Source organism: Stigmatopora nigra, chromosome 11 (genome assembly GCF_051989575.1).
Source record: "Stigmatopora nigra isolate UIUO_SnigA chromosome 11, RoL_Snig_1.1, whole genome shotgun sequence".
In the NCBI taxonomy this organism is placed as follows: Eukaryota; Metazoa; Chordata; class Actinopteri; order Syngnathiformes; family Syngnathidae; genus Stigmatopora; species Stigmatopora nigra.
The window spans coordinates 8805969-9028084 of NC_135518.1; the positions used below are offsets into that span (position 1 = coordinate 8805969).

The 222116-nt window shown below is 40.6% G+C and overlaps 17 protein-coding genes, 2 long non-coding RNA genes and 11 other non-coding genes across 44 annotated transcripts; 17 read left to right on the forward strand and 13 right to left on the reverse strand.

The window, feature by feature from the left end:
• Positions 1 to 7936: 7936 nt before the first annotated feature.
• On the forward strand, positions 7937 to 9858 carry atp5mc3a (ATP synthase membrane subunit c locus 3a). Its single transcript, XM_077727521.1, has 5 exons — positions 7937 to 8006; positions 8202 to 8299; positions 8884 to 8958; positions 9289 to 9479; positions 9560 to 9858. The coding sequence occupies exons 2-5, from the start codon at positions 8261 to 8263 to the stop codon at positions 9672 to 9674; spliced, it is 420 nt and encodes a 139-aa protein (XP_077583647.1). The 5' UTR covers positions 7937 to 8006; positions 8202 to 8260; the 3' UTR covers positions 9675 to 9858.
• A 478-nt stretch (positions 9859 to 10336) lies between these two features.
• atf2 (activating transcription factor 2) lies at positions 10337 to 20960 on the forward strand. 2 transcript variants are annotated; one of them, XM_077727523.1, is made up of 12 exons: positions 10337 to 10448; positions 10975 to 11047; positions 11151 to 11247; positions 11324 to 11442; positions 11516 to 11641; positions 12285 to 12463; positions 13439 to 13553; positions 14653 to 14736; positions 16189 to 16416; positions 16479 to 16685; positions 17737 to 17842; positions 20383 to 20960. In XM_077727523.1, the coding sequence occupies exons 1-12, from the start codon at positions 10387 to 10389 to the stop codon at positions 20571 to 20573; spliced, it is 1587 nt and encodes a 528-aa protein (XP_077583649.1). In that variant the 5' UTR covers positions 10337 to 10386; the 3' UTR covers positions 20574 to 20960. The 2 variants fall into 2 exon arrangements, with proteins under 2 accessions (XP_077583649.1, XP_077583650.1); XM_077727524.1 differs by lacking the exon at positions 14653 to 14736.
• An 11778-nt stretch (positions 20961 to 32738) lies between these two features.
• chn1 (chimerin 1) lies at positions 32739 to 41157 on the forward strand. The gene is made up of 7 exons (XM_077727525.1): positions 32739 to 33346; positions 34894 to 34978; positions 37911 to 38084; positions 38601 to 38678; positions 39788 to 39925; positions 40146 to 40251; positions 40373 to 41157. Exons 1-7 carry the CDS (start codon positions 33107 to 33109, stop codon positions 40542 to 40544), a joined length of 993 nt encoding a protein of 330 aa, XP_077583651.1. The 5' UTR covers positions 32739 to 33106; the 3' UTR covers positions 40545 to 41157.
• Positions 41158 to 42573: 1416 nt separating this feature from the next.
• Positions 42574 to 48358, forward strand: LOC144204125 (acetylcholine receptor subunit alpha). Its single transcript, XM_077727917.1, has 9 exons — positions 42574 to 43296; positions 44170 to 44312; positions 44398 to 44442; positions 44534 to 44643; positions 44963 to 45158; positions 45715 to 45952; positions 46930 to 47153; positions 47742 to 47978; positions 48110 to 48358. The coding sequence occupies exons 1-9, from the start codon at positions 43254 to 43256 to the stop codon at positions 48236 to 48238; spliced, it is 1365 nt and encodes a 454-aa protein (XP_077584043.1). The 5' UTR covers positions 42574 to 43253; the 3' UTR covers positions 48239 to 48358.
• Positions 48359 to 49125: 767 nt separating this feature from the next.
• On the forward strand, positions 49126 to 55057 carry gpr155a (G protein-coupled receptor 155a). Of its 2 annotated transcripts, XM_077727916.1 has the most exons (17): positions 49126 to 49267; positions 49375 to 49444; positions 49688 to 50190; positions 50334 to 50733; positions 50801 to 50963; positions 51117 to 51272; positions 51714 to 51797; positions 51893 to 52013; positions 52078 to 52162; positions 52247 to 52337; positions 52413 to 52611; positions 52794 to 52883; positions 52981 to 53108; positions 53287 to 53382; positions 53456 to 53520; positions 53595 to 53732; positions 53937 to 55057. In XM_077727916.1, exons 3-17 carry the CDS (start codon positions 49758 to 49760, stop codon positions 54130 to 54132), a joined length of 2445 nt encoding a protein of 814 aa, XP_077584042.1. In that variant the 5' UTR covers positions 49126 to 49267; positions 49375 to 49444; positions 49688 to 49757; the 3' UTR covers positions 54133 to 55057. The 2 variants fall into 2 exon arrangements, with proteins under 2 accessions (XP_077584042.1, XP_077584041.1); XM_077727915.1 differs by lacking the exon at positions 49375 to 49444 and having other exon boundaries at positions 49127 to 49267.
• A 314-nt stretch (positions 55058 to 55371) lies between these two features.
• cirsr (corepressor of RBPJ and splicing regulator) lies at positions 55372 to 59339 on the forward strand. Its single transcript, XM_077728448.1, has 10 exons — positions 55372 to 55604; positions 56027 to 56121; positions 56357 to 56430; positions 56535 to 56548; positions 56639 to 56691; positions 56759 to 56807; positions 56998 to 57118; positions 57490 to 57596; positions 58237 to 58322; positions 58697 to 59339. The coding sequence occupies exons 1-10, from the start codon at positions 55533 to 55535 to the stop codon at positions 59103 to 59105; spliced, it is 1080 nt and encodes a 359-aa protein (XP_077584574.1). The 5' UTR covers positions 55372 to 55532; the 3' UTR covers positions 59106 to 59339.
• A 102-nt stretch (positions 59340 to 59441) lies between these two features.
• Positions 59442 to 62744, reverse strand: sp9 (sp9 transcription factor). The gene is made up of 2 exons (XM_077728447.1): positions 62078 to 62744; positions 59442 to 61955 (listed from the first exon to the last, which is right to left on the reverse strand). The coding sequence occupies exons 1-2, from the start codon at positions 62096 to 62098 to the stop codon at positions 60534 to 60536; spliced, it is 1443 nt and encodes a 480-aa protein (XP_077584573.1). The 5' UTR covers positions 62099 to 62744; the 3' UTR covers positions 59442 to 60533.
• On the forward strand, positions 62078 to 93771 carry LOC144204449 (uncharacterized). 3 transcript variants are annotated; one of them, XR_013327890.1, is made up of 7 exons: positions 62078 to 62520; positions 63874 to 63976; positions 65943 to 66084; positions 75197 to 75376; positions 92194 to 92301; positions 92844 to 92924; positions 93704 to 93771. It is a non-coding gene; the product is annotated as an uncharacterized LOC144204449 (long non-coding RNA). The 3 variants fall into 3 exon arrangements; XR_013327891.1 differs by lacking the exon at positions 62078 to 62520 and adding an exon at positions 62827 to 62939; XR_013327892.1 differs by lacking the exon at positions 65943 to 66084.
• A 9374-nt stretch (positions 93772 to 103145) lies between these two features.
• On the forward strand, positions 103146 to 113908 carry sp3a (sp3a transcription factor). Of its 3 annotated transcripts, XM_077727642.1 has the most exons (7): positions 103146 to 103306; positions 103557 to 103654; positions 104002 to 104097; positions 105204 to 106443; positions 106775 to 106961; positions 107045 to 107241; positions 112435 to 113908. In XM_077727642.1, exons 1-7 carry the CDS (start codon positions 103300 to 103302, stop codon positions 112725 to 112727), a joined length of 2118 nt encoding a protein of 705 aa, XP_077583768.1. In that variant the 5' UTR covers positions 103146 to 103299; the 3' UTR covers positions 112728 to 113908. The 3 variants fall into 3 exon arrangements, with proteins under 3 accessions (XP_077583768.1, XP_077583769.1, XP_077583770.1); XM_077727643.1 differs by lacking the exon at positions 104002 to 104097; XM_077727644.1 differs by lacking the exons at positions 103146 to 103306; positions 103557 to 103654 and adding an exon at positions 103673 to 103839.
• An 86-nt stretch (positions 113909 to 113994) lies between these two features.
• Positions 113995 to 119444, reverse strand: LOC144204705 (uncharacterized). Its single transcript, XR_013327950.1, has 5 exons — positions 119281 to 119444; positions 117499 to 117536; positions 117185 to 117310; positions 114214 to 114305; positions 113995 to 114142 (listed from the first exon to the last, which is right to left on the reverse strand). It is a non-coding gene; the product is annotated as an uncharacterized LOC144204705 (long non-coding RNA).
• Positions 119445 to 135211: 15767 nt separating this feature from the next.
• cdca7a (cell division cycle associated 7a) lies at positions 135212 to 138717 on the reverse strand. The gene is made up of 10 exons (XM_077728162.1): positions 138554 to 138717; positions 137872 to 138006; positions 137672 to 137794; positions 137401 to 137598; positions 137250 to 137321; positions 136917 to 137105; positions 136729 to 136857; positions 136350 to 136499; positions 136132 to 136268; positions 135212 to 135837 (listed from the first exon to the last, which is right to left on the reverse strand). Exons 1-10 carry the CDS (start codon positions 138581 to 138583, stop codon positions 135804 to 135806), a joined length of 1197 nt encoding a protein of 398 aa, XP_077584288.1. The 5' UTR covers positions 138584 to 138717; the 3' UTR covers positions 135212 to 135803.
• Positions 138718 to 138933: 216 nt separating this feature from the next.
• map3k20a (mitogen-activated protein kinase kinase kinase 20a) lies at positions 138934 to 152897 on the reverse strand. 3 transcript variants are annotated; one of them, XM_077727984.1, is made up of 20 exons: positions 151456 to 151896; positions 150726 to 150915; positions 149986 to 150073; positions 149056 to 149157; positions 148914 to 148979; positions 148635 to 148663; positions 148284 to 148421; positions 147583 to 147669; positions 147358 to 147432; positions 147173 to 147279; positions 145807 to 145942; positions 143973 to 144017; positions 143864 to 143894; positions 143656 to 143795; positions 143521 to 143583; positions 142801 to 142890; positions 140527 to 140643; positions 140370 to 140444; positions 140077 to 140227; positions 138934 to 140007 (listed from the first exon to the last, which is right to left on the reverse strand). In XM_077727984.1, exons 2-20 carry the CDS (start codon positions 150882 to 150884, stop codon positions 139313 to 139315), a joined length of 2394 nt encoding a protein of 797 aa, XP_077584110.1. In that variant the 5' UTR covers positions 150885 to 150915; positions 151456 to 151896; the 3' UTR covers positions 138934 to 139312. The 3 variants fall into 3 exon arrangements, 2 of the variants coding, with proteins under 2 accessions (XP_077584110.1, XP_077584109.1); XM_077727983.1 differs by lacking the exon at positions 151456 to 151896 and adding an exon at positions 152750 to 152897 and having other exon boundaries at positions 138935 to 140007; XR_013327843.1 differs by lacking the exons at positions 138934 to 140007; positions 140077 to 140227; positions 140370 to 140444; positions 151456 to 151896 and adding exons at positions 141911 to 142018; positions 152750 to 152897 and having other exon boundaries at positions 140626 to 140643.
• A 387-nt stretch (positions 152898 to 153284) lies between these two features.
• Positions 153285 to 162232, reverse strand: rapgef4a (Rap guanine nucleotide exchange factor 4a). The gene is made up of 27 exons (XM_077727812.1): positions 162062 to 162232; positions 159393 to 159457; positions 158733 to 158783; positions 158566 to 158672; positions 158299 to 158420; positions 158058 to 158223; positions 157907 to 157991; positions 157761 to 157821; positions 157597 to 157673; positions 157374 to 157520; positions 157009 to 157124; positions 156846 to 156931; positions 156666 to 156744; positions 156385 to 156535; positions 156113 to 156201; positions 155978 to 156008; positions 155821 to 155899; positions 155398 to 155544; positions 155200 to 155297; positions 154997 to 155122; positions 154714 to 154892; positions 154546 to 154636; positions 154435 to 154485; positions 154224 to 154311; positions 154065 to 154129; positions 153926 to 153980; positions 153285 to 153837 (listed from the first exon to the last, which is right to left on the reverse strand). The coding sequence occupies exons 1-27, from the start codon at positions 162153 to 162155 to the stop codon at positions 153710 to 153712; spliced, it is 2634 nt and encodes an 877-aa protein (XP_077583938.1). The 5' UTR covers positions 162156 to 162232; the 3' UTR covers positions 153285 to 153709.
• Positions 162233 to 163386: 1154 nt separating this feature from the next.
• trnas-cga (transfer RNA serine (anticodon CGA)) lies at positions 163387 to 163468 on the forward strand. The gene has a single exon. It is a non-coding gene; the product is annotated as a tRNA-Ser (tRNA).
• Positions 163469 to 164403: 935 nt separating this feature from the next.
• trnas-cga (transfer RNA serine (anticodon CGA)) lies at positions 164404 to 164485 on the forward strand. The gene has a single exon. It is a non-coding gene; the product is annotated as a tRNA-Ser (tRNA).
• Positions 164486 to 164655: 170 nt separating this feature from the next.
• On the forward strand, positions 164656 to 164737 carry trnas-cga (transfer RNA serine (anticodon CGA)). The gene has a single exon. It is a non-coding gene; the product is annotated as a tRNA-Ser (tRNA).
• Positions 164738 to 164918: 181 nt separating this feature from the next.
• On the forward strand, positions 164919 to 165000 carry trnas-cga (transfer RNA serine (anticodon CGA)). The gene has a single exon. It is a non-coding gene; the product is annotated as a tRNA-Ser (tRNA).
• A 1238-nt stretch (positions 165001 to 166238) lies between these two features.
• On the forward strand, positions 166239 to 166320 carry trnas-cga (transfer RNA serine (anticodon CGA)). The gene has a single exon. It is a non-coding gene; the product is annotated as a tRNA-Ser (tRNA).
• A 170-nt stretch (positions 166321 to 166490) lies between these two features.
• On the forward strand, positions 166491 to 166572 carry trnas-cga (transfer RNA serine (anticodon CGA)). Its single transcript has one exon. It is a non-coding gene; the product is annotated as a tRNA-Ser (tRNA).
• Positions 166573 to 167103: 531 nt separating this feature from the next.
• Positions 167104 to 167185, reverse strand: trnas-cga (transfer RNA serine (anticodon CGA)). The gene has a single exon. It is a non-coding gene; the product is annotated as a tRNA-Ser (tRNA).
• A 150-nt stretch (positions 167186 to 167335) lies between these two features.
• On the reverse strand, positions 167336 to 167417 carry trnas-cga (transfer RNA serine (anticodon CGA)). The gene has a single exon. It is a non-coding gene; the product is annotated as a tRNA-Ser (tRNA).
• A 150-nt stretch (positions 167418 to 167567) lies between these two features.
• Positions 167568 to 167649, reverse strand: trnas-cga (transfer RNA serine (anticodon CGA)). The gene has a single exon. It is a non-coding gene; the product is annotated as a tRNA-Ser (tRNA).
• Positions 167650 to 168637: 988 nt separating this feature from the next.
• trnas-cga (transfer RNA serine (anticodon CGA)) lies at positions 168638 to 168719 on the reverse strand. The gene has a single exon. It is a non-coding gene; the product is annotated as a tRNA-Ser (tRNA).
• A 158-nt stretch (positions 168720 to 168877) lies between these two features.
• trnas-cga (transfer RNA serine (anticodon CGA)) lies at positions 168878 to 168959 on the reverse strand. Its single transcript has one exon. It is a non-coding gene; the product is annotated as a tRNA-Ser (tRNA).
• A 1011-nt stretch (positions 168960 to 169970) lies between these two features.
• ppp1r9ala (protein phosphatase 1 regulatory subunit 9A-like A) lies at positions 169971 to 184905 on the forward strand. Of its 4 annotated transcripts, XM_077727635.1 has the most exons (20): positions 169971 to 170173; positions 171206 to 173070; positions 176626 to 176758; positions 177034 to 177154; positions 177404 to 177508; positions 177726 to 177876; positions 178477 to 178635; positions 178731 to 178784; positions 178969 to 179198; positions 179329 to 179425; positions 179530 to 179644; positions 179738 to 179889; positions 180034 to 180343; positions 180426 to 180483; positions 180591 to 180662; positions 180875 to 181070; positions 181628 to 181672; positions 182421 to 182537; positions 183269 to 183457; positions 183783 to 184905. In XM_077727635.1, the coding sequence occupies exons 2-20, from the start codon at positions 171331 to 171333 to the stop codon at positions 183939 to 183941; spliced, it is 4203 nt and encodes a 1400-aa protein (XP_077583761.1). In that variant the 5' UTR covers positions 169971 to 170173; positions 171206 to 171330; the 3' UTR covers positions 183942 to 184905. The 4 variants fall into 4 exon arrangements, with proteins under 4 accessions (XP_077583761.1, XP_077583762.1, XP_077583763.1 ...); XM_077727636.1 differs by lacking the exon at positions 181628 to 181672; XM_077727637.1 differs by lacking the exon at positions 182421 to 182537 and having other exon boundaries at positions 169972 to 170173.
• A 292-nt stretch (positions 184906 to 185197) lies between these two features.
• pdk1 (pyruvate dehydrogenase kinase, isozyme 1) lies at positions 185198 to 188689 on the reverse strand. Its single transcript, XM_077727648.1, has 11 exons — positions 187917 to 188689; positions 187573 to 187714; positions 187439 to 187510; positions 187183 to 187367; positions 186921 to 187016; positions 186785 to 186862; positions 186629 to 186705; positions 186448 to 186546; positions 186267 to 186377; positions 186067 to 186180; positions 185198 to 185991 (listed from the first exon to the last, which is right to left on the reverse strand). Exons 1-11 carry the CDS (start codon positions 188023 to 188025, stop codon positions 185851 to 185853), a joined length of 1224 nt encoding a protein of 407 aa, XP_077583774.1. The 5' UTR covers positions 188026 to 188689; the 3' UTR covers positions 185198 to 185850.
• A 44-nt stretch (positions 188690 to 188733) lies between these two features.
• LOC144203984 (uncharacterized) lies at positions 188734 to 191905 on the forward strand. Of its 2 annotated transcripts, XM_077727646.1 has the most exons (3): positions 188734 to 189381; positions 189454 to 190685; positions 190773 to 191905. In XM_077727646.1, exons 1-3 carry the CDS (start codon positions 189069 to 189071, stop codon positions 190929 to 190931), a joined length of 1704 nt encoding a protein of 567 aa, XP_077583772.1. In that variant the 5' UTR covers positions 188734 to 189068; the 3' UTR covers positions 190932 to 191905. The 2 variants fall into 2 exon arrangements, with proteins under 2 accessions (XP_077583772.1, XP_077583771.1); XM_077727645.1 differs by having other exon boundaries at positions 188735 to 190685.
• On the reverse strand, positions 191443 to 211565 carry itga6a (integrin, alpha 6a). 3 transcript variants are annotated; one of them, XM_077727640.1, is made up of 26 exons: positions 206372 to 206968; positions 203210 to 203334; positions 202891 to 202970; positions 202146 to 202407; positions 201932 to 202063; positions 201260 to 201473; positions 200998 to 201191; positions 200839 to 200933; positions 196712 to 196839; positions 196510 to 196599; positions 196375 to 196436; positions 196125 to 196294; positions 195854 to 195997; positions 195349 to 195464; positions 195101 to 195263; positions 194902 to 194988; positions 194545 to 194624; positions 194397 to 194471; positions 194223 to 194325; positions 193941 to 194111; positions 193686 to 193775; positions 193500 to 193607; positions 193266 to 193364; positions 193054 to 193179; positions 192787 to 192916; positions 192114 to 192261 (listed from the first exon to the last, which is right to left on the reverse strand). In XM_077727640.1, the coding sequence occupies exons 1-25, from the start codon at positions 206524 to 206526 to the stop codon at positions 192806 to 192808; spliced, it is 3180 nt and encodes a 1059-aa protein (XP_077583766.1). In that variant the 5' UTR covers positions 206527 to 206968; the 3' UTR covers positions 192114 to 192261; positions 192787 to 192805. The 3 variants fall into 3 exon arrangements, with proteins under 3 accessions (XP_077583767.1, XP_077583765.1, XP_077583766.1); XM_077727641.1 differs by lacking the exons at positions 192787 to 192916; positions 206372 to 206968 and adding an exon at positions 211304 to 211565 and having other exon boundaries at positions 191443 to 192261; XM_077727639.1 differs by lacking the exon at positions 192787 to 192916 and having other exon boundaries at positions 191443 to 192261.
• Positions 209917 to 212452, forward strand: dlx2a (distal-less homeobox 2a). Its single transcript, XM_077727649.1, has 3 exons — positions 209917 to 210705; positions 211330 to 211514; positions 211606 to 212452. Exons 1-3 carry the CDS (start codon positions 210408 to 210410, stop codon positions 211981 to 211983), a joined length of 861 nt encoding a protein of 286 aa, XP_077583775.1. The 5' UTR covers positions 209917 to 210407; the 3' UTR covers positions 211984 to 212452.
• A 3291-nt stretch (positions 212453 to 215743) lies between these two features.
• dlx1a (distal-less homeobox 1a) lies at positions 215744 to 218958 on the reverse strand. The gene is made up of 5 exons (XM_077728835.1): positions 218674 to 218958; positions 218323 to 218431; positions 217205 to 217920; positions 216843 to 217042; positions 215744 to 216753 (listed from the first exon to the last, which is right to left on the reverse strand). Exons 3-5 carry the CDS (start codon positions 217524 to 217526, stop codon positions 216466 to 216468), a joined length of 810 nt encoding a protein of 269 aa, XP_077584961.1. The 5' UTR covers positions 217527 to 217920; positions 218323 to 218431; positions 218674 to 218958; the 3' UTR covers positions 215744 to 216465.
• Between the last annotated feature and the right edge of the window lie 3158 nt (positions 218959 to 222116).

A 222116-nucleotide genomic window follows, 5' to 3' on the forward strand; every position in this document is an offset into this window, starting at 1 on the left:
GCATTAAAAGGGTTCATGGTCCTGCTCTTAGCATGAAATGTGCGGATTGCCATGATATAAAGCTTTGCTGTATCAGGTAATTAGTTTCTTTCCATGGCATGTAGGCCTGCCAACAACATTCCTCAGTAGCCAATTGCATTTTCTAGTGTGCTTTAGGGAAAATGCAAACATATCGTACTACAGCTCTAAGCCAGCTGACAAGCGGAGGGTCTCTTTTCCAGCTAAAACATAAATTTTATACCTCATCCATTACTTTTTTTGGAAGAGGAATACTCTGTTCCCTCACGTGGTTGTATTTTAAAGGTTAATAATCCTTTTAATTAAAGGATAAGCCTGCTATTGAACACAAAATGTTATTACCCAAGGACAGAGAGCTATAGAGAGGGAATATAGCCTTTGCAATTAGCCCAATGATTAAGCTTTTAGTGCCGGACAGAGATGAGGGAGCTTTCGTGATGTCATAAAATTCATAGAGATGTTGGGGCGCCGTGATGATTTCAGTTACAGTTTTACAGCATGTGCACGCATGGCACGGGCGAAAAACGGGTTCCCAAGCGCAAAGAGCCGCAACAGCTGTTCTTGCTTAAACCTGCTGTTTGGCACAGTATGATCTCTCCATCAGTGAGTCGCATCTGTATTCATCCGAAGATCTTATCAATAAACACGCCCGTGTGACAATAAATGATCTCTGAGAGGAAGCATAACGGCAAGCCCGGGTGGGGGGTGGGGACGTCAGACGTTCACTTTAATCACCAACGCTGTTAATCAATAAAATGGCTTCATATATTTTAATTAAAGTTTTAGTTGCTGCAAATGTTGGCCGAATCTATACGCATGTGCTTTTGGTCTTTTTTTTTTTTTTTATTAATGGAGCCAGTTTGGACGCGGGAACCTAGGCGGCAGCTGCTGATGACCAGTCACGCTAGGCCACTTGTGTTTGTAATTGTCATCTTTTTTCTTCCCCCGTACAGAGGGTGTTGAGAATTCCCGTTAAAAAAGCCCACCAAATTTCACAATGCCAATTATTGCCTAGCAAATGACCAGGTAGGCAATATCTAAGCTGTCAGCTAAGGTTAGGAGAAATGAGAGGAAGAAGATGGACTATTCAGACATTCATCATGGCCATAGTTGCCACTTCCAAATTGAAAATTGGAAGGAAAGCATCCTTCATTTTCTCTAAATTTGAATTACTTATGCTGATTATTGCCATGAGTGACAGAAAAGCCTGGATAAATAAATAGGATGGTAATTTGTTGCTGTGTTGGATTCACCCTACATTGTTTTTTTTCTTTTTGCCGTGACAGTAAATGACGAATGAGATGACAATCAGAAGTGAACTCGGCGTGCATGTAAACGGACAAATGGGCGCACGTGAACTCGGATTAATAGAGCTAATCTGGCCCTGGATGGTGTTGGTGGGCTTCTAGGTGGCTCGAACACGAGTATGGCGTTGCCACGTGATAGCTTCACTCAACCATCTGTCTTCCTCCCCGTGCTTGTGTATTACATTTATACTGCATGCGTGGAAATGTAGCTTCTCCCTTTTTAATGGGATTTTGAGCCGTAAAGCGTAAAAGGAATACTCTCTTCTTCTGGACACCAGAACAAAGCTGGAGCCAAAAGCTTTGTCAATGGTCATTTCCAACTGCATTGTAATTCTTTTTACGGCATTCTATAAATTCAAGTACTGTATTGAAAGAAATTGGACATTTTTGCATGGAATCAGCGATGTAGTAAAACGAGGTCAAGCCAACGAGTTGTAAAAACAATAAGTAAGAGTGTGAAAAAAAAGTCCTCTATTACTGCGATTGGCTTGATGTTTTATTTTAGAGCATGGCAAAGCGTTTAATAAAGTTGATTCAATTTAGTGTGTATTCATAGACCGTTTGGGCTCGATTGAGTCTAGATTTTTTAACGTTTACTTTTTAGGGACATGTTCTGGTTTGGCAGAAAAAGTAGGCTTCAATCTGGAGGGGGAAATAATTGTGTGTTCAGTGCAATTCACACAAAAAATTAAGTATGTTGCAGTTTGAAAAGAGCGGTGCCTTGAGAAATAGAAAGGCCTTTTTTTCCTGTCTTAAACAACAAAAAGTGGCTCTAAATAGCGAAGAAATCTACACAGATTACAATATAAAATCTCACTGTGGGTAGGACAGAACAGATTTAGATGTACATAGATGGTATCAACTCCTCACTAAGAGGCAGTATTAGTTATTCTTTGCAGAGGATAAAGATGATGACTCTGTTACCTCACCTTTTGGTGGTCAAATATTGTTTTGCATTGTTAGTATTGAACTATGTCGACTCTCCTAAACAAAAGTTTACAAGTTCTTTTAAACTGTTAGAAAATTGCCTAATCAAAGACTTGAAAAAATAGAAGATCTGGCTCATCATAAAGTAGCTCATTTTCCCCTCACATTATCACGTTCTACATTTATAGTCTTTAAAGCGTCTGATGGTTTGATTTAACCCAATGTACAATTTAAATATGCTAATCCGATACTTGTCCTGTTTTGCCTTCTTTTCAGACTACAGTCAGTGTTGACTCAAGGTGAGACGAGGTATAATCAGTGTCTGGGCTACAGTTTTTATTGTTATTTTCGAGAATGTACCCATTTTGTCATTTAATTGAGGCTCATGGGCTAGAAGCTATAACGGCACACGAGGGAATAAGACGTCGAGCGGCAGGATTTCCACAGCCATTAACCGTTCCATACTCAATTAGAATGCATAGGATCCTGACATTTCATAACTTATGAGTCTCCGGGCTGATATAACAGTGCGCCATAAAAGAAGCCAGATTCCGAAGACACAGAGCCAGATCCTTGCCTCCTCATTTTTCCTCCATGTCAATGAAATCCAAGATAAAAAAGCTTGGCATGATGGGATATAAAGCAAACTGTGGTTATAGCCGTTGTTTGTTGGGTGTAAAAACAGCCGATTACCTTTTTAGATGTTTTCTATGGTCATCAATTAAATGCCTTTTCATGGCAGCCTACCTCTGCTTCCATGTTAAATAAATCATACACAGGAGGATTAAGGTGCACGCTTGAACGCCACTGTCATAATACGGCGAGAATGTGAAACGACAGCACATTGAGCCACTTAATAAAAACATGCAATTCTACTCTGAGGAAAGGTGATGCTGACAATTAGAATTATGATGATATAAATGCACTTTGATGGCTACTTGCTTTTCTTTGGCCATCCCTCACCACCACTTTGAGAACAGACAGCTCCCATTTACAAGGTAATTAATAGCAGGCCACAGAGGCAAGATTTAGCTATTATTTCAAATGAGTTGTGCAATTTCCCCCCCATTGCGACCACAGCATTCAGTTAGTCCTAGTTATTTTGTAAATTCTTTCCTAGAGATGTAATTTTCTTTCTGCACGAGTAACTAAGTCATTTACCAAAAGAGTCTTGACATGGTTGCTGTTTGCAATTATTCCACCTTGATTACTTGTATAATTTGGCATAATAGAAAGGGGAATGAAGAAAGTACTGCATTGTGACTTGATTTCATTTTCTTTACTTCACACCAGCAAAACAGGCAATGAGTTATACAAGAAAATCACTTAGGATCATAAAGCACCTTACGTGGATTAGAAGCATAGAGAGGAATTGAAGTCGAGGGGGGGCGGGGGCTCGGTGATTGATCGCATTTTCTTTGGCTTCTCTGTTGGTGGCAAAACGATAAACTTAACTAGGTGAGGCCCTCTTCCTTGAACAACAAAGCGCCTTCAAGGTGGAGCCTCCTATGGGTGACCGCTCCTGCGACTCCCCACAATATGACAGATTAACGACAGCAGGTTGAGCCCTGCACTTTCGGACGCCCACAATCTCAATTATGTCCGTCTTAATGTACACTGAACAGCCACAGCGGGCCGGGCCATGGACGGGGTAAACACACTTGCAGGAAACACACCAGTGACAGGATAATAAAGTGCCATGATTGATTCAGCTTGCCCGGGTGCCAGAACACTTTATTGTGCAGGAGAAGTGCTAGTCGATTGTGTGTGGGCTTCTGTTGTCTTGTTGCAGTGGCTAGATAGGAGCACAATGCCTTGTTTTGATTGGGAATATCAGATATTATTGTGGATGTAGTTCACATGAGTGGTGGTGAACAATGTTGTATAAATGCTTATGACGTTTTTGACGCTGATGTATGTTAATGAGCAATTTTTATTATAGGATGTGGGCTTTTTATTTATTTATTTGTGGCTAAATGAAAGGGTAAAAGTCATGGAAAGCTAAAATCATCACCAATGTGACAGGTGTGTCTTGAGATATGAGGGACTTGACTTTATTTTCTGGAGATGCAGGACACATTTTTTAGAGATACAACTGTTGTGTAGAAGCTGTGAACTCACCATCAAAAAATCTTTAAGTTGCAGGGAAGAATTTGTCACATTTTTGGGAGAGCAGTTTTTTTATTTAATTACAAACGAAGAACATGCATACAATGAAGGAGCAAAAAAGAATAACAGGCTAGATAGGTATCTGTTAACATAACCGTTTTTCACATATGTATAGCCTAAAGAAACAACATAATCAAAATAATGTCATCTGTATTCATGTGCTCATTCCTGTTGCCGGCCAAAAAAGGAAACAATTAGTCTTACCTGGCCGATAATTCACGTGCAACAATCCGTTTCTCTGCAACCACCACTGGAAAGAGACTTAATGCGTATTAATGGTGCCTATAAAAGCAACTAATTGAGCATTCCAGATCTTGCTGAGTCGGGCATCTGTGAGTGACATTGTGCAGCTCCAGGACCTCCACCAGACGGCTTTTACTGGCTCTCTGAACTGGGATGTAGGTCAGGCCATTAAAAGCAGGAAGGGCTCTCCCACTAAGAATTGTTAGGGCAGACTCCCTTTTGACACCCTGAATCTGTGGGATGTCCTCCAGAGACGTTTGCACTAAACATCTCAAGGGAAACATGGCCAATGTGAGTGTGAAAAAAGTTAATCCTCGCTTAAAGTGATTTAATTGAGCACAATAAACTGCAGCCATATGCTTCCCATAAAAAAAAAATCAACAGCCCTCCATCTGAATGCTAAGTAAACACCTTTTCACATCAGTTTATGCTTCACATGCTGTGATTATACTATTTGTTTTTGAAAAAACTGGCTCCATTCTGTTGTTTGGACTGTTGTTAAAATGGACATCAACTTCAAAATTAAAATAAGAGCCATACACAAGTACAGTCCATTGGGTTTCATTTTGACAGTAACAGTGGCTCAACACAACTCTAAATCACAATCACCATTTAAGTATTGGCCAATGATATTTCAATCGGGAGCAAGTACACCAGTAATGCACACTGGCCTTATTATTTAATTGCTGTTTTTTTTTTTTTTTTTAGTTGAGACTAAGTGCCTTTTGACTGGAGATTGAAGCGCAGCATTATTCTAATCTACTATCCAGCTTGCATCATATATAAATATATATATGTCAATCAAATATGTCCCCCATATGTCGCCTTAATAACCTTCTGTGTGCTAAAACTGGCATGTATATCTTGGCTCGGCACGCCATAAAAACAGACAACTGCACATGGCAGTAATGGCGCGCGCCACGAGGTCAAGAAGATTCCTCCGAAGGGCCGTGTTGTTTTCTTATTCTGTCATCAGCTTTTACTGAAGTGTCATAAGGCGTTTGATTGTAAATCTCAGTGACCTTGAAGACACCGGAGAAAGCACAGCTCCGTAAACCAATCATTGCACAGCTGCCCCTGTCAGCCACGCTCGTGTTCACACGGTTGCTGTCTACATTTCCTGATGTTGAACAGAAGAAGGAAGGAAAGGCTTGGTATGTTATGGAGAACAGTGATTGTGTTTTTTAAAAGGTGCCATATTGCCATTAAAAGTTATTTTAATCATATACTATTTGGTTACAAGTCTTCCAAATGTGGAAGCATGAGTATTCATGGGAGTTATTCATGGGATGTGAATGGATATACTATGTCTTAAGTGGGATTATATACAGTGACTTTGGAAATTGATAAAGTGTGAATTAAAGCAATAGATGCCTAATTGAAACTCTTCAACTCACTCTAACATGCCCACTTAATACCAAGGGGCCCAAAATTAATACTAACCTAAAGGGAAAAAAATGCATGGCAGCCAATGAGTTAATATTTAAAAACAAATATAGTAAATACATTTTGTAGTTGTTGTTTTTTTTTTTTACCCGATTTCGATTGGGCCCGATTTCCGATCACATGATGGGATCTCTAACATGCTTTAATTGTAGTCTATCTGGTTAGAACTATTTTACTTGCATTCATTCAAACTTGGTAAAAGAGGCTGTTCCGGTAGGCAAAGCATGCCTGGCCTCACGGACAACGATACACTGGGTGTCGAATAAAGTGTGAGGCTGTGTATGTATTTTCGTGTAGCATCCAGGAATGGAGATTAGCATTGGTCCGTCCCCGACGCCGTTTGCACTGTCAGGCCGCCGCCTCCCCGCTTGTCAGGAGCTCCGACGAGGAGCTGTAAAAACCTTTTCCCCTCTCCTTAACAACTGCAAAACAACACGCACACACCAACCCGAGCGAGGTGCCTGCTTTTTTGAGGCCTCTTGACAGGACGTGCGGCATGCACAAATTGTAATTCATAAAGGTTAAGGGGGTCAATGCCTTTTATTACCAGTCTGAGTGCATCCAGCTTGATGGGGCGGGCATGCAAATGGAATGTCTTGGAGTTTCTATGCAAGAAGTTGGACAGCGGGTGCGTGCTCGCTTCTGAATGGGAGGAAGTGGAAGGTGTCTAAAGGGTGGTGGGTTGTGTGTGGGGTGCGCGGGGGGTGCGGGAGATGGCTGCCTCTCTCCACCTTCCGCAGCCGTGTAAGACCACACAGCCAGTGCCCGGTTAATTAGACAATGTGACATTGACCCGACGTAGTTAACGGCCGCTTTGAAATTTGCCGGCCTGCAATTAATTCATTGTAAAGTTCATGTTTTATCATATGGTTAGCTTTGACCTGTAAGGGGCTGCTTCTGACATGGAACTACTGGCACAGGCCTACATTACAGATTTGTATCCACAAGCGGGGAAAATGTGCAGCGACCTTTAAAAGGCACAGTGATGCCTTGAGATATGAGTTCATTTTGTTAACTCGCATCCCAAATGCTAATATTATCATTATTAATTGACAATCATTTTGTATTGTATTGGGTGTTTTTCGGGAAGGTGCATTAATTTAATACGCAAGTGATTTTATTGATAATCCCTGCCCCTAATTTTCCATATAACAAGGTTCCACTATTTATGGCTCTATTGGTTATATTGGCTGTATATAGTATGCTATAAGGTTGTTTTAAATACATAGTGTAATTGCATTTGTTTTATATTTAATAAAACAGTAAAGTCATACTTGTCAGCAAGTAGTGGCTGGCAACCTATTCAGGGTGTACCCTCATACTTGCATGAGATAGGCTCCAGCACCCCATTGGATGATCCATTTAGATGATTATTTCTATATGGCTACAACATAGGTCTTTTAGAAAATATTTTAATTAGGCTTTTGTTCAAATGCCATTACAATGTTGCGCTAATTAGTCTTTTGCGGCCTCTACTGGGCATCTACTCGAATGGTCTTGTCTTTCCATGCCAAACTTTCAAGGTGCATTGCAATGCAATTAGTTTTTTTAGTCAAACTTTTATGAATTCATGAATTTGAAATCATGATTCAATATCAAATCAGGGAAAAAGGTTTGCATCTCCTGAGATGTCGAAAATATCTAATTTAACTAAAGAAGTTTCTTTCTGTGTGTGCAATAGGAAGTCTTCCCTTTAAAAAATATTTTTACTTATGTTATATATTCATAGTTTATGTTCAAACAATGCACAAATTTTAAGATGATTTTGTTGTCCTTGTGAATAGTTTGTGTAAATAAAGTTATATTCAAACGACTTTCCGGTGTCTTCATCCGGGTCTCGGTATTAATCCTGTCGCGCATGCGTATTCTTCCACTGTGGTTCGTCCTCTGCAGTCGGTGAGTCGCTAGCTATCTTCAGCTCACTTTTCATAGCTCATATCCTTAATCATCCTTTTGTCAAACATAGAATTACTGCGTGCAAAGTGTAATATTCTGTAGAATACACGTCTCTGCGCATCAGAATTTCATTATTTTCTCTGATGAGCATTTTGACAATCGTTTGACCTTAGTTCTCTGCTCTTCCCTCTTCAGAGAGACCCGGGCTTCAACCAGACTCGACCGAACCGGTTAGAAAATACTTAAATTAGAAGATGTACGCCTGTGCAAAGTTCGTTTCCACGCCGGCTCTGGTGAGTATATTGTCATCTGTGCATTCTGTCAATTTAAATAACAAATCTTGCGTCTTGGATCTGGCCGTCAAACCAGGGCGGGCCTGTCTATGAATGAACTTGACTAGGGCTTGAATGGCAAGGGTATCTGTAGCATTGCTAAATACTCATGCTAAAACAGAGTTTTGCTGCCAGTTTTATTACAAGATCCCCTTATTTTCGACCTGATATTGTATACAATACACCTAACTTGCATTACAGGACGCAATTTGCTCTGATCCTTGGTTGCAGCTATTGCGCGCAATGGGGGCTACTTGCTAAGGTCATTTACTCAATGCTAATTCTTGTTTTAGGAGCTCCAAAAAGCCATTAAGCACCTTTTTACTTATCTGGTGCAATATCTAAAGCCAAAATGATATTACATTGATAAGATCGTCTTTTAAAAAACATTTTAGACGGATATCAATTGGTACACTCTCAAAGTAATGTTGCCTGTCATACATGGCGATTAAGGTGGGCGGATTATGATTCTTGGTACCTCTGCCTATGTCTGAATTGCTAAATTATTGTAGAAGTGAATTTTAAAAAACCATATTCTGTTGCAGGTCCGTGCTGGTTCCCGGGCTCTTTACAGACCCCTGTCTGCCTCTGTCCTGTCCAGGCCTGAGGTCAAAACAGAGGTAAGGACATAAATGTGACAATGGATCTTGATTAGGGCCACATTTTACTTTTTGTATATAAAGTATTTCTTTACTTAACCATCACCAGTAAGCAGTGTCATGACTTTTGTGTGTATATTTTCTATTAGAAATGCAGAATGGTGGAAAGGCACATTTTCCATTATACTTTACAAGTCTGTGCCAAATCAATGTTTTCTTTTTATTGTCATATCTTTGGTTTGAACACAAATGGCAAATAACTAAAGATTTTGAAAGACTTATGAATGCCCGCTTTTACAAATTAGTGTATTTTTGTGACTACTGATACTGATTCTTATTCTTTTATTCCAGAACACTGCTGCTTTGATGCCACTTAGCCCCTTCACTCAGGTCGCATTGAGGAGCTTCCAAACAAGCGCGGTGAGCCGGGACATCGACACCGCCGCCAAGTTTATCGGTGCCGGAGCTGCCACAGTCGGTGTGGCTGGATCCGGTGCTGGAATCGGGACCGTGTTTGGCAGTCTGATTATTGGCTATGCCAGGTGAGCTGCAGTTTTATAGATCAACACTTAATGATTTTTTTGTTTGTTTAGATCCTTGACTATTTTAAACCATTTTGCAGGAACCCATCTCTGAAGCAGCAGCTGTTCTCCTATGCTATCCTGGGATTCGCCCTGTCTGAAGCCATGGGACTGTTCTGTTTGATGGTTGCTTTCCTCATTCTGTTTGCTATGTAAAACTGCTGTCCAACTTTCATTACAAACGTGACTACACTTTGTGGCTTCCTGAATTCGTTCTGTGTTGGTGTCAAGGAAATGTTCACTTAGTCAATTCAAGCAGGCACTGTCAAAATGGGCAAAAACATGTATGGTTTAAATGTAACAAATGACATGATTAAAATACATGTATTTGGCTATTTAACATTGTAATATCTGGATTAATTTTTGGCAAACCTAAAGCAACTTTCTGAATGTCCCCTATTCTGCAGAAGACATGCATTGCTTTCTGAGAGATCTCACAAGCTTTTTTTTGGAAGGGTCCACTTTTAATGAGTCATTAGTAAAAATGCAGTTTGACATGGTAGTTCTGCTTTAAAGCTGCAGGTGAGTGTGGCTTGTGTAAATGGCATGGAAATAAATTAGAAAGTTTAAAATACATAATGAATGTAATGTTTACTTTTATTTACCTTGAAATGGTTGATTTGATTGCAAATCAGAACTAAACTTGAAACCTTTCAATCACAAGGTAGCTTTAGTAGATATACTGAGTGCAACAAAATAATTATTTTGGCCGAAATAAAACTTAATGAGAAATTGGATATAGTTGATTGCAAAAAAAATGCCTTAATTGGCAAAGTATAAAGATTATTTTGAAAAGCATCAATGTAGTACTGTCATACACCAGATTGAGCAATATTCTGTGGATGAGGTCATTCTGTGACGTACGCGGATGCGCTCCAATCCTTCTCGCGATACTCGAGTCGACGAGGAGGGCACTGGCTGGTGTAAGGGGTAAGTAAACCCAAATATAAACTCGGGGAATGCTTAAAACGCTCTTGTATGAAGCGATCTTAACGAAACAAGTTAATATTATATGTTTTCGAGAAAGTCTCGCTGCAAAAATGATGGATCCTTTTGGTAAAACGCTAAATATGGCCACGATTGTAGTTCGCGGACGCTGTTTCATGGAGGCGACGAGATGTTCGCTTACTACGCGACTTTTGCACCACATTCAATTAAATTTCATGCAATTAAGATTAAATCATAAATCCAAGCGATAAGTGGTAGTCGCAGAATAGAACGATCCCATCAAAAGTGAAGACGTAATGTTAAAATCCATCGTCTACAACTGTAGTAAACGCCCATCTCCCCATTGCTTTGTCTACACTTCACCTGTTTTGATTGCCTCCATGCCATTTAACATGGCCGTTTCCAATTTAAACGGTAGTTCTATTGAAACATCGGATAAAACATTGCGATGCGATTATGAAGCCACAACATGCTCATGTAAACCAGTTGTTTCCATCTCCCATTTCAGGCTGCTGCAACAGGAAACCCTTAATATGAGTGATGATAAACCTTTCCAATGCACTGCGCCTGGATGTGGACAGGTGACTCTGTCCTATATTTTTTACTCTATTCCTCATGCAAATCATTATTTTCTTGTCCAAGCATCATGCTGTTGTCCTGATGGTCTTGTTTTCCCCCTTGCAGAGATTTACAAATGAAGACCACTTGGCTGTTCACAAGCACAAACATGAGATGACCCTCAAGTTTGGTCCGGCCAGGACCGATAGTGTCATTATTGCTGGTAAAAGCTAACAGAGTGCTGACATTTGTTTGCTTTTTGCTCAGAATTGTGTTCTTCAGCATTGATTTCCTTACAGACCAGACACCCACACCTACACGTTTTTTAAAGAACTGCGAGGAGGTTGGACTCTTTAATGAACTCACCAGCCCCTTCGATCATGACTTCAAAAAAGGGAGTGAAGATGACATTAAAAAGGTTGTAAACCAAGAAATTAACAGGATGATATCTATTTTGTACGGACATGCTCATTTACTTGACTTTACCGCAGTTACCCCTGGATTTGTCACCGCTGGCCACTCCTGTCATACGCAACAAAACCGAAGAACCTGCCACCTTGGAGGCCCATCGAGGTAGCCCTCTTCCTCACCCGGAGTCTACGACAAATGACGAGAAGGTGAAACAATGCTCTTGCTCTCTGCTAAATCAAATCTCAGAATTTTGTTTCTCGTTTGCTTCTTTAAATTCACTCCTACTAATATCCACTTACTAGTTCATTAGGTGACAGTGGAACCTCCAAAGTCAAAATTCCCCAATGCATTTGAGAATGCATGGAAACTCAATTTAATGTAATTGGTGTATTGAAAACCCACCCACAGTAGGGAAACAAATTGTGATATAGACTGAAATTATGATATCAAAAAGCATTACACCATTCACATTCTTAAAACACATTAAAACGCATTAAAGACTAGCAACACATGTAAAGCACCACTAGGTGACAATATCACTCTGTATTTACTACCTAAAATGTCCTTCCCAATATGATAGTTTAAAACATTTCTTCTTACATTTACTAATCTAATAATGTAGTTTTGTGGTTGGAACAAATTAATTCAACTTTGGAGCTTCCACTCTATTGGACATCACGGCTTGAGGTTAAAGATAATGCACACTTTTCTGACACGAAATAGGAAATTGTTATTTTCACCAAACTAATGCTTTCTCTTTTCTTCATCTCTTTCCTTGTAAAACACTGAGACAAAAAAAAAAAAGACACGTCCGCTGTTGATGCAGCTGAGCTTGTGTGGTGTTTCCAGGACTTATCTTTGCAGCCAACCTCACTGCCAACATCCACTATAGTCCATCCTGCATCCCTCCAAGTTCCCAATGTACTCCTAGCCACATCAGAGGCTAATGTTGTTATACAGCAAGCGCTCCCATCGCCAACATCTAGCTCTGTTATAACCCAGGTCCCATCCACTAGTAGGGCTATAGTGTAAGTAACTCAAAATTTCCCTTTTGGAAAGAGCAACAAAAAATAGTTATAATAATTTCTTCAATCTCCATTTCATTCTAAATTACTTTTGGTGCAGTTTTGTCATAGAGAGGCATGTGCTTGTTCTCTTTTTAATTTCAGTGACATTTTCTGACTTTTTATTTTGGCTGTGATAGTTTATTTTTATTTTTTTTCCAAAATGTACTATACCCTGGCTCATAGAACAAATAGGTGCACAGTGGTGACTTGAGATATGACGGAAATGACTTGAAGGGTAGAATAATATATATCATTTAAGTATTTTTTCTTCCAACTTCGTAGTAGTTTAGTGATTAATTTATTAAATAACAGGCTTTAATTTCAACTAAAACAAACTAAACATAAAACCATTAACGTTAGTGATGCAAAATAACAAACTGCGCTGACTTAAGAACGCCCCCCACTATCTTAACTCTGACTTAGTATGTATTTCAAATGCAAATGCAGCTACAATGTATAATTACCATACCATTCATTTCAATTGTGAAACGTGATTTGAGAAAAAAAGTGCTCACGGGACAAATCCAACTTATCTGAAGGCACCACTATTTCTGTTAAACATACATTCTTATGTGATCGTCACACACAAGTTGGAATGGAGTCTTCATATAATGGCAAACCAACTTTCCGTTAGTGCTTTTGCTGTTTGTCAATGTGATTTGTTTGTCAGGTATTACGCAGCGCAAGGTGAAAGCTATGTTGTTGGGTTTATTTATTTTATTTTTTGCCTCACAGAATCAAGACTTAATAGGATGCATCAAGTCATATTGCTTGAGCTTGAGTGTTACTTCAATTTGTCATCAGTTGTTGCTTGATTGTGGTAGAATATTTTTTTATATTGCCATTCCCGTCACTTATGTGTCTTTTCTTAAGCTGTGAGCATGTTTTTTTTTGTACAACTGACCTAACCATGATGTCTTGTGTTTCCTGCTGTAGGCCAGTGTCGGGCACCTTCCCCGTCCTCTTACAGCTGCCTAATGGCCAGACCATGCCCATCGCCATTCCAGCATCCATTACCAGTTCCAATGTACATATTCCCACTACAATCCCAGTAAGTAACAATTTTGGTTGCAATTGGAAAGGTCACTGTCATTATTAAGTGTTAGTTCCCTGCTATAGTTGGCTGATGTGGACAAATACACTTAACTAAAAGTCACAACATGCTCACCTGTGTGTTCTTCACGCCTTGAAAATGAAAACATTAAGCTTGTCTCTTAATTGTGATTGGTCAGCATGGCAGAGGAGGGTCACGTGTCCATTCCACGTGCCAAGTAAACACAAGTGCTCCTCAAGTGTTGTTCAGACAGCACTTAGTGATTGATTAATGCCACATTTTGTCCTTGCTCGTCTCTAGTTCTCTTGGACAGAAGGGACTATTTACGACTTTGGCACCAAAGATTTGGCAGTCATTTTGAATCTGGGGAGCGAGCGAGGAAAGTAATGGACTTTGTACGGCTGTGAGGAATACGCGGGTATTGGCTGAAGCACAACAGGAGCCTTTCCAGAACACTTTGTCATTTGTCCTTGTTCAAGTCGAATCAACGTTGTTGATTTCTGGCAGAACACACGGATTAGCACTAATGTGTTTTGCGATCCCATTATAAGCACGACTCGTGCTCGGGTTATGAATCTTGTGCGAGGTGGAGGATCTATAAAGTTGTGCTTTGACTTACGATTTTGGCTAGTACTGCTACCACACTTGTAACTCAAATTACACACTTACCAAGCCAATTTTCCCATTGAAATAATTACATGCCTTTTTACTAATTTAATAGGGGGGAAAAGAACACTTGTAAAATCGGAAATGATGTCATGAAAATTGATCTGAGAAGAGACATTCTATCTCTGCCTCCAAAACTGACCCATCCACGTCTTAAGTCATGCTTGTGGACCTTCAACTTGCCCCCATGCCTTTTTCCAGCTTCCCTGCCCATATGCTCTCACACAGCCAGGCAGAGGTTCATTAGCAAGCACACACAGCATCACCATGTGGCGCCGCTTCCACAAAATAACGGGCCATCCGACATAATGAGGCTGAGATATGAGGGAAATCTGCTGCATATATGTGTGTGTGTTTTGTGGGGGTGGGAGCATGGGGCCACCCTTTCGGGGCGAAGACTAATTTTGAGCTGGTGTGTCTCTGCTGTCAGCTTGTCAGACCTGTCACCGTAGTGCCTAACGTCCCCGGCATCCCCGGACCCCCCTCGCCTCAGCCAGAGCCTGCCCAGTCCGAGGTAAAAACTGGTATTTAATCGTCGTTGTATTTTGACATCAAATATTTGAGTTACTTGCTTAAATATAGCAGTTTATATACAGTATTAGACCTTTAAATCTATTCGTCTATCACATTACTTTGATAAAAGTGGTGCAGTCATGTTGTGATTGATAGTTTATATTATGAAAGTATCATGCTAAGAATATTTATTGTATTTGTAATTTAATATACACAATTATTCCTTGTATCATGATGCACTCTGATAAATCAATGACAAAACGCTCCTACAATTTTGCAGCAAATTCCTCCATTTTAAAAAACAAACAAAACAAAAATAACAGAATGAGGATGTGTTGCGAAATGTGTGGCAGCGTGATGAAGCACATATCAGAGAACCTGTAAGTGTTCACAGCATGCATTGCTGCTCGAAATTAACAGATAAACTGTGGACAGGAGCCGTTAGTGTTGGCACACAGAGATTGATCCTGACCGGGTTGTACAAGGAGAATGGGGGTGTTGTTTTGAGATGACAAACTTGGAGATGGCGTACAGCACTTCACCGTAAGGGGGGCTTCTGGCCAGACCCAGCTGGGGGCATCCCGGCACATGCTCAGCGTGACACTTTGAGTCGGCCTCACCCGGCATGGAACCTTTTTGTTCAGCAGAATCCTGCCTGACCTGCATCCCCCCACTTCCCCACTCTCTCTCTCTCTCTCTTTCCTTCTACCGGCACCTCCCACTGCACTCAGCTCATCAGCAAACACCTAATGAGCCCACGTCAAGGAAACAGACCCCTGCTCAACCTGAGGGTAGGCGGGTGGTTGGGGGAGCGCTGCTCAGAGACGGCGCTTTACAAGGACTGATGATGCTGCAAAGACCACAATAATGATAATTAACTTGCTGAATTTAGAAGATTATACTGTTAATTAGTTGCAAAATAAAGATAAGTAATATAGTAGCAGATGGTTGGATAACACCCATGAGAGGGAGGGTTATTACACTGATGAGCTTTCCATGGCAGAGATGAAATATGAATCTGACTGGCTTCCCCCACTTTCTCGGGGCCATTCGGAGAGAATAATATCTTGTTTCTGCCAGAGGAGCTTCTGGAAGGGTATTACGCCATAAACTCATTTGGTAGATAGATTGGTCTGGCAAAGGTACTTGCTAGAATAATGCGCTCTTCTGTTTTCTCATGTAAATGTATCGCCTCTCACTTTGTTAGTGTTTCGAAGGGCTCATTGTCTTTCACCTTGTTGGCTGATGCCTGATGCATGTCTTATCATTGCTAGGAATCCCGGGTGTGTACTTTTGCGGGTATTCTATCCTTGCAGTGTCAATCCAGTTAAGGAAGCTACTGTAGAATACTTTTAGAATCGAGGATTCTACTGGTCATCCCATTCATAGTCAAGTAGAAACCATGCAATCATTTTATTATCATTCTGATGATGTGCGGTATCTTCCCTGGCAGATAGTCAATGGCTCGCTAAACCAGCAGCTTCCTCCACTAACCAATGGCGATGGCAGCGAAGTCCAGAGCAGCGCCGTAACGCACACTGCCGCTCCTCCTTCTCCGGCCCCGATCCCCGCTCCGACCGCTTCTACGTCCCTGGCTTTGGCCTCCAACCATTCATCTGCCAGCGAAGAATCCTCCGCACATTCGTTGCAACAGCCAGCGACCTCCACGACGGAAACACCTGTAAGTTTGTCCCCATTAACGAACGCGATGCAGATTTTACTATTGACTTGAATTTGTCACAGGCTTCCCCGGCGCCCCCCGCATCAAACCTTCCAAGCACAGGCGGGCGGCGGCGCCGAACCACAAGCGACGACCCAGACGAGAAGCGGCGCAAGTTCCTGGAGCGCAACAGGGCGGCAGCCTCGCGCTGTAGACAGAAAAGAAAAGTGTGGGTGCAGTCCTTGGAGAAGAAGGCAGACGACCTCCACTCTGTAAACGGACAACTACAGGTACTCCGCCACTTTTCCTTCTCTTGCGATGAAGTCATTAAAACCCATTAAGGAGGGACGCCGCATAACGGTAGAGGCGCTCGTGTGCCGGAGGCCTTCGTATCCATCGATATGTGGCTGTCAATAAAGATGTTTCCTCCAGATGTCCGCCGCGCACAAGCGTGTCCTCGCTTGTGTCTCGGCAGTTTGCTAAATAGCCTCCAAACTCTCAGCGGGAAAGGTGTCTATTTGAACCTTCATTTCGCTGGAAGCAATTAGGGATGCCACGTTGACAAGTTGGACGCAGTTCACCTACCCGCCATCTCTGTTGACATATTTTAGTTGGGGCTGCACATCAGTGTTCCAGACAATTAAATAAGATGTTGTGTTTATGTCGCATCATCTTGTTTCTTTATGTAGAGGCTGGCGGAAAAAAACTTATTTAGGTAATTATTTAGTATTTTTAATCCAGGCCTTGTAACTTGGTCCACTTTGTATTGGGCTTGGTGAGTATAGTATAACAAAATCCAATACATATAGTCTCTGAATTTGTCTTTAAATTTGTTCTACAATACTTTTATTCTGAACAAAACTCATCTTAACTACACCGATGGAATCAGATACATTGGTGCCCCTTAGACTAATAGATTGTGCCAATTGCCTCCTCTTAAAGACGAGAAAAAGGATCTTAAAGCTGCCAGCCATTGTTCCATGCTTACTTTTTTTTTCAAATTACGTGTAGAAATCCTTGCCCCTATTGGGAACTCTTAACGATGCACAGATGTAAATCTCTGCAGCATCTTCAAAGTTTTTGCCCGCAATTACAGAGCTTACCCTATAGTGCATCGTGGATTGTCATCCCACTGAGATCCCACTCAAAAGGGATTGGATGTCTACTGAGCTTAACTTGGAAAAACTCATAAATTGGGGCACTTGCAAGTCTGTCTACCACCTTGTACTCTAGAGTGATTTTTTCCCCCCTTCCATTCCGCCATGTGCATGTTGTGTCAGTTACCCACCATGACACCATTTAACACTGTCACCATGTGTCTCCTTTTTCCTCCCAAATAAGAGTGAAGTTACCCTGCTGAGAAGCGAAGTGGCTCAGCTGAAGCAGCTCCTCCTGGCCCATAAAGATTGTCCCGTTACCGCCATGCAGAAAAAGGCTGGCTATCACAGTGAGTAATGCATTATTATTCTAAGATTCGGGATTCTGGCCGCCAACTTCTCTGAAATAAGCTCCTGAAAAACAAAGTACTAGTGAATGAGGTATTGATGCGTCACCCCACAACCCCATTTTCAGAAAACTTTGTCAAGTTGAGATAATATTAGACAGGTGTACTTTGAGACAAAGCCTTGTTGCTATCATCCTTCTGAGGGACCACAGGTGGTAACTCTGAGAAAGAAATTGTTAAGCCTCCCATGTGACACCCAAACAAATATTTGATTGGTTTAACCAATTATAATAATTTATATACTCTGGAAAAACATTTTTCCCACCGACACTGAGTAAACCTACTGAAATATGCTTTGATATAAGACAGATCTGATTATAGCTAAGAACAAATCAAGGTCAGATAATTCCAAACTTCCAATAATATTAAAAGAACAGAGTACAAAGTAAGAAGATATGAACTTTAAAAAATATTTCAAAGCTGTAGCATTGCAATATTGTAATTACAAATATATGTTTTAAGAGGAATAATCATAAATCCAAGATTAATCAATATTTGAAATATTTTATTGTATTATAGTATTGTGGCTTTTTTCCCCTCAAAGAAATATGACTTCATTGTCTCAGCCTTATTCATGCGATAAAACAATTTTATTTTTGGAAATATGAAAGCTCCCTAACATTACAACTTCATTAATATTTTCCTTTTCTCTTCCCTTATAACACTCCTTCATGTATGACTGCATAGGCTTGATTTATTTTGCCTTTTTACCCTTCTATTTAATTGGCAAATTCATCATAAGTATACTTTCATTATAACATTAGGCCTGGCACCTACTTAAATTACAAATGCCCAATAAAGGCTCGAGAAGAGTTTGAGATTTGATGGATTTGTTCATAAGAGAACGGTTATTAAATGAGAGCCAATCACTTTTCATTATACTGCATAATAAATCCAATTGGGCAAGCTGGAAATCTCAGTTGGAGTCCAGTCAAATGCTGACATGACTGATTCAGTAAAGTGTATCAATTCCTTCTGGCTGATCCGAGCTGTTTTGGTCTTCCCCACAAGACCCAAACACTTCTCCTCTGTGACCACACGGCCCAGCCATGGCTGAGGCAAGTGGGAAGAAAGTGCTCAAAACCGTCCCTCCGGTTAGCCAACTGGTGTTTGGCACACCGGATCGTCCATCTGTTTGCTGCTAAGCGCTCCTTTCAAAGAATGGAGAGAAACAGAGAGAAAGGGAGAGAAGGTTGAAGCTCCTCTAAGGGGTGTGACTTCATGTCCTTTTCAACAGATTATGCTCTCTTGAACTTGGCTCAAACAGGATCTATTGACAATTAATCCTGTGGTAGCTAAATAAACAGGTCAAAGTCAGAACATTTGCACTTTGATTTGCCATCTGCGCCCTTAAAATGGGTGCAAAAACAACCTGCCATGTTCAATGAGCAGAATTAGCATTTATTGTACTAGTTCAGTAGTGTTGGTGTGGTTTAACAACTGCCATTGACAGCGATCAAATGTCAAATCATCACTGCAGTGATCAGTATTTGGACTCCAACAGATAATACAGTAATACCTCATTTATTGTAGTCATTTATAGGTAAATTATTGCGATGTAGGGAAAGTGTTTAACAGTGTTTTAATTAATATAATTTGGATTTTTTAAACATTCTCTGTGATATTAACTATCGAAAGTAGACACTGTCTCTCGTGGCCAGTGGAATTATCTCCACTTGTGACTTGCCTATCCCACCCCCTCCATTTCATGTACTATTATTTAACTCCCGAAGATAGACACTGCCCTCTAGTAGCCAGTGAATTCATCTCCACTTGTAATTTGCCCTTTGTTTCTCCATTTCATGTACTATTATTTAACTGGTGAAGGTATACACTGCCCTCTAGTAGCCAGTGAATTCATCGCCAACAGTGACATGCCAGAACCCCTCCCCTTTCATGTTTATATTAGTTATCCTACACTATAAACCATTCATATACATTTGGAAAATCTAAGCCATGATGTGGTGAATCTGCCATAAGTGATATTACTGTACTTTGCCGTTTGTTTTGCCGTGCTATTAAAGCACGTTGTGGTGTTTCTTATGTTTTTCGACACTGTTCAGACCGGCGTTGCGCATTTTAACAATCGATTTAGATGTTAAAAATCTGCATCCGAGTAGCTCACGTCATTCAGGCACAAAAACGGAGCGTAGGTCTAGTCTGCCGACTTCCCCCTCCCCATCAGGATCCAATTAATTCAAGGCAAGTGCCTAACAGCTGGTGGCATTTTGACTCCAAGTCTTGCATACTCTCGAGCAGGAGCATCATTAAAATCAGGTGCTGTAATCATCTGTCGCCGCAGTTGTTGGCAAGGTAACCAAAAACAAATAGGAGTGAGGTGGGAGGGGGCGCCCTCATGATGTACAATTACATTGACATTGGGAGCTTTAATTAAAGAAGGGGCAAAGGCCTTCGCATGCTAACGGCATCGCTTCGGGAAGCCGGTTCGAGTCGTTTTCTTTTTTTTTTGCTCCTCGCCGCAGTCGCTGAAAAAGACGAGAGCTGCGAGGAAATGTCGGTACCCAACAGCCCTCAGAGCGAGGCCATCCAGCACAGCTCCGTCAGCACCTCCAATGGGGTCAGCTCCTCCTCGGCGCTCGCCACGTCTACCCGAAGCGCGGACGAGAACCGGCCGCCCGGCGACGCTGCCGAGTCTCGCCCTGCGGGGAGCTGATCGGAACTGTCCTGAGCAGGAATCGGTCACGAGATCGGTGTCTCACGCGCACACAGGGAAAAAGGGGATTGTCATCCGGATTCGCTCTGGGCTGTTCTCTTATTTGGTTTGTTGGTCCATTTTTCTTCTCTTAGGACAATAGTGATGTGAACGAGAACAAAAAGGAATAGGCACTTTAGATGTAATGTATCGCTGTTCTTAATTGATTTATCTTATTGAAGTTTTTTCTGAGTAAAAATGGGCACAACTCTTTTAATTTATTAAGTGATCATTATGCTGTCCATAGAGTGCAATTGAATTGATTGTTGATTACTCTTTTAAACTCAGATGAATTTAATATGCGGAAAAAAATAGATGTGAGATTATTTAAAGAAGATCATTATTTCTCTTTTCTGTCTATCTCAATTTCCATCCACTAATTTCACAATACAATTGAGTTATTTTTAGATGTATATTTTATCAATACCATATTTTCTTTTATTTAGACATTTTAAATAATTATTGATAGCTGTTAATTTAAGCACATTTTGGTTCATATTTGTTAGCTCTTATTTATTATTACACTATTTGTCCAAATATATGTACTTTTTCGTTTATGCAAAAAGATGTAGAATGGAAAAGAAACTAATAGGAATAGAGTGAATTTATGGCACAACTTTGGCTCTTTGTTTAGTCTAACTATGGCATAGAAAAAGCAGTTTAGATTATACAGACTTGTTGTTATTCATGATTCGTTGTAGAAAATTGCGTCAAATGCCCAGCCTTATTCAGGAGGTTGGGATACCAAAGTGTATTCACACATTTATTTATTTATTGCACATGTTTTTTTCTGTATTTTGCACATTTAGAAAAAAGACGGCTTTACCCTTTATTTTCTTCTTCATGGTGGCAGCTTTTGTCACATCTTATTGTAAATGGCTGAATTCAATCTTACTTTCAATATCTTCTCTGTGATGATGCTATGGTTGCATTGTGCAGTTTGAATGTTCACAAGTAGCCTCTGCCTGCTCAAAAGATGAGGGGGGGGGGCAAATTGTATGAATGAAAACCCACCAAAGTGTGCATTGTTTCGACAACATTCCATCCGTAGTTCTTAATTCGCCATTGTAGGCCAGCAGAGCATCGTGTTGTCATGGCGACATCCTCGCCATTCAGCACCGTGTTTTTGTATCCGTAGTGAGCTGCCAGGGTGTCATTGAATTTTCCTATTTAAATGTACAAAAATGGCTTTAAGCAGCACATTTTACATCATGATGCTCTTCTAATGGCTTATTTTTAACGTTTCATGTGAGCAACATCACTGATTATACATTTGTATGTTCTCGGTGTTGTACTTTTTGAGCTTCAAATTGCTTTTAGAAAAGTTTCTTGAAAGAGCAGAAATAACGTCTCATGTGGATGTTAAAATACTCTTTTGGCTTACTACTGTGTAGTCATCCCAGATGATTATTGAAATGAAATCTTTTTTTTTTTTACTGTATTGTGCTCTGTGCATGACATGATTTCTCTGCGAGAATTCGACAATACTTCTCTCAACAAGCAGCATTAGCAGTTTTAGTTCAACTGCTTAAACCAGGGTGTGGTACTGTGTTTACTGTGTACTTGTGACTTGTGAAAGTACTCTAACAAATTGAAATTGGTTACTTGATGGAATAAACCTTTTAATAGCTATTTAGAGGTTGCTTCTCTTGTGTTTGTGAGTAATAATCACAGCACAAATCTTTTTTGTACATATAATGTATTTAGAATATAAGAAACAAAAATCAAAACTCAGCATAACACAAAATAATTTCATTTTTGATATTTAAATCAGTCCTCGGGGAATGTAATCTTTTTTGTGGTGCATACTGCCACCCAGAGGAACAACAAAGTCACTAATTTAAACCTTGTCGATATAAAGATGGTAACTAACATCCTACAAAATTCATGCAGAGACTCTAATAAACCTTTAAGCATATATAAAAATTTGATGCAAACATATGTATTCCATGCGGTAGATTTTACGTGATCTTTTCAGATATAAGTTCATATTCTAATTGAAAGAAGTCTAAATGAAATATTCTTTCAGAACTTGATTAAAAAACCTCTGTGTATGGCATTCTCAATGGACAATTACCAAAAACCTGCTTTTTAATAAAACATTGAGCAATTTTCTTGTTCGTCTTGGAAAAAAAATGAAACATACGATACAAAGAGGCAATAGCTACACATTTCCAATAGATAGCGCTGCATCCAAACAATAGGAAGACTGTGGCAACAACCGGTTTGACATAATGTAACATTTTTTCTTAAACGTCACTACTATATGATCATTGACTGCAGTAAATAATTTAATAGCTGTTCTCTAATAATTTCTAATTCTCTGGTCCTTCCACTCCCTCAAAATTTGCTTTAAATATAGAGTATTACCATAGCTTACTGCGACCATTTTCTTAAACATTAACTCTTAATAATCAAGATAAAAATGAATCATTTTGTTATTGATAATGATGTATTCTTTTCTCAGAATTCTCCCTAGCAACATGGTACTTGTTGACAATGCATAAGTAGGCCATGCTTGATTAGCTGCTGATCACACAGGGGAGAGTTGTAAACATTACAATGTAGGTCACGGCATTCACAAATAGCATGTTTACTTTTGGGGGTCGGGGGCTTTATATACACAAAGCCACAAGCAAAGAATACCACTGTGCCGTAAAATGGATCGTATGTGATGAGGAGTACAAAGCGTATTATTTCCCCCTAAAAATCAATCGGTAAGGTTGAATTATTTTCCCCCTTGTAGACTGCAAACATCTTTGTTTGACAGAAAAAATGAATTAGGGATTTGGCTTTTATTCATAAATATTTACAGTGGATCATTTGTGATCATTGATCAAATTTTTTGTGACTCTTATCAGATTCACGGGGTGCTGAAGCCTATCCCGGCAAACTACACACTATTGTAGCTTTGCCCATGCATTTCCCCATGTTTTACAGCCTGATAGACTGACATGCAGGTTGATTTCCTAATACGGCAAGCATTTGACCCTTAGTTGTGTGCCTGTATAGAGCAGCACTTTCAATTAAACAAGGATTAAGGCCAAACAGCCTCATTGACAAGCAAATTGTAGCATAAATACAAAGCCAGTGACACCCCAGTTGTTTTCTTCAGGGGGCATCAAGGGTAAATTTTCAAAAAAATGGAAAAAAATGCACAGGCTGCTGAATAAAAGATCGCCCCAGGACCCCAAGTAAGAGGTGCTGAGTGGCGCTTTTTTGAAGAGTAGGTTTTACCCCCTCAATTCTGGGGAGAGGGAGATGAAACAGCTTGATTTACATTTAATTCAGATTATGTAAATATGCTGCTTATGTCCCAAACCAAACGGGAACAAGCTGCCCGCAGCACCCACTCAAGATGGCCTCTATTATGATGCAAATTCTGTGGTGGAGAAGACTTAGTTCACACATATTTACAATGGTAGCATATTTAACTATGGCCATTTATTTTTGTTATTTAAGCAAACAGATTTTCTCAGTGGTCCTTGACATCTTTGAGATATGGTTTTGCATAAAAAAATTAGGAACCTATGACTGTTTATACACAAAAAACAGCGCATTACAAATTGAGAATTCATTCTTAAAATGTTTAATTCTCCTTCATAATGATCACTGGGCATTTTTATTCCTCACAATTCAGTAATTGTGTCATACAAAAGAAAACAACAAACAGATCCAGAAGAAGGAGAAAAAACATAAAAAACTTCTTTCTGAAATGCCAACCTTTAAACTTCTCTTTCCTAAACGATTGATTCTGTTTTCCGATAAATTCCCTGCCGAGAGAATATTCCCATAATTTGAAAATGCATTACAATCCCTCAGTTTTTGATCACCTCGTTTGCGTTGCAGAAAAGGCAAAGCCCCACAGGGCATGTGCAGGCTTTTCTATCACCCATGCCAATCCTTCCCCTGAGCGTTGGCCTTTCACGGCAGCTCCGGGAGGTCTCCACCATTAGAGGCTTACATTAGTATTCATGCCAGACTGGCCTGGTCTAGTCGCTCTTGTGCTGCGTGTGCATATTATCTTCCACGATGCAATTTACTCGCGTTCCTATCGTCGCCGTGCTGCGCTTGACAGTAACCTCCGTGAAGCCTGACCTGTGTTCTCCTTAAGAACACTGCTCGAACAAAGAAGCTTTAAAAAATTGGATCGGGACAATTGTGTGTGTGACCGGTGTATTAAAAAAAACATGGAAATTATGGGGAAACATGCTTTGTCACCGTACCATAAGTGCGACGACCTCGGATTGGTTTTCTCCCTTGAGCTACGACTTGCAATGATGAGCATATTCCTATTAAGCCTTTTAATTAAAACACATCACCTGCTGCAGCTTCTCCCCCACTTTCATATTCTGCATATAAAATGTTACGATGCTCTTTGAAAAGCTGTAAATATCCGCCGCGTGCTCGCTGACATTGAGCACATGACAATGTCAAGCCATGCCACGTATGGCCCCTCTCCGTAAAGCCCCCCAGCCCCCGCCATTTCTCTCCGTGCACTGACCACTGATTGCACTTGTATCTTTGTAAGCACCGTTGTATTGATTTATTGGCTCTGTGACCGTCTTGATCTCCCTCATTAGCTCCTTCATTACACCGTCCATCATATCTAAGGCTGGCTTTTATTGAATCGCTCATCCTCGTAACTGTGACACGGTCTTCTTATAAATAAGTCTTTCCACATAAAACATTTTGAGGCGGCGACTTTATTTTTTAATGCATGTTTGTTTGCCCTCTTATGGATAAACAATCATTTACACTCACGTTCCTCCCTTTCTTCAATGGACTTGACATAAACCTGTCGTCGTTAATTTATTGGATGCCAGAGATAGCAGGAGACGTGCAATTTTGTTGCTTTTTTGGTTGTTGTTTGTTTAGAGAAAGGAATTCTTGTAACAATGGGTGGTTATCGTGTTGGCCTGACAGTGGGGGATCTGGGTTCAAATCCAGGTCGGTCCACCTGTGTGTAGTTTGCATGTTCTCCAAAACTCGTTAGCAGTTTGTCGCAATTAGTTCTGTCTGCTCGAATCCCGGCACGGCCCTGTGCTCGTTTTCTCATGCAAGCCCAGTTAATTTAACAGGATTACAGGCCCCGCTGAACTAGGATTTTCCTATAAAATGTCCCAGTGGAGCTACTGAGCGACGTAGCTGATAAAATTTCATCCAGACACATAAGGGTCTAGCAGGTCACTGCTTTAAAGAGGCAGCTCTACACTAACTGGGCCCATAAAGTCTGTGACTGATGACGTGAGCCCAGAGAGTAGACTTGTTCCTCTTGCACACCAGCTGCTGATAAAACAGAAAAGGACGCTTAGAGCCATGAAAGATAGTGTAACATGACAAGCACCCGTGTTTGTTTAGCTGAGAAAACCAGCTGTTGAGCGCATGACTTTACCAAATATGTAACAAAATACTGTTCTTTTTTTATTTTTTATTTTAAGGGCACCACAAGGGCTCAGTCAAGACACAAATTGAAAAAAAAGAAGATTAAGCAGTATTATATGTTGGTTTCAGTACCAAAACAAAGAAATATTACAGGTTTGGTTGATAAAAAAGGATTTTTGTTTCTGATTTCCATTCAATAATCACATATTGCAGTCTGTGCTTTTCTATAATTGGGTTTTAATCAGTTTCAGCCTTAAGTATCAGATTTACATTCAAGGGATTTCATTTACATAATGCCATTTTACGGAGATTCCCTTGATTCTCAATAGCAGCGGTATATGGGGAAAGTAATTTAATGTGTATTTATCGATTTGGTTATTAAGCATATGTGCAATGAATTGCCTACATTGACAATTTTTTGTAATATTTACAAGTTGTACTTCCTAAAACTGAAGGTTGACAAGGAACATAATAAGAAATAAGTCAGCCAATAGCTTACTTAGGATGCAAAAGACAACAAAGATTTATACCAAGTTAGTTCATGATAAATACTGCAGCATTTCTTCATGCTTTCTTCCCAAATTATAAAAATACTCCAAAAAGAACATCCTCGATTTTTCAGCAAGGACAAAAGGGCAGACCGTGACATTTCGCCCTGGAGCCTCAAGATGGCTGCCGTCCAGGGGCTGTTCAAGCATATCCAAACGGTTCACAGCCATGTTTCTTCTTGCACTGCTGCACAGTGCACAGTATGGATGAGCTGATGTTAACTGAAACCAACATAAACGTGCTCTTCTTATTAAAAAAATCATCATATTGAGCTATAATTAAATATGCAAGAAACATGTATTTATGACAAAGTTTGTGATATTTCAAATATCGTACCCTCCAAGGAAATGAAGTGAAATTGGTAACCCACCCTTATAGTTTTTGATTAACTTTGTTTTGTGCTCTTTTTTCTTGTTTTTTGAACATTTTGTTGGAAGCTGGGCTTTGCTTTCTGATCTGTTCACCCCGTTATTACCACGAATCTTATTAACTCCCTGAAGGGGGGTCACATGTAAGAAGGCAACTCTCGTATTCCCAGGACAAATGAGCAATATTATGGGATTAGGGAGACGTTATCTATTCATTCAAGACAAATCATAAACCTGCCCTGACAGATGCTCCCTGTTCTTTGTATATTGTGCAGCACTGCTCTGCTCTGGCCCCATTTGATCCCACCACAAATAACATTCTCTTTGCTGTTTGAATGATGGCGCGCAGCCCTTAGTTCTGCTTTTCTTTGTCTAAAGTGGGTTGAGATGTTGCCTGATGTGCCAGACAGCCCGGAACTACTTTACTCTTAGATAACGGAGCGTCGGTGATCCATTATAGGTACAAGTTATGTATTTATCCAAGTGAGAAAGGCCGTTAGAGCAAGTACAGGCGTGCGAAAGTGGACATTGAGCCAGAGGCCAGCCTGCACATCAACAATAAGCAAGCTTTTTACTGCAGAGTACATTATGCCGTGCCTGCCAATGTTAGAATAAAGTGACACTATCGAGCAGGCTTTGTGATCGTTGAATTTCCATTGACTGTGACAAATGATTCTGCCGAGTTGTGTGCCTGTGTTATCAAGTGCCGCAATGAAGGGAGCCCGAGAGCGATCATAGCCGGACAGCGGATAGCACAAAAATGATTAGAAACAAAGGAACAAACATGTCTAACATTTCTAGAAAATCACAATTATTATACCACTGGTTGTGTAACTGACTTATGCATGTTATTTAAGGGGACTCTAGGGCAGTTTTAGGGACGTTCTGGGGGCAAGTGGATAGTCAAAAACAATGAGCAAATTATGCTCAGAGCCATAATGCAGTTTTAACTGTTTAAATATCTCTGCTGGAACCTCCATTTGTTTGGCCATCGTGTGGTTTCATATCTTCAATCACACATTAGATGTTAAGTAATGCTTCCATGGAGGATTATCAATATGCTGTGATATAATATTTTAAGCACTGTAAAGTAACTGTTCTATTTTCTGCATGGATTAGTCATCTGTGAAGTATTTATGATTCTTAGGCTGAAATTGAATATTTGAGATTTGGTGAAGAATGCCTTCCCCTGTTTTTGGTGCGTTTTGTAATCTTTGGCCAACAGCGTAAATATGCAGTTATGACAAAAAGGAATTCACTGACCCTTTAAATTCATTTGGGTGTTGACAAATCATTTATTTCTGGTAATATGTGCTTCTTAAAAAAATTGCATTAATGTCAGTGTTTCATGAGGCAAAATAGCCCATTTACTACCAGAAACATTATGATAATGTTATTTTGTTCATATAGATATTCTGACATGACCTTGACTGTTAATTCACCTGAGAAAATAACACAAAGAATCATTGGAAAAACACCTATGTCCTTGAGACACTAAAAGTCTTTGAATAAAAATAGTTTATTGCCATTCCTCCTCCATCAACACATCTTAAATCTCAATTAACATCACGTGACCAGTCAGCTAATAAATAAATAAACCAGCAGCCTGATGAAAAAAAAAAAAAAAAGGCACATCGCTCAGATAACCTTCTCGAGGGAAATTGCAACCCGAAGCAGATGCTGTTTGTCTGCGGCTAGTGAAAACATAAGATGCAGTATGCTCAACATTCCACATATTTGTGTCCTCCACAGCCAAGTTCAGACAGTGAGCAGATTACGATCACATAATTAAGCCCCCCTTGCCAAATGTGAGGCGCCATTAGCGGTCCTCCATTTTTCATCATTGTCCATTTATGGCCAACAAATGCAAAATATAATCACCAAAGTGCATCGTTCTTAGTCCAAACAGTCTTTTGATGTAAATACAAGGCTTTGTCCTAAAAAAAAAAAAAAAACACCCAATGTGAATTTCTTTAGCAGTTTATTATAGCCTTTAATTTTCAATAGAAATGGAATGTTGGCATTGAATGAACACTGTTCATTTCTAATTTAATGTATTTGAGAATTTTGATGAATGTTAAGCCTATTGGGAACGTGGTGTAATTGATTTCATGGGTGACCGTTGTGACCCAAACAGCTCCAACCTCGGGGCATATTTTTGTCCACAATTTTCATCTTCTCCTTCATTTGTCATTCAGGCGGCTCGCTCTCTTCTCGAATAAATTCAATAAGCCCCCCACGTCATAAGAAGCCTCGATTAATTGATTTCAATCAACCGTGTGGATTGCTGCAATAATGAAAAAGCCCAGTGACATTCTGGACGTGTTTGCGTGTCCAATTATGTAAAAAATGAAAAGAAAAATGAGATGACTTGCTTTATCTATCATCTCGCAAAGCATGTGATTTTCAAGTTCCATTTAAGGCGTTTTAGTCTTTTTCAAAGTGCTTTATCTCGTGTGTTGCCATTAATTTGCAATTCATTTGGAATATGGAAGTGAATGATGTTTGGCTGCCATTGACGAGAAAAGCTGTCCAATTCTACAGCCATTGAATAATTGATATTTAGCCCCCTATTCATTGCAAATCACGAATCAAGTGATTTTAAAGTGGACTTTAAATTCGTTCTTGAAAATCATCCATGTGGTTAATCACAAGTCACTCTTGATTATTATGTTACTTAAGCAAAACCAAAATAGCCAAGACACAAAGCACCATTTGTCTCTGTCTGACTGCTTTTTTCACCGAGTATCGCGGCAAGCATTTCTGCTGCCACCGAGAGATAAAATATTTTAATTATCATTTGCCAGCTTGTATATTACTACCTCGATAATTCCAAGATAGTATCTCTTTGTAAACCAAAAAATTTCCATCCAGCAAAATAGATTAAACCATTTCAAATGATAATTGTGAGAGTCCCTATAGTTCTACCTTAGCAAAATTGTGACAAAAATGAATATTATAAATCCTATTTTTTTTTCTTAATCTTTGATTCATTTTAGCTCAAACTTGCGGCCCGCGGGCCAGAAGTGGCCTGCTCGTGGTTTCATACTGGACCACAAACCAAACCAGAGTTGGACACCCGTGTTCTAGTCACTCTCTGGCTGTCATCATCCTAAACAAACACCTGGATTTTATTTAACCGCGGCAGCTATTTATTCAGATAATTGCCTTCTGTCATAGAGGGTGAAATAACCCTCGGTTAAACTGCAGCTAATGGTTATATCAAATCTCAATATTTCATTCACCTTATGTGATGCAAGCAGTTTGCGTCTCAGCCATGTTCTGACCTTGCTTATGAATAGCAAGTGACGATAGCAGGGCACCATACATCACTGTCGCGGCACAGGCTGTTCCAGGCACATGCTGGTAATTTATCTTTCCTGGTGAAATTGAGTTTAATTTGTTGCAGTTTTCTTGCAAGGCTAGCAAAAAAAAAGCATTGTTGGTGCCACCATTTGATATCTCTGAGTCTCATTAAATCCGCTTCTTTGTCGGGGATTTGCTTTGTGCTCTTCCACGCCAATGAATTATGAGTGTTGTTCATTTGGTATTCATCTCATAGTCATTTTAAGCGTCGTTGTGATGATTGCTTACTTGATGTTGGTCATACATAACGAGAAGATGCAGGTTTTCCTCAATAGTTGTACTTTATCACAGTTTTCATGTTTTCCACTTACATAAAACATTATGTAACTTGATGATCTGATGATTTTCTGAAGGGTGAGGTCAGTTTAGCAGGTCTTTTAGTGTTATATATATATATCACTGGAAGGAGATGTTAAATCCACTGCAGCGAGGTGGGAGATCCAGATTAGGATTTTTACATTTGGATGTACTGGTACATTGGAAATGATGAAGATGTTCTATTGACGTCAAAATCTCATGAGGGCAAAGAGTGCAGATGCTCTTTCAATGTTGTCATCGTGTCAGGTCAGCACGGCATTATAGAAACATTTTCTTATGTAAGACATTTTCTACAGAACAGGAAAAAAAGTGCAGCACATCCCAAAATGTGTAACAGCTCAAAGTCAGAAAAGAAGGCAACAAAGTGTTCAGGGAAGAAAGTTCCTTAAAGTGAGCCAAGTCATGAGATTAAAAAATAGCTTTTGAAGGTAACATTTTCAGATCAGCCGACCTCTGGTTGCGAGCCATTTTTCAGCATTTTGGCGGCTTCCTCAAGCCTGCACAAGATTACAATATTGTATGAATAGACATTTAATGTGCCAAAGGAAAAATAGGCTATTATTTCACGATTGGGAAAAAAATCCATATTTTTCTATTCTATTCTTTTAGATACTTTTTTTGCTGATAAGAATGCTTTTAATTCAAATGTTTGGAGAACAAAAATATCTGAATCTCCATTTTCTTGCTGCTTTAAGTCAAATAATTTGACCCCCACACCAGATATGAATGGGCATTTCCGTAGTAATGTGAAAGATACTGTACTTCATCCCCCCTCCTCCCTCGAGTGTCATTTCTGGACAATTTGGAAAGCCATGTAAATCAATCAGCATCAATTAGAGCAGAGCGCTGGTCAAAGTGAACCACATCCTGTGAGTTGAACACGCCTTCTGGCAACACGATTGCACTAGGAAGCCCTGGACTGAGAGGATGAACTGGTTCCAACCAAAGCTTTTTGCTGTCTTTTATCTATTCGAAACTCAAATACCCCACTGAGTGAGGACGTTGTGCTAAGCAGGACGCCTGCCGTGGAAGTGCTCTGTTTGCCTCCTTTCATGTTAGGATTCGGCTACTGTCCATGCCAAACATTGGAATGTCACTTTCCATCTGTGTATGTTTCTTCAAAGCTCCCCTCTACTCCTATGAATTTCTTTTTAAAGATACCTTTCTACTTCAATTTAATAATACAGTAGCTCTCTCTACTGCACTAAAGTACGTGTTAAAAGGAACATTGTACCTTTGACGCCTGAAATAGATCCCACAGTACGGGGGTTTAATCACATTTGACTTGCAGTGTAAATTAGAAAGCAGATTTCCACATTGCTATGGTGATGCTATATTTGATACCTCATTTGCATTTGCAATGTTGCACGTGTATTGTCACAATAGATCCTGAGCTGCAGAGAGGACAAAATGTTTCATGTCTAAAGAGAATGCAACATGTTGGATATACATTTTTTAAAAGTGAAGTGTGTAGTGAGTGCTATAAGATTTATAGTGAGGTCATAATTTATGGATGCTTGTCCTATATACTCTTTTCTGTTTGAACAAAAGTGTCGGAAAAACTAGTCATTATACCGATAAATAATGAATACAGAAAGTTGTTTTATTATAGACAGATGTCCATTCAGATATCAGCATGTAATGTTATAGTACTTATTATAAACTAAAGATTGTGAATGGCATTAAATATGGCCTTGAAATTACAATCCATCACAATTCACTCCACTGTTTGATTTATCGCTATCATAAAGTGTCAATATTATTATTTTCTAAATCATGGTCTGGATGAGGTGACTTGAACAGGCAGTTGATGAAATTGTCTAAATATTCAACACTTCTTCTAGGATTTGATCCTTTCACCTTTTCATGGTTGGCCTGTTTTGGTGACAAGGCAATTTTCCAAATTTAACCAGCCACTCCTGTGGCAAGGGCTCTCAGCATTGATGCGTGACCCATTCACTGCTCATTACAGGCCTCCTCTCAGTCCAGTTTTCCCGCTCGGTTATCTGATGGCGATAGCACGTGGGGGGTGGGGTGCCGGCAGCCAGAAGCAGCCAGCAGCAGCCAGGAGCAGCGGCTGAATACGTGCCGCTATTGGCTGGTGGGATCCATTTAATAAGCCATGACTACTACAGGATCCACCCCCGTACTCCTCCCCCTCACTCGGCTTGCTCTCACAGCATCCAAACACAGTGTGCTGCCTCTGTTCCGAGGAGAATATCAGCTCAGCGCAGGCAGGGGAGGATTAACGCCACCGCGCATCTCATCTGCATACATGTTCCGAGGGACTGCCATGAGAATCTGTGGCTTTTTTGCTCTACGACCATTGTCTGAGCTTCCCAAGTTCCCCCAGTAACTGCTGACAACCAAGACTCTTCTGGTTCTTTTCCACTGTGTGTAAACAATAACGTTATTCGGCAAGGACTTGCTTCGAGAATCGGGAAGCTTCTTCATGTTCGCACTTCGGGACCTCGTCTCCCCCTGAGCCGGGAGACGGCTGAGCCTAGGATGCCGTCCAAAGAACCCTACAAGGAAGAAAAGTCCCTGGTGCAAAGAAGCAAACGAGAGGCCAACCAGGAGGAGATTTTGGCAGCCGCTTTGGGGATGAGGATGGGGCCCGAAAAACCTTCCGCCACCTTCTGGCAGCCACTTAAACTCTTCGCCTATTCCCAGCTCACATCTCTGGTCCGTAGAGCCTCGCTGAAGGAAACCGAGCGGCCTTTATCGGAGAAAGTCCATAACTTCAAGGTGAGGCTTGGAATTAGGAGGGGGACTTAAATGTCGCTGTTGTTCTCTACCTTTCAGAACACTTGATTCATTTCATCATGTGTGGTGAAAGGCTGCTTCTCACGCTTCCCTACAGGGAAATAACATGGAAGGGGAGTGTTGGGGGGGTAGAAGGGGGCAGAGGGGAGGAGATGCGATTAAAAACAACTGTTTTGGCCCGTCCGAAGAAAGGAAAATCTGTGGGGAGCCCTGTGTACCACTGCTGTTAATTTGAGTGCCAGATGGAGAGATTAGGCCGATGGAGTGGTCAAAACAGTGGTGGAGTGTTCTCGTCTATGTTTTCTGGTTCCAAAGGTCCTCTTTCGGTCTGCTTTGAATCGAGAGCTCGGAAAGTGTTTTGAACCGATGCCGCCCTTCTTCTTTGTTCCCATCCATAACTAAATGTCCCTTTTTAACCTATAATGAGTACAGTTCCTGCATTTATAAGGCCATTACCAAGAAACCACAACGCCCGAGACCCAAATGGAGCCTTTTAACCACAAGAGTTGGGCTTTTTTTTTTGTTGCAGGCTTATTGATGTTTGTCTTTCCCCCAAAATAGAGTCAATCCCCGTATTCCATGCCAACTTCAAACTGGTAGTCTACATTTAGGGAAGGAAATGCTGTGATCGCCACTTTGAAACACGGCTCGCCCTCGATGTTGTTATGAAGCCTCAAACTGGGGCTTCTCCCTCTCATGGGCGTTCCTGATTGGCTAGCTGTTGTTACCTTGTGAAATCAGGCTGTTTCCATATGATAGTGAAGTGTGAGCCCCCACTTTGGCATCATGGCAAAGACTTGACACTCACTACTGCTATCACTTGCTTGTTTGCACCTCGTTCACAGTTGGATCTTCGTCATATGCTTTCTGTACCTTTTATCCATTTTAAGAGTTAATTAGTATAGTTTTGGCAGGTTAATGTACTGTGTGTGTAGTGCTGTCAAATACATGTGTTTATTAGGGGCTATATTTATACTGTGGGACTTTTTAGATTCAATTTACTAATCTCCAATGTTAGCCTTAACATAACATTTTTGACAGGCCTAATAGTACAATTTTAATTGTTTTAATTCTAAAATCTTATTTGAATGAATTTTTAGGTACACAATGCAAAACCAATCTCATCTTTTGTCTTTCATTTGAAGTTTCTAACTCTAGGATGTAAATTTTCTTATGTAATAACAACAGAATTTTTATCTTGACAAACAAAAACAATTTTAAATTCTGCACCCAAATATTTGATCAACAAATAAATAAACTGCCAGACTTAAAATATCACATTCTATCCAAATTGCTGCCCAGAGTACACAAGAAATAATCAAATGTATATAAATGCAGTTCAAGGGAAAAGTAGCTTTTTAATGAGTGGTCCAAGGTAGCTTCCAGGCAGTCTTTTTCTGACAAAGAAGGGAATTAAATACACACACACACACATACACACGTACACACAGAATCAATGACAAGAGGACACCCTTTGTACTGGCAGGCTGTCTCACCATTATCTGTCATTGTCTTTTTCCGTTTTGCAGGTCCATACCTTCCGAGGGCCTCACTGGTGTGACCACTGTGCCAGTTTCATGTGGGGGCTGATGGCTCAAGGGGTCAAATGTTCAGGTACAATTTCAATTCTCTTGCATGTCTCCTCACTGATTACAAAGTGAGCATAGCTGTATATGGGTTACTTGGTTTTTAGTACATCTGGAGCTGGATTATTTCCCTTTTAATCTACAATCCCAACAGTGAAAACATTGGATTAGGGGGTTGTATAATAGAGTGGAATGAGGGCCTGGTTGCCGTGATGTAATACATGATGTTTGCGAGCTTGATTACATTTGAAAATGTTTTTTGAAATGAAAAAGATTGTAACCATTGTGGAAACATTGGCTTTTTTTCATAAAACACATCTACATGTATTAATATTTCTTACTCACCCAACAATTCAATTAGAGTTCATCATCTATATTTCAAAGAAAAAAGTTCTACTGCCATTTTGCCATATTGTTTAGTGGTAGTTGTTAAAATTCACATCCTTCTCTGAAGGCTGTTTGATGTTTTATTGATGAAACAAAGTGTGTTGCACACACACACCCGGTGTCAGTGCGAGATTCATCGTTAATTGTTTATGATTTCGTTTTCAAATCTGACAGCAAGCAAATTGAAGATGCACATGTTTGCAGTCTGATTTTCCAGGCCATGCCATTCCTTCACTATCCGGCACCAGTATTCAAATCTAGGGCACCAAAGCCTCTCATGGTCCTCACATTTGCATACCAAAAAAGTGCTGCGCCCCCTTTCCCCTCTTTTTTGTATGTGCTCAACTGTTTTGGCCGAGCTCCAGGGAGCCAGCCTTTGCTTGGTGCTTGTTGTGCCACCCTCACCAAACTGCCCCCCACCCCCTCAAACACATACACACATACATTCGCCCCCTACAATCCCATCTCATCGTGCCCGTGAAGGAAAACAAAGCTGGCACGTCTTTTTAATGAGGCGCCAAGATCAGAGCGAGGGAAAGCCGCCCCGTTTCCACGCAAATTAAAATTCAGCCCCTCCGACCAATCAAGTGAGCCACACACTTGGTCCGTTAATTTTCTTGAATATGAATTATTTATCCAACACGGGCACCAAAACAAGTGCCGGTCAGTAACTGAGCGAACAACACCATCCCAGACGGAACCCTAGCCTCTTTGCCATGGCAACCGACCAAAACCTGCTGTCGTTCCCAAAAAACAGCATCTCCTTATCTAATGGTGTTCTTTAGACATTCACCACACCCTCTTTCATCCCACCTGGGACCCTTGGAGCCCTGCAATGCTAACACATGGGCACAGGCCTCCTCTATTATACCGCTTGTCAGATACCCTTAAGAGAATCATCTCTTTAGGTAATTACATTTCTGCACCAATGCATATAAACCCTGAATCCTTTCCTCCTGGGACCCATTTTCATCTAAATCATTGGTGTCAAACATACGGCCTACGGGCCAGAAGGGCCACAGGGATGACTTGGAGTGGAATAAAACTAGAATTTTGTAAATTCTGTGGTTGAGTGTGTGCACTTCTGCATTTTTCTCAATTTCTTATCCACATTCTTATTGGTTATTTCACACCCTGCAGTCAAAACTATGCCATTAATAACAGCCAATGAGTGAACAAGGAACCGTAAAATGCCCCAAAAACCAAATGGCCAAAAACCAGCAGAAAGTGACCAACACATTCAACCAAAATCAATAGAAAAATTGACAACAAGTGACCTGTAAGCACCCCTACAATGACGAGGAAGTGACAAAATAGACTCACTGCCTACCATTGATACGATAGAGATCCAATTCACTTAAACAGGGTGTGAATGCTTTTGACACCCCTGATCTAAATAATGTCTTCTACCAACTGGGGACTATGATTCACAGTGTTTACTTTGGCGGGGGGGCGAGGATTTGAAAGAAAATTTTAAGAGTGGGTGGAATGAAAAAAAAAATCAGATGAAAACCTCTCCTGAAATTAACGACGACTGAAGAGATCTAAGAGCTCGAGGAGCTGCTCCATTTTAGTCAGCGGAAGTAGGTCTAGTGTAGCCCGCAGCGGCTGAATTGCTTCTTCCGCTGCCATTGTTGCAGCATGAGCTCGGTTTGGTAAGAAGAAAAAAAAATTGAGCTCAACGCCGGCGGTCCGCCTCCATTCCTCGTCCTTTTTAGCGCTCCTCTAATTCGCTGCGCGTGTCTGCGTCTGTTACGAAGGCAGGAATGGAATACCTGAGACCGCTTTGCCCCTGACAATATCCGTTAGAAGATGGTTATTCTTGGAGGTCTACCTTTTCCTACCATATTTGTTCCTTTCCTTTCACAACACAAGTGCTTGTGTAAAATATTTAAGTGTGGAAAAGTTGAATTTTTAGACATCTAATAGGAGAGAAAGTAATGTTTCACCACTAAAATGTGAGATCACTTATACCCACATTGACAGATCTGAGCACAGGGGCATGTTATAATGGGTGTTAATGACATCACGAGGAGGGGTGTGGAAGGGAGGTCAATATAAAAGCTGCTTTCACTCAGAGTGACCACTGACTGAACAAATTTCATTTTATTCATGCTTTTCTACAATGATTCACATTGGAAAAAATACTAATTCTGTGCTTTTTCACTTTATTAAACAAAACTATTCCCTCTGGGTTGCACATTGTTTATGTGTCTTCCTTTTATACGCTTGGACACAGCACAACATTGACCTTTTAGGTCCATCCAGGCAGCTAGCCTTCACTAAGCATAGACATTTTAGTCTCTAATAATGTTTGTAGGGCAGTGCATGACAGGGAGGAGGAGCTTCGTGGCATTCGGGGAACACACATTGATTTAGAAGACTGGCTCTTTTGTTGTTTTTATGCTGGCCTAAACACGTTGGAATTTGAATCGATACAAAAGCTCAATTAGGTTGGTGAACTGAACAAAATCCATCAACAAGGGCTATTATTTATCTCCACAAAAGACATTAGAGTATTTTTTTTATCATTAGCATTTCTTGAATCCTGTCGATGTCTCTGTTGTATGCAGACTGCGGCGTCAACGTCCACAAACAGTGTTCGCCTCTGGTTCCCAACAACTGCAAACCAAGTTTGAGACACATCCGGAAAGTCTATAGCTGCGACCTCACCACCCTGGTAAACGCCCACAACACAGCGCGGCCCATGGTGGTGGACATGTGCATAAGGGAGATTGAGTCAAGGGGTGAGTGTGCTTTTATTATTCAACTCCATTTTTTTTGGAACGGGAAACTGCACATTAATGAACCTGAAAAATGCCAATTTACAGTGTCAAGGCAGTTTACAGAAATAGGAAAGAAAAATAGAAAACAATACATTAGAAAGAAAACATTGAGGTTACAATAATGACAGCGCAATACCTGACATTACTAAGAAGTTAAGAGTCGATGGTTACAGGACATTTTATTATTTAATGAGGAATATGTGTCAGTGCTTTTTTCTGCCTAAACTCATTTTATATCACTTTAACCACATCAGAGGAGTTGATTGCTTTCTCATTGTTTGCCTGCTGACAGACAGCTGAATCTCACTTTGATTTATATCTTTATTAGGTTGCTTAGTGATGCTGAAAACAATTTGCATCTTCTCGTTATTTTAGCCTGACATGGACATTATTTATGTATATATTATATATGCACTGTTGCTTTAATTACATTTCTCAGGCAGTTGTATGTCTTTTTAAGCATTTTTTTGCCCTCAGGACTGAAGTCTGAAGGCCTCTACAGAATATCAGGATTCAGCGACTCTGTGGAGGAAGTGAAGTCGGCCTTTGACAAAGGTTGGCTTTCCTTTTTTTCTTTCTCTCTTATTCAACTCATCAAACACTTTGCAGGATTGAACATCTTTAGATGAGTAGCGACCTTCACTTGAGATTAATTAGAAAGTGACACATTGGCTAGGATTAGTGAGTGGCCTTCTGGGAGTGACAGCCCAGTGTCTCTCACATTCAGTGTTGACACAAAGAGCCCGAAGGGGGAGCAGTGCCAAACTATGTATAGAACGTTCAATAGAATCTTCAGGTATTGTATTATATATTGTAATACAAGGCAATTTATTCGTGGGCTGCATTTGACAGCAACCGATGTGCAATCAATTTCAACTGGGAGGTCTGGCAAATTTTAAAGAAAGCATATTGTGGACTTTTCCTATTATCAATTTTTGTAGTCCATCTATTAGTTTGTCTATATTATGAATTTATAGTATAGGAAACTATCTTTTTCAGAAAAAAATGAAACTTAAAGACTTATATTTGTGTTTTTTATGAGAATCATCTAATACGAAGTACAAAATAAACAAAAATGACCTAAGGGCAATTTAGCATACTATTTTGGGATGTGGGAAGAAACCAAAGTATTTGGAGAAAACCCCTGCAAGCCCAAGGAGAAAATGCACACAGGAAGGTTCAGACCAGGGATTTAACCCTCGATCTCAGACCGACCCGCTATCCACTCCAACACCGACTGGGCCGCCATGAAATAGACTTTTTTTAGAGGGATGCTTTAAGCTCATCTTTAAAAACCCAACGCGTGGGGCTGTGCACTGGCAGCAAGTGCAGTGTGAATTTTAACTGGAGCGGGGGACGTTCCCAGATGGGCCTGCGGGAGATCATCCATGACAGAGTGTCATTCCAGCTCACAGCACTGTGATGTTCAGCCTGCCAGCGCAAGTAGGCCATGGCCCGCTCACCAAGGCGCAAACGAGCCCGGCGAGAGTGGCAATCAAACCATCGCAGACGCTTTGATAGGCACCGTCGGCGACCGGACGAGCCCTTTATCCTCTCGCCCATGTGAAACCCGCCACTGCGAGTTCGCTTCTCATTTTGCTTCCCCCTTTTTTTGCCCCTCTTTTCCTTCCGTCCACCGCTGGTTCCATCACACATCCTGGCAGGCGGCGAGAAAACGGACATCTCTGTGAAATCCTACGAAGACATCAACATCATCACGGGTGCTCTGAAGCTCTACCTCCGGGATTTACCCGTCCCGGTCATCTCATACAACGCGTACCCGAGGTTCATCGAGGCCGCAAGTGAGTCTGAGCTAAACCGCGCCCCCGGCAGCAAATTCCCCTATAAAAATCCAATACATTAGATTTGACAGCTTTGTTTGCTGGAATACACATTAGTACTCTCCCTTTGAGAGGCTAATGGCTTTCAACAGTCTTTTAGCCAAGAGATTCATTGATTTTTTTTTGAATGCCGTCCCAAGAGTTGCGCCCACTTTAACCTTTAACGTCGTCGGCGTTCCAGAACTGGCGGATCAGGACAAGAAACTCGAAGCCTTCCGAGAGGCGCTTGCTTTGCTGCCTTTGTCACACCATGAAACACTCAAGTATCTAATGGGGCACTTGAAAAGGTAAGTAATTGGAGAAATACTAGGAATTTGCCAAATTGAAACCAAAAAGCTGATAGGGAAACCAATTGTTCTCAAAACCAAACAAATTCATGTCTGACCTTTTTAAATGCTTCCATTTAAGGGTGGCCCAGAACGCAAAGTACAACCTGATGAACGCTGAGAACCTGGCCATTGTTTTTGGGCCCACCCTCATGCGCACTCCGGATCTCGACGCCATGACTGCACTCAACGACATCCGCTACCAGAGGCAAGTGGTAGAGGCGCTCATTAAAAACGTAGACGCGCTCTTCTGAACTCACTTCAAAACGAGCTGCCAACGGGCAGACCTTGCTCTCCAGAAGAAGAAAAAAAAGATTCCGATGGATGATATCCTTTTTTCAAACGTCCTTTTTATGGACTCTTTTATCATGCGCTAGGTATACTAGATGAAGACCCCCATACTCCATTAGCCCTTTTACAACACTGTACTTTACGGCTCCCCATTTTTGTCGGGGGATTTGCGTATAGCTGACATCCCAGCATGCATCGGTGCTTTGCGGCTCAGCATGCGGAACGTTCGTCTCGCTGTGATTCATTTCTTTGTTCTGTGTGGTGATTGATAGATAGATGTAGTCCACTTTTTCATCTAAGTAGAGTGCCGTCTTTTCTTCCAACATTGTGGAAATTCAACTCAAAATAAGCTACTGATTTTTTTGTGGCGGCAGCAGAAGTACTTTTTACGACGTCTTATTTTTGTATGACCGCTTTGTCCAATGAGCCTTTCGTACTTTTCCTGTCGATGTACAAACTGTCGCATTTTTTCCTAACTTTTATCTTACTGTTCGCGGCGTTATTTGTGACTTCATTTTGTACCGTCATTTGTACACAACTTGTGCATGAATCAGTTTAATAAACTGATAAAACGCGGTTATGCCAGTGTTGTGATTATAGTTACTAATTAGAATAATTTAGTATAAAAACAAACTAGCGATATAACGCCAACGACTTTCCATTAAATTTAGAAACGTACCCCATCCTATAATAACATTACAATGAATTGCTACAAAAGATTTATGGTTATATCACATAATCCATTTATTTACGAGCCAAAAAATATTTTATTTCCCCACATTCTAATTAAAATAAACTGAATGCTATCTATGATGGTGTTCATGTGTGTCGCTGCTGGCGGCAGGGTGACCTTGAGAGTTCGTCGTTAGTTATGCATAATTATTTCCGATGACAGGTTGTCCCTAAAAGCATGACATCACGTGACTGCCAAAACACATCAATCACAGTAATTTAGTGTGAGATAAAAACCAGCCAACATTACTGAATTCACATAAGAAATTTACACAAGGAGTCATGCTATGAATACTTAAATATCGCTGTTGGAAAATCACTATCAGAAATAACGTGTCTACTACAAATAGACCTTGTGTTCAAATGAGTATTTAGGGTTTTAATTGTTGTCTTGCTTTCACTTGCTTTTTGATCCCACAGAGCATCCTCAATGCAATCAGACCTCAACATCCAATCAGTCGTCTGTCGGGTCCGAACGTCACGTTCGTTTAATGTGAGCCAAACCCAAGCTTGGCGATTGTGTGGTGAATAAATTGGATTTTCATCCAAGCGTTTAGAGACATCTACACCCGCCATCAAGCCTGTAGATGCAAGGATAAACTGGCGCTAGGGTACGCAGGATGTGCCCCATTGTCATTAATCAGAGTTGATTTCAAGAGCTGTGATCCATGAGATAAGTGACCTTTGTCGGTTGTGTTGCACCAACGCACCAAGCTCTACTGAATATATTTATAAAAGCTCTTTATTCTTTTTCTGCGTCGCTCACGTTTGAGGTGAACATGTTTAGTAGTTTGATGTTATCCTCTCGTGTTGTCTTCCTCTATACAGTTGATAACAGCAAATTCTGAGACTCTGACAGATGTTCGGCTAAGGATTAAGTAAGTACATGCCCATTTTTTATCTTTTTTCTCTCTTGGGTTTTATTTGGGTGTGTGTACTTTTGTCAGATTTTTTTCCATTTTTCAACCTCTTAAGCTCTTTTTTATATCACATTTGTGTCTTTGTAATTTCCTCTTCTTTGTTAGTGAAAAGGAAATTTGTCTCATTGGTTGCTTCTGACAACCAGAAACGTGGGGGGCTGACAATGTGTGTGGGCTTTGTACCTTTCAAGTTCAAATGGACTGAGGGGCCCCCCATTTGTAATTTGTTTACATAAAAATTCAAATTTACAATAATATATAAATAATCTGAGAGATAGTCATATCAAACAAGACCATACAATAGAGTAAGTAGTGAGTGGATTCAATGGTGGATTGTTAATGTTACGTTTAAGATTTGGAAATTATGGTGCACCTTTGGCAGTGGAAGGGGTGGGGGGGGCAGTTGGAGGAAATCACTCTTAATTCAGATGTAGCCAAAATGGTGATTTGACCCTAAGTAAGATGAATGAGGCGTGTTGTTGAGCGAGCAGCTGATTGAACGCATGGCGGCTTGAAGGATATTGAGTTGACTGAGCCGTCACAGAGGCGCCGCCATGCACAGGCTATGTGACTCCAACAATAGAAAGGGTCAATTGTGTCAACAATTGAAACATGTGCCGAAATATCAAACTACTAAGTTCAAATAGTAAATATCTCATAATAGTGTTTAATTCTAGTCATTGTAGTACTAATTTAGCATCTCGCCGAGGTTGCCTGCCGGCCCTGGAGATGACCGTAGTGTATTTTGGTGACGGATTAGCTCGGTATGTTGATCTCACGAGGCGCGACACAGAATGCGTCCCTCTCGAGTAACGTAGCGTTGGCAGCCGTTCACTCAGTCATCAGCTGGGGGACAATAACAACTCGGCTGCTGCCAAGAGGGAGCCGGCAGGAGGACTGAGTCATTTACCAGTGGTGAAAGAATGTTTTAGGGACTCTCAGGAGGTCAAAGCTTGGCAATTTTCAAGTGGTTGACAGGCGGACAGTTGGAGAAGACTTCCACAACTGGATCAGTTGACGATGAAGGTGCAATCCCTCCTTTTCCGCCTTCTCATCCTGACAGGTAAAATCGACTTGAAAAGTGAATGGAATGCATATTTTGCTTTTTGACTCTTTGTTTCCAAAACACATGACATTATGAATACATATTCGAGAGGCTGCCAGAATCCAAATCAAACCTAATGAGTGATGTTGACGTTTGAGTGACAAGGGCACGTGCCCGCGTCCTCATTTGGCTTTTCCTTCTTTTTCCCCCCATCTGTCAGCACGCCTGCGTGATTACCTGGAGCAGACTGTTTCGTAATCGTTTTTCGTTCCAATTGAACTATTGAACCGTTCAGGCGTCTATGGGAAACGACCTTGGAGGCAAGGTCACATAACAGGTAGAAATGTGACCTTCCTGCGTATAATTGGAAGATAACCTACATCTCACGTTACTCCTTCGTCTTATTTTCTAGGCGGTTCTCAATGTTTGATGTCCACATTGCTTCAAATTAACACTATTTTTTTGTTTTAATGACAAACTTATTGGAGATGAGTTATATTTCTTTTTTTGTATCATGTTGACCTATTACTTTTTCTACAGAAATGACAGAAAAGCACCTTATTCCTAATAAGATTTTAGTTTTTCATAGGTTCCCACCAGTGGACGACAAATGGCACTAAGTCAATCTTTTTATTTTATTTTATATTACAGCTCATATAAACCATGTTAACTAATTCTATGTCATTATTTGGGGGGGGGCACATGTAGTACATAGGTCTGTCTAAGCTGCCATGTCTATTTTCATCACATTCATAAGACAACATAATCGCTTCCTAGTACAAATACAAGCAACCCCCACACAAGTGTCATCCTACTGTTAAACATGGCTGCTACAAATCTCTTTGCAAACAATCCCGCTTGAGCTTCCCATTTGTTTTGTTTCTCCTGGAGCTGTCACCTGGGCTTCTGAAGATGAAACTCGACTCGTCAAAACCCTCTTCAACGGTTACAACAAGGTGGTCCGGCCCGTCAGTCACTTCAAGGACCCCGTGGTCGTCACTGTCGGCCTTTCGCTCATCCAACTTATCAGCGTGGTAACATTTCAGATCAGAAAAAAAAGAGCCTCTGCTGAAATTTGACATCTTATCAGCTGTCCGACCACATTTGCTCCATTCGCAGGATGAAGTCAACCAGATTGTCAGCAGCAACGTGCGACTCAAACAGGTAGCAGAACACTCTACTTAACTGACAAGCAAAAAATTGATGTAACAATTCTGACAACTCAAGATTCCGTCGCCTATTTGTGCTTTTGCAGCAATGGAAAGATGTCAACTTGCAGTGGAACCCAGAGGATTACGGTGGCATCAAAAAGATCAGAATTCCCTCCACTGACATTTGGCGGCCGGATCTGGTGCTCTACAACAAGTATGCCATGAGGCCTCTTTGATTCTTTCAACTTGGAATCTTTAGTGAGATGTGTGAGCTCCTGAAAACAAGCACAACACCTGTCAGTGGTGTTATCGTTTCTACAGTACACTTGTAAAAGCTCGGCTAAGGTTTCAATAAGCTAAATATAGCCTTCCATATGTTTCGTGTGACACGTTGCACTGTTTCTCCCCTTTGGACAGCCCGCCGGCCTGCCGCAACATCGAGCGCCGAGCTCAGGGTGGTCCTCGGGCCCCGGGTGTCACATTGCGTTATCGTTTGAATAACGATGTGTATATATTTTTCTGTCTTCCCGCAGCGCCGATGGCGACTTTGCCATTGTGCATGAGACCAAAGTGCTGCTGGAGCACACGGGGTTGATCACGTGGAACCCTCCTGCCATTTTCAAGAGCTACTGTGAGATCATTGTACTTCATTTTCCCTTTGACCTGCAGAATTGCAGCATGAAATTGGGGACCTGGACCTACGACGGAAACTTGGTCGTCGTCAATCCTGTAATTATGCTCAGTACCGTGTCTCACTTGAACTCATTTCTTGCAATAGACAATTTTTCATTACTTTTAATTTGATCTTTTTGCGGTAATCTACCTGTGAGAACCGTCAAGTTCAGCCTGTAGTACACTGGTTCTTGTTGATCCTGTTGTGTGCCACCAGGTGAAAGTTTAGTTTAATCACCATGCTCACAACTTACAATTGTTTTCCCTTAGAAATAAATTTAAATATTGTTCATCCGTTCCAAACAAATTGCCTTTTGCAAATTATTTATAAGACCAAAATAACATTGAAAAATGCATTCAATATTCATAGGCCCTTTAGCTCATCCTCAAAAGGATCGGAAGAATGCTGCAACTTATTTTAATAATATATCATTTAAATTTTGTGCTGCAAAATGAACCCAAGCCTAATTGGAATGCAACAGCTGTTAACAGAGGAATATGGTTGTTGTAGAAATCCACTAATGGTAATTATCGGTTTTCTGTCTGCCCTACAAAGCATGTGAAGGACTGATGTCAAGTCAAATCCAGATGTAATTATGCTTTGTCTTCCTAGGATAGTGATCGTCCCGATTTGAGTAACTTCATGGAGAGCGGCGAGTGGGTAATGAAAGACTTCCGCAGCTGGAAGCATTGGGTGTACTATGCCTGCTGCCCAGAGACCCCCTACTTGGACATCACCTACCACTTCCTCATGCTGCGCCTTCCCCTCTACTTCATCGTCAACGTCATCATCCCATGCATGCTCTTCTCATTCCTCACCGGACTTGTCTTCTATCTGCCTACAGACTCCGGTAAGCCACTTGATTTGTAAAAATTTGTTTTATATTTAACATATGTTGTCATAGCTACTACGGCTGGGTATCAGTTGGATTTATCTGATGTGTTTGAACTCGGAACACCTGGGTTCAAAGGTTTGGGGACGACTGAATTGAAGTGTCTCAAAACTTTTGATTGCGGATGTACTCTTAAATAGTTCTTGAGCCAGTACTTAAAAAAGTCTAAATAAAAAATCAAATCGACTACAATTTTCACTTACACTAAATCTGTCAAAAATATTAAAGTAACATACAAGTATTAAAAAAGAAATCAATATCAAATTAAATTGAAATTACTACATTAGCTTGAATGGCTGATATTAAAATAATACTGTCTAAATTATTTGGAACAAATATATCAGGTTACGGCCAGTAATATTTTCTTCTTTGCAAATCTGTGTAATTTGGTTGGAATTTGCTAGTTAAATGTCTTAATATGTAAGATTTGCAGTCGGCATTCAATGTTTACCCTAAAAACGTCAAATGTTCTGAAATATTTGTTTTTGTTGTGTCGTGATACCTTTTGGGTAAAATCAAAGTTGCGTTACTTTGGCATGCATATGCCTGAGGTCTCGCCACAAACAGCTCTGCTGGCTCGGTTCCCACTGTGTGCCTTTGCCTCATTACCCAGCGTCCCTCTGCGCTGTCATGTCTGAAAGCAAACCCTGCTTTCATGTATAATACATCACTTGAGCGCTGTTTCGAACACTACCGCTGCCAAAATACACACTGTCATAACTGCCAAGCATTGGAAAACGACATGCTTTGCATTTTCCTAGTAATAAATTTGATTAAATCTAGCAATATTTACTTTTTGCAGGTCGAAATTGACAAGAGGATTAGCTGGAGGCCTCGCCTACTTGGCATGTCTCATTTTAGAGTCACATATTGTTAACAAAGCCATATTTAAAGTATTTTTAGACGGACTGGCGACAGCGATGTATTTGTTCCAGGTGAGAAGATGACCCTGAGCATCTCTGTCCTGCTTTCTCTGACTGTCTTCCTGCTGGTCATCGTGGAGTTGATCCCGTCCACTTCCAGCGCCGTCCCGCTCATCGGGAAGTACATGCTCTTCACCATGGTCTTTGTCATTGCCTCTATCATCATCACCGTCATCGTCATCAACACTCACCACCGCTCCCCGAGCACCCACACCATGCCCGAATGGGTGAGAAAGGTCAGTGGGTGACTCTATTCTGTGTGGAACATACTTGCAAGACTATTTTGTATGTGCAGATTGGAACATTCAGGGATGAGCTTCTGTCCTTTTGCTACACTGCCACGCAGTGGATATTCTGGAATTACACAACAGATTTTTTGTTGAGTACATCTGATGGTGTTTTTCACTAAATTTGGAACTACAATGCAAAATTGCTTTTTATCCACCTCATCGTGCTTTTGAACTTTACAATCCCCTCGTGCTTGTGTTTGAAATGAATTGAATTTTTTTTAATTATTATCATTATACAAGTATAATGAGATGAATTTAAGAGGCATGTTTAAATATTGAGATTCAAAGTATAAAAGAAACAAGCACGACTCCAGTGTTTGCTAAGCATGATTATGTTTTCACAAGGATGTGGCTCCTGTAAATATTACTACAGGGAGTGTTAACAAAAGTAATGTCTAATGCTATTTAAATTTTTATCAATGAATAATATTTTCCTCACTTGATTTTTGTTGTTCCTCAATGTTGTGGTTGAAGGTTATGAAGAAAAACAAAGATATTCATGAATTTTGTGTGTGTTCATTTTCTGTGGGGCAGCTTTTCATCGAAACCATCCCAAACATAATGTTCTTCTCAACGATGAAGCGTCCTGGAAAGGAAAAGCCCGTGAAGAACATCTACGGGGGAGACTTTGACATCTCGGACATCTCGGGCAACCAGGCTTCCTCCGTCCCCTACCAGTCGTCCATCATCAAAAATCCAGACGTCCGCAGTGCCATTGAGGGGGTCAAGTACATTGCGGAGACCATGAAATCAGATGAAGAATCCAATAATGTAATGAAAAACTGTGCTCTCATAGTTGGTTGGCTGCCATTTTTACTTTGATCAGCATCTAATGGCAGTCATTAAGTAAGTATGATTCTTCACTGCCACTTATCTTGAGTGTATTTTGACTTTTTTTCCAGGCTGCTGAGGAGTGGAAATTTGTGGCCATGGTACTGGATCACATCCTGCTATGCGTCTTCATGGCTGTGTGCCTCATTGGCACGTTAGGAGTGTTTGCGGGACGTCTCATTGAGCTGAGCATGCTCTAGATGAGTAATTCTGCTCTTGTCATGTTTTGTTGGGGTTGGTGGTTGGGTATGTTTCCCTTGTGTGTCCTGTCTGCGTGATTATGTGGTGCATTTCACCTGCTATGTCCCTTTTGGCTCTCCTTTCCTTGTGTGACTCATGCAGTTGTTTGTTATTGTCAGAAACCCATGTCTGTGTATTTAAAACCCAAAGTGAACCACATTAGATGTTAGGGTTTTTTTTCATTATAAATTATGTTACTATGTTTTCTCTTTTGGTGGTTTAAAAATTACTCTTTTTTTAGTTCTATGTATTTTTTTCATTGCCTGTATTATAGATTATGATGTAGTATGACCTTTTTGCTATTAACTCTAAATAATTGGCTTGCTGTGAGACAGATGTTGGGAATTTGTCACCATAATGATCATAAAACAGAATGCATACTGTTTGATGAGCACATATTTTGTAGGATAATTTTATAAACCCTTCACAATTTATAACTGAAATTGTAAATACAAATCATATTAATGGAATTTCAAGATTCCAGCATCCCTCACAACCCAGAAAAAGAATGAATAAAAAATAAAAACAATTGCTAAAGGAAATATTATTTTAACAATCACTTGCCCTGTCTATATGTACTAAACTTTACAGGGCAAATAGAATATACTAGTAAAGACTGTGCCTAATGTTATGGCTATCAAGTGCTGACTTGTGTGTACTACATTGACGCACTTCACGTTAAGACCCGCCCACTCCATCATCCTTCGCTTGTGATTGGCCGAACCTGTGCAGGCGTTTCTCATCGCGAAAGTGAACTGAGGGAAGTGTGGTGTCTAGTCTTTGTTTTTCTTTTTGAACCTCTTTTCTCAATCTCTCTCTGGCGCAGTTGCGTAATCGCGATACCACCGCTAACTCGGCGTATGTCATCATTTTGTATTTTGTTGATGATCGAGTCATTTGTTTCTCAAGCTAACGGTAGCTAACGGGTTTTATAAACATGGCTACTCCCACCGGGACTTTGACTGACACATGAGGCACGCCGAGCTGCGGTGAGTTTCATTTAATTCCCTTAAAGGACTCAATTTTGTTCATAATGTTTGCTCAACTTGATGATCCTTGTCATAACACTTGCTTTTTTTGCACGTCGTCAGCATAGATCCATTGGATTTCTGTCCAGTGCTTGCAATCACTGCTGTAGAATCCTGACTAATACCTAAGAAATGGTGGTAAGTGGTGTATGCAAGAGTAAACATGTTGATTGTTTAGGGTGTTTCTTCAAGTGATCAGGTTACCTTTGCACCTTTTGAGAATAACACAAACAAAACGAGGACATTCACAATACCTACAAAATAATCTATACATGTTAGATTCTCACAAGATCATGTTAGTTCAAACTGGAGGAATACTTTGAAGAAACCTCACTAGTAAAAGTCAATATGATTCTTATTCTTTTCTGTCTTACCTGACAGGTATGACATCAATAGTACAACTTTAACCCATGCAGGACTCCTGCCAGTGGCAGAAAGTAACATCAGCATCATGGAGATCAACACCACTACTGCCATTCTCTTTTCACATAAGGATGGAAATCCTCTGTATCCCGCTCCTCCATCCTCCCGAATATCCATCGACAAGCTCCTACCGGCTCTGTTGAAGTGCTTTGGCATCATCCTCTGTGGCTACATAGCCGGCAGGGCCGGCACCATCACATCTAATCAGGCCAAAGGTTTAGGCAACTTTGTGTCCAAGTTTGCTCTCCCAGCTCTCCTGTTTAAAAACATGGTACTGCTAGACTTTAAGAATGTCATCTGGCCCTTCATTTGGAGCGTCCTCATCGGCAAAGCTTCAGTGTTTGCCATCGTTTGTGTCCTGACGCTGATAGTTTCCAGTCCCGAAAGTCGATTTAGCAAAGCTGGACTCTACTCAATATTTGCCACCCAAAGCAATGACTTTGCTCTGGGTTATCCAATTGGTATGTATGATGCTTTTTATTTATTTAAATGTATATTTACATGATTCTACAAATTATGTTGAGTGAAATTTTTTTTTGAAAGTTTGTTGACATGCCTCTCTCCCACCAGTAATTGTATGTTTTTTTATGTTTGACCCCCACAGTTAAAGCTCTATATGAAAGTACACATCCAGAGTATCTTCAATACATTTACCTGGTGGCACCAGTGTCGCTGATGCTACTCAATCCCATTGGCTTCGCCCTTTGTGAAGTCCAAAAATGGAAGGATCAGAGAGACCACCAGCAGGGCAAATTTCGTATCGGGCTTCATGTGGTCCTCCACGTCCTCAAGAACCCGATTATTTTCATGGTTGTCATTGGCATCGCAGCCAATTTTATCCTCCATCAGAAGATACCTTCCTTCATGGAGGGCTTTGTGGATGGTTTGGCTGACTCTTTCGGAGGAGCAGCTTTGTTTTATTTGGGTCTTTCAATGGTGGGACAATTGAAGAAATTAACTAGGTCCACCGTTGTAACGCTGATATTACTCCTGACTGGAAAATTGTAAGTAACAAACAGGATGAGATGTTACCCTTGTGGTTTTTTTGGTAATGTTTGTATTTCTTCTCAGGTTTCTGATGCCTCTGATTTGTAAAAACATGGTGGATGTTTTAGACGACGCCAGCTATTCAAACCACTCGAGCCTTTCCAGCTATGCTTTTCTTTATGGGGTTTTTCCCACGGCACCCAGCGTCGCTATTTACGCTGCATATTACAATGCCCAGCTGGAAGTGGTGAGTCTCATTTCTGTTGTTCCACCATGAATAAAAAAAAAAAAAACAGGTTTTAGATTGTCTTTTTAATTCTTGTTCTTGACTGGTAGCCTATTCTTTTAGGTCAAGGTTGTAAAATGTTATGTGTTTTTACATTTGGCTTCTTTTTCTCAGGTTATTTCTGGAATGGTGATCAGCACTTTGCTCTCCGCTCCAATCATGTTTACTTCAGCCTGGTTGCTCACCTTGCGCCAGATGGATCCTCGGCTTCTGATGAACGCATTGCAGGGTGTCAGCTTTGATATAAGCATTGTCTGTTTGGTGGCACTGGTGAGTTGCAACCAAGACACCAGTGTAATTCCACTTTCAAAACTTTGGGGTAACTTTCCTGTAATATTAGGTTATGCATGTGCAATGTGCTTGAGGAAACAACTGGTTTACGTGATAGAGAGCTCATTTCCTCATTTAGTGTCACTTTTAGCCTCATTACACGTGGGTGTGAATGCACAATTGCATATTCTTTTTTTGTTGCACAACTACAAGGTCGTTGAAAGGGTTTTGTAACCCAGGACGTCATTAAAAACACGTAAAACCAGCATTTCTAATAATACTAATGCTAATCATGCTGGTAACAAAGTTTCAATTTTGATAGGTTTGTGAATGTATACTTAAAGTATTTTTTTACTGATTTGAGGGCTTCAGCTCACATTTTAACCTCAACATGAAATGACTTCAATTTATTATGCTTGATTCTGTTTTTTTTTCTTGCAGGTGTGGACCATTGCAGTCATGTTTTTTAGTAAGAAGTTTAAGAAATTGCCTCACATGTTTTCCACCAATCTTTTTGGGGCGCAGGTGAGCACAGTGTCTTCAAAAAGACTGAAATAGTTTTAATTGTATCTAAATAAAAAAGTTCTACTTGCGTATCAAACTGTCAATGTGTGTTGTAGCTGCTGGCTTGCTTTGGGATGATCCTGTGGAAATTTGTGGCTAGGATGGACAACTTTGTGGGCCAGATCTTGTCTTTTGCGCTACTGTGTACATCACTCTACTGCACTTACATCTGGCCAGGTATGTTGTGAATTTTAACCTTGCTGTGAGTTCTCTTCCTTCATGCTTTTGTTTCTCTTTTTAGGTCTAATTGCACTCGCTCTTGTTCTTCTGAGAAGGTTCGACAATTTGAAGGCATCTCCTGGCATGTTTGTCATTGCCGGCTGGGGGTAAGCCTGCAAAGTGAATAATAGCAATGTTTTAGCACTTGCTGTTTCAAATTGTAATTCTGTCGTGTTGTTCTTTACGAACAGGATCCCAGCGTTAATAACCGCTGTGTTGCTCATATGTGGGGAAAGACAACCCGACACCATCGACTCGTCACTCTTTTACAGCAAACCACAGGTAATTTGCTGAAATCTATTTTGGATTTGAGTGTTGCGTTATGTTGAATTTCAACAGTGTGCTCTGCTTTGACAGATCTTGTGCAGCACAATTGTTTTGGCCCTAAGTGTGCTACTATTAGGGGTTTGTCTGGTGATTCTCAGTAGAAGAAGCTGGATTCAAAGAGATAGACGCCAAGAGGGAAACGTCTCTGTGGAAGACCTTGTAACTGAATCTGAACAAGATAACCACTCTTTGTTAGAAGCAGAAGCGCAATTGGCTGATGTCAAAAGAGGTATTGCTGGGTTTATTTTTCCTACACTAATAAATGGGGTTATTTCATTCTTTAGAATATGATTAGCATTACATAAATTTCCTCATGATATGTTTTTTTTTCTCTAAGGTCTATTTTGTCTACTGGAATTCCTTTCACTATTTTACTGATAGTAAATTGTCACATTCTTCTGTTGTTATCAGGGCCTCTCATGCGCGAATGTGCCCCACCCGAGCCCATGCCTGACATGATCACCAGCACCAATAGGATCCCCACAGTAACTACACACTTGGGTATGGAGAAGTGGCAGGAAAGATGTTCTTGAAAATTATTTTTATAATTCTTTGTTTATTCCGAACCTGTGTATTTGCTTTTTTCTTCTCACCTCAGGTCAAAATGAAAATACCAGTGATTCAACCGTGTGCCTGTTCAGGGTAGAGGAGCTCCATCAGGATGAAGATAGACAAGAGGCCCGTCATATGCTCTTATGTTTGCTTTTGGGTGTTGGCTCCCTAGCTGTGAGTTCACAAACAAAACTATCATCCTGTCGTTTTCTTTTCTTGATGTTCTCTCAAGTCAGAGCTGTGATATTGTAGTGTATGGAACCTAAATCTGCAGCTGTGGCTACACACACAAACAGGATGTATTAACTGCATTTTAGATTACTGGAAACTGACGTCTTTGTTTTTTTTATAGAACTTGTCCAGCTGCCTTTGGTTGCTTTTTTACCGAGACCCAGGTAGATTGTACGTGGAACTGCAGTTCTTTTGTGCAGTGGCCAATTACGGACAGGTTGGTAGTCTAATCAGACCGTGCAAACACACTGACACACAGTACATAATGATGTTCTATTATGTGATTGCAGGGACTTATCTCCTTTGGGCTGTTTGGTCTGGACAAACACTCGGTCATATTACCAGTTTGGAAGAAGTAAGAAAAATATAGTTATGGAGCTTCAATTTCAATGCAAGAATTTGTAACACTATTTATATATCACTATACAGGCTGCAGATATTGTGGTATGGAAAGAAGGAAGAACATCAACCACAAAATGATGTGAGTGAAGACATCAGAAAGACCTGTGCAGACTTCATCCAAAACCATAAGGATCAGTGTTTCCATGACATTGTCAGGAAGAGAAGGTGAGACAATGTTATGCTTACTGCTACAATGACAGGTGTAGACTAAGAAATGGTACTTATGTTCTAGTTTTTTTTTATTTTCTATTCATTTTTTGCCCTTAAATGCATATATCCCGAAACTAAATTGCCATTAAATTTTACTGGCAACTGAAAAAAAATATGTTTAAGTTTATTTCAAATGCAAAATTTCTGCATCACCTGCAGATGTGGAATGAGAACAATGGTCGACTGCTTCCATGGCTCTGAACTTGTGGAGTGGCTTCAGCTGGCAGGCCTGGCTCAAGATCAATGTGGGGCCGTACATTACGGTATATGCCTGCAGCAAGGCGGGGTTCTTCAGCACATTGAGGAAGAATGCATCTTTCAAGATGCTACCATTTATTACTCCTTTGCAACTTAGGCCTTGGGCAATGTATGAGTTTGGGTAACACGTATGATTTAAAAAGGGGCAGGAAACTTCAAATAATGGCTTATTTTCAGGATTGAATGAAAATTAACCATAGTTACTGTTTGCACACTGGGATGGGACCGACTTGCACTCTTATTTGTTTAAAATGCAATGAGAAAGACTACTATATATGGGGGAAATACCACTTTAACATTAGGGGTGTGGCACTTGTGAATGTAGCCAAACAACTGTCTGTTTTAACGCAAAGAATTCCACGCGACAGGCTCGACATCGCATTCGTCAAGAGAATCACTTTACGAGTGACATGCACGTGTGCGAGTTGTCACTGGCTTTTGTTTTTGGTGATTATGTACATAATAACTCAGCTACAAGCCATAGTTTAGGATGGGCATTTTGTGTCAAGGCAGATTTAGATTTGAATACTAATTGGTTTGAAGGAAGGTTATGGGAAACTATTTTCTTCCTAACCAGTCGTATTGAAAAACAAAACAGCCATAACGTGAATTGAACCCATATTTGGAAAGAATAGACAAATATTATTATATCAAGATTGTACTTTCACCCTTTTTCTGTTAATGCAAGTCAGTACAAGGGCTTTATATTTATATTTTTTGTTCCTACGTGATAAGAAAAAATGCAAAAAGAGAAGTTCTCTATTTTTTATATCATCACCAAAGAAGGGAAGATGGACTATATTTTGTTTTGACTAACTTTTTTGGAGCACATATGAAAATGCCAGACTGCCAAAAAAAAGGAATATTCTTTATAATACAGGGAAGCATACTTTTGCAATGTATTGTCTCTCAGGTAAAATAAAACTGCAAGATTGGTATGGTTTAGTTTATGAATGTTATGTACATTTTGTACAAGGCTGCTTATTTATGGAATGTGTGAATAAATTTCCAAAGGCATCACATATTGAATCCCGTTTTCAATGCATTTAATTTTGATTTTGCATAATTTTGAGTATCAACCTTGTTTTGAATGGAATTATCATAATGCTTGGACTCATTTGACCACGACACATTGCTGCAGTTGCGCCTGCAATTACACAGATCAGCCTCTAGATGTCACATTTTACTCAATTTAACAGGATTTTAAAATTCTCCTTTTAACTATGTTACATAAATTCATAAGCAAATGCCAGCATACTACGTCACACACGTTATGACTGTAAAAGGTACGTTCAAAATACAACAGTTTGATTTATTCTCAAGCATTTAAAACGTGTGCTTTTTTTTCACTCATATTATTGTCACCGATTTATCCTACAAGCATTGAACGCATCAAGGTCTTCTTTCAGTGTGTTTACTTCCGGTGTTAGTGAGGCTAGAGAGCATTAGCTGAAATTTTGTTTTATACCATCATTTGACGTTTTAGATAAATCAGCCATGGGGAAGTCTTTTGCCAACTTCATGTGCAAAAAGGATTTTCATCCGGCGTCGAAATCTAATATCAAAAAGGTAAATACAAGGCACAATTTCATTACTAAGCTTCGCGGTAAAGTGCGTTGCATCGCGCAGTTGGCCGTTTAACACTTGGTTATTATTCAATATTAGTCCCAAAACGGATCCATCAGCACTTGTGAATTAAAGACTCACTTTCTAACCCTTTTTAAAATCTAATGTACAGAAAATATTAGCGATCGCAACCTACAAACATTTTGAATGCACACGCAAATCCAACCTGGATTCTAAACTGACTACAGCCTTTCCATAATACAGATTTTTTGTCATCTATGCATCTATAGTTCAACCAAAAGCTATAAACCTATAATATGAATGAGCATTAATGCATATTATGTCTCAGCTTCAGCAAGCTGTCATGAGTATTTTTTACATGCACTTTTTAATAGCACAAAACACTACTACTTTTCCTTGCTTAGGTATGGATAGCAGAGCAGAAACTAACTTTCGACAAGAGAAAGCAGGAAGACCTGATGCAGGCATACCTGAAGGAACAGGACACCTACAACAACAGGTGAAATGTAGCAAATTATTCATTTTGGCATTCCCTATTTCACTTATAAAGTGGAAAAATGGCTGTATCTTTGCAGCCACTGCTGCAACCAAGAGTAAATAATATCAACATGATGCTAACTAACCAAGTCAAATTGGATATTTCCAATTATCTCCGTACCGGTGGTTTAAATGTGACATTTAATATTGTTTCGTGCTATTGTTTGACCATTCAATGTACTTTCCTTAATTTTTAGGGTGTTGATGGGCGATGACCGTGTTAAAAATGGCCTCAATTTCATGTATGAAGCCCCGCCAGGTGCATCCAAAGGTAGCTGATCTCCTTTTCTCTAATATTTGAGGGAATGTGGCATTAATTGGCCTTATTCTCATTTTTAATCCTCTTTCCTCTCCCGATCCTTGTTGCTGTTGCAGAGGAAAAACCTGAGGTAAATCTCACAGACCCTTGTGTGCCTTCCATTTCTCTGTAATTATTTATTATTTCTAAGATTAATTATTTGACGTCTCCCATCTTTCAGGAGGGAGATGAAGAGGTCAAATTTGAATGGCAAAAGGGAGCCCCAAGAGAAAAGTAAAAACTTTTATTTTCTTGCAAAGTTTCAGGCAGTTTCCATTAAATATGTTAACTCCTTTCGCAGATATGCTAAAGATGACATGAATATCAGAGATCAGCCTTTTGGAATTCAGGTAATTTTACTATTACTTTGACGTATGTTAGTTCTTAGTCACTGATAAATTCAACTCCTATTAATTGTAGTGCAACTTATTTTTCCCTTTTATTGTGCATTCTTGGGCTAGTACTTCAAATAATCTGAAAAAATATTGTACTAAATTGTCTTGTTTTTCAATTGCATGGCAACTTGTGTTCCACATAAAGGTGCGAAATGTGCGCTGCATTAAATGCCACAAATGGGGTCACGTCAACACAGACAGAGAATGCCCTCTCTTTGGACTGTCGGGCATCAACGCCAGCGCCATGGTTTCCGAGGAGACGGGAGGTACACACACACACACACACTACTCACCACACTTCTCTGCTTTTTTTTCAATGTCACATACTGACAATGTCAGATAATATTTGCAGTAGTGAGTATATTTGAAAGTGTCACATTTAGTTGCACCATCAGTGTGGGATAATATTTTTACCTCAGGAGAATTTGTACAACGCCTCAATTTGGCTGGGTAATAATGGAAGAAGGGAAAAAAAAGGATTGTGTTTCCCAGAGTAGATTGTATGATTTCAGTCAAAAGTGGGGGGAATTTATCTGACGTGTCGTTCTGTTAACAAATCCGCCCCCCAAATTTGTGCCGTGGTGATGTGTGGGAAGGTTGGTCGGTCCCTCAATGGCTCTGTGATTTGTACTAACAGGTCCCTCCATGCACCCCTCGGAGCTGATGGCCGAAATGCGTAACAGTGGTTTTGCCCTGAAGAAATGCGTCCTCGATCGCAGCGCCACCGTTTGTGATATGACGCAGGTAATTTTCTCTTGTGCAAGCGGGCCGTTGCAAACTTTTTGGATCAAATTAGAATTTGTGAAGGAAAAACAAGGAGACATTCTGTAAAGTATTGTAAATAGACTCACTCTAACATTATATTTTCACATTAACACTCATTCCCAATAGAAAAAGAAAATACTATTTAATTGGCCTGATTTATGTTAGTTGTGTTGCACTTGGAAAATATAACATTTGTAATTGTTTACATGTTTTATGATTAACTGTACTTTAAGAGGCAATTATACTTAAAAATTACCGTGCATTGAAAACATTTGCCTGTGAAAGGGTATATGAGTCAGTATAGTATTTCTTTATATGAAATCATTATTCTGTAGAGTTCCACAAGAGGGAGCCCAGTAACCACTAGCGTTACTGTTGTCACAATTAAGAATTACTACAGTACGAAATAAACGACAATAGATACTGTACATTGTATTTGGAATGTAGGGGTGTTTTGCCTATTAATTAAATAAATAATTCATTCACCATATTACACAGCAACACAACTAAATATCCTTATTTTAATCAAAAAAAGGACTGCTCCCAATTTTTTGCAGAGGCTTTGTCTATTTTTGAGGAGCTGAAATTTAAAATGTGTTTTTTTTTTATTTGTTTAAAGGACTTTGTTGCAAGTGATCAAGAAGAAGATCCAGAGGTGGAATTTTTGAAATCTTTAACAACTAAGCAGAAACAGAAGCTCCTCAGGTAAAAACCATTGAGTCTATTCACTCAAATTTTTCTTATTTACGATTTATATTTATTTAATATACATTTTAATATTTTCAAAACCTGCTGAGGGATACAATTTAAAATGGAAATTTCGCATAATTTGTTAGCGATGATAATAATAATATACTGAAATTGTTTGAAGCTCTGACAAATCTTCCGAGAGCTTTGTCATGAATGTTTTGGTTTTTCCATCATTTACAACCAAAAAAAAAAACAATTTTCACCATCCAAATTATAATAAACCTATCATTCGAATGAATACCTCTCGCTGTGTCAAACAAAACAAATTCTGATACAATTTGCATTAGATCATTTTGATGGTAGCGTCAACACTTTTAACTCCTCTACAGAAAACTGGACCGTCTGGAAAAGCAGAACTCCAAGAAGAAGAAGAGCAAAAAAGAGAAGAACAAGAAGAGCAAGAGAAAGCACAAGAAGAAGCAAGAGAGTAGCGACAGCTCAAGCAGCAGCAGCAGCAGCGACTCCGACTCCACCAGCAGCTCCAGCGACTCTGACGACAACTCGAAAAGACACAAGAGCAAGAAGAAGAAGAAGAGGGCATCCTGCCGAAATAACAGCCCGGAGAAGGAGAGGACCAAGCAGAAAGAGATGCCCGAGGGAGGTCGAGAGAGAAGACCAGAACGCAGCCACAGCGGCGACAGGGCCAGACACCGCCATCGCAGAGAAGAAGACGGTGACAGGAAGAGGAAGGTATCAAGTCCTAGTAGGAGTCGGTATGAAAGTCAAAGAAGATCCTAATTGAAAAATCCCCTTTCTTAACAAATATGATTTCCCTTTCCCCACCAGTAGAGCGAGGCAATGCGCAAAATATCCTACACCATTCCTAGATGGTCTATTAGGTTATCATTTTTTTCTTTTTTTTCGTCAAAAACAAAACACCAATTACAATTTGGAATTAATTGTGGTTCTTGTTTTACATGATCAGTTAATTATGTCTTTATATTGTCATTAAATAATTCATGTTCAAACACACCACAGGAAATCAGATTCCCTTTTTGCCCCCCGAGATGAGAAGCATGGATTTTTAAATAGTTAAGACTCAACACAAAAGCAGAAAAATGCTGCGCAGGAAAATTAAAATGTAGGCTTTTATTTTCCTTTAAAGTTCAGATTTTAAAAAAATGCATCACTTCTATTTATGACACTAGACTCAAATCACCGATCCCAAATTCTGTAAAATATTGCAGTCATTTTATTGGTAAATTTGCATTAAATAACCCAGAATTTAGGTGCATTCAGATTTTCCAGTTGTATTTAACCACTGTCTTTCCGTCCGTCTTCACACAGGCATATTTCATCAATCGTCCCTTTCTGAAGACGCTTTGCTGACAAGCGCAAAAACGTCCTTCAACCTTTTCATTGATAATTTTGGCCAAAAAAAAAATCAGAGTTGGCTTTCCTGACCATCTTTTTATTTTAGGAGTGGAAATCTTTTTCTTTTTTTTTATAATCGATCAAATGCGATGAATAATTAGGACATTTCGCCAACCCTCCTGTAGATAACGAGGAATGAACAAAAAGCCCTGCAAGGAGTGCGAGATAACGCTAATCTCCAATCCAAAACACAAAGGTCTGCCATAATTGATAGCGTTTAACAGCATTTGCATTTTTTAAATGCCGCATTAAGAAACGACATCTGATTCTACTAAATAATCCCAAAACGAATTGCCCAAATCTGGATGCGAAATTTTAGGTCACACAATAAAAGCCTTTGAATGTTTTTTAATTACTTTTAAAAGGAAATTCTTATACGTGAGAATTTATACAGGTAAACATTTATATATATTTTTAGCATTAACAAGAAAAAAAAGGAATTTAAAAAAAATCAAACTAAAATTTGAAGAAAGCTTTGCACGTATACATAGAATATCCACAAAGTGCATCGAAAAGTAAACTCCCTGACGAACACGAATGAAAACAATCCAAGCTTAATAACAGTAGAACATGAAAAGAGCAAGTGTTCGTTTAGTCATGTACAAGATGCAACTCACATTGTCCAAATTCAACAGGTTTCTCCTCACCATGAAATTCTGCCGAAGAGTCTGCAGGTGAGGTTCGATTGTTCGTTTGATTTCGTGAAATATTCCCTTTCTTAAATAAAAACCCGTTTGGTGCAGTTCGGAACGGAGGATGCCTGTTCCCTCTCTGTCCCATCCCTGATTCCCCTCATGGCTCGTGGTGAGGGGACTGTTCCTTCACCGTGATCCTGGGGTTGACCCCATCCAAAATAAGGTCCGGGGACTCGGACCTGGGCGTCTCCAGGTTGCTGGTGTCAGTGTCGCTGTCGCTGCCCTTCTTGCCACCTCCCCCGGCCGTGTGTGTCTTGATGTGCTTGCTCAGGTGGTCGCTCCGCATGAAGCGCTTGTTGCACACCGGGCAGGCGAAGCGCTTCTCACCGGTGTGGGTCCTCAGGTGTCTCTGGAGCTCGTCGGAGCGCGTGAAGCGCTTGCCGCAGAAGAGCCAGTTGCACACGAACGGCCTCTCGCCAGTGTGCCACCTCAAGTGCGCCTTCAGGTGCGATGTCTTGCCGTACACCTTGCCGCAGCCCGGGATGTGGCAGCTGTGCAGTCCTTTCCTCCGGAGGCTGGCTCCGGCCGGCCCTAGCCGCTCGGCCTCCTGGCAGTTGGGGCAGTCGCACGTAGCCCGGCCCGAGTAGCGCCGCGACGAGCGCGAGGAGCCGCTGATACCGGAGCCGCCTCCGGAGATCATGACGTTGGCAGCCGCGGCCGCAGCGGCAGCTGCCGCAGCAGCTGCTGCAGCCGCGGCCGCTGCGGAGCTGTCCGAATAGCCCGGCAGCACCGTTTTGAAGCCATCCTGGGCCAACAGGTGCTGGCCGCCGGTGAGCAGGTGGGACGCGCTTGGGCCGATCCCCGTGGAGCTGAAGGCCGAGTGCGTGAGTGACGAGAAATCCGCGTTGTAGCCGCTCAGCTGGGAGTGGATGGCCTGCGGGGTGCCCGAGTGCAGGGAGCCCTGGAGCGGGCCGCCCGGACTCTGGACGTCGAGCCATGAGCCCGGGTTGCTGTGCACGTCCCACCAGGACGACGCGCCGTTGGCCACCTCGCCAGAGATGCTGGAGTGGAAGCCGGACTTGTACCAGGATTCGTACGGGTGCGCCATGCCCACTCTCGGGTACAGGCTCTCGGCTGAGCTGTGGACCTTGGAGATGAAGGCCGACTGGCCGGAGTCGTGGCTGGATACTCCGCCTCCACCGCCGGCACTGCCGCCGCCGCCACCACCGCCGCCGGCCACGCCGCCACCGCCGCCGCCGCCGCCGCCGTTGGAGAACAAACCCCCGTACTCTCCGGAGAAGGCGACCGACGTCGGGGAGGCGCTGGAGGCCAGGCAGAAGGCGCTGTTCCCAGCGCCGCTCGTCGGCGTGAGTCCCGTGGGAGCGCGGCTCGTCGCCACCGCGAAGCCGGGCAGAGCCGAACCCAAGTTGCAACTCGATGTGGATCTCTTCCACGGGTGAAATCCACCTTTGGAGAAGGCGCTGGAGTCGGGCAAAGTGGTGAGGGGGCTGGTGTTTCCGATTTTGTTGCAGGTGGCAGCCAGCATAGCTAAAGGCGTCGTTCCAAAGCGAGGCTCTTCCTAAAGGGACGGAACAACAAAGCGCCTCTTAAACAGCCCATCATATCACCACCGCCCGCCATCGACTTCTCCCGCAGTCACGTTAAAGTTGCCTTCAAGTGTCACTCTCAGAAACAACTCACCCCAAGAATGGAGGTAGCCATATCCAAGTTGGATGGTGGAGGCGGGGACAAAAACGACAGGCGATCTCAGACCTGCTCGGAACCGGAGTGATCCAGAGCCTCCGCGTTGGGGACTCGGGTCAACACGGGTTCTGTTCTGGCCCCGGTCTCCCGGCACTACTTTCGCTCCAAGCGAGCGTCTTGTTTTGAAGTGGTGCTCGCTGAACGCCAGGGGCCAATCAAGAGGCGAGTTTGGGCAAAGCGGAAGCCGTCAACCAATCACCGAGTTGAGCGCCTGTCGAGGCCAGACTCGGCCACGCCCACAAGGCAGCCGCTTCTCTGCTCCGGCTGGCGATCGCTGCCACTCAACCGAGCAGGATTTGGCGTTTTTATTTAAATACCGCCATTTATTTTTGAAGAAATCTCCTCGAATGGGTCACGTTTGCAGGCGACTCGTTCCTGAGGTAAGCGTTTAACTCGCTTTTTGTCATGAGCGTCGCCGTCACACACGTGGGGCAACATTGGCAATGCATGATTTCATCGCCGATCGAATGCATTCTTGTGTATTAAAATATAGTTCATAATTGAACAGGCACAATAGGTGCGGCTGCGGTTTTAACCTGTCGATCGCTTGCACGTGGACGCGCGAACATTTTTCAGGAGAATTCCGAGAGGCACAATTAGCAACGTCGTTAATGCTCAACGGCTGACTTTGATTGATTGCAGATAGAAGAACGTCCTATAAATGACGTTTACGAGCAACCGCCTCATTTTCATACTCGCGGCCTCGCATAACGTTGCCACATGCACTTCAACACGTTTGCATTGTCATTTTTTCTGTAAAATAAGAGATGACAATACAAGTGACACCGTGGAAAAAAATGTAAGTAATTGCATTTAAAACATCTCGAATTAAGGCTTCATAAATTGCATTATTTTAGAACAAGATTGACATATTTATTGTGAAATCGGTCATCTGGGGATGCAAAATCTGTTCTATAATGCACTTCACAGAGGAAAAAAGTCCCAAAGTCATTTCATTACAGTATTAAAATCTGGGATCACTATATGGAACTTGAATGGCAATGTAGATAATCTTTAGAAGGGTTTAAGAAACGAAAGTTTATGCTACCAAGAAATTGAAAATGGTTGTGAAATAAGAGAACATTATTTGAATTCAATTTCTAAAATGTTACAAGAAGTGTTAATATTTGACATTTAAATAATAGCATTACCACATTCTCTGTCTCTAGAAATAAATCAAATAAATGCATTGTAGTTTTATTCCTTGCCATACATTTTATTAATCTTCCTAAATCAAGTCGTTTGAAAAATATATGCATTGTTTAGAATTATATTCATTCATTCTCTACTCACACACTCCCAAAATAAGCTTCAGTGGAAAAAAATCGGCCTCTCAGATTGTGTTTTAGCAAAGTGACAATTCAAGAGTGGGCCATGTCTGCACGCCGCCCATTTGTGAACACTCCCGCATGCCAATTAGGAACCCATTACACGCGATTAGATTGATCAATGTACCTTAAACAAAGGCGATGATTTATTTGGTTGAACGAAATGCTCTGCGTCCATTGTGAGGAGCCTAAGAGGGGGTGCATGCCTCCACCCAAGAAAAGAGAGCGAAGGGGGGGCTGCTGTGCTGTGAATTGAGACCTCCTCTGGCAGTGCGCACTTGCCTCATTCACATCCACATTACGGCTGTCCCACTTTCCGTGTGTTCAACCCAACAGGCCGCACAATTACATCCCAGTGCTTGTGTGTGTTTCTAACCATGTTTGCTTTCATGTGTGTCTCTGCAGAGCAAAAGTTACAGCGAGGACAACAAACTGACAATGTGTGCTTCCTTGTGGGCTGTCAAACTGCAAATGTGATGCCATATGTTGAAGACTTGCTTCCATGCCGGTAAGCAATATGTTGACATGTTTACTTTGGAATTGTTGATCTGAATGTTCTGATGTGACTGTTATTGAGCTGAGTTCGGACATTTTTTTGCTTTGGTTACAATTTTCCAAGAATGTTGACTACTAATGTGGAATTCAAGTGGTGAAAACGTGAAATGATTTGAGCAGGACATGCTGCAAAACAACCCAGTGCATCAACTTTAATAGAAATGGCCTGGGGGAATGAATAGCATTATTGGCTCTATGTTGAAAAAGAAGAAAATGAACGTACATGTGACGGAATACATATTGCCTCTTGGCAGGGGGAAGGAGAAGATGAAGCCCAAATTCAACTTGTGGTTAGGCAATTAAAAATGGAAACTCCCTGCCTCCATGCAGCGTAAGTGGAAGATTATGTTGATGACAACACAAGCACATTGCAGCCCTCTCTAAAGTAATGCTTGAGCATAGGTCGTATATGCAGGTGCAATATACCAGTGTTTCCCAACCTTTTTGAGCTGCGGCACACTTGTTGCATTGAAAATAATCTCAAGGCACACCACTATCTGAAAATCTACTAATTTCAAATTGTGTCCTATATTAATAGCATTTGGGTTCAATGCCAGGTCTGGCCCTTGGTGTGTGGAGTTTGATCTCCCAAGGCTTGTGTGGATTTTCTCTAGGTACTCTGGTTACCTCCCACATCCCAAAAACATGTATGCTAGGCTGGTTGAGCATTTTCAATTGCCCCTAGTTATGAGTCGGAAGGTGAATGGTTTGTCTTTGCAATTGGCTGGCCACCAATTCAGGGGGTTCCTCGTCTGGTACCCATAGTTAGGTGGGATAGGCTCCAGCACCCCCTCGGACCCTTGTGAGGAGGAGTGGTACGGACAATGAATGAATTATCACGTAAAAGGGAGGTACATATACATACCAGGCAATTTCTTTATGTCACTGGCAAGGTTCTGCAATCTGACAAGATTGCAGGATGCCCTCCCGTTTTGGTATCAGGCAGGGGAGAATGATCAAGGCGCTCGCATGTGCACATGAGACGTGCGCAGACAACAGCTGGCAAAACATCCGTGACACACGGTCATCAATCAAAGGTGACATTCCACTTCCATGCAGCTAACAGGTTGCAATGCTCCAAATTTTGAAAGCTACTACTTGAATGGACTTTGAATATGTTAACTTTGCTTCCATATTCGGATGATGGGTAAGAGAACAGATTCCACTCAAGACCTGCAGGCAAAGCTCCTTGTATTAACAATTCACGTCTGTTTAAAAATTCCTCCACACAATCACCTTGAAGATTTATCGAATGAAGAAAATAAGCACTTACTCCGTGGCTATTCCAACGTCCACTCGTGTACCTGATGGTGCTTATTGTCTTGTTGTAGATTGTTCCTTTGTTTTCTTCGCACCAAGGTGACCCAAGTGTAGCTCCAATCTCACATGCACTTTAGCAATCTTCAGCAATTTCATGTCTATAGGACTTGGTAAACGGCCATTACGATGTGAAGCACTGAGTGAAGGGATTGTCCAGGATTTAAGTTAATAATCATGTGTCATTATAAAGGCTGGGCAGTTGTTATTGTCTGTATATTTGGAGGAATACTTGAGTTTGTTGCTGAGTCCGACACATCTTCGTGTTGTTGTTTTATTTCCACCCTTGTGCATCTTCTATAGATTTTCTGCTGCTTTTCAGCATTTGGAATTGGAAAACCAGTCTATATTTTGAAAATCTTGGACTAGCCAAGACCAGCACTTGAGATGTATTGATGTGAATTTCAGTGTCATAAAAAATGGGGTGTAACGATGCATTCATCTGGATTGTTTTTAAATAATCCCATCCAATCTATATTTTTCTATTTTACATCATCTCAGTCCCAACTCTCCAAAGTTTATTTTGTCTTCCACTGAGCTTTTTCTGGCCGCATTATACTGTCAACCCACCAAAACCGTATTCCTACTGTTTGCATTTTCAGGCCGCTTTTTTTCAACATGCTGACAAAAAGTCATGCTGATGCCGAAAATGTCTCCTTCTGCACCATTGACCCAAATGAAAGCAGAGTGCCCATTCCGGACAGCCGCTATGATTTCCTTCTGCCAATTCCACAAAGCACCCAGGTAGGATGCATTTCGTATTTGACATCTGCTCAGGGTCGAAGCAAACTATTGTTGATACGTCCTTCCACGCTTTGGCCTCTGATGCGTGATTACGTCTACACTCCAATCCCTTTTTTTACCTAAAGAAAAGAAGCTTTTGAGTCACCAGTCATTCACATTCATACAGGGTCCTCGAAATGTAGAGATCTAAATACGTTTTTTTAGTACTCGACCTTGAATCTTACCTGCCACGAAATAATGTCAATCAAAAGCGCCATATCTTTATAGATAGAGAATACTTGTTTTTGATAGAGTACTTCTGCAGGTCAAGAAGCTCATTGGATCGTTGAGGGAAACGTTGTTTTTACAGTTAAGTCTGTCTCATGGTTCTGAGAGTCCAAGTTCGAATCCTGTGAATTCCCAAAGAGAGTTGGACATTGTGGCTCTTCCCCACGTTCCAAAAACAGGCACGTTGAGTCAATCGTTGCCATTTGGATGTCTTTTGGGGTCATAAGCATGGAAAAAAATCTTGCACTTGACACACATGACTAAAAAGGATGCGCTGGATCCTCCGTGCAGCATTCCTCGTGTACGACTCCACATGGTGCAACATCGTGAACATGATGACAAGGCTCAAAGACCCGTGAAAGCCAGGCACCCTTTCAAAGTGCACGCTTGAGTTATGCACAATTTCTTGTTCACGGCCTATTTTGTGTGTTAGGTGCAGTGATCAACATAAAAGTCGCAATTCATTAAGTGGCAGCAAAGCTCACATTGCCTCTGAAAAGGCTTCCTCAAAGAAAGTGACAGATGTACAGAGAGTTCTTGTCTGTGTTAAGTTTTACAAGCTATGCAGCATGGTTTGAATTATGCCAGCGTTGCATGTCCGTTTTGATCTTGGGCTGTATATATATGTGCCGTTGAGATTCATGTCCAGATCTTGAAAGTTATCCAGAGACAGTTTGCGAGGGTGGAAAAACTTCCTTTTTCTTCTGCCATGCTTTTTGTAGAGTCATTTTTGAAATGATTGTATTGGGGATAAAATCTAGCCAAGGCCACACACATTCACCCGTTTAGATCTAACTGGGAAATCCTGCTTCAACTTACGGGAAAAGTCCTTTTCCCCCCCAAAAAAAACGTATTAAGGGAATAATAAAGCAACGATGCCCAGGGCTCTAGTTGAGAGGGGCTTCATTCCCCCCATGAGTCAAAGGCTCCCACGAGCGTGTCGCCACACGTTTTTCCAAGTTGCCCAGAACGCGTCATGAACAGTTGCCATGCAGATGACCAATCACACAGACAGACTGACGTTTGCTGAAAAAATGTAGCGCAAACCAGATTGGAAAAGACTTTCTGGGAATTCCCCAAACAAGCCGTGTAATTAAATTCAGTTCATTTAATATGTTGACTCTTTGGTCGCCAATGGCAACCATGGATGCCCAATGCATTTTGACTGCAGTTGATTTCTGTTGCCATCAGTGAAAGAAGGAATTTGGGGTTTAATATAGTGATGTAGATCATAATAGTGTATATGATTTTTATATAGTGATCTATATATGGGTATATTTCTAATGTATCCTAGAGGGAAATTTCTACCAGTGATATTGCATTGTATCAATTGGCAGGTGACTATTTTAGTTGTTTCCTTTCCCTCAAAGTTAGATGGGTCAGGCCCAATTTAGTGGTGATTGCGGGTAAGCAGGTATTGAAGACGGATGGTTACATTCATCCATGATAATGTCTTAATGATCGCATAAGAGCTTGCAGTATTACTTGCGCATTTGCTTCATTTCTAAGGTAATAGTGTGACTGACTGGTTGAACAGTAATTACCGTACATCTTCAATTGCCACTCCCTTTGATTGTTGTGCGTATAGGGTTAGGGTTACTTGTGTATTAACATTCATACGTGGCAATTTAATGGCTCTTGGCTCGTGTACTTTTTTTGTTTTGCCTGCTATATATATAGAAACAAACACCTTATGACCAAAACGACAGTATTCTAGTAATCAAAATAATTATCAGATTTTTTTAATGACATTTGCTGGACTATAGAATTATTTTTTCTTTAAATCACAAAATAATGCTGTTTTCTTCATCTTTCTCATAGATTTATTTTTTAAAAAGGGCATACATTTTACTATTGGGCCATTTCTCTGAAAAAAAATTTATATAGATGTATGTAGTATATATGTATATGTACTATAATCAATGTGCTTTAGTTGTAGTCATCACATTAATAGTTCTACTCTGTTCCTAAATGAGCACTATAAATACAGTATTTCTCATAGTGACTTTTTGCGACAGTGACTTAAAGAGCGGAAACATTCATTGTGTGTTTTAGACCAATAAAAATGATCCTGATTCATATTCTCGATGAACATTTGAAATGTTCTCTTAATGGGGGGTCTCGGACATGCATTGATTCACAAGGGGTATCTTTAGCTGCGCTGCAGTAAAGTGAGTTGAAAAGGAACAGTATCTGTGTGTGTGTAACTAGCCATACACTGTTTATATTCCATGAAGTATTCGGCCACCATGGGTGAGTGATGTGATGGTCACTTACACGCTAATATTTTTGGGAAGACGGCGTTTATCCATCCACACAGATGTTTTTCATGTAAGAACGAGTTGGCAATCGGGCTGTAGTCTTTTAAAATTAATCGACCAAACCACAATTTATACTTGTAACAAAGCTGCTCTTTTATGGTATATTATATATATATTTTTTTCTGTACTCAAATACTGCAAGTTGTGCTCCTTTCAGGAATTTTATAATAACATGCTTTCACTAGAGGTTACACAGGAAAAAGTTTAGGGAAACACCTCTCAATTAATGAACAAAGCGAGGTGTGCTTGGATGGGATTGTTTTATGACAATTTACAGTAAGAGCTTTTGTTTCCACCCCTTCACATGCCTTTTGGAATGAACTATTCATGCACAGTGTGACTCATTGATCATATTTTGTAGATATACAACCTGTCATAGACAACAATCTCGGGGAATATAGTTTCTGTAGTTTTTTTTTTGTGAGAAAAAAGATTTTCCAAATGGATTCAAATTTTTTTTACGTAAGCTTTGATTAGAAATACACACAAAAAACGTTGACAAAGTAAATGGTAGCAATTCCCAGATGAATATATCTACAATAGTTTGGATGGCGATTGACATTGAAATATTTTAGTCCACAAGATCTAAATATTCAACAACTTTACCTTATAAAATGAAGCTCAAAAACATTATTTTTTTGCCTAACACGCAAGTGCATCTTTGAGAAAGAAGTCCCTCATCGACTCATGTCTTTCTTTGCTGCTGCTATGTGACGCAGCCAGCTCACCTGGCTGTATTCCCAGATGTTTGTTTCGAGCAATTAGTCATTTGAACGCTAACAATGTGCGTCAACTTGACAAAAAACTGAATTCATTCCACGACTAATCTGAGGTTTTTTGTCACGCAGGTCGCCGTGAGGCATTCAAACCTCATTCCAGGTACCTGCTTTACGGGAACCGTTTTATTTTTGCCGCAGGCTTTTCTCACTTTCACATATATATAACACATGGGGTTTCCCTGATTAATGTGGCTAATAGAGGTCGGTCTTCACTGTGTGGAGTTTGCATGTGCTCCCTGTGCTTGTGTGGGTTTTCACTGGGTACTCCTGTTTCTTCCTATTTCCCCAAAAACATGCAGGGTAGGCTGGTTGAACACCCTAAATTACCCCTGGTTATCTGTGTGAGTGATAATGGTTGTGCCGTACGATTGGCTTGTTATAGGATGCTAAAGTAGATTTAGACTTTAGATAACTTGACTTGGGTATTAATTTTTCCGAAAACTTTTACCCGCTGACAGTCACATGTTTCCATTTTGAAATCATTTGTCTATCAGTAAAACAAACTGCCCCATGTCATGAGTGGTGTAGGTTTTAGTTTTACATTCCTATTAGTGTTTTTTTTTTTTTTTAAGCAATATGGGCAAATAACATATCTGGATCATTTAACAGTGTCTGGATCATCTTCCCTTTGTGCACTCTGTTTGAGGTGCTGTCACAGCAATTCAAATGAGCATTTTGCTTGAACGAGACTGAAGAGTTGGGGTTTTTTTTGTCAGCCTCCACTCGTGGCAGATGATTAGAGCAAAATGCCTTCCCTTCTTGAGTGGAGATGGCCACAGCTCCAAATAGAATCCCCCCGTGATTGAAGGTCGCAATATTTTGAATTCTAATAGGGCTGCGAGATGAATTGCCTGAAATAGATTAGCGACACTTCCTGCTTCCTCCTCCTACTTCTACTTAGCTTTGCCCACCGCCATTGCTCGCAAACCCCCCCTCCACTGTGAAAAGAACCACTGGGAACGACAGGGCCCGGTGATCATAGAATTATTGGATGGTGATTCTAAACCCCTCAAAGAGGAGTTGCTATGGAGATCTCGTTCCAAACTGTGAAATGATTCCGCTTTGAAAGGCCGGAGGGCTCTGAAAGGCGAACACATCATTGTTCAGGTGGCGGTTGGTTAGGAAATTGCTGGTGCCTGTGCAATCAGCGCCACTGTGGCAGTGAAGGACCTGAAAACGTTTGTTCTCTGATGTGGGAAAACACTTGTTGTGTGCACGAGAAGCTTTTTTTTTGCCCCCCCTCACTCCAGCCGCTCTTGCTCGTGCTCTGCTTTAGCAAAACAAATGCAATGTCAAAGGTGAGTGGCTAAGTGATTCTGTTTATTTATAATGTCCATTTTCAACAAATCACATTTTCTGATGTTTTGGTTTCTAGGTCAAGGAATACAGAATTCTCATTTGAATTTTTTTTAATGGAGACTGAAACCCTGTAAGAACAGTGTTTTATTATTGTTTTTTTTAGTCGTGAAAAACTTTTGGGATTCGCTTATTCTCACAAGGGTTGCAGGGGGAGCTGGAGCCTATTCCAGCGAACTAAATATTACACCAGAGAAATATTGTGAAAGAAAAACTAGACATAACAAAGATAGCAAATTGAGCAAAAAGCTCCCAAAACTTTTGTTAAACAATGAACACTTTCAAACAATATAAAAAAAATGCAATACAAACAAAATACCTAAATTCACACATTAGTAATTTTTAAAAAAAATAGATACCTGTAAAAACTGCACACACATTTTCCCAACAAATACTGTACATTCTAGAAATACCAATTAATCCATTCACTTTCATCACCGATAATTCTGTTCAATAAAGATCTTTAGGTGCTGAAGTCTCTCTTGAGTTGATCCTGAACCGGTCACTCCACAAACTCAGATATCGACCACAACACCCCCAATCGTTGTTACATTCATTGATTTCCCATAAATGTTTTTTAAAGGCCAAATGAATGCTTATTTGCTCACCCTTTTTTCATTTTTAATGTTGAATAAGATGGTGTCAGTCTGTCATAGTGCCTGTAGTAAGTTACAATTTGTTGTTTTTTATGATAATTGGCATGTCCGTAGGCAAAGGAAGGACTCGTGAAGATGTCATTCCATGGCTGTCAGATTCCCGAATCCTATAAAAAGCCATTTGTGAATAACACTCGCGTTGGCTCGTGGTGTTTGAATGCTGGCGGTGCTTCTCCTTGACAGCGCCATAAAATAGCTTTTACGGCTCTGAATACCAGCAGAATTGCGACGCTGGCTTTGCGTGAACAAGGCGGCGCGAGGAATGCGACTTCTTCAGATGTGCTCTCAGCCGCCTTCTTGCATGTGAAAACACGCGCAGGAAGTTGGAGGCGAATGAATACTGTAATTTAACAGAATTATGTTGACCACGTATCCTCCCAGGTAGCGACATCACAAGGCGGCAGCTCAATCAGTATCAGTATTGATCTTTGACTTGACACAGATTGCAGACTTGTCTGTCTTTCAGTCAGAAGTGATGATAACTAAAGCTTTTTTGGGGGGGTGGAGTGGTGGAGTGGTGTTTCTCAGTCAAAAGCTCAAACTGAAGGAGCAACTTTGGGCTCTCCTGAAATATCATTTTCCAACAGTCACACACATTATGCTGTAGTTCTCGTTGGGCACCCCCAGCTTGGAGTGCTAAGTAAATCCAAAAATTGGGGGACTTTGTCAGGACCCCTAATCAGGCCATTCAAAGCCACTCCATCTAATCAGTTTCTTCTACATGGAAATGCATCATAAGATGCTTTCGACGCTTTTTTTAAACTTGGAAAATAAGGCCTTTTCCAGGGAAAAACTTGCTGGCTGTCTTTGATAGGGAAAGATTGTTGCACAAATATTTTAGCATTTTATTTTTTGCAGTGTCCATTATTTATTCATGATCAACATTTTAAATGTCAAATATTTTTCATTTTGTACTCTAAGTAGACCTTTTTAGGACTGTATTACGTGTTTTTGTTAATCCAAGGGCTTAAAGTTTAATATTTTGCAGTATGCTTTCCAACAATCTATCCCAGGGCTAATTGTAACGAGTGCCCCCTCAGATTTCCTCTTTTTTTTCTCTTTCACCTCACGCATTTGTTCCCCGGCTCTCAGCCGTGAATGGGGCGGCGGTAAAGTTAAAGTGAATGTTAAATTAGGCGGAGTTAATTGAAGGGAATTACTGCGGAATATGCGGCGGCCAGGGGAGAATGTCAGATGATGACTACACGGTGAGCGATCCGCTGCTCTTGCACTTCTAAAGCCTTTATGTTATTGAATTGTCTGCTTCTCGTGTAACTCATTGTAACATAATATAGCAAAATCAAAAATTCCAAAATTTTCCAACACTTGCACGGCCTTCATTTGCCACATTGAAATCATCCATCACAAATTCATGACTCATCCAAACACTTTTACAAGCTGTTGTGCAAAAAAAAATGTCATTTTCACTATCCAAACTGTACATTTTGACAGCTGCTGGTACATATGCGTTTTCTCGCAGCAAACAAAATGATTACGTTGCAGTATATTTTCCAAGTTGGGTACGGAGACAATGGCAAATTTTCATTGCAATCAGTGCTAAACAGGGAGCTGGTAAATTGGTGCAGCAAAACAATAATTCCACTGATTAGCCCCCTTTCTGTGGAACCCAAGTGAACTGTTTATACTGTGGAGTACCTCAGCAAGAGTACACCAACCAAAACAGCCTGATTAAGCAAAGAGTAATTGAATAAGTTCATTTCAGCATGAGGACAGGCAAAGGATGACAGCTTGTGGGGAAATCTACTACTTTAAGGTCCCCCCCTTATCACATGAAGGGGTTCTTTACTGAATTTGTACCATTGGACTTTGCTGAGCCAACAAGACAGTTATAATCTGTGCATAATAAACCAAAAACTGAAGAAAGTAAAAAAAAAACTCCGGTTAAATCCTATATTGTTGTTGGCCAGAAAACTATAGACAAGTTTAAAAAATGGTCTGTTATTTGATGATCAGATAGTTGTTGAAAATGGTCAAGATTTACAAATCCTGTTGTTATTTTTTTGGAGGCACGCCTTAAAAAAAACATGGCAACTTTAAATTGTGTGAAAAAGACCCTGGACAATGTCACTGACGTGAAGTATGCATGCAGGCAAGTTAAGTTTTTCCTGGTTTTAGATTGACAGATTGAGAGGAGTGTGCTTTTGTCTGAGTGAGTAGCTTGATTTTTAACCACTTTTAAGCCTCATTTTAAAGATCTCGTTTGTTGTTTTGGGGTGGATTCCTTCTCACAATTTGAAACGTGCCAGCTTAGACAACTTCAGTTTTGTCTTTGTGCCTAACCCTCTGCTTCTAAAAGTCACCTATCCAGGAAGCCATTCATCACAACACTATTGACAACATGAAATTAAATGGAAAGTTGTTCATAGTGATTATGATTTATATATAATATGCATTATACTCGCTTTGACTTGCTTTTCTTTGTTATTATTATTCATCTTTATTTTTGTTGTTGTTTTTTACTCTGTGAATAAGATTTTGGCTATCGTGAGGTGATTTATATAACTGTGTCATGATTGATTGACTAACTTTCCTTGACACGTCAAGTGAGTCATTAATATTCCAAGTGTGCATCAGTGCACTGGTATGTTCGCCGATGGTGTAACAGATTTTTTTTGACGAGAGACTCATAAAGGTGATGTTGTCGTCTGACAGGACCCCACCTGTCTTTCAACACTATTTTTACACAAGGCGTTAACAGATGCCACCAAGTAGCCTCGGAACATACCAAACACGCGTCATTGAAAGATTACTGGCACATATTTTCTTGAGTGTGGCTTTTCCTCCGTGACATTGGTTGTTTTGAATTGATCTATAAAATGTTATACAAGTGTGGCACTTTTGGTTTGCATGCCAGGCCTTTGGCATGATGTCAAACTTGGGGCCCGCCATGTGTTTTGTGTCCCTACAAAAGTAAATCATGTGCCGACATGTTTATTTCTCTGTTTTGGGGGATGAAATTGAAGTTTTTGCTGACTTATTGATGTATTCAGGTAATACTTTTGTATGAGTGGAAATTATTTTAGGGGAAAATTTAATTGAAACTTTTTATTTGGCTCTTAAAATATACTGATATTCCTGTTTTTATAGAAAACAGTAAATGTGGGAAATAAATTTGAGTGTAGTCACTGATTCTCAGCTCTTTGTATTCAAATAAATGATAAAGTATTGCAATTGGAAAAAAAAAATCAAGAAAAATCCAAAGTCACAGATGTTCATTCCCAAACAGTACACATTAAATGTGAAGGAATTAAAGATATTAAGAAAAATATCTACAGTAAAAAGACTTCAATGTGATTGGCTGGAAACCAATTCAGATTATTACTCATAGTTGGCTGGGATAGGCTTCACCACCTCCTGCAATCCTAGTGAGGATAAAAAAGTAATGCAGGCAATGTTAAATGACATTGCCTGACATAAACGCTCCCATCAGGCAAGGAAAAACTTTTTAAAAACGTACTCCCAAAAAGGAGGGGCAATCTCTTATCTAGGATGGAACAGTTTACTTTTGTTTTTACAATCTATAATTCTCAATGGCCTATCAAGATAGGTAATTGTCCCCCGAAATTTTGGGTGTTGAACTAATGAAAAAGAACAAGCATCATTGATTGCTTTTTCACCGATTTCACTCCCTCCTGCTGCGACCGGGTAAAAGGTAAAAAAAATGAAGAAAAAAATCAATACTGATGTGCTGTTGTGTGTCTTGACGCTGCAGGTGCATTTGTCGATGAGGATATCATCCATGTTGAGGGGAGCGTGGACCCCGTGAGGGACACGGAGATCATCCAGGAGAAGCCGAGGCTGAAGGACAGAGGAGATGAGCTCCCCTATTATCGACAAGCCGGAGGAGACGGCCATTAGAGGCGGTGGCGGCGAGAAACTCCAACCAGAATGCGTGAGTCAGTCTCAGCGGGATTTTTTTTTGCACCCCCCTCGATTGGCCCCCCCTCACTCACTTCCAGCAGCGCAGCACAAATAATCACCCTCCCACACACATGGCACAAGGAGAAAAAGTGTGTTTTTCTTAATCTCCACGCAATAAATCCCCCCCTCCTACCTCCCCCTCGCCATTTTCCGCACCTTTCTGAGATTGAAAGTGATCAGGGGTCAGGAGTGTGCCGCTGTAGAAATCATTAATAGAGAGTTACTTATTCAGTGGCCGACCCCCGGGTCAACTCTGTGGCCTAATGAAAGTGTTTCCACACAGCTCTTTCTCATCTAAGCTAACACTCACATCACTTGAACATGCAGCCGTTAAAGGGAGGACAGCAGCATCACATTGAATTTGCTAACAATCAAGTAGAATCTTAAAAGAAAAGTGACAAGGATTAGCTTTAAAAATTTGACTTGCAAAGGCCTTCCTTCATTTATTTTCCCTACCTTTCAAATTTAAGTGATTGAGAAATTTAAGTTTAAAAATGAGTCATGTAAGCAAAAACAAATACAAAAACGTGAAGTATCCAGCTTGCTCTTATGTAGGATTTTCGTGTAATCGTTGCAGACAACGAGGCGCTTTTAAAGCAGCCACGCGAGTATGAAGCCATTGCTCACTCATTGGCTGTCATGTCAGACATCTGTGTTAATTTTTCGAATTCCACAGTCTTTATCACGCAGGTGACAGACTCGATGCTCACGGGCTTGGTTTTGGCCCACTGCGACATTTATGGGTGCCGCAAGAGTAAATAGTGTGCGTTGACTTCATATTTCTTTGAAAATTAAAGTAGTATACAGTTTCTGTAGTATTACATTCATTATGGTGGACTGTAGAAGTCAAATAATATTTACTCCGCAACACTTTTAAAAAGTTCAAATATAATGAGAATATTTGCTTTCTCTCTTTCTTATGATTAAGAAAACCGCTAAACACAAACCAAAATTTAAAAAATAAGTTTTTAATGTTCTTTTTTCTTATAATTTACGATATCTTAACCATTTTTTGAATGATTAATAATCCCATTTCCAAATAGTTGTCGATTTATTTGCTAATGCATTAGCTACAAACATCATTTTACGCTTAAGATTAAAAACAAATAACTTGTTTCTGGTCTCTTCTCGACACCTCAATGGGTTAATGTCCTTTCCATTCATTTCAATAAGAAAAACGGACAACGTATACCGTACCAGTCAAATAAACTACAATTATTTGCAAAGGAGAGCCTGCATGAAGCAAAATTTTAAGTAGGGGTTTAAAATGTGAAAACACACTGAATGGCGACTTTAAACTGTGATTTGACTGTAAATGTCCCATGATGCATTTAAGGTGGGTTGGTGGTGGGGGGGGTTGGCATTTCCCTGGGAGCAACGTGCCCCAGTCACTATAAGACTCGGACCACTCATTACACTAACGAGAGGGGCTATTTCACCTGCTACAAAGCCCACCCCCACCACGGCCGCCGCCGCCACACCCCCCCTCGCCGCAAATCCCCGTCGCCCCCCTAACAGGATCCATTCAGCCTAGGCAGGTGGCCGCTTTGCGCACATAATTGCTGACAATTTTTGGCAATGAATAAAAATGATCTACATTACTCGTCAAAGGTTGCGCGAGGCAAGTCGAATCTATGGAAGACCTCTTTAGATGGCAAGGAAGAATAGTGCTTATCAAAGGCTGCGCCAGGCTTTTAAGACGGGGGGTATGGGGGGGCTGTGATTGTGTTCCCCGGCCGGCTGTGTGGGCCTCGCTCAGCTGCCACCAGTCGCATATTTGCATGTTTATGTCGCCATTAAATGCTCATTTGTGCCTCATCTTTGCGCTCAGTTCTGCTTACATTTAAGATAAATGGGTTGAAGTTCCAAGTAAGGAACAAAAAGGAGGACAATTTGAAACGTTGTCATATTACGGTAATAGTTGTGTGTGTATATAGGCCTCATATGCTTGAAGATTATTTTTATTCAATGGAAGTATTACAAAATGAAAGAGGACGAGACAAAAGCCGTCATGTTATGTTTTGTTGCATAACTTTTTAAGGCAATCACTGTAATCAAAAAAATTCTGTTGTATTGATCAAAGCTATTTTTGTCCACTCTTGTGAGCAAACTGCTCCAGTTAGTTCAGGTTGGAAGTTAAAAGGACCTGTTTATGCTCCTTCTGTAGATGTTCAATGGGGTTTAGATCAAGGCTCATGGAAGCCCACTTTAGAATAGTTGAATGCTTTGCTGTTAGCCATTTTTAGGTGTGTTTTGTTCTTTGGGGCCTTTTTGAAGAACTATGACTGGCGATTGGGAGCAAGTTTGCAGACAATTGGCCGGTGGCCAATTCAAGCCTTCCTTGCCTGCTGCCCATTGTTGGCTGGGAGAGGCTACAGGACCCCCGCAACTCATGTGAGGATAAGTGGCTTGGAAGATGAATTAGTGGATGGATTGATGAATACTAGCAGTTGCATTTTATGATATTTGGTTGCAAATCCGGTGGACGGCTTGGAGAGTGGGTTGTGATTCTGCCTCACAATTCTACGGTCAAGGGTTTGATCCCAGGGAGGTCCTCATTATGAGGAGTTTGCATGTTGTTGTGTGGGTTTTCTCACGGTTCTCTGCTTTCCTCCCGCATCCCAAAAATATGCAGGGCAGGCTGGTTGAAATCTCTAAATTGCTTCTAGAAGGGAGTGTGTTTGTGATGAATGGTTGAAAATTCTTTGTAGTCAGTTACACCTTTCAAAAGTCTGATGGCGGTATGACAATAGTGTAAAATGTGTTATAATAATAATAATTATGACGGTATACATCATTGCCGTAGATGATATAACAGTGAATGTGTTGTCATTATTTAAGATACTATAATAAAGTTACACTGAACATGCATTATAATTCAGTATATCAAACTTTTAAAATGAAGTGTTTAGTCAATGTCATTGTCGTAAAAATGTATTTTTAGTTGTGGTATATATAAATGAATCCCACATAACAACAGTTTACTATTATTATCACAATTATTTCCTGGGCTTTCAACCAACACGAATATGATTTACGCTGTTATACCGGTTTTCTATCACGAAACGTGTGCTGTGTTTACAGTTGACATTTTTTTTGAAGGCCTCTAGTCTGGCAAATAACAATAATGGCGGTGCAGCCCACCGGCGGCGCTCTGCGGTGGCGGCCGTCCGCGTTTGACCCCCGCGAGACCCGCGTGCCTTTTATTAACACCTGCCTGTTAGGGGAGCGCGGCACGGCGGCCGCAAGCTGATGAGGGAGACCTGGAGCGGGTTCAGAGCGTGTCGGGCGCCGTTTGCTGTTTCCATTTCACACATGATTAATCTCTCTGTGAAGACTTGGGCCGGGCGGTGTGCGTGCATGCGCGCGCCTTTTCCTGCGTAGCCTCTCCTGCTGGCTGCACTCTGGCTTGCCTGACTAAAAGGCCTTTAGAATTCCTGCGGAGCGAGATGTGCCCAGAGTGAATGCAGCTGGCTGGGGGTCAGCACGCCGAGCTTTTTGCTACCATTGTGTAATTGAGGCTCCGGCGAGGTTTTTTCCCCTCGCTTCTTTCAAAGGGGAGTGTGATTGTGAAGTGCGCTAAGGGTTCGGGGAGGGAAAAAGGGAGGCGAGGGGAGTGTTTCGGGGGTGGGGGAGTTTTTATATGAAGAGGCAGGTCAAGTTGACATGAACAATAAGAACGTGCGCTGCTAATTTTGCCGGGGCTGAATCAACAATAATAGGCTCGCTTTCTTTATTGCAACTTTTGGATCTGGCGCCCTCCCATTCTCCACCCTTTTCCGCCTCCGCATCCTGTCAAGAACTGGGCTTGACTCTGCTCTCAAGCACCATTTGTCAAACAAACAATGCCCCGGGCCATATGACAACCAGTGAAACACGACTTTAACGGATATTAGAATCAGTTACATTTTGCACAACAGGCCGTCGTTTCCAGTGAAAACGGTTGACATCTATTTTTTTTAATTGATTTTGGGTTGGGGGTTTCACTGTACAATAATAAAACCTCCACGGAAGCATGTGTTATTTACACTAAACCAAAGCATCGTCCAATTCGTTCCAAACTATTTTTTTGGGGAGAGGTTCTGTTCAAATTGAGTGACTGGGATAAAACACCCTAGAGGGAAATTTGTCAAAAATTCACCACTTCTGCTCGAGTGTGAGCATAGTTTGGCATCACGATGCTTCACTTTGGGGAAACTATTAGCACATAGCCTGCTGGGTTTATATTCTTTTTCATCTTCTTTAATGGCTTCTCGCTCATTCCCTTAACACCAAACAGGCCATAATTTGGGATATAAAGATCTTGGTAATGCTCGAGAAAAAACTCTTCTTCCAGAATAGACCAAGAGAATGATGCATAGCTTAACTTTTTTTTCACGGCACTCATTGAAATCTGCTATTTCTTAATGCACATCTTTATTTTAAAAAACAACAACGTATAGTCTTAATTACTTGCTCAAACTGGAGTTTCATGTTTGGGGCTTTACACTGTTAGTTTTTTTTTAGATGGGATTGTTGTTTATAAACTTTAGACTGGGTTTTCCTGTCCTTAGACAAGTTGGTACACGACCAAAAAATAGCGTAACTTTATAGACGCAAAATGACACATCCTGTTATCTCTCTGCCAGTCGCACGCCACCCACGTTTTTAACATCGACAAATGTGAACCGGATGAGTTTGAGGCTGCGATCCGAACTCGTGCTGTCGTTAGACATGAGATACAACCGTAATTCATGTAAGCATCTCTTCATCTGTCGTTTTTGTTGCTTCGAAGGAACTTTTATGAGACACAGATCACTTTCTTTTTGTTCCAAAAATGACATTTCCTCAAAAGAGTCACAGCCACTATTTTGGATGAGGTTAAGTGATGTCATTCCTGTAAGTCTTGATTCAATTCTCCCACTTTAAATGGTCGTAACTTAACACTAGGCTCGTGTAAGATGATGCAGTACGCCAAGAACAACCAGTCCCGATTTGTTCGGATTATAACCACCAAGTACACACCAAGTCAAACAGGGCACAGACCTCCAGGAAATTTTAGCTTTATTAGGACCAGCACGCTAAATCCGGCTTGTAAATTCGATGCTTTGACTCTTAGTTTAGATCTTTTTGTGTGAAGTTGGAAAATTCTATCTTGGTTGGCAGGTTTAAAAAACAAAAGTGGGCATACTGTACATTGTGTCAACTCTTAGACGTCATTCAGGATTATCTCTCACACCCAATTTAAATGCTTTCAGGCAAACTAACACAATGTGACTGGGGAACGCAATTTTAAATATTTTAAGGTCTGACATATTTTTAAACTGATTTTGGAGTGCAGAATCCATCATTGATGTTCGTTTCTCTCTATTGTGTCAAGCTATTGAACACTAGTGTCCTTGTTTTCAGAAGAAATATGAAAGGGGAAAAAATCTATGCATTTATTTGCTGATTTCATAGCAATGTTAACTTGGTGACAGATAAATGAATGACTACAACATGGCTTTCCTGCAACATAGTATTTAGCAATTTTTACAAAAAATATATAGTTAGTGGGTTGTAAAACACAAAATACTTGGGGAAACACAAACTTGACCTGATTGAGACAAACTGAGACCAGTTTCTTGCACCCAGAAATTTTAATTATAAACAGCTTTCCGATACATCTTTGTTTTTTCAATTGAATTTTTCAAAGATTGAACTACCCCTCCCATCACTTACCTACAGTAGTAAAATAAAATGCCACTAGTGTCTTGACACTGACATCCCCACTTCACCACATCCTGATCCTTCCTTGCAAAGCCTAAACCGCCTACAGAACTTCATTAAGCATTTCATCTGGCATATGTTCCCCATTTTCCGACGGCATTTTCTCAATTCCATAAGATATCAAAGCGAGTGGAGGCCTTAAATATCAAAACAGCAAATATAAGTATGTTCAAAGCAAAAAGTCATTAATACCATCTGGCGATGCACAGTAAATCACAAGGAGGGGGAACTTTTTCTCAGTACTACTACAGAGAAGTTGTTTTCACTCCACATATTTGGCTTTGTTGCCACAAGTTGCTCACAATTGTAACATTAGGCATGCTTAACAAGTACCATTTCGTAACCCCGGAAATCCCCCTCGCTTTATAAGGACCGCGTCTAAATATGCTAAATACCGGAAATGTTTTCTTATTTAAATGCAACAATACCATAGTCGTGATTTGCAAGTAAAGCATGATGTACAAGGAGTTAGGCTTGGATTTTTTGCTGTTGTCAACTTCTGGTTTGACATTATTTGACGTTTCATTGAGTTTTGCATAAAATATTGAAAAAGCAAATGAAATTGTTTGACTAAAAGTATCAATTTCTTCGACATGGTACAGTATTCCCTCAAATACTGCGTTTAATATAGACCAAACATGGCCGCGATAATTGAAAACTCGCAAGGTAGGGTCAACCCTATTATAACTACCTATTTTTTTCTGTCAGTGCTGAATCACATTAAAATAAGAAAAAAATAATAGCAGAAAAAAATTGCAAAGAAGTCAGTTTGCGATAAGTGAAGTCGCAATAATCAAGGAAGGACTGTAGTCCTTTAACTTCATCACTCTAAACGATTTGTAGCATCTTCCATTCCTCTTACTGTGCCATGAAAGTTATTAATATATATGATTATACCACTGTCCACATTTGGAAAATAAATGAATGAACAGAGTATAAAAATATATTCATTTTGACTTGCATTATGATAGTCGGAACACGAGAAAAGGAGACAATAGAGTATAGTATGGCGACTTTATGCAACTCTAAACCTTACAGGTGTTGTGTGTCCGCTGTAATTTTCCAAGCCTTGTATTGTTTTCACGCTCTCCCAACAGTAATTAAATCCTCTTGACAATCCTTTACAAGAATGTTAACACGGAAAAGGCGTGTCCAATTTGTCATTTCATTCAGGGACTTTATGGACTTTAAGTCTTAATATTGAGTGTTCGGCTTAAGATTTCAGCCCTGTATTTTGTCATCAACAATGACAAGTCTTCTTTTCTTACTATTATAATTATATAGACTGTTTAAACTTTTTCACAATATACTAGTTGTACAGGCAAACTTTGAATGTACTTTCCCAATTGCATTGTTGCGTCTGTATATCCCGTGGCTAGTCATTCACCTGTGATTGTCTGTTAAAAAGTTCCTATCACGAAATCCTGGCACGAATGCGTGACTATCAGATGAAGGATGGGGAAAAGAAGTCGTAAATCAAATGATTCACACTTTGCAGCGGCTAGTTTCCTCGACTAGAAGACGTTTGTGTGGGTGTGTATGCGCGTTTTTTTCCCTACCCTAAAAGAGGGAAGCAATAAATCAGTGTTTTAAACAGGCAAAGAGTAGAGTAGCGCTGCAGTGTCTCCAGGGCGCCACCATGAACAATGTTGACATCAAAGTGTTGATGGTTGACAAGTGATGAGTCACTTCCATGGTCCAGAGAGGAGCTCACACCTGTATGGAGATGATTACAGGTAGATCTGGTGGGCTCTAATTGTACAATAAACGTTTGCTCTCAGGCCTTAATGGCAGCCGCTCTGCCGCCAAGACGCCAGACTACCATTTGCCTGTCGCCGAGCTTCCGTGCGTGTTTTTTTTCCGTTTTTTGTTGTTGTTTTTTTATGGCAGCACTGCAGTTGAGATGATGATATGGTTACAGACTATTCAAAGCAAACAGCTAGACAAATTGCAATCAAGCTTTAACGTGGAAGAAAAGGTGTGTCACACACAAGCCGGGCAATTTTTTTTTTCTGGGTCTCGAAGGACCATCATTCAAGACAATTTCACCAATTTATTGAATGGCACTTTTTCAGGAAATGTTTAAATCGAAGGTGTTTGCTTTAATTCATTTGCACTAACTGCACCTTTTTAAATGAATGTGCTCGAGAGCTTGTCAATATGTTACGAACAGTTTTGATAAGAGTAGAAGAGAAAGAACTAGTAGAGAACTTTGCTGAATAGGGTTGAAGTCAGTGTTGTTTGACATGAAACTCATCTTTTATTTATTTCCCTTGCTTTGCATCCAAGAAAACAAAAACAAATGGTACTTTTTTAAGGTCTTGATTTCCTAAAACTTTTGAATTTAGCTTTACAGCCAGGCCATAGTCGTAGAGGGAGGGTCTCTCCGGAGTACTGCACTGGAACTCCATCTTGACCAAAGCTCAATTGGATGGTTTCTTCAGAAAATGATGAAGCTTTCCCCCATATAGACCCCTGGTTGTTGAGCTTCAATCTTTAACTTGAACATTTTTGACCGACTTGGCTTTGTTCTGAGAGATTCATTAGCAACCACCGACTAGTCTACCTTCCTTTCACTATTTTTTCCAAATGTGGTATTGGAAGACGGCATTTACCAATGTCAACATCTATCTGCACCAAGGGCAGATTTAAGAGCTCTAGAAGCTCCCCCACCCCCCAAAAAAATCCAATCTTCATTTTTAAACAAGGTTACCCTGCACGGAGTTCAGAAGCCGCATAGCATGCTGCCCTTGTTTAGAAAAGAATGCTCTCCGTATTAGCTTGAGAAAAGCATCATTAATGGAAGGATCAGACGAGGAGCAGGACCAGCTTTTATCCCCAGGTTCTCTGCTGGAGACAGTACATCATTTAGCGCAGAGAGGGGCACATGGCTCCAATCCTATGCAGCTCGTGTGTATGAGAACGCATCCATGTGCATGTTTGAAGTCTGTCTCAGAGGCGACTCCACGCTCATTTGGGTGCAGGCGTAATTGCGGTGCGGAGATCAAAGACGCGCCGGCCTAGTGATGTTCCCGAGGAGACTTTTTAGCACACGGGCCTCTCCTCCATGCAACGGGGGCCCGCCCGCTGCTCGCCGACCCCCCTCTCCCCTCCGGCCCTGCGCTGCCCCTGCACATCCCTGCTCGTAAAAAATGATTAAGGCACCATTTGTCATGTGTTTATGACTGAGAGGCATTGCGTGGTAGGGAATGGCATCTACAAGAGTCTATCGAGAGGCTTTCTTCTCTTTCCTCGTCAGACATTTCCTATCGTCAAGTCTGTTTTCGAGAGAGACTCATTAAAATCTAATTGATTGCTGCCGCGCCGACGTCTTTTTGCTCATCCGTTAAGATGAGATTTATAGAACGGATTACAACAAAAAATAAGTGGCTTGAAAAATGGCTGCTTTGGTGGAGTGGAAGCTGTGGATGTTTTTTTTGCCATCTTTAGGTGCTGTCTGTTTGTGGTGACAAAGTAGAGAAAGGAAAGACGACCTGTGGTGATCGGCATATTTTTTGCACTTATTTTTCTTGGTTGAAACTATGGGCATTCAGGTGAAATTGGCGCCTTTTAAGTAGACGAGTTGACCTTTAACTAAACTCGAGAGTGACTCGTCGGTAAATGGGTCTGCCGTTGAGCTTCCCCTCAAGGCTTCAGTATCAATGGCGGCTTGGAGCCAATAGTAGTGAGGGCTGTTGCATGTACTGATGTACTGTACAGTATGTTTATGTGCTTTATGGATGGATGGATTGATGATCTGCCTTACAATGGGTCCTGTCATTGTATATAAAACATGCCTATGTTGAACATTGTTGGCGTCCCAATCTGTGTTGCATTAGCTCCTTTCATCCTGCTTGATTTGTTTTCCTTCCTCTCTATAGTTTGGAATAACAAATTACCTAAAGCAACTCAGCTGGAAATAAACACACAAAGCCGACAACATTAGGTACACCTGCATTGTATCATAAGAATATTATATATTCAACAAAAAGAAAACGGCCGTGCTAAAGATAACAGTAATGCGACACTGGTGTTGTCGATGTTTACTAAAGTGTTTAACATTTGTCTTCCTCGTTGCTTACACTTTGAAGATGCTTGAAAAAAAATACATTAGTGACATATCTCGGCATCCTGCTGTTCTTTTCTTCTGTTTCACACCAATTTGACAACAGTAATATAATTTAAAAGAAAAGAACTTTGTCCATATGTGGGTATCTATATGTATGTGTATGTGTATAAATATATATGTGTATGGATATACATATATATATATATAAATATATATGTATATGTATATCAAACCAAATCTATAAACGAGGACATAAACCAAACATGAAAATAATTACATTCATTAGTCCTGTCAAAATTAACCTGTCTTTTGCAGTTCATAATTTATTATAGTGACAACAGGTATATATTTGGCCCAACAAGTATATGTGGATGGAAAACAGACGGTCAGACGGTAGAGAAAAGGAATATTGTACTCTACTTGCCCTATAGATGGAGCTTTTACAATTAATTTGAAGGCGGTTTAAAAGCATGTAATACTATTTACAACATGACAGAAGACCATCCAGGATGGACTTCCCATTTCGTGCATTCTTTTTGTGCCATAACTACTGACGTAACACTTTCCCAAGCTAATATGCGTACCCTGCAGCACTGAGTCATTCTAAATGGACTCCCTTTTAGCAAGTTGTTACAAAACAAGACAAGAGGCACTAAAACCAAACCAGATGGCCCTAATAAAGTCCTCACAGTCCAGGAGGGACACTCATTGCTTGCTCCTCGTTGGCATAATCAAATGACACAGTGGACATCTCTCATGTAATCATGGTTTGGTGTCCCGCCGGTTGATTTTTGGTGACATCTCTGGGGCTAATGAGATGGCAGATTAACAGCGTGTACTATGATGATCTGACATGGAGTCTGTTTGCTCTTTGCTAAAAGCGCTCACTACTGGCTTGGACTGTTTCCGTGGTTGGTCATGCATCAAGACGCATTTGTTGTACGCTTACATTTCATAGGAAAATATACGTGGTTGCTCTATGACACTTTAGGGGAAATATATGGCTATGAATTTGGCTGTTCTTTTCATGTGTTATTGTGTTTGTGTGTTAAAGTAGCAGTGGTAGGTTCATAATTAATGTAACCATGCTCATTTTCATAAGGCCGTCTATGGTGTTTTCCATTATATGTAAGCATTAAGTGAGTAGAGTTTTGTCAACCTAAATTATATGGTTGGGTTTAGCATGTTAGAGTTTAATGATTACTTCTATTTAGTTTTATGACTCATTTTTAAACTTAACCTCAAATGAGAGTGACACATAAACAGCTTGAAACAAGTATTCTTTGAGAGTGTGGGGGATCAAGAAATACTTTTTTTTTAATTATTAAAAAGCGCTAGATTTATGTAAAGGCTTAGTTTCGAAGACGAATAGTTTCAAGAATTGAAATGGCATTGAATTTAATTGTCTGACACTTAAGGCCTAAAAAAATAAGACAAATAAGTTTTGTTTTGCCAAATGACTCGTTATTGCTTGACTGTTCTAAACAGAACGAGCAAAAATAAATAACCAAAGAAAGAAATAAAAGAAATGACGCAAGCTGGGGAGAACATGATTGGCTGATGTTATGTATGTCCTTGATTACTTTCCCCTTGCTTTTATTCTAATAAGTGGCATTCTTTGTACTCTCTGGGACAGCTAGACAGTCTGACACACGATGGGAATAAATATTGCATGTGGTAGACATTAAGCTGTCATCTTGGGAGCGGGGGGGATGAGATGGAGAAATGTGTGTGGTGTTTCTCGGCGCAACACACTTTGCCTGCTCTTGTCACAATTGTCACATACTGAAGCACCCCCTCCCCGTCGCCCCCCGCTCCATCCCAGGCCCTTTATTTTGTCTCGCCCAGTCAACTGCTGTGAATGACAGCACGGTTACCCCAAATGGAGAAAGATTTTTGGGTGAGGTGGAACAGTCCACTGAAATAGTTTGAATTGCAGATTAGTTCCTTTTTATTTTATTTTATCCTGATAGCGTCACAAAGGAATCCCTGGGCCAAACGAAAAAAGAGCTAGTTTTTATGCCAATTCTTCTTTTACTGGGCAATATTAGTGGATTTTGTGGGGCAGTCAGAATAAAAAAGGTCACAAATAATAAAAGTGAGTTACTTTGAGGGTGCGTTACAGCAAAAAGAAACTAAAATGTTTTTACTTAACTGCAATTGGCTGACAACCAGTTGTTGGTTGGAGTAAAGGCTTGCAACTCTTGTGAGGATAATCAAAATGGAAAACCGAAATAATTTTTGTTTTATTGAGAACAGGGTCTTATATTTAATTTAAAACATATAACAAAGGGGAATTTGGACAGGAATAGACACAGAAAAACACAAATCTCTTCCAGAAGAATTCTAATATAAACAAATTGAAGTTCAGATCCAAAAATGTATAGAAAGTTTCCCAGCCGTTTTTAATGCATTTATTCAGCAATGACTTGGCAATACGTTTCCATATGAGATTAAAAAAAATGCCATATTCATTCTTTTTGAGATAACCAATTTGCATCTGGTTACCAGGGTAACTAAACAATGAGACCTCCAACAACATGCTCATATTTAGTTTTGAAGAAAAGTTAAAACATTGTGCTAAGCATTGTCATTCTGAATGTTCCCGGTGCATTGCTTCTTAAATGTTTCTCCATATTTTGATCTCAAAGCTCTAAAAGTTATTTCAAGACATGAAAGAAACTTGTCTCTTGCTCACCTTCAAGGTTTTTTTTTCTTTTGTTTTGGGCAGGCTGTGATTTTTAGATGCTACTCCTAATTAAAGCTGCTCTCATTGTGCGTGCATCAAGATGCATTTTCTCCACAGCACACTGGCTTTGTAGACAAAAAAAGCAGTAGACAATATTGGCACTAATGTGCCCGAGCTTGTCAGATCTCCATCAGAGACAGTGGCGAATGATGCATTTCCATCTTGTTTGGCCACGGGGAGCGCCGAGCGTCTGCACGCTCGGCGTTCAGGAGCTCAGCACCGGTAGGATGAAACGCTTCCCACAGGGCCCCCTTCCTCCGTGACTTCCTGGCCTCAACAGCCTGCTGTGAGCTCACAGCTCTTCTTTTGGTGTCTCTGAGCAGAGAAGGCAAAGAGGAGAGGTCGGGAGGGTTGTCGCGGCAACATTTTACCCCTGTAAAAATGCTTGGCCTGAAAGTTTTTAGGCTATAGTTACGTTTGAAACTTTAGTTTAGTATGAAACACAGTTTTGGGGCAGTAGAACCTAATGTGAATTGTGTTTGTGGATTTACAGTCCATGATTATCCAGCTATACCAGTGTAATTAATTGCAGATTTATTGTTTCTTCTAATTCCCCGAGTCAGGCAGGCAGTCGTAGTTCACTTGGACCTTGTTCACTTATTAGCTGTAGTGATAAGATGCCCATTCATTTTTGCCTGAGACGGGCCACCAGTCTGTCTAATGACATAATTCACTTTCTTTGGTCTCAAAAATATCAGGCACAAGCCTGCTGCTCTTGTGCTTATAATCCTTTCTCCATCTTAAATGTAGATGCATTTTTATGTATATTTTTTGTCTTTGCGCCTACTCAAACATAAAGTAAAGACACTTACTCCACGTTAAAGCCTGACTAATACTAGCCGACGTACTGCGAAGCACACACTGTGATAACTAAACATTTTCAATATAAACGCCTCTGGCTACGGAAGCTTATTAGTACAAAAATGACCCCCGACTGGAAGCTATAATGGCCAATGTCACTGAAAGAGTTCTCAAGCCCTCGTTTCTGACCCACCTTTAACAAGCTAAGTGACATAAGCTGCTCTATTAAAAGCAGCCTTTCTGAACATCTTGTCAGGCCCGGGTCATTGTCTCAGCTAGCTGCCCTTGTATTCTAGAACCTCCTATTGTTTTCTCCTCCTGAACCATTTAAGCAGATCAAAGCTTTGACAAAGCCACGGGGAAGCCCGAGGCATGTGGAAACAGGAATTATGTTACCCCCCTCCAGCTTTTCGCATATAAAGACAAATAGAGCAGCCCTGAGGGGTTGTGAGGGGGAACAGGGGGGGTCCTTCTGTGGGCATCTGTGTACTCGCACCCCATTTGTGTATGACGTTTATCGGATTTGCCAACTTAATGGGAATTTTCTTTTTTAAATGCACATGACAAGAATTTGACATGCGCACTGTTTTGTCATTACCATCACGTGATCTAAAAGCAGCATGAAGTCATCAGAATTTGAAGAGGATTAAAAGGCAAGGAAACTTTGTTGGAAATGGTACCAACAGCCTGTCCGCCAAGCATTGTTTGAGCTCACATGCTGGTGAATGATTAGCAGAAATAATGTCCCTGTCACCCTTAATCACATTAAAACGTGGTTAACATTTAATTTTTCCCCCCACTTGATATGCAAGAATTTCCACTTGATTTGCAACAGAGGCCATTGGAATTCCATTATAAAAAGAATAAAGATTTCAGGCTTCATTTGTTCAGAGGGGGATAGCAAGGCCAGAAAGTGCTGAATCCTTCTATTAACCCTCAGATGATACTCGATGCAATGATAGGATGGCAATCTGACAAGACATTGCGCAGCCGCAAGTCTATTTTCTTCTGCAACGCAACACCCGTGAGAAGTATTTTACTTGAAATGAAATACCAGTTGTGTTATGAAATGCAGTTGAGACTGTATAACCTTTCTTCATATTTTCCTAAAATGTACAATGACTGAAAATCCTAATCCAACGGCTATGCAGTACTTCTAAAATTAATTTCAACTGCAAATTGTCATTATTAGACATTGTGTGCATTGCACAAATACAGTTAAATTCCCAAACCAAATGATCTAGACAAAAAACAATTCTTATAACAATTTACACATGTAGGATGTAGGACAAAAATATTCATTGTATAATTTACCAAATACTTACAGTATTTTCCGTACTATAGGCTACACCTCTAATGAATGGCATTGTCTTTAAACTTGTTTTCTATATAAGGCGCAATGGCTTATTAGATGCAGTAGTAGTAGTAGTAGTAGTAGAGATTGTGTTATGCATCCACAAGATGGAACTGTAGTAGAAGTCGTAGAAATGGTAATATTGGTTAGTTCTGTTATACATCAACTCAATGGAGCTGTGTTAAAGGGTATTTCATACAATGATTAAACAATATTTAGCCATATGTTATAAGGCAAACAGTTGGCTTTTGAGAAAATGTGCCTTGTAGTGCAGTTATGGGCTATACTTTTACAGTATACCTGTAGTAATAATTGGAAAGGGCATCAATACAAATGACCAAATAGAGCAAATCAGATGGCAGAGAAGTCGACAGACGCGGTTTTGGGAGTTGTGTTGACGGAGCATGACGGCATCTAATTGACAGTGCTTTGTCTGCACACTTGAGGGAAGGGGGGTGTTTCATGTTCCTGCAAGGTGTTTGCCTGCACCCGTGTCACTCAGCGCAAGGACCCAGAAGAACCCCCGTGCTCATTTACGGCTCACTTTAGCCGTCTGGGCTCGGCATTATTAAAATCATTTCTCGGCCCGCCACCGAGAGCCCCTTCGTTACGTGGCCAACTTGGCTGGGCTCTGTCAGGTCTTCTCCAATTACAATTTCAGGTACAATGGTCTATTCAAAGGATCACAGCCCTTGACTAGTGTGGGGAGAGAGAGTGATTTGTGAATCATTATTCAAGCCACCCGTCGAGCACGCCATTCCTGCCGAATGTAAATTATGCGCCAATCGCAAAAGTGACAAACTGCATCCGCTATTATCTCCGGTCGAATTCTCTACCGTCTTGGCTCAGTGGCCATTGTCTGTGTTTATTTTCTCCTGCTTTTGATAGCTCTTGCATTTGGTAGAACATCCGTAAAGGCCTCGACGTTAACTTGCCTCGTAAAAACGAAAAAGGATAAAAGCGGGTCTTCCCAAAAGCCACATCCATACGCTCAGCATGTTTGGCAAAGCATGGCGCTAAGGCAAACGTCCCGCGTAATTTGGATTCCTAATCATCGTCGGAGCCGACACCACGCTGTTATTGGACCGGCCGTGCTATTGAAGTGCGCCGTTTCTCTCGCCGTCTTTGATTCTCGGCCTCTTTAAACAGGAAACTAGGATTACACATAATGACAGGGACACTTTTCCAATCAATCCTGCCTCAGACCTGTGTCAGGCCGCTGTGTGAAAATGGATTTGTGAGCCGCACTTCTTTCAGAAGCGTCCAATCCCGGCCCCAGAGCTAGTGGGGCTAATCTCATAATTGCCCTAACTCCCCTCACCCACTATCCTTATATTGTTCGGTCTGAGAGTTACCATTAATGCCATCATTGCGGCACTGTGTCAGGTGTCCTGCTGAACCAAAAGACAAAGAATCGAAGCACAAAGACATTTAGGACAGGTGACAAATGAATGAGTGTGGGGACAAAGCAGATGTTTAAATACACAACTGAGGGTCATGTGATTGGCTTGATGGGGTGAGCTGCTTACTGGCTGAAGTCACTACGTTTGAATGAAGCAAAGCACCTTTGGACACTTTGCGACAATCGCGGACAAGAAGCAAAATTACACAAAAACAAACCGAAAGTGAGTAAACTCAACGTGAAATTGTCAGAATTAGGGTCTACGTAAAACCAGCATGGTGTATATTTCGTTGAAAAAAATATTTTTAGAATTATTCACAAATATACTCTCACCTTAGAAACTTTCATTTTGCAGTTCAGCAAAAATAGTCGCTTGAAGTTCTTCAGTGTTGTAGTGGCCACTGCCTCTGAAAGGGTTCATTATACTGCAAGATCCTGTCCTATTTTTACACCTAGTAATGCTTTCTCAACTTTAGCTGATTAAGACTCTCCATCCACCACTGTTTATTTCATTTTACTGTGAAGGGAAATCATCAAACTCTCTCACCAGGCTCAAAGTCTTCATTTTTGGCTCTAATGGTATGCTCCCACGTCCGATAGTCTCTGTGCTTATCGTGATGTCTAATCACTTCTTTCTGTGTTTGTTTCATTTTTTTTTTTACCAGGCTGGCGACAATGAAGGAGTGGGTGGACGTTGACAAGCTTTTGCCGTCGGTCATCCCCTCCGACGTTTGCTCGGAGAGTGCCCCCCGCACGATAAAAGTCTAGAGGAGGTGAGTAAGTTCTGTACAGAGACAGACGTTCATTTGTATTCAGTGTTGGCCCATTTTACTATCAAGCGAGTCCTCCGTGCACTCCTAATTGCGTGTGCTGATAGAATAATAAATGGAGGAGTAATTACCATTATAAAGCAAAGGATCCCTCTTCTTACTGAACAATTCCGTCAAAGGATTTTCCTCTAAATTAAGTTTTTAACTGTCATCTGTCATCAGTAGGTATAATTATAACTCGGGCCTTTTTGGCTTTATTGTTCTCGCGTAAAAATCCTCGACGGAGAGAAAAATTATGACAGCGGCGTTTCGGAAAGGAGGCATCGCCTTGAATTCTTAGGAACGCTAAATGAGACTCGGAGCTGCTAATTAATCAGAGAAACCACCGGAGAGTCGAATGTCTCACACGAAACAAAGTGACCCGTCATATTCTTTTAATGGCTTTCTATTAGAACGAATGGGGCCTTGCCACCGCCGCATGTCGCCATCCGAGGCAATAAAGAATACGCAAACAGCTGATTGTGACTTAAATGTGTCTTTTCCAGCAAGCCCGGCCGGGCAAGATCACGAGGGCGGTCGACATCTTTGCAGCCAGGCCCGAAGAGGTCCGCGCATGGGTTTCGTGGGTAAGTACCCCCATCCCCCCCAGTCCCCGCCCTCCTCCGACACCACCGCGCACACAGATTGTGGGAACGCAAAAACCGATGCGGCACGTTCCACCCTGCTGGCGGCCTCTCTGATATCACACTCTCTCAACTTTGTCATGGTCGTGCTTCAGACGGTCATTAAAGGCCTGGGATAACTTCAATTACGGGTGGGCTGCCGAACAGTGAAAGTGGGGGCTACATTGATTGAGGAGGGCAACAATTGATTTTGCCCATTACGTCCATGAGAATGTTTCCATCCCGCGCCGATCTGCCTGCCCTCCTCCTGCCGCTGGAGATAAGGAGCCCGCGCATTGTGCCTGCCTAATCTGTGTGACGGAAGATGTCTGTGCCAAAATTGATGTCGCTTTTCATTCCGCTGTTTGGGGGCCTCGCCGGGGGCTCCTCCTCCCTCTGTGTCTCCGTGTACACAGCCCGGATAGCTCGCAGCTTTGTGTTATGGGATGGGAACGCTCGCATCAATACAGATGTTCGTTTGGGGGTCTCCAACGTGAACAATACATATTGCTTTTATTCATTCATTTTTTTTTGTTGAATGCTTATTCTCACAAGGTTTACAGGGGGTGCTGGAGCATATCCCTGCCAACAATGTGCAGCATAGTATTTTCTTCATTTTTTTAAGACTTGAAATGTTAGCAGGCCACACACAAAAAACACACGTAAAACCATGTCTCTTACGTTGGTCAATGTAGATTTTGCTTTATGTACTTACTAAATCCGTTTTTGTGTTTGTCCTGCAGATGTTGAGACAAGATTTCACCCAAATTTGGAGACTCTTCCTCAATCCGTGCTGTGGCCAGAGGGAAAAGTGAGCTCATTTTTATACAACACACCTTGCATTTCACTGTGATTTCATCGGCATGTTAGCGCTTACCTCAGCATGACTGATGGCGCCTTTATTTATTCTTGAAGGGGGGAAAAAAAAGTCGTTAAACACTTCAAAGGTGTTGTTGGCGACACAACGCATTACAAGCAGCCGTAGTTGCGTCTCGGGGTATTTAGGAAAGGTAGGCATGAGTGACTAACAATATTAAGATAATATATCTTGCATTGTAACAAAACAAAAAAAACTACATTTAAAAATAATGTTCCCAGCTCATTTTAACATGCTTTATTAGGCAGGTTGGAGGTGACTATTATCTATCAGCATTGCACATCTCTTGTAATGTACCATATAAATTTAAAAAAGTCCCCCCTTAATCCATTTCCCTCCATGTAGACACCTTGATTCTGATTAATGGTAGTTAAGCTCACAAGCACTTTGTCAGTGAGATTGCAAAAAGATGGTAATGTATTAGCACCATTAAATACGAATCATTCTTGTGGCATGAAATATGTTGACCCCAGTCTGATTAGATGCTTAATTAAAAGCCGCCAGGGGTTGCTTGACGAGTTCCGCCGGTGCACCACATCACTTGTTTGGCTCGTTTGTCAATGCCGGCCAGCTTGATTTTTTTCCATGCATATAAATCGGTCATCTGGGAGGTCCTCAAAAGGACTCGGGGGTGCAAAAGATTTTTAGAACTGCAATGAGTGTTTTTTGTATAGAAAGAGACTAACCAATGAGATGCATTGGAAGATATTGGATTTTTTTTTTCATTTGGATTATCATAATAAGCATAGTTATGTTTTTACTGCTACTTAATGGACAGGTTTATTACTCAAGGCTCAGAAGGAGCAGATCGAGCATAAATTATTTTGCGTGGCCCGCAATAATAAATCACGGGCATCGACTACTTTTTAATGCCTGCAGGTTTTATTAAGGGAAATTTTTGAAGTCTTAAGACCGCTCAAAACTGAATTTTAATGCCATTTTCCTGTGGAACATTCCAAAATATAGATCACTCTCAGAATATCTTAACATTTCTAAGGAAGAATTGCACAATATAGTACATTTTTAAGGAATTCAAGATCAATTCAATTCAATAGCTTTTAAGACACTATAGCTAGATGAGTAGAATATATTTGACAATTTGAGTTTTTAGAAACCCATGAGAAAATTGTAAGTCAGATCTTCTTTCACAAGCCTCAGATTTCAAAGCCAGTTATTCACTTTGTCGTAAAATTGTGAAGAAATCCCTGCAAGGAACATCACAATAACAACAAGTGTTTGTTTTGACTCTAGTTCAAATGACCAACTAGAGCTCAGTCATTAAGTGGATCAGTTGAGGAGCCTCCACAAACTCCCAATTGTCACACTTTGCAAATATTCTCTCACTTGGAGTACAATTTCTGTTCCACTTGAGACACTCCACAACTGTTTGTGTTCTTGCATCAAGCGTAGCGAGGTGTAATTGAATTTGTGCTGCCCCCCAAAAAAAACCCTGCGCCCTAAAATTGTCCAGGTTTCTCACTGCAACATCGGCTCTTCTTGCCGTCATGACCAAGAGAGCTCAGCACAAACCCACAATGAGACGAGATTACTCGGGCAGAAATCAATAGCCACGAGGAATGAAAACCAGAAGGCACCGATAGCGAGGGCCCACTCCTTATCGGCGTCCGCTCTGCCTGGGCAATACGCGGCTGAGTAGGATCGCCATCCAAGAGTCGCCACTCCAGGCCCGAAAGCAAACATTTGGGCCAGACACTCCTTGGTAATCCATCTAGAACAATGCCTTCGTCCCTTTCTTTTGCTTTTTGCGTCGAGACTAGAGAAGAGAACCGAGTCTTGATGGGAAGGGGCGAGATTCACGCAGAGTAGAAGGGCTTCATTATGGTAGAAGCCATGAAATTCCAGGATTTTAAAGAGGAAGGCAGCCAGAGCGCTGTCAAGGTGGGCAGCCAGCGTGCCGGCAGAGATGAGGTGAAGTCTCGTGTGATCAGTCGAGCTGACAGTCGCCGACTGCAAACTGTTCGCCGCTTTTACTCGGGGGAAGAAATTAGTGCTCACGCTGCAACGCGGCTCCCGTCAAGCCGAGGGCTCCCGGCTCTAAACGCTGCCATTGTGCTCCAGCTGTGCATATCTTTAGCACTATGTGCGCCTTCCTCAACTGATGGAAGCGCATCGCAGGCTTTTTTTTTATTTTTTACAGATCTACAACGCCATGCCGTTTGGCTCCGAGCGTTCCAAATCCCAAAGTCACAGCAGTGGTAATGCGACAGTGATGGAAAGAGGCGAGTTAAATCGAGTGTGAAATTCCTCAAATAAGCGATGCTTCGTGGACAAGTAGCAAATAATGTGGCTTGCTCGTCTTCTTTTGCGGAAAAAGACAGTTTATTGAGCTGAATTTTGGGAGGCAGTGGGAAAAATCATTACGTTTGCAGGACGTCAACTAGAGACATCCCAATCCCATTCTCGGTATTGCCGCCCAATATGGGTATTAGTATTTATTTATTTTTTCAGTTCTGTTGTGCTTATTGACCGCTGCGAGTCAAAAATAGTCCACTGAATTGGAATATACTTATATTCATCGGATCAGCAATGGAAAAGATACCAAAATCCGATAGTAAGAATAAAGTCAGCATCAGGACATTCCTATCATTTAGTAGTGATATTAGTGATGTTGTTATGTCAATTGTTGCTATGATAAATGATATATAAGCTATATTACAAATATAATGATATATTAGGTATCATATAGGTAAGGAATTCTCAAACTCTCCAATACCAACAGAAGTTAGTTTTAGATAGTTTTAACCGATGTTTGTTGTAAAACAAGTTCAGATAGGTTGTTAATTTATCTTTTCATTAGCTACACTATTTCTGCCTGTATTTTGTAGTTTTTTTTAAGTGCATTGACTTGGAACTGTTGACATTTTAGATTTGAAATTTCATAGAGGAAATATTTGTACTGGTTAATAGTCAAATTACAAGTCTGTTTGTTATCCTTCTGTGACATTAGTCTTATAACACCACTTGCTCTCTTTTTCGCCAGCTAATTGAATTACACACAGCGGGAAGGACTACCAAATCATTTGAATATCCTTAACGCAGCAGAATTAAAAAAAAAGCAGTATTTGATATTTAATGCAGCGACCGTGTATTGTCCACACCCTCAGTAAGCCGCAAACAAAGAGAGAGAGAGACGTGGCCGTCCCTCGGGGAGTTCAACCATTGTTGTCGCATGTTGAGATCTGAGTGTAGGCTCCTCGCGGCGCGCTCTTCTCACTGATCCCTCTCGTAAGAACATTTCTTACCGTGGCATTAAGGCCTATTTAATAGCAGTTGTGGGAATAGGCCGTCTGAATGGGGCCAGTGTACAGGGGTATCACATTATTAGTAATCATATCTGCTTAAGCCAAGCTTGCTGCTCCAGATGGCTGCTTTCAAGTGCAAATGAACCAGTTAGACGTGTCTGCTTTAATACATACTCAGGAATCACAAATAGCCATTGATTATGTTTTTTTCGTCCCCATCCCACACCCCCCTCCTGTCTCCCTCTCCATCCACTGTTTCGGGCGATATTGAGCTTGGATTAAATGGTCCCCTGAGCCTTTAAAGGGACATTGATTCTTCTAATTAATTGCACGCTGTTCAGGAGTCGAATGCATAAACCTGTCCATATTAGCACTTCAAGTCAATTATTTTGAGTTTGTCGGGAAAGGGAACAAATACTTACTGTATACAAAAGAAATGTTAGAACTTGTTCTGTTTCCTTCAGAAGTTTGATGGCGCTACAATCAAAGGCTTATTAACATTTTGTGCTTGTGCACACGAGAGGAAAGAGGGGATTATTCTCGCAGTGGGAATTTGGGCGCCGCTCCAACAAAACATGGCAGAAAGCGTGTGTCTGCGTGTGTGTGTGTGTGGGGGGGGGGGTGTATTTGAATAGAATAAAACAAAGTTATTAGTGGAAATAGATCAGCAGTAACTAGTGTTGCACTATTATGTTGATTGATTTTTTTCCCGTACACTTTTTAACCCTGCCACATATCGTTGTTTCAAATTTTAAATCATCTTAACATTTGTATGATTATTAGTATTCTATGATTTTTTTCTGACTAAAAATATTTCCCCATTCTTTTCTAATGGTAAAACATATCAAATCTCGTCCTACCATTTACATCGAAATTACATGATTTACCCACCAAAAGCATGCAGTGCTAACTAAATTGGTTGAAAATATCCTTATTCATTTTCAATTGCCTTTTATTTTCGATGGCCACATTTATTTGCAATAAGACAAAATGATCCGATATCAACAAGAATGACAGAAAATAAACTTCGACAATCAAGTTCAGGACCTTGAAGAGCGCACAGAAAGATAAAATGTACATAAAAATCCTACCAAATCGATATAAATTTGGGAAAAAAAACAAAACCAACCAATCATACAACAACAAGAAATTGATTGGATTTGGATTGTTAGACCCTTGAATGGAAGTCAATGAGTCAACAAAGAAGTACCAAGAAGTATCCCAAAATGTACTGGAAGTGACAGAAAATCTACAGGAATCGAAAGCTCAGCATCGCCCTTAATTTCTCCAGCAATAGCATTTAACAATGTGAGATTGTAATATCTATACCTATTGTTCCGTGCTCAACATGTCCTAATTGTAATTTAATGTGATACTTATGAAATTGTAAAAACATAGAATACAAGAGTGAAACTCCAGTTCAAGACCAATTCCTAAACAAGCACTTTCATGACGTCCTGAACGAAGAAATCCCTATCTGCGCTGAAACGCAGGTTAGCTATAGTCTGACAGCTTTGCTATTTAAGATCAGGATCGGCCCCCTACTCCAAATTGTAAGGAGCACATTACTCTCCAGATACTTCATTAATCTCCATCACGTCTGCTGGCGCTGTCACAGCTGACAGTGGGGACAAAGCCACCTGCTCCTCTCTCCACGTGTGAAGATAATGCGTGTTTTACAGTAGGCCAGATGTCTACACTCAATAAAACATTTGACAAAACCAACCTGTGTGTGTTTTGGGATGTCTGTATCGAGCGAGAAGCCGCATGGCCGACGTGATAGTGCCTCTGCCCACTGCTGATTAGAAAATTAAAAGACACAGCTGACATTGACTGCAGCGCAGAGGGGACTATTGTCATTAAATTTGTCAAGGGATGTTGATTTGGAGCAAGGAAAGCAAAACCGAGAACCGCCATCTTTCGAAAGTGGTCATTTCAAACTGTCAATTGTGAAGTGCTGGAGGTGACCTTTCACAGTCCCATGTTTATTCTATGATTGACGAATTACACTTAGAGTGCTCTTGATGGAGAGAACAGCAAAGGGAATCGCTGTAAATAGTAGCAGAGATTTAAAAAAGAAATATAAGGAAATATATTTCAGGATTTTAGCTCAGGTTCAAATCTGGCTATATTTGAAAATGTATCAGCAGATGTTCAGATTCAGATCCAAGTGATTAGAATATAGTATTATATCTACTTACGAAATGAATTGGTTCCAGAACTTGTTTCGTAACTTGCATTTTTTCGTAAGTTGAGCCGTACTTTATATGTAAAACCATCGAAAATTTACACCACGTTTTTTTTAACTGGTGCAGTTTTAGCAACGCTGGCCAGGCAGAATGTAATTTAATTATTTATTCCTTTAAATCTGTATGTGACAAAATGGGCGTTCTTATTTAAGACTTGGCAAATTTTATGGATTTCTCATATTTCTCTCTACTCTATTTTTGAATCCCACCCCAAAAAAAATGAAAAAGCCATCACGCACGACCATTGATATCACAACAAATCTAAAGATAAAAATCACCAAAATATTTATTCATACATAACTGCAGCCCCATGCCCCTTAATACCGTAAACTCTTTGCATTACAATGTCAAACATTTCAATGTGAATGAATGAAATCTTTCTCAGCCTTCAAAGACAAAACATCCAACTCCTGCCCTGCAATGTACATTCATATCCTTGAAATAATTTCATATTTTTATGTCATTCTGTATATTTTGAAGTCCCAGTACAAACCCGAAACGGATTCGTGTTGAAGTAATGTTTTTCCCTTGCCTAATACTATACGTGTAAGTGTTTTCCAAGCGTTTATGTTGATGGAATCGGACAGGCTCAGCCAAAGTAAGATTGCATACTCGGCGGGAGTCCACAAAGAGCAGTAGATCAGCAGCACTCTCCCGAATCTCTCGTAACCATTAACGCCGCCGAGAACAAAATGCCCTTTTGATGGCGGCGAAAAGATTGAATAAAACGGTCATTTTTCAGAAATACCGTGGCAAATCTAGCTTTGGGATATTGCAATGTGTCTTTGAGCATTGTGTTTGCTGTGGAAATCAGCAGGATTATAGTCATTGAGGATTGAGATCAGTGCTAAAATATAGGTTGCTGTTTATACTGTGGGGAGATGCCGTCGTAAAAAGCATTAGAGCGTCTTTGTTTGCCTGCTTCAACTACCCGTGTTATTCTTGCCAGGATTTCAAGCAGAAAGTCTTTGTAGAGAAACTGTCGCCAGTAACGTACGCTGGGTTCCATATGTCAACATGTTGTTTTTACATGGCTCCTTTCTGATTGAAACCATCCAAAGGCCTCAGAGACCACAATAGGGACGCCAGACCAAAAGTAATGCCACTGAAGATGATGATTGATGATTACGTTGACCACATAGAATGGTACACAGCCGCCGATGTCTTAAGGATGTGCAAGATGTTCATATGTGGTCTGGTTTGTTTTGCTTTTCATAAAATTGCATAATGCTTCAGGAGGCATAATGATGCTATATATTATAAGTTTAGAAGTCAGCAAATGTCTTCATCTGGGAGAACATTTACTGCTAATGGTTTAATGTGCAGGAATTCAGATTTGGTTTTGTATTTGAAGTCATTAAAAAAAAAGGGTAAAAGTAATATGTAAGCTGCCTGATTGTGTAGGCCCTACAGTGACTTTGGTGTGGGCTCGATTCCCGCTGGTCCGAATGGTTGGTGACTGGCATTTTTCCATTTGTCAATGTAAAACGTGCTTGAAAGTCGATCAGTTTGGGTCAGTCTTGTCGTGTTGTAGTTAATGACAATGAATGAATGCCCCGTTTCTATACGTTTGATCAAATTATTCGTAGTTATTTATGTTACGATTCTATTTGCATGAAATAGCATCGATTCACCACGCTGAAGCCAAATAGACAACATGAAAGTAGAACTGGAAAGAATTCCCGCTGAGCAGATATCCATCAATCAAGTGGTGCCACTCTGGGCCGACAAACCACAGTGCCATTAGACCAAAAAGACCACAAGTGGAACGCTCCCTTTTAAAACACACATAAAAGCGGGCAAAAGGCCACAGGGTGCTTTGGTAAATAACAAACCAAAGATCTTTTGAACAAAGAGCCGTGAGGACAAATAAATATTAATGTTTGTGTAATTCAATAGTTGGTACTTTTTCCACATTATTTAGTTTAGAATGTGGGTGCCATGCTCTAATCGTTGCCATTTCTCGCTAACAAAAACAGCAATTCGTTGTACAACATGCAGATGTGGCTAGTTCAATTGTGCATTTTAGTAAGTTGGATTTATCCATGAACAGGTCCAGTAAGCAATGATAACATTTGGATCTAAAATAAATGAAAAAATACTAATTAAAATGAACCAAGGAACTTTGTGAAGGTGTTCTGGTGCTTTCCATATGACCTTTTACAAACTTGTTTCTGATTCAAAGGTAGTATGCTCATTTGCTATTCTATGCACATGTCTCCACGCTATACCAATTTCATCTTTGTCCCTCAAGTTTCATTTTCAGCGTCCCTCACGGTGCCTCTAAGAGGACACTTTCTCACGGTGGGGTCATTCACTCACTCTTTGCGACTGGCCAAGGTGGTAGCAATTGTTAGGATGTTGATGGAAAACATTGTTGGCCCTTTCAGCCACTATTTCAACTATTGTTAAGCAACTGTCTTATATAAAAAAGTCAACAGCCAATTGTCTTCGTCTAATGTTTGTCATGTGATTTGGCATTCGGGCAGCTTTTAGGATATTGCGCTGGTCTCTTTAACTTTGAAGTACTTGCAAATTGTTTGTACATTTTCAGTCTCCCGGAGTAAGACAGATATTGCTGATAGGTTTTTTTCCCCCCGTAAAGCTGTTGCCAATGGTATGTGTTTACCTGACACTTGGATTGACAGTGAAGTGATTGGAAATATCCACCATTCACTGCTGTGAGCTCCTGAGTGCAGGGAAAGTGCTTTTGTACTCTGGCTGTAATGGGGCAAGTTTGAATTGAAGGTTGAGAGAAATAGCCTCACTGCGGCAGTGCTCTGAGGAACTGACACATCACCCAAAAAAAAAAAAAAAAAAAAACAAGAATTTCAAAAGCAGGATACTGATAGCATCACAGGCAGGCACAATAACATTCACAAGATCATTCCATTGAATTCTTACACTGTTGTGAGGCTGCATCTCAAGAAAATGTTTTCATGCCCGTTTGTTTATTTATTTGCACAAATATTGACTAGAATAATTATTTCATTAGAGGATGGTCAAAATGTTCCCCAAAATTGGATCATGGCATATAAAAGTGTTTTGAGCTGCATCTTTTTGCTCGGATGATAGTGTATTCTCCTTCACTAGGATGTAAATTGACATTTAACAATGTGGTGCATTTATATCATTTTGAATCAGATTTTCACGTGTTGTTGCTGATGAAAAGACAATTTTATGCTCCTTAGGTCAACAAGCATTTTGCAAATGAAAACTACTACTTGGATGTCAATACTATGTGACGTATCGGTTTGGTACAGATTTCTGAAATAACACATTTACTTGAAATGAATCAATGTGAAAGTTATTTTTTCCACAGTAATTGCTTTAAAAAAAACATCTCATGCCTAATGCTCCTGACTTTTGTTTCATTAATTTGTAGTATTTTTTTTACTCAGTCAAAAATGTAGGGAAACCGTTTCACTGCGCCAATATTTGTATGAGTAACATGACCAATTCTGTCTCTTGTTTCAGATGATTTTAAACATTTAACAAACATATTATGACTTTTTAGATTTTCCTTTAATCACTGCGGATTTAAATATTGCATGTCATATCTTTTCGAAATGTCAAAAGCTACATATTAACAACTACTACGTAGTCGTACACACAGTACATATATTGACTACAAGTAACAGAACAGGAAAATAATCTGCCAAAGAATAATTGATATCATCCCTAGCAAATCAGAGTGCTATACTTGCAAATGTCAACCAATGAAGGACACGATCAGTGGAAAGTGGGCGGAACTTCCTATATATGACGCCAACGCTCCAGTCAACGGTGCAGGCCCCACCCTTTGTGTTGCTGACCGCCAGTCAATCAAAATAGAAACAAATCTTGACAGTTATCGCCCTTTTTCTACGCGGCTGCCGTCAATAGCAACAAGCGATCATGTCGGCTTGGTTGTAACTGTGCAAACTATCCGTTTGACGGCAAGTCACACCATGACTGGTATGTCATTTCTCATCGTATTCCTCACCCACGCAAGCTAAAAGGCATCCTTCTGCTAAATTAGCTTCAGTTAGCCGCTAACGCTGTGTTTTCATCTGAACTAGATTTTAAATACGATCGCGATTGCTACTGATCTCTGCTGCGACATTCTTAAGAGAATTCAATTGCGATCTTTAATTCCGATGTCCTCTGTTTTAAGGAAATATGTTAGATCATCTCCGGTAAACTCGTTTGTTGTTGTCCTTCACAGCGCCAGAACAGCCACTGAAAGCCGTCGAAATGGCTGCTTTGGACATCAACAGCAGCCAGAACAACTTTTTGCAACATGAAGACGGCACGGGCAATCAGGTAATAATTTCTCGCGGCGTGTATGTTTTTTTTGTTGCAGTATATGCGCGGATCTTGCGGTTCCAGGGTGAAAAGTTGGAGGGGTTTTGAAGCCCTCAGACAAACGCTTCCTCTGAGGCGGTGCAAAAATCCCGCCTTCTTTCTCGGCTCCGGGCTAAGAGACCGCCTGAAAATCTCCATCAGATGTAAACATCACGTGAATTATTGTCTGAGGGGGCTCCACACAAAATCTGCGTGTCCGATCCGATGTGGAACAAATGTGTGACGCGTCAATTTGTGTCTGTTTGGCCCTCACTAATGGCCACTCAATTTTTCCCCCTCCTCTGAAACTTGCACACGGTTGGTAGGACATTGAGTCGTCATCCCTCGACCTGCTTGCAAGCACCTGCACTAAGGTGGGCTCCCCGGCTTCAGAGGTGGACAGAGGTGCTGCCGCTGGCGTGGTAAGTCGGCACCTCTGTAGAAGAGTTGGTAGAATAGAAGCAATGGATCGTATGTCCTCAATCATACGGCAGTTCTCCATCACAAATGGACATCCCATTTCCTTCTCACATTCTACATAATCTGTATTATTGTGTTCTTTATACATGTCACTCGTGCATTCCTTTCCTGCTTCGCTTATCCTCATTTGGGTCGCTTTAGGAGAGAGACGGAGGACATCCCGAGTTAGTTGCCCTGAAGGCCAATAATTGCAGGGCTGATATTGACAAAAATTCACTTTCACGCTATTGATAATTCTTCATTTTAGCTGCCATGTCAATTTTGGAAATGTACTGTTTTCCCTGGTGAATTAAAAACAATTGGCCTCCCAAAAATGCAACTTGTACTCTAGTGCAATTTATATATTTTTTAATCATACATAGCTGTGACACAAGTGAGGATAAGTGCAATAGAGGGTCAATGTTTGTGGTGTGGAATGATTTTCGAATTGATTTGATTGAACAGATCTGGTGCTTACACACCTATAATCATTTTAATCAGTTCTCTTTGACAATTTAGAGCATTTACAGTAGACTAGGCCTTTTGTGAAACATTTCTCAAATTTCCTTTAAACTGTCTGAAAGGTCCTCCAGTGGAAGGCTGCCCGTCAATGATTTTAAGTTAATCTGTCGAGGCGGAGTTAGCAATTATCAGCTTGCTGTTTCATTTCGGCAAAACCATGACATTAGCAGCTGGTATTTTTTTCTCTACCACACTGGATTTGTACAATTTAAGATCTATTGTTATTCAGCACTTATGACTAGTTTGTGGTTATGTCATATTTTAAGCCTTGTGATTGTTAAAAAATAACAGTTAATTCTCCCGAATCTGAAACTTGCTTTATGACTTAATCATTTTATGTGACAGACATAAGATTCTTAACAAACAAGGTTGATATCACATTTTTTTCCCACCAGCATGTCATTTTTATTTATTTTTTTTGCATGAATTCTTTACCGGAAGTTACACCAGACAATAAACTCGAAAAACAAAAAAAAGTATCTTACACTGCTATGAAATGCCTGCGATTTGCAAATCATTTACATGCTTTGTTCTCTCGCTCTCCTAGACTACAGATCAGACGTCTGCTCAACTCGCAGTGTCTGACAAATGGGAGGTGTTGGCCCCGAGCACAGGCGGCAAGGACGACCCTGGTATGATACAGATTCAAAGCCAAGGCATATTAACGCCAAACGGACAGTACGTTCCTCTCCAGAGTTTGCAGAATCAGCCAATATTTGTGTCATCGGGAAGTGACACTGCCTCTGCCAGTTCAGTGCCTAATATTCAGTACCAAGTAATTCCTCAAATTCAAACTGCAGACGGACAGTTGAGCTTTGCCACCACGGCCATGGAAGGGGCCAATGCGAGTCAGCATGCGGCAGGGCAGCTTCAAATTTTGCCTGATGGGAGCCAGGGTCTCTGTGTGACATCAAGCGCGAACATCCTTCCGAACAACCAGAACCTCATATCACAGACTGGAAATATCCAACCGATCCAGGGGATTTCTATCGCCGGCTCCGCATTCAGCAACCAGGGTCAGGTTGTTACTAACGTGCCTGTGGGTTTGCCAGGGAACATCACTTTTGTTCCTATCAACAGCATAGACTTGGATGCGCTAGCCCTATCCGGAGCCCAGACGATAGCGACGGGCGTCACCGCCGATGGCCAGTTAATCATGGCAAACCCACCGATGACCGTCTCTGAGAATCAGCAGAAGACAGTCGACGCTCTCTCACAAACGCTACCAGTAAACGATGCCAACCCTGAGCTCTTTGCGTCGACATCCTCCTCCCACCTCCAAAATGCCACAAGCCAAGCGAGTCTCCTGACCCAAGACACCACCTTGTCCACCGTGGCTACGCAGCAGTCCAACTCGACCGCCGGTCTTCAACAAGGGTTCCTCCAGCAGACTCAAGAGCAGAACACACAGGTGACATCTGCCCAGCCAGTTGTCCAGTTGCAGCAGGTGCCAACGGCCAATGGCCAGGTGGTCCAGTCGGTGGCTACGGGTGGCCAAGGTGTGCAAAACCTACAGCTGATCAACCCTGGGACCTTCATCATCCAAGCCCAGACGGTGACGCCGTCAGGGCAGATACAGTGGCAGACGTTTCAAGTGCAAGGAGTACAGAACCTGCAAAACCTTCAACTTCCCACCACCGTCCCTCAGCAGATTACTCTGGCTCCTGTCCAAACCCTCTCGCTGGGTTCGGGTTCAGTCGGCGCCAACTCTGGGCTGATCCCCAACCTACAAACGGTGACCGTCAACTCAGCGACACAACAGGAGGGAACTGTGGACCCACTTGGCGGTACATTACAATTATTAACATTTTGTTTTAATGCAATGAAAGACTGTCCATGTCAGATTTTTTTCTTCTTCTCGAATCCGACACATTCTGAAGTGGATATAAATCAGTTATCCACCTGATACCGATACATTTTGACATATACGTCATCAATCATTCGTATCACTCCGCCTTGATACAAGATTTGAAACACCAAGTTAAAAGAAAATAAAAATTAAAAATAAAAGGATTAGTCGTGGTAGTATAAAATCCTCAATTTTATTAACTGGTTAATTTACATACGGTCATATCACACATGATCTGACTTCAATCTTGGCTTTTCTGGATTCCACAGATGTGCGGATAAAAGAGGAGCCCGAATCGGGAGAATGGCAGCTAAGCTCCGATTCAACGCTGAACACCAGCGACCTGTCGCACCTTCAGGTCAGGTTGGTGGACGATGAAGATTACATAGGCTTGGGAGGCAAGCGGCTACGGAGAGTGGCGTGCACTTGTCCCAACTGTAAAGAGTCTGGTGGGAGGTGTGTTCCGTTCATGGCATGACTTTAGTGCCGCGGCAGTTTTGTTAAAATCTATTCCAGAATGCTCATTGTGGGTTTCTCAGGGGTTCGGGTGTGGGCAAGAAGAAGCAGCACATCTGTCACATCACAGGCTGTGGAAAAGTGTACGGAAAGACATCACACCTGCGAGCGCACCTGCGCTGGCATTCCGGGGAGAGACCTTTTGTCTGCACCTGGATGTACTGCGGGAAAAGGTTCACGCGCAGCGACGAGCTGCAGAGACACAGAAGAACACATACAGGTACCTCGCTGAATCAATCAGTCATGAATTTATCTCTGGGATAACATAAGTTACTTGTACCAGAAATTCAAAATACGAGGTGTTCCAAAATGTCTGAGTCCATTTTCGTAGGCTAATAAATTTAACAAATTTTGTTGAAATGACCTCATATTGTCAAAGGCTTGACTAACGTTTGGCATTTTTATCCAAGTTTCAGGTTAAAAAAAAATGCTGTTCACTTCAAAAAAGAAGGCATTTTGTGTGTAAGTCTGCTCGATCAGACTCAGTCACCCAAGATACTGCAGGGTGCTTTCTTCACAAATTTTGCAAGGAAAGCAGCAACTACAAAACAATTTAGGATTTGGCACTGAAAAATTCAAGAAAATGACTGGAATGTGGCTTTCTACACTTGCTCTTCTAACTCTACACTTGCTCTTTAACTCAGGTGCTGGTTGGGCGTATGGCATATTACCTAGAAATCTTGTCTGATCTCAAAAGCTGAGCAGGGTTGTGCTTGGCTAGTACTTGGATGGGAGACAATCTGGGAATACCAGGTCTAAGCTCCTATGTTAGTGCAGTGGTCTCAAACACCAAAGTGAGATTGAGACCCCTGGTCCCCACAAAAATGCCCTTTGACACTAGCTGTTTTTGGGGGTGATGTGTCCATGCCACTTGTGTGGGTGATAGCCCAAATCTTTGCCTAAAGACCAACCACAAAGCCCTCACTCACCCTTACTTAGATTGACTTATGTAGATTGGTTGGCCAAACTCAATGTCAAAAGTGCACTACGCGGGTCAAAGCTTGGTTTTGCTCCAATTATAGGTGCAATGCAAAACATCCAATATGTCCTGGTATACCCGACATATTACCCTGAAAAAAACTGGAAATTAAACATGATTGTACATGGTTACTACTTGGCTGGGTGTACTGCCAAAAACACTGCGACTTTTGCAGGGGTGTGCATGGTTACCACTTGGATGGGAGACTATCTTGGAATACTGGGTGCTGGAAGCTCTTATGGTTGCTCATTTAACCTCATGAGAAGCAGTTTGATGCACAATATTCTCAAAGCCCTCACTCACACTTACTAAGAAAGGTAACACAATGTCAAAAGTGCACTACGCAGGTCAATGCTTGGTTTTGCTCAAATTATAGGTGCAATGCAAAACATCCAATATATCCTGGTATACCTGACATATTACCCTGAAAAAAAACTGGATATTAAGCATGGTTGTACATGGTTACTATTTGGCTGGGTGTACTGCCAAAAACACAAAAGGTTATGCAGGGGTGTGCATGGTTACTACTTGGGTGGGAGACTATCTTGGAATACAGGGTGCTGGAACCTCTTATGGTTGCTCATTTAACCTCATGAGAAGCAGTTTGATGCACAATATTCACAAAGCCCTCACTCACACTTACTTAGATAGGCTTAGGTAGATAAGTTGGCCAAACTCAATGTCAAATTTGCATTACACTGTTAAATGCTTGGTTTTGCTCAAATTATAGGAGCTATGCAAAACATCCAATATCATGTCCTGGTTGGCCTTCTGGCATACTACCCTGAAAAAACTCTGGAAGTTAAGCAAAGCCCTCATTCACCTTTACTTATATATATTTGTGTGTCAAACTTCATGAAAAATATTAAATTTTACTCTTGCTAAAACTATGAATTTAACTCAAAACGTCTAATATCATATCCTGGTTGGTAAAATTATGTCAAGACATTTGGTCTAAGCCTGCCAGAAGCAGGTGGGACACTAAGATTTTTGTTTTCAGGTAGTGACTGGAGTTTGAACCCAGGACCCTGGATCTCAGAGACTAATGCTCTAACCACTCAGCCAGCAGAGAACACAAATGTCAGTTAAAAAAAAAAAAAAATGTCATGTGTTTTGAGCCCAAAACCCATGTCAATTTTTTTTTTTTTTAGTGAATTTGTTATGTCCTCTGGTGGCTGAGTGGTTAGAGCATTGGGCTCTGGGTGTCTGAAACCCAGGGTCCTGGGTTCAAATCCCGGTCAGGACTTGGAAAATAAATCTTGGTGTGCCTCCATCTGGTGGGAGGGGCTAAGACACTTGGTTCCCTCCCACCAGGGGTGGGAGGTGACACCAAGACACTTGGTCCCCACCCACCAGAGATGGGAGGTGACACCAAGACGCTCCCTCCCGCCAAAGGCGGATGAGACCAACACTTATACTTATACCAAAACACTTATACCACTTTTTAGCAAAAGGTTATTGGGTCCCCTCCCGCCTTCGGCGGGAGGGGACATTAAGACACTTGGTCCCCTCCCGCCTTCGGCGGGAGGGGACCTAACTGTCTTGGCCCACCCACAACACCCTTGGTCCACCCCCGCCTTCGGCGGGGGTGGACCGACGGTCTTGTCCCACCCACAACACCCTTGGCCCACCCCCGCCTTCGGCGGGGGTGGGCCGACGGTCTTGTCCCACCCGCAACACCTTGGCCCCCCTCCCCTACCGAAGGCCGAGGCAAGACACTTGGTCCTCTCCCGCCTTCGGCGGGAGAGAACCAAGATTTTTGATTCCAGGTAGCGACCGGGAAGCGAACCCACGACCCTGGATGTCAGAGGCTGATGCTCTAACCACTCTGCTGGCGGAGCCCCCAATAATTCTATTAAAAAAAAAAAAATTTGACATCGGTTTTGGGCACAAAAAAAAAATAAACAAAAGGTGTACTGAGCCAGGATTTGAACCCAGGACCTGATATTTCAGAAGCCAACGCTCTAACCACTTGGCCACCAGAGCCACTATAGTCTTACTCACAAAAAACTAAAACTTTACATAACTTTACCAAACAGGACATATTAGATGTTTTGAGAAGCATCTACAGTTTTAGCAAGAGGAAACTTGACGCACAAATACTTATAAGTAAAGGTGAGTGTGGACTTAGTGTTTATTGTGGACCAATCTGCTTCTCAAGATTAAGTGAGCAAATACAAGAGCTTCCAGCACCTGGTATGCCATGGTAGTCTCCCATCCAAGAAGTAACCATGCACAACCCTGCTTTTCCTCAAGTGTTTTTTCAGGGTGGTATACCAGAAGGCCATCCAGGACATGAGTTCTGAATTTGGCGTAACACCTATAATTTTAGCATTACCCAGCATTTACCTGTGAGTTTGGCCAACCAATGTAAGTAATGGTGAGTGAGGGTTTTGTGTTATTGTGGACCAAACCGCTTCTCACAAGGGTAAGTGTGCAAACATTTCAGATTCCTGCACCCAGTATATCAAGGCAGTCATCTTTTATTTGCGCAAAAAACTACCTTTAACCTGTGTAGTGTTCATTTGACATTGAGTCTGGCTAAACAATCTACATAAGCCAATCTAGGTAAAGGAAAGGCTTTGTGTTTATTGAGGATCAAACTGCTTCTCACGAGGTTAAGTGAGCAGACATAATTGCAACTAAGCACCCAGTATTCCAAAGCAATCTACCATCCAAGTAGTAACCATATACATAACTCTTCTTAACCTCCAGAGATTTTTCATGCCAGAATACCAACCAAGACATGAGATCTGATGTTTAGCATTATACTTAAAATTTGACCAAACCTATTATTGACCTGTGTAATGTATATTTGACATTTGGTTTGGCCAACCAATATACATAAGCCAATCTAAGTAAAGGTGAGTGAGGTGTTTGTGTGTATAGTTAATCAAACTACTACAACTACAAACATAAGTTTCCAGCACCCAGTATTCCAAGACTGTCTCCCATCCAAGTAGTAACCATGCACAACCTTGCTTAAATTCCATGTTTTTCAGGGCATCTATAGTTTTAGCATGAGCAAACTGAGAACTTTAATGAAATTTGCCACACAAATAAATAAAAGTAAAGGCAAGTGAGGGTTTTGTGTACATTGTGGATCAAACTGCCTCTCACAAGGTTAAGTGAGCAAACATTTTAGCTTCCAGCACCCAGTATTCCAAGGCAGTTTCCCATCCAAGTAGTAACCATGCACAACCTTGCTTTACCTCCAGTTTTTTTTTCTTCAAGGTAGTATGGCAGAGGATCAACCAGGAAATGACATTGGATGTTTTGCATTACACATATTTGAGCAAAACCAAGTATTGAACTGTGTAACGCACATTTGACAATAAGTTTGGCCGACTAATTTACAAAAGGCAATCTAAGTTAGTGTGAGTGAGTGCTTTGTGTATAGTGTTGATGAAATTGCTTGTCACAAGGTTAAGTGAGCAAACATCAGAACTCCCAGCAACCAGTATTCCAAGGCAGTCTCCCATCCACGTAATAACCATTCACAACCTTGCTTAAATTGTGCACATTTGACATTGAGTTTGATCCAAACCACATTTGCCACTCTAAATGTACATGAGATCATTGTGTATATTGTGGATCAAACTGCTTCTCACAAGAATAAGTGAGCAAACATTAGAGCTTCCAACACCCAGTATTCCAAGGCAGTTTCCCATCCAAGTAGTAACCATGCACAACCTTGCTCAACCTCCAGAGTTTTTTCAGGGTATTATGTCAGAAGGTCAACCAGGATATATTGGATGTTTTGCATTGCACCTATAATTTGAGCAAAACCAAGCATTGACCAGTGTAATGCACATTTGTCATTTAGTTTGGACAACCATTCTACATAAGCCAATATAAGTATGTGTGTGAGGGCTTTGTGTATAATGTGTATCAAACTGTTTCTCACAAGGTTAAGTGAGCAAAAATAAGCACTTCCAGCACCCAGAATTTCCAAGGCATTAACCCATCCAAGTAGTAACCATGCACAACCTTGCTTCACCTCCAGAGTTTTTTTCCGGCTAGTATGCCAGAATGCCAACCAGGACATGATATTGGATGTTTTGCATAGCACCTGTAATTTAAGCAAAACCAAGCATTGACCCGTGTAATGCACATTTGACATTTTGTTTGGGCAACCCATCTACATAAGCCAATCTAAGTAAGGTTGGGTGATATGTTTTTTTTTGTGTTTACTCTTCCTCCCAAAAATATGCATGTTATATTAATTGAAAGCTCTTAACGTGCCATTGGCTGGGTGTGTAAAGTAATGTCTGTGTTGTGGAAAAGAGATGCCAGTCAGTCACAAGGCACACTATTCATCAGTAATTGAAATTCCAAGTGGTAAAAATGTACGAGCACCCATCCAGTGCACGGATTTGATGTGTGAATTTCCACCAAACATCCATTTAAGTTTGGGCGTCTTTTATTTTGCAGGCGAGAAGAAGTTTGTGTGTCCCGAATGTTCCAAACGCTTCATGAGGAGTGATCACCTGGCTAAGCACATCAAAACTCACCAGAACAAAAAAGGTGTGAACTCTGGCAGCGCCATGATACAGTCGATGGAGTCGGCCGGGTCCTCGGACAGCCTCATTACCGCCCCGGGTGGGACCACCCTCATCCTAACCAACATCCAGCAAGGCTCCAACAACGCCCAGGACATCTTGGCCAACGCAGAGATCCCCCTGCAGCTCGTCACTACCTTGGCTGCCAGCCAAGTCATGGAGTGATGGACATCTTGTATACCCCTACCTGCATTTTTATTCCTGTTTTGAAGAAGAAGAAAAATACAATTATATATATTTTACCATTGCAAAATCAAGTCCTATCCACTTTATACCATGAAATGGTGGTAAGAGTAGAAAAAGACATTGCAGTAATTACACAATGAAATGCCTTATTTTGTACTATATAGTATCGTTGTGGTTCTATGGTGTTTGCAATCAACTTTGTTAATCTGTTTTTTCACCTTTTCTTACCTTCTTTCAGTCTTTGTTGCCCTTTTTCTGTGAGCCAAAACTAAGCTTGTCCAAGTACAATTACTTTGATGCAAATGTATTTAAGAATTATATATATTTTTTTCTTCCTTTGTGATGAATTTTCCCACAGAGTGCTTCCAGTGAATCAATTCTCATCTTGCAATTTTTTGAGTGGAAACAATCAGCATTTCTTTTTTTTTTTACTTATTTCACTTAAAAAGGACCAACTCGTCATTGGATCATATGATAATTCATTCATTAAACAGATCTTTATGATGCCAATATAAATTTGTGTCTAAGACTAGAAAGTCTAAGAATAGGGTACATTTTGTGGAGATTTTATTTTTTCAAGCCAATTTTGATGGCACTGGCAAAATTGACCTAAAACTCAGGGTGAGGAAATAGAGCTAACCTATAGTATCTCAGTTTTGGGACAAATCTTTTTAGATGGACCAAAAGCTCTGAAGAACAACAGCACCACTATTATATCTGCTCTTATTTTAAAAAAGAATTTAAAAAGCCATGTCAATTTTTGGGGGGCAACAACATATTTCTTAGTGTATCTCAGCCGTGCAATTCACAATCAGTCCAATTTAAGTGTAAATGACACTTTGAAGGTGGTACTTGGAGTTCTAAACAGCACTATTCTTGTGTATTGATTCATTGTCTTCTTCCAAGTCAACGAATCTCTATTTGTATAGATTTTGATTTTTAAAAAACATTTCTTGCATTTTACTGTCAAATATTTCTGCCCCCAGCTTCTAAAGGAATGAGTGAATTATTATGAATTATAACGTTTTTATATATACACCGTCTTCGCCAATTGACACTCAGTTCCTTGTGTACTAAGAATTGCAGTTTTTACTTGTTTAGAACTGTACAAAAATCATGTCTATTATTATGTCATTATAAACATTTCTGTTACACTTGAATTTTTGCCTTCATTTTTGGTATTTAAAGTTATATTTCAGAAATGGTTAGTGCAGGTGCAGTGTGGAGGTTGCATGTGCTTACCTGTTTTTTCTCCGGGTACTCTGGTTTCCTTCCACATCCCAAAGAACATGCTTGGTAGGCTGGTTAACTCTTAATTGTAGTTCCATCCAGGGTATCCCCTGCCTGGTGACTAGAGTTGGTTGGGATAGGCTGCAGCACCCTCTGCAACCCTTCTGTGGATAAGAGGGTTGGAAAATGAATGAATGGAAGTAAAATACATTTTTTTAAGCCACTTAAGTTTTACCTCTCCTGCCCTTTTATGCGTTTGGAGAGTCCAGTAGATGTCACTGCAGCCAAGGGAGCGATGCTTTGGCCAAGTTAACCTTTTGACCTGATCTGTTTTGGGTTACAAAAATTTGGACAAAGTTAAATCGACATTGTTAGTCAAATTTTGTAAACAGGGAATCCCATGAACACAACCTGGAAGGATGCTTCACTTTATTTGTGAAGTGGCAGCTATTTTTACTTTTAATTATTCGGTAGGTAGTATTTATAAATTTGTGTTTATTTTACTGCATAGCGCCATGCTGAGATTTGCTATTTGGCCTTCCAAGTAGCTAAAAATTAAATGAGCATGGCTTACAGGTTGATGCAGTCTAAGTTTGAATAATCAACCTCACAAAAAAATATTCAAAGTGAGTATACTGTATTTTTAATTCATTAGAAGCCTTTTTTAAATTTTGCTACTGATGGACTTAATTTGAAGGACATTACTGTGAAATACAAACTGGATTACCAAGAGGTTGAGAGAATGGACTGGTAATAAAAACTAAATTCAATGATTGGCCTTATTGAAAAGTAAAATTAATATAATTGATGAAAACAATTTATTTTAAAGAGATCTAATCTTAACACTTACAGGCAAAAACAATTTAATTGAGGTACACCGTAATTGTTGAAATTAATATATTGTGGATACAGAAAGCCCTGTCATTTTTTGACCCATTATGTGCATCAAAAGGTTAAACAAAGAAAATCTATCATTTGCAGGAAAAATAGCTTGATATAAATGTTTTAAAAGTGAAATGAAAAGTGAACAATACATTTCTAACAGGCAACACCATTTTAATAGCTACTTGTTTTTTGACTCCCACCCATTATTCTTCAGTGTAATGTGTAAGATGAAAACATTTTACAGATAAAGGCTTGCACCGAATTCGACTTTATTGCTATTTATTACTTTTAAATCTTGTGTAAAAGAACCACAAGCGAATGAAGATTTTTTTAATGACCACTACATTTTAATGTGTATGAACATCATTAAAATAGTCAATGAAAATCTTTATGGTCTAAATCAATGTGCTTTTTTTGTCCGAAAATAAAATGCAAGTAAAACGGCATTGCCTGTTAAAAGAAGGCCTCGTCCACTTTCCCTCTCATTTCATTTGCATAATTTAATGAATCCAAGTCATTGTAATGCAATACCAAGTGCAGCAAGAACATAGAATGACAGTTTGAGTTAATGAAATGTGTTAACGGTATCATCATTTACTTGTATGTTAATTAGTCCAATTAATTTCCCCTTGCTCTGTAATCTGAATATTGTAATAATCTTTGCTCCCCTGCAGGAATGAAATTTACAAGGCACACACCTCGGGGACAATCTCCGTCTAGCGTTACGTTTTCACTACTTGAACTGTAGGCACATTTGACCCGCAAAGTCACCTTTTATCACTTAATATTCATGATTTTTTTTTGTACGATCCGTATATTTGACATTGTTAATCACGTTAGCAATGGTTAACTATCATCCACAGCTAATGAGAACGTTGCAGGCAAAGGATAACATTTACAATGACAAAAACTGCATATTTTGTTCGAATGGAAACACTTTAGGGATGAAGGCAAGCTTCTTCTCTATTTGGGTTCCAGTTTTTTTTAAACATTTTCCTCTAGTCGTGGCATGATAGCCCAGCAATTTTGCCAAATGACTATTATTTTCCTTTCTGGAGGAAGGAGTACAGCGCGATGGAACGTCGGGTGTCACGCAGCTGCATTGGTGTACATCTGTTTTGTGCGGGTGGGGATGGGGCGTCTGAAAATTTAGCAGCTAGAGAATTCTTGCAAATACAATTGAATGCATGTCCCTAAGTGGCACGCTGCTTCAAATTAGACTTTAATGGTGTTTACGTTTCATCCCCGGGTTGAAGGGTGTCTTTTTTTGTGGCCGCATTGCCGTCAAATTCTTGCCCTTGATCAACTACACCAGGCAGACAATAGCACTGATCATTTTTCTCCAGCTAGAAAACCCAGCGTGGATCAACTCAATAACCCGGTATTCTCCTTCTACTCAATGTGGACAATTTAGCGGCAGGTCAGCACCTTTCTTTCTCTTTTTAAATCTTTCAGACAATTTGGCGAACCAAAAGAAAAAACACATCTGTAACGTTAGCAAAAAGTGACCGTGTGTTTAGGCCTGGATTTCTCAAGGTGATACCTGGCGTGGGACGAAGCGGGGGCGGGGTGTTGCGATTATGCAAACTCGACATCCAGCGTGCTTGAAGATTACATTTTACATGTGTATTTTATCCTGGAGCGAAGGTTTGAATTGCTGCAGTTACTAAATTATTTCCCCATCATCCAGCTACGTGGCCATTGAGTTTTAAATCAAACACTGGGAATTATAGGCCAGACTTTTTTTTTTTTTTTTTTTTTTTATAAATTCAAATCGGATCAATCTTCATTGTGGAATTTCTGCCCCGCTGTTTTGCATTTACGGTTATCCGCACCCAACTGTGAAAATTGAATCGACAACAATGCCGGCTTCCTTTCACCCCTGTCCTCGGTAATGATTTCCATCGTGTCTATTTTTACCGAAGAGACAATTGCCTAAGTCGATGGCGTTTCTTGCGCTATGCAAAATAAGTCTCCTTCCGCGCTCAGATCAAGGTCAAACTTGACAGATGCGCTTCAGCTCGGGAAGAACCGAGCAACGCTTTCTGTTCGTTGTCTTTACGGCTGACGACCTAAGCGTGTTTCGGCCTATCCGGAAGACAATTTAAGATTTGACTGAAGACGTTTGTATGCATAAAAACGTACACTAAAGAGCGTCGACAACATTTTTCGAGGTTACGGCAGAGTCCCCCCGCGGCAAGCGCCAGCCGGCAGGGATCTACGCCGTTGTGTGACGGCTCGGTGACAGCTTTGACACAGGTAATGCGCAAGCAAAATGACAGCGTGGCACGGAGACAATAATGTACATATCATTTTCCTACCTGACTGATTGAAGACTGTGATCTGTGCTGGATTTTGGCGCTGATGACACGTGTCGGAGGAAGAAAAACAAGGACTGTCAGCAGCTGGGCTCATCTCAGCCTTCAAGAGGACTCAAGTCGGTCGGCCTAGAAAAGGTGAGCTCAATTTTAGTCCCATTTAGACTTTTGGAAAGGAATGCATTTGGCAGGCTAACGTGGAATGGTAGCAAAAGTGCACATGGTGAAAAAGCGATATATTTAACTTTAGTGGGCAAGTGTTTTCAATTAAAAGGTTGAACATCATTTGCAAAACATTGTATTCTTTTTTTACTTACGTTTATCACAACGTCCCAACTTCATTATACTTGCTGATCTAGAGTGAAAGTTGAAAAAAAATTAGACATGAATAAATTCCCAATTAACATTCCCTTGTCTTCTCAATACTATAAATTCTCATCATTTATTGTAAACCATTAGCATTACCGTCTACATGAAAACAATAGAGTTTGGCATCTTTTTTTCCGTGACCACAAACAAGCGGCACCAATGTGGTAATTAAAAGCGAAAGGTTAACAATTACATTTTTTTCTTTATTCTTTATTTGTCGTCTATGTAAACAAACCAAATAAAAACATGCCCCAGAACAGATTGTCCCAAATTTATTTTTGTTTTTCTCATTTTCTTTGTGAGTAATGCTAAGTAATGCAGATGCATGACTAACTCACCAAGAGAAACATATTGAGATTATTACATTTTATTCCCTTTTTATCGTGCGGTGAGAATAAATATTAATTAAAAAAAAACCAAAAAGTGTACAAAAGCAGGCCTTTTGTTGTAGACACGCACCTTCTCATTGTTCACCTCGCTTGATTTCACTCAGAAATGAAATCACAGCAAGCAGAATTCACCTTTTGCAATGTGCCCGAAGGTAAAAATGGGAGCGATTTCTCCGTTGACAATAGGTCAACGCTCTGCAGAAGGTACCTGGCGCATTACACCCGGGGGAGCGCTAATGGGTTCTGGGCAATTGAACAGCCTGCCATGCTTTAGTGCACCTGTACTATGTTAGAGCTGTCATCATTACCACTTCCTCCAATATTGGCCCCCATAAGCAAGACAGACTTTTGGCGATAGCTCGCTTCGGACTAACATTTTCGCCGCTTGTCTACGGTTTGACTGAAAGGCAAACAGCTTCACTAAAGGAACTCGACTGACGCTATGATTCTGATAGAATGGTCAAAATCGGAATTCTGTCTATACTCTGATTTATTGGACCATAAAATCCACAATAGATTTTTTTTTATCTTAAGCGTTGTGGAGTAGTAATTTTTTTGTGAAATCTGTTTTATTATCTGTTATATAATGTGTCTTGTGGTTAGGTTTAGGCAAAGCAACGTTATCAATCAAAAACTAATTGACAAAGTAAGATAAGAATACTTTAGTTAAGTACCCATTGAATATAATAGATAGAAAAATAACTAATTGTTCATTAAATCCTCTAAATCGAATATGCCAGTGTTTTTGTTTTAACATTTTATCTTTAGAATTGGTATTCAAAATGAAGGAATGTTTACAAAAATGTTTCTTTTGGCTGGAGTTTAATTCTATTTTGATATTCCTACAGGTGAAGGTGGGACCTGGCAGACAACTTAAAGAGAAAGCCAAAAATAAGACTAAAAAAAGTCAAAATTATTTCAAGAAAATTGTCATAAAAGCCATTTTTAGAACTAATTATATGAACTAATTGACATTTGCGAATTACAGTGCTTTTTGTTTTTTGTTTAATCAGATTAGGGTCTTTTATTTTTACTTACATGATTTAAACTGACAGGGGCATCCATATTTATTTAAAAATACCCCTCTGAACAACCAGACACCCCATGAGAAATGAAGCCTTCAAACCGTCTTCCCTTCTTTTTCTAATTCCTGCTGCCTAAATTATTCATCGTATTTACTGTTGTCCAATCAAATTGCCCGAGACTTTTTCCCCATTGCTGCTTATCAAGCTCTCGTTGTCACGAGGACTCCTTTGACATCATCTGCCAGACTTAAAAATGTCATAATAGTCATTTAATCCCCCTTTAAATAATCATTTTGCCACTCATTATTGGACTTACAAGTGTTTCAGCCATCTTGGTCCTCTTGACAGATTCATCCGAGCAGAAGCACTGGAGTCGAGACGCCATCAAATAGCGAGCGTGGCAGCCTCCCCCCGACGTGCAGATGTTTTCCGCTTCCTCCTCCCACATATTTCTTCTTATATCAGCATCTCGAACGAGCGTCTTTTGAAAAAAGAAAAGGAGAGGAAAAGTTTACATTGTGCTGGAAAAAGGAAATGGAAATTACGGGCAGTGTCAGATAATTGAGCTTGTCGCCAGAGACGTGCTAATAACAGACGGAGATGCGCATACTTGTCAGTCCGTCGCCGCGGTGACAGACTCTCTTGTGTTGATGAGCAGTTTTAGAGGGTAGATTGTTCCACGCAAACGCTTTCGTTATTACGAGCTGGCAAAGCGCCGGCTTGTGTACTCGATTCCGTTTTGAAGTGACAGAATCCAATTGACCGGCACGTATTCATGTACTTTAATTTCTTTATTCTCAAGCAACAATGCAGATAATTACTGCAGCAAGTAAAAGCCAAAATAGAATTTCATTGTGTCCCGTGGAAACAATGGCGGAGCTGTCTCAGCAACACGTTCGCTGACATTGTAATGAGCGTGAGACAAGCTGTAATCCGTCGTCAAAGCCTATGTATTTTTTTTTCCTTTCCATACTACATAAAGATTTAGTGCAAATGTTGTTCACGGTACTATACGTGCTGACAGTGTCTATTATCTTGTCAATAATTTGCTGTCATCAAAGACAGATAATGATTCCGGCAGCAATATTTAATCATTTGCATTGATTTTCTCAATTTGAAAAAGAGCAGATTTTAAAATGCAATGTCGAGGATAAATCAACAATATTTAGATTTGAGAATTAAGTGGTTGTATTATTGTTTTGTCATACCAGAAGACATTAAAAGGTGTTTAAGCTAATTTAATACTACAGGGATATAACAACAACAAAAATCAAGAATTAAACTCTTAATTTCCGAAATGCTCATCCCAACAAGGGTCGGGGAGGGTGCTGGAGCCTATCCCAGACAAATATAGGGGGACACCCTGAATCAGTGGCCAGTCAATTGCAGGAGAAAATCCTAGCTAGGGGCAATTTAGTGTTCAACCAGCCTACCATGCACGATTTTGGGATGGAGAAGGAAAGCGGAGTACCCAAAGAAAACCCACTTAGGCCAAAGAGAACATGCAAACTCGGATATAAAAAAAAGTGTTGTGCCTTATAATTTAGTCGCAAAAAAATCTTGGCGCATAGGTTTCATTTTTGGCCATTCACCCTCAAATCCGACTATTTGGGAAATTCGTGCAATGAGAGTAGAAGCAAAGAGGATGTCGACTGTGACCTCTGGGTCACGCCAACTGCCCTCAAGTCAGTCGGTCGACGTAACAAGTTTTCGGCGCCTGCATTTCCCGGTTCTAACTCGGATGACGACTCGAGTTCTGCTCTCACCAACGTGAAGGGTCGCGGTGGCGCCGCTGTCCAACACGTCTGGCGTTATCTTAGGGGGAAATGCGCGTGTCCAGAGGTGAGGGCTGAGCTTTGTGCCATGGAGCAGGCCACCTCACAGCTTTTGTGCGCGTAACAAGCTGAGCTCAGGCTCCAGCGAAGCGAGAAATTGTAAACTCTCCGGAGAGGCCCAGCGAGGAGATAAGAGCTCAGTGTTTGCTGCCAATGTGCACGTGGATGAATCTGATAGGGGCCGGTCCCACGCCAGAATGGGAGTGAATATACCTCCCCTTGTATGGTGACTTATGTTTAATCCCTTTGCCCCGTGTATTCACTTGCAAATACTCCTGTCACCATTAATATGTATTAACAGGCGTCACGCTCAGTTCAATACAGATTCCCCCCCCCCCCCCCCCCTCTTCTGCTCAGCGCGGGTGTCTTTGATGAACAAGAATCGACCAGAATGCGTTGCTGATGTTAGCGCAGTGAAATCTTGACTGTAAGCTTTGTTGGCTCCTTTACGGACTGTATTTTACGCAGAATAGTCATTTGAAAATTTTGCAACATTGGTCAACTTTAGCAATTAGGGAGTGTCCTCAATGAATAAGTGGATATTCTAACAAATATCAATGAGCAGTAAAATCAGGAAGTCTGTATATAGCAGTCTAGTTTTTACCAAGTCTTGGGGTGCAATAATAGCATGAGATACAAATTACGCTGGTATCAAAGCTGTTATTTCAAAAACCTTCTATCAGACTAAACAATTATTGGGATTTGCTGACATGCAAAACACTAGGAACATGTATCAAGGCAACTTGGCGTCTGGCCAATCAGAGCACGTTTAACTACCGTTAAGATGTTGGCACCCTGGGCGAGCAGGCACAAGAGTTTTTTCACGTCAAAATACATTGAATTTAGCGTCTTATCGGTTTATCTTTTCTCTATTTTGAAACCATATCGGCCACATTGTCTTGCGTTATGGCGTTTTCTCTTTCTCAAGTCTAATTTGTGCGCATATAAGCCCTACCCTTATTTTTTTGTTAAAAATATGGGGTACATGAGAAAAGTCATTCAAAAGTATGAAAAGTTATCTTAATACATACTACACCCCTTTTGTTTCCAACTGTGTGAAGATGAACGACTTATCGGTGATTAGTTAACAGAAAGCATGCAAATAAGATTAAAATACTCATTGTTACTGGCTCCACTTATTTAGCGATATCATTAATGACAGTAAATCATGTCAACTAACAAGATAAGGAGTGCCGGGTGGGATTTGTGTGAGACTTGCACTCTTGTCGGAGGCTTAATCCAGACAAAGCCCTGAGAGGCTCATTAGAGCCTGGTGAGGCCTTAAAGCGTCGGGCTCCGTTTGCATTAAAGCCAGCCAAGAGCGGCCTGTCAGCTCAGTGGCACAGCCCGAATCAAGCTGTCAATTATCAGACATGTTTATGGAAATTACATGTTTGTTAACATGCTGGAAAAATGGGCTTTGGCCTCAGGCAGAATGCATATGGAGAAACCATTTTGCTCAAACAGCTATTTTAGATTTTTAGTATTATTTTAGATGATAAAAATCTCAGTACTCAACTCTGGCTGACATTTCTTAAATCAATAAGATGGAGGAGACCCTAACTAACCAACACTTAAAAAAAAGAACTTTACTTACTTTTTTTCAGCTGCCAACCAATTCAGTGGATCATTCTTGGGAGATTTGACCTCTATCCACCTAAAAAATAGAATAGGCACAATTAATTTCAACATTTTGTGTGTAATTCATAGTTAATTTAAACCAAGCCCTGAAGAAGAAAAAAAATCATAAGAACGGTCATTTCATCCCCCCAACGATCAGGAAATTGAAGCGATCGACATCCGCATTTGGCATATCTGGCTGAGCTCATAGACAAGGTAATTTTGTCAGAGCAATTACCACTGTAATGTATTCCAGAGTCAGGGCATTTGCCGCTGCTGACTTGAGCCCCTGACAGCATGTTTTGATTTTCCAGCCATTGTTCTCCTCACTCCGGAATCACATCGACATCCACCTTTCTCCGTATGTAACAATCCACTGTGATGCCACCATTTCACATTAACATCTGATTACCTGGCTTAGACCCACAGCTATAGTGTGACTTGGTGGTTTTGACAGAGCTCTAACTAAAGATGGCCAAGGGCACTGGCTCGTGGCTGTTTACGACCAAAGAGAGTCTAACCGTGAGGCGCGGTCCATTCTCAAAGAACTCACCCGCTTTACCTGGCTTGGATGGTTGAAAAAGCCCCCGAGAAAATGTCAGCGCACAGTGAAACTGTCATCACACAATTACTCTCACCATTACGGTCCCCAACATCTCCATGTAATGGCTGTGACACTCTTTACAATTAAGATTGTGTTCGCAGTCAGTGGCACTTAAATGCTGCACTCTGTTTTATGAAAAGATAAAGATCTGTGTAATCTGCCGGTGCTTAACCGTCTCTTGAATGCTTGTCAAGCAGGGTTTTGTCATTCTCCAAAAGTTGTCACGGCCCAGAACGTGGCCTTTTGTTTGCCGAGGGAAAGAGTCTCGCAGCTCAATTTCGTGCGCTTGTCCATTATTTGCTAAAACGGTGTGTCCAACCACAGATGGCGCCGTTGTTCAAACCAGAAAATGAAGATTTTTTTTCTATTGAAGTCCTTGATCTACGCGATAGATTACTGGAATCTTAATTTGCAACGAAATCGAGCATTTGGTAAGAAAAATGGTTGTTGTGTTGTTTAGACTTTGTTTATCCGAATAATGTTACTTTAACAGACATTGACTTACCCTGTTCTCCATTTTCTTGTTGTCACCAATTTACATTTCATCTTCGTATCTGGAAAAAGAGAGAAAATAATGATAAAAATGCTAACGTGTCCCTGATGGGCACACCAGTAAAAGAGCATCTGGAAACATTCCAGCTGTAAAGAGGCAGACTGCCAACCAGTGTGTGCTACCAGATTGGGTTTAACACGCCAGATTGATTGTAATTGTCTGATCAATCCAATGTTTTCCAACCCTAATGCCCTTTATTACGGTTTGTTTTTCTTGAATCTTCTTTCCTCTGCTGGCTCTTTTTCCCTGGGGAGTATCTAAGTCAACAACTACATTGCAGCATTTCCTTCCAAAACCTGCTGACTTTGAAAAATACTATCATTTGCAGGCCTCTTTTCCAATATAAATTAGTCTTTACACTAATTATTTTCCATAATCTCAAACTGAAATTCCAATGATGAAGTGGACAAAAAAGTTTCTAAACCTCACTCAAAAGCAGGTTTTTTGATATTGATTTTCTATTTTTTCCCCGTAATAAATAAACTACTGGATGGTTGCTTAACAATTCAATCATAAAAAAACCAGGTTCCTCGTGGTTTGGCAAATGTACAATGCAATCTAAGAGCAATTTTACATCTTTACTTGAAACAGTATGGGGCCAGTCGGTACAAGCTGTAGATTCGCACAGGTTCAAGTATTTTTACTCTTCAACGTGATTGAAATTGTTCCGCACAGTTCCATTGTTGACATAATCTATTTACAATATGGTTTTGGGATTGGTTTTACTGCCTTGCTGTTCTTTTCTTACAAATTTCTCTATCAACGGAAAGAAATAAAGAAAGGGTAAAAAGTAGCTCGACTCTTGAAAAGCATCAATATACCACAGAGAAGTACCCTGACTCTTCATCACCCAGGCAAAATCCCTAGTGGTCCAGTTAGTGAAGTAACCCCATACCTATAGCTGAAAGCGGTCCCGTAAGGCCACTGCTTGACTTTTAGAAGTTGATAACTCTTGATATTTGTTCTCATCACTAAATTAACAACCTTTCTTGTAGCTTAAGATGAGTCTAAGTGCCCGAATTTACAACTCCTCTATTTTTCACACGACAGAATCAATAGCGGTACTGAAGAGGGATAAAAATTTATAGTATCTTGCAATTTAATGGTTGAAAAGATGCAATTTGAAAGATCATAAATTGTGAAGGAGATCACGCATCGTTGCTTCTGATTCAGTGGTTGCTGTTAGAACTTGATTTGCGAGTGTCTGCAAAGTGTGATTAACGAGGCGATCAATGTGCAGTGCAGCACACCATGGCCCTCCTAATGCTCTTCATTAGAATAAATAAAATAAATTGACTGCGGCTCTATGAAAACTCCGTAATGGTTAAAAATCAAAGAGTGTCATCCCCACGGTCAGGATTTAGCTTCTCTCGCCCCACGTCCGACTTGATCACACCACGGTGACGGCCCCCGGGACCCCGAGCGAGGTGAGCGGACGCCTCGACGACTGGTAATCATAAATCGCGGGGCTTTTGTCGTCAGCGTGTTCACTTTGTGAAGTATTAATGCATGAAATAGCATTTGAAGCTGATAAACGCTCGGCTGAACGGTCACTCTGCGCTCTTGGAGGCATATTGTTTGGAATAACATTTACCGGGAACATTTATTCCACTTCACCTCATGTTGTGGTCCCAGACAGCTCGAGTGTTGCGTCCGACTCGGCTTTAATATTCATCACTAGCGGCTGTCCTTTTATTCTTATAATTGTCTTGACAGATTACATACACAAATGGCCACAGTGTGAGTTGTTGCTCAGAACTTCCGATTGATTTCCCACCCATGTAGATATGGAAATCAATGTACGGGGCCAACAGAAGCAAAGAATTTGCATTCCCTTAAAATATCACCGAGAGACATTGGCGAAACAAATAAACGACTGAAAGATTTTAACAGTGAAACACTAAATTACTGCCCTGCACGCCATCTTACATTTGTTTTCCACTCTCCCCTCACCTATGCCCCGTAGAGATTGGGGACCCGGGGCCGACAAACCCCCCCTAATTCCCGCCTCTGCTAGGCAATCAAAGTAAACCTGTTTAAAGTCAATCTATATCAAGTCTTTATACACTAATTGAATGATCAGATCTTAACATAGAGTATTCAAAAATATATTTGGATGACGCAGAAAGATCCATAACTATTGAAATGGTGAAATAAAAATAATGTATATAGCGATTTGCCTGTGCATAGTAGAAACTCATGATGTAGTCAAGGGTGAGGATCCTGGCAAGGCAATTTGACTATGAAACAGTAGGAATTTGAAGGTCTGCTTATTATTCAGCTCTACTCTCTTATACATTTCTTTCTTTTAACACCTATCGTTAAGGTTGCTTCTTCTTTTGGCGTGTTCGGGGGTAAAACGTAGAACAATTGAATTTACAAGTTAATCCTCTGATATTAGCTCTTGTGCATTATGGCGTGATGATTTTTACCGCGACTTAAATACTTTCAAGGTGTTCTTCTCCTGCTCGGTCCAACCTTGATGAGCTCGCTGCCCATTAAACATGACCTGAGAGCTCATTTTACACAGGGACGTTTAATTGCGTGTTGCCGGGCTACTCGTCTTATTAGGCTAAGTGTCGACTCCTATGGTGACTCGGCGAAGTGAACGTGCAAGCTGCAGAACTTTTCCACCTCGCTGCTCCCCTGCCACTCATTATTGCAGTCATCATCACACAAGACACTTTCTAATAGATTGGTGTCAATTTACAGATGGAAATATTCCTTCAACACGTTTGACCCTGACTTAATACTTCTGTTCCTCTGTTGATTGCAAAGTCTAGAGAATTAAAATGAGAAATGGATCCATTGGGCTTTATGAAACTCATTTGAATATGTAAAACGATAGCTCAATTGATTGAAGTTCAGTAAGGTTTTGTTTTGTTTTTTTCCCAATCAGATAAAACATATCCAAGTTTAATTTACTTTTGTCTGAGGGTGTGCATATTTATGCAGCAAACACTACCTGCGACTCCCTCGAAATGAAAGCTAAATGATTAAATTGAATATTATAATTTACAGGTCATTTTGTTAGTCAAAAGTAAGAAAATAATGGATTCTACTCACCTTTTTCTATCTTGGCAGTTGGTGTCGAGGCTCTTTAAACGCACTGTAAATGAACACACAAAAGAATGAAAAAATACTTGCATGTCATGGTTGGTCACACTAAATTTAAGTTTAACTGCCAATTATTTGGGCCTTTTGCTTTCTGGGGATATTGAACCTACATTTTGGCTGAAGAAAATATACTTTTTTTTATCATTTATGAAAAAGCATCATGAAGAGTGGTCACTTTACTATCTAGAGGCATTTTTCCTGACTAGAATGGGAGTTTCCTACATTGACTTGTTTTCTTGTGCTATAGTCAAAAACCAGACATGCTGGACACTGATATCTTCCATAGGAGAGCACCAGATACCCTGATGTAATTAGGGTAGCTACCTGGATTTTTGTTGTTGTTGTTTTTGTTTGGTTTCTTGATGATTTCCCTAGGCGGCTCTTTACAAATGAAAGACAATGCGTGGAAATATTTTCACATTTTCTTATTGGAATTTCACAAAGCCCCTTTCATGAGAAAGATTCAAAATAACACAGCAGAATGAGCTGTGGTGAGTGCTGAATGGCCTAAACTTATTATTATTATATATAAGCTGTATTACCGTATCCTGTTAGTTCTCAATTATGTTCGCAGGGGTGCTGGAGCCTATCTTATCGCAGTTATGGATGAGTGGGAGACGCCCCGAATTGGTGGTCAGCCAATCGCAAAAATTTTATTCACTCATTTTAAGAGGAATAGTGCGACCAGTTATATTTTTATTTCCCTGCTCTGCGTAACAGTGCGATTTAAAAGCATCACTGTGGAGAAAACTCAATCAACATGCAACATGAGCAATTTTAGGATCGCCAGGTTGTGAATAGGCCTCATCAGTGAGGGTGAGGGTTCATGTCCTCGTGTTACTTCTAAAGGAGCCGCTGTGCTCAACCCAAGGCAAATAAGCTCCTAGAGGCAATTATTCGCAATCACTAAATCTATTATTCATTGTAAGAGTTTCTCGTTCGCACACCGACATAATTTGCTATTGTTCGTGCAAATGTGGCAAGCGGCAGAGTGATATTGCGGCGCCAGCGCGTTTCTTTTTTCATAATGACAGCTTAAAAGTCCGCATTAACGTTCAAAGAGCCAACGCAGCAGTGTCAATGTCCGTCGCGCCGCAAGGGGAAAATTGTGACACGTCTGGCCTAGATGTAATCATTAGGCTGTTTTCATTGACCTCATCAGCGTGTATTGTACACCGGGAGCCGCCATCTCAGGTGTGCCTAATACAACGCAATTACTTGAAACTTTCCCTCCAGTGTTTTACTGAAACTTCACTATCGGTTTTGCTCCAATTGGCCCCTTCTACTTCCAACTCGCTTTGCAAAGCGTGACGTTCTGATTGGTAATGCAAAACGAATGTCGCACGAATTAATAATTCCATCACGCTTGCAATGTTTTTGGGGGATTTTTTTCCCCGCATAGTTCTGCCTTGGAGATAGGAATGCAATTAAGGACAGAGTTATTGTTATTTTCTGTAGAAATTGACTAAAGCAGACTTAGAGGATGAGTGAAACTGACTGAACGCAAAATATACAGTACATTAATCTGTCAAGATGGTTGACATTCAATGAAAAGTTTTGGGACCAATTCTGGGGATCACGTGGGTCAAACTGACACGAATCAATTCTGCTTACTTGAAAATCAATACACCGTTCACCATAAACATTCCTTATATGAATTGTACTAAAGTAGTATCATTTAAATAGCCCACATCTTTATACTTCATTCATCCACAATTGGTAGTACCATCTTTAAAAGGATCGTGGGGGTGCTGGAGCATATCCCAGCCAACTACGAGCAGTACATAAGCGGCAACCAATCACGCTCACACTCTTTCTTACCTAGGGACAATTTAGCAGACAAGTAGCCTACAATTGCTATACCACCTCATAAATTGCACAACTGTACCTAAAATGTTGGCCTAGTATCCACCTAGTGCTTCCCATCAATTACTAAAGGAATAAATAATGGCTTCGGGGGGAAATGAGTGTAATTAGTAAGCAGTTTGGGTCCATTGATAAAGCTCAGGCTCGCTTGAATGAGGGGCAGGAAGCTGTCACATCAGTCAACCTCCAACAGATGAGCATCTCTCATCGAGACAGCGCTCCTCGCCATAACCGAGGATGCCCACTAACCCAACCAGTCAAATAAGGAAGCAAGTTTCCCACAAGCACAAAGCACACGGCTCTACTTTGTCTGTCACACAGACAACCGCGCAATCGCATTGGTCGCGGCGCATTAAATAGGCAGCATGTTGGCCTTTAAGGCCACACTTAAAAGCAAGAGGAGGATTTGGGCACATTCTCTCAGGCTTTAAGACACAGCTGAAGTTGTTTAGGAGTTAAGTGCTGTCCAAACATAACATCCAAGTGTCATTTTATATTCTTTCTGCTCTTACATTGCATTTCATCTTTCCTCATTTCATCACATTTTGCATATCTCCCTTATTAGTTTTTTTCAATTGCTAAATTACATTTGACAAAACCTCCATCCCTCTTCCCCAAACAAACAACACTTTCTAAAACTACAATACAAACAAAACAATACCTTGTTACTCCAAAACTCAAACTTTCCAACCTAAATAGTTACTCAAAGCACATACTACTGAACGCGCAATGTCAGAAATGCAAGAAAGTCCCCATACTTAAAACAATTGCTGTAAAATCTATTTACTGACTCGACCGCTATCCATGGTGCTGATTTTGTACTTCCTAGGTGAATTTGAGAATTTAAGTAGTTTCTTTTTCAATTTGTATTCGGACATTTGCTCATTTATCTTAGTGACCTAGCTTTAGTGTTAGCAACTTGGAAAAAAAACTTTCAATAAACATGTTTGGAGCATTGCTAAAGGGAATTTAGTACAATGATTAACCAATATGCATCCACTGCTAAATTTTGAGAAAATTCAAGTCTTTTAGTTGCAGCTTACAGTGCAGAAAATACTGTTAGAATGGGGGTTGAGTCTTGGACTTGATCATCCAGTTTTAAAAATGCCCAGTATCACTTTTCTCAATGTACATTTTGCCGTCAAGTTCAATATATTCATACAGTACATTTATGTCTCTAGGTGCTATTACAGTAATGACTAGCGCATAATTAGCCCTCCCACTCCAACTTGACTGCTGGATTTCTCTCATTATAGTTCGTAATTGTCTGTGATTGAGATGAAATAATTCCCTGCGCCTTGAGGACGAGGCGAGTGACTTTCTACGGGGCTCGGTGGAATTTACCAGTAAACAAAACGCTAAAATGTGGCATCTCCCAATTTCCCCTGCAAACCCAGTGAAAGAAAGTTTAATTAAGTAAGAACCTGTTGAGGAACAGTTTCCGTTCCCTATCGTCAAAATGAGCCATGGAGCGTATTTGTCTCCGGGCCATATGCTGTCTCTTTATCCAAATGTTCTCCAGAGGGACCCCCAGTTAATTGAATACATTAAAGCCAAGCGCTGGGGGCTTTATTTATTTTTCTCTTTTGCTCAAGACTTGTTTAAAAGAGACCCACTGCTGATGTTTGGCCCCCTTCTAGAGTTAAAATAGTCTCTACGCTGGGAATTGCTGCTTGGAGAGGAGATTTCTTGGAAGGCCAAGATTTATTTATTAATAAGGAACCCCCGAGCTTTAAATGTGCATCTTCTGTGCCAGTTGGTATTGAGCAAAAATTTAGATTTCTCAATACAATGAAGACTGCAGTTTTTTGGATATTTCCTGGTCTTTAGATATTCTGACTGTGTGTCATTAAGAATACCACAAAAAAAGGTTTCAAGCACCCCACTAAAAAAATACTACTATATTTTTCAGATTCTAAAATAAACTTAAAAAATAAGATAAGTCGCACGGGGCATAAATTGCATTTTAGACCCTACTTTTGGAAGACGCTATAAGATAAGATAGCTGATTGGATGCTTTTTGGTTCCCAATGAAAGCCAAAGCCAAAACTAGATACAAATTTGCAACATATGAGTTTTGTAACTGTTTTCCAAGCAAATTATGAAGAGAAAAAAGAAGAAATCCAAATGAATAAGCACGACTGGGATCTGAAGTGAATTATGAAGATGGCGTCAAGTGTGAAAGGCAAAACCTAGCGTTCTTCCCCAAGGGGGGCCAGGGTGACGTCCCCGGACAATACTCATTAGTCAACATGCTCTTCAGCTCCATTGTCGCATTCATCACGCCAATGCCTGAAAGCCTCTTTTACAAACGTGCTACTCGCTCATTAATAATGACTTTCATCTTGCCACGAACAACTTAGACTTTGGAGTTGCCAAAATAGAACGACACCTTCGACGGATTAAGACTAAAGGTGGAAGAATGGAAACTAAACACATTTAGGTTTATAAATCTAATTTGAATATGCAAAAGAATTGAATTTACCACTGCCTAATTTCTAGCCTAAAGTAAGATTTAAAGTGAACAAGATGATTAAGCGTTTATGTCACCGAACTGCATGTAATGAATAAAGATCGCCAGTTGATTTTTTTTTCCACTAAGAAAGTGCCTGGTGTGGGCAGCCTTTAATCACCTCGCTGACAGGAATAACTGCTTTCATTTAACCTTGAGTGAAGATCATGAATTGTAAAGCGCTTTAATTGGAAACAGAGAAAATTGCGTCCGACTCAAAGGCCCGCGTGGACCCACGGCGGCACAATTAAAGCCGATCTGCTTTCACCTGCCACCATTAGCCAAGGAACTGTCTGATCTGAAACTTTGCAAAGCTTCACCGTGTTTCCCATCATTGGTTACAATTTCCAATGGCCCTCCTAATTGAAATGTTTCCAAATGGGGAAAATAACAATGGCGTTCTTCACCAAAGCGCGCTCCGACGAGGTGAGAAAGTATGTCAAGTGGCGTGCGCACCAATGTGCATTTAATTGTTTTGCTGCCTTTGACATGGGACAGAGAGCAATTTCAATTTGGTCCTCTGCGACCCAAACCTGAGGCAGCCCCAGGGTCGCGTTTCACATTTTGCCAATTATATTTAGAGAAAGATCTTTCCGCCAAATACAAAGTGTTATTTAAATGAAAATAGCTTAGGGATACTTTTCTTAACTAGATCCCCCCCAAAAGTGAAATCTGGGGAGCCCCTGCCAGAGCCCGAAGGGATCAACGGAGAAATGAATTTAGGGATTAATTTCCTTCGGTACTAACTCATCAATTTAGAGAAGGAGGGTGAATTGTTTTGAGGTCGTGTCTCTTTATTACGGAGGTCTGCAATTAGGGTTGGCAATTGTCACAGGCCATATTCTAGTTAGGTTTTGGCTTTGACAGTGGAATTATGAATATGAATACAACAAGAGACACACAAAAATTGTGGTTATCTGGGCTATGAAATATGTTGTTTTTCAAATCATTCTACAGCCATTTGAGCTTTAATCACAATTGCTAAACCTGACTAATTGCATTAAAAACTCAATGCAGGTGATATTATAATTTCAATACAGTACTGTATTTAATGGATTATAAATTGCATTTTTTTCATTGTTTGACAAGCCCTCCAAAGAATACTCAACTAAGGCCTATAGTTGTTTTGAATACTCTCTCACCACGATGATAGTAATGTATAGAACTTAAGTTAATAAATCCCTATTCATTTTTATGTTCTGATGAGAGAACAGCATGTAATCTTTCTTTTGATATCTTCTACATTTATATTGCCATTTCACAGAATATTCTAGGGGACTTGAAAGAAGAAGTCAAATTCGACATAGTGGATGGCACTGGTGAATTGGCCTATTTTTAAACCGACAACGGCGAATGAGTGAGTGGGAGGGCTGGCAGTAAATGGTCATGTTTCAGCACTAGTGACATCTTGGCTTATTTTGTGACCTTGTCATGGAAGTTCTTTGTTTTGGACAACAACTATCTACCTATCTACTCCTGTAAAAGTCCCCAGTGTGTCCTGTATCTCGGATTGACGAGCACGACGGCGACTAGTGTGACAAAAAGGCTCTGAAGGACTTAATGAAGTAAAAATTAATGAAGCACGTGAGAAGCTCCGTTTTAAGATCCTCCATGCCCCATTTGTAATGTATGATCTCAATAAAATCCATCTAATGTAGCACTTCTCACTCCAGGTATGAAGAGATTTACTGATTACGGCCCAGCGTGGTCATTATTGACCCCATCGGCATTGTCACAAAGCTCAACTTTCCCAAAAAGGGTAAGCTTCTACTCTAGCGAAAGTCCAAATGTATGGATTTTCCATCCAAAACGGTCTACGAAATTATGCAAGCAAATTGATGGAGCAATTGAGTTTTCTGTATAAGAGCTCCCCCGTTAGGTAACGGTTGGAAGGGCAATTGAAAAGGTTAACATGATGAATCAAAAGTTTTAGATGGACATTTGAATTGGTGCTTTAGTAAAACAGGAAAAATAATTAACCTGACTATTCATGTAATAACTCTTGCATTAGTATATTGAATGTTTTCCAATTATTGTTGGCTAATATCCTAATTCAGCTAGAAGTGATCTTTTAAAAAAAAATCATATCTATTTGTGTGTCATGCATTATCATAAGTGTAAAGCACGTTTTTATTTATTTGAAACAGTAAATTCTGTGTATTTTATATGGGTCTCCTCAAGAATACAAATGCCCCCCCCCCCCCCCCCCCAGCTCATCGAATAGTAATAAAACCCTGTCATAAACATATATATCTTAACGTATTGAGAAGCCAAACCACAAACAACAACAACAACTGCCAACTGACTGACATCGGCAATTGCATATTTCACCTTATCGCGCTTTCCTTTTAAAAGCATCGGTAAGTGCACTTGTGCTTTTCCTTTGTTAGGGTGACTTGGCAATTTCCCCTGTGATGGACCCACTGGAGAGAGCTCTTTACTTTCCATAATATCACCCAGACAGCCGAGGTGACCGCCGTTTCTATCATTTTGCCTTGCAGGAGCGAACAACGAGTTTGCCTGGAGATGGATACATTCTCACAGGATGCCTTAAATTGGCCGGAAGTCGAACTCGGGCGTCTGATTGATTCCCTCCTTGTCCCTGGATGGACAGCTTCTTTACCTTTCTACGTGTACAAAGCCCAAAAGTTCACTGAGAATTTACACTATCCCAATTTTACTCATTTACTGCCAGCCAGCCCATCATTTATGTTCATGACATCATTCCAGAATTGGTGACTCTAGGGGTCCCACAATAGTAGTCAAGGAATTACTTATAAATGTAGATATATATTGTTTCCTACCTGATTTGGAGCCTCTCTTCAAAGAATGTAGTTGGAAAGATTTCAAGTTGACTCTTGCAAGTTATGATTTTTCTGAAAACATCCCTTGAAGAAAAAGGTTTGGACACCCCTGCAATAAAAAAAAAGAATTGCTGTAGTTAGTGAGAACATTAAGAATATTCATATTAGAAATAACATTTGATGGAAATGCAGTTGGAATAATCGCTTCCATTCCATGAGTTACAAACTTTCCCTTTTAAAAGTGTTCAATGTATTTAACAGAAAAAGGCTAAAATGTCCACTTTGGATTTTGTGGCTTTCACCATCCCATCTCAGACCCATCACGTGATGTATGGCAACACGTGCGGCCCATTCAAGCATCCTCCAGCCTGCCCCTCCCGACTCCCCCTTTTTGCCCGGGTTGGAGGTACCCCGCCGACACACGCTGCTCATTTGCTGCTACGCTGGTTTTCATAATTAGCACCGCAAGGCCTCATTAAATCTGCTCTAATGAATAAATATTGTATTTCAGAGCGTGATTAGCAGATCAGCTCGATGCTGAAGCGTTGTAAACAATTACTAGGCCAAATATTCATCACCCTAAAGTGGAAGATCATTGCTATTTAATACACCAGATTCAAGTGCAGTGTTTTGAGAACAAGCAGGTATTTGGACATTTTTACATTCAGGTTCAAATTGTTGAAAATTGTCCTCTCAAATAGACAAATTAAATTAGGACAGTTAGTTAGGACCATATTTCCGTATCTAAGCTGACTCACATCCTTTCTTAATGATAATATTAGAGGGGGGCATTTCTAGGGCATCAAATATTCAGGTGAAAAAAGTAAGTCAAATCTGCCAAAAATATTTTTTTTGCTACAAAGTATATTATTGATATTCTACCATTACAATGCTTATGCCTTGACATATTTAAGTTCAGTTTATGTTAGACCACTTACATTGAAACGACCAAAATGTGCATCATTGACTTACGGAGGTAGGCTTTCCATTCCAACAAATTTCATTAGTTCTTCCTTCACCACTGTAACATAATGCAACAAAAATGTAAACTTCATACTAATCTAGTTCTCAATTTAGTCAAGGATTTAAATGGAGTCTCTTTGGATTCAAGTTAAGATCCTTAATTAAGCCAGAGGAAGAAGCACATTCAGATCAAGACAAATTTTAGCATGGGATAGGAGAAAAAAAACTAAACTAAATAAATCCTACTTTCATTTTAATGTAATCATCTAGTTTGAAATCAGAATCTTTGATTTTCAATAATGTCCAGAGCTACTAGTCATTTCAATGGAGTAGTATGAAACTAAACCAAATAACATGGAATTGCACAAACAAATTGGTTGTGACAATTTTTATTCATTAATGCCACAAAAACAGGCATTTGGGCAGACTATATTGACATAACACCATTGGGCAATCTCTAAATATATCGATCTCAATGACTGATACTTTTGATTTACCATAAAAGTTGTGAATACGAAACAAAGAAAAAAGAATCTCCTTTTGAGTTCGTAGGTTACAGTACACTTGGTGGTATGAACCCAGAAAAGAGCCAGTCCAATTCCAGCCATCTTGTGCGCAGAACCACAAGGTTGAGCACAAAATGAGCCAGAGCGCAGCAGGATAAAATGATTTACAGGTACAAGACTCCCATTAGAGTGCACTAATTGTTTCCACGCCATTAGCGACAGTTATCTAATGAAGGAGACCTGTGCACTACAGTATATCAAACCGAGCTATTCAAAAAGGGGAGAACAGCAGTTCCAAGAATATGCACTAAAACTATACTGGTTTATGAAACTGTACAAGTGTGAATGGCTTAAAACAGAACTTTTAACTGCCATTGACGGTTCCCAGTTCAAAAGGATTAGACGTCTATTCTCGTCAAAGGTGCTGAAATGTGGTTGAGTTCGTCGTTGGGGCCGCTATCACTCGCTTATTTCTTCTAGCTCTTTTTTCAAGCTGTAGAGACAATATAAGTCATACCAGATCATTCAAATATCTATAATAAAGAAACTACTGTATTTTCTGGACAAGTTACTTTTTTCAGTTTTGCTGGGGCTGCAACTTACCGCATTTTTCGGACTATAAACTGCAGTTTTGTTGGATTTTTTTTTTCAGTAGTTTTGCTGATAGTGCCATATACTCAATTGTGTTTCAAGGAATTTCACATAATATTTTTGTACTAAACCGCAAGTGCCATTCATAATAACATAATAAAATAAATAAATGAAATATGAATGAACCCTGGCTCACCTTCTCAAGTAGGCATGGACATTGTCAAAGCCATGATATTTGGCCAAGTAAACCAGCACGCCAGTGGCACAGCGGCCTTCTCGTGCTCGGCAGAAGCTGCAGTTGCAAATTCCGCGGCAAGGCGGGCAACGCCACTCCTGTCAGGGTCAACAGACCACAAATGAGATTGGGACCAAAGTCTCGGGACAGCGTCTTATTATTATTAGTTTTATTATTACCGTGTTAAGTAAAGCATCTCGCACTTCCTCTCCATATCGGTTGCGAAGACACGGGCCGCAGAATTGACCCCGGACACCCACGCAGTCTGGGTTGCGGCAGTTGGTTTTGGTGTCAGTGGTCTTCTGACGACATTGATGGCAAGTGCTTCCCTAGTAGACGCAAACAGACTTGGGGCTGAATACATTTCATATTACGGGGTCATAATTCTGGACCAATGAACTATGTTAAGGTGATTTGAGAGCTGCATTTAATCAAAAGTAGCATTTTGAGATTGAGTTAATGAGGTTCTTTTAGAGAAATGTAGTTCTTAGCTACCATTTTGTAGTGGCAAATGAAAGCCAAATTCTCTTAGTGGAGACGTGTTCTCCATCAACTTACATTGATAGTGTGGTACACCTTCTCCCTCGCGTTGTAGCAAATTTTCTCCAGCTCTTCCTCAGTCACCTCCTCCACAGGTCGCACCACGTGAGGAAGTGCCTTGATGCCATTGCAGCCACGCCGGCGGACCTAATTCACAAGAGGGGTTTGATGCCGGTTCGGCGTTCCATTCACAGAAATTGGCTTACCGGCTCGTCCACCTCCTCGTAGAAACGGCTACGGCGCACAAGGCTGAAGCGGTCCTCCGCCTGCTCTTCCTCGGGCGTTGGGCTGGGCGGGCCATCTGTGAGTGTGCGGGAGCGAGTGTGCGGGCGGGACAGACGCTCTGAGCTCCGCCTCAGAGTTGCCGGCATGGAAGAACGAGGTGCACGTCGGGCCTGAAGAGGGGAGGAAGTTATCGTGTGAAACACTGACATCACAACACGACTTTGTGTGATCTGATGCAGCGATCATCGGAAATGACACGCAAAAAAATCTGGTCATCTAAAGAACGCTTTAGATGAATCAAAAAATTGGATTACCGTTGATGTAGATGCGGTTCTTTTGGGGAAAAATCCAGGCACTTTGTCCAGCTCTGCCATTAACTTTGCAAGCTATCATACAAACGGCAATGATTAATGATAGACTGCACAGTTGCATGCGGGTCATTTTTAGTCAGCTAATTTAGGCTACCATTTCTTTGTTCTCTTTAATATTCAAGGCTCTCTTGACAATGAAGTTCTCATCCTCTTCATCAGAGTCCAGGGCTTCAGGTTGAGGGAGGGGCGCAGAGGCAGGCCTTTTAGGGGCCGCCTTTCGGTTCGGGAAAGTCATGGCCACTTTCAGAAGGTTGGGCTTGCGGCCACGTCTCACAGGCTCGCCGTCTACTTTCTAGAAAGAAACATGGGTTTTTTGATATAAAAAATATGCCTTTAAAAAAAATCCTTTAAACATTTTGCCTCACCATAGCTTTCATTTGATTGTTGATGAGCTCCTCCTCAAAGCCTGTGCGTGCATCTTCTTGCACGGTGACCTCCTTGGCCTTTGGCTTGTCAAGACGTTGGCTCAATAGTCTGGAGCTTCTCCTCTAAAGTAATTATGACATTTTTAGGGCGATTCTGACATAGGTTTTTACATTATCAACCGGTAAACACCCATCATTACCGTGTTTGTAAAGCCTCCGTCGGATCCGAAGCTGTCACAGCTGTCTTCGGAAGAAGATGTTTCCATTGGAATGAGGGGGACACTGCGAAAGTTTCTCAAACTCATTCTGGTAGATGGAAGTTGGGCTGCTGCACTCTGTAGTCAAGTCATAGACAAATAACATTTGTTCGTTGGACATAAGAATTTGCATTCAGATCTGTTGTGATAGTCAGTAAAAGGGCGTCATTGGTATTCAATACTACCGTCAAAGGGCAAATCAAAGACAATCCATCAATTTTGACTGAGAGGTACTGGCAGTAATCATTCAATCTCCCAATTACGCCCAATTTTGGTAACAATTTTGTAGGATGTTGTTTTAAAACCACTGCTTGAAATGAATCGTGTGTTTCAAGCATATATGTGAACTTTCGGATGGTTGATTATATTATTTATAACAAAAAATAGTTTGATCCTCAAATGAAAGAACACAAACACTGATATGCAAATTAATCAAAACTTGCAGCAAACTTTTAAACTCGATTTGCTTGGAAGATTGAAATACACGTCAACGTGCTCCAATGCTACATGATCCATTTACCATGATCCAACATTCAGTAAACGATCAGGTCAATCAAACGATCAAATGTTTTCTCGGATAAAACTAAACATTCAGTTTCAAGTTCAAGCAAATATTTAGGATTACCTTTGAGCGTGTGCAAGGCATTTTTGTCATCCGAGTTGCAGGACGCCGAGAGACCAGAAATGAGACGCACGCCTGGGCTGGTCAACTGATTTGTGCACTGATGGACAATGCACTTCCGCTCCCGGAAGCGCGCGCTATTCGCGTTCATTTCCCGCGCCACTGAGAAGTCCTGGAAGTTACATAAAAAAATATTTCTAGAAATTATTATTTTATAATTTAGAGTGTGCATGTGAACTAAATACTGACATTTCTATATGAGAAAAGAACTATACTTCTCTTTGATTTATTTAGTCAATAAAATTGACTTTAAATGTTTATTGATGTGAAAATAATTATACGTATCTTCCATGTTGCTCAGCGTGGCGCGAATTTTTTTCCCATCTAATTTGCATACAAGGCGGGTAACGGCTGGCTTCACCTCAATGTGATTTCACTGTGCAGTTTTGGGCCTTGATGTTTTCTGTAATTGACAGAGAAACTGCTAGAGAATGTGCTATTAAACTTGACTGGTTGTGCTTTATATGTTAATTAAGTTAGTTAAAAGAAAAGGTGGAAAAACTCAGTCATGTTGGAACTTTAATAAATATACACCATGCATTGTTTAAATTACCTCTATTTGTGCCATTTAGAAAAGTCACAGATGTCTGAAAAACATCCTGTGTAACTCCCTTTTAAAAAGTTTCTTTTTAAAGCATCTATCAAAATGCTATTCACATGCTAAATGCTTTGAGTTGTTTACATATGTTGGGACTTGCCACTTCAGGTCCTGCCCCCAAAACCGCGCCCACCCCGGCCTCCTCTCCTCGCCCTTCCTCTTCCCGGTTTATTGTCCTGTCGTGGTAATTTTTTGTGGCGTTCCACTTTAATCCAGCCCCCATCGTTGCCGGTCTTGACATCCTCGCTTTCTTTGCTAGGGGACTCGGTCACTGAAAGTATACCGGGTATGACGCGCGGGTGGTTGTGCGGTGCGGTGCCATAACTGTAGGATCGCGGCCTCCCGAGTTGTCGAGGGCCTTTATTGCTTCTATTAGCGCTTTGCCCTCCTCTTATACTGCCCCTCGCCGGACTCGCCTCGTTGCTGGAATAGCCTCGTCTCCAGTACTCGTCCACAATCCCCGCGCTGATAGGTCGCTCTCTCTCCGACATGCTCTCCGACGTCGTGCTGCACGGGCTGCTGCCCTTCGACCCCAAGTAGAGTGACGACAATTTGGCCGAAAGGCCGGCGGTTGGCGACGAGCTGCGAGAGTCGTTCCAAGGGTTGGCGGAGAGGTGGATGGGCGAGCGGCGCGCCGCTGCCGCGTAAGTCGACGCTTGGCTTTTGTGCGCGGAGAGAAACTGGGGAAGCGTGCAGGCTTCTGAGCTGGTGAAGGTGGGAAGGGCAGCGGTGGGCTGCTGCGATTTCTGCCTGATGAGCTGCCGTAGCCTCACACTGTGCATCCAAGCTTGATCGATGTCTAAAGAGATTGACCAACGTTATTGTGGCGAGGAGATACGTGAATGTGAATCGCAGTTTGACATCTTACCAGAGTTAGAGCCGCTCCTGGGGGTCAAATCAAAGTGAATGGGCGTCGGTTCGATTACGAGCTCCACTGTTCGGATCTCGTTCTGTCCACCAGACTGACGCCACGTCATGGGGCAGCTGTATCTTGTTGATTTTGGTGAGCTGACGTTACTCTGCAGCAACACATTAGAAAGGACAGCTGAGAATGGTTTCCGCCAAACAATACAGTTCAGATTTGCCACAGCGTTATCTGAATTCATACTAAAATTGCAATATGTTTCTTAATATAATGCCCAATCACAAGAAATAATTCACCTTGTAGCTGACGGCATAGTCCACTCTCTGGTTGGGATGTAACCCGACGATCCATTTGTCCATCACATACGGCAGCTGCGATATAAATTGGATTTATTCATTAAACAACCAGGATTAAAAACACATGTAATGAGTCATTGTTGGAACACCAGTGAACCTTAGTCATTCGCACGGGCTCCACATCCTGTCGATTGGGGGTGAAGATGACATCCTTGATGTAAGTCAAGGCCACGTCGTCTCCGTCAAGTTCCAGAAACATTTTCCACTTGCAGTCCTTAACAGAAAAATGGCTCTTTGTAAGACACAGCAGGCTGCCTAGTGCACTCAGCAATAACGTCTGATTGCAACCCTGAAATAAAATAATTGAGCATTCCACTTTTAGACTACAACTTTGGAATGTGAAGTAACAGCACAACCTAGAGGACCTACAATGGCAATGTTGTGAGGGAATTATTTGGCAAGTGCAACATTGCTTCATTTCCTTAAAAGTTGAAGTTGGTCCATTGGTAGTACTCTTACTGCATAAATCTGAGGGGGAATTTGCCCCATAATGACAGCCAGGAGATGCAATATCAAATGCATAAAGCGTAACATAGCAATTCAGATGTTTGGTTTTACCATAGTGCCAAAAAAAATCCATGTCCCAAACTAATTTACTACCTCAAACTCATAGGCTTCCTTTACAAGCAATATACATCCAATCCATTTCTCATTGACTGCTATTGAGAGTTAAAGACAAGAGTTGTGCTAAAAATGAACACTTTTTACATTGAATAAAGCCTAATTGTGTCAAATCACCATTTACGACACTCAGACCAGAGAAACAGATCGGCCACAGTTTTATAGTACGACGGCTTCAATATTATTTCACATATTAACTCACTGGCTACCTGTTAGAGAGATGGGTAGCGAAATGGCACAATATAAAGCAAGTATATTTCAAAAGCCGTATTGGATTGGTATGTGTGCAGATATTAGAACTCTCCATTTTCATGCAGACCGAGTGATTGTGGTGATGCACACCGAGGGCAATTTACGACCGGAGCCCCCGAGGGCCAGAAAAGTGCACAGTCGTGTCCAAAACGTTCATCGACAATCAAGCCAGTGAGTCAAGGTTGCTTCCTTGCTCGCATCAAATGGTCGCTGGGGGGGGATTGTCCGACCGAGAGCAATTCCACAGCCTCTTTTCTCCACGGCGCGGCACCCTGACAAAGCAGTAATGATCGTGCTGCTCCCTGAACACCGGCCGCGGGGTCACCGCTTAAGCGCACGGGGTTCAGGGCAGGAGCCGATCCATTGCCGCCGTGATCACAGGGAAGGACATCAGAGCGGTGGCGCCGATATCAACCGGTCTGAGGAGCCTGGGCCCATTCCTGGGCCGGTCCTCCGAGGTCCCGGCGCAAAGAGGAAGCTGGGCCCCGGGACGGTCACACCGGGGCTCCAGCGTCGGCGCCACTCTAATCACTACGGCAGAAACAATGTGGCGTAATGATCCCTTGGACCCGAGTGCATATAATGACAACTCATACATAATTCAGCACCTTTCACTTGGCTGCACGGTGATATCCTCATTAGCGGGGAACCCTCAGTGGCTGTCAGATGGTGGCCGCTCAATCGCAAGGCCCTCATTTTGTCTTTGAGAAGTGCAGCTGCTTCCACGACATCGCCAGCAAAGAGGGGCGAAGAGGAGGGGAAAAATGCAGTGTGGATTTGTTTTATTTTGTGCACAAAAAAAAAAACTTCCAGTTTGTAAAAACAAGGCTGACACGGAACCTGACACCAGGCAGGGGAAAATAATTAGCTCTCATTTTCTCAGCCTCCTGTTTCCTTCTCCCCGCTGTGTTTTCGACCCACTAAACCACCACATGTCAGAAGAAATGGGAGGCAATTAGCAGGCTCGTTTCAGCCCTGCCGAACACACTGAAAGAGGACTATTTATGATGGGACAATGAGCAGCTGAAAGATTAAATAACGTTTTCCTTTTAAAAAGAAAACGGCTTCTGCCTAAATGGGCTATTTTTGATTAAATTCGAACGGCAAGTGAAGAGCCAGCCTTTCTCTGCTCACAAAGAGCTGCGAGTGAGAAGCGCTAGATGCGCTACACGCAGGAGAATGACATGTTTATTTGTCTGCTTTTATACCTGTATAGCGATGCCTCTAATGGTCAGTGTAACAGCTATCATTATGCATTCACAGGGAGGGGAAAAAAAGCGGCAGCATATCCATTTTTTCCCTTGTCACCAATCACGTTCGTTATGGACACTTAAAATCCCTCAACATCTTATTGGGTAAACCTGCGCTTGTGTACCTCAAATGTGCACCAACACAAGACATTGTCATAGCAAAATTCAACCTTTTCAAAATTGTAAAGGCTCGGTGTGTTGCGATAAATGGCAGCCAGTGAGTTATGTCCAGTCAGAAACAAACTTACAGATTTTCCAGTGCCTGGCTTCCAATGGTATCCAAAGACAAGTTCTAGATGAACACTTTTACTACTTTCCACTTCATTTTCAAGCGCCTCCTGGAAAAAGAAAAGACGCAAATGTAAAAAAAACATAAAGAAATCGAGAAACACCCAAATTTAGGAGACATAATATTAGCAACATTAATTTTATTCTCTAAAAAATAAGCATTACTACGGAAATATTCAGACATACTGTAACTGTAGCTACCAAGATTAACAATAACACAATTAATATTAGGATGACAGCTGACTAACTCTGATAGGCGATCGTCTTAAAACTGGCTTTCTCACTGCAAATTATTTCTTGGTCACTCACCATGTCCAGTCATACTCTTTCCTGTCTTCCTTATTTCTGTCCTATCTGTTAGAAGATATGTCCCCTTTTCACAAGCTGCCCCTCAATAAATGAAGTTTTAATAATCTTGTAAAGCTACTTATAGTCAGGTAGCAGATATGTTCATTTATGTTACTGTACCACCTTTGTACTTTCTTTCTGTCAAGCAGCACTTTTAAATGAACTCAAATTCAGCTTTTCCAACCAGCTAAGTAAGAAAGGGGAAAGCGCTTTGCACCTTCCAATTAGAAACAAAAACATTTTGCACCAATCCTAGAAACAGGACTAATGTTAAAAAGTAGTTTGAAATCCCTACACATGACTTGCAGACAACCAAAAACATAAGTTTCTACCTTGAGCAATGGTGGAAAGTGGATCAGCCCGAGGTAGTCATTAGTGAGCTTTTCAATTTCACTCTGCAGAAGAGAAAACACAACATACCTCACAACAAGACCTAAGCTTGGAGCAAAAGTCTAACATGGCCTTACCTTGAGGTGCATGACGTGACCTTTCGATTTGATGCCCATCTCCCGCATGTCATTTTCCGACAGCAATAAAAGCCTCTTTCCCGTAATGTGATTGTCCCGAAATAGGTCAGCATACAGGTGCATGCCACATGCACTTCCCTCTACGAGAAAAAAGCGTCAACGTCAGCTCATATTTACTTTGATTAAAGCACTAAAATATAAAACAAACCTTGGCCAAATATTTGCTGCATCCAGAAATACTGTGTAGCACAAAAATCACAATTTAAGATTAAATGAGGAGAAAGCAAACAGGTATATTTTGTCAACATGAAACTGACCACGTGCTCCTTTGTCCACGTGTAGATGTCCAGGGTAGGCAGCAACTGCATCAACACAAAGAACACAATCATTTGATACTAGATGCCAAATAAAATGGAGAAATAGAAATGTTTTTTAAAATGGAAAACATTTTCAATCACGTAACAGCAGCCGGGACTCTAACATTTTTTTTTTATCTTCTTTTTATCCGACTTAAATGTCCATCTGCCCGATCTAACACAACGTATTTGAAAGACAAATCATTTATTGCACAATAAATGTAATCATGCTGAAACTTGACAGGTAAATAAAGCCTGTGGCATTGTGATCGGTAGAATGGTGTGTAATGACAGAGATAGTGGCATGGAAAATTGGAGGAAAGATGACTAACTGATGGAGTAATCTCTTTTCAGTGTCTCCTTCAGATTAAGAGCTGAATGCGGGCCTCCATAAACAGTAGCTGCTGCCATACATTTCGGGGCAGCCTCATAAAAACACTCAGGCTCACGAGCACTTCCCGCCTCCTCCGTGTCGTGCTTTGGAAGTCAGCACACTCAGTAACACATGCACTGTCTAATTTGATGTCTTTATCTTTGGAACAAATGGACAGCTTGCTTCTTTTTGTTTCACAACAGTAACTTGTCGTTGTTTGGAATCTGTAGTTAGCTGTTTTTTTTAATGCCACAAATGTATTAAGGTTTCAATAGTAAATACATATTTTCATAATTTTTTTCAATAAACAGGAAAAATTTTCCTGTTTTTTCATGTTTTAGTTGAATTTAAGAAATCTTGTGCTTAGTTTGTTTCATTCACTTATTTATATTTAATTTATATCTGTTGTACTTAATTAAAAACACTAAATATTCAGAGTCCTCAATGATTTGTATTGATTTATTTAATCTTTAGTCAAATATATATGTTAGACTAATAAAATCCCACTAGAAACACATTGATTGGACGTAAAACCATCAATGATTCCCCGAAATGTATACTTAAATTATACGTAAAAAGACAAATAATATCAAAAACAAGCCAAAGGAGACCACATGTATCCACATTTTGAAGCTAATGCCAAGGATTCAATAGTAATGCATATTCTAAATGGCTCCAATGCATTGACTTAAACACCATATGATTACATTTGGACAGTATTATTGTGTCATTAAATGTGGAGGAACATCAGAATTAAGATTGCAAAATATTTTTGGCCTTGTCATTAAGGACTTCTACTAGAGGACGCAAAAGTCTAAGTAAGTCAGACACTGGCACAACGACTGCACTTCAGCACATCAGAAAAAATTGGCCAATCTTAATGTCAGCAAAATGTCACTTCATCATAAAAGATTGGCCTTCTCCACACAGCCATGTGCTTGTGGCTGCTTTCGGCACAGCATGCCACTCTACGTAACGCATATTAACCATACATCAAATTACTTCCATAATGTCCATAAGGTGAAGACTGAGTGGGGAATTTGTTCCCTATACGACGATTCTTTTGGTAACGGGCTAAATGGATAAAACCCACACATTTAAATTGAAAATACTGCTGTTATTATTATACATGCCAACAATTAGTGATAATGAAACATTTTAGGTGTAACACGCCTAATCACATATTTTAGCTAACTGTAAACAGGGAAGTAGGTTAGATTTTTCCATTTAGTTGCTATGGTTACATTACAAATACGAATTTGGGAAAGATTCAATTACGTTTTTTTTTTTTTTAATGCAAGGCTATGTCAACCAGCATTTTATGTACCGTATTACATATGTGTATAGTACTTTGTATGTTGTTTTATTTGTATTTTTTAATGTAATACGTATGATACTATTGATTGTTGTTAAGGAACTGACCGGGGTGCTGGACTGCTGGATGAGTTTGCGCTCCCACATTTTCAGACGTTGCTCTCGTGCCTTCAATTCCTGTTCTTTGCTACTCAGGTCTCTCTCTAGTCTTTTCAGCCTGTCCAGTGTAGCTTCAATCTCACCTCTGCAAAATGAGAAAAAAAAATACTCTGACACATGATGCAAATATAACAACCACACATACTCACAATACCAAAAGATAGTGTTTCGTGGCATTAACATGCATGCTTTTTTACCCACAGTAAAACTAACCAGGTATGAGGATAAAATACAAACTCTAATTGTACATTACGTGAGGCAAGATGGTGACCACTTTCTCAGAATGCACCAGTTCTATGAAAAAATCACTACAAACAATATATGCAATGTAACCAACGAATTAACAGTCAGCAGGCTCGAGGCAAAAAGGTACAAGAAAAGAGAAACAGCACCCCTTGGAGGCAGTGAAACTAATCCTCATTTAACTGACGGAGAAAGAAATTAGCTTTGTTTTTAGACTTATGGAGTGTAAAAATACAATAAGCAGGAGAACAATATATGAGGCAGGACTGGTTAATCACATACATTCACTGTATGTATAGTGGACAATATGAAAAAGCCTACTTTTAAAAAGACAACAATGGTCACCTTTGATTGAAATTGCTAGATGGGACAATCGTTTCAGGTTTCAAGTTGTCAGAATTCGACAGTCAAGCAGCAACACTCTTACATTTTCAATTGGACACACTATGGAAGAAATGCACATTTTCTTGTCTTTCTTCAAATGTTCAATTCCCTCAAAACCAAGAAGAGGAAGAGAATTCAAACTATTTTAATAACAGCAAACTTTCCTACAAGCAGCGGCAATCTTTATGCAAGCAGGAGTCCACTGAGATCTAACTAGGCAACTACGCACCCTGTCCACTGTCTGGACCATCTCACCTATGCGGACGTGACGGCGACGGCACAACTTTGCGGCGAAGACGCCGCACGACGCCATCCCTGCCGAGGGGCTGAGGCGGAATAAAGTAGCAGCTGAGACTCAGGCTGTGCCGAACATCAACTGAACCTCCAGCTGCTCATACAGCCCAATTAAACACTTCTACTTGAAAAAGATGGTGATTATTTTTAGGGCCTTATGGGTAAAGAGAGGAAATATATCCAGATGGAGGAGTCGGCGGAGGTTTTTATGCCTTTTCTGCCGCCATCAGTCAAGTCATTAAAGATCTATATGAACCATCTTCACTTCCTTTTTTGTATTTCCCGACCCCCGTCAGCCACATTTCCATGTCATTCTTTGTAATTTCCTTTAGGCTGAGTGCACATTGACTTCTCAATACATTTAGTTGGCCTGCAGAATAGCTCATTAGGTTACCTCCATTCAGACTTGTTGTGAAGGAAAGAGTTGCACTGTTGAGGGAGTTGGCTGTCGTTCCCCATGGCCTCCAAAGTTGACAGGATCTGCTTGAACGTTGGCCTCCTCTGAATCGAGAGAGAAACTTTAGGGTCGTGCCACGCGTGTGGACGACTTGTTTCTTCTTATGTGGATGCAGCACTCACTTTTGGATCCGTCATCCAGCAGTCCCTCATCAGATTTGCAAAGCTGCCAGGACAGCCACTGGGTATAGTCAACCTCTGAAACACAATTACATACTCTAGTTATAACTTTTGGAACTTTTTTTCTTTGCCCCTAAGTCCTCCTATGAACAGATTTATATGAACAAGAATGGATGATTCAAATGACTTGCAATCTCTTTGTATTCTGGAATTGAATTAGGAAAATACCTCGTCTTTTTCCACGACAAGCCAGGCTACTTGTAAGCCTTCTAGCCCATCGAATGGTACTTCACGTGTCAACATTTCCCAAAGCACCTGTGACACAAGTGAAATAAACACATTAATATCTCGAAAAACAAGTCAAAATAATGGTTATGGTCATAATATTTTGGACTATATGCTATCAATATGTGACCTTGTTTAAATATCCATGTACAATGCTTATGGACAATTTCATTTAACTAGAAATACTCCGAGAATGAACACACAAAATGCAAATATACTGCAAATGGAGATCATATATTTAAAACCAAGTTAAACATTGGTATAGATACACATGTATACCTTTTTATATTACATTTCATATAGTACAATGTTAACTCAATACAGTTATCATATCAGATGTATGGGACATATCAAAAGTGTTATAGAAGTAGTACTGGGAAATATAGTTTTAAGCAACTAACACATTGGTATTTTTAACTTGAATACGCTGATTACCCAAAAGTGAGTTTACTCATAATCATGTGACTTCCCCAACTGTAGTCGTTGGCAGAGGTGTCACGCCCTCAGAGAACTCCACTTTTGCTGATAGTAGGTTTCAGGATCCCAAACTTTATTCTTAAAGCCTTTACTAACTTTCCAAATTTCATGCCGAAACCTGTAAGCCGGTTTTTCCGCTTTTTCTGCCTTGTGTTTTTGGCACTCACCACAGCGTAGGAGAAGGTGTCACAGGTTTCAGACACAGGCAGACTTTGAATGACCTCAGGTGCCATCCAGGGAAAGGTGCCCACCAAGGACATGTGTGTTGTGTGGGTCAGAAACTTGGAGGCCCCAAAATCACAAATCTGAAAAGACAAAACAACAAAGTTCACAAATAATGGAGCAACGCAGATCATGCTTAGCTAATTTGTTAAATTTGTGTGGCATAACCTTAATGTTCTTATAAATGATCCTAGTGTTTCTCATATGGTATGCTTCGATTATTTATAATACAGTGTATGTATGAAAAAATATTGTATGACATTGTTTGGGAGCGCAAGATAAAAAACGATACCCACCTTAAGGACTTTGTCTGCTGTTATAACAACTGAAAGACAAATCAGATTTTCACATGAAAGTTTGCAAATGATAAAAATGACATTCACTCATCTTCCATGCCGTGCATCCTTATACCAGCTGGTCACGAGGGTGCTGGAGCCAATCCCAGCAAACGACAGGCACACCCTGAATTGGCCCCTAGCCAATCACAGGGCAGAATGAAAGAAATCACATCGCCAAAAAAACGGCCAAATTGTGCAAAAAAACAGATTTAATATTGGGTAAATCAATGTAGTTACCATTCCTTGACTTCAGGTCCCTATGGATCACCTTTACAGGAGCTTCTGAGTGCAAATAGTGGATTCCTGAATAGAAATGTCAAAAGCCAGTTATTAGCTTCAATAAAATGTATTATTTAAATATTTTTTTTATCTATCTCACCTCTGGCTATCTCAGTCGCCCAGGTCATAATGTGCCCCATATCCATTTCTTCACTGTCATTGCATGAGAGGTAATCATACAATGATCCACCACTGGCATATTCTACACACACAAAAAATCCCATAAATAAGAAAAGCTCATGGAAGGAACCAAAATAATATCATTGTTTGTCACAAGAGTTGTTATAAAGTGTTTTTTTTTAACAGTGAACTGTAGCCTGAATTAACTGAGGGACAAAACAGTACCAGCAAGTAATAGCAAGTCAGTTTCTATCTGCACTTTGCACTTTAATATGTTGTCTCCACATTCCGCAGATAATATGACTGGGATGCACCAACACAGAAATGAACCGCTGCTGCCTTTTAGCAGACTTCAATACTGTTTTGACTGATTGATGACTGGCCATGGTTACCTTTGCCCCCCATTAACCACCAGTTTATATTCTTTAGCTCTATGCAATTCCTGGGAGGGAGCAATAAACAGAGGCAACCATATGTGTGTGTATATAACGACAAGCGTGTGCATATGAGCTTACTGGAGCACTGTGTCAACACAGGAAATTATTAGGGATAATCAATAAACATCTCATTTTTCTGCTGGTTCTATGGCTTACCCTTAAATAAACAGACAGACACCCACATGCTATTTTGCCACCAATCCACAGCAGTAGTTAGAAACCGGTTCTTATTTTCTGCTTTGGTTACAGTGACTGGAACTGAGTTTGTACCAATGACACAATTCTGGACACTGTTGATAGATTATATCTACTCTTAGTCTAAGAAAATGATGCATTTCAATGTTGAAAAGTGAGAAATTGCAAGTTGTTTCAGTTGAATGTGTTCAAGGAAAAGTAGTTTTATTGTATTAGCTATGAAGAAGAAAACATTTTGGGGAGAGTGTGAAGGACGAAAAAAATTTGACGTCACCTACCAGTGACAATTCCATAGTTTGGAGCCTCTACGACGGCGCCGTAAAATTGGATGATGTTGCGGTGGCTGAGGACGCTGAGGATTTCAGCCTGAGAGGGGTACACATAAAAAAAAAAAGAATAAATAAAATTATAAAAAGAAAAAAAGAGTGCTGAAAGACCATTCAATCAGAAGTCAGTGATATTCACAGCATTTAATCCAATGACTTTTTTGATGGTGATAGATGCAGGACAACATACAAACACACTCTATTTTAATTTTATAGTACAAATACCAGAGAAAGTGAGTGAACCTGACAAAAGCACTTGTGGAAACACAGTTGTTATGTAAACAGTTGGTTCTGCACTAAAAAATATGCCTTTTTATTGTACCAGTGTTGATCCCTACAGCATTGACTAAGTTCAGTCTACTATATTACACTAGTTTCACAAAAGATTCTCAAAATAGGCTGTCATAGGCCAACAATTGCAGCTTTTACAAAGACAAATCTTTTTTTGTCAATCAATGGGCTCCCAGCTTTAATTGTGAGGCACCCCAAGCTATAACAGTGCCAAATCGGATTTGCCAATAATGTTTCTTTTGCAACACCACTTTCATAGTGGGGGAGTATAATGACCATGAATGATGTGTGCGCAAGTCACCACATCCCACTAAATGGGATGGCAATTAAAATGATTACAATCGTGACAATTAAAAAGTACCAAGAGTACATGAAAAGCCCAGGGCAATTATGACTCCCACCTCGTTCTCAATCTTGAGCAGCTTTTTCACAGCCACCTCTTTGTCCTGGGAGATCCACCGGGCCCGGTACACGCTCCCGAAGCTGCCACCGCCGCAGTTTTCAAAGAAGTGGATGTCATCGAACTTGATTTGCACAAAAGAGCCGCTATGAGACGACATTTCATTCCGACACTTAGTGCCGTCACAGCTCCTGGAAAATCACAAAGATGAAATCTGAGCTTGCAGGGCTTTATGTAACGGGCGCTACACACACACTTATGGAAAATAAAGGTGGAAATTGCTATAGTTCTTTTATATTTCACTTGACAGGAAAATTGTGAGGTAGATTTTGGCCGATACTCCAAATATTCCATTTAAATCTTAATCGCCAAACGGAATATAAACCAGAAAACCAAATTTTGACCAATGTTGACAATCACATTGTATTCTACAAACAAAAAAATAGCTTGATTGCCCTTTTTTTGAGCTATACTATCATGGAATAGTAGCATAAATGTAAAGATTTGTCCATTGGAGCCATTTTAGAACCCATCGCCTTAACAGTGATGTAGCAAACACAAAAATATAGGAAAAAAGGGGACACAAGATAGATTGACCATTTGATAAAACCACCTAGAAAAAAAAAAGATCGATCGAGGAAATCAAGCTAAAGCGAAATATACTAACTCTGTTATTGTTCCTTGGTTTACCAATTTGCAGCTGAACCATTAGGGCTTCTAAAGGCTGTTACCTTGTTCTTCATTGGGATTGCTTGTCCACGAATGGATGTGCCTCAATTGTCACAGAGGGGAGCCACTGCTTTGCGGCCATTAACGTCTATTCGTGCTGCACTCAGCCTTCGCAGGAAGCTGCTCTGTGGGCTGCCTCAGCGTATTGTCTGTTCACTCAAGCGGGGTCACGGGGAACGTTGACATTGCGCCACTCCTTCCTGATGCTTCTCACCAGCGGCGGGAAATATGATGGGAATACTAAAGCCGTGTCATGCACAAAGCCAGATGAGGTGCCCTCACACATGTAGTACTATTGTGAGCCACTTTATTAGGTGCCTATACACCATCTAAAGACATTCAATGCAAAAAAATGTCCTAGTGCCCTGGGCGCCACATTCTTCCTCATGGCTTTTCTAGTCATCAGGTTACTAGCACGTCTCGCCCATCACATCATCTACTGACAGGAAATTGTACGGTATGCAGGAGACCTTGATTTGGTGGTAAATTACTTTCGATTTCTGTGGACTGACTTCTAAATGAGATGGGATCAATAGATACTGGCCCATGCCATATAGTTATACAAAGTTTCAAGAAGATACTATTTTCGAAGATGACGTCAAAGTTTGTGACTACAACAACAGTAACAACGACTTGAGGGCTGACTTAGAAAGAGTTTCAGCCTTAATTCTTTTTTTTTAAAACTGGATAAAGAAACATAAAAAACAAAATGTTAAGAAATGGGTAGAAGTGGAACTGTGACATAATTCTTTGTGTTATTAGTCAGATCTATGAATTAATATATGCAAGTACAAAATAGAACAAAAATGCAACAACTCAATACAATTAATGAATCAAGTGTCATTTGGAAATGAAACAAGTCAATGTTGTTAATATGTTATTGTTATGTGTGAAAGTGACAGTTATGTTAGTAGTGAGTTGTGTAAACTACGCCTCTTGACAAAATCCCTCCCAATAAAAAAAGCAACACTAACATCGCTGTATATTGAACGTTGGAGCTGCTTAAATGTGATTTTTAAGGATCTTTTGAAAGTCTTTTCTATACTTTCACAATGCGCATCAACGTGACTGACATGCGATGTGTCAATAAGAGTGTAGTAGTCGTTGCTAGAACTAACAGGCTATGACAATCTTTTCAAAACAAAAACAGCATTCCTGACTATTTTGTCCATTTCGAGCATGAATATCAGCCTTTGATAGAGATTTGAAAGCATGAAAGAACCGAGAATGGACTATCCGAACCCAGCCCAGAAAAAAAAGCATTTTCCTATCTGCATGTTTACTCATCATACGTACCTCATGCATTAACTTTTTAGGAAGGTCGTCAAATCGGTTGAAGAAGTTCAAACTGGAAGTGAAGAACCCAAAGTGTTCCAGGAAATCGGGTGGTACTCGCTTTATTCATTTCACGTGCTCGATCCCATAGTGGATTTACTTGTTCCGCGACTTTTTTTTTTCATAGTTGAGGACGAGGAATAATGCCGCTGTGAAATTCGAATGATAATAGCGCCTCCTATTGGATATCAATGAAAACTACGCTTTTTGATGTGTTCTGTAAACAAACATGTAAACATAATCCAACAAACAACCTGAGATGTTTTCAGAGCTCTGCATCCGGAGATTGAAAACACATTTTGACATGTTTTGACTTTTATGTGTTAGTTAAATGTCTTTTTGGCACTTTTTTTCTTGTAGAGAAGAAGAATTTCCCTTATAATTATTAGTAATTATGCACACATTGATATCAGGTAAATCAAGTTATAAAATGTTAATATGGTCTACATTTGCCACTTGCCTTAAACTTATTCTATAAAAGCACAAGAGACTGTGGTAATTTTTGAGTTTGTTTTTAGTACACCTCATGCCCTCAAGAATAATGATTCATGGGAATAAATTCCTCTGCATGCAGACAATAAAGTAAATATTTACATATAATTTACAGCACTGAACATACAAGTATAAATATTTTTGTATACAAAAGTCACATTAATAACAAATAATGGAGACAATGAATACATTGGATAATATTGATGCCTTGAATATGACATAACGTAATAAAGTCACAGAGAAATGGAGCTTTCCTGAATTGATTTGAAGTAATACTTGCTAAGAGGTGCTTTGGTGCAGACTTACAGCAATAAAAGCATCAATATTTGGAAACACTATTTCCTCATGTACTTAAAGTGATTGTCTGTGAAGGAGTTGTAGTACTAGTAGAAGAGAAGCAGCATGTAACCCAGCCTTCCCTGAGTGATATCAAGATCTGCGAGGTTCAAGTGTGTGAGAGAGCTGCGTTAGCACTTTCTGATTGTCAATCACACTGAAATGACGCACATAACGCCACACGTCAGGGTGGCTCTTGTCCACCGGTGGTGATTCAGGACCTGTTGTGGAGGACATTGTGAAAAGAAGCAAACTATTCACTATACAATAAATGTTTCGTTTTTTGTACACATTCTAATGTCGACTTACTGAATGGTTGGCTTCGACAGTATCTCACAATCTTCACCGTGTTTGCTATCATCCGCTACATAAAAAATTATACAAATTAAAAACTGTCATTAACATAGATTATATACAATCAACTGAAAACAATCTGCTAAATTCTTACCATTTTCTCAAAGTTGACCAAATTTTCAATAAATGTCTTATTGCCCTCATGAGTGAATGTCATATCTAGAGAAAGAGAAAAACAGTCTTACTTTACCATCAAGTTTTCAACGTCAAGACCCAACAGGTTGAACTGGGGTGGCAATAAACACTTGCTGACCTTTCATCAGTAGCGGCATGAAAGGGATGATGGGAGCTTCTAGTTTGGCAACCAGTAGTCGGTACACGCGATGGTTTCTGGATGGGTCCTGTCCAAAGAGTCATTGTGTTAATCTATAATACGACAATCTACACTTTCACTGTAATTCATATTAATACACTCACTCCATAGTGTAGTGTGTGTGTAAATGAGTGAAGATGTCTTACTTTACCATCAAGTTTTCAAATTCGCCATACAACTTCTTAAATTTGCTCGACAGTTTCTGTAAACAGAGAGGAGCAGATTAAAATTGGAATGGTCTTGATTGGCGAAAAGTACTGACCTCCCAGGTTTGATTCAATCTGCTCACTGCTGGGTTACCAAGGCCCATGATGATTGCAAAGAAGGCATTCAAATTACTGTGCTCCTTGCAGCTTTGGCAAAGAAGAAAAGAAACCAATCAACACCATTCATCTCAATTAAGTAGAGAATGTAAGATGAATGTTCTTACTGGGATGCGATCTTAATGAACTTTTTGAGAAGTTGTACCCGTTTGCTAAGATGGGGGCATAGGCAGACTTCTGTCATCACCCAAAACTGGATTTCATTAAATCTTTTTAAGAATAGATCCAGGTTTATGGTACTCTTCTTCACATTTTGTCTCCCAAAAATGTGGTAGATCAGTTCAAGCTGTCAAGACAAAGAGGAGACATTCAAATGACCAAATTGAGAAGAAACGTCGATGCAAAATTAGAAATATTATTAATTATTATGTATTCTCTCAAGCCACAAACCTCATGAACACAATTGAAAAGCTCCCAGTCGTATAGTGTCAAATGGAAAGCAACATCTTTGCTGCTCATACACTCAAAACTCGCCCAAGTGCCTACAGACGGACCCTCTTGTTCCGGCGCAGGAATCTATTAAAAAAAAAAGAATAAATAAAAAATATAGTTATTTCCTAATGGAAAGTTCAGGAAAATAAAGAAGAACACACCAGAGAATGGAGTTGATCCTTGAAACAGGCAAAAAGACGACCATTGGTAGTAAGAGTCGAGAACACGGACACATCCGTGGTTTTGAACACAACTTTATCTGCACAAAAATCATTTAAATTTGCACAACAGATGGATGCTAATAGCCCCTCGCGGCAAGTAATTAGAGGAAAGCATTTCAAACTTTTGATTGTGCCCACCTCCAGCTGAGCTGAGACTGACCAGTAGAAGGTCCTCCACTGAGCCCATCTTGTCAGCCACAGCATGGAGGACGTCCCCGACCGAGGCAGAAACAGGGGTGCGAATTGTCATGTAGGTGTGGTCGCAGCAAAAAACCTTGAACAGAACTGAGGAGTGAAAACCACTTGAGGTTGAAGTCAATTGGATTTCAATTTGCAATTATAAATCAATGCAATCCATTATGGGAAAGGATACAATCAATTTCTGGCTTAATTAGTGCATCATGCTTGTCTCTGTTTGTGCACCAGGAGTATTGTTGTCTTTTTTGCTCTCCTTTTTCACAATTTGGCCCCAAACAAAACAGCTGGGTCTTCTAAGTTTAGCCATAAAAATCAAAATTATCATGAAAAGAAAGCTAATCATTATAAAATGTCGAGACTCACTTTCATCATTGCTCTTAACAGGTTGACATTTTTGCAGTGTGTCATCTCCCCTGTTGAACTGCTCCAGTAGGACATTGTGCTGTATATGTGAGTTAAACAGGTTGCATTAAAGTCATATTGTATCAATAGAATCAGTGTACAGGTTTTTAGACTATACCTTTCTGTGCAGGGTTTTGGCGTCATCGGTGCTGGAAAATGTCGAGGGAGAAGATGTAACAAAATAATGAAAATTTGCTCTGATTGGGCAGCTTTGATATAATAAAACGATGCCTATAAGATGAAAGGAACATACTTGTACTTTACGATTTTTTCCAGCTCTGGTAGTTGTTCACCGATTTGCGGGAGTGCTTTAGTGTCATTAGATACCGCCACCAGAAAATTCTGTGAGACAAACGTCAGTACGTAAAGAGACAAAGAGATCACGCAAATATGAACATGAAAGTAATTCACTACAAAGATGGTATTGTAAAAATTGAATTCCTTCAATCCACCTAGTATTTATTATTGAAATACATAATAAATAAACCTCAAAAATTCAATCAATCAAAATGATCACCATCATACCTCAAGAAAGACCACAGAGGTGTCTTCCTCTTGCAGGTAATCGCCATGTAGGGAAGCCCACTGCATGACCAAGCGGATCACACGGCGCTTGTTGTTGAGTGTGTAATCCATCTTTTCCTGCTCGGATCCCTGTGATGCCTGGGCATGGTAGGTGGGCAGCAATTAAGGAAAGACCATTTGTTTCATTATCGGCATTCCAAGAAATGTACGGCTAAATACTTGGTGTAATCTTTTCTAAAGGATAATCGAATTGAAACGTTGCAATGATGCTGAAAGGATATTGAGCCATCAACACTGGACAAAGTTCAATGTTTGGCATGAAGACGCAGTGCATGAGGACAAAATCATCTAAGGCTGCGTCTGTAATATCATGGCAGATCATGAGCATTCTTTTAAGAATACATTTTTAATTGTCGTCGAGTATATGCAAATTTAATGAAACATCAATGTATAAACTTTACCTGACTCTGAAAATTGTGAATCCATTCGCATCATCTCAAGCAGGTGCTCCAAAATCTTCTTTGGTGTCCCTGACATGACGTTGTACCTTGTGAAACACATGAAATTATCATGTATTGTTATATAGTAGAGTATATCAACATTAATGAATAAAAATGTATTTACTTGTCATGGGAGGACAAATTTCTATGGATGGATGACCTGCTGCTACTGAGACTCTTCTCTAAAACCAGGACGTCCTGACCATGTTCCTTCAAGCGCACCGTATTGGCCTCCACGTCCTGTATAAATTCAGTCATTGTATTAATACACTACATAGTTACATAATATAATCAGAGAAAAATTATGAATCAAACGGTGACATACTTACAAAATATAACTGTATGGTATTTTCAGATATTATCATTAGTACATTTCTCATTATTTCGCATTAACGATCCCATGCCAACAGCGGACGCTAACACTTATGAGTAGGCAACAAAGGAGTATCTTGCACGATGTTTCCAAAAATAAAAATATGAATAAATAACCCTCAAAATCCTGTTGAAGTCTTCTTTGTCAACTCTCAGGAAGTGACAATTGTCCTCTCTCAGGACAATGGAGGCAGCGCGTGGAGCATCATTGACAAGAGCCAGCTTCCCAAAGTCGTCTCCCTCATGTAGTGTGCAAACAACACCCTGCGGGGTCACATAACAGCATCAGCAAGTAACAGTAAGACTGGAACAGTTAACACAGATTTTCTCTAAAACAGACCTTTCCATAGATGGTGACATTGACCGAGCCTTTCAGAATAATGTACCACGACGTGCCTTCTTCCCCTTGGCTGAAGACTGACATTCATGAGAAAAATCAGAAAGGAATTGAACAAATTATTCCTCACAGTTCACTATTTAAACCTAAACTTAATTTATACTTACGTACTGTTCCAGATTTGGCATGGGATTCAAAAATGAGCACACCCATCAGTTCTCTTTTAACCTGCATAGTCAAAATGATAATAATGACTCCATTGTTCATATTTATCTCGCAACGAATAAAATGAATACAACTGAAGTGTACTGACTGTCGTGGAAAGGTGCGCTAAAGCCTTGATGTGGAGCAGTTCCTCGTAAATGACCTCTAAATCATCTTCTGTTCTATCAGATGGACTGCAAATGGAGAACATGTCAGAAGATTACTATTACAAAAGCAAATACATTTACTGGAATCCTTACTTTTTTCTTAAAATCATCCTCATGTATGCGTCTGGTCCCATCTGTGAGAGGAGCAGCAAAGAGTCTTGCACTTCCTCATGGCTTTCTCTCTGAGAAGAGTCCATCACTTCATCATCCAAGAAGCGGTAGAAAAGATACTTGTCCTGGAAGCTGGCCTCCTGGTCCACTGGGACACATTCAACCATGTAATCGATGAGATTCATACACTTAATGTGGAAAACTGTTCTTCATGTAGTCTCACCATGACAAAGAACACTTTCCTCCAGAAGCACCTGCCACATTGCCACGGCTTGAGGGCGAGAATGCACAATGGAGCTGTGCTCTATCAGCCAGTCCACCATTTCTGTTCCCACACAACACTGCCTGGTTAAACAAACAAAGAAATTGCCATTCACAATGACTCTAATATTACCATACAATATTTGTCCTTATCATAAAGTATGTCATGATTAGGTTCATTTAAAAAAGTATTGTACAGGTTCATCCACATATGCTGTTTTTAATTCACCTGTATGTTTCCAGATGATACTTTCTATCCCGGATCATGTGAGGGGATGTGGAGAGAATGGCTTTTCGAAGAACTTTTCCGGCATACAGAAGTTTTTCAGCAGGAACCTCGAGTAAAAAATGGCAAATTATTCAGCAGGCATATATTTGTGATGTTTGGTTTCTTACCTGGGAGAGCTGCATACTGTGAGATTTAGTTGATCTGTCAATAAGCGGTTTCTGTAAATGACATTTAAACCATAAAAAAAAACATTTTATTACATGTTTCTTCACAATAAGGATCCTGATGTTTGATACCTTTTTCCATAGATTGTGTTCTGCCTAAAGCCTGTGACATTTCAAAAGCATTGCCCACGGTTCAGTGCGCACTGATTCCTATGCATTAATGTGCAATGATGGCCATTACTCATACATATACAATTGTGTAGCCATTGAAGCTGTGGGTTCTTCAGTGTGTTGTAAATTTGTTTATCGACTGAATGAAGTAAACCGAAAACTAAAATCCCAACAACGTCAGATTTCCCTTTCCTTTAATCCATAATCTTGTCAGCATAGTACTCTAGAACTATTTCCTTTGCAAGACTATCAATCAGCTGGAGGGTCACGTTACGTAAGGCAACCAGGAAAGGACAACAACAGCAAGGTGGGGCAGGATACCGCAGTGGACGGCAAGCACATTTATATTTAAACCAATATTAAACAAAGACCACGTTCCAAACTCATTCCTATTTTTAATGGATAATCATGAAGAATGTTGTGACGTCAAAAGATGGTGAAGGTCAAGCAAATAAGCACTTCTTTCTGATAGCCAGAAAGACAAAAAATTACCTCATTTTGATGCTCGGATGGAGACACAAATAAGTTGTTGATTATGTTCTCTTTGTCCGCCATTCCTGTTTGGGAGAATAAAAGATGTTTAGGAAATGTATGTAGAGTGGATGAAATCATATTTTCAGATTGCAGATTGTCTGTGGTTCTGAATGCATATTTAATATACACAAGCTGTAGAGGAAACAAAATGGACTGAACATAAAAAGGAGGAACGAGAAGCCGCCTTCAGCTGCATGATTATTGTATGATTTCTTAATGTGTTCATGCATAGTGCATAGTAAGTATTACTCTACTGAACAGTGGAGAAATATAGAATAGTTTCCTATAGGGACACTCACTCACTCAACGTGATGTAACATAATTAATAATGAACTAAATACTTTACACTAACAACGGGTGGGGTATTAATTGATTAATCCAAAATTTATGCAAAATCTACACATAAAGTAAAATCTGTGTGTATTGTATTTTTGTCACTTGCTATTTTCAATTGTTATCATATTATAGTGTCTAAAAGCTAGTTTTGAAATGGACCAGACATATCTGATCTCATTTTATGAACCACCTTATCCTCATTAAGGTTGCGGGGGTGCTAAAGCCAATCCCAGCTGTCTCCAAGCTTGATGCGGGGACACTTTGAATCAGCCTACCATACATCTTTTTTAAATAAGGGAGGAAACCAGATTATGGACCAGACCTTCACTAAATAAATCAATACAGTATGTCCAAATTAATAGCGGAATATTACAGGAAAGCTGAAATGTAAAATAATGTGCAATAGTACCCGCAATTGACTGAATGTGCCCTGGGAAATAGCAGCTCTGTCACTTTTATTGTACTCGACCACAAAGCCACAGTAAGAGAGAGCTGTGTTTGAACAAAACACTGTCAATATTAAGTTAACTTGCCCCAGGACAGCTTTAAAAGTATCAGCCTGTGTCACAACGGCAATATTTTAGATAACAGGGGTCTGGAAAAAAGGTCTGGTTAAGAACAGAGTTTTATTATGTTAAAACTGCATGTGCAAAATCATTACATGCTGTCATACTTAAATGTCCGTTTATGGTTTGCAGATCCTAGAGATGGTAAAAATCTAATTCTGACATTTTAAGGAGTTTAGATCAACTACATCTTAACATGTTCAGATAAAATTGTTACAAAGTGATGAATAAATTGAATAATGTGGTGTTAACCTGCTCACTGTCGCCACTAGCTTCACTGTACTTAATAATACTTAAATCGATTAAAAAAAAAAAGTATTTGGATCATCTATTTCCACCCAACAATGATGTTATATCAATTTGTAACATTTTCATTTTGTATCTTTCCGTCAATTTTGGGAGAAAAGTCCAGGATGTCCAAGAAAAACACTTTCAAGTCCTGCTTCCATTTTATTATGCAATTTTCAGATTAGGTACCTCTCAGTGAGCGCCTAGCCTTTTTAATGGCATTTGCGATGCTGAGAGCCACCGAGTCATCAGAGCATGACCGTACAACTGCACTCAGTATATTTTTTATACATCATTGTTCCCTGCAGTCATCACAGAAGTTATGTAATGAGCGTCGCGCTGAACCCACGCACGCTTGTGAAGTGACCTCATGAGTGCAACTGTAGCTAATGAGCCATTTCAATTTTTAAGGTACCATAAACTACATGGTTGGAAACTTTTTTTTAAATGATTTGTAGCCTGAAAAAAGACGCAATTTGAAAAGTCACCATCCTATCTGACATCCAATCAATAAAGTTTATTCTGCTGAAAGTAAACCTGTCAAAGAAAACTGGATTCAGCATAAAAGGCCAAATGTCCATTTTTAAAACACTTATTTGACCATTATGTGATCAGTATTTGTGCTTAGAATGAAAATGAAGCTGTCATATTCACTTTGACAAGCCAGTTTGTCTTTGTTAACAATTAAGGGCTTTAGGGTTGGGCCAATGGATTAAAAGTGACCAATACATGCTGAACTAATTAGATCCATTCACTTAGCTAATAAAAACCTTTCCACCTGGGAGGTACTTGTTCTTGTCCATTTGATGGAGGATTATAAAGACTTATTCTTTACATAATGGTTTTTGCCTCATCTGATGCATTAACTTCCCTGAAGATCAATTTTGACAGTAACCCTCTTAACAGTAGTTTTCTGACTATGAAGAACTCATCTTAACATTATAAAAAAATTCCGCATTAGTACATGTACGTATGTATTGTAATTGATAATCTTTCTTGAAGACAATATCTGTCCCGACAAGGAAAAGTTGACATTGTACTCTTTTGTAGAACTCCATTTTATGATGAAATATTTAAGTATTGTGTTTTATTTGTTGCATACCACTTAGTATCTCACAAAATATTTTTGGTTTATTATTTTTGCCAAAATCCATGATGCAATTTTCGACCAAGATGCAATCAGAGTTGGCATAACAACAGCACTGTGCTCAGTGTGACATTTTTTTGCCAGTAAATGACCCCTTTATTTAAAACTTGCAATCTTTTAAGTGAACCTGATACTTGCAAACTTAGTATACAGGTTTGGAATGAAGAATAATCAACATTTAACATGACATCAAACCATCAGATTAGAAAAAAACACGTGCATATTACATTGCAATGTTATTTTTTTACTCTTAAAAAAGTGTCAGGTATTGACAAGAAAAAGTTGCTTACCTCCAAGTACCTGTCTTGGTATTGATATTGACTGCAAAATCCTACACGCCCTCTTAATCCAAAACACAAAGCAGTCATGGATTACAGGTGACATCCACCATGGACCAACAGGATCAGTTCCTCGGTCACTTAAAAAGCAAAGTGAACTGGCTGTGTCATTCTCCAGGCACAGCTGAGCATACGCCTTCTGAGCAGTGGTTGCTAGGTGATGACTTAACACATTCTCCTGCTCTCTCACTCTCTCTCTCTTGCTCTCTATTTCCCTCGCTTCCTCACTCTCTTTGCCCTCTGGGTTCCATCATGTTGCTTCAAATAGAAGACATGCTTGTTTTTCCAAGAAATTTATATGACTTTGATTTCTTCAAATTCCAACAAAAGAATAGCTTTTTTTCACAGTAAACTCTTAAAAGACAAAAAAATGTACACAATTTTAAAAAATGAGGTGACTGCAGCCAGAAAAAATGCTGACCAGGAGTGTTTTTTTTAATGATAGTATAGTACAGCTTTACCATGTTGATTTTCCTTGAGTTCCACAAGGGTGAATATCAGAATGGTGAAACAAAAGCCTACATTTTTTTGTTACTACTTGCAGGAGATGGTCAGACATAATTGTTTTGTTGTGGAAATGAGGGTGTGGTTCAACCAATCTTTCTGTGATCTACTTGTATTATTTGAAGATAATGATAGTCATTTCCTTATCATATAGTAGTTTGGGTCGTTTGATGATGTAACAACTCGGAACGTCGGAAACGTATTACTGATATAATCGCCATTCTCTTGCCACCAACTAGGAAGGAGTGTGGCCTAGCATGTGACCCCATTCTTACCCCCCACAAACCCTCCCACCCACTTAATCTTTAGGTACTATATAAGAAGGCCCACTGTGTCCCTGCCATTTCCTGCTCATCAGCTTTTGCTGCTGGCGCCTTCCATATGGACGGACCAATGCCTGCCTGCAACACATAACATAATATTTTCCACCCACTCTTTCAATCAAGCCCGAAGCATGAACACACAAGTAACATGTTCAGCTATAAGCATTGTTAACAAATATAGATCAAGTGTACTTCCAAGTATTATGTGACATTTGTAGCAGCGGATGATCGCTGCCAGGCATTCCTGGTCAAAACAGATGGGACGTCATTAGACGTAAATGGCAGTGAGTGTGAGTTTATCAGGATTATTCTAAAATATATTTCCCTCTATTACATGCCATATTTTTCGCACTATAAGTCGCACCAGCATATCAATAATGTACTAATATGATAACAATATTTTGATATAAATATATAATCTTATTTTCCTTATGTTAATTTTACATCACCGTCGCGGTGGCTGAGAGGTTAAGGCGTTAGACTCGAAATCTAATGGGGTTTCCCCTCACAGGTTCGAATCCTGTTCGTGACGCTAAAAACATGTAAAGTACTTAGTTAACTCTCTCACATTTTTGAACCCATAACTGGACTTTTGTGGTTCCGAAAATCCCCCACAGGAAACTTCCCAGGAGGTAAAACTCATTGACTGCTCATTTACTGTACAACAACTAAATGAACTGTTTACCTGTGTAAATTTGTTTACTTTTTAAATGTAAGTTTAACCCCTTCATGCACACATGAAGACTTTTAGAAACATTTATAAAGTACTTATTCAACTCTCTCTCTCATTTTTTGAACCCAGACCTGGAGTTTAGTGGTTCCCGAAAATCCCACACAGCAAACTTCATAGGAGGTAAAACTCATTGACTGCTCATTTACTGTACAACAACTAAATGAACTGTTTACCTGTGCGAATTTGTTTACTTTTTAAATGTTAGTTTAACCCCTTCATGCACAAATTAAGACTTTTAAAAAGATTTATAAAGTACTTATTTAACTCTCTCATTTTCTGAACTGCTTTATCCTCATTAGGATCACAGGTGGTGCTCGAGCCTACCCCAGCTGACTCCAGGCCAGAGGCATTCAGAATGAATTGTCAGCCAATCGCAGGGCACAAAGAAACGAACTATCATGCACACTCACACCCTTACATACTTAATGGTATTTTCCACTCACAGGTTCAAATCCTGTTTTTTTTACCACCCTATACATGATTTATTATGTAGGCGCGTTGGCCGAGAGGTTAAGGCGTCAGACTCGAAATTTAATGGGGTTTCCCCTCACAGGTTCGAATCCTGTTCGTGACGTTACATTATTAGATGTGTGTACAAATAGTCATTTTTGTTATATGGCTTCAATACTTGCAACAATACCAAATCAACAACATACAAAAATAACATAATAACAATATTTTGACATAAATTTCTTTTTTTCTTATATTTTTCTTATATTTTTTTTTATATAGCAGTCACGGTGGCCGAGAGGTTAAGGCGTTAGACTCGAAATTTAGTGGGGTTTCCCCTCACAGGTTCGAATCCTGTTCGTGACGCTGTATTATTAAATATATGTACAAATAGTCACTTTTGTTATATGGCTTCAATACTTGCAACAATACCAAATCAACAACATACAAAAATAACATAATAGCAATATTTTGACATACATTTCTTTTTTTCTTATAATTTTCTTATATTTTTCTTATATTTTTCTTATACAGCAGTCACGGTGGCCGAGAGGTTAAGGCGTTAGACTCGAAATCTAATGGGGTTTCCCCTCACAGGTTCGAATCCTGTTCGTGACGCTGTATTATTAGATACATGTACAAATAGTCATTTTTGTTATATGGCTTCAATACTTGCAACAATACCAAATCAACAACATACAAAAATAACATAATAGCAATATTTTGACATAAATTTCTTTTTTTCTTATATTTTTCTTATATTTTTCTTATATTTTTCTTATATTTTTCTTGTACAGCAGTCACGATGGCCGAGAGGTTAAGGCGTTAGACTCGAAATCTAATGGGGTTTCCCCTCACAGGTTCGAATCCTGTTCGTGACGCTGTATTATTAGATATATGTACAAATAGTCATTTTTGTTATATGGCTTCAATACTTGCAACAATACCAAATCAACAACATACAAAAATAACATAATAACAATATCTTGACATAAATTTCTTTTTTAAAATATTTTTTCTTATACAGCAGTCACGGTGGCCGAGAGGTTAAAGCGTTAGACTCGAAATCTAATGGGGTTTAGTTCAGTAAATATTATTATTCATCAAATAATGTCACCCGTCAAAGCCTTTGTGAACTAAATGCCTATAACACCCAACAAGCCTTCCTGGTGAGTGTGTTGGGTGGGAGTGTGTCATCATACTGGCATAGACATCATATGAAGTTTGAAAATAACAGACAGAAAATAGTTCTGTTTTGTGGTAAACTGGCATGGGTAAAGAAAAATAAGTGCCAAAGAATCATTCAGAAAAACCTGAGCCAACTGAAGATCTCTAAAATGCCAATTTGTATTGATAACACTTCAATTGTGAGAAATGTAACAAAACAAATCAAGGTAAAGCTTTGTTTGGCCTCAGACATGGTGAAACCCAAGGGCAGGTAGATTAAAAAATGTTGGAACAAGGCACTTTTGTCAAACTAACTGTACAGAATATTGCCTGCCAAGATTTGCAGGATAACAATTTCAAAATAGAGCAGATCCTCAAGATGTGCCAAGATTCATTTTGGCAAGCTCAGTTCTCAGCATGTCACAGTAATGAACAGACAAAATTGGTGTGGGGTGATTGTCTGTGTGTGTGTGTGTGTGTGCAAAATTATCCAATGATATAAATGCAATAAAAGAAGAAGAAACTTTCAATCTCATTAGGGTGGATGATCATGCAAATACAAAACACAGAACTGACATGATTTTTGTTTGCTCATTTATAGCTCAATGCTTCCATCTACTGGTATGAGTCTAAAACATCAAGTTGATGAAGGTTCATAGAATCTGGGGCCACCAATCACTCCTCATCAATCACTGTCTGTGTATTTTAACCCTGTATTTTTGTATGTCAATTTCCCAACCAATATTATATTACATATATTTATATGATAAACTGCCAATTGTTGTAGGCTGACACAGACCAACCTGTTCTTATTTCAGGAACCTGTAAATCATATGCACTGTGCTTATATGCCAATAGAGTGCAGCATTGCCTCTGAAAGGATAATTGGGCAATATACTATATATATACTTTTTTTTTCTTATATTTTTCCTTATATTTTTCTTATACAGCAGTCACGGTGGCCGAGAGGTTAAGCCGTTAGACTCGAAATCTAACGGGGTTTCCCCCCACAGGTTCGAATCCTGTTCGTGACGTTTAATTATTAGATATAGGTACAAATAGTCATTTTTGTTATATGGCTTCAATACTTGCAACAATACCGAATCAACAACATACAAAAATAACATAATAACAATATTTTGACATACATTTCTTTTTTTTTTATATTTTTCTTATATTTTTCTTATATTTCTTTCATACAGCAGTCACGGTGGCCGAGAGGTTAAGGCGTTAGACTCGAAATCTAATGGTGTTTCCCCTCACAGGTTCGAATCCTGTTCGTGACGTTGCTTTGATATACGTGCAAATAATAATTTTTGTTATAGGGCTTCAATACTTGCAACAACAACTATATAGTATATAGTACCACACTTCATCTATGTAATTTAGATATTTAGATTATCTGAATATTCTTATTTTTATTTTTTACTGCTACAAATTTTTGGGTATTCATTTTTCCGCTACTTAGTACCATGAACTATTTTCATCAATCAATCATGGAAGGCTAAACTTTAGGCCGCAGCATGAATAGCATAGAAGTCACATTCCAGTCATGCTGCATGCCAGCATGAAAGTCTGCAGACAACCAAATGACCTCCAGTGTTTGCCACCCTCTGTTTTTTGAACTGAACACACACAAGTAAAAAGAAGTATTATTAATATTTGACCAGATATTGTCACATTTGTTTTCAAAATCCTTCTTTTTCAACTTTGTGTGTGAGGTTGCCAAAGGAACAATTTCGATCAATTGATTGGTTGTTGTTGCAAGTATTGAAGCCCTATAACAAAAATTATTATTTGTAAGTATATCAATGCAACGTCACGAACAGGATTCGAACCTGTGAGGGGAAACCCCATTAGATTTCGAGTCTAACGCCTTAACCTCTCGGCCACCGTGACTGCTGTATAAGAAAATTATAAGGCTAAAACAGAAATTGATATCAAAATATTGTTATTATATTATTTTTGTATGTTGTTGATTCGGTATTGTTGCAAGTATTGAAGCCGTATAACAAAAAGGATTATTTGTACCTATATCTAATAATTAAACGTCACGAACAGGATTCGAACCTGTGAGGGGAAACCCCATTAGATTTCGAGTCTAACGCCTTAACCTCTCGGCCACCGTGACTGCTGTATAAGAAAAATATAAGAAAAACAAAGAAATTTATGTCAAAATATTGTTATTATGTCATTTTTGTATGTTGTTGATTTGGTATTGTAGCCAGTATTGAAACCATATAACAAAAGTGACTATTTGTAACTATATCTGATAAATAGACGTCACGAACAGGATTCGAACCTGTGAGGGGAAACCCCATTAGATTTCGAGTCTAACGCCTTAACCTCTCGGCCACCGTGACTGTAGAACAAGAAGAAATAAGGAAAAAAGAACCTTTAATCTTAAATTATGCAGATCTGTTGTTGGCTCAAATTAGAGTTTCTAAATGCTGTTGCAGAACTAATTCAAATGATAATTTTAAACTATCTCAAAACATTTATTTACATATGTCTATTTAAAGGAGCAAGTCTAAATTCCAAAGGAAACGCTATTTGGAGCAGCGATAACTGACGCGCTTCAAATATTTTCTTCTCATTCCCGGAAATGTGAGTGCCCACAGTAGCTTCTCCCTAAATACTTCAAGTGGCATAAACACAGAATGCTATTATTGCCCAAAAATACTCACATAAAAAGAATTCATTGGTGCCATTGTAAAGCCCCCCAAAAACTCCTACGTCTATCAGCTTTGATTGTCTCAATTGGAATGAGAGGTCAGATAAAACCAACGGAAATGCTCTTCCTAAGATGTCTGATTGAACATTCAAAACATTTATTTAGAAATCTGATAAACACTGTTCAAAAAGCAATTCTGCTTGGACAATGCATGATTAAATATGCAGATTGTAAAAGGCCTTGGGGGAGTGGAAAAAGTACTCATGCCCTGCAAAAATATGGCTGCTAAATAGATCGCCATCTGGTCATGCCACTTTTGTGAATCAATTATACATGTTGTTACATAAGTCCTTGATAATTGAGATATTTGCTTGTTTTTGCAGATGGTTCAGTGGACAATTTGTATGTTCCATGTTTACTTACATTTTGGGTGGCGGATCATTTTAAAAAGTAGGTTCACAGACTGACTCGGTCAGGATGAGAGTGTCCATTCAAAAGCATTCTGAGCCAAAGAAGTGAGAATCTGTGAAAAGCAACAAGAAAATATAGGGGGGATAAACAAAATTTATAACAAAATATCTTTAGCATATTATTTTTGTATGTTATCGATTTGTTATTATTGCAAATGTTGAACCCCTATAAAAAAATATTATTTGTACATATATCAAAAAATGAATCGTCACGAACAGGATTCAAACTTGTGAGGGGAAACCCCATTAGATTTCGAGTCTAACGCCTTAACCTCTCGGCCACCGTGACTGCGGTAAAAGAAAAAAAAGAAAAATATAAGAAAAAAAAGAAATTTATGTCAAAATATTGTTATTATGTTATTTTTGTATGTTGTTGATTTGGTATTGTTGCAAGTATTGAAGCCATATAACAAAAATGACTATTTGTACACACATCTAATAATGTACCGTCACAAACAGGATTCGAACCTGTGAGGGGAAACCCCATTAAATTTCGAGTCTAACGCCTTAACCTCTCGGCCACCGTGACTATGTGATAAGCCACATATAGGGGAAGAAACAGGATTCGAACCTGTGAGGGGAAAATACCATCAAGTAGGTAAGGGTTTTAGTGTGCATGATAGTTCGTCTCTTTGTGCCCTGCGATTGGCTGACAATTCATTCAGAATGCCTCTGGCCTGGAGTCAGCTGGAATAGGCTCCAGCACCCCCTGTAACCCTAGTGAGGATAAAGCAGTTCAGAAAAAGAGAGATAAATAAGTACTTTGTAAATGTTTTTAAAAGTCTTAATTTGAAGGGGTTAAACTAACATTTAAAAAGTAAACAAATTTGCACAGGTAAACAGTTCATTTAGTTGTTTTACAGTAAATGAGCAGTCAATGAGTTTTACCACCTATGGAGTTTGCTGTGTGGGATTTTCAGACCACAAAAGTCCAGGTCTGGGTTCAAAAAATGAGAGAGAGTTAAATAAGTACTTTATAAATGTTTTTAAAAGTCTTAATTTGTGCATGAAGGAGTTAAACTAAAATTTAAAAAGTAAACAAATTCGCACAAGTAAACAGTTCATTGAGTTGTTGTACAGTAAATGAGCAGTCAATGGGTTTTACCACCTATGGAGTTAGCTGTGTGGGATTTTCGGGAACCACAAAAGTCCAGGCCTGGGTTAAAAAAAATGAGAGAATTAAATAAGTACTTTATAAATGTTTTTAAAAGTCTTAATTTGTGCATGAAGGGGTTAAACTAATATTTAAAAAGTAAACGAATTCGCACAGGTAAACAGTTCATTTAGTTGTTGTACAGTAAATGAGCAGTCAATGAGTTTTACCACCTATGCAGTTTGCTGTGTGGGATTTTCGGGAACCACATAAGTCCAGGTCCGGGGAGGCTTTGTTTTATGTAGCCTACTGTAAGACCTTTCCCACGCCTTAACTTGCAATTTGCCGTTTTTCTGTGTAGAAAAGAGACTTGAAACGTAGGAGGGCTCAAGTAAACTAAGTCGAGTCGTAGTGGTGGCTTTTCTCTTGGAATGCGCGTGCATTTGCGAAGCTCTCTCCCCCCTCGGGCAGCCGAATGCGCGCGCCCATCCACCCAGAGATACAATTGGGTCTGCTGGGAGAGCGAGGAGGAAGGACGACGTTCGTTGGAGAGAGCGGGGAATGATGGCGTTTAGTTGGGAGAAGGGACAACTTTGTCTCGGCTAAACGACCAAATCGTGGGCGAGCCACCGCCATGAAGCGAGTTGGAGGTGAGCTTTCTTTCGATCGGGTGCTCTTTGGACGAAATCGCTACCACATTTGGGGAATTTTCACTGGGATGAGGAATTGTTTGGTAAGGAGTTGAGAGTACGATCGCGCTGTTTGAATTCGATCTTAATCGCTACTTGAATCGGGGTTACATTCTTTATCACAACCAAATCGATCTCAAAGATTCTTGAATATAGTACTTGACAGAGAAGTTACTTTACATTGTTACGACTTATCCGGACCCGGTATCTCATTAGCAATCGGTTTACACACAAAGACTAACAAGTTGGCAGACAAGCGCAAAAAAAGTCGCCGATAGTTAACAATTACCTAATGTTACATAATGCTGCAAGACTCTTTCATTAATTTTTAACTTGATTGCTATGCGGTAAAAGTACGCACGTATTTTCATGGAGTACGGTGAGATGTTATTTCCGCTCTAAGCGTGGGTGTCTTTTTTTTTACTCAGTGAATGATACTGCGGTCAAACCAGGGGACGTTCGCGTTTTGGTGGTTAAATGAGCGTAAACTCAAAATAGTCAGCCCACTTTGTCTAAGCATTACGGCAATTTCATTCAAAACAGTACAATATTTTGGGAATCCCCTGAATGCTCTTTTGCAATACTGTAACTGTAAATAAAGATTGTTTTTCATAATTGTAAATTAGATGTGTAAATCCTATCAGAAATTATGCATTTTCGCAAATTAAATTGGGATAAATTTGAAATTAAAGGTGCTACCTGGCTTATTTGTCATGAATGCACGTCCCATTTATGTGGTATACTATAAATCAATATTTAAACTTACGATTATGATCCTAGGGTTGACCTCTCTCACAACAAAATAATGCAATTTCACAGAATACATTTGGAGAAATTTGAAATTAAAGTTGCTAAGGCCATAAAAACACAAGAGCGCCATATTCCTGTTGTTAGGCTTATATTCTATTTGTGCAAAAGTAAATTTATTACAATAATGGCTTGCTGTAAATTCTACAGTACGAATGTAGCTGACTTCATGTTTCCATCCCTTAGATGCCTTCATTTTATTAGTTTAGCTCCGCCGGACCCATGGCACTGCCTGTGTGGAGGTGAAGTGGGATTTGTTCACTGCCAAATAGTTTTTAAATTGAGCGAATTTAAACAAAAAAAAAGCCAAAATGATCCAAGCTGAAAGCAAAGGAGGCGGTGAGAGGACCCTGAGGAGTGCCTCCCCCCACAGAAATGCTTACAAGTCTGACTTCCATGCTATCAAATGCTCCTTTGACGGCTCAAAATCAGAAAGTGTTGCCAAGTCATATGCAAACGGATCCAGCGACGCCCGTGAGGACTCCCGGGGGAGGCCTTTTGGGACCAGAGTTAATAAGATCAAGAACATATTTCTACAAATGGATGGCCAGCAACAGGAGGAGCAACAAGAAGTGAAGGCACCGTTAAAGTCAGATGTTCCCCAGGTGACTTCACCAAAGCTCCAAGTTCCAGTCGGCTCTCACAGGGTTAACTTCAACAGCCCAACAAGTGCAGAATCTCACAATTTAGATAAAACTCCCAAAGGAGAGGATGTGGAGATTGACAAAGTGTCCATGGCAGAAAAGTTTTCCGTGACTAGAAAAATATTTGAGCGAGGCGTTACAGAGTGTCCTGCTGGTGAAAAATCTTCCCAAAACAGACTAGCAAATCGTCTGTCTCTAGGAAGTGCTTCTGATGAAGGAAAAACTAAACGAAGAGCATCGGGTTCTTCAGAAGTCTTCAAATCTGACCAGACTAATACATCAAGTTCTAGATGTAAACAAGATGCTGAGAATGAAAAAAAGAATGTGCCAAGGGTATCCCTTAGTGCAGGGCCCTTGTCAAAAAGGTTGGAGAATTACGTGGCTGGGAATGATTCAGAGGATAACTACATGGTTTCTGCCAAAGGGGAAACGATGACTGCTAAGTCTGACAATATGACTGAACATGCAGCCCAAACCTCACCTACAAGAGGCAGCTCACACAGAAGTACTTCTGTTAAAGAAGCTGCAAACGTTTCACCTGGTGCTGATGTCGATAATAAGAATATGTCCCATGTGGCATTTGTCAATAACAAGGCAACATCCTCCACGTCAAGCTTTGGTCTTAAACCTACATCCCCAGTTGCCAACACTTCTAACAAATCCGTTTCTCCTACAACTGATCCAATTTCCAAACCTGAGAAGACAGCCTCAGTTAGCCATGGATACAAGCGACACACATCATCATCCGGGGATGGATTGTGTCAAACATCCGTTGGTGGGGATAAAAACAAGCCTTGTAAGTCACCGTCAAGTGATGAGAACACCTACTCAAGTGTATCCACTGAAAAGACTAAATGTAAAAACAGTTCAGCAAAAGGTCCTAAGAAGGAAAATACATCTGGCCAGACCTCCTCAATAGACTCCAGAGGGGTCAGCGTGGTACGGGCTGAGCTAGTAGTGGTTCAGAATGAATCTTCAGAGAGTGATGAGAATGAAGATATGGATGTTGCAGATGATCGAGCAAACAAACTTAAAACAGGAATTAGGAACAGTAACCCTTCTGCTCAAAGTGTAGCAAGAAGCTACCCTGAGCAACGTGGAATTAGAGAGGAGCCTAAGTACAAAGCTGATGAACATGAGGAGGGAGAGCTAGAGGAGCAGAGTGAAAAGACCATTGTAAATGGAGCCCCTGTTTACGGTATTGAGAATGCAGCCTTTGTGGATGACAAGGATGGAGACCAGGTCTTTATGGAAGATGATGCAGAAGAAGAAGAGGAGGATGAGGAGGAAGAAGAGGAAGAGGGAATGTACAGGGAGTATGATGACTGTTATGAGGCCCCGGGACTATCTGATGAAGAGTCGCCACCATCAAAGAGGAAAATCAAGTTTTCTACAGAGCCCATTCTGGTAAGATATCAATAAATGTCCTTAAAATGACTTGCATAATTAATGCATAAAGACATTTTTGATAACTGACCCATTATTTTCACAGCTGAGTTTTTTTCCCTTACAGCAAGGCTTGTGACTCAAATAGTGCAAATCACACAACAGTAGAATAGAGTATGTCAAAGAATGTCCAACGTTGTGGAAAAATTTCATCTGGTGTGATCTTTTTTTAGTATTGTAGCTGTTTTTTTCCCTTCCATTTGGTAGTTAAAACACAGTAAGAAAAATATTTAAGCGCAATCAATTGTGACAGTGTTTTTGTACTGTTATCTCTGGGTGGGGATCATCCACTTTCCCAGTCATCATGGCAGGGGGCTCTGGGAGGGGGGTTGAGAGGGTGGGTGACCTACGTGAAGGCACACAAACAGTTACAACAATTTGCTACACTGAACTCAACCATTGTAACAATAGAGATACTTTGTGCAAATATGTTACTAGGAGGGCCTTAACAAGATAGTTGTTGCCTTTTCATGACTTTAAAGATCTTCTAATTAAAAAAAAACATGAATATTTCTTTGTTTATCTGGCTGTTACTTCAGAAGAGGTTCAAAAGTTGGGAAAGGAGAGTGACCAAATAGGCCTGAGCTTTTGTAACCCTAAACAAGCGTACCAGCTTGTAGAGGGCAATTACATTGTGTTTGAGTCTTGAATCAAGATTAGATCCCAGCGTCACTCACATAAGTCCTCTTAACAGTGAAAGAAAGTATTGTTTTGTGAATGTACTTGTAATTTACTATATTCTTCTGACCATAAGGTGCACTTAAAACTTTTTTACTCCAAAAATTGGGCGCCTTATGTATGAATTCTACTTGATGGGGATACACTTACACATTATATTTGGTCAATAGATGCACTAGTTAAATTCCTCTGTTTAAAGGAGTTGTACCATATTGTAATACACTTGCCCAAATATGATCAGATGTGTTTTAGTACATGTTTGCATATAACTGCAATGTTAGGCTTTTGCATGCAGTTATCAACGGAAGTTTTTAATAATTAACACTGGCAACAGCAGGTGTGTTGGGAACAAAGACAGACAATATTTGGATTGGCTGATTTGAATTTTATGTGACTTGTTGCACTTGAAGGAAGGTTGGGAATGAGGAACCGGTTATTTAAAGTGTCGTACATTTTAGACCTGTCTTGTTTGTTTATGGTAAACTAAATCTAATTTCAAATAGATAGAAATATTAATTTTGGGAATCCCCTTGGCAAATACATATTTAAGACCCCCCAAGAAAAACAGAAACATTGCTCCTGAAACGGTTTACTGTAGTTGGGTGTACAATAAATGGAAACACAGTGACATTTAATTGGAATTGAGCACTGTTTAAATGATAAACCCATATGACTGTAGAGTCATAATGACTTGTCTTTTGGTAGTCCACAAATTAGATCCAGAGCTCAGCCATGCTGTCGTCTGATGTGACTTCTTTGTTGTCAATTTCAATTGTTTTGCTTGTCAAAAAACTTCACATTGGAATATTCATATGTTCATTTGTTAAGCAACATTTGGGCTTGTTGGAATGATTCCCAAACAAATAGGATGTGTCGGCTGGACGTTATCATTATCTTTGTTCAAAAATTTCAGAGAGCTCCTCAGGATAGAAGCAGCAAACCTGTTCAACCTGCTTAGGTTTGCTTTTCTTTCAAAAACATGCTCCTATTTATTATGGTGCTCTGGTTTTCCTTCCAGCCACTTTTTAAATTGCATGATCGTTTTTATGAATCACTGTAGAAGTGTATAACCCCCCTTATATGTGCTGTAATCATCACAATGCTTCCATACTAGTATCACCATGAGCTTTTACAGAAAAAAAGTACTCTGATTAATTGTGTTTTGGAGTTATGCTTGCTTATAATATTACCAGCTGCTCCACCCCGTGGTCGCCCCGCCTATTTTTCTGGTTGGCTTTCTTTGCTGCTCCTGACTCATTTCCCACATTGGTTTTCTGTTGTGGGGAGGGGAATGGGGGAAGGATGGCAATACTTGCAACTTACAATTTTATGCTATAGTTTTTGTGTGTACTCTGCCGTTTCAAATGGAGACATTCACCACACTTGGGTGTGTAGTTTTGGAAGGGATAGCATGGACTCAGTCTGAACTTCTTAGGTCAAAGAATGGATTTAGAAATGTTGTAACCTTTTGATAGATTGTTTTCCCCCCACAGTGTTCTCTTCCCCACCAACCTGTTGTTGGTATTTTACTCTTGTTAGGAATGTAGTGGTTGATTAGGTTACAGCAATAACCGGAACATAGTTGAAATAAAAAGCCCGGGAGTCCATGGCAACAGTCAAAGCATGGAAACGGGTGGGATTGTCAGGGGGATCGTGGGAGCTGTTGAGCGGAATCTTTTGCTTCTGCCAGGGTATTTTTTGCTTTTTTAACCTAATTACCCAATTTCCAATGCATAAACTATTCAGTCCTTTTTGTAGTGTTAAACGTGGCAAATGCTGAAATATGAGGACCCGTACTTTTGCAGGGTAGTCTTACTTTATGCATAAGTAGTATTTCCATATTTCCTACAACAGAGCAGTTCTGTGTGTATTTTTTCTTTTATTTGACCTGGAAAGTTTAAATTGAAGTCCACCTCCAAGTGTTCTAAATAGTAGAGAATCTATCATAACAAATCCACCTTCAAACTTGCAAAAGATGTAAAGGCTTGTAATTATACTTGACAATAATGTGGAACATTTATTACAGTACTCCATTGCCTCTGACTTGCATATGTAAACTAGCAGATTGATAGTTTTTCCGTTTTTTAACAACTTTCAGTTAGATTTGCCATCCCTCGAGCACTTCTAAATCAACACATCTGATTGCTATAATATTAAGGCTGCCGTTGAGTACTTGTCTAATTGGCTGGATTCTATGGAATTTCTTCCTAAGAGTACAAACACTCTTTGGAGAATTGATCCTTACTACTATATCCGTTGCTTAGCTTGCCCCAGCTGTGTCCTACTTTCTCCATAGCTTACACTCTGCCCTACTGTGAGGTGTGTAGAAATATGAGTCCTAGTCATAATTTTATATGGCCTGGCTTAAAACCAAATCACACCTTGTTAAAAAACGGATTCCTTTTTTGTATTTCTTTGATCTCATCTCACATTTTCTGAACTGCTTTATCCTGACTAGGGTTGCGGGGGGTGCTGGATCCTATCCCAGCTGACTTCTGGCCAGAGGCGGGGCACACCCTGAATTGGTGGCCAGCCAATCACACGGCACATGGAGACAAACAACCATTCATGCTCACACCCATAAGTAGATTCAATTTAAAGTGTCCAATCAGCCTACCATACATGTCTTTTGATTGTGGGTGGAAACCGGAGTGCCCGGCGAAAACCTACACAGGCCATGGGAGAAAATGCAAATTCCACACAGGTGGCCCGACCTAGATTTGAACCCATGTATCTCACTGCGAGGCTGACACAATAATCACTCATCCGGCGGGCCGCCTTGCAAAACAAAGGATGTGTAGCTCATAATTAAATAAATGTTTATTGTGGTCTGCATAGGTGTTCAGTACATTCTCAAATGAGGAATATGATCGGCGCAATGATGACGTGGATCCTGTTTCCGCCTCTGCGGAATACGAGTTGGAGAAGAGAGTGGAGAAGATGGACGTGTTCCCTGTGGAAATTGAGAAAGGTTGTCTTTTAATGACACTAGTAAAATATTCCACTTGAGCTATAATAAATCAAACCATTCTAGAAGTAGCTTTTAGGCAAAAGCTGTTTTGCAAAGCAATATAAGAAAGCATTCTTTTGTGTTTAACAAGTTCTATTGCCGGATGACTCACATTTTAGAAATTAGATATAATAAGCACTCATCTTGTTCAAGCCTTTTGCATGTCAAATTAGGCATATCGGCATTCAATTCTCCATATCCAGCCTTTTATGAGTTTGCTATTTGTTTGTATTTAGGAGACAACGGTCTTGGCATCAGCATCATTGGAATGGGGGTGGGTGCTGATCAAGGCCTGGAGAAACTTGGAATTTTTGTGAAAACCATCACAGAAGAGGGAGCAGCTGAGAGAGATGGACGGTGGGTGGGTCATAAGGGCGATATTGTGTCTCCAGCCTTATGGTCAAATGACCTCACGGCTCACTCCTATGACTTTTTATAGTGGTCTCGAGACCAACAAGATATAAATAACTGCTTCTATTTATAAACTCCCAAGGAAGCTAAGAAAAATAATATGACTTCCTGAATTTCCTGAGCCTTTTCATAATGTCTGCTTGAGTTGTGTTTCCTCTTTGCCGGGGGGTTCACCATACTTGTTTCTCTTTTTAGAATTCAGGTGAATGACCAAATCGTGGAGGTGGATGGCGTTAGTCTTGTTGGTGTAACACAACTGTTCGCAGCAACCGTTCTTAAGAACACCAAAGGCTCCGTCAGGTTAGCCAAAGCCCATCAAAACTTAAATCTTTTAACCTGTTGAATTCTAAGATTTTTTTTCTTCCACAAATAAGAACGCATATCCCGTTCAGGTTGAGTTAAAAGACAATACAAAATGTCGACTTTGATGAATGATTTATCATGATGGAATGAAACAATGACATGTGAAGGTCTCAACTCATCTATTTTTACTGTTTTAACACATTGCTGCAAACAGGTTTCTGATTGGTCGAGAAAAGCCAGGGGCTCAGAGTGAGGTAGCCCGCCTCATCAGTGAGACCCTAGAGCAGGAGAGGAATCATCATCACCACCAACAGCAGCAACAATATAACCACCTGGATGATACTTATGAACACTCCACAGAGGAGGTGAGTCAACTGGTCAGAGTTCATAGAAAGCCCCCCTACATAAATGATGGGTTGGGGGGGTCAGCTTGCTGTGAGTACACCAGGTGCCGCTGCTGTTTTTCATGGCCCGTCTGGTCCCTTTGTGGAATGTGCTTTCTGGGGTCAGACTTTTCCCCTTATGGTGGAACTTTGCTGTTTTAATGCCAGCTGAACAAATGCTGCATCATTTTAAACAACTACTATTTACTATTTGGGATTTCCTGATTACTTACTTTTGCAAGTGAGTCCTAGTCACCTGTTTTGGGGAATTTGCCGACAGATCACATGATCAAATTGGGCACATTCCTACCTATTAATCATACTCAACTTTCACTGAGAATGAAGTGACGGGAAAACGGTTGATGCAATAAACTTGCTTCAAATGTGCACGCAGTCCAGCCCCCGTTAAGCTTTTATGTCGACCAGCCTGCCGATGTTTGGATATCATTCCAGAATTTACTTCCGGACCATATTGAACTCTGTCACTGGGAGTGTTGTTGACACACGCTCAGCATGTTCCCGGTCCTGTCGGGTGTGTTATTGTTTGCACTATGTGATGCCATGTGTGATCTGGCATGTCAGGAGGAGCGCTTTGAGGACGACGACGGGGTGAATGAGAGAATCCTTGGCTCCAATTTTTCTCCTGGGCATAAAGTGGAAGTATATGAGTTGCCCGATTCCGAGGCTTTGTTTATGCCAACTAAAATGGACAGTTCTCAGATGGCCTTCAAATTTAAAGAGGTACACTTTCCATTCCACTTCTTTTTTCCAGATGTAAATCAAAGTTCATGTTTTGTAGCCAATCAGTGATTGAATGTATTTTTTTTTTCTCATAGCTGCAGCTTAAACACAGCATTTCTTCAGCTGAAATTAATCAACTGAAGGAAAAGGTATGGCAGCCAAAACTTCAAATAAAGGTTATAAAACAATAAAAAAAACTGTAGTTACTCTGGACAGAAATGTATTGGGTAATTGCTTTTCATTGTGCTGACAGCTAATATACTGAACATTTAGAGAATACCATATGGAATTAATTTGTAGTTTTTAAACAACATCTGATGCTTGTCTACACAGCTTAGAGAATCCGAGGAGGACAGATCACTATGGGAAGCCCGAGAATCTGCACTAGAGCAAAGATTTGAGGATAGTAATGAAAAAATCCTCAAATTGGAGAGTTATTGCCTTGAAACACAGACACTATGCAAGACCATAAATGAACAGTTAGCAGAAACTCAAGCTCAGTATGAGACGTTGGACAAAAAGTACAACAAGGCTAAGAAACTCCTCAAAGATTACCAGCAGAAGTGAGTGAGCCAATATTGACAGCTGCCTGTGGCTTGGAATTGCTGTTTGTTGTTGTAAACACCAAATCCTAAATCAAATCACTAGAGAAAATATCCGCTGAGAAACGTATAACCCTCGTGTTTTCTCCAGAGAAATTGACTTTGTCAAGAAAGAGGAAGAGCTGAAGAAGAATATCGATGAAAAAGAAAGATTATACCAAGAACAGCTGGAGATCTTGCAGAATAGGGTAAGAAGTTATAGAAACATTTGTCTTATAATAACAAATCATAACATAGTATAACACGCAGTGATGCAAAAGGGATTTTGACACATGCTGGTGTTTGTCCCCAGATAGTTGACTTGCTGACTGGGGGGGCTTCAAGAGGGGAGTTTCAGAACGCACCAGAAGCTGGCCTTACTTTTCGGGTCTTAGCCACTGATGAAAAGTCAGTGTACTCACTGGCAGGTACAAGGAGGAATTATAATGTATACACATATGTATATAATGGGATGGATCAAAAATATAAACCTCATTTTGTTGGCTATACTTATTGTGTAGAGGAAGACTGGAAGGATTTGCTTCCTGAGACTGAGCTGTTGGATACCAGTGCACACAAAGCAAAAGGCTTATTGGCACAGAAGGCCAAACGTCAACGTCCTTCTCGAAACAAACTGAAGGAGAGTCTCACCGTGTCCTCAAGCCAAACACAGGTCAGCCAATGAGACCATCCTTTACATTGGGATGACATTACGCTGTGGTGTAACACTACAACTGTGTGAGAATCAGCCAGTCCAAACCAAAACTTGTCTCCTTTCTTATATTCCTCTTTTTCTTATTAAACATCTGCCCGATAGGAAACAGAGGAGGAAGAGGAGGATGACCAGGAGGATGATCAGGAGCTTCCAAGAAGGAGCTCCATCCAGGAAAGCCTGTCCCTCCCAGTGCCCATCTGTTATTCCATGAATGAACAGAAAGAGGAGTTGAAGAGTAAGGCTGAGCTGTCCAACAGCCCATCGCTGTCACCGTCCCAGGGGGACAGTATTGAAAGCAGTGGAAGTCTGTCTTTGTCCCCTATAAGTGACGCTTCAACACCACTATCGCCGTCCAGAATCATGGGCAATGTCAAGAAGAGGGAGCCCAAAGTCAAAGAAAAAGCACCCAAAGGTATTGCAGAAATAACTATGATAATGGCAAAATGTTTTTATATTGTTACTGGTTGACTTAAGAAAAATGTCTTTTGTTGCAGAGGAAGTCATTGAAGCGACATCAGCCACGAAACCTAAAAGACGATTTCCCGACTTTGGGTACGGTTGAAGAATGTTATCGTTTAGTATAATGCAAATCATAGTTACCATTCTCCAACACTCATTAATCTAAGGATCTTGTTTTCTTCTTTTCAATAATTGAACAGGGGGCTTCGCAAGTCTGGTGGGAAAGGAAGAAAACATGACAAGGAAGCAATGAGAATGTCTTTGGACAGCAGGTAAAAAATAGAAAAAAAAAACTGGCAAATGACTTCATGTAATGTAACATCACAGATTGGTCCAAAAGTTGAATTATGGGGAAAATGATACTTTCCTTAGATCCATTTAAATATTTTACAGTACAAGTAAAAATTCATATATTTATAATTTTTGATATTTTTTTGCCACAACCCAAAAAAAATCCATGTTTTTGTTATTCTTCATTTTTCAGGGGATCAGCAGAGTTACTAGAAGACTCTGGCGGTAACTTGTCTCCTGCAGATTCCATGACCTCTATCCCCACCTGCATGCCCTTCTCTTGGTTTGGAGACAAAGATAAGGACCGAGACCGGGAGCCGTCTTCCTCCAGCAGCAGCCTGCCGTACGCCGAGAGCGGCAATGAGCAAATCCAGGATCGCAAGAACAAGGTACATTGAGGTTTGGCCTAACCTTCCATGAAGCAGACTATTTGTACTCATACCAGGCCTAATACAGAAGTATTTTCTCATGTCGTAAATTTCCACTTAACAAAACATAAGTGAGGCCAAAAACTTGATCCCTCTCCCGGCCCCGTCCGTGTTATCATCACGCCATCGAAAGGGCAATACTAGTATACACTTCCAAACATCTGCTCTTACCGACCTCCTATCCAAATTCACTACATTATGCAAAAGCCACAAAAAGTGGATCCACATGTTGGCCATCACCGAGAGCTGAGCTGTTAAGAATTTGGTAACTTTTCATCTGCGAATAGTAACGCTTCAAAAGCCTCGAGTCAAATTACTGGCTTTTTTCTAGCTCGGTCTTTTTTGGTTGCTTGCCTGCAAATACACAAAAACTGACACGCCACGCTCTGACAAGTGTTTCCATCACATTGTAATAAGATCAAAAGTAAGACGTGGCTACTACATCATAGGTCGGTGTGAGTATTGGATCATTCCTTTGCACACGTCTTACTGAAGCAACCATGTTTTTCTTTGGACAGACAAATCTCTCCTGGTCTTCTTTATTCAGTCGCTCATTAGATTTGGTACAGTATGCCCGCTTTTGTCGACTTATTCAAGCACTACTACTAACAAATCTAGTGCTGACTTTTCTTTACTTCTAGAGTGCGTGTTTTAGTTGTGGTATAGCAAATCTATCATGTCAATATTTGCTGATGGCCACAGGACTATTGGCCTTGCTTGCAGTTGGGTCTGCTGATAGTTCACTATTAGCCCATACTTGAGTCAATATCACCGTAAGGAATCCTGAACCTCCCCATCTCAATATGAAAATTTGGCGTTTAATTCTTATTCTTGTTGTTAAGTAGACTTTACTTCAGTTGTTCGTTATTTTCTGCAAGTGGCAGTTTAAGCTTTACTTATCTCATCGAATCTTAAATAAAATATTTACAAAATTGGCACTTCCACATAATTGGAAATCAATTTGTATAGCATCAGAAATCCAATTTCATGTATTTCGTCGTCACTGTTTCTTAAAAAGATCTCAGCATTGTATTTGTCTGATTGATTTTGATGAGGACAGAAAGGGTACTTTGGAGTGATATTGACCCACTTGTATTTCACCCGTTAGATGTAGTATAGATGTCGATTGCTGTTTTTTGGGGGGTAGATGTCCTAGAATGTAAAGGTAGATTTGTTTTAGATGGAAAATGATTGAGTAGTCAGTGACCTGGCTTTCCTTAACATTCTAATCATCTCTCGCAATGACTGCTGTCCTTTCCACTTGTAGCTGTGTGTTATAAATGCGCTCCTTGTCTCCACTTGTTCCACCAGAGTTTGTCAGTCGTAGATGATTGTAACCCAGCCAGTCCCAGTACAGACATCTCTGGGTTAGTCGCTGAACCCACTCTGTCTGGGCGCTCGCATACTTTAATCTTCTCTTCCAGCGAGGTGAGTGCTCTCCTTGTTGCCAAGTCACAAAAGCCGTGTGGGATGCCTTGATGGTGCTGAAAGGGGATACTCTCAAGCATGCTTTTCAAGGCCCCTCCCCATCGCAGCTGTGACGAAACCCTGAATAGAGGGGAAATAGAAGAGAACTGCCTAGTGTGTGTGTGCATGCGTGTGTGTGTCTTTAAACCGTTTTGTTTAGTGAATGCCAGCGTCCACTTAGCTTTGTTATGTGCCATAAACTAGCGCTTGACTTTCCGTTGGGTACGGCATGGGCAGACCACAAAAGAATGCGAGTGCTTTGCTGAATGATTACAAGTGTTAAGGCATAGGTCATGTTAAGTGCATCTGGGAATTTTGCCAGCGTCTTTCTGTAGTAAGCTCAATAGTCGGTCATTTCGCATGGAGCGTTGTACACAGCATGTTGTAGTTTTATTAGTGTGGGCTTGTTTTAGGTTTTTTTTGTTTTTTGCATTTATTTATTGACTTGCCAAAGCATGTACCTTGATCATTTTTCATGTTGCACATCACGCATGACATTGAAAGCATCAGTAAAACTGATGATAATAGTCAAGTTCTAGAAAAGCTTTGGAAATATGACGTATTTCGTCATACGCTGCTGAGGGTATGATGACTACTAGGCTTTTTTGTCAAGTCAATGATGACGACAATGCCTATGTCTGATTTTCATTTTCATTTCAATATTACCATGCTTCTTGTGTCTGTCTCCATAGAGTTTGGATGATGAACCAGCAGCCACAGGAAAGGAATATCAGTGGCAGAACCGTCCTGTCTCTGAATGGACCAATCAACAGGTGTGTCACTGGTTAATGGGCGTGAACATGGACCAGTACACAGCTGAATTTACTGCCAAGGGGATCGATGGGCAACAACTTCTGCACATGGACAGTGACAAGTTAAAGGTACAAATGAATACATCGAAATTATAGCGTAAGAAACGGGTCAAAGTCATTTCTTCTTTGCTTGTGGAAGATCTCCATCTTGTGGCCTGTTGTGCTCTCTGACTTGTTTAATGTTTAATGACCATTGAGCCAAGGCACAAATTTTACAAACACTTTCAGGATTGATTTTAGGGAATATATTTGTTAGTAGATGTTATTTTCTGTCATTTTTTTCTTCCTTAATGCAATCTATGTTGTTTTATTCAATAATTGTTCAGATCATGGCTTGTAAAACCTTTAGAACCATTCTCTTTTGGTGTCTTAAATCAAACATGGTTTTCTTCAGGCACTTGGCGTGTCCAGTCAGAGCGACCGATCCAACATCAAGAAAAAGCTCAAGGACATGCGCAAGGCCCAGGAAAAGATGGAGAAGCAAAAAGAAAAACGGGAGAAGGAAATCCGCCGTAGCGGACGGCTTCCGGTCAGTACTGATTCTGTTTGCTGAACTAGTCTACGAAGCTCACAAAGACATTGACGCTTATCTCACACCATGAAGTGCCCACACTGAGCAGACTAAATTGCCACTTGAGGATTTTCGATCATATTTTAGCGCCTGAGATTCCTGTAGCATTATAACCACCAATATAGATAATTATTGTGAGATTGGAAATCTCAGTATGGTGGATTTAAGCCTAAAGGCCTCAGAATTATTATTATTTTTTACCACTATAATGCTACATTCAGTGATAATTATAATGTATGTATTCAGACATGATATGCACATTTTTTTAATGAAACGTGATATTTTTGCTATTATACCATTACTGTTTTACGTACTTTCTATTGTACAGTGGAGTCAAAAGCACTATTTGTCCTTTTTAAGCTTCCATGAACGACAAGGTTTTAAATGTATAAATGCGTTTATATGTGTGCCAATTATCCGCATGACTTTTTCATTTAAATAGTGTCAGTTTTATAGTTTATAATGTTTTCTACTGAGTAGAATAGTTAGGCCAAATTTAGGACCGGGAGGGCTCTGCTTCTGTTAGCCAATAGTGTCGAGTCGGAATCATAACGGTCCATGAAAAGAGGAAGAAAAAAAGATAAAAATGCACACTCGCTGGTCCGCTGGACGGTAAACATGTACCTGGAATAGGAAGGTAGGAATGACTGTTAACAGCCAAGCCCAAGGGCTTCTTTTTCAGGACAGTTTTGTATGAAATGGAGAGATATTTGCTCTTATTTCCAGGATTAAGACAAAAAATTTATAACAAACAACATATAAAAAAAAAAGATTGTTTACTGATTTTCCTTGGCTGAACACTAACAATTGTAGCCGAGATATACGTCCCATTTTTTTTTTGGAAATGCTGCTGCTTACATTTGACTGCATTCCAATGTGAGTGCACTTTAGCTATTGTCACCAATTATTGATCATTTTGCGTAAAATAAAAAACATTTAAGAATTAGTTTTGTTATTCCTTTCCATTTTTGGAAACTAAGGGAAAAGGAAGAGTTTTGTTTACTAACAATGACTACTTAACTCTGGAGATTTTGGAAAATATAGTGTGCTGTTTTAGGACTATGACCATATGGAATTTATTCTCAAAATTTTGAAATACTCTATGAATTTCTTCTCTTAGCATTTATTATTATTAATGCCACTCAGTACAACAGTTCATAACTTGAGTTAGTTGCTGTACATTTTTGGGGGGGACGATTCAAATTAATTTCACTGCTTTAAATGAAAACACATGTTGCTTTTGCTTCAAAACTGTTTAATTTGTTTAAAACAGCAATGACACATTCATCTTGATGATGTATGTCATTTGAAACATCATTCTATTAAACAGATGAATAAAAAGTTGCCCTATGAGAACTCTCCAGGACCAAGTCAACTTTAAAAACCATAAGATAAGAAACATTTACAGATCAGCAGAATAGATAATATTTAACCCTGCATAAATTCTTGTCTTTATAGAAAACCTTCTAGAGATTTGTTCCCTGCCCAAAGTATCTAACCATTTAAAAACACAAATATAGTCCCATCTAAGATAAACTTAAATCAGTAAAAAATTGGGTTGTTCTCTAATAAATATAACTTCAAATCCATTTTACAAGAACAAAACCCAAAAAGCAGGTTAGCTATTTCCCATCTATGTTGTGGTTTGATTAAAAATGGGTTGAGTTCAACTTTCTGTACTAAATAAAACTAAAATTACAACTTAAGACTTGCACAGGTAGAAAGCAGTTTGAGCTTTGGTTAGCCAATGAGGATGTCCATTTTTGAGGTTTGATTAGTAGTAACAGAAAAAGAAATGAAAACTGCTGGGGAAACAAATGCTCAAAAAGCTTCCGATTGGACTACAAAACAAAGATGAACACTTTGCTAGAGGAGAGCCGTCCGTTTTCATCTAGAACCGGCGAAACGTAGTCAAGTCCTTTGGCTCACTGCTCGGGACGCACCAGTCGTCGGTCTCTTGCTTCGTCTTGTAGTGTTTCCACGCTGACTTATTGTACACTGGTAGTCTTTCGATGGATTCTGTGGAGAGTGCCTGCAAGAAAAGTTTCCTTTTTGGTCAAATTTACAAATCTATTGACCAGACATAACTCTGAATCTAAAACTTTACCCGAATGTAGATGACGGCATCGGTCCCGTATCCCTCCAGAGAGTACAATTTCAGATCCCCTTGGAAGTAACGAGCGTACAGTCGCGAGATGGGCAAACCGTATCCATAACCGGCCTACATCCCAACAAAAACAACACAAAACTGAAGTTCAGTGATCTCAACCTACGTTGAGAAAAAACCCAAACCTCCAGATGACCCACCAGGGGAACGGCCCGGGACCCGTCGATGCTCGGCCGAGGAGCCGTGGAATACGTGTACGTAAACAACCTGTCAATCTTCCGCAGGGGGACGCCTCCTCCACGATCGCTCACCTGTTCCAAACAATAAAATCTCCATAAAAAGTGAGGCATACTTTCCGTACATCAACACGACGAAACACACCTTGACGGTCAGATCTTCAGTTCCCAAAGCCACCTGAACACGGATCGAAGGATGCTCCATGGCATCTCCGTACAGCTCCATGGTGGCTCGCATGGCATTCTATGCCGAGATAGAACACAGCTGTGTTATCCATGCTTGGCATGTTTAAGCAATAATAAGTGTCTCAAAAAGCATCCTCTACCTTGAGCAATTCAAAAACCATGTGATACAGGTGAGATGGAACGTAGACCATTGTAATGGGTTTTCCCTCTTCTTTGACTATAAGGACAAGGCACTGATTTCCATTAATAGCAAAGACTATTAATACGCTATTTTGTTTTTGTTCTCCAATAGATACCATTGAATTCTTCCAACGTGACCTCAGGAGAATTCATGTAATATCGGTCACAAAGGTTTCTTGCATTCTCATAGGCATCTAAATTTGAGAATAAGCGTTATTATTTTTATAAAACCACTTGGCAATGTTACGTTACCTTTGACCACATCACTGACTCGACAGATGGGATCAATGCTTCCAATTTGTTTGGGGTGTGCTGGGTTGACCTTCACCTTCCCACCAAAGAGGAGTGCTTGAGATCAAATTTGCAGGGGGAAAAAATAAGTTTAATGTGCTGAAGTACCACCATTCTTTTTTATGGACTCATTGCCTGCCATTGACCATCCGAGATGCCCAATGTATTTTCAGTACCAGTAAAAATGAACTAGTACACTCAACAGGACTCAAAGGACACTCACTGTGCTGGTTGAGCAACATGCGGATGGAGATCCTACTCATGTAAAACCGGTCGAGAAAATACTGCACGTTCTGGCTGAGCACTGGATCAGTCCCGTAAGCCTCCTTGTACTCCACGAGACCCTGAGCCATTGTCGGGATGACGTCATTGTGACGATTTCGGATCTTGATCACCGCATCTGTGAAACTTGAAGGTGGATGCACGGCACATTAGACATGAGGGGCGATGTGAGGTAAGTCATTAGAATAGAAACATACTCATATGTCACTTTCTCGTCATCTGTGTTTTTGTCTTTAAATTCCAGTATCTCCTGGAGACTTTGCACATACCTGAAACACAGGTAAATGTTTTTAATTTCATTTCTATCTCCTGATTTTGTTAATGTGCCTACCAGCTCTGGACCAGGCGCACCGATGGTGTTCTTAGCAGGTTATCTGGCAATAAGTTGATCTCCTTCATGATGTTTGCAAGCCTCACAGGTAACTCTTGTCTGAGGAAGGTGAAGGATGTTTTCTCGCAAGCATTTTCTGAACCTGGGTTATGGGGGAGATTGATCACAATACTATATTTTGTTGTCACTGTGAAACTATTAACTGCAAAACAGGAACGTAATATTATTTTGAGTTCAGTTTGTAGTGTAAACAAAGGAATTTCTTATATTTTTCACAAGAGATCACATACTTTTGAACACCACAAAACATTATATGGCTCGATATTGATAATTTTAGATCTTACCAAAATCCAGAAACTGCTTCATGGACAGAGGGGAGGGCGAGAATTTTGAATAATAGTCAATGTCCTTCCCGATGGACAAGCTGCTGCGCAGAAACCTTAAAAGTCTCATAATTGTCGTCCGTCCAAGCCTTGCACAACTCAATGTGTCCAAATGGGTAGGAGCTAGTAATCAAACTACATTAGCTTCATTGTAAACGAGAGCGTACCATAAAAATACTATTGAAAGCAACGCTTCAGAAGGGCTGATGTCAAATCGGATGGAAGATATGCATGATCCATTATGCCTGTTAATGCATCAAGAATTTTCTCTTTAAAATATATGTTTACTTTGGGCAGACATGCAAATGCAAAAGTGGATGTACGTATGAAACAGGGACAGATAGGCTAGTAGCTATCTTCCAAAGACAACTCGGATCGAGATAGTACACTTCTTGTTCACCCCCGTGTTGTTTTTCCAAATATTGTGGACACTATACTCCATTTGTAGCCAATTTGTGATCCGTTGTGTGTTCTTTGTAAATGCATTGATCCATCAACGGGACAATATTATTCTATAACAAGAAATATTTACAAATGCAATATTTAAACTCGCATATTCTTATATTTCGTGTGTATTGCAATTTTCTGAGAACCCGCCGTTCACGGCTCAAAAATAAATATTACAATACTTCCCATTTTATTTTTCCCCTTTTCAATTTTAGCGGAAAACAAACAGCGTTGCCTTGACAACAATATTACGTCGTCGTTCCGTGATCACTCAAAAATAGTTAAACATATCGTCATTAGTGATGGCCACTTAAGTGCCTGCAGGCAAAACTCGGGGCGACTTAACAACTACTTGACGTTACAAATAACCAACGAAGAAGACAACGGCTTCCGCTAGCAAACGCATGGTTAGCCAGCTCCTATGTGACGATGGAACGCATTTCGATGCCGCGTTTTTGACGGTGATGATCATCTAGTTTACTTTAGATGCTCTCAAGTTTAATGATCGTCTACTTGCAACTTTTTTTGCAAGTTCCGTATTGCAATAAGCGTTTTCGGCATCATCGGACTCAACTTTAATCTGTTGGAGGCGCTCCGATTGTCCGACCCGCCAAACAGCAGCAAGGTCCGTAAATCATTTTGTACGTCGTCTTCCCCTAATCAACAATGAGTGGCGGCTTTAACTTCGGTCAGCCCTCCACGGGGTTTTCTTTCGGTGCAGCGAAGACCACCGCTACTGCGGCACCCACCACTGGCTTCGGCCTGACCGCATCGACTGCCGTAGCCCCCGGCAGCAGTGGTGGCGGCGGCTTCACTTTCGGATCGTCCCCGCAAACAGGCACCAGTAGTAACCCGCCCGGCGGCTTTAGCTTCGGCACCCCGGCGAAGAGTGCCCCCTCCGGCGGGAGCCTTGCGTTCGGGACCCCCACCACCACCACTTTTAGCCTGGGTTCCACTCCTCAAGCCGCCCCGGCTGCAGGTATGACGTTGGGCATCGGCGCAGCTCCGAGGATGGTGGTGTCCTCTGGATCTCAAATCGCCCCGGCTGCAGGTCGACGGACGGTGGTGTCCTCGGGATTCGGCCTAGGTTCTGGCATGACTGCTTCCACGGGCTTCTCGTTTGGGTCCCCGGCTCCAGTTCCAGCTCCAACCCAACCGGCTGCTGCAGCTCCCGTGGTGGCGGCACCCATGGCGGCGGCGCCCGTGGCGGCGGCACCCGTGGCGGCGGCACCCGTGGCGGCGGCACCCGTGGCGGCGGCACCCATGGCAGCAGCTCCCATGGCAGCTCAAGCACCCATGACTAGCGCACCAGGAGGCCTGTCATTCGGGGGCTTCAGCTTTGGTAACAAAGTCCAAGTCGCCCCAACGGCAACCACAGCAAGTGCCACGGGTGGCGGCTTCTCCTTCGGGGCGAACCCCACCCCAAGCCTCACACTGGGTGCCCAGGCCATGACCACCCCTGCAGCCACAGCTCCGCAGGGTGGAGGTTTTACCTTGGGGATTAAACCCTCCTCAACCCCAGCTCCCCCCGCAGTGACGCAGGCTGCTCCATCTTTATTCTCAGCTCCGCCAACGACAACGGCCGCCGCCCCTACTTCGGGTTTCGCATTTGGTGTCACCCCGACCCCAGCTGCAGTACCCGCTGCAGTACCTGCCGCTACCACCACCGCCGCCCCTGGGGCTCTGTCCTTCACGCTGAAACCCCTCGGCCCAGTGACCTCCAGCGCCGCCCCGGCTCCGACCGCCACTCCGGCGGGCTTCTCACTGGGACTGAAACCCGCATCCACCACCAGCATCATTACCACGGCCTCGACGGCGGTGGCGGCCCCGATCACCTCGGCCGCTCCCGCCGTGCTAACCTACGCCCAGCTCGAGGGCCTTATCAACAAATGGAGCCTGGAGTTGGAAGACCAAGAGAGACATTTCCTGCAGCAGGCCACCCAGGTCAATGCTTGGGACCGTCTGCTGGTGGAAAACGGCGAGAAAATCACATCCTTGCACAAGGAGATGGAGAAAGTGAAGCTGGACCAGAAGAGGCTCAACCAAGAGCTGGATTTCATCCTTTCGCAGCAAAAGGAGCTGGAGGACCTGCTTTCCCCGCTGGAGGAGTCGGTCAAAGAGCAGAGTGGCACCATCTACATGCAGAACGCCGACGAGGAGCGCGAGCGGACGTACAAGCTGGCGGAGAACGTGGACGCCCAGCTCAAGAGAATGTCCCAGGACCTGAAGGAGATCATCGAGCACCTGAATACGTCCAGCGGCCCGGCAGACACCAGCGATCCGGTAAGATTGGGCCCACGGGGCTCCCTTGATTTTTTTTCTTCTATAGACCATACGACTGCACGCTTAATCATTGTTTTCCTTTTCCAGCTTCAGCAGATCTGCAAGATCCTCAACGCCCACATGGATTCGCTCCAGTGGATCGACCAGAATTCGGTGCTGCTCCAGAGACGAGTGGAGGAAGTGTCCAAGCTGTGTGACAACCAGCGCAAGGAGCAGGAGAAGACATTCCGTTTGACGTATGACTGAACCAAAGATGCCCTTAAAACACTGGAGTTCTTGACAGAAGTATACATTTTTTACATTGGCAGCAAAGGGGTTCCTAATGATTGATATTTTTTTTTCTCAACTAGTATTCGTAATAGATAATTTCCCCCCAAAAGTTGTTTGTAAAGTTTAAGAAATCATCTCTTTCAAAATATTTTATACATGTTTTGAGATATTTTTGGGGAAATAGTCAATAGAAAAAAATAAGTCGTCGCCATTTTCAAAATGCACTCATTTATTTGGCTGTCATTCCACAGATGCCTGTATAAATACGGCTGCCATTACCTGCAATTGGGATCCAGTCTGTTTAAAATGGGAGATGCTGGCTCTGAATCATTTTTTGCAAACCCTCCCACAACAATTGAATTGGACATCTGTCTTCATCAGTGGCAGTACATTAGTTGTGTCAGCATTATTATTTAAAGCATAGGCCAATTGGGAAAGATATATTGCCTAACTTTGAAATGGTAAGACAAAAAGCAGTCAAGTTGATTTTTTTTCCAAAACATTGTTTATTCCACTTGACAAAATCTGGGTTAGAAAATGCTGAATCATCACATTCAGGCCAAATTTCACCATTATTTTGCTTACAGAAAAGAAAATGATCTATTTAGTGACAATAGCACCTGAAAAAAAAAACAAGCAAAAACATCTGTTCACATAGTCATCTGATTTAAATTGCTATTTAAAACATACCACAGGGGTCCGTTCTCAAATACAACACATATACACATGTTCATCTAAGTCATCTTTGCATAGCCTTGTTTTTGTTTTAAGTTTGTACCACTTAATCAGATCAGTAGTTCATTTTCAAATGGATGTTAGCCTGGTTTACATCATAGACTGAACATATTTGGCTCCATATGTGATTTATCAAAAAATAAATATACAATGTGCAGAAATATGTACAAAAATACAAAAACATGTCTAAAAAAAATTACAGTGTATAAAACTAACCTTTCTGGTATTTGCCATTTTCTTCTGCCAGGGCATTGAATTTAAATCTAATGATACTATAATGTTGGAATCTGGTAGCTCATCCTAATTGACTGCAACTATTTTTGTCTGTTTATTACATTGTGCAGGAGTAGTGACCATTATGTTTCATTTAAAATTGAAGACTAACTAATATAATAGGTTGTCCCTATTATGAGTAACTTTCATCGTCAACCCAAGTTGTCATCCACGACTTCTTCTCAAAAGCCTCCAGCTTGACTTTGGCGTCTTCGTAGTGAGGACAATCCTTTCGTATCCGCACGGCGTGATACTGAGGGACGGTTTCCTCCTGCTTGGACCGTTTGAAGAATCCACACTAAATGGAAAACACATTTAGAAAACATTTAGTATTACAAGGGAGATTCACTCTAATACGCCATGACTCGTAAAGAAATTGGAGCATGCTTTCTGCATTTTGAAGCATGTTTTCAAAAGCCAAGCCGATGTCAGGCAAAGCACTTGTAAAGCTGGCTATTAAAAACAAAAGCACGCCTGATTTTGTGACACATATCGCGCATGACTAAATCTAGTGTGCGATATGTGTCGGATAAAATCTGCAGAGCTGACCCAAGCCTCCAAAATCTGAATTTTTATTCCCGTAATACTTCAATTTAATCCATGTAAAGAAAGTGTCCAAACCAAATGATCCATTTTTAATTATTAACTCAATTCCTGCCATTGATGGCCATCACTAAAGATGAAGAATTCAGTGTACACGATTCTACGCAGAGGACAAAGATCTGTCTTGGGTCGGCTCTGCTTCTGTGCAGAAAGCTTCTAAGGTGAGTTCATTAGTCGCCACACATGCTCAAGTCTTTCTGTTTTTCGCTCGTTTCTCAACCTGTTCCCGAGCCTAAAATTCAGGCCTCGGCCTGAGAGAGTTTGTCTTTGTCAGAGGGCTGAACGTGGATCTCAGCCTTGTGATAGGCCGCATTGCACTGCTCTTTGGACGCTCTCTTGAAGAAACCGCACTGAATGGAGGGGGGGAGTGAAGGTGAGCCATCCACAATCACAAATGGAATGAACAGTTGAAAAGTAAAACCTCCCTAATACGGCCTTCTTCCTCTTTTCTCCCCAGTTTAAGGCTAAGGTCATTTCTCTCACCCACCTTCCACAGCAGGCATACCAACAATGCCAAAATGAAGATCCCTGCCAAAACAGCCACCATGATGATCCACCAGGGTACACCACCATGTTGGGCCACGGCACTCTCCGGGAACACGGTAAGCGTGACCTGCCACATTACAAACACACAGTTGAGTTGGAAATATTCACTGGTAGACTGGCATGGCATATTTCACTCGACATTAGATTGCTTACTTCCGTATCGGGAGTTCTCAAAATCATGTTTTTGGCTTGAGTGTGGAGCACCAGTGAAGCTTTCATGGTAATATCCAATGATGAAAAAGAAGTGTAATCCTGCGTAAATAGAAAACGACTTCAGTTGACAAATTAATTATTCTTCACTGTCAACTTAAGTTTTTGGATCATTTCAAATCATTCTAATAAGATTTGACCATATAATGTAAACCAGAGGCAGAATCAATGTTAAACCTCCAAAAAGGTGGCATTCCATAGACGAGCCCTGAGTTCCACGGTGGTCCCATCGAGCCCATTCAGGGGGCACTTGAGCAGCACACACTGTAGGTCTTTGCCACACGCCTTAAGACAAAAAAAACTGTGTTCAATCTCCACTAAAAATCAACTTCACTTATCAAATTTATGCGGCATGACGCTCACCAAAATCTTATTTTTGGTTGAGGGTGGGGAAGATTTGCCTCTTGTTTTTTTGGCCGCAATATCACGCTTTGTCCTGAATGCAGAGCTCTCCTAAAAAAAAAAAAAAAAAAAAAAAAAAAAAAAGTATTTTTTGGACCATAAGTCACACCAGCCAAAGAATAATAAAAATTATGCAAATAATTGAAGTTCACTTAAGTGACATTTATTCTATAACAGAAAAAGGATATTTGATATTATCTTTGAGTGAATGAGTACCTGAATATGTTTGAGAGGGTTTATCTCTGATTCTGGTGTGCAAATGACATCACGTGCTCCTTCTTTAGCGTTCATCTTCACCAAGTATAAAAGCCATTTGCCATTTCTGTTGGACTTGGGCCACTGGATGTGCAATGATGATTTGACAGAAGAATCCCATAAATTGTTAATCTGATGAAGGAAGATGGAAAACAACGGTTTTAGATGAAGCCGATTTTAACTTCTAAACATTCAGAATCTCCCCCCCCCCCCCCCCCCCAATTACAAAGTGAAAAACCCTACTCTGAAGTTGTAATTGATCAAATTGCCGATCTCTTCTTCGCTTTTGATGGCGCTCTCTCCTTTCACGGTTCCCCCGAAAGAAACACGGTGAGGGTTGGCTTCTCTAATCAAACGAGCATAAACAATATTTAATATCCACACATCTCAGGCATATTCCATCACACACACACTTACCCTGAAACTGACAAAGGCAACTCAATCATCACTTTAACTTTGACTTTCACCGGTGGAAGATCTTGTACGCTAGTTCTGAATAGGAAAAAAAAATACCGTAAATACAAGAAACATAAACAAAAACCTGGCTCACGTTTGGAGTTACTACGTTTGAAGCTGCAGGTCGATATCCACCTCCTTCGTCTCTAGAGTCATTGCCACAGTGCTCAGAATGATGTGAAATGTAACCTACACGGCAGAAAAAAATGGATTTCAAACATATACAAACCACTAGACACTACAAATTCAGTTTAAAAAAAATATGAATGAAATGATGTGGATGAGGCAAATTTCCATATTTTTTAGAATAGAACACAGATAGCGGGTCAAAGATTTTAATGGGAAGAATACATCTATCTTAAATTCCACAACTGCACATTTTTTCTTTCGCCCACTGCAGTGGAATCCCCCAAAATCTGTAAAAAGCAACCAAAACAGCAAATGTCTAGAAATTTAGGTTTGATACCTGAGAGCCTTGCTTAAACGGGTTTCCGAGTTCGCAGTCAGTCGTCGAGCCATTTTGATCGGCGATGCAAATGATCTGCTTATCAATCTGTGTAGAAATTATAAAGTGTGTGGTCAGTCACATTTAGCAGTCAGGGAAAAAAAAACATATCGAGTATGTTGTGTTTTTTTTCTTCTTTTAATTCACTATTCTACTGTACCGCAGCACGATGCGAGCGGACGCCCGAGTAAGACAACGTATCGGAGAAGGAGCCCGTCAGTTTGGCCTCGTAGGCGTCGTCTCCGTCGATGTTGTTGACGGTCAGGCGCACGGCCAAGTCTTTCCTCTCGTAAGTCAAATGAAACACGGGTATGTTGTTTTTGCTGGGGACGCACAAATAAGCATTTGACATTCATTGTGACTGAATTGTGATTAACAGGTGGAGCTTAAATTCTTTGTTTTACTCACATGGGCAAAGGTAAGTAAATATCTTGGTTGCTTTGCTTGTACAATAATTTGTAGCTCATCATCAGGTTACTGCGACAAATATGATCCCTTCCGCATCCCTCCTTGACAAAGTTGACCTACAGCACCAAAAATGGGCCAAATCGAGAATTGGAGTACATTTTACTTCCTATCCATCACATTTTGAATAATGCTTGGGCAAAATTCTAAAACATGTATTTTCTGAGGGAATGTACTTGTCCTAAGACAATTATTTTGTATTTTCAGACTAAAAATGCACTTGAGTACTCATGTAGAATAGAAAATATTTAACTTATGAGTATAATTCACATTTTGGGAGGGCAATTTTTTGGTTAAAGTAACAACACTAACAGTACAGTCAGATAACTATAGTCTCCAAAAACTGTTATAAATAGCAGAAAATTAACTTTTAAGAAATTTGAAGCCTAAATTTCCTCCAATTCTGAAATGACTTGTACAAAAACAACGTTTTTTTTGTAATTCCCACCTTGAACGTTTCTTGGCTGGACTGAGAAGAGTCTAAAACGGGTAACAGTTGGGGAAGGCCACTTTTGGACTTATGGCGCTTTATACCAATAACATGTGCCGACATCTCGATGGGAATGCTGCGCATCTTATCCTTAATGTTGTCCTGTGCAAAAAAGAAAAGGAAAAAAAAGGAATATGAAGTGTAGAATAGTCCCAACTATTACTAAATCACTTTATGTAACATTGATTTTGATTGTTGGATGGTGCTTCATGGATTCTTTAGTTCTCACCTTTAACTTGGCTTTTATCTTCACGCACGTTTCCTGCTTTTGTCCTCGAAGGTCTAAAGTGCCGTTGAACTGATGTTCTGTCTCCGAGTTAGATTTATTTAAGAATACAACTCTGGAGAGTAAGCCTTGTTTCCTGCGATCTCCGTCCGCTTCCACGGAATAGCCAATAGCTTTTGAGAATGTGAAATAATGTGTGAGACGGAGGAAGCCTTTCTGAAAAGCTTGTCAAAATTAAAGCCGACTCGCTTACTTATTCTTGGGTTATAAGATGCCGTGTTTGCTCTGTAGTTGAAGCAAGCGTCCACCGTGAAGCTAAAGGCACAGAATAGATTCCTTCTGAATTATATATATTTTTTAAATGAAGAAATAGTGAAGGAATATTTACCAAATGTTGTTGCCACAGTTTTTAATTGTCAGATCAATTTCACGGGGGGAAAGTTGGACATTTCTGTGGAGATTAATAACTGGTCGTGCTCTGAAAAAGATAGTGAAGTGAAATTGATGATGTGATGGTGAAAGAAATGGAACTCCCAATCCAAAGGCAAATGTTTTTGTAAATATCATGGAATGTGTATGATTATGAAAACCTGTAAATGAGTGCAGAGTCTGATAGAGAGCCCACAGCAAGGTCAGGATAGGAGTTGCTGTCCAGGTCCATGTTGCCTGCCAGAGAATAGCCAAATAGTCGCATGTTGTAATCTTTCCCAGAAATGATCTGGAATAAAATAGATGATACAAAAAAAAACACTTAAAAAATCAATTTTCTACATACATAATGGCAGGGTCTTCCAAAATGTTTGACCCCATTTCATAGGCTAATAATTTTGACAATTTTTGTTAGCATGACCTCAATGTTTCACAGTTTGTGTAGAAAGGTTTCAAGTTTTAGTGTGTAATGTTTGGCATTTCTATCTTTTCAGGTTAAGAAATGCTGTTCACTTCAAACGAATATGCATTTTGCATGTTAACAGCACTCAGTCACCCAAGACAGTGCAGCATGCCTTCACAAATTTTGCATACAAAACAAATTTGCACTCGGGACAACAATTTTCAAGAAAATGGTTGAAATGTGCCAATTCACACTTGCTATTCGAACACCTTTCCAAAAGCAATGCAGCAAGTGCTTTTTTGGAGTGATGTGTCCATGCCACTTGGGTGGGTGACAGCCCATGTGTGCCTATAGACACAGCCACAAAACCCGAACTCACCCTTACTTACATTGACTCATGCAGATACGTCGGCCAAATTCAATGTCAAATGTGCACTACACTGGTCAATGCTTGTTTTTGCTCAAATTATAGGTGCTATGCAAAACATCCAATATTATTTCCTGGTTGGCCTTCTGGCATACTACCGTGACAAAAACTCTGGAGGTTAAGCAAGGTTGCACAAGCATGGTTACTACTTGGACGGGAGACTGACTGCCTTGGAATAGTGGGTGCTGGTAGCTCTTCTGTTTGCTCACTAACCTTGTGAGAAGCAGTTTGATGCACAATATTCACAAAGCCCTCACTCACACTTAGATTGGTTTGTAGATACGTCGGCCAAACTCCATGTCAAATGTGCACTACACTGCTCAATGCTTGGTTTTGCTCAAATTATAGGTGCAATGCAAAACATCCAATATCATGTCCTGGTTGACCTTCTGACATAATACCCTGAAAAAACTCTGGAGGTTAAGCAAGGTTGTGCATGGTTACTACTTGGATGGGAAACTGCCTTGGAATACTGGCTGCTGGAAGCTCTAATGTTTGCTCACTTATTCTTGTGAGAAGCAGTTTGATTCACAATATACACAAAGCCCTCATGTACACTTACTTAGAGTAGGATATGTAGTTTGGATCAAACTCAATGTCAAATGTGCACTACACTGGTCAATGCTTGGTTTTGCTCAAATTATAGGTGCTATGCAAAACATCCAATATCATGTCCTGGTTGGCCATCTGGCATACTAGCCAGAAAAAACTCTGGAGTTGAAGCAAGGTTGTGCATGGTTACTACTTGGATGGGAGACTGCCTTGGAATACTGGGTGCTGGAAGCTATAATGTTTGCTCACTTAACCTCGTGAGAAGCAGTTTGATCTACAATAAACACAAAGCCCTCACTCACAAATACTTAGATTGGTTTATAAATTCGTCAGCCAAACTCAATGTCAAATTTGCACTACACTGTTAAATGCTTGGTTTTGCTCAAATTATAGGTGCTATGCAAAACATCCAATATCATGTCCTGGTTGGCCTTCTGGCATACTACCCTGAAAAAACTGGAAGTTAAACAAAGCCCTCATTCACCTTTACTTATATATATTTGTGTGTCAAACTTCATGAAAAATATTAAATTTTACTCTTGCTAAAACTATACATTCAACTCAAAACGTCTAATATCATATCCTGGTTGGTAAAATTATGTCAAGACAATTGGTCTATGCCTGCCAGAAGCAGGTGGGACACCAAGATTTTTGTTTTCAGGTAGTGACTGGAGTTTGAACCCAGGACCCTGGATCTCAGAGACTAATGCTCTAACCACTCAGCTAGCAGAGAACACAAATGTCAGTTAAAAAAAAAAAAAATGTCATGTGTTTTGAGCCCAAAACCCATGTCAATTTTTTTTTTTTTAGTTAAATTGTTATGTCCTCTGCTGGCTGAGTGGTTAGAGCATTGGGCTCTGGGTGTCTGAAACCCAGGGTCTTGGGTTCAAATCCCGGTCAGGACTTGGAAAATAAATCTTGGTGTCCCTGCCTCTGGTGGGAGGGGCTGAGACACATGGTCCCCTCCCACCAGAAGACACTTGGTCCCCACCCACCAGAGGTGGGAGGTGACACCAAGACACTCCCTCCCGCCAAAGGCGGATGAGACCAACACTTATACTTATACAAAAACACTTATACCACTTTTTAGCAAAAGGTTATTGGGTCCCCTCCCGCCTTCGGCGGGAGGGGACATTAAGACACTTGGTCCCCTCCCGCCTTCGGCGGGAGGGGACCTAACTGTCTTGGCCCACCCACAACACCCTTGGCCCACCCGAAGGCGGGGGTGGACCGACGGTCTTGTCCCACCCGCAACACCTTTGCCCCCCTCCCTTACCGAAGGCCGAGGCAAGACACTTGGTTCTCTCCCGCCTTCGGCGGGAGAGAACCAAGATTTTTGTTTCCAGGCAGCGACCGGGAAGCGAACCCACGACCCTGGATGTCAGAGGCTGATGCTCTAACCACTCTGCTGGCGGAGCCCCCAATAATTCTAGTAAAAAAAAAAAAATTTGACATCGGTTTTGGGCACAAAAAAAAAAATAAAATAAAGGTGTACTGAGCCAGGATTTGAACCCAGGACCTGATATTTCAGAAGCCAATGCTCTAACCACTTGGCCACCAGAGCTACTATAGTTTGACTTGAAGAAAAAAAAAAGACTTGACATGACTTTACCAGCCAGGACATGGCACCAAAAATCTTGGTCACTGACCGGGATTTTAGTAAATGCACTTTAATAATTCCATTGCTTCTCACAGGGTGAGTGAATACTTAAGCTAATTTCCCTTGGTAATATAAGAGCTCACAGGCAGGCTTCCATCCAAGTTCTAACCTGGCTCAATTCTGCTTAACTTCAGGCATTTTCATGGTAGTTTTGTATGCCATCAGCCCAACTAGGACATGAGATCTGAAATGTAAGTAGTACTTATAATTTCAGCCAAAGCAAACTTTTACCTGTTTAGCGCACCTTTTCCATTGAGTTTGGTCCACAAATACAAAATGTTGACCCCATTTCATAGGCCGATAATTTTGAGACAGCAGAGCAGGTTTGTGAATCCTTCCAGCATAGTCGTAGGAAGAGTGTTACAATAGCAAGTGTGGAAAGCCATATTCCAGCCCCTTTTCTTGAAATTTTTGGTGCCAAATCCTAATTTGTTTTGTAGTTGCTGCTTTCTTTGCAAAATTTGTGTAGAAGGCATAATGCAGTGTTTTTCTTGGGTGATCAAAATTTTGAAACACCCTGTATAATTTCTATTCATGTTTTAATTGCAACTACTTTCTTTTTTAAAGTATAAGTCACAACAGCATTTTAGTCAAACTGAAACATGAGCATTATCTGCCAGTCCTCCCATTTCAAATGAATTACATATCTATTTTTTTGTCAAATGTCAGCTAATAAGTTACAATACGTCGGCATGGCTGGCCAAAATTATAATTAAAAAAGGCTTATACGTGCCACAGGTCTTAGATTAGGTAGCCCACGTGGATGAGTGGTTAGTGTGTTGGCCTCACAGAAATGGGGTCCTAGGTTCAAACCCAGGTCACATCCACCTGTATGAAGTTCGCATGTTACCCCTGGGTACTTTTGTTTCCTCCCACATTGTGTTGAATTGTAATACATGTATGTGTTTTCAAACAAACAGTTCTATTAATCTTTATGCAGTTTAAGCAAGATAAAAATGAACTGTACTGCACACTCATATACCACCAGAGGGAGTCTGTCTACCACTTGTGGTACTGCACTACAGCATAAAACTGATTTTTGGGGGAATTTCAATTTACCAGGATAAAGAACAAACAGTTTCATTGTAACAGGCAGATCTCCAGTGAATATGTGAATCAAAAAATGCACCCGAGTATAAGTTGCAATCCTACCCAAACCATATAAAGGGTAAAATGTGCAACTTGTCTGGAAAATCCAATAATTCAACCCCATACGGTCATGTTTCATGTTTAAGATGGAACTGACCTGTACTGAACTAGCCTTTATTCCCTGCACAGATCCGTGATAAATGTAGACCTTTCCAGCGCCGGCGTCGTCGTAAGGTGCTCCGACGGCAATGTCTGATAGAGGAATACTCAATGCAACTATGTTCTCGTTATGAAGCAACAGAACGACCGGACTGACCCTCGTAAGAGTCCCGATTGACGTCGCCGATGTTGTCCACCGCCAGGCCGAACATGGAGTCTCGGTTGCCATCGAGACGAACGGGTGCGGCGCCTCGCCATCGTCCGGCCTGGTTGCTGTAAACATAAATGGCCCCTCCCACGTCTCGGTCCTTCATGTAGAACTGAGGCGCTCCGACAACAATGTCCTCCCAACTGAGTGAAGCAAATGTAAGGTCGGGTTTTTTTCCACATTTTTGACGTGAGGTGAAAATGTGACCAACCCGTCGCCGTTCAGGTCGACTACGGCCACGTCGTATCCGAAAGAGGACGCCAAGCCGGGGCCGTACAGAGTGTGCTCCACTACGAGTCGGGCCGAGCCTTCGTTGTCTTTCCTCAGCAGCAGGACAGCTCCACTGTGATTGGCTCTCGGGGCTCCAGCCACCACGGTGAGACCACGCTTCCTGGTGATGCTGTGACCCGAGTCCAGAGAGAATCCTGAACAAAGAAAGAATTGGGTAAAAAAAAATTCTAAATAGATATTTTTTTGTATTGACTCACTAGCTGCCATTGACAGCAATAAACGCCCAAAAAATTTAACTTGGCGCCTGGCAACAATCGAAATATGTATATGTATTTACACCACTAACAGAATTTTGCAGAACAAATAGTTCATTGACCAATAAAAGATCAAGAAAATCACATCCAAAATCTCCTTTGATTATTTATTATTTTAGTTTATTCATGTTAAAAAATATCTTCCATCCCTACATTGATTAGAAATAATGACGGGGCACCGATTTTAGTAACAAGTGCTGAGAAGCACAAAATAATGAAGTTGCTTCAATTTCAGCTTCTTATTTTGAACTATTTGACATTTAGATTTTTTTGTGGGCCAATAAAAACAGCTTAAAACAACGCAGTATAATATCAGAATATTGATTTTTGCAGCTCACCGAGGTAGCTGTTGGCCGGCACGGGTACGAGATCTGCGTTATATACATGCTCATCCCCAACTTCGTACGGGCCATCGTCATACACGCCCATCTCCAGCAGAGTGTTGTTTTTCTGCTCCACCCGCACGATGCCTTTAGAGGGGAAAAAGATCAATAAAACGCATCAGTGGAGCACCGCGGTGGGGAAGATGGGTGGCCGAACGCGTTTGAAGACCTTTCCAGTTGTACGCTCCCGGCGCTCCAAACACCAGGTAATGGTAGTCCTTGGTGAAAGCGGCGGCCACGCCCTGCTGACAAGAGCCGAACATCTCGTGACCTCTGACCCTGCCGTCGCAGAAGTTCCAGTTGCCGCCGTCCTCGTCGGACGCCTCGTCGATGCTTAGGTCTTGGCTCAGGACGTAGCAGCGGCCCGTGATGTCGCGGGCCTCTTGCGGGGTGTTCACGAACAAGCGCCTCTGGTAGCGGTGAGCGCAAGTCTGAGGACACAAAAAATGCTCGTATTAAGCAAGGAAATCTCAAATTTATTGTGTTTGATAAGAATACTTCAGGTTTATGTTTGTGTACAAAACACCCCCAGCACCCCCATAATTTCCACCCCTGGATCAAAAGGGGTACTTGATGACTTATAGGAATGTAGTATCGCAAACCTGAAGTACTCTAGTAAATATTTAGGCTATTTTTAGATCCTGTTTGAGTATATACAGGAGTAATTAGAAAATATTCAGTAAGTAGTTCAGTATATTTAAACCAATTTGGGTAACTGTAAGGATGTTTTAGTACATCTAAATGTATTCAGAAAACTTGATAACAAAGTACTTATGTTACTATGTTTACCAATAGGGTTTTTGACAATCATTACAATTTGGGGTTTGAATCTCAAATTGGTCCCGTTGTGTCAAATTAGAACCCTAATAAGGAAAAGGTGCAGAGAAATAGCCAAACTTTTTTTAAATACTCACCACAATCTTTCCCCCGGGTCCTTGACTGTGCACCGTCACCCCCATCCACTGGTTCTCCTTGTTCTCAACTCGGATATCCTCTTTCAACATTAAGGCAGAGAGACAAAGCAACGGCATGAGCGTAGATAGGCAATAGAAACTCCAATGTATGACAAAAAAACAAAGAAAAACAAGCTAGAATCAGATTTTTTAGCTCTGAGCCAAATTCCAACTCTCCTTGTAATTCACAGCCAACTTGACGTGGATACAGACGGCCTTTTGTCCTATCCCGCATGGACTTACGGTTGAACGGATGAACGGGCTTAAGGCAAATTCTTACCTTCACTGTCAAATAAAATGCGCTCACAGTCGGGAGAGTAGCTGATGTCGCATTTGTAAAGTCCTCCGGTGATGTTGGCGTTCTGTTTTCCCAAAGCTTTGGCTCGGGGGGCACCAATTAACAACCTGAGAAAAGAAATATGAATGAATCACGCCTTGTTCGCAGCCATCAGGTGAACATGACGGGGCAAATGGGACCCTTATCAGTACATTGTCAGATTTCAATCTTGCTCAATAACAAAACAGTTCTGCTGTCTTTTGTTCTTGGGCCAACGCTTCTTGTGGAGAATGCGGGCTATTCGCAGAGCGCCTCAGGGAAGCCATTGGTGCAAGAATGATCCATGGTCTAACCAGTAAAAAGTATCCAGAAGGAATTATCACATAATGTATTACACATACATTTATCCAGTTGATAAAGGGGAATGTAGTACTTACTTATGTTCCAATAACTGGTTCTTAAATGGTATAAAATATAAGGCTAAGTCGTGGCAAAACTTTAGTAGAACTGGTCGAAGCTTTTTGTCAAAGGGGGATTAGGGTTATTCTGCACAGCATTATCATTTGCATTCTAATCCAATTGAATTGAGGTTAAATTTGGGGGCATATTATTTTCTCCACATTTCCCTCCTCATGCTTTGAAACTCAGTTACTCAGGTTTTTTTTCATTATTGTTCACAACATGGATGTATAAGTAGATGGCATCCGACTATGGGATTGCAAGGTTGACCTCAGTATGTTGTAGTCTGACTCAAGCAAAAATAAGGTTTGATAACAGAGTAATTGTTTTGTCTATGAAAACTTAAAAACAAACTTTTATCAACCTTCAGATAAGGAAACCTGCAACTTTGAACACATTTCATTTTATCGTTCACTTTAGCACAAGTTCTTATACACATAAGGAACCTTGTAGGCTACATTTTGACAAATGGTTCTCAATAAAAAGTCTAGAAAAATGCACACACTGCAGGAATTTCCTTTTGGAACAAAAAGGAAATCCCATCTAGCTTTTTTTATTCTTTAGATGCACTTTCTTTCTATTGATCTTCAGGACCGGAGCCCGTGGCTCTTAATTTCCCCAACAAGGATGCGCCTCCCGGGGAGGTCTACACTGAAAGACCCGAGAGCAAATTGCAAAGGCCGCATTCAAACAAAAGACCGGTGGCATGCAAATACAAACTTTTCACAAAGTGAAGCCTTTACGGTTATCACGATGACAGAGCTAGAATTACAACTGACGGGGTTCTAACAAGCCTACTCGATAGCGGATACAAGATGTAAAAAAAAGCATGCAAGTGTTAGAATTGTAAAGGAACCCTACAGGAGAGCTCCTGGGAAAAGTTGTAGAATTTAGCAAGTGACTGAGGGGTAATATTGACATTTGGATGCAACGCGGCCATCTGCTTGACCGGTCGCTCTCCCCAATGAATGGACTGCGTGCACATCACTCCAGTCTCATCATGTCTTTTCTGTCCGTCCATCTTTCTGTCCGTCACTGCAGAGTAAGTGAGAAAAGAACGCAGGGGCTGCAAACAATGCTTCCGCTGCTCTTTGTTAACTCGCCGCAGTGGTGCAACAGCTGTGCACGTAAAACCACTCTCACTGATTCACATAACAATGATGTATACAAACACACCTGATTGACTGTGGAGTAAGAGACCAGGGGCGGATCTAGAAAAATGTTTATGGGGTGGTTCAGAAGGGGGAAGGGACTTTTTGAGGGATGGCATTTTTTTTAGGATAGTAAGATACATTGATTATTTTTGGGCTGTTATATAATTTTCAGCGACAATTAGATTTATTTTAGGATGATATTATACGTTGTAGATTTTTGGGCAAAATGATGTGATATTCTGGACTCGTGTGTTCATAATTTTGCTTTAAATCGAATTATGAATATATTTTTGACAATCAGCTCCAGTTTACCTGAAGCAATAGAAAATACAATCAGTTTTGGCATGTATATCAATTTGTTGATGAAACAGACGATATTTTTTGAACAAAACATCATCAAAATTGCTCCACATCCATTATTTGTTCCATGGCAGCCAAAGAGTTAAGAGTGCATTTTCTTTTTGAAATCTTTGCCATGATCTGATCTCAGCACCGCTCATGTGACCCGAAGGCTAATTATGCCGACGATTGAAGCGGAAGCTGATGGAGCGTTGACCCAGCTAATGAACAGCTGACCGTTTCCAACTGCGAAGCCCCTCGCTGACATGGTGGAAGCCACAACAAAGGGAAGTTCAACCCTCGGAGTCATCTCAAGTCAACTATTTAGGGTGGGAACGTGTTATTAACTCTACAGCTTTGGCTTCCGGGTTCACGTGTCTGTCACTTTTCCCTGTTTAACAAGAACTCTGGTCACTTTCACAGATGAGCTCCTCTTGCACATCGCAGTCAAAACAGCAGCAGCAGCAGCAGCAGCAGAGATAAAATTCCAACAGTTGTAATCTGAGCGCGGGTCATTATAAACAGGCTCGGACTTGCCGGCACTTATTCGTTTGAACGGGACGATGGCAGCCAGGAACCCTTCAGGTTCTGCTGGAGGGAGATGAGGAGGAGAGGTCCCTAAAATCAGGTGTCTATCTTGTGTCTATCTATGATTGGTTGTCCTTTTGTCTCCTTGTGCATTGCAATTGGCTAGCCAACAATTAAGGGTGCCCTTCTGTCTTGTACTCAAAGTTAGCTGGGATAGGCTCCAGCACCCCTTGTGAGGATAAGCGTTTCAAAAAAAGAGGAATATTTTTACAGACATTGTTGATAAAAATATTTAACTCTTAACTCCATTAACTCCCTGCATGCAGTTGACAAACATAGAGGTCCAATTTATTTTAACTTGCATGGAAGACTGTAAATGTTAATCTTTTAGTACCGATTACGTCACTAGACGTCCAATCCATTTTCACCTGGAGGTCTAACAGCAATCCTTTGGACATCTAGCAACGTCAATGGCAGCAAATGAGTTGTCCACATGGCACAATAGTGAAGAACTGGTCTTTACAGCAAATTTGCATGACACTTGTCACTCACCATTGTTTTCTACTTGGCATGCAATTGAGTTGTGTTTAATAGAAAAATAAAAAAAACATAACATAGTAGCATTTATTTTTAGTTTTTTTCCCCCCTCCAGGTTATATTGCAGTAACTATTTTTGCAGACTTACATGGGTTTGTCCGGATTGAGCTGGCGGTGCATGGCAAGGGAGAATCCAAACAGGCTGCCCGGTTCCCCGTCTTTCCTGATCACATTGTTGGTGTCCAAGTTGAAAGCCAGCAAGGAAGGCACGTTGAAAAAGTAGAAAAGTGCCGCACAGAGCATCCCAGTGGCTTTTTTTGCGGGGACAAAGTTTGCACCACCACAACCAGTGCAGTCTGCTCTACTCAACTGCCGCTGGTTAAGTCCCCTCGGGGAGGGGGGAGATTCAACCAAAACGCCCCTTTTGCTTACTTTGGGAACAACTACACGGAGATTGGAAGGGGTGATGGCACATGTTCCAATCTCCTTGCAATTAACAGCTGAATGAATTGATTTTTAAATGTTCAAGTGCAGTCGCATTTGGAAATCAATTTAAGCAGTTTTGACTATTTCTGGTGGTCTTGAGCCCATATATAGAAAGGCTTTTGTTCTTTAAAAAAGACCCTGTGTAGTAATGCTGTTTTTTCTAAATAAATACATTTTACATTTTCAATATAATATATCATATATTGAAGGCTTTTATTTATTTAATAAAATGACCATGGTAAGGCTATATATAAGTAGACCATGTTTAGTAAGGCTTTTACTTGATCAAAAAATGCACATATACAGGATGCCTTTTATTTGTTAAAAAATGACCACTTATTTTTCTTTTTATTTAAAAAGACCAGGTATAATAAGGCTTTGTTTCTTGTTAAAGAGCAACAAAGACCATATATAGATCGTAAAGCTTTTATTTGTTGCATTATTGATATCATAATCATCAGAGGAAAAAGTCATAAATTATGAATGCGCAACCTCACCAATAACACCTGCTATGCTGATTAATAAGTTATTAAAAAGTCACATCCAGTTTTTAAGAGTTGAACTTAAGACGACTTTTGCAGATATTTACTACTTAACTACGGATGCCTCTTTAAACAAAGTGGCTTTTGTCAATATGCATGTGTGTGTGTGTGTGTGTGTTTGTGTGTGTGTGTCAGTTGCAGCCCTAATTGCGGCAAATGACTCGCAGGCTTCTAATGTGGAATATTTGAATGTCATGTATTGTTTTGTCTCGTTTGCTCATCGATGCGTCACACTTGAACACATCACAGGCCTCTTCAAAGATTTCATGATCTGATTGCGCTCCTACTTGCAATGAATGATTACGGTTGGATGTCATGGCAATAGAAATAAGAAATACAACCCAAGTTGAACTGAGCGCTCAACAACGAATGCTCACTAAAGGAGTATTTGCTGTTACTTTGCTTCACATTTTTGAAATATTTAGGGTCCAATGTTTAGCGCACATGAAACTGCCTTTGCAAAAACAAGCATTTTGAGACTCCAGATTGTGTGGGTGAGCATCAAGTCGTTTTGTAGTTTTTTTCATTGTGACCAAAGAGCGTTTAAGTGTCTTCACCTGAGTTCAAAACATCACACGAAAGCGCACTTTCAAGTCCGCTTTGTCCCGAGGCAATAGGCGAAACAGGACTCGGGTTCTTTTGTGTCGGTAAGAGTGGACAGACACCGGATCAAATCCCCGTCCGCGGGCGACAAAAGTTTGCTTCTCCAATTAGCTGCTTGCTTTTGTAATCAGAAAAACCAAAACTGGCCGCCATATTGGAAAGACAGTTTTTGAATTTTCTATTTGGCCTGGTCTTGCGTGGTCGAGTGGGCATGTGAAGCGTGGCGTGAAATGACCAGTCGCTCACAGCTGATCCCGCTCCTGTTGTGACAGCAGCGTCCTCCTTTGTCGGGAGGCCGACCGCACAAAATGTGCTGCCCCCCCCCAACCCCCCCCCCCCCCCCCCCCCCCCACACACACACACACACACACACACACACACAAAGGCCGGCCGAGAGGAAGGGGGATGTGCCGTGCCACCGGCTCGACAATGGGGGCCGGGGGACATCGCCAAATTCTTTCTCATGATGATACAAGGGAATTCTGGGGGATTCCTTTGTTGTCCTAATAAAGTGAAGCGGCTTCTTTTTTTTGGGGGGGGGGGGGGGGGGGTAAGAGTGATTTCACAGAACTTTCTCCAGTGATCATCATGGAAAAGTTCTTGATGAAATCCAGGTCGTAGCTTCTCGTTTTCTGCTACTTTGACAGAAAACTTCAACTTCCTTTTAATTGTTGTGGTCATTCAGCCTGTTTCTTGCTAAAAATACTCGGGCAATTGGTCGTTAGGAAACACATGCTGAAGGGGATTATCCCGGTGGACGTTGTCCGACAAAACCCGAGTGCGGAAAGCTGCAGAACGTCAACGGTCGACCCTCAAACAAAGAGGTCAAGGAACACAGGACCGGATTGGGTCCATGTTTACAAGAAAGCCCGCAAGTTAAGAAGCAATTTTTGCTGAGTGAGTCGGATGAGGAACAATGGGCGAATTAGTGAGCTACTGTCTTTCAAGTCGGGCAACAGTACGAGTACTCAGAGAGTCGTAGTACAAGCAAAGGGGTTTGTTACCATGGTGATGGATCAGATGAATGCATCATTTCTCAGCAGGATGTGGAAACGAGGATGCACCATTTCTAATGTCTTTTGTTATACTGAGCAACAAAACAGCTCTCTTCTTTTAACATCCAGCGTAAGGCCTATTGTGTGACAAAAAAATGGTGCTTGAATTTCAAAACGATTCCTCCAAATAGATGAAATTTTGAGAATCAATGGATAAATTGTTTTCTATGTTCTTTTTCTTTCATGGAATGAAATCTTTCACAAAAGAGACTAGAAATTACTATATAAGAGAACAACTAGGTCATAGTTGGAAGCATTTTCTTTTTATTTTTGGTTCCATTTATTTTAGCAACCATAACTAAGTCTCTAAGCTCGTTTGATTGAATAACTATTAAATATTGACCTGGAATAAAAACGTCATATTGGAGTTTGTTTTTTTACTTGAATGGGGAAAAACTGGTCCTGAAAGTGAGGTCAAGGTACTCAAATAAGAGCTTTGTCGCCGTCTTGTGGCAACAAAAAGAACTGCGATTTTGATGTGGGATTAAAGATATGCAATACTGGTTTCTACCGGGAGAGAGAACCACTGTATTGCTGCTGTTAACTTTGATGAGGTTTGGTTCTAAGGTAGTTGAGTTCAATCATCCGAAATTCAAGTTTTAGTACATTGTGCTTAAATAAATACATTAAAAAACTCTGTATTCCAGTATTGTTCTCTAATAAAATAATGCTTGTAATATATGTTAAGGGTATTTTTTCTTTGTACAAGTACAAATTTCTGCTTAAATGAAAAGAAAAGATTCCTAAAAAGTGGGAAATTGCTGGTCAGCTGGTGGCAAAAATGAGTTTGAAGTGTTGACTCAATCATCAATTCAAGCTTTGTGTGCAGCCCTAATCAATGATATTTTCATCATTTGCTGCAGACCAATAAAACTTGGCAATGGGGCACAGTTGACTGTAGTTTGAACAATGTTGTTAAACAGAGGAAAGCTTTTTATCTTCTTTTTTTTTGGGGGGGGGGGGGGTGGGGGGGTGCTCTGATATTGTTTTTTCCCCTAAATCAGGGCCATTTTGTCATTAGAAATCTTGGGCCACATTAACAGTAATGGGCGTCAAACTCATTTGAACTAGATAATAAGGGCCATTGACAGCGACATACGTCCAATCCATTTGAATTGAGAAGTCTCTCCGCTGGCCTAATCTTTCAGCTGTTCCCAGTTCCAACAGATTGGACGTCCATCACCGTCCACACCAGTGAACGGTGGTCTCTGTTATCAGACATCATTGTGGCGGCTGCCGAGCCCCCACCCTGAAAGTGTTGGGAGGAAGCCTGTTGATTCTCTTCGACCATTGGTCGCCTGTCTCACAGCCTCTCTCTCATAAGCGCCCTCCTCCTGGCCGGTTGAGTGTGCGGGTGGGCTAGACAAGGCAAGGCAAGGCAAGGCAGACCATCACAGTGGAAAGGAGACAAATAGACAGACATTTGGACAGGGCATTTGGGATGCTTTTGCAAAAAAGGCCATAATCCAATTGTGGAAGCGCTTCTGCTCATTCGGAGATGACGGGAGTTTTCGACAACCTCGGCACTGACATGCACTCCAACCAGATGAGCTCGGGCAACTACCACAGTTTGCACAAGTCGCAGGAGTCTCCCACCTTGCCGGTGTCCACAGCCACGGACAGCAGCTACTACCACAGCCCACAGCACGGCTCCCCCTTCGGACCCCTGGCTTCTTATCAGTATCACGGCAGCGGGCCTTACAACTCCAAGTCTTATGACATGGCTGCCTTCGACTCGTCTTACGGCGCTTACGGCAATTACGGAGGCAATTCTTCGCCTGCTCCAGCGGAAATCGGTATGCAAATCAAGCTTGTTCTTTTAGGTGTATTGTTGAGTGTAAAAAAGTTTTGCAATAGGAATGCAGAATAACAGCAAAAAAATAAGACTGATGTGTAGAAAATGAGGTTTTCCAATTGGGTTTGAATGTAAACATGAATATGTGATGCATGTGCAGATGAAAATATAACAATGCTTTTCTATTTTATATTCATGTTTGCCTATTTCAAAACATTTGCATAAAATCATAGGGTTACATTTACATTACTATTATTAGTATATCATTATTTCCCATAGAAAAATTCTATAAATCCATGGCAGAAACATTTCACATTATGTCTAATTCTAACTTGCATAGTAAACACTGATACATAAGACAAAAATGCCATGTTAAAAATCATTTCCCTTAATTATTAGTAGTATGTCCTAATTTCCCAGGGAAAACAATAACTAGTAAAAACAAAAAATGCTATAAATTTCACAAAATACATGGGACATATGTCAAATTCTGCAAACAAATATAGGCTGGAATAGATTCCACAATTCTGGGTTAAATCAAATATATAAGGTTCCAATTCTTCCCAAATAGGAAGAACCTTCCCCAAAATCATACTCACCCCACCAATGTTGTTGATCCACGCAGAGAAAGAAGAGAGCGAGCCAGAAATCCGGATGGTGAACGGCAAACCCAAGAAAGTCCGGAAACCTCGAACCATTTATTCCAGTTTCCAACTGGCAGCGCTCCAGAGACGGTTCCAGAAGACCCAATACCTGGCTCTTCCTGAGCGGGCCGAGCTGGCCGCTTCCCTGGGCCTGACTCAGACGCAGGTGGGCGACAATCCAAGACGCTCTCCCGTGCACGACCTCCACGATCACCAACAACAACATGTCAACATACTGTCTTGTCCTCTCTTTGCAGGTGAAAATCTGGTTCCAGAATCGGCGATCCAAGTTCAAAAAGCTGTGGAAAAACGGCGAGATTCCTCCAGAGCAGCACGTGGCTAACAGCGAGTCTCCCCCGTGCGCGTCCCCGCCGAGCGCCTGGGACTTTGTCGCACAACCAGCGTTACCTCCGCACTGCGGAAGTCCGCCTAATAGCACCGGCCTCGGCATCGCGCCGTCTTCCTCCGCCGCCTCCTCAGCCTCGTCCTCCTCTTCGTCCTCCTCCTCGTCCTCATCTTCGTCCTCTTCTTTTTTGACCAACTACTCATGGTATTCCAACACGAACTCCGTGAGCCACCTGCAACCCGCTTTGCTCCACCACAACTCGGCAATCACTGCCGGAACGATATTCTGAAGAAAATTAGATGATGATGACGACGTTCATTTTTCTAAACGGGTCCTACTTTCACGCGCGGAGTAAAATTACAACTGGACGTTTGACCCATATTTTCACGCCTATTTATTTTTTTGCCAGGGATGCATGAATGAGTAATTGAATGAACCACTATTATACTGGATCTCCTCCCTTTTTTAATTTTATTTGATTTTTTAAATGATTTTCTCTTTTTGCCAAATTCGAACTTCACCCGTCAGTGATGTAGCACAGGTAAATTGTATTGTGCCTTTTTATACTTGACCTCATATAGTTATGTTGTGTCCTAAACAGATCTAGAAAAAAAGAGACAAAAACAAAAACAAAAAAACACTGGACCTTTGCTGGTATTTTGAAAATGTAATTGCTTAAAAGACGATATTTGTATTTTGACGTAATGCTGTCGGTCAATACAAATAAAAGTTCTTTTGAATAAATAGCAAAATGAAAGAAGTTGATTTTTGTAGTGGCCTCTTCTTATTATATTATGATAGAAATATTTTCATTTCTGTAAATATGACATTTTTGAAAGCTCATGACAAAACAACAACAACCTTGAGCTACTGTTTGTCCAACATCTGATTCATTTATTTCAATCTTAAACTGTGCTTTTGTCTTATTTATTTTTCATATTTATAGTGCTCAGAGAATTGTTTATTTGAATAAAAATGGTAAAATGTACCTTCTTATTGTCCACTTTACTTTTTTTCCTACAAGCTGTTGATATACTATAATACTTTTTTTATTGGTGCTTATTGTTTTTTTAAATAATCAATCTATGATTATGAAAATCGATAGTTAAAAAATTCCTGGTGTTAACTGGAGTAGATTTGATTCATATTTTTGAAAACACAAGCCAATAACAGTAACTGCAATTATTTGACGGGTTGTTCATAGCACAAAACCCATCTAGAAAGAAAATTAATATAATTTAAAAGGAAGCCTATGGTGGACTTTGCTTCACCAAAACATAAGATTTAATATAGCAATTGGGATTTTGGAGCAAAGAATCGTTTATAATTTAGAGTCTATTTTATAGGAGTCAAAATATGCAATGTTATTTTATGGGTTAACATTAAGACAAGTGTCACGTTATAGTATTTTACAAGTATTGTAAAGCTATGATTTCTAAGAGCATTTCATTATAAATAGATGAAATTGCTTTATATTATAATTATATTTATTCAGGTACTAACTCTTTTATTGTGTGGGTAGTATAAAGTAAAAGTGAGGAAACATATTTTTAGAGCTATTCTTCTAATGTGTTCAAATATTTAAGCATTATTAAGTGCTACCGTTGATTACGGCGATTCTCTTGGTTATGCGATTCAAACACAATTCTGACCTTGACTGATATATTTTTTACTTCAGATATAAATACTGCATAAAATTTTGCAGTAGTATTAATATTAGGTTTTACATACAGTCATAGCAAAGTTTTACGTCCCACCCAAGAATGAACACTCTTTCCACATATTTTTTTGTGATGCAAGCTTACCATTTACTGTGTCATCTTTTTTTGTTAGTTTTTTTTGTGTAACTTGCAAATAAAACACTCCCATTCGTCCTCTCACTGTAATTCAATTTATTGTGAAAGCCTGCAATTAACAAGCCGAATTCTGTAAGATTTCACCCGTCCTAATTTGGGGTGTCATTTTAATGCAAGGCAGTCTCAAGCATCAACATTGTCCAACTTGTATGTACACAATAAACGGCAACATCCAGGCATAGTTTGGAGCTCTGCAACAACTTGACTGGGGCATAATTATATCCGTGCATGTGCAGTCGAATTAGTCTGAATTGCGTGATAACTGCCGCTGCTTTAAATTTTCAGGGGGGAAAAATTACTCATAATTTCCCCCAAAGATTACCAAGACCTCGAGTGCACAATGTCATCAGCGTAATGAGGAGTAAACATTTATGCTAATAATCGGCATTTTTCTGCTATAAAGAGGGGGAATAAAGCAGAAGGCTTGCCAGTCATATCTGGATCTCTGGAGTAGAACATGCATGCATGGACAGATTTGGTCATTTTTTGCAGGATTTTTTGGGGGGTGGGGTTGGTCAGATGCAGGGTGCTTAAGGTGAGTTTTAATTTTGTAACTTGAATCATGCACAGTGACCTTTCACTGCCATTTGGGGGGGATTTCACGTGTTCATTTTGGGCCTTCCGACCTTCTCATTGAGCTAGCTTCTCCAAAACTCGGTAGGAAGGATTCTACATCATGTGGGAAACTCACCTATTTTGCAGGAGAATATTTCTTTTCACATCTCTGTCTTCCTTTGTGTGCAGCCAAAAGATAACTGGGTGAAGAGAGATAGAGAAAGAAGGGGAGAGAGACTGAGAGTGAGGGAGAGAGAGTGCAAAAATTGCTCATAATTACCTCAGAGATGGGAAACTGCATTAAAATAAATAAGGGCGAAATGACTGTAATTATGTCGGGTTTGATGGGCTCGGCTCATGTAATCAAGGAGAGAATGCGTGGAAATAAGGATGACCCTCTTGGATGAGCAGCTGCGCCTTTGCAAAGAATTCAAGAGAGCCAAAATGGACGTATGTTGCACAATGCACGTGCAGGAGCCTTTCTTCGTGCTATCCAAACACGCGGCTGTTGTGTGCATGCTTGGTGGGCGTGTGCACGTGTGCACGTGTGCACGCGTGCTCGCACTGCACGAGTGTTGCAAATGCACAACTTACAACTTGATATTCAAAAGAAAAGGTAATGCAGTTCCTAATATCAACATAACATTAGATCTGCATGTGAATTATCATCTACGATTAGATGTTTACTTTATTTGTTTTCATTTGATTTAGAGGGTTTCATTGTTTTAGTTGTCAGTTTTAATGTTTGATGCATTTATCTTGCAGATGAATGGCATGCTATATTTTGGATCAGGTTGCAGATTAAATAAATAAAATGAAAGTATTGAAAAGAAATTTGAAATAAATAAGAAATCTCTGTCCTTAAACAAAAACTGAAAAATTGGGAGTATACAATAGAATTGAGTGTAACATTATCATTTACAATGGAGATGTATAAATGTAAGATATGTGTATAGTTGCATTGATACAAAAAATTGCATGAAAGCGTACCACTACCGCTCGTCATACATAGTATTAGGAATCCCTAAGTTTCATTATCATTGTTATGATTATCTGGTTGGGCTTATTATAGCAAATGTGGGATGTTTCAATAAAAATAAAAATCTTCTAATATTTCATTTCATATTTGGCATGTGTTATGTATTGAGCATGGCATATGTGTGTGTATGTTATTAAAATGTGAAAATACATAGGGCTAAGAATGTATTAAAATGTATGAAAAGAGAGGTTATGCATATATATTATCATTAGAAGTTATCCTGCTTGTTTGGGGTCTGTTATTGTATTTTAAAACCTAAATTGAAGGACAAATACAGTTGACAAAAATATATTCATGAAACATGTACTCCCATAAAGGTTGGCCTTTTTCTTTTCCAGTTTAAAGATTTAAACTCAAATTTAAAAATAAAATAAGGATTAAGGTGGATGCTTAACATAACCATAGCCTATTATTTTACTTAACCTTTTCTTTGCTGGATTTTGCAACATCTGCAGCAGCACCATAAAAAGGCAGTGAGCCAAATATGATCATAAATCCTATTTTCATACTTCTTTGTTTGTTTGTTTACTGCCATGTTGTCATCATGCTTTGTGTTGCATTTGCCTATAACATGCAGCTCACACACAAGGTTCTTGACATAAGTTAAATCATTTTACTGCTTTGTGAAAATGTGCACAGTATTTACATAGAGAGCCAATAAATTAAAGAGGTCAATACAAAACTAAATCTTTTTCTATATTTGGACTAAAACACAGGTGGACAAATACAGCAAGCCTAAAACCTTTCACAGCCAGTAAAGCACAAAACAGGTTTTAAATGTATCTACAAAATACAGTGAGGAATTTTAGCTGCTGGTCCTTTTTTTCCTCCTTTCGTCACGTAACAGAAAGCTTTTTGCTCGCGTTAGTGCAGCATTAAAAACAACACAATGTTGTTCTCAAATCAAACACACAAATTAAAAACAAACCCAAATAATTTAACTTAAATAATTGGACACGTAAACGACAATTTGAGATTGTACAATAAACTCAACCCGGGCCCCCACAAAAAAGTTTGGTTTTTAGAAAGACTTTGGAGAATGAAAAGTGATTTCTATCACAAATATGATTGAAAAAAAATAGATAAAGCAGCCAGAATGAGAAATTAAAAAAGTCCGGTTGTGAAAGATTTCAGATCATAGATGGAGGTCATCTTCTCTTTCCAGATTCTCCGCTTCATCTGGATCCGGTTCCAGTATCAGACGGCCACTCGTGGGGGGTGCAAACACCCACGCTCCACCACCAAAGGCACCCCCCACATCCATCCCACCCCTCCATCCATCCTTCCATCCATCATCCATCTCACATGGCCGCACGTGAGTTCACATGAGCTGGGAGGCCTGTTGCATAGACTCCTGGTGCGAGCCGCCGGAATACCATGACGTGTAGGCCGGGATGTAGGAGCCTCCAGCGGCGGCTGCTGCAGCGGCAGCTGCGGCGCTTACCGACGTCTTGCCCGCCGGCGGCGTGCTCCACACGGACGCCACCGTGCACGGAGAGCCGCCGGATAGTCCGCGGCTGGCGGCCAGTGCATTTGGGTCAATGGTACCGCCACCTTGCTTCATGAGTTTCTTGAACTTGGATCGCTTATTTTGGAACCAAATCTTGACCTGTGAGAAGGAAATAATGTATTTTTTTTTTTAAACACACACACACACATGCACCGACATCGGATGTGAATTACGAGTGCTTTGCTTGCCTGCGTCTGGGTGAGTCCGAGCGAGGCGGCCAATTCTGCTCTCTCCGGCAAGGCCAAATATTGCGTTTGCTGAAATCTCCTATTCAGAGCTTGAAGTTGTAAACTGGAATAGATGGTCCTCGGCTTCCGAATCTTTTTCCCCTTCCCGTTGAAGCGAACCTCTCCCCCCTCCACCACCGCGTTCTTGCCCGCATCCGACGCTGAAATCGGGGATGAGCCACGGAGCGAATGTGCGAGGAAGGGGTGGGTCGGAGGTGGGGTGGGAATTCCGGAGAGGGGGGGGGGGGGGGGGGGGGTGATTCAGATAATTTAATGAGCCTTTAATTGGCGATGAATAATGACGGCGAGCGTGCTGGACTCACCTGGATCATCTAAGCGGGTCTGAGGCAGGCTTGAGGTGTTCTGGTAGCTTTGGACCGTGCTGAGGTACGGGCTGTTGGAATGGCTTGCCACCGTGTTGATGTAAGGGTAGGCCAGGGTTCGGGGGAAGTTGGGGGCCGGGCTGTAGCCATCGTGCTGTCCGTGGGGGCCCGATGAGTGTAAACAGTGCACGGGGTAGTGTCCGTGGGGCACGGTGGACGGCGACATTTGCTGACCACTGCCGGCGCTGGGACCGAATTCCATGAAAAGGCTCTTCCCCGAGGCCGGGCTGTTGAGACTCTCTGGCACGGCGGTCATTGTCATCTCTTCCAGCGGCTCGGCTCGCGTCCCGCTCCGGCTGCTTTTGTTGTTTGAGTCCCAACCGGCGGGGCTCCCAATTTAAGTCGAGCCGCTTTTTTCTTCTTCCATTCATAAGAAAATGCCGTTTGTTTCCGTGGAAAGTCCCAGGTATGAGGATGCTGCGGACCGAGATAAACTCCCCCGAAGGTTTGAATCCGGTGCTCATGAATATTCAGCAGGGGAGGCTGCTGATTGGTCGACTCGTCGAGAGAGGCTAGTTCATTGGCCCGAGTGGCTGCCTCCGATGGAGCTGAGCGTGCACAGCACACAAGCTCGGCTCTTTCAAATCCTCGCGACGTTTAGCACCTTGCCATGATCGCGATTTTACAAGTTGGATGCACAAGGGTCGCCTGATAACCTATTTGCACAATATTTTTTACATCCTATTGTGAAATCTCAATAAAATCAGCATGTCATCACAGATAGTCCTGGAGATTGTATCCTACACTTGTGTCATCATGTCAAATGCTTTTACCACATTAATCATTTATAGGGCAAGTGACTATAATTGGTCAGCAAAATAAAAAAAAAACAACAACTTCACCTTTAGGTACCACAGCATTAACTTTTTTTTCAATATGCATGGGATCAGGTCCCAATGATCATTTCAAAACTATTCATTATTTTCAGCAAGTGAATAGAATTTAAAAGGCCTAACAAAAACATGACCAAAAATTCAAATACTAAATGAAAACAGAAATACATTCTTCATGCCTCCCTAATACCTCTGTAAAAAAATAGATCACAACGTATTACCTACCATTGACAGGGATATACCTCTCCCGTGTTTAAACTGGGAGAACAGCTATGTATGCTCAAGTTTCCATGCCATGGACGGCACTGGAAGTCCAATCCATTTTTAATGTGCCCTATATATTAAAAAAAAGAAGTTAAAATTGATTAACTGCAACATCCAGTGAAAATTTTGCCATCCACTGCATAACACAAACAGCTGTATGACAGTCATTGTACTTATCGCATTAGCATGACACAGAATTCATATCTAAACACACATTCATGCAACAAGCTTTTAAACATGAACATTTGGCAGTGGCAATGTTCTCATCACACAACATGCAGTTTGGAACTTGAGGGCACAACGACAACTTACCGAGGAGCTGAGGTGAAGGTGCACGGAAGGAAGCGAATCAGGTCGAGACGTCCAGGAGAAGTTGCTCACATGATCCGGGTTGCCTTCACAGACAAGCTGCGGTTCTGCGGCGAGTGCACGCGAGCTGATGCGCCTCCATCTCCACCTGAAGCGCTCATTAAAGCCGCTCCAATTCCATGGCTCTCATTAGCGGCCCAATGACATAATTGCATTCCAATAAAGGAGCAGCACGCACGTCCCGCGTCCCACGTGCACGCATGCCGATATGTAGCCTGACTTCCAAGATTCTCTCAAATATAACCAAAAGTGGTCCCCTCGCTGCCCACCCCCTTGGCCTAAAATAGGCCAATTTGAAGTGATTTCTCTGGGATTATTACTTTAGGGGTGAAAACGCTTCCTCTATCAGGAATGATAATGGCGGTGCAACCAATAATTATCATCTTCCAGAACAGAGGAGCCATTTTTATGGGCACTTGGTGGGTGCGACTGATAACTGTCATTATTTTTCCCACGATTACAGTATCCACAAACCAAAGTCGCGCGCAAAACATACTGAGGGAAAATTGTAAAATAATAAAGTGCTGACACTAATGATATGAAGGGTAATGAAGGGATTCCTTTTTTTCTTCTTCTTCGCTAGACAGAAAATCCAAAGACTTGAGTGGATTTTCAACCTCTAAAAACAATTAAAGGGCACGTTTACATAATCAGGATTTGCTAAAAACAGATTATTTTCCCCCTGCTCATTTTTGAAAGGTTAAGAGAAGATAAAGACGGGAAACGCAGTAATTTGCTTGGCAGGCCAACAGTCGGCAACGTCATTTGCGTTAAAAGCTTTTATCTTGCAACTTCAAAACCCCATTGAGAAGCATTGCTTACAATCTATTCAACACTATTGCACTAACATTAACATTTGAAACTCTACTACATGACATTTGACGTGGATTTTTAGTTACAGACAGGTAGCTTTAGCATTTTGACTGTGAGTATCAAGCTGCAGTTTCCATGAAAAGCCACTCTGCAACATGACATTTTTTAAGCATTATTATTATAGACAATCTACTAGCAAGAAGGATTGATAATTTGATCTCAGTGACAACACCAAATTTTCCACTTCTGAGAATTTTTTTCCTGTTCAAAGCAGAAAGTGCATAAAGAATGAAAAAAAAGGAATATTGAAGAAAATGTGTTTTGCGTTGTTGATATTGCAAACCTAAAAAAAGGAAATTTGCACTTTGGCATTTGGCAAAAATTAGTGGTTCTATAATATGGTTTCAAAAACCAACATATAAAGTTAAAATACTGAAGATGTATGATTTCATTTTTCTGCCACTGACCTTAATCAGAAATGTCATTACATCATCATGGTGTAATTTATTGTAATAATTGTAACATGCGTAAAGTTGGTCACATTTTAAGCGTGAAATGGGTAAAAGATGAAATTAATTAGGATGACAGCGTGAAGTTTACAAGCTTAAACTGTGATGTCTGTCATGTTAAATTCAATACCTTTAGTGGGTAATTTCAATTTGTGCATGCAGACAAATTTATAAAGGCAAAAAGATGAAGCGTTATCATATCGAAATGTGGAATTTATCACTAAAAAACAAAGATCATGTTGAAATGTCAAATTCATCTCGTCAAAAGATCATGGAACAAACTGTGAAATCTATCTCACCATAAGCATAAAATTGCTCATAATAAATCATTGGTTTAAAACATTAAAACGTGAACATACTAAAAATACAAAATGAATTGCATCAAAATGGCAAAACCATCAAGTGGAACTGCAAATATACTTCAACTGACTTTTATCTCACTCCGATACAAACTCCACCACATTAAAATGAGTCACATATAACATGACAATAGGAAATATATCTACTTGTAGTTCTCTTAAAACCTGAAATTGAGCATACTAAACCATGAATACATGATACTATTTCTGCCATTTCATTTAAAATATGACTCAACATGTTGCAGATGATGGCGCAAGACTCATTGGGGTAGTGTAACGGTAACCCGATTAAATGAGGAATAACGAAATTCAGGCGCAAAGGGGGCATTAACACCTGTCACTCTTTACCTGGGGAGAGAAAGAGAGAGGAGGGGAGATGAAGAGGGAGGTATCCAAGGCCCCAAAATGTCAAAGACTTCATTGGAAAAAACCACTGAAGCCCCCTCACTCCCCCCATTTTGCTCTTAACAAGTTTCCCTCCAAAGCCACATTTTAACAGCCGCAAAATAGCACCGTGACCACACCTGTCAACTCTGTGATTAATTTCTGCAATCTTTTCCCCTTATTGAAACAGGCTCATTGATTCATCTGCTAGTTATTTGGCCATTGAAAGAAATTATTTGTATTTAACTACACTTTTCTTTCATGCTCCGAGTGGGTTAAACAAATGAAATTGTATTTTATTTTGGGCTATTGTTATTCCAGTCTCTTTGCTCGCATCCTATAATTTGAGGCGCCAGTGAGCCAAACTAGATGCGTCACAATTAACTGGATTCAGTGTCTATTTTCATGTTCAATGTGGCGGCAAAATGTGAAATTGATTTGCTTTGTGCGAAAGAAAGAGGGAAAAGTGAAGGATTGCTAAATGATTACGAGCATCAAATAAGAGTCACGCTGTAGATAATTTTGTGTTAAATTACATTTTTTTTATTTCTACGAGTAGGTGTAAAAAGAATAATGTCTGGTTGGAATTAATCTTTAATTTCAAAAAAAATAGTGAAATTCTGCTTTTAATGGAAAAAAAGAAATGATACATTTAAAATGTGATTTAAAAAGTGCTTTTCATAATGTTTGAACATTTTCCTTCCTTCAAATATAGCGTGAAAGACTTTGGAGATGGCGCAAAAACTCCCTTAGATTTAAAAGAGCCTGATATTATTTGCTCAGGTGTTCAAATGCTGCTTTGTCTTAGTTATCATACATAAAAGCCATATTAGCCAACTTTGAGGTCCATACATTCCCATTGAAGCTTTTTTTCCGCATAAAATCAGAGCGAAAAATCCTCTTGCGGCTTTTACCAATCTGTCATTTTGGCGTTCCTATTCAAAGTAGAACAAGGCTGCAGGTCAGCGTGTGCAAAGGCCTCCAGCAAATGCTTTCCCCTATTACAACAGCAGCGGGGGTCAGGCTGCTGAAATAGGCTGCAAAATGACCAATTACCTCTGTGAAATCTAGGGAGTTTGAAAAATACAGCTTTTGGCTTAATTCAACTTAACTGCAAGAAGGAAACGAATGAGTGCACCTCATAGCTGAGAGAAGATTCCTCAGTTAACACCTGACCACTGACACCTTTTCGGACCTGATGCCACAACGACAAATTTCCCATCTTTATACTTCAAAAGTGTTTCTTTAACAAATTTAAATTAAAATAAATGATCCTGCGATATGTTGCACGATTCAAATATAGATTGCAAAGCTGCCTAAA

Coding starts and splice junctions, on each gene's coding strand:
- rapgef4a (XM_077727812.1), bottom strand. CDS start 162,155: ATGTCACCTGTAATCCATGACTGCTTTGTGTTTTGGATTAAGAGGGCG. Junction 156,745..156,845: donor TTCACAATTTTCAGAGTCAG/GTAAAGTTTATA, acceptor ATGATATTACAG/ACGCAGCCTTAGATGATTTT. Junction 155,298..155,397: donor CAGTCTCAGCTCAGCTGGAG/GTGGGCACAATC, acceptor ATTTTTGTGCAG/ATAAAGTTGTGTTCAAAACC.
- map3k20a (XM_077727983.1), bottom strand. Junction 147,433..147,582: donor TTGTCGTGGAAAAAGACGAG/GTATTTTCCTAA, acceptor ATTGTGTTTCAG/AGGTTGACTATACCCAGTGG. Junction 147,280..147,357: donor GCTGGATGACGGATCCAAAA/GTGAGTGCTGCA, acceptor CTCTCGATTCAG/AGGAGGCCAACGTTCAAGCA.
- atf2 (XM_077727523.1), top strand. CDS start 10,387: ATGCGCTCCAATCCTTCTCGCGATACTCGAGTCGACGAGGAGGGCACT. Junction 11,048..11,150: donor CTGCGCCTGGATGTGGACAG/GTGACTCTGTCC, acceptor TCCCCCTTGCAG/AGATTTACAAATGAAGACCA. Junction 16,417..16,478: donor CCTCCACGACGGAAACACCT/GTAAGTTTGTCC, acceptor AATTTGTCACAG/GCTTCCCCGGCGCCCCCCGC.
- cirsr (XM_077728448.1), top strand. CDS start 55,533: ATGGGGAAGTCTTTTGCCAACTTCATGTGCAAAAAGGATTTTCATCCG. Junction 55,605..56,026: donor CGAAATCTAATATCAAAAAG/GTAAATACAAGG, acceptor TTCCTTGCTTAG/GTATGGATAGCAGAGCAGAA. Junction 56,808..56,997: donor ATCAGCCTTTTGGAATTCAG/GTAATTTTACTA, acceptor TTCCACATAAAG/GTGCGAAATGTGCGCTGCAT.
- gpr155a (XM_077727915.1), top strand. CDS start 49,248: ATGAGGCACGCCGAGCTGCG. Junction 50,734..50,800: donor TTACTCCTGACTGGAAAATT/GTAAGTAACAAA, acceptor ATTTCTTCTCAG/GTTTCTGATGCCTCTGATTT. Junction 52,884..52,980: donor CACAGTAACTACACACTTGG/GTATGGAGAAGT, acceptor TTCTCACCTCAG/GTCAAAATGAAAATACCAGT.
- itga6a (XM_077727639.1), bottom strand. CDS start 206,526: ATGCTCTGTGCGGCACTTTTCTACTTTTTCAACGTGCCTTCCTTGCTG. Junction 196,295..196,374: donor ATCTTATAACCCAAGAATAA/GTAAGCGAGTCG, acceptor CATTCTCAAAAG/CTATTGGCTATTCCGTGGAA. Junction 195,264..195,348: donor ATTTACTTACCTTTGCCCAT/GTGAGTAAAACA, acceptor GTGCGTCCCCAG/CAAAAACAACATACCCGTGT.
- sp3a (XM_077727642.1), top strand. Junction 103,655..104,001: donor AAGACGGCACGGGCAATCAG/GTAATAATTTCT, acceptor CACGGTTGGTAG/GACATTGAGTCGTCATCCCT. Junction 107,242..112,434: donor ACACAGAAGAACACATACAG/GTACCTCGCTGA, acceptor TTTATTTTGCAG/GCGAGAAGAAGTTTGTGTGT.
- dlx2a (XM_077727649.1), top strand. CDS start 210,408: ATGACGGGAGTTTTCGACAACCTCGGCACTGACATGCACTCCAACCAG. Junction 210,706..211,329: donor GCCTGCTCCAGCGGAAATCG/GTATGCAAATCA, acceptor TGATCCACGCAG/AGAAAGAAGAGAGCGAGCCA. Junction 211,515..211,605: donor TGGGCCTGACTCAGACGCAG/GTGGGCGACAAT, acceptor CTCTCTTTGCAG/GTGAAAATCTGGTTCCAGAA.
- sp9 (XM_077728447.1), bottom strand. CDS start 62,098: ATGGCTACCTCCATTCTTGGG. Junction 61,956..62,077: donor TGGCTACCTCCATTCTTGGG/GTGAGTTGTTTC, acceptor CCGTCCCTTTAG/GAAGAGCCTCGCTTTGGAAC.
- pdk1 (XM_077727648.1), bottom strand. CDS start 188,025: ATGAGACTTTTAAGGTTTCTGCGCAGCAGCTTGTCCATCGGGAAGGAC. Junction 187,511..187,572: donor GTGCGCCTGGTCCAGAGCTG/GTAGGCACATTA, acceptor CCTGTGTTTCAG/GTATGTGCAAAGTCTCCAGG. Junction 186,378..186,447: donor CTGAAGATCTGACCGTCAAG/GTGTGTTTCGTC, acceptor TGTTTGGAACAG/GTGAGCGATCGTGGAGGAGG.
- LOC144203984 (XM_077727645.1), top strand. CDS start 189,069: ATGAGTGGCGGCTTTAACTTCGGTCAGCCCTCCACGGGGTTTTCTTTC. Junction 190,686..190,772: donor CGGCAGACACCAGCGATCCG/GTAAGATTGGGC, acceptor TTCCTTTTCCAG/CTTCAGCAGATCTGCAAGAT.
- atp5mc3a (XM_077727521.1), top strand. CDS start 8,261: ATGTACGCCTGTGCAAAGTTCGTTTCCACGCCGGCTCTG. Junction 8,300..8,883: donor TCGTTTCCACGCCGGCTCTG/GTGAGTATATTG, acceptor ATTCTGTTGCAG/GTCCGTGCTGGTTCCCGGGC. Junction 8,959..9,288: donor GGCCTGAGGTCAAAACAGAG/GTAAGGACATAA, acceptor CTTTTATTCCAG/AACACTGCTGCTTTGATGCC.
- chn1 (XM_077727525.1), top strand. CDS start 33,107: ATGCCGTCCAAAGAACCCTACAAGGAAGAAAAGTCCCTGGTGCAAAGA. Junction 38,085..38,600: donor AAGGGAGATTGAGTCAAGGG/GTGAGTGTGCTT, acceptor TTTTGCCCTCAG/GACTGAAGTCTGAAGGCCTC. Junction 39,926..40,145: donor GAGGTTCATCGAGGCCGCAA/GTGAGTCTGAGC, acceptor TCGGCGTTCCAG/AACTGGCGGATCAGGACAAG.
- LOC144204125 (XM_077727917.1), top strand. CDS start 43,254: ATGAAGGTGCAATCCCTCCTTTTCCGCCTTCTCATCCTGACAG. Junction 45,159..45,714: donor ACTTGGTCGTCGTCAATCCT/GTAATTATGCTC, acceptor TTGTCTTCCTAG/GATAGTGATCGTCCCGATTT. Junction 47,154..47,741: donor TGCCCGAATGGGTGAGAAAG/GTCAGTGGGTGA, acceptor TCTGTGGGGCAG/CTTTTCATCGAAACCATCCC.
- ppp1r9ala (XM_077727635.1), top strand. CDS start 171,331: ATGATCCAAGCTGAAAGCAAAGGAGGCGGTGAGAGGACCCTGAGGAGT. Junction 178,785..178,968: donor TTAATCAACTGAAGGAAAAG/GTATGGCAGCCA, acceptor TTGTCTACACAG/CTTAGAGAATCCGAGGAGGA. Junction 179,890..180,033: donor TGTCCTCAAGCCAAACACAG/GTCAGCCAATGA, acceptor TCTGCCCGATAG/GAAACAGAGGAGGAAGAGGA.
- cdca7a (XM_077728162.1), bottom strand. CDS start 138,583: ATGACAAAAATGCCTTGCACACGCTCAAAG. Junction 137,106..137,249: donor GAACCGCATCTACATCAACG/GTAATCCAATTT, acceptor TCCCCTCTTCAG/GCCCGACGTGCACCTCGTTC. Junction 136,500..136,728: donor AGGTGTACCACACTATCAAT/GTAAGTTGATGG, acceptor TGCGTCTACTAG/GGAAGCACTTGCCATCAATG.
- dlx1a (XM_077728835.1), bottom strand. CDS start 217,526: ATGACAATGACCGCCGTGCCAGAGAGTCTCAACAGCCCGGCCTCGGGG. Junction 217,043..217,204: donor GACCCGCTTAGATGATCCAG/GTGAGTCCAGCA, acceptor CCCCGATTTCAG/CGTCGGATGCGGGCAAGAAC. Junction 216,754..216,842: donor TCGGACTCACCCAGACGCAG/GCAAGCAAAGCA, acceptor TCCTTCTCACAG/GTCAAGATTTGGTTCCAAAA.